General features: G+C 40.7%; 2 protein-coding genes and 3 long non-coding RNA genes across 8 annotated transcripts; 2 read left to right on the top strand and 3 right to left on the bottom strand.

Moving 5' to 3' along the window:
• Positions 1 to 75142: 75142 nt before the first annotated feature.
• Positions 75143 to 78637, bottom strand: LOC112642898 (uncharacterized). Its single transcript, XR_003125491.3, has 3 exons — positions 78531 to 78637; positions 78217 to 78438; positions 75143 to 77458 (listed from the first exon to the last, which is right to left on the bottom strand). It is a non-coding gene; the product is annotated as an uncharacterized LOC112642898 (long non-coding RNA).
• Positions 78638 to 98655: 20018 nt separating this feature from the next.
• TGFB2 (transforming growth factor beta 2) lies at positions 98656 to 179676 on the bottom strand. Of its 4 annotated transcripts, none has more exons than XM_025420984.3 (8): positions 178522 to 179676; positions 163891 to 163974; positions 127816 to 127979; positions 107258 to 107390; positions 107025 to 107135; positions 105342 to 105404; positions 104000 to 104153; positions 98656 to 100533 (listed from the first exon to the last, which is right to left on the bottom strand). In XM_025420984.3, exons 1-8 carry the CDS (start codon positions 178865 to 178867, stop codon positions 100509 to 100511), a joined length of 1080 nt encoding a protein of 359 aa, XP_025276769.1. In that variant the 5' UTR covers positions 178868 to 179676; the 3' UTR covers positions 98656 to 100508. The 4 variants fall into 4 exon arrangements, with proteins under 4 accessions (XP_025276769.1, XP_025276767.1, XP_035566934.1 ...); XM_025420982.3 differs by having other exon boundaries at positions 105342 to 105519; positions 178522 to 179670; XM_035711041.2 differs by lacking the exon at positions 163891 to 163974 and having other exon boundaries at positions 178522 to 179670.
• Positions 131394 to 140353, top strand: LOC118353544 (uncharacterized). The gene is made up of 3 exons (XR_004812683.2): positions 131394 to 131491; positions 139740 to 139791; positions 140176 to 140353. It is a non-coding gene; the product is annotated as an uncharacterized LOC118353544 (long non-coding RNA).
• Positions 179677 to 191846: 12170 nt separating the features above from the next.
• LOC118353543 (uncharacterized) lies at positions 191847 to 200211 on the top strand. Its single transcript, XR_004812682.2, has 2 exons — positions 191847 to 191929; positions 197012 to 200211. It is a non-coding gene; the product is annotated as an uncharacterized LOC118353543 (long non-coding RNA).
• RRP15 (ribosomal RNA processing 15 homolog) lies at positions 194154 to 232929 on the bottom strand. The gene is made up of 5 exons (XM_025420985.3): positions 232689 to 232929; positions 220755 to 221026; positions 218436 to 218533; positions 215625 to 215826; positions 194154 to 194666 (listed from the first exon to the last, which is right to left on the bottom strand). The coding sequence occupies exons 1-5, from the start codon at positions 232837 to 232839 to the stop codon at positions 194523 to 194525; spliced, it is 867 nt and encodes a 288-aa protein (XP_025276770.1). The 5' UTR covers positions 232840 to 232929; the 3' UTR covers positions 194154 to 194522.
• Positions 232930 to 288358: the final 55429 nt, after the last annotated feature.

Below are 288358 nucleotides of genomic sequence, written 5' to 3'. Positions count from 1 at the left end.
TTGTTAATAGTGCACCTCTGTAGCTCACACTAAAGCATCTGTTGGAACTTTTAATCTTGCTTCCCATAATTGTATTCATATGGCCTCTCGGGGAAACATTTCATGAACAAGAGCATTAAATATATAAATGTAGTTTATATATGTATATATACATACATATACATATAAAACTTATTTCTAAGAGACAAACTTAGCATTTCATGGGTATCTAATCAAATAGTAGTTTTAAAACATTAAGGATAGAGTGAATATAGAAATGTGTATTTTGTTTTATTTTATATCTTGTTATAAGACTAAAAAGAAGTTTCACAGAAGTATGTTTTGCCAGAATGTTGCCCCTGATTATTCATCGATTCAGTGTCAAAAATCCAGCTCCATTACTCCCTTCAGCTCAGGCCCAGAGGAAATAATCCAAAGTGATGTCAATTGGCTGTGAGCCAACACATGACCAAAGCCCATGCACACTCAGAGAGGACCCAGAGTTAGGTACATATGAGTCTCCTGTGGTCCCCTCACTATGACCCTATCCTGCCCTGTGAGCAGTGGCCAGCCTCTTGGGTCTGTCCTTGGTGCTGTGTATCTCCTCTTTCACAGAGCGCTGCCAATAGGAACGTTCTTACTTCACCATCTGGGACTGCTGTGCACAAATGCTTCTGTATATATAGTAAATGATCACAAGCAAAGGAATGGGTTTCAGTCCCATAGGCAGCAGAGCAGTGCTAACAAAACTTGAAAGCTGCATTTCATGGAGCTCACGCAAAAGAATATTTTTATCTGCTGCCTCCTTGTAGCCTTACAGGTGCCAAGTGCTGGACATCTGAAGACTTGCAGAGACTCCATAGCAAGCAAAGAAAGAAATCCAACTGTTGTAGAAGTACATGACACAGCCTGCCTTGAACAAAGTTTTCCAAATCACAGAGCTTCAGAGAAGCTCACATGAGCCACCGAGCAATGAGCCTAGGATATAGAAGCGTACTTAATAAATTAACTCTGTTTTCAGCAACACACCTTTGCATTAAAAATTATAACATACAATGGAAGTAGATGTTGTCTTAAAAATATAATCAGATACAATATGTGAACTTTTCAAAATTCTTTCGGTGTCCAAGGCACACAATCAATGAAAGTACTAAATAGACAAATGTTTGCTGATGATGATTTTCTAGCAAATACATATTTGTCCAGTATATACATAAAACATGCACATAAAGAATTGTTCTATAACATATTTAAAAATCCTTCATATGTCAGAGGCACCTGGGTGGTGCAGTCAGTTGAGCATCTGACTCTTGATTTCAGCTCAGGTCATGATCTCAGAGTCTTGGGATAAAGCCCTGCATCATGCTCTGTGCTCAGTGAGGAGTCTGCTTTTCCTTTTCCCTATCCCTCTGCTCCTCCCCCTGCTTGTCCTTTCTCTCTCTCTCAAATAAATAAAAGATTCTTTCTCTCTCTCTCAAATAAATAAATAAAATCTTTTTTAAAAAAAATCCTCAAAGTGTCTTTAGCTCCAAGCATCAGTTCCTTTGCATCAAATAAAACTGGCCTGGAAAGCCATGCTAACACAGGACCACTTTTTCCATGGAAGGATGACCACCTTGATGGCTTTATCCCAGAAAACTAGTTATTTTCTTCAAATCAATGGAATTTCTAATGGAAAAACAAATATTTGATCACCTTCTAAAGTTAGCTAATCAAGTTGAGCATTCTGTACAACCACTTGCTACAGAATGCACTTTTCAGTGAAGGGTCTCAAAGCCATTTTGGAGTATAGAGCATGGTCCACTAGGAAATAATAAACATATGTTGGACCCAGGGTAGGGGAAAGCAGCAAAAATAAAATCAAGTGTACAGAGTATCAAAGCAAAGAAAAAGTAAAAAATCACAATGTTATTAACTGGCCAGGATGCACATAAAATAAACGTAGTTTCCGGTTTATTCATATAGTGATGAAGTACTTTATAATAATCTTCCTATTTTAAGTAAAAGCAGCAACAAGAAGGAACAGGCTAGATGACTCACTGAATAGGAGAAGGCAATAAAACAAGTAAGATAAAGAAAATGGGACAGTGAAATGGGTAGTTGATCAGAGTTGTAGTGAGAGCAGCAGAGCTCTATAAAAAGATCTTCTCAAGGATACTGAGGCTTCCTGAGGGAACCTGAAAACTCCATACCAAGATAAGAAAAAAGGAATCAACTTCACTTCTTTCAACAGAGGAATGAATGAATGAAGTTAAGTTAATATACACAATGAAATATTATGATGGAGTTAAATAAATTAACCAGGACTATGCATTTTGACATGGCTAAATTCCACATAATGTTCAGTGAAACATGCTGCATAGAAATTTTGATTACAAACATTCAGTTTGATAATACTCATGTAAAAAAAAAATGTAAAGGCAAGGGAGACCTGATGGCTCAATGAGTTGGGTGTCCAACTCTTGATTCTACTCGGGTCACGATCTTAGGGTTGTGGGACTGAGCCCCACATCAGGCTCCACGCTGGGCGTGGAACCTGCTTAAGATTCTCTCTCTCCCTCGGCCCCTCCCTACTCATTCTCTCTCGCTCTCAAATAAATAAATAAATAAATAAATAAATAAATCTTTTTAAAAATGTAAAGGCAAAAATAATAGTGAGTGCTGTTAATAAATATTTATGTATATATGCGAGGATACAATAAACATATATGTAACAAGAAACTCTGATGATGGTCCACCAATTTTCAGAAATTGGTTACCTCTGGAAGAGAAACAAAGAGAAAGGGTAGAGATGGAATGTTAGCTGTATTTGTAAAGCTTATTAAAAAATAAAAATAGATCTGAAGCAGATATATAAAATATTGACATCTGTTCTGTCTCAATGCACACATGAGGTTCCATTATAATTACTTGAAATGTTTTTTATTTTGAAAGAACACACTGACATGACAGATAATGGAAGAGGGATTATACTGCAGGGTTGAGCCTTGGGAGATAGACACTGGGCTCTTTACAAATAAAGACATGGCCATTTTATCCAGCAACCCCTTCTTTCTTCAGGGTGTGGCCACAAGAACCCATCTCAATCCCACCATGTCCTTCCCTCTACTCCCTTTCTCCAGGGATCGCATTTTCCTGTGTGAGCAATTTATCTTTCAATCTGCCCTCTCCTTCTAGACCCTTCCTGGGTCATATTACTTCACAACTAAATGGTATTTCGTGTTACCCAGGTAGTTTCTTCCCTAAAAAGGAATTTGATGGGTGTTGTTAAGGGGTAAGGAGAAAAGAACAAATATAGTATAGTATAAATTATATTATAAATAATATATATCATAAATAATATATTTTGTAAAATATATTATTACAAAAGATACCTGCAAAAGCCAAATGCTCCATCCTTCTCAAACAAACACACTGATGCAACTGCTTCCCTCTCAATAGGTGTGAGCTGGGAGCTTCGTTTCTGGCGATGATAATGATGATGATAGATTTGAGAGTACTTTTGCTGGAATGAGTCATGTCATGTGATTTAGTGAGCTTTTTTCTCAGTGCAGCATTACATGGACTCATAAATCAGAAATCAAAAGCAATTGAATTCATCTGCCTCTACAGATGTATACAGAGTACAGCATATGAGCTGAAAGCCCCACATTTGCTGAGAAAACTCACCTATTCTGTTTTGCTAAAAGTACCTTCAATTCATCAGTCAACTGACATACAGATGTCAGCCACTAAAATTGATCGACATGTTACAATGCACCATTAGTCACTTTAGGTAGACAGCATTTTTGTTTTCATCAGAACTCAATAATCAAATTTCTTTTGTAAAACCAGTAAGATTTTATGTAAATGCACGCGCGCACTATGCCTGCTGAAATAACAAATGTAATCAATGTTCAACCACATTCAGAATGTCCAAATCAAGGGCAATTCTGTACCAAAGCGTTTCTTGATCTTTCTGTTGTCACCCCCTGAGGAGCCTTTGTAGACATGTTTTCATAATTGGCATCTGTCCCATGAAATTTTAACGATGTAGATATGGTGTCTATCTCTCTGTGCATTGTGTGCATGGGCTTTATACATAAAAAGAGTAAGAGCCCCTCTTCAAGAACCAATTTGTGCCCCCGGGGGGTGATATTCCCCTGCTGACGATGGCCGCTGGATGGTGTAGCCTACTGTTACATGAAGCTGAACTTACAAACTGATTTTAGACTCTATCCTCTCCTGTCTTGCTGAATCTGCGCGGCAACACAAATATATTAACATATGCAAAGTTATAGAGATTAATATTTAATCAGAATGAAATAATACTGCAGGTAAACAGGACCAATGAACTCTCTTCCGCCCACCCTTCACTCAACACTAGCAATCTGATCATTACCTTACAAGCAGAATGTTGTTAATGCCCAGGCATCTGCATATCGACTTTCCTTTTGTTCCTTCTGCAGTTGACCACAATGGTTCTCAAATTTTAACGAACAGAAGAATTTCTGTACAGGATTGTACACACAATATCATATGTACTCTCTATTATGAGTTAGTTAAGGGCTTTCTCAAGGGTAATTTTGGCTCTACTCAATTTTCGCCTTGCATGCTGATTTTAGAACCCAACCAGTGAATGATTCCACACAATTCTGCGCATTAGTCAGACCCTGGCTGAGTCTGTAACTCAGTTCTGGGCATTAGTTTTAAGAGGGGCAATGACAGACTAAATTATGCTTTTCTAGAAGATCACAACTATGGCATGGGAAAAAAATGGTTACATTAACCAGGGGCAGTCAGCCTGAGAAAAGAGTGCTTAGGGGAACCCCAATAACTGTCCTCAAATATTTGAATAACCAGCAAGGAGGATTAAGCATTAAAGCAAACTATGAGCCTGGATGCTGGTTGGAACCCTTTGACCTTAGGAAGATTATGTAACCAATCCATGCCTTAATTTCCTCGTCTAAAAAATATGGATATTAATAGCATTTATTTTATTATATGGCCATATTATCCATGAGGTTAAAGAGAACATTAAATGAGTTTTTATATGTATGTAAAGTGCTAAGAATAGCGACCAATAGATATCGTGCACCATCCCAGTCAATGTTAGTTTCAGGAAATTAACAATTCTGAGATAAAGCTTCTAATTTCAGGAAGTGCTTCTTTCGCAGCATAATGAATGCCCCTTTGCTGGAAGTATTCAAGCAAAAACTGGTTGTGTATTGGTCCGTGATACTGCAAAGCAGACCAGACCATAGGTTGGGGGCCTGGGCTAGGTAATCTCTCAGACTGTGTCAGGTCTAAAACTCAATGTGTATGCAGAACCACCACCTACCTAATTATCTCCAACCCGAAGCTACTTGAATATTTGGTTTGAGGCAAGTTGTTTGCAAAATTGACCCATAAACAAAATCCCACAGAGCAGTGGCCTGAAAATCTTCCCTCTGTGGTTAGTGATGTGTCTTCATGCCTGTTCAACCACAACGCTGAGCGCATTGGCTACCTGAACATTGGAGCCCAGTGACCACCCTCCTTGGTCCTTACACTGAAAATTCTTTGTTAGCCACCCAACGACTGCCAGTTCCTGCTGCAAATATGTCTCGACCTTAGATGGACTGTGTTTTCCCTGATGCTCACAATGAGTAGCCTTCACTACTAGGGAAAGGGACTGTATATCTGAGTGCTTGTGATACAGCTCCCCGGTGCAAACACAGCTCATTGAGAGCTACAAACCAGCTACAGAACTACTTTATTTTAAAATGTATGCAGAGCTCCAAATAACTCAGGGCAAGCAATTATTTCCACTTAATATGTGAAACTGATCTGACTAGTTATCAACAAGTCACACATGCATGGCCAGAGACGTAGATTTTAAGTCCAGTTTGAAAAGTTGTAATTCAATAGCCTTGTCTTGATTTTTTTCTCTTTTACCTTTCTTTAGTACCTGACAATTCTTGTTACCGCCTCATTACAACTCTGTTTGCCTGACTCAGTGACTTGCAAACCTGCAGACTCAAAATCCTTTACGTGCATCTAGCCTCATGTCACTATTTCCTACGCGCCGCCTCCACCCACCCCCTCCCTGTCCTCTCAGTGTGGTCCTTAGGGTTCTGCTCTTTATGCTCTTCTCCCAGTGAAGTCATCTCTTTTCATTATCTTTAAATACCATCACTCTCAAGTTGCCCACCAAGGCTCCTCAGGGGATGATAATGAAAAAAGATGGAGAAACGCTTTGATACAGCATTGCCCTTGATTTGGACACTACAAATGCAGTTCAGATCAGATTGAGTGCCTTCTGAATTTAAATAAAATGCTCCAGTTTTGCAAAAGAACTCTGATTCTTGGGCTATGGTGAAACGATTTTTTAAAAAAGATTTTATTTACTTATTTGACAGAGAGACAGAAAAGTAGAGAGAGAGAGAGAGAGCACAAGCAGGGGCAGCAGAAGGGAGAGGGAGAAGCAGGCTCCCCACTGAGATGGGAGCCGATGCTGCCAGGCTCAATTCCAGGACCTTGAAATCATGACCTGGGCTGAAGGCAGATGCTTAACTGATTCACACACCTAGGCGCCCCTGAAATGATTTTTTTAAAGCCTAACATGGTTGATTTTGCAAGGTAACATGTCCATCTAACATAATAGCTGGCAAGTGTACCTTCCATTGGCTGATTGATTGGTTGAGGACACTTTTAGCTCAGACCTCTGGCTTGGACACCAGTTGGAGAGTCCTATACTCAGGATGTCTCCATGCAAAGGTTTCTATCACAACCCCAATCAAATCTGCATACAAATGATGCTGTCCCCTCCTCACTCCCCACAGCCTGATTACTCCTATTCAGATTCAAACACCTAACTGTCAGATTCCTTTCCTTTCCTTACCGTAATAGTTTCCCTATTGAGCCACAATGAACCTCTGGCTTTTCCCATAGAATATCACATCCTAACCTGTCCTTTGTATTGGCATTTAAGCCTTCACAATCACAGGTCTGGATTACAAGACTTCCTGTGCTGTCCCTGTGTCTGGCCACCTTCCTCACAAATCCAGCCCATTAGACTCCTAAAACACTGGTGTTCACCAATTCATTCATTCTTCTCCCAATGAATATTTATCGAGTACTGACCTACAGGCCAAGAAGACACTCCAGAGTTGTAGCCTCACAAGAGGCGCCCAGTAAATCTTCGTGGAGAATTTTTAAAATTCTCATATTTATTTAGATTTAGTGAATATTCATTGAGCACCTTGATGCTGCTGATTCTTACTAGAAGGGGATTGAGTCGAACAATCCAGGTTGCAAACTTTCTTAGCATAACAGTGGAGCAAATTGAAAATTGTTCCTCCGGGGCCACTGTGAGTGCCTCACACAACCATATTAATGCTTCAATGTCCCCTTCCAGTTTGCCATGGTACAAAGGACAAAGTCAAGGGAATGTAAGAGGAATAAAGACGTTCTTATTCTTGTTATTTATTTGCCTAGCCCATACCTCCGCATGGGGTCAGGCTCACAAATGAAAGAAGTATGGAGTTGTTTCTTAAGGCTCATCAAAAAAGCCTTTGACCAAAAAATATATCACCTTTTGGGCGAATCTCATAGTAAAAACTCACCGGTTAGTTTTTGGAATTAAAACATCAAGTGGTCAACCTAAAATGTGATTAGGGGAATGACATATTAAATCATAATTGGCCTTTAATTCCTTACTACCCACCAAATCATGTTCAGCAACACTTCAATTATTTGACAGTCTCTCATACATCATTCCTGATGCTGTCACTTTAGGTCAAGGCGCATCAGGGCTGGTGCATGGGTATGCGCAGGTTGAGCGCTGAACATCTCCCACACATACCATTGCCATACACTATACAGGAGCCTACACCACCCAATAAGCCTGTCCTCTTCTCTCACTCCTGTCCTATTAAAAAAAAAAAAAAAAAAAGAATTCACCCTTCTGGTATAATCCACATACAGTATAGTGTGAAGCATAAGGCCCTGTCTTTCCAAACAGAATTTTTGTAATGGACAACATCAGTCTTCTCAACTCACTGTAGTTCCATTTACTGTTCACCAACGGGCCTTACCCTGACCATGGTGACACTTGGTCATTCTGTCCCTCCAATCAAAACTATCTTTCCTTCTCTTTCTCCTTTTCCAAGTCATGGCTAATCTCTAAATCCTAGCCTACACTCTGTTTTGCATGAAATCCTCCCAGACTATTCTAGCTTAGTCTTCTCTCGCCTCGGAGCTCTCCCAACAAATATCATACGGTCTGTTCATTTTAGCACACGTCTTTTGAAGAATCTTTTTTTTTTTTTTTTTTACATGTAGGTATTTTCTTTCTAAGAGATTTTGAATTTCTCAGTGCCATAGACATGATTTACCATTATTTTTGTGTTTTCATTAAAAAGCAGACCGTTCTTCATTTGGAGAAAATTCAGGAAGCTTATGCATTTATAAATATCTTTCTTTATATTATGGTTCAATAAATGAGACTTAACAAAACAGCCATGCATACAATTGATGCATGGACCAAGCCAATGTGGAGAAATAGGAAGTCATAGAACATAAGTTAGGGAGCATCCAATTGAAGATCAGTGTGAGATTGATGGATTGACTGTAGAAACTTGTTGAACATGAGATGCTGCTGGAAGGACAATATCACTTGAGTTGCTAAACTGGACAACTGGTAGGTGGGGGAAGAACTTCTTGAAAAATTATTTGTCAATGACCTGCTATATACAGGTTCTGTGCTAGGCTCTGAGCAGGAGAACCATAATTAATTGCTCTCCAGAAGTCATAATCTCATGGTGCCTGTGACAGTATACATTCTAGAGTTTCATGGGCTGTCACAATCAAGGACCCTTTTTTGAGGTTAGTCAAACTATATTCAAGCATTCACAGTCATCACTGAGAACATTAGCGATTTTTAAGCCACTTTTATAAACTTCTTAAGGGTCTAGACTAGAAGTTGCAATGTAATAACATAAAGAACAAAAAGTAACTACTTGAATGCAATTCAGAGATTTTCTAATTTATAAGGACCAAAAGAAACCATCAGTCTCCAAGGATAGATTTGAAGCTGCCAAGCATGGAAAAAGCTAACCTCAAATCCTGGTTCAAACTCAAACTGGCTGTGAGACCAGTTTGAGTGGGAAAGACACCCAATCTCTCTGAGCCACATTTCTCTCTATATAAAATGTGGATACTGGACTAGATGATCTCAAAGACCATCTCTACTTCTAAGGTTCTATTCTGTAATTGCTATAGATTGGAATTCTTTTTTTTTTTTTTTTTGAGATTTTATTCATTTGAGAAAGAATGAGGCGGGGGTGGGGGACGCACAAGCAGGGAGAAGCAGACTCCCCACTAAGCAAGGAGCCAGACTCGGGGCTCCATCCCAGGACCCTGGGATCATGAGCTGAGCCCAAGGCAGATGCTTAACCGACTGAGCCACCCTAGGCTTCCCAGCTATGGGTAATAATTTAGTACAAGACTGCTCTGCCTCACATGTCACCTATTGGAAGTGAATGGGGAGCCGAATATCCTCCTTAAAGATGAGATCTCCCAAGAAGTCAGGGAAGAACATATCCACCAAAGGCAGAACACAGTTCTTTCTCTCTTATGATAGTCCCTCTTTTGGGTTTGCAGAGAGAGCTTGAACAGCCAGAGGTAAGAATATTCACACATCTCCTTTCTACAACTTCTTACAGTGGTCCCAAGGTGCCCCTCCAGCTAGTATTTGACAAAGACCAAAAAGAGCTTTTAACACTTGTAGCCTCCCTATAAGGACTCTTTTTTGAGCCTTCAGCAGCAAAGAGGCACGTGGCTCAGCATATCTTCGGGAGCAGACACGCTGGTGCCTGAAGGCTCAAAGATGCCCACGTCTATGGCTCTATGAGAGCCCTTGAACCAGAAGGAAGCCTGTGGCCCAACAAGGCTATAGGGAATGTCCCCATATAACTTCCCTGTATTTGAAAACAGCAATGCAAAAACTTGAAACTTCTGCTCTTGAGTTGGCAGCAGAACTGTGGGAAAAGTTTCGGATGAAAGGAAAATCAGTGAAGATTGGTCTTTTGGCTCTGCCTTTTCATAAAAGGCAAAAATGACTCTTCCCTTAATGAAGGATGGCTGGGAGAAGCTTAGAAGATTCACTGATTTGGTTTCATTTTAGTTGGCTTATCTAAACCAGATCCAAATGATCTAAGACTTTTGGGTTATAAAATGGGAGTGGAATTCTTAGGGCAGACATGTAAAATTTCCAAGGCTCCCTATTTCTTGTCATCCTTTCAGCGATGTGGTGCCAGCAAAAACCAGCTAATAGAATCTCATGATCCAAAATTAATTTGGAAAAAAAAATAGCCAGCCAGAATTTTTTAACCTAAAAAACAGGGTGGCAATTTAGGTTGGATTTGCATTTTCGGCAAAGGTTCATGTCAGTCTTGCTCTTATGTTTGTGGACACACTCGGATCTAATTTTGTTTTTTGACAAATAAAAATTGTAGATGCTTAAGGTGTACAATGAGATGTTGCTATATGTGCATGCTTGAAGAAATGATTACCGCAATCCAATTGAACCATCATCAGGTTCAATTCTAAGGAGGATGGATTTGAAAGCCTGGGACAGATCTTGAATGACTTCTGGGCACCAGCACAGCTGGGAGAGTGCTAGGCGCCAACGATTGCCCCCCGGGGGTCACCTGGTGGCAGTCTGAAAGCAGATAGCTTCCTCCTCAATTATGCCCCTGGGGGGAGACAAGAGGAGAAACTGAAAAGGCTATTTTTTAAAATAAGATTTTATTAATCTAGAAAAGGCTTAACTTCCACCCTGAAGCCTTCCTTAACTCTAATCTGTTCTCTTATTTTCCTTCTCTGAACTAATAATATTTGCCAGAAATTTTACTTTTATAATTGGTAATATAGTGTTTCAGTAGGGTCACATAGAAGACAGTCTAAGGGAGATAAATCAATATCAATTTGTATTTAACAAGCTGAAGCTTAGATGGTTGAAATACATTTACAGTTTGAAATTCATATTCAACAGGCATACGGTGAATTACATTCTATCTACCTGTGATTCATATAACAGTGAAGTACTTACCTTTAAATTATACCATAATTTGTTAATTCAATTGTTTATGTTTTTCAATTGCAAAAGTGAGGCATGGGTTTGTTTTTGTATTTGAAATAACAACAATTTAAACCCAATCGCTATGTTAATGTCCAAATTAGTTTTTTACAAAATATTTCAGCTCGAATAGAAATTCAGAAATGCAAAGTTAGTAAGATCATGATTACTTACTTTTTTTTTTAAGATTTTATTTATTCATGAGAGACACAGAGAGAGAGAGAGGCAGAGACACAGGCAGAGGGAGAAGCAGACTCCACGGAGGGAGCCCCACGACGTGGGACTCAATCTTGGGTCTCCAGGATCATGCCCTGGGCTGAAGATGGTGCTAAACCCCTGAGCCATGGGGGCTGCCTGATTTCTTACTTTAAAAAGTTTACATGTAAAATAGTATGATTTATATTAGCAAAAAATACAAGTAAAGTGACATTTTTGTTGACATACATAGTAGCTGGTTTATCTTTTTATCACATTAGAACAGCACTTAAATTATATATATTGAGTATATATACATCCTGATTTACCCACCTACCTACATTTTGGTTACCTCTTAATTGTTACCAGTTAAATATAAGTAAACTCCTTTAGCAGAAGAAAAAACTATGCTTTTGTCTAGTTCATAGACAATCTAGTTCTATCAACAAATTCATTCTTCTACCTTTCACATACACACATACACATGGGAACACACATATACACATGTGCATCATCAGGAAAATTCAAGAAAATACTGCCTTTCTAACTGACTTCTAACTCAATATTCCCTAATCAAATAATGCTGTGATAGAAAGCAATACTCTCAAGATAACATTCCAAAATATATAGGAAAAAATATTTAAAAATACAAAGATTATAAATCTGCTGAAATATGGGAACCTCAGAATGTTGTGATATCAAGCACAGAAGAGGTAATCTACTGCATATTTCTCTTTCAGTGCTCATTTCAACTCATCCCTTATCTTGAGTATATTTTTTAGCAGTTTTGTGGTGGTCAGTTGATAAATTTCATCAAACTTTATAGATACAAGGAGGTCAATTTGCCTAGTTGTGAGACTCAAAGGTCAGTTTCTTTTTTGGAAAAGGTTCTGTAGCCATTGTCTCAAACTTCTTTGTCCCGGAAAAGATGACTACGGCCTCTTCAGACCATCGTGTTTTGTTTTGTTTTTATGGTGTTGTTTCTGCCTTAGAGTGGTAGGATCTCCCTTTATCCTTGAAGCCTCTGAGCAGTGTTCAGTGTATTTTATTGTGTGAATCCTACTACAAACTGGGAAAGGGCAAATCTAATCTATTAGTATCATAATTTTTTATATCTGGGAAGCTTTCTTCATCTTTGTTTTTGTTATTTCTTTTTTATTTAAGATTTTATTTATTTATTTATTTATTTACTTATTTATTTATTTTATTTACTTATTTTAAGAGATAGAGACGGGGGGCTGGGAGGAGTAGGGGGAGGATCAGAGGGAGAGGGACAAGCAGACCCTGCACTGAGCACAGAGCCCCCAATGTAGGGCTGGATCCCAGGACACTGAGATCACCTCCCTGAGCTGAAATCAAGAGTCCAATGCTTAACCACCAAAAACCAACTTTGTTTTTGTTATTTCTAAGTGAGAATACTTATTCTTCAAGTTCTGAGTCTCCATCAGTTGCCCTTCCAGTTGCTAACAGTTCTTTTGTACTTGTATCTTTACACTAATTGTTTCTGCATTCTGGGATAGTTTCTCAGTTTATTTTCTATTTCATTCTTTAAGTTTTCTGTGACATGGAGTCTGCATTTCAGTATTTTAAAAGAGAACTTACTTTTTTTTTTTTTTTAAAGAGAACTTACTTTGATTACTGTTTTTGTTTTGAAAATTCTTATCTCAGCCTGCTTTAAATAGAAATCATATTCTCAGGGTGAACAAGATGTTCTGTAAATATTTCTTATACCTCATGAAATAAATCTGTCCACTTTTTCTGAGTAACTGGTGCTTTGTTCTCTTAGGCCACAAAAGATTTTCAAGGTCTCATGTTTATTTTTCTGTTTCCTCATTCTTGAGTAATGTAATGAACAAGCCCTGAAATGCTGGTTTAAAGCCCATGTTTATTAACCTTCTTATATGGAGAAAGATGGCCATGCCTGGTGTTGGCAAACAGTAAGTTTAAAGACATTATTCTTGCCAGTGTCTACATGCTAGCCATCTCCTCCACAATAATCTATAGCTGGAAAGACAATTGTTGCCCGAAAGGTTCTAAACAAATGCAAATTCCATCACCAGGGCACTGGTTTCCACTCTTATCTTTCAAGCAGTACAAATAGAATCTATTCTATAGACCCATCTGGAGTCCCAAGAGTAAGTAGAAAAGGAAAGATAAGAGGAACATCCCTGAGTGGGAGTGCCTCTTCCCATAGAAAGAGAATTTTATGCTTTCATTGGCAGCTATGTCTTACTATAGGGATGGTTTTTCCATTAAGCTTCTAAAGCTTAAGCTTCAAGCTTAAACTCATTTGAATGAGGATTTTCTAAGGCTTGTGAAGGTCTCTAACAAAGTGTTTTATATGGTCAAATATTTTTTTTTAATTCACACAGCTAAGATAGTCCATCCACTCTATCTTTTTCATATGGGGCATTTTTGAAATCCCAATAAAAGAAATAAAGTTTGAGATCAGTTTAGTTTGCTTTAGTGAACTGCATTTGCGTGGAGCATAGACACTTGCATGGATTGGTAAATTCTTGCTAATAGTGCTAGTGTAGGAATGGCTTCCAAGAATATTCTTGTTGGCCACATTCATGATCCACCCCAAGTTGTGACAGGAAGACGCAGACCCACAATGTGAACACATGCTGTAGCACCCAGCACAACAAATGTGTGAGTAGCAGAGAAGTAAGGTCTAAAGTGGATGGAATCCAAATTTATCTATGGAAAATTCTTCTAAAGCTTGTAAATCAAATACGAAAGAAACTTGATGTTTTCCCAAATTTGGCAACAATTCTAAAAACTTGCAACATTATGAATGAGTCGTTTGAAAAAAAAAAAAAAAACATCATTGGGACGCCTGGGTGGCTCAGCCGTTGTGTCTGCCTTTGGCTCAGGGGGTGATCCTGGGGTCCTGGGTTGAGTCCAGCATCAGGCTCCCTGCAAGGAGCCTGCTTCTTCCTCTGCCTATGTCTCTCCCTCTCTCTCTCTCTCTGTCTCTGTCTCTCATGAATAAATAAATAAATCTTTTTTAAAAAATAAAAGAACCATTATTACATTGTCAGTATTAAATTGTAGACCTCAAACTAACAAAACACTGTATGTTAATTATACTTCAGCAAAGAAACATCAATATTAAAAATAATTTGGGATCAACCATAAAAGAGGAAGGATTGAAAAATCTTTCTAAGTCCAGTGTAGAAAAAAAGAGTATTACAAAATCATTATATGAAGAGACATTAAATAATCATGCAATCAAAAATTAATTAAAATTAATGATTATTAGTTAATTTATAATCATTTTTTTACTTTTATTATGATTATTTTTCAGATTTTTAAACAAATTTTAATTTGTGGCCATTTCTTTTTTCATTCTAAACAAATATTAACTTTCACACAAATTTTGTGCCCGTAGTTTTGTACTTCTTTAGGAGAATCCTAAATATTTTATAACTTGTGGTCCCATAAAACCTGGATTCATGTTTTTGATCCATTAGAGAGGAGTTTATACAACCCAACTGTCTTCTTTCCCTTGACCTGCTCTTGATGGTCAATAAGCTACTCAATTGTCCTTCTTGCCCTCCAGTCTCATCTCCCCATCCCCACACTGGGACCCCTGCCAGTTGCACCTTAGTAGGCCGCAATATTGAACTACACCCAGCACATTTTTCTTGCCACCATGCTTTCAACATACTTTCCCCTCTGCCTGAAAATTCTACTCTCAACCTCACCTCCCCAGCCCTCCAAATTCTGCTCAGGCATCACTCCTCTGATCCTCCCCTGACTCCTCCAAAGTAAAGTCATCACCCACTCCTCACACCAACTTTGGACTTGGAATCCAAACTTTAAAGTATCACATGCATTATTGTGATTATTTGTGTGCATGCCTTTTTTAGTAGACAATGGGATCTTTGAAGTCACAAAATATGTTTTATTCATCTTTCCCAAAATCTCAGTTGATATTGTCAGGAATCAATATATCCCGTCCCCAAATAGTATACTTTGGCCTAAGGATTGGATTGAGCTGAAGACAACTGAGAAGCAGAAAATGTAGAAAGAGCTCTCTGGCTTCCCTTTATTTGCCTAAAAGCAGAACATGAATTTCTCTTTGTGAAGATATTCCCACTCCCCTCTCCAGAACCAGGAAAAGAACAACTCTCTTCACTGGAGACAAAATGAGCACTGAGATAGGTCTGCAAACAAACCTTAGTGAAATAACCCTTATCTTCCATTAGTTCCCCCTGTATATTTACCTTCCCACAATAAACCACCCCTAGGAGCTTAAACCCTTTTGTTAAAATGGCATCTAAGCCCCCAGGTCTAACCACCTCTTTGTGTATCAATTTCTTTTCTATACAAGTCGCTCTGCACATAAAAATATTAAAATATTAACATCAAATAAAGCATGTGTGCTTTGCTCTGTTAATCTTCCTTTTGTCAGTTTAATTCAAAAGCTGCAGTCACTTATACTAAGAGGATAGAAAAAGTTTTTTCCTCCCCTTACAATATTAATTAAACTACAGTGAATTACATAAACAAGGTTCAGTTGTACTTTATGCTGGGTAAAATTAAGGTTTCGCACAGTCTATGATCCAGAATTAGAACAAATCTAATAGGCTCAAACCTAAGTGTGAACCTAGTCTATGGCCCCACTAACCTCAGACTGAGCTAACTCAGTTAACTGGACTGAGCAGGGACCACTAATCATGTATGTAATAGGATTAGCTTCTGGTCTGAAGTCCAGTACTGCACCACCGTGAAGAGACCACATCACTTGCTGTGACACTCAAGAAACTCAAATATAAACCTCACATTACTCTTCTTAGAGGCCAAACTTATGTTAGCTCAGAAACAGGAAAGGTGGTGTGTGTGTGTGTGTGTGTGTGTGTGTGTGTGTGTGAGACCTGGAGTTAGTAACTTCCTCAAACTCTTGGGGCTTTAGAGGAGCCAACACTCATTTTGCCATTGGTTCTTCCTGAATATTAACAATCTCTGTTTACTTTAAAAGAAAATGTACTCCATATGTTCCAGAATCATTTGTACTTAAATCAGCACATGGGAGACATAAATAAATATTACATGTACATATGCTTGAACATTTTTAGATGTGGAAGAGACTACTTTTATCTTTAAAATGAGCAGTTCTCATGTTGATGTCTGAGAGGGGAGAAAAAGAAGCTATAGGTTCTCTCTCTGGTTTGACTACTCATTCTATATGTAATCTCAGGCACTGGGAAGGTGTCCTCCCATTGAACTTGAGTCATTATAGCAAATCTTTCTGAGTACAGTTGAACCACATGGTAATTTAGGATAGAGTTGAAACCTAGTCTCATGCTCTTTAGCCCCACTGACGACTAAGGGATCAAATCCTCTGCACCCTAATTCAGACAGGAACCATATATTTGGCCCAAAAGTTAAGGAGATGATTCTTCTGACACTGTAGCTAGGTCATCATTTGACTTTGAAGAAGCAATCTGTCCTGAGATTTATCAATCTCAAACTCTAGAACAATTTGTTCAGTGATACAGGAATGATGTAGCCTCTTCTACCTTGATCTGTTCAAAATATAAAGTGAGGGAAGAAAATACTCTTTAAAAAGGGACTGTTCAAATGAATTTCCATCTCCCTTGTAGGATTTTGAATACACTGTCATACTAAGAAGAAGGAGGAGGAGGAGGAGAAGGAAGAGGTGGAAGAGGGGGAGGCCATGACAACTCATTGAAACTGGGTGCCTGCCATGCTAGCTCAAGGAGAGACTAACACTTCAGCTTCCAATAGTATGATTCTGATACATGAGCAACAGGATAAAGATCCTAATAATTATAGAATGAGGTTCCAGGAGACCCACTGTTCATATACAGCTACCAGTGCCCCTGCCATGGACTAGTCTTATTATCATTCAGTGCTACACCACTCAGCAGAGTATAAAAGAATCTGACTTTTTGTAAGGTTTTCTCTTTCTCTTATAAAATACCCTCATCTATTCATGGTAACTGAGTAGAAAGCTACTGTGGTCTTCTGTCTCTTTTGGTGCTGGAGGATATAATCATAGTTGAGTTTCAAATTAATCAATTCTATTAGACGTCTCTTAGATTTTTCAAAGATGCCAAAAATTAACAACATATCAAACATAAACTCTTGATGCTTCCTCAATTTCTAGGCTTTCCTATGCTTCCTTTCCCAGAAAAAGTTGCCGCTATTCACCTCCTTGAGAGCAAAACTCAACAACGATGTAGACTCCCCTTTACCTCAACACCCATTCTCAATCCCCAGACCCTATGGTTTTACCCCCTACATAATTGTCAAATACGGGCTTTCCCTTAACATTTTCAGGTCCAGGGCAAAAGCCCAACATACCATAATGTCTAAATATTTAAAATCTATGAGTAAAGTAAGCAAGCTGTCAGGTAAAATAGTTCTATTCTCCTACCTTGACAAATGTACCTTCTCAACAACTCAGAGAGCAGGGTTCAAATGAAAACTCCTCCATCTCCTTGGAGCCCATAGCCTTAATTACTGACTCAAGGAGAGCTGGTCTGCATACTCCTTATCATCCCATCTCACTTGCAAGGGACTTTGTGGAGACACATGGGCACCCAGACTTTATGTCTGAGTCCTACAAGCTTTCTTCACAATCTCTACACAGAACTCCTCCTAGGCCAGCCTGGGGCTTAGGGCCATTCACTCTATATGTGCTGAGCACCCTTGGGGGAACACACTGGAACAAGGACAGCACAGGTCCTGGAAGTAGATGTAGGGCCATTTGGGCTAAATGAGTAGATGAAGAGTCCCTGGCCCAGGTTGAAGTGTCCTTAAAGCAGAACAAGATGTTGACTTATTCATGCTTGAGAAGCCCAATAGCTAGCATAGGCCTGATATGTACTAGGTGATTCATAAGTATTTTTTTTATTCATAAGTATTTGATTTAAAAAATACATGATTGAATTAATGAACTTTCACCTTTGACATCAGCACACAAACTGACATGCCTTGACCCATTGTCTTAACAATATAATCCTGATGGTGAAAAAACCAAAACTCTCTGTCCTGGGGCCTGTCCTATTGTACACCTCATAAAATGATTTACCTAAAAACAAAAGCAGCATGTTTGTCACGTTCAAAGATGACATAAAGCTGAAGGAATGTGGAAGAAACTAATGGAGTATGTACCAGAAAAATGATTCATAATGATCTGCAATGATGACATAAAATGATTACATAAAACCAAAAAGAGGTTCATTTAGATGACCACTGACTTCACTTTGGTATAAATTCTTCCAGTTTTGTTGCTATTATTGTTATTCATATCTATCTATTCATCTATCTGTTTTATACAAATGTATATGCATATAGAGGGAAACAAACTTGTATACATTTTCACTGCTTAGAGAATGGGAATCACTTGGCACCTACTATCATGTACTCTACCTTTTTTCTAGTTAACACCATATGATTAATATGTGTTTTTTTAAGATTTATTTATTTATTTGAGAGAGGGAGAGCATGTACCTTCAGGGGGAGGGGCACAAGGAGAGGAAGAAGGAGGGCACCTGAGCTGTTCAGTGGTTAAGCGTCTGCCTTCTACTTAGGGAGTGATCCTGGGGTCCTGGGATCGAGTCCAACACCGGGCTCCCTGAAGGGAGTCTCTGCCTCTCTCTCTCTCTCTCTCTCTGTGTCTCTCATGAATAAATCAATAAAATCTTCTAAAAGAAGAAGAAGAAGAAGAAGAAGAAGAAGAAGGGAGTCCCAAACAGACTCCGAACTGAGTGTGGAGCCCAACATGGGGCTCGATCCCATGACACTGAGACCATGACCTGAGCAGAGACCAAGAGTCAGTCGTTCAACCAACTGAGCCACTTAGGGGACCCACGATTACATATTCTTCTGAGATGCAATTGTCCAATACCACAGGAGGCATTCTATAATTTATTGAACTATTATAAGATTGTTTTCAATTTTGTTATTTTGGACATTGTTGCCATGAACATTCTTAAAAATAAATCTTTTCCCAAATCATTAATTATTTTCAATAGCTCTTTTAAATGTGATTGTTGCCATATACACTGAGAACTTGCTTTCCAAAATGGCTACATCACTTCACTTTTCCACCAGTGGTGTGGAAGGTCCCTATTTCCCTGTTCCTTTGCCAAAATTCTTGGTTCCATCTTTGAAAAATCTTTGTCTCTGTCTCTGTCCTGGTTACATGTGATATCTCAGCTGTTTTGACTTACTTTTTTCATTGTTTGTGAGGCAGAATTATTTCTTCTATTTTATCAGCTGTCTGTATTTCCTCTGACAAAATGAAACTTAAAAATATCAACTTTTACATTTGTTTCTCCCAAATTGAAAAATATGGAGATCATAGAATGGAAAAATTTGGCTTGATAGCAGATTGCATGAAAAGGAAAATGACCAAAAAATGCAAGGGGAATCAGATAGTGGTCTTTAAATATTTGAACAGTTAGCATATAGAAAAGGAATGATGTTTAGTTTATATTTTTCCAAGAGGAAAAAGTAGGCCAAACAGATGGAAAGTTACAGGTTGGCAGAGTTTAGCTCATCTGAAGAAAGAACTTTTTAACTGTCTCAGCTATCCAAAGAGGGAATGGGTTTTCTCACATAGTGAGATCGCCGCCACTAATGGAGTTCAAGATTATAAATAGTCCACTGTTGGGAAATTATAGAAGGAAGGGCTTCCTGTACTGGGTTCACTGGATGACTTTGAATGTCTCCTCAAACGCCATGATTCTTTGCTCCTGTGAATCTGGGTTCATAGTAATGTCATTAATAAATGTATTACTATCTATTACTTTTAATATTAACTACCATGTAAGTGAGAATGAAAATATCTTTAAAAGTACCACTTTTGCATCATCTCATCAAGAGATTGTGGCAGTTGAGTTATGTTTTTTTTTTTATTTTTACTCTTATCTAAGCACAAAAACCTAAACTCACTTCTTTAGATTATTATCTGCTCAATTTAGAATATGTTTATATTATATTATAAACAAGATTACTGGGGCTGTTAGACTTTAAAGTAAATCATTTAAAAAAAAAACATGAACAGTTTAATAATAGGCTAATAGAAATTAAAAGAATTGTCTTGTTAGCAGGCCTGCTAGAATGTGTGAGCACTTTGTTGGCATTTCAGTGGAAATAACATATGCCCTTCAACGTAATAAAACTCTTTAATGTTAAACCGATTATGTATTTTCACTAAACTACATGAGCCCCCAGTAGTGAGTTCAAAATTTCTAGTTTGGAGGGTTGGCCCCATTTGAAATCTTCACGTGATACTAAGATCAAAATCATAAAACATTTTCATCTTTCTTGTAGTATATTCCCTCTCTTTTCTTCTCTTGGGTCACCCAGTAAGGTAACACCTGTGCTTCCTTCATTCTCTTTCAAGTTCTAAAGAAAGAAGACTGTTGGACACATCTTATGCCAACCCAGAGGAGTATAATCATTCCACCAGAACAGGCCCCTTTGCTGCATTAAGCTGTAGAAATCAGCCTTTACGTTTGGTTTATAAAAGCGAGCATCACGTTGCAGAGCATGGGGATTCTGAATCAATTAGTCAGATCTAAAGCTTTAATTCATCCTAATACAGTAATGAGCCAGGCATGCTGTGGTATGCATTAGCGCCCGACTCTTTCCAATATTCCACTATGGATTTGGGGGTTCTTTTTTTTTTAAGCCCGGCTTGTTAAGTGATACCAGCCTACATTGTGTTATATGATCTTGCTGATACTGCAGATAAAATATAGCTGCTATTTATTTTGGTAATTTAATATGGTAGAAGGACTTAGAGAATTGTGCTGTTCACATGCTATTTCAGGGTAACAGTGACCCACCCTGGGCCAGAGAAATCGAGTTAAACTGGGTCCGCTGTTTTCCATCCTGTTTCATAGCAACATGTTTCTGGGCTATGTTTAACCCCAAGAAAGCTGGAAGCACTGGCTATGTCAGGAAGAAAGGCCCATAGACTGGCTGTCATGCAGCATCGGGGCCGTCTCTATTTTTGTCAAGTCATTTATGGTTTTTCCTCCTCCCGTTTCCAATTTAGGGAACTAATAGCTTCTTTTTGGAATGCTTACTTTCTAAAATTATGTGAGGGGGAAAGAGACCACATCTGGCCTTCTTCACTTGGCTTATAATGGAAATGCACCCAAGCAGTATCAAGAAATTCCAGGTGAGGCATGCCTGGGTGGCTCAGTCCATTAAGCGTCTGCCTTCTGCTCAAGTCACATTCTCAGGATCCTGGAATTGAGCCCCCATCAGGCTCTCTATTCAGCATGGAGCCTGTTTCTCCCTCTCCCTTTGTGCGTGCTCCCTCTCTCAAATAAATAAATAAAATCCTAAAAAAAGAAGAAGAAGAAAGAAAGAAAGAAGAAGAAAGAAAGAAAGAAAAAAAGAAAGAAAGAAAGAAAGAAAGAAAGAAAAAAGAAAGAAAGAAAGAAAGAAAGAAGAAAAAGAAAAGAAGAAAGAAAAGAAAGAAAGAAAAGAAAGAAAAAGAAAGAAAAGAAAAGAAACGAAAAGAAAGAAAAAAAAAGAAAAGAAAAAAAGAAAAAAGAAAAGAAAAGAAAGAAGAAAAGAAAAGAAAGAAAAGAAAAGAAGAAAAGAAAAGAAAAGAAAAAAAGAAAAGAAAAGAAAAAGGTCATAGAAAAAAATCTAGATGCCATTCAGAAGACCTTTTCTGCCTGGTTCTGGCAGAGTCAATCTAATGAACATGACTAAGAGTTCAGGAATAAAAACTGAAAAAGAGCCAGGTACACCTTGCCACCTGAAGTTTTCCCAAAACTCTATACTTTCCCACTTCCATACCTTAGGGTATGCTATTCTCTTTGCAAGGAAGGTCAGTCAAAATCCCTGGGAGTTGGTTGGGGTATGACATTGGTTCACATCTATATAAAGAGAAGGGAGGTCATAGCATAATCACTGGGAAAGTTTTCCAAATACATGTGTCTCTTTCCTCTACGCTTTCTGCCCACCCCACTGGGAACCCCGGTTTATAAAGTACCCAGTTACTACCAACAAAGTTGATATTGTTACACATTCAGCAGAAAGAAAGGTAAGTGAAATAGTAATATTTTCAGTCACTCAATCTGACTCTGCTTTCTTTTTTTTCCCCCCATCTACCCTTCTTTCTTGGTATTTTCGAAGGAAAGCTGTGTGTCAAGGACTTCTGCTAAGTGCTAAAGAGAATGAAAAAAATGAAACTTCATTCCTGTCAAGCTCATGAAGATCTATTTAGGGGAAACAAGAACATATATAAATAATTCACCTAATGGCAAAAGTATAGGTAAAGTGCTTCACTGGCATGACCTAATTACTAGTAGAGTGAGGGGTACCGTGAGAGCCAGGAGATCAAACAGGAGGGACATATGCATGGAGATGGAAATTTGTTGTCCAACCTTTGGGTGGTGTATTGAATGCAAAATTTATATAATTTCTCAGAGCTTCTCTACTGTCTCCATTTTTTAAAAGATTTTATTTATTTATTCATGAGAAACAGAGAGAGAGAGTCAGAGACACAGACATAGGCAGAGGGAGAAGCAGGCTCCATGCAGGGAGCTTGATGTGAGACTTGACCCCAGGATCCCTGGATCACAACCCGAGCCAAAGGCAGACGCTCAACCACTGAGCTACCCAGGTGCCCCTCCTTTCTTAGTCAGTGTGCCAAGCTGCCTCTTCCCTTCTCAACTTGGTTGGAATGTTATGGAGCATGGGGTCTGGCTTCCTGAGGAGTTGTAAAGAGGCGGAAATCACAACCTAGAACTTCAGGGAAATTAACTCCCAGAGGTTGACTCTTGACTAATGGGAGACAAGAGACCAGAGGGAACTCAGCACAGATTTCCTCTCTGCGTCATCTTCTCCATGGACTACTCTCAGGTGTGATTCTCCTGGCAAACTTACTAGAAATTTCTCCCCCATGAAGTGAGTGAACACACTTGAATATTATTCAGACATGAGAAAGGAGTACATCCTGCTCCTTGAAACAACATGAATGGACCTTGGGCACACTCTGCTAAGTGAAATAAGTTGCATAAAGACAAGCACTTGATGATATCACTTATATGTGGAATTTTAAGAAACCACACTTATAAAAACAGACAATAAAAGGGTGGTTAGTAGGGGATAGAGGATGGGGAAATAAGACAGATGTTGTTTAAGAGGACAAACTTACAAGCAGTAAATAAACCCTAGAGATATAGTGCAAAATATAGTAAATACGGATAACAATATGGTATTATAATCATGAAACTTGCTTAGAGACTAGAACTTAATTATTCCAACGACTTTTAAAGGAAAGGATAATTATGAAATCGGACAGAGGTGCTAATTATTGCTACAATGACAATCATAATACAATATATAAATGTATCAAATTAACATGTTGTGTACCTTAAATTTACTCAAGGTTATATGTCAATACATTTCAATTTAAAAAAAGAAATCTTGTTTGTTCTGTACATTAAAAACGCAATTATTTAAATACCGATCAGCTGTGTTCTAGTGATGATAGACCCTCGAATGATATGTTTATCCATTTTCCCATTTTCCAGTAGGTGGAATTAGTCTGTTTGTGGTACATTCGTGGGGAAGTCCTAGCTTTGGGTATTACATAGGAGCTGTTTCCAGCTGTCTTTTATTCCATTGTTGATCTTCCTCCTGGGTTGATTCAAGGGTCGTGTAAAACAAAGAACATGAACATTATTTTCAAAGTAGAAAGAGACGAATTCTTATACATTCATCATAAAGTGGCCACGAGGAACATTTTTCTTCCAAATCTAAATCTCTGCTTCCTGAACTAATTTTGTGCATTTCATATTCCTCTTGCTCTACATCCTTCCCTATAAACGATGTAGGCCACTTCTTTCCTATTCCTTTTATCCTTATCCTTTACCTCTGGTAGTTGCAAAGTTCTCTGAACGACTATTACCTGCTTTTCTCTCCCACTTCTTGCCAAACTGTGCATAATCTATATGCAGTTTCAAATGACTTCTTTAGGAAATGCAAAACAAGTCTATAATTTGTGTTTGAAGTATTATGTACGCCTGTGTAACCTTTGCGCCAATGTCTTTCCTGCCACCTGTCTAAAATCTTCCAATAGGCACAAACTGATTAGTTAGGAAAACAAGTTTTCTCAACTTGCAGCAAATACCAGTAGTTCAAAGGCAACAAATGTTCAAAGAAAATAAAATGTTCAAAAACCACTGCCACCACCACCCTCCTGCCAGAATAACAGCTCCATGGGGGATATTTGACTGTTTGGGTCACTGCTCTATCCTCAAAACCTAGAACATCTGCAGCGCAATAAACGTCTGTCAAATGAGTAAATTAACAAATAACTGTGCGGAGCTCTGTTTAAGACTCCCACGAACCTAGTCAGGATCATGCCTGAATCCGAGCAAACCTTAAAAAAATCATTGCAAATGCTACCCTGCTAGGAAGGGTGTCCTGGACTCCATTCCATCCCTAAATTATCCTCCATCCTTTAAACTTCCATAATGTTTTATCCACCCATCTCTTGTGACATTTATCCCTTTCTTCCTGGAAGCACATTTTCATTTGCACTTAGATCTTCAAGCTCTAGTTTGTCTTCTTATTTTCCACTGTGCCTAGCACAATATCTGGCCAACCTTCATGCTGTTGAATAGGTGGTGTGTGTGTACGCGTGTGGGCGTGCACGAGTGCACCTGTGGGCACACATGCATGTGTGTGTGTGTGCATGTGTGTGTGAATGTGGATCCTGGGTTATGAAACCAGTTCAAACTATTACCTTTGGAAATGCCATAATTATCTCAATCAAAATAATATGCAGAGATAACAGGAAATTTATCCTGATAATGCCCTGTTTAAACAACAGAACAAAGATTTCCTCTTTGCTGAGCAATAGCATATACTAAGTCATGTAATCCATCCTAGAGGTTTGGGGGCGGGGGAACCAAGTCAAAAATTACATCAATATCATATTTCCCCAGAATAATTACCTTAGGCATTCATCTGCTGATTTATCTTGTACCATGCACATACTTAAGACAAATTATATTATTATTTTTACTTATAAAAGGAAAACACAGGATTTCCTCCTCATACATTTTTTCTGGTTGACCCCAACTTTGCTTTGAGTCCATTGCTCTAACACTCACTCTGATTTTTCTCTCCATTTCTGCATCATAATTCACCCAGTTCATTAGCAATTTTCTTCCTTTATTGCATGATTTCTGTCCGCCCCTGGGTGGCTTTATTTTAATTAGAGAAAAAAAATAGAATGGAAAAGTTTCAATTGTAAACACGCAGAGGTTCTGTTGGCAAATATGAATTTGGCAGAAGAAAGGCCCCGTGGTCAGCTGAACTGCGGTTTATTGGCTCAAAAACAAGAACAATTTTGAAGGAAATTAGGATAGTTTTTTTAAAGTGACAATTTTCTCCATCAGGTAGATTACACTATTTCCTGTTATTTTATGATACTGATATTTCACTTATACATTTTCTCCAGCTCCCATAAAATTTTCCATCTGGAGTGTACTTTTCTAATCCTTTTGTAAGCCTTTGGATTCAGTTTCTCCTTTTCTTTCTTTCTTTTTTTTTTTTTCTCCTTTAAGTGTCAGTCTCCAGCAACCTTTATCAGATACCACGGAATGTAAGTTTACATCTTAGCTAAGGAGGGGACCCCCTCACAGCGAGCAACCCAGGGCGCCCTAGAGGGTGAAGGCGGGAGCAGAAATCAGGCTCAACTACTAAGGTTACCTTTGCCTGAAACCTTAGCTCATGCCTTGAACGGCTTACAACTAAAATCCTTGAAAATTAAGACTCCTAGGGCTTCAAGTCGATAGACATTTTTCCACACAGGAGATGAAAGAACAGGTACAGCCGAAGTTTCCTTCAAACGGGAGGAGCAGCAATTGGCTAAGGTCTGTAGAAAGGGAAAAATAAAGTAAATTCTCTTTAAAAGTTTAAATAGTACCAAGCAGATCTTTTTCTTCCCCCCTCTCTCCCAGCAGAACTGTAAAAGTCTTCCCAGGCAACAACCAGGCAGGAGAAAAGAAAGAGACAAAACAAAGGCTGAAGTGTCATGTGGATAAAGTTATTGACTGATCAAAACTCATGTGATGAGATTTCATTAGTGATGGAACCAAAGGGGAAACATTTTCTTTATGCACGTTATTTCCTGTTTCTGGAATACAGTAGGTTGTTTCTTTCATTCGTCCAACATGGCAGCTCAGTTGGCTTCCCCTTGTTCATCTTTGTTTTTTGGCCATGCAATGGTTGAGCTTTCCCACCCTGGACATGTCCTTGCCCTCCCTCCTATTTCCGGTGGCTTTATTCCAATAGCATTGCCATGACTTCCAGAATTTTAAGAGCACCCCAAGAAAATTTGTAGAGAGAAAAATATGAGAATGATAATAAACATGTTTACCAGAATTTTTAAGCAGGATTTCTGAGAATAAATACTGAATTCTGAAAGGTAGAGCATTTCCTTCACCCAGATGAAGGAGGGGATGGACAGGCTGCTGGTTGTGTGGTCACACTGGTGATCTAGAACAAGGTGGGTGCACAGCCGGAGAGAACAGAGAGGGGTCTTGGGGACAGAATGGAAGTGATGCCCAAGGAACCTCTTGTGGGGTGGATGCTGTGGCCTTGGGGACCAAAATATTACTGTTTCCTTCTCCATGATCTGAAGTGTTCTGGAGTACAATTCCAGTGTTAGGATATAGACTGTCTGCTTCATTCCATGGGTAACATTAATACAAAAGTTTAGACAATTATCTAGATGATTCCTTTCAAAGAAACACTACCAGGAAAACAAACTTCACTGTATTTACATTCAAAGTATGTCTTGACTGCTCACCAATCCAAATCAAATTGAAGAATACCGCCTGACATATTAAATACTTGGTTTTGAGCTGCCCAGTGAATAAGTGAATGAGTGGAAGAGTAAACTGAGCCAATTGTAGGCTTCTCTTTCACTCTCTACTTTGCGCAAATCGACAGCACATCAGCACCTGAACTGAAACACTTTATATGAAACATTTTACATATATTCCCCAGTATTTTACAAAAATTCCAAAAGTTACCAGCCATTTCGACACGCACAGCATATGTTATGCCATTGCATCTCTGCTAGAACAAAACCACTTCTTGAAATGATGGTGCTAGCCAAAGAATCACCCAGTCTTTGGTTGCGTAAATGATCAGAACTGAGTTATTTTCTGGGGACTAAAATTACCTAGTGGAGGAAAATAATAGATGGGAATTATCTGGAGAACAATTTACTAGAAGGGACCGTCAGCATTATGCGAAAGACAATGTTTAGGGAAATGGTATATTAATCTATTAAAATTACAATAATGAAATATTCGTTAATTTTAAATAACATTTTATCATTGCCCTGAATGGTGGTTATATTTGGAGTCTGCCTTTTCTCGCCCTATTCTTCTTCCCACTTAGAAGTTAAATACTTCTGTGACTTTGCATTGGAAGAATAATGTGTGTAAGTAAAATCAGTGAATGTATGAAGAATGTGGGCCAGTTGCATTTCGTGTAGCTCCTTCTAAGATGGTCAATCATATTTGTTCTCCCTAAAGTTTTCAGGAATTCTTATTTATCCACACGTCTACTTATTACTATAATTTGTCAAACTTTCACTTCAAAATTATGTGTAAGTAAGGGAAAAACACTTTTTTTTCCTTCTCTTTGCATCCAAATTATCAAAGCAAATGTTTAGGGGCACCTGGGTGGCTCAGCGGTTGAACGTCTGCCTTTGGCTCAGGTCATAATCCTGGGGTCCTAGGGTCAGGCTTCCTGCATGGAGCCTGCTTCTCCCTCTGCCTATGTATCTCTCTCTCTTTCATGAATAAATAAATATAATATTTTTTTTTAAAAAGCAAATGTTTGGAGTTTTGGACACTAAGACAATAAATCCAATCACCTAGGAAAACATGAGGTAAAAGTCCAGAGTAGGAGGAAATTGAAAAGTTCCCAGTAGACTGATTTTCCTACTTAACTGAATAATCTGAGGAATGTATCCAGCCAAATAATTTTTAAGCCGATGAGTTAATAATCCTTTTAGATAAGGTTAGAAAACCAAAATCAAGACGCGGAAGTATTTTCTTTTTGATTTAACTTTAATTTTAAATACACGTTAACATATCTTAATCATTTTTAAGTGTAGAGTTCAGTAGTGTTAATTACATTCACATCATTATGCAATAGATCTCAAGAACATTTTCTAACTTTTTTAAAAAGATTTTATTTATTTATTTATTTGAAAGAGAGAGAGCAAGCAGGGAGAGGGGCAAAGAGAGAGGGAGAGGGAATCCCAAGCCTGACTTGGGGCTCAATCTCACAACCCTGAGATCAAGCCCTGAACTGAAATCAAGAGTCAGACACACTTAACCAACTGAGCCACCCAGGTACTCCCAGGACATTTTCATACCAATTAAACAATTCCCCTCACCCTAGCTTGGCAATCACCATTCTATTCCTTGTTACTATGAATTGGGCTACTCTAGATACCTCCTATAAGTGGAATCATAGAGTATTTTCTATTGCAACTTGCTTAATTCACTTAGCATAATCTCAAGATTCATTCAGGTTATAGTGTATGTCAGAATCTTCTTCCTTTTTCAAAAAAAAAATTTTTATTTGAGAGAAGAAGAGAGTGAGCTAGAGAGTACAAGCAGCGGCAGGGGCACAGGGAGAGAGAGAAGCAGATGTGGGGCTTGATCCCAGGACCCTGGGACCATGACTTGAGCCAGAGGCAGACACTTAACCGACTGAGCCATCCAGGAGCCCCAGAATATTCTTCCTTTTTAAGGTTGAATAATTTTCCATTGTATGGGTGTATTACAATTTGTTTATTCATTCATCCATTTGGGAAGCTGTTTATTTACATTGGCAGATTTTTGCAAAGATGTTTATTAATCTGGTGTCACCCTGTAGCATACTGTCTCCTTCCCCTGAGATAAATGATACTTTTATATCAGAAAGGGGGAAATGGGAAATAGTTGCTTACTCAGTATTTCCCACAAAATGACCTTGCTGGCCCCAACCAATATATATATATATATATATTTTGACTTTTCAAAATTTAGCTGTTTAAGTCACTATGTTTTATCACCCACTTGATTTAAATAAAAAGTGATTAGAACCCTAAAGATTTATTTGTAGGCCAAACTCAAGTCCATGCTTCTGGAAATTCATGCTGTAATACTGCAGAGCTAGGTCTGGGAAGTTGAATTTGAAGAGAAACATACTTTTTATAAGTATGTTAACTCAGCCCTGATCCACTCCTGTACTGCCCCGAGTCCATTCCCTTAGGAACCCACTCATTGTGGGAGCTAATGTACACAAGAAAAGGAGTGATTTCAGGGCAACTGGTGGCTCAGTGGTTGAATGTCTGCTTTTGGCTCAGGTTGTTATCCTGGGGTCCTGGGATCGAGTCCCACATCGGCCTCCCCACATGAAGCCTGCTTCTCCCTCTGCCTGCATCTCTGCCTCTCTCTGTGTCTCTCATGAATAAATAAATAAAATCTTTAAAAAAAGAAAGAAAAATGAAAAGGAATGATTTCTTTGTAACCTAATACCCCAGTTACATATTTAAGCGTGACATGACGCATGGACGGCAGAAGATCTCTAATTTGGATTTCATACTTTAGGATTACCAGATAAAATACAGTACTCCCAATTAAATCTGAATTTTAGATAGCAAATGAAGAATGTTTTAATATAAGTATATCCCATGCCGCATTTGGGCCATACTTATGCTAAAACATTCTTCACTGGTTATCTGAAATTCAACTTTAACTGGACATCCTTTATATCTATTTGCTAAATCTGACAATTCTAGGTGGATTCTCTCCCTGCTTTGTAAGACTTTGAACTTCAAAAAGCAGGAGGAAGAGAGAATCAAATCAAACAGTACTAACACTAGGGGGCATTCAAAGAAACTGAGCAGGAGGCCATTCTGGGAGTTAAAGGTCTGTAATCCTTGGTTTTTAAAAACAAAACAAAGAGGACCTCTCCTCCTTGCCACACAGCAAAGTGGCAGTGAGGACCACGTGAGGATGGGCAGGACAAGGGGCTGTATAACCATCAGATCCACATAAGCCAATCCCACTAGGGATAAGACCCAGCCAACCAGGCCAGGTCACTGGCTACCAAGAAGGCCCCAAGGCCACCAGCCAGAGTGACAGAAGCAACAGCTATGGCTACAAAGCACTGGCCTCAGCAGCCACAATGAAGGAATTTTAGCAGCTTCCAAGAAGGACATCTGAGCCTCCCAGGTATCCCGCCAAAGGAGAAAGAGTAGATACTTGGGAACTGAAGTGCTAACAATGCTGGCAGTGGAGGCTCATTTGAAAACCTCTTTTTAATCCCATTATCATGGCTCCTTTTTTGCTGCAGGGACATACACACACACACACACACACACACACACACACACACACACATCTCTCACATACAGAGTGACATTCCCAAAAGCCAAAGCTAATCAGACTTTTCAAAAGCAGATATATCATTTGCAGCCCCCGACCATACCTCCCCAAAGTAGTTGACCCATGTTCTGCTCTTCCCAACTTGCCTTCCAATACGGACACCTGCATAAACTCCTAAACCTCACTGAGCTCCCCAGTCCTTCAGGTATAAAGGGAAACACTTAAACTTAAAAAGACATGATTGATTCCAAAAATAATAAGATGAATCAATGCCAAAAACTATAGTACAGATAAACCTTAATAAATACCAGAGTATTGGTCCTGAGCATAACATTGTATTTTTGAGGCACTTCTCATTCTTTATCCTTAAGAGAAGTATGGGAATTGGAAATAACAAAGTTAAAAAACCAGCAATTTCACATCCTCCCTCCAGCTTTGAACTTCATTTACATTTTCTTTTTTTTTTATTTTTTTTAAAGATTTTATTTATTTATGAGAGACACAGAGAGAGGGAGAGAGAGAGAGAGACAGAGACACAGGCAGAGGGAGAAGCAGGCTCCAAGCAGGGAGCCCGACGTGGGATCCCGGGCCTCCAGGATCATGCCCCGGGCTGAAGGCAGTGCTAAACCGCTGAGCCACCCAGGCTGCCCTCATTTACATTTTCTATTCAAGAAGCTTGACAGCTGGGAAACCAGGTACTCAAAGTCAGAGAAGTCATCCATCCCCTATAAATATCTCTCTTTGGAAAACACAAAATCCATTTGAAGTTAGGTGGATTACAATGTTTACATAAGCTCTGAACACTTACCTGTCCTGGTTCTCTCTTATCAGTGGAAGAAAACACGAAAATAAAGAATGATAGGCTTACTCAGTGACCTGAGTCACACGTTGGGTACAAAAACCTAGGCTTTGGGTTTATCCAACAGAGGAGAATACTGACTGGTTATTCTGAAGAAAACTGCTCGCATTATGTTACTAAACTTTATTCTTCTTAGAAAGAAAGCCAGAAAGAGAGAATTGAATTTGGACTCTAAAAAACTTTAAGCTTCATTCAACACTCCGAGAGGACCAAAATTTCCAGTAACAGAGCAGATTGGCTTGGGAGGACTGAAGCCCTCGGCGATGTTCTATGATTGCCCATACCATATGATCAGAGGGTTCTGGGAAATATGTCTTAGGTTGGTCTGTCTTTTGTGCCTCATGTTGCCAATATTAATGAAGACATTTATGAAAATGCATAAAAGGTAGAAATCAAATTTTCAGATATATTAAATTGTAGGCAATTTATATCTTCTTTCAAAATCCTTGCCACATGGCAATTTTGGTCACAAAGGGCATAGATCTGTGCAAAAGAGTTCTGTCCCTGGAAAAGGAAACCAAAGTCCACCACCAAGGTACTAGGAACAAGTCTCTTCTTTGCACAGCGCAGTACAGATGACAGAAATGTTTTGTGTCCATTTTCTCTTTTGATTCGCAGAATATGTGTGTGAGGTAGACGCTATCATTTCTCTTTTGGGTTTGGAGAAAGCAAAGATCTTAGCAGACTCATTTCCCACCACACATCTCTCCCCACGGCCCTCAATCTCCTCAGGTTCCCACGGTCTCATTCACACTCCAGGTTCTCAGCAAACTGAAATTTTCTCAAGTAAACAGCTGAGTCTTGCCTCACTGAGTAATAAGATGCAGTTCTTTCTTTGCCACACACTCTCTCCTCAAATATTCGCTTAACCTTTGAAGTCTCTGCTGAAACCGTAAGAAAGCTTTATCTCACCCGTTAGGGCAGAGGCGCATCCTTCTCTGCATCACCACAGGCTCCTGCAAATCCTCCAAAATAACACTCATTGCACTTGGTTGTAACGACTTGTTTAATGGTCTGTCTTCTCCACTCAAGCTTTCAATTCCATGAAAGCAGAAATCATGCCCAGTGCTGAAAACCGGGCCTGATGGAGATGCCTAAAAACTATTTGTTGAAAGAATGACTGAAGTGACTTCCCAGCATCACAGAGAGGTCAGATCTAGAACTAGAATCTGGTTCTCTGGTTCCAGTAGAAGACCAGTTGTTCGTAGGGTTGGACGGAGATGTATGTTTTCAAGGTGAAAGAGAATAGCAACCAGGTCAGAGGATGTTCTGAATAACTGGGAGTACATGAAGAACTCACAGTCCCTATTAATCAACAGAATGTTAAAATTCACTAGACATACCTGGGATAGATCACCAAACTGTTCAGAATATGCTAACATCACACGCTTGACGTTATCCTTGTGGAAACCACAGCTCCATCATGAAAAACACATCATGTCATTTAAATATTAGCCATCACATGCTTTAAAAAAAAAAGAAAGAAAAAAGCATCAACTTGGAACTCTACCATAATCTCTTCCATTGGTTAAGCGAGCTTTGTGTTAAATGCAAAGACGATATGGCTGGCTCGCACACAATGTTCTATGCAATCTGAATTTCTGAGCTCATCCCATCAAGGACCCCGCCAAATTAGTCTCCATTCTCCACCAGTATCAAAGCCATCTTCATCTTGTGTATCTGTCTGCAGCCATTACATCATCCTTTTGAATATTTATGTCTTTCTCAGTTATTATCCTTTTGTATTCAACTAAATTAACATTCAAACACTCAGTCTCAACCAAATGTTCCTGATTGATTTCTTTCCACCTTGGAACAGAAGCAAATGACTTAGATTTGAAATCCGTTCCTCCCATTGCCTTTTTGGTCAACCTAGTTAACTAACCGGCCTCACTGCTTTCTTCCCCCGAAATGACTGGTTGTTTCACTCGATGACCCCAAGTGTAGAGTCATCTTTGCTTTGAGCAGATGAACTGAAACTAAATTTCACAATTCGGAGGCTGGAGTATTGCTTATAATCACGAAACACATAGGCTCGAAAATCAACTCAGCTCAACCGGAAACAGTCTTGAATCTTTCCTTCAAATTCAAAACAGAAACTTCCAAAAAGATGGTTTCATTACCTTTAGGGGGACACTTAAGCCCTAGCTCTTCATATTTCCTTGGAAGGGAGCAAAATTCCATTTCACCCCCAGGAAGGGAACAATGAGACAAACATTTTTGTCTATTCTCTCTCTCATACACTCCCTAAGAGCGCAAGGGTAATTATCAGATTGGCAAGAATGGAAGAAGAAAGGGAACATGTGCACCATAGCCCTTTCCAGCAGATTTAAGTGCTCTCCCCAACTCCGCTTCTCTGTGTGGCAAGCAAACTTGGGCAAGATTCACCCTGCCGGGCACAGCCTGCAACACCCAAACTGTGCCTCTTCACCTGGGTAAGTTGGTTCGACTTATGGGGAAATGATGAAAAAAACCTGATTGTGGCCTCTCCTTTAAGTCATGTTTTCCAATCGTCTATCTCCAATCCCAGTGCTTATATTCACTTATCTCATCCCATTGTCTATCTGGCTTAGAATACAGAAGAAGACAGGGTTACGATTAATTACCAAATCTCAACAAGTACCTAATTTTCTGTTTTCCCTCAGAGCCCTTGGCTGACTACATGGCTCACATCTCTCTACCAGGAAACTCACATATCATAGTAGGAATCCTGCTGCTTATAGGATTTGTGTTCTTGGGCTAAACAAATTAACTACTTTTTGCCTCAATTCTCTCACTTCAAAACAGGACCCCAAATCATTCCGCTTTTATGAGAATATAATAAGTTAATTATATACAGCTTCTAGCTCAGTGTCTGGCATAGATAGGTCTTGGTTTGAATCCCAGCTCTGTCACTTTCAAACGTAAAGCTGTTTCCCCAGAGTACCCATAAAGATAAAACTAAGCAGAGAATAGAGGATGTTATCTGCATAAAGCATGCACCATTTATCTGAGGAGAGAGTGCATTATCTTAAGTAAATACCTTAGGTGGTTCAGATTCACCAAATATGGTTCAGCTGTCCCTGTCTTTCCTCCTGGGGGTATCGCCCCATAAGGCTGCTGAGAAAAATGTGATAAGAAGCTCCCATTTACTGTAAAGCTAAAAGAAACAGCACCTAGCCACCCACGCCAGTGGTAACTGAGCAGAGAACTATGATCTTCCCTTAAAGCCTGCAGTGGAGTCTTTTGCAAACCTCACCAAGAGCCTCTGAGATTTTCAGCTCCCTTGAGCAAATCCAAGTGGTTTAGATAGTTGAGATAAAGAGCTCACATTGGCTAAGTGGGGCCATTGTGTTTGAACAAACACCTTTGAAAGGTAGGGATATTCTTTGAATTTTTTCCTCTCCTAGAAACTGAAACTAGGGTATTTAGGAATTCTTTATCCTACCCTCTTGTGTAATTTCCTTTTCACTCTCAACTTCATTTTGCTGTACTTGTCATCACTTCATATTCTATGGACTGTTTAAGTCTTCTTTGTTCCTACTATTTTAAGCTTCCTCCTTATCATGGGACTGATATTTGTTCCTTCCTTGCTCAATGGTCTTAGCATCAGGTTTGAGATCCCTAGACATGCTGGGGCCACATGTTGAATCCCAGGAGAGCCAGAGAGGTCTTTTTTCTTTCCTGAGGTGTTCGCTGTTTCTCCTCTGAGGTTCAAATGGTAAAAACAAAGGAATTATTTCCTCTATCTGGGGTTCTAAGGGCATTTCTATCTTGACAAAACGCTATGCTGTATTATAGGTAAAGGGGATTACCTTGTAGCTTTCTAAAATGAGAAAAAAAATGGTTTCAAATGCAAGTCAAGTGTGTGTGCGAATTTTGCTTCTTTTAATGCTGCATCTCCACAGAAAGTAATAACAGTCTTAGTATTAATTTGAACTCAAGACCAATCTCATCTACATATGAACTGGAGAGCTGCCCAAGACACTTCTTGACCAGCTTGTTGAAGCCTGATGTTATATATCTGTAAAGGAGAGAGATTTCTTCTTTCTTTTCTTTCTTCCTTTGTTTGCTTCTTTCTTTTTCCTTTTAGAGAGAGAGAGCTAGAGCTGTGCATGCAGGGAAGAGTGGGCAGAGGGAAAGGGGAAGAGACCATTCAAAATGGGCTCCACACCCAGTGTGAAGCCTCACTTGGGGTTCAGTCTCATGACCCTGAGATCATGACCTGAGTCTAAACCAAGAGTCAGATGCTCAACCAACTTGAGCCACCTAGGGACCCCAAAGAGAGAGCTGCTCTATCATTAATTAGGGGTCAGGATTAACATGAAAATGTGATTGATTGAAGTCACACCTTGATTAAGACAGTGGTTCCCTACTTGGTTATTTCCATCACAGTACATCCGAAGGATATGCTACATACCAATTTAACAGTGGAATTCAGCAGCAGTCACTCTCACTAGGTTGAGGTTAGGGGACCAGAGGCTTCAAGAACCAATGGCACTGGGGTCCTTGCGGGCTCAGTTGGTTAAGTGTCCAACTCTTGATTTGGGCTCAGGTCATGGGCTCCAGGTCATGAGATAGAGCCCTGTGTCTGGCTCCACACTGGGTGTGGAGCCTACTTAAGATTCTCTCTCTTTCCCTCTCCCTCTGCCCCTCCACTCTGCTCAGGAATGTGCTCTCTCTCCCTCTCTCTCTAAAAAAAGAAAAAAAGAAAAAGAATCAATACCACCAATTCCTTTTCAAAGAGTAAGACTTGATAGAGGGAAAGACACTAAGGAAAAGGAACCATAAAATGAGGAGTTCAAGAGCACTGAAGACAAACTTGGAGGACTTCATAACCCTGCCCATGGTTGACCCTGTTGATAACCAAAAGCAAAATCACTTCTGTATGGTGCTAGTCTAGTACTGATGCACAGTGGATAAACACGGAGACTCTTAGTGAATACTTTTATCCCGATTATTCAAATCACTGGCCCGCTACTCTTAAGTGGGTCTGACAAAACCCAAAGTGTACAGCAACCCACACTGCCTTCACGGAGCTATGAAGACAGGAACCTAGTGGCCATTCATTCATCAAGGAGTATCACGTGTCCCACAAAAGGAGGTATTATATACATGTTTGACTCTTATATCTTCTCTGTGAGGTGTTAGTATACGATTTTAAGAAGAGAAAATGAAAACTTAGAGTATTGAACTTGATTACACAGCTACTGATTCCAAAAGCCTTTAGTCTTTCTATAGCATATCATAGTCTCCTCTCCTCCATATCCTGCAAACATGCTCAAGACTCACAGGTAAAATTTCCAGCTAGATGGACAGTCCTAGCCCAGTTGCCAGGGTTGGTGGTTTTTCAGCAGTGACATATTTGGAAACATTCCTGGAGCTCTGAGCTGGGTGTTTCTATCCTAACACTATAATCAAGTATATGAAGCATGACTCAGAGGTGAACTAATAAAAGTGCTCACAAAACAGACCAAGGAGCCTGTTCATTCCCATGGACTTATTGGGAAGGAAGATTGGACCACCACTCCCTAGGCATGAATTATGCTCAGAAACTTGAGCTAGACAAGATCCCACTCTACTTGCCAACCTCCCAATGGAAAAGCTGGATTCTTGGTAGTCTTGGGCAGTGATTCTTAAAGTGTGATCTTCAGAGCAGCAGCAGCCCCTGAGAACTTATTAGAAATGCAAATTATCCAGCCAACGCCAGAAGTGTTGAAACAAAAACTAAAGGAAGTGAGGGGCAATCTGTGCTTTAACAAGAAAAGGTGATTTTAAGGCACATCAGAGTTTGAGAACCACTGAGCTTCCCTCCTGTACCTTGAGGATTCTGTTTCTCATTGGTCCAATTGACCAGTTAAGCAGCAAAGATTGAGTGATCCCCAGCTGTCCCAGACTTGGTAGAACTATCAAAGAATCTTCTCTGCCCTCAAGGAATTACATAAAGACATGAAGCAAATACTGAACAATTTAAGCTAGCACACAATATCACTCTGCATTGCATAGTTCAGACGCCTAGAGAGAACCATGTGGCTGTTACATATGGTTAGCAGAGATCAGCCAATTATAATTCAGGTGAGCAGAGAAAATGCATACTCAAACACCACTTCAAACAATCCAAAAGATCTGTGGATTGCTAAACAACTATAACAGCCAACGGCTGGCCTGATGCTAATCCCTTAGAAATGGGGTGGCTCTTGGAGAAAAGCATAAAGGACACAAAACAGAATCACAAACAGTTCCAGATTCTACACATAATTGCCTCTGGCTGGAAACCAAAAGCTTGCGTGCTCAGCGTGGGAAGTACTTTTGCTCATGCATTAAGCCAAACTTGTGCCCACAGATAGTGATCTCCACATTAAAGGATTCCAATCACAGGGTCTGGGCAGATGGCTATGCAGACCAGTCAGTACAGTAGATCAGAGAGTTGTATTTTGGATTTGACCCAGCCAGAAAGGACTGAGGTGTCACACTTGGTCAGCAGAGAAGTGGCTGTCAAGTAGCCGCTCATGGAGTGTCTTCTGTAGATAGAGCACATGGGATATAGGTGGTTAAAACAGTACCCACTTTTGAGAAGTTAAAAAATGTCATAGAAATGCCAAAAACAAACAAGCAAACAATAGAAAAGCACAAAAGCAGAATCATGTAAATACAGACAGAACTGTATTTACTGAGCAGGATTACCCAAGGAGTGACTAGAACCAGATACTGTTAGCAAAGGAAAAAGCAATTTAAATATGGGAAAGGAACAGAGTGAAGAGCGAACATTAAGGAGAGGAAAATAGAATGGATGATGGCTGGAGGCAAGAGGGGCAAAGGAAATAAAGATCAAAAGCGCTGATTTTCTTGAGAATAAAAACATTGCCCACCTTGTAAGGGAGGATGGAAAAAGGCTGTAGGAAGGGCAGTGAAGCAGGGGGGCCTTGAGATCTGTCGTCTAGAAACTTAACTCTGTATTTTTTAAGTCTACATTCAACTATCCTATGATCCAACAATGGCACTGCTAGGTATTTACCCGAAGGATACATTAATATAGATTCAAAGGGATATGCTCACCCTGATGTTTATAGCAGCATTATCAACAATAGCCAAATTTTGGAATGAGCCCAAATGTCCATCGACTGATGAATGGGTAAAGAAGATGTGGCGCATATATATATATATATATATATATATATATATATACACAATAGAATATTTTTCAGCCATCAAAAGGAATGAACTCTTGCCATTCACAATGTCATGGATGGAGCTGGAATGTATTATGATAAGGGAAACAAGTCAAGGAAAGATAAATACCATGACTTCATTCATATGTAGAATTTAAGAAGCAACACAGATGAATATATGGGGGAGGGAAAGAGAGACAGGGAAACAAACCATAAGAGACTCTTAAGGAAAAAGAACAAACTGAGGGTAGATGAAGTAAGGTGGATGGGGAATGGGCCAGATGGGGGATGGGTATTAACAAGGGCACATGTCATGTTGGGCACTGGGTGTTGTATGTAAGCGATGAATCACTGAATTCTACCCCTGAAGCCAATATTTGCACCGTATGTTAACTAACTAGAATTTAAATAAAATTGAAGAAAAGATAAAAGTAAAGTCTACATTCAGAAATCAATACAGACTTCTGGGAAGAATAATTCCACGATGGAAATTATGGCTCACGAGGACTTCCCACTTCCACAGTAGTGCCAAGAGTGTGAAGGCTCCCATCTCGCTTTGTGGTTGTGGAGTTAGAGGCAAGGTTGAGAAAATGGAAGAAACAGCACAGAAAACAAGGGAAGAGACTGAGTGGAAAAGTTGCCAGCAGCCAGGGCATGGTTAGGTTTCCTCAACCCGAGCTGCGCTAGCGAATCATCAACTATCCAACCCAGACCAATTAAGTTCTAATCTCTCCAAGCTGGCAAGACATTGGCACCTTTTAAAAGCTCTTCCAACATTTCTCCTGTGCAGCCAGAGTAAAGAGCCATTAACCTAAAATATTAGTTCCAGGGACAAGGATAAAGGAACATGACCTTGGCTACAATTAGGAGTCTCTGATTTGACATGTTTTAGTTAGTTGGTTACAAGAATTTTCAAAGTAGATTAAGTGTGGTGAGAAGGAAACATGGGAGTTTAGGGCAAAAGGTGGAAATGGGAGTTTCAAATTACAGGGATCCTTCAAGCTGTGGCAGCAGGTATACTTTAAGAGACCATAGACAGAACAGACAAGCCAAAGGGGCCATTTGTGGACCACTGCTCCACACTTTATAAGAATAATAGGGGATCCCTGGGTGGCGCAGCGGTTTGGCGCCTGCCTTTGGCCCAGGGCGCGATCCTGGAGACCAGGGATCGAATCCCACATCGGGCTCCCGGTGCATGGAGCCTGCTCCCTCTGCCTGTGTCTCTGCCTCTCTCTCTCTCTCTCTCTGTGACTATCATAAATAAATAAAAAAATTTTTTAAAAAAGTATAATAGAGTGAGTTAGTGGCGCAAAGAAATGGGAGATCGGTGAACGAGAATCAAAGGCAAACGCAGACCCCTAAAGATGATATCTAATTAAGCTGTTCCTTATAAATACTGAAATCTGAGTTTCTGCATTAATCTCTTCCTTCCCTCCCCTTTGATTGGATTTAGGAATACCAAGTGATATCACACTTTATCTGTAGACTTCTCCCTGTCTTTCCAAGGGAGACTTGCTTACCTCCTCATCTCTGACCTCTAACTTGGAATTGGCATCCCAATGATATTTTCTTCAGTGTCTGTGCTCTTTAGTGCTGTGTACCACCTAAAAAACTAGCTGGTGTCTAACTGTATGGATACATCAGGTGTACCTTACCTAGTTGTAGATCCAAGTACTGCAAACATCTAGGATAATTCGTATGCACTTGTGTTACTAGTTTTTAGTTGAAGTAAGCTGAATAAACTGACCTGTTTTGGGTATTAATTAATATCACTTTTTTTTTTTTTTTTTTTTTTTGCCTCTAAGCATTGAAGCAAAATTTTCAAAACTTAAAAAAAAAAAAAAAAAAATCTCAAAAAAGATACTTCCTGGGGTGCCTGGGTGATTTAGCTGGTTAAGTGTCTGACTCTTGGTTTCAGCTCAGGTCATGATCTCACAGTCCTGGGATTGAGCCCTACATTGGGCTCTACACTCAGCGAGGATCCTGCTTCAAATTCCATCTCCCTCTCTCTCCCCATCTGACCCTCTCCATGTGTGCTCTCGCTCTCTCTCAAATAAATAAATAAACACAATCTAAAAAAAAAAAAAAAAGATACTCTCTCATGTATTCATCCTTTGACTCTTGCTTAACTCAAGTCATTCTTAGGTAAATAAGTGGTAAGAGGAGTAGATTACCATGATAGGTTTAGACTAATCATTTGTGATGGAAAAAGTTGATGAGTCAGCCTCAGTGATCACTATGCAGGTCAAACACTAGCAGATTTTCACCTTCCGTGTCCACCATGCTTGTCGGAGCAGCTCCCCAACATCACTGACTCTCTGAAACCCTTCATATTTCACAAAGTTTGCCAAGTCGCTCTCTGTGTACATGGCACTGTAAACAACCAACAGCCAGTGAGAGACAGACAACATAGGACGGTCAGACATGGGGCAGGAGTGACAGATAGAAGCCCGGGGTTCTTTTGAGAAAGCTGAGAATGAGTTAACTTGGCCTGTATTCAGTTCATGAGTGAACATTTTCATGTTGTGATCACTCTTGCTTCTCAGCGTTATCTTGAGAGGCCCCCACATTTCATTTTCTGATGAAAATATACTTACATTGTCCTGTATGGTATAGTATTTATCAGTGTATGTTTCTTAGTTCTCTAGTTGACTTCATCAGGCATATCTTTCTGTTATGACCTTTGTTTTTAAAGTAAACCCTTTGGGGCAGCCCAGGTGGTTCAGCAGTTTAGTGCCGCCTTCAGCCCAAGGTGTGATCCTGGAGATCTGGGATCGAGTCCCAGGTTGGGCTCCCTGCATGGAGCCTGCTTCTCCCTCTTCCTGTGTCTCTGCCTCTCTCTCTCTCCATGTCTCTCATGAATGAATAAATACAATTAAAAAAATAAAAAATAAAGCAAACCCTTTGTTTATTTATTCATGAGAGACATGGGGGCGGTGGGGCAGAGATACAGGCAAAAGGAGAAGCAAGACTGATGTGGGACTTGATCCCGAGACTCCAGGGCCATGCTCTGGGCCGAAGGCAGATGCCAAGCCATTGAGCCACCCAGGGATCTTCTAAAGTAAACCCTTTGAAACACATCTGATCAACTCACCTTCTGGCTTAAAACACTTCAGGGGTTCCTATTGCTCTTAGGACAAAGACCAAAATCCTTAATAAGGTCTTCTGGAAACAACCCAAGTATCTATCGATGGATGAATGAATAAAGAAGCTATGGTCTATATACAATGGAATATCATTCAGGCATTAAAAAAAAAACAAAAAACAAAAAACAAGGAAATCCTGCCATTTGCAACAACATGGATGGACTTTGAGGGCATAAGCTAAGTGAAATAATTCAGACAGGGAAAGACAGATACTGTATGATCTCACTTAAATATAGAATCTATATAGATTATATATATATATATATATATATATACATATATATGTGTAATGAAAAAGACATCATATTTGCAGTTACGAAAGGCAGGTGGTGAGAGAGGGGGAGTTGACTGAAGGAAAGTAGACAGAAGCTACAAACTTCCAGTTATAAGATAGGTGAGTACAAGAGCTGTGACATAGGACCCGATGACAACAGCCAATACTGCTGCATGAGATACAGAAAAAGTTGTTAAGAGACTAAATCCTAAGAGTCCTCATCACTACGAAAACCAGGTTTTTATTGTAGCTCCGAGACGACGGAGGCTAACTAAACTTACTTGCAGCGATCATTTCACAAGACATGTAAGGCAAAGTGTTGTGCTGTGTGACCCGAGCCCCACACCGAGATGGAGGCCAATTACATCTCAGGAGAACTGGGGGGAAAAAACACCCCCTATAGAGTCTCCACGCCTTGCAGTGCGTGGACACTGTCTGTCCTGTAACACGCTGCACCTTGTTCTTTGTGTTCCAGGACTTATGAAATGGTTCAAGAACAGCTTTTTGCTCAGCTTATTGTACCATGTTTTCTCTTGTTCTCCCAAATGTTCCTGTGCATCATTAGCTGGACTCCGGCAGCACCCTCGGAGCACCCCAGCTCACCTTGTCTGCCCGCCGGATCCCTTCTACACACCGCTTTGCAAACAAGCCAAGCAGCTCCTGTCTCTTTATCTTCCTCTGCAGAAGTGTCTCTCCCCAGAGAGACACATACTCCCTGCCCTAAATTCCTTCAGGTCTTTGCTCGGATGCCCACTTATCAGAGACCGTCCCTAACCAGCCTATCTGACATAGCCCCCCACCCCACCCCCACCTCAGCAGTCTTCCTGCCACCTGATTGATTTTACTTTTGAGCACTTAGCACTATCTAATGTGTGTGTGTGTGTGTGTGTGTGTGTGTGTGTGTGTGTATTTACGTATTGCTAATGGCCTGGCTCCTCTCACCAGAGTTGAAGTTCTATGAGAGCAAGGCCTTGGGTTTTGTTCACTGCTGTACTCAGAGCAAATAACATAATACCAGGCAAGTGGCAGGTCTTCCATAAATATTTGTCGAATGAATAAACGAGTGGATGAATGGATCAATTGACATTTGTATTACAATGTCTTCTTTCAAAAATGTGTTGACATTTCAGTTCTCTTTCACCGATTCCAAGCACGCCTCTACATTTGGGCTGGATTCACACAGCCTTCCGTGAGGTGCCTCGGTGGGCAGATGGCCGGGTTCCTGTCCGGGGCTCTCATAAAGAGAGCTGACCTCTCTGTGCAGGTCTAAATGCAAGACATTAATTGGTCTATGCAATTGTCTTGTCAGAAGCGAGGCTCTGCAGCTTTACTAGAGACACCTTCAGAGTCATCAGCAGTAAAAGTGGTGGCACCCCAAAGTCTGGAAGATTGTCCTCTGGGCCTTGGGGGAGACAGCATCATCTCCGCTCCCCTTTTCCTGGACTCCTGATCACCCAGGACCCTCTCTCCTGAGCCTGCTATCGAGGCTCCTGACCACATCCCTTTAAAACCAACATTCTAGAGTTCTCCACCAATTGAGACCAGAGCGATGATGATGTTGACGACGAGGGTCAGTGAAATGACATTATTTCTCTGACCGCTTCCATCTGCACCTAGACCCAGTTTTGTCCGTCAGCAGCATTTATTGACCATCGTGTAGAGCGCAGTGTGCCAGGTGCCGAGGGAAATAATAAAGGTTTGTGTTATAAAGTAATGACCTTGGCCATGGAAAACACTCAATAAATATGTGTTGAGTGATTCATTATTGCACTCTTTGGTTTCTGTATTCACACTCCCACTCGATTCTTCTTCTGTTAATTTTTATTCTAAATCCAAGGCATATTTTATAAAAACTTTTATTACAACCCAATGAAAATAACTCGAGGCACAAATTAGGAATAAAAGAAAAACCAGATAATGTAACAAGCCCAGCAACGGTTCGTGTGAAAGTGGAGCAGAGCTGGGAAAGTGGCTCACGCTCACCAAAAAAAACCCATCTGGGGGGCTCCAGGAGCACCAGGAAGGTAAGAAGGTACTTAGTCCCCTTGAACAAATTCTGTGGCTTAGACTCACTTTAGACTGCACGATCATTCAAACAAAGCCTACACTGAATTGTATTCTTGCCCTGTCTATATGTCCTTGAGTTTGGTGAGGGAATGAATGATTGAAACAAGTGGAAGCAAATAGTTCATCTACTCAAGGGAACGTGGCTGACCATGCAATATGCGTGCTTTCATCCCTCACGACTGATGGAGCCCAAGATTTGTGTAGGGCAGCGGCCTAGCCTAGGAAAAGCATCCACCTCCCCCGAATCTTTGCAGCTCAAGGCAGTCATGATACGCAGCACGAGACAATGAGAGCAAAGTGGAAGCTCATAGGGTTATTTTTCTAAGGAAAAGAGTCCCACTTAGCAGGCAGGCATCTTTTGCCCTTCACCCCTTCTCGATTTTTCCATCTTGAAGGTAAATGCAATACCTGGAGGCTGAAGGAGTCATCTTGCACCCCTGAGGATGGAAAGCACATAGTGAGATTGGTGGGACAGGAAGCTAGAAAAAGCCTATGCTTCGAAAGGTTTCTTTGAGTGGCTACACCAGCCTTGAACTGCCACTTCAGACCTTGTGCAAGCCACTGCAGTCCGGTTCCACGCGGCCTAATGCCACCCTAACTGAGGGAAGAAGCTTCCCAAGGCCCCAGGAATGTGTAGTTTGATGTTGACACTTCAGACACATTCTTCTTTTCTCTGTTATGTTTTCCATCTGGGATTTAGCCTCTACCGCTCTCTCAGCCTTGTTCACGTCTCCGTTATTAACTGTAAAATTTTGTTTCTTAAAAATAATGTGTAATTTGAAATTGTTCACTGACATGGCCCACATTCATATGGTTGTAGGATTATTGCCATCTCCCAAAATCTATATATCATTTTTCAGTTACCTATTAAAACCTACAATGTAGGCAACCGAATAAAGAGGCGTAACTTAGTAGGCTAGCAAGCACCCACGTTTCATAGCCATAGAAATCGGGCTCAAATCCGGTCTCCACCCTTTACAAACTCTATGACCCTGGACACATTACTTAATCTCTCCTCTTGCTGCCTGCCGTCCCATAAATCTTGTGTTACCACATTCATCACAGCACTTACCACAGCACACTGGAATCACTAACTTATTTGTCTTTCTCCTCAATCGTGCTGTGAACATTTTGAAATTAGAGATAGTGTCTTAAATGACTTTCCTTTCCTAGCATGTAGCATGGTGCCTACCACCTAGAGGGGTAGTTGTTGAATGCATAAGTAAACAATTCTGAAACCATAACTAACCCATCAGCTTTCCAAATATGATATTCCTCTATAAAGAGAGTTTAGGAAACATGGAATGTGAAAATATGAGTGGTAGCTGGAAAGGGATTGTCAGGAGCGCCAGGGGGACTATCCCACCAGAAAGTATTTCCCCAAACTGGTATGGTCAGAGCTTTTCGAATGGAAAGGCAAGGTGCTTTCTCAGTCTCTCTCTTGTGCTCAGTGCAATCCGTGGGAATGTAGGGGGCTACTCAATGGAATTCAAGGTCAGTTTGAAACAAGACAATCCCCTGGACTTGGAGCCCATTGTATTCTGTAGGCTTGGCTTCCTTCCTTCCCATCAGTGGAAGACTCTCTGAGCCCCAGACCGGGTAGCATACTGGGAGAAGGGCTCACCCTCTCCACACACATGACTCCAGTGTGACAGTCAGCAGGGCTATGCATTGTGTGCACCCTGGGGCTTTCCAATGGGAAGTGATGCAGACAGAGTAGGGAGGGTGGCCGTGCCTCTCCCAACAGAGTGAGTGGACAGCTTCTCGAAACAAGAATCCACATGCTACCATGAATCAGAGAATCCACAACACAGATGGAACGCCCACTGTATTTTAAAACAAAACACAAAATTCCTCCAGGAACTGTGAAGGGGAGGTATGCAGTCACTGGTATCTGAGTTTTCCATTGAGTGCTTTTTGGAACAGGCACCGTGCAAATCCCTTCGCACACACTCTCTCACAGACGTCTTGTGAGATGGGTGCTACTGTGACCTCCATTCACAGATGGAGAAGCTCTGGCCCAGAGGGTGAAGCAACCTGGTGGAGGTTGTACAGCTAGAAAATTATGGCATCTGGATTGAACCCTTGGTTTTACATGCCAAAGTCTAGCCTTTACACATTCTGATAATTATCTCAAAGAACTAGTACCTGATGGGAAACACCCCCCCCACACACACATATGTGTATCCACTCATAGATTACAGGTACATACACACATGTACATCCACTGACATACTCACATACACCTGTTCTCACACACACAGACACACAGACACAAACTAACATATACTCATACAGGGACTCCTGGTTGGCTCAGTGGTTGAGCATCTGCCTTTGGGTCAGGGCTTGATCCTGGGGTCCTGGGATGGAGTCCTACATAGAGCTTCCCGCAAGGAGCCCGCTTCCCCCTCTGCCTATGTCTCTGCCTCTCTAAAACAAAGAAAAAAAAAAGAAAAGAAAAGAAAGAAAAGAAAAGAAAAGAAAAGAAAAGAAAAGAAAAGAAGGAAAGGAAAGGAAAGGAAAGGGAAAAGAAAAGAAGAAAGAAAAGAGAAAAGAAAAGAGGAAAAGAAAAGAAAAAAGAAAAGAAAAAAAGAAAAGAAAAAAGAAAAGAAAAGGAAAAAGAAAGAAAAGAAAAGAAAAGAAAAGAAAAGAAAAGAAAAGAAAAGAAAAGAAAAGAAAAGAAAGAAAAGAAAGAAAAGAAAAAAAAGAAAAGACAAAACCATATACTCATACATACTCACACACGCAGCATCCAGCCTAGGGCTCCCCTCCCCTTCCCCTTCACTCACAAGGGCCCTCTGACTTAGCCAAGAACTCTCCCTTACAGAAAACACCATGTGTTTAAAGGGCCTGCAGAAGAGTAGAGGCCTAAAAAGACTTTTCAGAGCATGAGATGATATTCCTGTGTGGAGCTTCTTAAATGAACAATTAGGATATCTGACCTCTTAAAAACACTTTCTGATCCAAAGAATTTGCTTGTCTCTATAGCTGGTTTTGTTAAAAGTCAAAAGGATGAGTGTGCAGAGACCTGACCCTCTATTTCAGGCTTAAAAAAAAGTCTCCTCTTATTCTATAATTTTTTTCCCCTGGGGATCCCTGGGTGGCTCAGCGGTTTGGCACCTGCCTTCAGCCCAGGGTGTGATCCTGGAGACCTGGGATCGAGTCCCACATCGGGCTCCCTGCATGGGCCTGCTTCTTCCTCTGCCTGTGTCTCTGCCTCTCTCTCTCTCTCTGTGTGTCTCCCATGAATAAATAAATAAAATCTTTAAAAAAAAATTTTCCCCCTATCTTTTTGATACAAAGAGAACTCACCTCTTTTGTTACACATGATGTCACAGACAGTGAGAAGACAATCCTTAGAGAGCTTCTATTTGAAGTAGTTCAATTAAAAGATGAGTCACGTTCTCAGTACTGTTTTCCAGGTTCTGAGATATTTTCCACTTTTTTTTTTCTTTCCCACAGCCAACACAAGGAAAATGGACCGTGGGTCAGGTAATGTAGGCAACAGACCACGAGATCATTGCCAAAAATGTAACCACCCAATCGACTCCAAAGGAAAATATTCATTAAAGTGACACATGTTAATAGTGTTGAATTCAAAACACTTGTTTGGACATCCAGATGTCGGAAAGTGCCATATCCTGATTAGCTGAAATATTCTCTGTTCTTTTAGATCTTCCTTCCTTATTTTGATTGCAAGTCAAGTTTCAGGGAAATTCTTTCCCACTACTGTCTACTGATCACATCACCAAAGCATTTAAAAATCTTACTTGTTTCCTATAAGAAGAAATGGAAAGCATAACCACAAATATTTGTGTAAATGTCACCATGTATTATTGGAAGCTTTGTTCAGTTAGTTAGGGAGTTATTGCTGCAAGTTCTCCTAGCCGGACCCCTCTCAGACACTTCCTACACGGAACATGCACACCCAGACACACCCACACGCTCACTTGCTCTCAGCTTTTTCAAAGTGGGAATGATTTTCTATTTCTTTTACCCTCTCTCTGTAATCTGCAGATAGAAGGTGCAGGTTCAGTAGGAGTGCTTTCCCACCCACGGCTAGAGGCTGGGCAAGAATGCTGTTCTGTGCCACAGAAGGCAGAAAACAAAACCCACAGAAAGGGAGAGAAAGCGCCTCCAGGAGGCAGCCTGTCCAGTGACCCAGCCTGTCATTCACCAAAAAGGAAGAAAAGAGTGAGGCAGCGATATTCAGCTTTAACTCTTTCCTGGAATGCTCTGAACCAGATGCCCAGGGTTTCATTTCTATGGTATTAGATCATAAATGGGACCAAGTTCGCTGTTCAGTCATTTGCCACCAAATAGCAAGAATGCAATGTCCTAACATGGAAAGAATGTCATGCCCTAAACATTTATTTCTGGCCATGGCTTTCCCAGCCTCGAGATCAAAACTCCAGCTAATAGATAAACACAGGCCATGGACCCCTCTCCTACCCATTCCTCACTTCCCCTGATAGATAGCACCCTACTTGCCCAGCCTGGCACGTTCATCTTGTCCATATTTTAGCCTGGCTTGGCTACAGTGATCTTTAACCTCAGTTATGTTTATACAAGAAGTCTCCCTCGCATTTTCTCACACCCATTCATCCCACTGGTAGGACCAGGATTTTTCTCTCCATCTTCCTTTGTCTCGCTGGTGTTTCTAGGAAAGCAGTTCCATATTTTATTAACCAAATAACTCCTGGTCATTTGTCCAACTGCATCACTCATGCATGGCTGTCTCTATGTGAGATGTGTGTGCAGAGAGTATGTGGGAGAGGACCAGGATCCACTGAATTTTCCAAGCACTCGGGTGCAACTGGATTATCTTTGGGCAACATCACGGAATGCCAGAATTGGCCCTACTTCCATAAGATCTGTGCATGAAGAGTGATTTATCACCTCAAAATCAACATAGTTTCTTGTCCAATAGTCAGATGCTTTGGTCCCTGCGTAGCCCATTCTGTATCAAGGGAACTGTGCTTTCTTATACAGAGAAAAATCTAGATTGGCAGTTTCTCAACATTCTATCTTTAATATTTTGCCTGTCTTTCCATGCCCAGAACTAGCATTTGCTACATGGTTACACAGCAAGAATTCAGCGAGTTTATTTGATATCAGATTTTCCCGAATTAAAAAGAAAAAAGAAGAAATCCCTAATGATGGAAAGGAAAACACGACCAAAATGAATGACATTTGGATCCAAGCCAAGGGTCAGTATTTTTATTTCTAAACACACCTTAGCTGTGTGCATTTCTTTGTCACAAGCAGACTTGTTGCTTCACGTAAGAGCTATGGCACCCCAAAATCTATAACCCAGAAAAGATGACTATAAGCTCTAGGGTTAGACTCTAGGGTCAAATCCCAGCTGCATTTCTTATCCATGGTGTGACTTTGGGCAAGATACTCAACTTTCTATGTCTCCATATCTGAAAAACAGGAGATAGTGACAGTAAGATAATGAGATATTTTACATAAAGCTCTTAGCTCAGCACCTGGCACAAGAGACAAGGGCTATAAATGCTTATTATTATTATTATTATTATTATTAATACTATAGCAAATCCTATTTTAAGGAAACTATGGGAAGGAACTTCCTAGTTATTCATTTACAACTTTATCAAGAATCATTTTGTAAAGGAAAGCAATTGTTTTACAAAATAGAAAATTATGCCCTTCATAATTGTGGCATACATATGGATTTTGGGTGGGGCCAAAAGATGATTCTATCAATTCATTAATAAATTCTACCAAAGATATTTATACACACATGAAGACATATATATATACGTGTACTACACACACACATTCAGATTTTATATATATATATATATATATATATATATATATATATATACACACATACATACATACATTTTTTTTCTTTGTTTTGAATCAAATGTCAGTGCTACACAAGTTGGAAGATCTACAGAGGACACATACCAATGTTTTCCTCTTCTCTAAATATCCCAGGAGGGAAAATCCACTTAGTAATTCACAGCTTCCTGTACTGCAATACTCCAGCTCATTTCAGAAGACAAAGTTTAGTGACTTGTATGTGTCATCACCATTATTCCATCCACAGCCTCAGCCTGTAACTACCTCAACAGACAGTCACTGTGATCACAAGCCTCCCAAGGCTACCAGCAGGGCTGTGTAGAGTTCCAGCCTCCCCTAAATGCTCAGAGCATAAGTCATCACTTATGTTGACTTGAACTTATTCACACTGAGCAGGACTTTTTCCTTACTAAGACTCTTTAAAGGATCGAAGAGATTTTCACTCTCTCTCGCTTTCTTCTTCTTCTCTTTCTCTCTCTCATAGGGATAGAAACTTAAAGTGCTTTTAAAGCTCCTGGATTCTGCAATATCTCCAAGCATCTAAAGCCTCCATTTCTCCATTCCATTCTATTCTTGCCAGACTCCACCAAATTATGTTCTAAGGGAGAGTTTTTCTCTTTTCAACAACACAACAAAAAGTAGAAAAACAGGAACTATAGGCAGAACAATATAACATTCCATCTTCTATACCTTTACTTCTTTGGCTAGGATTCATAAAGGTTTTGTCATTGAAATTTGGGGGGCAAGAACCAATTTCAGCTGACACGTATTACATATCCAAATTGGTGTGGATCTTGTCTCATTCACGAATAGGGTTTTTGTTCAGGAACTACCATTATTAGACTCAACATGAGAACTGCAAAAATAAATAAATAAAATATAATATAAAATAAAATATAAAATAAAATAAAATAAAATAAAATAAAATAAAATAAAATAAAATAAAAAACAAACAAACATGAGAACTGCAATGGCTGTTCTTCATCCTCAATTCAGGGTCCACTCAAGCCTCAGAAGAAAGAAGACACTGTAAGAGGAAGGGAAGGAAGGGAAAGAAAAGGGAGAGATAGGAGGAGAAGCAGCTCTCCTGTCTACGTTAATAAGCAAAATTGAAGACAGTAAAAGAACTGAAGCCCTACCTGTCCCAACTTCAAATCCTACCTAAAACTTCAAATCCCCATCTGTCTTCCAAACCATTCACTTTGACTGGGGTCCTGAACCGACTCGCCTATCACCTGATGTGGCCAATATTAATTAAATAGAGAATGTTTCATCCCAAATATAAATTTGTCCATAGATTTCATTCATCCTTTGTTCATTCATCCTGTGAATAAAATCCTCATCCTTTTAAATTCAGTAGGCCACAGCAGCCTTCCTAGTGTCTTGGGTTTGCTTCCCATGGATGCTGGCTCCGGGTCTTGGAAATAACAATTAAAAGTCGTTAATTTAATTGTAAAAATAACAATTAAAAGCACTCAGGCCTTGTTATTTCGGCCCTTAGCAACAGTCATTGCCTAAAAAGTGTAAGGGTGGGAAAGGCTAGGGAAAAGAGAAGAGAAAGCAGAAACCTGCTGGGCATTATTCTAATCGGGGTTCTCTAGTTGGCAGCCAGCACAGACCAGCTCCTGTTTTGCAGAGCAGTTATCCCCAGGGTGCTGGAGAGGAGAATAGCAAGGCAGCAGGTGCTGGGCTTTCCCTGCTCCCATTCAGGAAGGTTTCATTTGCTCTGTGCCAGGAAGTCTGTAGGCCGCTAATGAAACTCTGAACTTGCTATGGGTCATACTCAAGTAAGTAGTAATGCCAAGGATCTCGAAGTGCCTCCAGACCGAGTGGAGGGTGGCAACCTGAGAAAAAGCTCAGAGAAACAAGAACACCTTAGTCTGGAGAATATAATGGCTATTTAGTCAGCGAGCTAGGTTGATGAATGTCTTTCCCTCCCTCAGCCAGCCTCATGAGTTTGGAGGCAAATCTCCAAATGGACAATATCAGAGAGCAGGGATATGGAAATGGAAATTGATATCCATCAATCACAGTATAGGAGGCTCTCAACAGCCCACTTTGGCCTAGTTCTCAGAGAGAAATACTTTCTCAATGCCATAAAGGAGCAACCTGAATGTGGTCTTCTTTCCCCAGATGACACAAAAAGAGCCTTGTGGCCGAAAGCACAGAGGGAGGTTGCACAAGAAGTATTCCTTTTGGTCCAAAGTTCTACTCTTGATAGAAAGTGGAAAATCTGTTGCTTCATGAGGATTGTGAAAAGGAGTATGATAAGATGAAACAAGTAGAAAGAGGCCCTGCAGTGGGAATTGGGAGACCTGGAATCTTGTCCCAGCCTCAGAAGACACATCATGTAATCTCAACCAGTCTGTTTTCTCAACTGCAAAGTATGACAATTAGACCTGCTGGTCTCCAAGGTTCTCGTGCCTTATGAGACTTTGTTATCAAATATTGGCACCCATCTGCAATGGAGCTGTACTGGATGAACAGATGTGGGTCCAGATTCCATGAGGTTTCTCTTCTTCATCTGTAATCATAGTCCATGCAATCAAACAAAGAAGCAGAAATGGAAATCAATTCAATGGCCAATAATTAATAGCTGTTAGTCTGAATTCTTCATGTTTTAATAAAACAATAGTCTGAGAGGGAAAAATTAAGATTATTGTATACACAAAGTTAGAAAGCAAATAAAATAAAACTCATAATTAATAGTATTATGAAGGCAAAGAATTAGCAAAATGTGGATATTGGGAAAAGGGTGGCAAGGTGCCTGGTGTTTGATACTGGCCTTATTGGTAAAGTGGAGGGAAGAAAGATAAAAACCAATTTGAAAAGATAATGGAAAATCTTGCTTGCTAAGCTACTAATTGGCTACAGTTAACTTTAAGGGGAACCGAGTCCGCAACACTTCAATTTTGTGGTTTCACTATCTTCTCAGTAATAACCATATTGGGATACCATGTTAGGAAACTGGAGGCACAATCAGTCACTTTCCTTCCATCTGGAAAGCCAGACCAGGTTCACCTTGAGAAACCCCAGTGGTCCATTGGACTAAGCATAGATATGGAGTGGAAAGGTGCCCGTTTGAATCTTACCTCTTCCCACACCTGTCTTGTTCTCTGCTGCATCTCCAGTACTTAGCACAGTGCTGATACAGAGAGAACACTCAACAATATTTATTGAATGTATTTGGACACTAAACAGGTGTGTAATCATCCCTTTATCTTTTTCATTTTTGTCAGTTATTCCAGTTCACTCATTCAAAAACTGAATCAGTCACTCCACTAATTGCTGGGGATAAGATGTGATGCAAGCAGACATCATTTCTCTTTATGGAGGGCCTGCTCTAGTAGAAGAGATAGACAATAGCCAGATAAGCACATAAAAATGCAGTGTATGAATATAAATGATGATACATATCATGAAGGAAAATGTAGAGCAATGAGAAAAGAGGCCCCAACATGGTCCTGGTTAAGGGTGAGAAGAGCTGTTCCAGAAGCTTCCTTGCCCCAGTGACTGCTGAACTAATACCTGAAAGGTGAGTAGTAGCCAACCAGGCACTATGGAAAAAGAGCCATTTGGACACAAGGAGTAGCATGAGGCAGAACAAAGCATGACAGTTTGGAGGGGATTTTGAAAGATTAGGGTAGCTGGAGCACAGAAAGTGACAAGGTCCTGGAGGTGTGTGGCATCCTGTAGGTCCTCAGCAACCACATCAAGAAACTACCATTGCTGAGCGAATACTTTGTATAGGATACTCTTCTATGACCTGAGCTCACCAAAAAGGTAAGACTCAATCTTTGCTTCAATCAAATAGAACTCTATCTTGTGAAAATAGGATTTTTTTTTTTATTCCTGGTTAAAAAAAAAAAAGAAAAGGATTTTCCATTAGAGACCAGGAGAATGGGTGACAGACACTCAGAGACTGGAGAGCTCTTGCTCTTGGGAAGTTGGGAAAGCCAGAAAGCCATTCCAGATGAGAAAGAACTTGACGCAGAAGATCAGGACAACTTACATAGAATTGTCCAAGGGGAAGATCAGAGGAGGAAATTTGCAAGGATCCTAAGATGCCTCCAACGTAACCTGCCTGAAAGTGTAAAATCAAATGAAAAGAGAGCTTCAGGGCAGCCCAGGTGGCTCAGCAGTTTAGCGCCGCCTTCAGCCCAGGGCCTGATCCTGGAGCCCCGGGATCGAGTCCCACTTCGGGCTCCCTGCATGGAGCCTATTTCTCCCTCTGCCTGCGTCTCTGCCTCTCTCTCTCTCTCTCTTCTCTCTGTGTCTCTCGTGAATAAATAAATTAAAAATCTTAAAAAAAAAAAAAGAGGAGCTTCAGACAAATCTTCATGTAGACACCCACACAAATGCCTGTGTGACTGGTTTCAACTGAGTTTTTTTCCCCTGAATTCCATTAAAACAGAGAGTAGACAACACACATCAATTTATCTGCTTTGTGTATGCATCCCACAAAGATTAGTTTAGCAACGACACAGTCTGTGTGTAAAGTTTTCCATCTGCAACAGAAGGAAAATGTATCTGTTCCTACCAACTCACCCAAGACTCAAGGGAATGAGCCAATGAAGAAGCAAAATGTATTTAGTCATTTGTTCTGTATCTCCAGGGATGAATTAAGCACACATCCCTACACTTAGATATGTTTGTCTTTCAAACCAGTTGCAATGGCTTTCTTACCACACAATGATGTTAGTAAGGATGTTTCTGGATGATTTTAGGTACTTTGCGAGTATTAAGTCATTTTATATTCACAACTACCTTAGGTGGTTAGTACCGGTATTAATCTCCATTTTGCATTTGAGAAAACTGAGGCAAAAACAGTTAACCAAGGCCCTAGACGGTCAGCAGGGGAACTGGGATTTGAACCCAGGACATCTGGCTTCAGAGCTTACCTTTTACCCCTTACCTGAAACCAGCTCCCTAAAGTACATAAACCAGGGGTCAGCATTTTCTAGAATGGTCCAGAGAGTAAATATTTTCAGCTTTGCAGGCCAGACACCATCTATGTCTCTATTACTTCACTGTTGCAATGTGACAGCGGCCACAGACAACATGTAAACAAATGAGCATGGCCGGATTTGACCCATGGCAGGCCTGACCAACCCTTGACATAAGCTGTCATTACAAATATAAAAAGGATTACACTTCATAAATTACACAGTATGAAATAGATTTCACCAATCGTCTTTTTAGTTTCAATTTGCACATTTTCATTTATTTATTCAACTAAAATATATTGAGTGCACACTCTGTACTAGGCACTTTTTTAAGCCTTAAAGAGACATTAGTGAGGCAGATAATTTCTACCCTCCTGGAGTTATGGTCTTGTGGAAGAGACAAAACAATACACAGTCAATAAGGATTTGTCGGTTATCTATAGATTATCACGTGGTGATAAGTATAATGAAGAGAAACAAAGTAGGACAAAGATCTAGACTGACCATAGCTGGTACTGCTGAGACTGTGGTCAGGGAAAGCCTCCCTGATGGGGAGATTTGTGTACAAGCAATCCTTGAAGTCTGGGGGCTGTGATCACATAGAGTACAAACAGTTTGAAAAAAGAAGTCCAAGGACCAAAATCTGCAGTCCTCCAACATTCCAAAGCTAAGAAGTGAAGGATCCAGCAAATACTGAGAGGGGGTGGCCACTGGGGTAGGAGGAATATGAGACAGTGATGTCAAGAAGCCAAATAAGGAAAATATTTCAATAAAGAGAGTGAGGCCAAGTGTGCTGAATGCTATTACCACTCACCTGGAAGAGGTCTGAGAGGTGCCCGTCAGTTTTGGCAATGAGCATGTTCTTGGTGACTTTGACGGTGGTGTTTCCAGAAGAGGGAAGAAGGGGATGTAAGAGCAAGTGAAGGAAGGAAAGGAAGATGTTTCCTGGTTGTGGAAAATCCCCTTCCAGGAACTCTGCTACAAGGAAAAGAAATAAAATACAGTAGATACGGGATAGTATAGCATAAGAAAGGGTGTTTGTTTGGATTAAAAGCAGGAAGATAAAATACAATATGCTTTCATACTAATAGAAATCATCTGTTAGAGAAGGAAAATTTGATGAAGTAAGACAAAGTATAAATACACTTGCATTTGAAATTTTTTTTTTTTTTTGCATTTGAAATTGATAACCATCTATACAACGAACCTTAGAATACTGCAGTGGTTTCACGTAATGTTGATCTCTACCTGTACAAGGTACACAGGTTCAATTCAGCTGTCATTTCCATGTAATTGTTCAGTGAATGCAACACAGAAGCAGAGCAAACATCTAACCAGTCTGTACCAGCGCAAACATAACAGTTGTCTGTGGTCACTGTTTTGATTGTTTGATGTGACTCTAGGTGTTAAACATTTTGATGATGATCCCTGCTCAAGATCTTTCGTTATCATCACAATTTTTACACATAGTCATTGTGTACATAATCAAAATTTCCTGAGAATCTTTGCTTTTCCATAGTGGTCACCAACAATGAAATTAAACATATATATTTTTCTATAGATAAAAAGATATATTAGATTTAGAACACTAAGCATAGGGTAGGAATTTTCTGACAATTGGTTGATTTTAGATAAAACACCCTCCTCTCTTACTTTATCTACATTTTGGGTAATCACTCAGAGTTGCTTGATATGGGCATTTTTAGAAATACTAAGGCACTCCAAGTAGAATGATATCTCATTCCCAAAACATTGTGCTGGTGGTTTCTCTTAACTAATCTGTGGGTGATGCAGGCACAGAGCAAATGTGTGTGGGCTGAAAGCCCTGAACATGCCCAACCACAGTGAGGATTTCTACAGGGTTTATGACATTAGACTTGCTGGAAGGGCAGCCACAACTCTAGCTACATTCCTGAGATGCACAAATGCCTTTGAAGGAAAGGTATCTTGTTTGGAGGAAATGCCAGAATCATTTTCAAATTCCCAGATATTGAGACAAAATGAAAAATGAAGTAGCCCCACCAAACTCCTATCAAGACCACATGATTGAGGGGCTGCTGAGTGGCTCAGTCGGTTAAGCATCTGCCTTTGGCTCAGGTCATGATCCTGAGGTCCTGGGATCAAGCCACAAGTCAGGCTCCCCACTCAGCAGGAAGCCTGCTTCTCCTTCTCCCTGTGGCTCTCCCTGCTTGTCATTTCCCTTTCTGTCTCTCCCTCTCTGTCAAATGAATAAATACATCTCAAAGAAAAAAAAAAAAGAACATATGATAAATAATGCCAAACTTCCTTTAGAATATTTTCCGTTTAGCATTTTCTCATTTTATTTTATAACATAGAACATACAAATTTGGGGGAGAAGGGGGAAAATTGGAGTAGATTCCTGAGCTCCTTAGGTGCAGTCGCCTTGATGATTTTGTATCCTGCCAAATGGCACTTAGGCATCTGTGTTTGATGGATGAATGAATAAATGAATGAGCAAATACCGAGAGGCCAACTTTGCATCATCTCTGATCTCTCACACACTGTTTTTGTGGTTTCTACTGCATGATTTATTTATCTTCCCCTTGTTTTTCATACCTAAGTCACCAAAGTCCAATTTCTCAAGCCAGATTTAGTTAGCAAAGCCTTTTGATACCTTAAATGTTTATAACCCAATGCTAGAGATATATTTGGGGTATATTTTTATTGTACTATTCACTGTTTTGTTCCTTTTCTTTCTTTTTTAACAAAGATCTAGAGTTGGCTAGCCACTACTCCCTTATCAGGCCATTTATTCATTCAACACACATTCACTAATATGAACTAGACCAGTGTCCTAAATGCTGGAGATAATCAGGGAAAGAAGGTGCCAGACATCTGAGAACTCACAGGCTGGAGGCAGTGGCCGTGACAAAGCATGGGATTTTTAACAAAGGTCTGCTCCTCCATCACCACCCTTCTTGATGTCTCTAACACTCATCCTTGAATCATCCAGGTCAAGTCAGTGCCTGAATCTTCTTGTTTAACCTTGGAAATATCTCTTCAATGATCATTAGCAAATGAATTTCCCAATAGCTGTAGCATTATCATATAACCCTCCTGAGGGCAAGACTCAGGGTTCCTTAATTTTCTTCAACCTTTATACACAGATGATGATAGCTACATGTGGTCTGGGAAAGACTTTCTCTCTCTGGTCCCGACTGCTGAGGGGGCTTGGGGAGGAGGAGCTTTATAAACTTAGGACCTCTCCAAACTTCAGTGTCCTTGAATGTAAAATAAGATCGGTGGAGATGATAGTCTTAAGATCCTTTCTAACCTCCAATGACTGTGATTATTTAATACTAAAGAAATGTTCATTACTCAGCTAGAAGGAATCTCTGGCACCTAAAAGTATATTTTGAAGGAAGTGTAGTTTAGTAGTGAAATTTGACCTTTGAAGTACCTTGAAGAATCAGGGACATGCTTTCAGATGCAAATACCCACTTTAATGCGAGTGACATAAAATGAAGGGCTCTTGAAGAGTTGCAACTAAGTAAAAAGGAAACTACTTTTGCTGAACATTGCACCCAATTTTCCCAAACCAGATGCAAACAAGTACTTCAATGTGGTCAGAGACTTATTATCATTCTTTTTTCATCTGATCTTCCCATTCTGGGAAAGTCAAGGCAGCAAGTCCAAGGAAATGAGCCCTGGACTCAGAGCCTGTTCTAACAGTAGTAATTGATGATAATAGGCACCTCCCTAACCATGTTTTCTTATCCATAAAATTAAATGGTCAAATCCAGAGACTACAAAAATCCCATTGCAGTTCTTTCATAACACGGTTTTAGGTAGCCTGTAACACTAGCATGGTTATGTCCTAATATTTCAGACTTCCCATACAGTATCAATCTAGCAACATTAGATACTCAATGATCCAAAACCCTGTCATCATAATTTTAGCCAAAATTATAAAAAGTCATAGTTTCCTGCATTCGAGGAAAGCCAAGAGACACAGATCAATTCATTTGAGGATTAAGCACCAATGTATGCTTGGAACTTACTGGATACTATAGGGGACATAGATGAATATATCCTAGACTTTGTCCCTAGGAAATATGAGAGGGACATGCAAGGTACATACCAGTCATTCATTCCTTTACGATTCTTCAAGCCCAACAGTAACAAGGCCGGACACTTTCTGCTCCAGGCCCTCTGGGAATATAGCAGTGAAAGAGATAAAGTCAAGCATGAAGTTCTTACAGTTCAGAGGAGGGAGGAAACATGGCAAGTTAGCAGGATTAAGAAAGTTAGCAGGTGAGTAGGATTCAAGAAGATGAAATGTGAAGATTATTAGCCCACACACGGGGATCTGACAGACAGAGCAGAGCATCAGCAATCCTGCAGACTGCAGTGGGCATGGCTTGTCCGGGGCCACAGGCCAACTGGATGTTAGAATATGGAAGAACTTGAAGATGAGACTTGAATATAGACTGGACCAGGGGAGGAAATATTTGTACGTCCCTGTTCTTATTCAGCCTATCGATCCCACAAGGTGTTACAGGGTTATATGGCCACTCACCATGAAATGACAGAGTCACATCACTGCTTTAGAGAACTTCCAAAAGACGCCAAAAGGAAGCGCAATTCCTTCCTCTTGGGACCTTCTTGCGTGACAATGTGTGCTTCAGGAATTAAAATAGAAGCTTTGTTTATTGTAAATGAAAAACTGGCCAAAAGGAAGTGGTGTCTTTATACAGTGACTTTCTGTGACTTTTCTGGATCATAAAATGTTCTTCATTATTCATTACTACAAAACAGAGGCATTTCTGTTGTTGGTGTTGAAGAATTGTGTAGCTACCATCCAAAATATATTATTGGCCTTCATTTACCCAAAGGAGCAAGTCTATTACTTTTCAGCTGTTGTTTCAAGTTCTTCTTTTTCATTATCCTGTTCTTCTTTCCTTCTTTTTCTCCATGTGAATATATATTGCAGAGGCAAAAGGACAATCAAATAGGATATCAAGTAATAAAATAAATCCATTTACAAGTGTTTAAATAAGATCCCATATCTTCATATGGGTCCATGTAGGCAAATATTCAGACTAATTATGTAGCTGCACGGTTAAATTCTGCTTCCCTGAGTCAACAGATAAAGAAACTTATAGAAAGAGAAACCAGAGAACTTCTCAATGGTACAGTAGGAACTAGGCCATTGAAGAGCCAGGAACAGAATACAGGAGCCCTCCTTGCTCCTTCTATTCCATTATTTCTCCACACTGTCCCCTTTAGAGCAAAGATAACACCCAACCTTTCTTGGAAAGCACCTCATTTTTCAGGCTATGTTTCTTTTGGAGTTGTTCTGGAGACAACAACATCATTAAAACTGGAGGCAAAGGACAGACATAATGTCTATCTGGTTGCTATTAGTGTTTTGGAAACTCCGAATGCAATGCTTCTTTCTAGTTAGCAACTAGAGGTGTTGATCAAACAATAGTTTCCCAGCCAACCTAAAAACTGGATGTACCCAGATGACTTCTCACTCAAACATTGGAATTTTGAGGGCATGTGGGTAAAGCTTGATTAATTATGGTACCGACCTTAGCAAAGCAAGAGAAGACTGTGGCTCACAGTGCTAAGTTGCATGACGTATGTAAGACAAAAAAACAAAAACAAAAACAAAAACCCATATACTGAGCTTATGGCATGCTGGAAACGGTCACTTCACGTGGCATTACCAGCTTCACAATCCAAAGCCACTTTGTTCCAGTGCCCCAAGCCAGTGGTAATCTGTTGAATAATTAATCTCATAGCCACTCCGGAGTTCCACTTTACCAACTGAGAATATACTCAGGCATGAAAATATGGGAAAGCATTCAGATATGAATTGCTGAAATAACTACAAGGAAATCTCACTGCACACATACGAGCTATGTTGACATGGAGGGCTATCTCCCCATCAGTCTGAGTAAACTATTACATAACAGCTAAGCTATAATAAAATCCTGATTCCAAATCAAATAAGTCTCCCAGACTTCTAAAATGAGTCACCAACAGCTTTATAAACATACAAAATACTTGACAAGGAAGTCTCTGATAATTTTTTAGTAATTATGTCTGCAAATTGTTCCTTGCTGACATCACCATTAGAAATGGTTTCCCATAAGTTTGCATTGCCTCTTCACATCTGTTCATTAATCACTAATGCCCTGAATATTTCTATCATTATTAGGTAATTCACAGGGTTGACATGATTCCACAGCACTCTCCTCGGTGGAATTTTTAATTAGTGGAATCGGTGTGATCAAAGCCGATACAATCATGGTCTCATATTTCTTGTCATATTTACTGCAGCTTCACAATATTGACATGCCTTTGTCCTAAAATCATATTTCACAATCAAAGACGACAAGGACCTCTAAACCTCTAAAATAAAATGCAGAAAAGAGAAGGGAGCAGGGCTGGGGGTGTGTGGGGGGCAGGGTGGTCACCAAATTGATATATTTTGTGTTAAAAGACATTTCAAAACACTGGCGTCATCTCTCTTTGTGTTGGACATGCGATTTTAAGTTCTGTTCTGACATGTGATTCACAAACCAGTCCTGAGCCAAATATGAGTGTCAGATACTGGGTTCTTCATACTGTATTATCTGGCAATCTGTCTAGGAGAGAGGAAGAGCTATGTAAGTAAGCACTGCTGATCTGGAATAAAGAAAGAGCAGTCGCAGCCTGGGCTTCAGGATGTGTTCATCAGGGAAGGAGGGCAATGTTGCCGAAAACTTCAGTCTAAGATGAAGGAAAGTGGTTGGGAACAAGAGGACTCTTTGGCCTAAACTAGGCCATTATAATGGATGTGACCCAGAATAAACTAAGTCCTTGATCTCCCTGTAACTGTACTCATCCAGTGATAAACACTGGCTCCCTGGAAGCCTGAGAAAGTACAATATTTAGAGGAGTTCAAAATGTGTCTAAATGGAATTTGGATTTCTCCCTAAATGACCTGTGTGGTTGGCATGCCAGAAGCTTGCCACTGGAATGCCACTGGAATGAAGATGGTTGAACAAGCAAAGAATAAGCACAGTACTTCCTGTTGAAAACAAAATTGCTATCTTCATCGGGCCTGAAGCCTTCAGTTTAATATGTAGAATAAATACATGGGAAAGATGCTTTCTATGGGAAAATGGTAGTTCTGAGGGTCAGTTTTAGCTTAATACAAAAGAAATGCTTTTGTTCATCAAAGTGATCCAACATCGACATGGATTAAACGTAAAGCAGTATTTCAGAATAGGCAGCACTTAGGTAGACATTGTATTTAAGCGCCATATCAGTGATTCATTCATCAATTTATTCATGCATGGCATGGTATTCATGGAAAGACTGTTAAACATAAGGTGCTGATAATGCAGAGACTAATAAGATACAGCCCTTAACATCCAGCAATTCACAAAATAGTCAACAAGCCACACCTAGAAACAGAAAATTAAAATATAATGTAGTCAATGATGAGCTGACAACATGACCCAACTTTGGGCCATACATAGAATATGACTTAAAAAAAAAAAAAAAAAAAGAACATGACTTTATAAGGAGCTGGAGAAATATATATTCTTCCACCAGACTGCTGATTGGTTACTCTTCTGTGCTTCCAAAACCAAACCAAACAAAACAAAACCTTCAGATATATCATTTATATTACTAGAGAAGAAAATAATGCCTACCCCTTTAAAGAGAAGCAGCGAATTGGAATAATACGAAGAGAATAGTAGAACAAGCAGTACTGCCAAAAAAAGTGAATCAGTAGGGGGAAAAGATAAAGGAAAAATAAAGCGATATCAGTAGACCCTTGGAAATCGTGCTTTCTATGGCAAAAACTTGTTCTCCCGCTTCTCGGATCCAAGAAGTAAATACCTTCTCATCACCCTAATTATAAGACCCTTCTGACTTCAGAAATTGCCCTGATAGGAAAATCCTCTCTCTAACTTATTTTAGTAAGTTAATCTTAAAAATTAATAGTCATGTAATCTATGCCAGGATGTTAAAAAAAAATTGGGAAAGAATTAATGCCGCAAAAGAATGAAGAAAGGCCAACTACTTATTTTATAGAAGATCCCTGGCATGAGGAAACCAAAAGATGAGAACCATGAGCCATTTGTCAATTATTTTGAAGAGCTCTTCAGCATGAAAGGTGACAGAAGCCCAGGGAGAGAGAAAAATGTGGTCCTGGACCCAGCTCACTCTGGGCTCACTGAATTAGGCAAGAAGTATTAACTTATTTCCTGTTCTGACAGCTGAGAACTTTGACCGCCTGGAAGGACATTTGACAAGGTGAGTCATGACGTCCTGGTAGGGACGATGAAGAAATGTAAACCCCAATGACCAGCTGGTCGGTGACTTCATAACTTGAAGTGACTGCAATCTAAGTGAGGTGGTCATGGAGGTCACCTAACCTGGAATGAATATTCTCACAGCAAGCCACGGATGCCCTAAATTAGCTGATTTCTCACTAAATTCAGTGAAGATGCCACAACATGCTGATTCCTTATAAACCAGAAAGGAATACCTGATTAGCTAGTTGATAGAACTCGGTTCCAAAAGAGAGTTTGTCAGTTGGGAACAAATTGGCCAACTAGCAAGGCGAGATGTACCAACTTTAAATAGAAAATTCTGTCTCTGATCTGAAAAATCCTATTTCAAAAGCAAAGAAGGGGGAACTGTGGGTTCAGAGAAGAAAACTTGAAAACAACCAGAATTACATCATGATATACTGCTACTCCCGAAAGCCGGTGTGACATTTCAGTAGTGTCACAAGTACGATGAAGAAGGTAGAACAAAGACTAAGGGTAGAAGTTGCAGATTTCAATGCAAAACTAAAAAAAATTTCTGATACCTACACTGCAGGATGATGTGATGACTTTCCAATGGGAAATCAGAGGGAACTGGAGTGATTTTTTCCTTTGTGACTCTATAGATCTATGCTGCCCAATACTGTGGCCACTGACTGCATGCCGAACATTGAAGGTGTGCTTCGTCCAAGTGAAGATTTGTGATCTGTCAAGTACGCTATTTTATTTAGCTAAATAAAATATACTATTGAAATTAATTTCACTTGTTTCTTCTTACTCTTTTAATGTGAGCACTGGAAAATTTAAAATTACATATGTGGCTTCATTTTTGGTCCACATTCTATTGTGCTGCTGTGTGAAGAGGCTGGACGCTGATGGACAATGTGGAGTAGTTTATACTTGGATGAGGATGGGACCCAATCTCTCCTCCTTCAGACTCCACATTTCATGCCATGAGTTAAAGAACTGCCAATAAAAACTGAAAATTAATTAATACTTCATTGCTAATTTGAAAAATGCCTTTCTAGCAACTACCGTTGGTTGATTTATGAGCCCTGCTTAGGTTAAGACCATTTGTGGAAGAAGCTGAATGGCAATGACTCATCACACAAGTGTCTTTGGATTCTTGGCATTTTCTATTAGAACCATCACGTTGATCAGCCATCCTGTTGATATCTGTGGTCACAGAATCTTAAAGTAACATTTGTTATCCTTTATAATAAGCAATTTTTAATTCAAGAACTTTCTAATTCTTATTTCTTTTTTTTTTTTGAGATTTTCTTTATTTATTCAGGAGAGACATGGGGGGGCAGAGATACAGGCAGAGGGAGAATCAGGCTCCATGCAGGGAGCCTGACGTGGGACTCGATCCCAGGTCTCCAGGATCATGCCCTGGACTGAAGGCAACGCTAAACCGCTGAGCCACCCGGGCTGCCCTAATTCTTATTTCCTACAGCACCTTATAATGTTTAGCAGTTTAAGAAGTGAGGGGGGAAAAAAAAAGCTTCAGAAAAGAGCAAAATAATTTAGCCTCATGTATTTACCCTGTGTATTAGGAAAACTGAGAGGAACGGATACAGTCTATCTTCATAAATTGCTTTATAATTGGTGCTCTTCATGTTTCAAGGTTAAACTGTTTATCTCCTTAGCTAGATGATGATGATGATGATGATGATGATCACGACGATGATGATGATTATGTCACTTTGAAAACTGCACGCTAGTCCCTCATATGAAGTGTGAACTTCATACAAGAGATCTGTGAAGTGTAGACAGATACTTGCTTCATGGACAGATTACAGTAAGGCTCATTATTTTGGAAGACCAGTTACTTTTCAGAAAGGAGTGGAACTTTCAGGTAAGCCCAGAAAGCAATATAGGAATTGATTCTATCTCAGATCACTGTAATTTCTAACCCCTCCCTCCCTCCCTCCCTCCCTCCAGAAATCAACAAGGCCTTCATTGAGTTTATAACCTAACCGAGGAGCTCATCATCATGGATCATAGGATTTTTGAGCTGGAAAAACCAACCCTGAAACCTACACTTCCTAACTCCAGTCTTGACCTCTTATGTTCCAGCAGTATGTTACTACCTAGGTATCTTATATGACTTTAAGGACTTAGCATCTTGTGGCAGTGCAAGGCACTGTTTATTTTATTTTATTATTTTATTTTATTTTAAGATTTTATTTATTTATTCATGAGAAACAGAGAGAGAGGGAGAGGCAGAGACACAGGCAGAGGGAGAAGCAGGCTCCAAGTAGGGAGCTGGACGTGGGATTCGATCCTGGGTCTCCAGGATCATGCCCTGGGCCAAAGGCAGCACTAAACTGCTGAGCCACCCGGGCTGCCCCTAGTTTTAATGATCATCCTAGACTGGAAATGCTCAGCTTTTCAGTGGCCTTGATCAATGACAATCTAAAAGTTCTGACCAAAGTTCAGGATCCCAGAGCTCTGCAGAGACTGTTTACATAATTGTTATTCATATTATTTTACAGGCATTTGGCTTGATAGAAAACTTATGATGGGCACTTAGAAGTCAAATGACAAAAGTAATTAAGAATAGCCCTGCAGGATGATGTAAAGGCATCTCCATTTCAGTCTGGGAAGAGCACAGAAATGTTCTACCTACTGGATCATAGATAAAAATAGCTGCCATCTACTGGTGCCAGGTGCTTTACACGATTCTCTCATTTTATCCTCACAGCCACTTTATGAGATGGGTGCTATAATATCCCCATGTAATACATGAGGAATCTAAGGCAAGGAGAGCTTCTGCTACTTGTCAGATGTTACAGTCACTAGGCTTGGAGCTCCATCCTACACGGATCTCATCCCATTGATCTGAAGCCTCTGTCTGTACTGACTGAGGGGAAACTATCCCTCCCAGCTGGGAGCTGAGACTGTCTCAGTGAATCCCGGTTGAGATTTTCCTAGACTGTGAAGAGTTGTTTCCCCTGAGGTATGAGGGGCTCCTGAGAGCAGGAGAGAGGGTGGGTGAATTGCCAAGACACAGCTTGGACCCTTAGGGGAGGCTATGCCTAGAAAGCCCTTGATAATAAAGGACCTCACTCCAAAGAATCCTAGAGATCTCATAGCTCTAAGCCTCACTCGGTAAGGTAACTAAAACGAACAGACAACAAAACCCAAAGATTAACTAAAAATTTCAGCCACAGTTCACTCTAACTGCCACCACCAGAAAGAGGCAAACCAATGCCTCCCATTTCCTATTGAAACTTGCCTCTTATGTACCTTAATCATTATGGTGCTCCAGTAGAGCTCTGTGCAGATTAAAACCCCTTATGAACTTGCTATCTCTGATTTCTGATCCAAATTTAGTCAAAAAGTGAAGAACTCTTGTCATAATCAGAGGCCAAGAAATAAACAATGCATGTATACTCAATATCATTAAGTTTTAGAGTTCTTATCCTAACAATAGTGGGTCAGAAATCTTCTCTTGAAGTAAAAAAACCAATCAAAAAAGAGATGATGGTATCTCTCTCAAAGAGACAAGCAGGAAATAATCAGAAATGTGAGATGACCCCAGGTAGTTGCCTGTGTAAACAGCGCTGGTACCAGATGGGGTTCTGAAGGCATCCTGAGAAAAAGAGTCAGGAAGAGGGAAGGAGGAGGGCCTTTCTGATCACCTCCTTCCAGAAGAAAGTTTGAGCAAGAACGTGGCATAAAGAAAGGAGCCCAAGAACAACAAGAGCTGGGCGAAGGAAATGTCAGAGTGTGAATCTCAGCTTTGCACTTCCCCTAGGCCCAATATCTGACCAAATTTAGAAGTAAACAACAGCTGGGAAGGAAGAGGAAGAAAAGAAAGGAGAGACACATTTATCCAGGTGCTATGAAATGTGAGGGGGAGTCGGATATGCAGGGAAGTGGCATCCGATGTCACGGAGAGGACAGGGGGCCAGTGGGGAGCCCTGCAAGCTAGAGACGGCCAAGTGCCACATTGCAAAATGCCTGTACACAGCTCCAAAGCCAAAAGGATGTTAGCCTTTACGGGCAAAGCACCATTCTAGGCCCTCTTAGGGGACAAGTGCCAGAAAAGGAGGCAGGAGGGAATGAAGCTAGCAGAGAAGTAAAGGCAGAAAGGCTGAATGGCCTGAGGCTCGAAAGTCAAGAAAACATACTTCCCGACCTTGAAGAGTCTTGTCTCCCCGCAGCCTTTACTGCCCAGCTGACTTGCAACCGCCAGATCCTCAAAATTATAGTAAATATGAAAATATTTTCCCTGACTAAAGTAGCCAGTTAAGGTTAAAGGGGACAGGGGAGCCCTCTACCCAAGTTCATCTTCCGCCTTAAATGGATATGGGCAATCACAGAGCCTGGACAGGGACACTCTGAGCAAGAATAGAAACTCGCTGGAAAGGAAGAGTGATGTGGTCAGGCCAGTCGGTGCACAGGACAATGTAAGTGGCAGATATTTTAATCACCTAATTTAAGGGAGTTAAGTGGTGTGCTAGCCCTTGCCAGTAAGAAACAACAATCTAGCAAGATGGCCAGGTGGTAGGTAACAAGGTCCTATTTAGAAAAAGAAAGTATGTCTGTATTGAATGTCATGTCCAAATGATGCATAATCAGTACCGTTATTATTATTATTATTATTATTATTATTATTATTATTTATTAACAACAGTGGTATGGAACCCAATTTCCCAGTGGCTGAGGTCAGCCCCAAAAGGATGACTCACACACACGGCTGATCTACATAAATAGCATGTGCTAAGATTACCATCTGGTATAACAATCTACATCACAAGACTCCACATTTCCTGTTACCCAGGGTAAGTAAATTTCAAGCATGAGGGAAAATTTTAGCAAGTTTCTCCAAGTACCTTCACTGAGAGACGAATGTGGCTTTCACAGAGAGGAGGGGAAGGAAAATTATGAGGTAAAGGTTATTCTCTCTTTCATCTCCCCTGACTTCCCCTCACAGGAGAGAAACACCACCTTTGCAATTCTGGCTCATACCTTGAGAATCAAAGTTGCCTAACTGACGTCTAACAAAGGCACTCCCGGCATTATGTGAGAGGAGCACTTGAAACAATAAGAACGGGTGGCATATGTTGGAAAATCGTCCGCCCTTCCCTCCTCTCCCTATTCTTTTTTTTTTTTTTTTTTTTTTTTTTCTGGAACGGAGATACTGATGTGTGTCATGAAAACACACAAGGAAAACCGTGGCCCGTGAAGATGACTTTGGTATTTTTATATTTCTAATAAAGACTTCTACATCTGAAATCATTCTCTTACAAAACTAACTTTGATTCATTTTTAAGATTTTCCTACCCGTAAGGAAGTTATTATGGTCATCACTAGAACCGCCAGGCTTTCCATCTGAGGCAGGTGAGGAGCCTCCTGCTTTCATACCTGCCGCCCTGCACTAGGCTACCTGGTGCATTTTCTCAACACCCATCTCTTCCTCTGCGGGTCCTCCTGAGTCCACCGATCACCAGGAGCCAGGGCTTTAGAGAACATAAGCAAGCCAGCATCTCCACTCTTGGTTTGGTTCTTCAGGCTCTTTTTTATTATTTAATTTTCTTTTTCTCTTCTTCACATTTTCACGAATTTGGAAGTTTGCAATTTTGCAGTTTTGATTTTAAAATTAAGATTGAAATTAAGATTATAATAGGTAACTGATTTCTCTCTTTGCTATTTGTTAGGAAGTGTGTTGTGCAAATTAAACTCTAAACAAAGAAGTGCAGAATAACTAGGAAGAAAAGCAAACAAATAGTTTATGGCAACCTTTGCTTATGAGCAATAACTCCGCTTATTATTAATAATACAAAGTCCTTCGCACGATACTCTATAGCAGGGATCGACAAGCTTTTTCTGGAAACTTGGATAGTAAATATTTTAGGCTTTGTGGAGGCAAAATAAAGGATATTGTGTAGGTATTTATGGACAGAAGACAAATTTTCACAAATTTTTTTTAAGAAAATTCAAAATATAATAATACAATTGAGCACACATTTTTGTAATGTGGATCTATTAATAAGAAAGAAATTATTGGGATCCCTGGGTGGCGCAGCGGTTTGGCGCCTGCCTTTGGCCCAGGGCGTGATCCCGGAGACCCGGGATCGAATCCCACATCGGGCTCCCGGTGCATGGAGCCTGCTTCTCCCTCTGCCTGTGTCTCTGCCTCTCTCTCTTTCTCTCTGTGTGACTATCATAAATAAATAAAAATTAAAAAAAAAAAAGAAAGAAATTATTGGGGGGTTGATAACATTTTTCATAGTTGGGGTTCAAAGTTGATGTGCCTTATCAGCAAAGTGGGGCGACTGTTCATCTGTGTCATTCCTAGCTTACTGGCTATGCAAAAACAGGCAATAGGCTAAACTTGATCTAGAGGCCATAATTTACCAACCTCTGCTTTATAGTCTTGGGTGCTTTCAAGTGAGCAGGGGTTCTCACACCTACCATCTTATTTGTGCTTCACAATAATTCTATGAGAAGTCTAGACAGGTACATCATTGCCGTATCATAAATGAAGCTCCTAAAACTTCCACAAATAAAATGCCTTCCTGAAAGAAGAGCTGGTAAATACGGGGACCAAGATTTAACCCTAAACTTCCTAACTCCTCACACTCCAATGCGAGGCATGTAGAGGAAATCTTAGCTTTGTCAAGGTAAATAGTCTAATACTAATAATATTCTAAGATGGTCTTGATACTACCCCAAAGATTCTTGTAATCCTATTTTTGAACTATCAATATCTTGAATGGCAGTACATCTTTGGACAATTATTTGGCTTTGGAAAGAGCCTCAAGTGCTTTGATGCCAAGTTTCATAACACAAGCTTAGTTTGAGTCACAAACAAGGGTTAGCTCTAATGTAATGAGACTTCTCTCTGGATTGACCTCAAAGAACCAATTGTGAAGATAATGTCCCAGCAGAAATACCTACCCCTGTTCCCCCAAATCAAAGAAATCTCTGCAGGATAAATGAATAGCCTCCCAGTTGACTAATCTTTATAACATTCTAGAATTAGAAAGGACTTTGAAGATAAATTTTTCCAACTTCTCTCATTTAGAGAAGAAAAAGAAAAAATTTAGAGAAGAAAAAAAAAAAAAGAAAGACTACTTAGAAGAATAGCATTCATTTGGATTATAAATTCTAATATTTCATTTTAAAGCCCCTCTCTCAGCAATAACAGACAGTGAAGGAATTCTCTCCAGGATGTAGCTTATAAATAACAGTGGGTACAGCGACATTAAACTAACAAGGGTAAGATTTCTACCCTAAATGATTGGGAAGTTTGATCTTTTCAAGACAAGCTACTGGTTCAGACAACATCTCAAAATCTTTTCCAGCCTCCAAACTCCCTGATACTGTGCAAAGTCATCTGAAGTTAAGTTCAAGTTTTGTGAGTAAGAGTGACCATTTACTAAGTGCTTCTTATGTCTTGCAGAGTGCTCAGCTCTTAGCTCATAATATCCTCACAACAATCTAAATGATAGTTAATATTATCTCCATTTTATAGATGAGAAAACCTGCATAGAGCTTTGCCTAAGATCACATTTATAGCTAGAGGCAGATATTTGATTCCAAATTAACCAGTTAGAGTTCAACCCGAGAAGCAGAATCACCAGCAACAATATATATTTGATTTTACACAATCATAGGAACTGGCTACACAGTTTATGTGTTGCTGGGCCTAAAGTCAGGAGGACAGGGTCTCAGGAAAGGAAAGATGAGCACAAAGTGGGGGAAAGCAAGGACAAACTAAATCGGTGAAGATAAGCTGGAATCGATAAACTGGAAACAATGTGAGCCTCTCACTGCCTCCAATTCTCCCAACTCCAATGATGCGATTAACCTGCAGAAGAATTGTACCCTCCACCACAGTACTGCACGCAAACCTCTCCAGGTCCTCAGTTTCTGGCTTAATGAAACCATTGCTGTTTCCACTGTTTTGGGTACTAAGACCTCTAGACTAACAGACCATTGACGTGGAGAAAAATTTCACTAGTTTACCCCTAAGGCTGAGAAAAAGAGAAACCATTCAACATTTCTACCTTTATAAGATAGATAAATCCTATCTATGAGAGAAAGAGGACCATCCATTGCTCACTTTAGAGCACTTTAGAGCAGATAAAGCATCTTGGAGGCTATGACTTCAGTCACCCATGCTATTTACATCCAGGTGCGCTGTACCAAGTCTTCAAAAAGCCATGCTGCCATTCTATCAGGCCAAATGCCTCAGAGTGATGGGGGACTCAGTAAGATCACTGAAGGACATGAGTATGAGTCCACTGCCCCATTTAATTTCTTGTAGGATGAAGTCCTTTGTCAAAAGCAGTGTTGTATGGTGATCATGGCCTTCTGTAAGTCCTTAGAGGGTAGTGTTAGCAGAAGAACTACAGGAAGGTAAGATTTCTCTAGAAATCTACATCTAGAGAAAATGTCTATTCCAATGAGAACAAAATGCTGGTGCTGTCCTTTGACACGAAGGAAATGACCCAGTGCAATCAACTTGCCACCAGATGTCTGGTTAAACCCCTCAGGGAGTGGTGCCATGTTAAGGGCTCAGTGCTGTTCTCTGCTGTTGGCAGGACGGTCTTCAGCAGTGGCTGAAACTGAACCAGCCTTAGTGAGAATAAGACTAAGTTGCTGTGTGCCTGCATAACCTCCACTCCTGCTTCTACATCCGTTTTGTTCAAAGAACCCATTGGGCAAGGACAGGGACAACTGGGGAGAGAAACTGACTGCTGTCAATAAGAGAGGTCATCTTATATATCTGATCTTTAAGATCCTCCTCTGTAGTCTGCTCTTGGATGCATATTCAGAGAGAGATCCATCCACAAACCTCTTCCCCAGATTTTTTTGTCACTAATTTTCCAGCTGAACCTCTTCCAATCCCCTGGCCATCTAGGAAAAACCAATAGCCACGGCCCATGAATCATTGTACATCTACATCTCTCATTCCCTTCTTCTAAGCAAAATGAACAATGTTTAATTATGCTGCTTAAAGTTTTGCACACTGATAGACTTTTTTTTTTTCCACTGTCTTTAGGACCACCTCAGAGTGGAGCTATAGGGCTATAACAATTTTCTGTGGGGTAGTGCCAGCATGTCATCCAGAACTATCCATAAACCAGACATAGATGATTCTTTCCTCAGTCAGCTGATAATAGGGAACCCCCATGAGGCTATATGCCTGTGTTGAGATGAAATAAGCATTATATCAGGACCATGTCCCATGAGCATCTCTGCTTTTGCACACGCAACTTACTTTTGCCTTCCGGAACTTCTCTAACCTGATCTCATTTATAACACTTCCATTTAGTAATGGAGCACTTCTCTGCACATGCAACTTTGTGACCCAAGTACATGTGTCTCCATGACCTTAACTATTTTGTCATATGCTGTTGGAATTCATAACAAACAGGAGCCATGATATTTGGTGAAGAAGGAGGCATCAGGTAACCATCATTCTTTTCAACAACACTACAGACATTATTTGTGTTAACACTGGTGATTTCAAATACAAAGCAGATTTAACAGAAAAACTATAACTCAAGCAACCCGTGGGGGATGAAAATGGAGGATGCTTGACTTACACTCTCGGACATAATGACCTACCTGTAAGCAGTAAGTATACAGGAAAAAAGATCTCCCAAATTATATATAATTTACTTTCTTTTTTTATGTTTTCTTTTAGGATTTATTTATTTTTTCAGGGAGACAGGCAAAGGAAGAAAATCTCAAGCAGACTCTGTGCTGAGCATGGAACCCCATATGGGGCTAGATCCCACGACCCTGAGATCATGATATGAGCCCAAATCAAGAGTCAGATGTTCACTTGACTGAGCCACCCAGGCATCCCTATATAATTTAAGTTCTAGATATCTTTTGAAGTAAGTAGGGGCTTCCAGTGTTTTGTTGGTGCTGTCAATGAGGTACTCTCAGTGCCAAAAACAAGAGTATTAAGCCTCCTCTAAACTCTTTAGTTTTCTTCTCAAGTTTTCTAAAATAAAACATTATACAAACTATGATAAATGCTCAAAAATGTTAACATTATTCCGCCATCAAGCTTGAAACATTCTGCATCGCATTTTGACAAATACTATAAACTCTAACCAACTCATAAGCTTGGCTGTCCCTTTGGGAGGTTCTAATTTGATTCAGGCAGATTTGATTCCTGATTCCACAAAGAGGGAGAAGATAAAGAGAAGCACTTCCTTTGTGATTCATGAGGGGGAAAAATCTTTTCTTGAGAAAGAGAGTGCAAACATGATATGGTAAAAGTGCAGTTTTGATGTCAGTATTACTACTTCACCCATCACGGCCCAAAAGGAGGACTCCGCACAAGCTGAAAGAGAGATGGTGCAGCTATGAATAAAGAGATATTAGTTTATCAACACCTTACAAAATAATAATAAGATAGAGTGATTTTTCTTCCCACGAGCTCTTCAAGTATTACATTTCCAACGATTACAATTAAAAGCAGGGTGAAACACCCCTAGACATTTGAACAAGAATTTTCTTTTTAGTCTTTGGGCAACTTTTACTCTCTGGGCTTCACCATGGGTGGCTGAGGACTTTAGTGAATGTTGGCACCCTGGGAATCTGTCTCGTTTTTCCTGGTGCGATTGTCCCACCCTGGCTACTATTTGACATAAATGAGAAATGAGGCTGAAAATGCAGTCACTGTCAAGTCTTTAGAAAAAGGGAGGTGGTAAGTGGTGACAAGGGTAATCCAAGAACTGTAGTTACTGTCAAATGCAAGGATAATCTAAGAATTGCAGCTAAGCCAAAGAGCATTAATGCTTGGCTTGGGAATGGATCATCAAATTTAGGGAGCCTCATGCTGAACTCTAACAAATGCTGAAATGAGTCTATGCCCTGGGGATATCCACCAACTCAGAGCTCGGGGAGGATAGCCTGCATTTAACATTTTTCTTCAGCTGAGGTATAGAGTGGACACCCCACATAGATTCATGGAGAATTGATTGTGTGTGTGCAATGGTAAGAAATGCCAGCAAGGTGAGGAAACAGCCTTCACGTGCAGCCAGGCCCACGTTGCCACCAATCTGATCTGAAACTCTACACCCCATACCAAAGAAGATGCTTACAACAGTCATGGGTCACAACAAGAAATCCTTTATTCCCACGGCAAATAGCATTGGAAAACGATGCTCCGTGCAATTAAGGTTTGTTGGGATTTTTTTCTTTTTCTCTTCACATATGGCAATATTTATCTTCAAAGTTTTCCTCTTTGGCTCACGGGCTCCTTTGTAGAGCAGCTGGTCTTGTGTGGCCTAATTGTGAGATGATTTGTTGTGTGATTCAGTAGCATTGTTTATTTGTACAGTGGTTCAGTGGAATTTATAAACTGCATAATATTGTTCTAGACTGTTTTCTTTTTATTAAGACGCCACATTTTCTCCAGCATTCATGACTGGGATTATAATTAGGTGGAGCATTCAAGATATTTTCAGCCCAACTTCCTCTGTTAATTAATGTCATTAAACAAGAAATGCTTGCATTTTGGTGAAAAGATGGAGGCAAGCATGGAAAGAGGACTGGAGGGATGAATCAAGTTGAAATCAATCTTTGTTTTGCACACAAGAGCTTGTTAACAAATACTCAAATGTAACGAATACAAGCTGCAAGTTATTTCTAATTAGTCCTAGCTGTTCTCAGGAAAACCGAGTCAAATCATGGAGTCTTTTAGAAAAGATCCTTTTTGCTATTCTTGGTCTGTCCCTGAGAAACCCTCAGTAAATGGTCCCAGTGACTTGTCACACGTTCTTTAATGATGAAATGTTTCCAGGGCTGCCAGGCCTATAAAAAGTTCTAAGAGCAATTTGACCTTCCCACTTAGTTTCCTTTATTAAAAAGAAGCCGCATGTGGGGTTTTTTTATTTTTTTATTTTATTTTTTTCAATCAGAATATTTCTAAATAAAGTATAAATGGAATTTTTAAGGGACTTTGGGGGTGTGGGGGGGGGAAAGTGGTAATTCCAGAATCGGGAACGGGACTTAAAATTGTACCATGTTAAGATATGTTGGAGCTGGAAAGAAAGGCTTGAGGCAAAATAGGGATGTCACAGGGGGAAAGCAAGATAGCTACTGGTCAAACAGTTTCCAACATGGCACTGCTTTGGTGAATGAGTCACAGACCAGAGTCTGGCCCCTTGTCTATTCAGTCAAAAACTGGCCCTTATCAATAATCCCAGATGGAGTCAGGATCTTGGGGAGAGACTCACACACTCACTTCACAGATTAATGTGTAAACCAAAGGTCAATTTACTAATTTATTATGGGTGATATTTATGTCCAGTGTCCTGAATGCTTGCCCCTTCCATCTAAGACACCCCTTTCCATGTCCTGAGCAGCTAGGAGGCTGGGTTATTAATCTGAATGTTGCTTGGTTGGCGTGGAGCTGAAGCAAATGGGTGGAGAATGTCTTGAGGATCATGTCATCTAAGCAAAGATAAGGTTTAATGAAACTCCCATCGTCTCACAGGAAACACTAGACAGATATCTGTGTCTCCCAAATTCAGTCATTTCAATCCTCCAACTAAGATTTAACATAAATCATTAATTCTATTATTCTTTTTTTCTGTGCTGCATGTTAAGATTATTATGAACCAATTATCAAATGGCTATTTCTGTGGGCACCAGAGAGAATGCTGTTCACTTCCATTATATGCTTATTTAATTTCTCTAGATCTCTAAGAGTAACTTTTTATTATTGTTGTTTTACCCTATTTCTAAGTTTCTTGGAGAATCCTTGCCATCATCCCAATATATCAACTTCAAACTTCAGAATTCAGTCGTCCACTGAAGATATGTTCATTTATCTGGAATGTATTGAGGAAACGCTAAGTGCAGAGCACTGGGTCGAGTACAGTTAAACACACAAAGGAAGGGGAGATGAGCCCTGCTGTCAGGAAACCTCACATCCAATTAGGGAGATGAGCTGTCCACACACAAATTCTAAAGAACAATGCGATGCAGTGCATGGCTTAGTGCCAAATGTAGAGTGGAGTTCAAAGAAGGGAGAAAACAGGGTCATTCAGAGGAAGCTTCACGGAAAAAGTGGAATTTAAGAGGAAAACTATAAATCAATCACAGGTTAAGGCAGGGTTTCTCCGCCTAGGCACTATTGACATTGTGTGGGGGACCTTTGCCATGCATTGTAGGGTGTAGAGCAGCACCCCGGCCTCTGTCCCACTGGCCAGTAGCATCCTCCCACCAAGCGTGATGACCAAAACTGCATTGTCAAATATCCCCTCAAGTGCAAAGTCACCTCTGTTGAGAACCATGACCACTCACCTTAGTGCATTATTCAACTGACCCTTAGAGGTGGGTGGGTTATCAGTGCCCAGAGGAGAGGTTACCCATACAAATCCAGAATGAGAGCCAGCAGCACAAAACCGTGAACAGATAACATCAGGGAGGTAGGGATAGTGGGGGGACGGGGTATAGGATGAGGGGGGTTATCTAAGAGATGTGGGCCTGGGACTGGATGTACCATAATACATAATGATAGTTATGAAATTTCCTTTCTGCCCTTAGACTGGTGTCTCGAAAATGTCTAGAATGTTCCTGCCTTTATTCTGAATTGGTGCTTTTTTGGGGGGATATATGACTCATCTTAAAAAAAAAAACTCAATTAAAAAGGGGGTTTGGCTACATGCAACTGGTTATCTCAGGAGACATTTAAATAACCTATAGGAAGAGATAGGATTGTAGGCATGACATCAGAACAAGAGCTTTTAGGGGCAGAGAGCTCCCTCCTTACTACACATGATTTTGCTTGAGAATGTGAAATCTAAACTGAGTGCTGAAATATATTATTACTCCAGGACACATTTCAAAATAACAACCACCATAAGCAGTGTCATTACAATCCATTATATAATCCCTTTCTAGAGTGCTTTCTTTCCGCCAGGGCTACATATGAGCAGAAGTCTCAACCACCGGCAGCCGCTGGTTTCCCTGAAAGTCCTGATGGAACAAGCCAGCTTGGGGGAAGGAAGTGTGACCCATGCTGGTGACCCTGGAGGGGAACCCAGGAAAGGCCCCGAGCAAAAGGGCCCCTGATACCATAGCAGGCATGCCCCGATTCTGGAAAGTGTTCAGCAGCCCCATTGTCTCCTGGATTCCTTTTGCAATAACTCCAGCAGGAAGTGAGAAGGCACCGTGGGTCATGCAGGATCTGTCCTTCAAAAAACAAACAAATAGGGATCCCTGAGTGGCGCAGCGGTTTGGCGCCTGCCTTTGGCCCAGGGCGCGATCCTGGAGACCCAGGATCGAATCCCACGTCAGGCTCCCGGTGCATGGAGCCTGCTTCTCCCTCTGCCTATGTCTCTGCCTCTCTCTCTCTCTGTGTGACTATCATAAATAAATGAAAAAAAAATTTTAAAAAAAAAAACAAACAAATAAACAAAGACCTAGTTGACCTTCCCAGCTTGCGCAGAGGCACACTATTTCAGAATTTTGCTCGTCTTTAACTCCCCCAAAACTGGATACTGTGAGGAAATACTTTGGGGTGTAGATCAGAGGTGATCCATTTGCAGGGAAGGTGGTGGCCAGGAGGCTGAAGGGGGAGGAAGAGAGGCCATCAGAGGAGGGAGGCCCCCAGGTTCCATCTGGAGCCTCCACCTGCCTCCATTCGCTTTCTTTTACTCTTTGCCTGGACGCTAGCACATCAGGAGCAGCAGGGCAGAAACAAGGCTGATTCAGAAAGTCTGGTGCCAGACATTCTGTGAGAAACAGAAAGATCCACAGGATTCTGTGTGGAGAGGGCAAGTGAGACACCGCAGACCTGTTATCCCTGCATGCAGAGGGAACAATCAAACTCTCAGGTCAAAAAACAAAAAAAAAAAAACAAAACAAAAAAACACAACAACAACAAGAAACCAGAGTGGAAAGCAGCCTTTGTTTAATCAAAACAAAACAAAACAAAACAAAAATCTCACTTTCTCCTATTTCCAGAGTTTCTGGGCTTCAATAGGAAATGCCAGGGTGAGGGAAGTGTCCATGTACAATTTCTCTTTTCCCCTCCACTTTCAGATAAAATCACTTCTATGCAGTGACTCCTTTAAGCTCTAGACAAGCGTGAGGGATCATTTTTATTTGGTCTAAAGAAATTCATCTCTTCCTTTTAAACCTCTCCTTCTGCATCCATTACTATTTGCTTCCTTTAAAAAAAGAAGAAACCACTCATATTATGACATACACTAGAATAGCTCCAAGACCTATTCTTAGATTGATATATAAGGAATTTACTCACCACTCCCTTCAGGATTAAGGAGCATTAACCTTTGGAACGCAGTCTTTATATGCATGTCAGGGTATTTTTAAGAATGGGAAAACCCAGGATACAGATAAACAACACGGGTTCCAAAAGGGGGTTATTTTTAGACCTGAGATTCCAAAGTGTATAAAGCTAGAGATACCAAAATGGTTCTCATCCTAGTGGACATGCCCCTCCTGTCACCTTCATAGACCGCTCTCCCCTTGGTGTGGCGCACTGTGTGCACACATGCAAACACACACACACACACACACACACACACACAGCCCAGACCTCTTCATAAAATCCCACTGCCACAATCTCTAGTTTTGATCATAACCCAAACCATGATGAAGAGTAGAAATATTGGACTGCTGTGTCCCATGACAAAAGACCATTTCTGCTAAGGCTTCCTCCCAAAACTTTACTTAAAAATGCTGGGATGGCTGTGAGTTTTTCTATCAGCATTGAAATGTCAGTTATTCCTACAAACCAGTCTTGCATGCTTGAGGGTGTAATGGGAAAATGCAGTGGATGTTATCCTTCCTACTGTTCCTACCAACAACCAGTCTCTGAGAAATGGACAGAGGGACCATTGAAAAGAATGGAAAGAGCTCCCTTACATGATATGGCATATAACATCCACGATGGGAAAAAAAAAAAAAAAGTAATAGCACTTGAAAGTTTAACTCCTTTGTACTCTTTGGGGGTTTCATAGGGAACATGAGGAATCACATGTTTATTCCCAAACTGAATCGATCTAAAATACAGAGTATGCTCTAATGGATCTTTTGTTTTCCATTAATTTAGGATACATGTTATCCCCTGAAGGACTAATGGGATCTGAGAATAATGGGAACTGTTTGCTTGATTCTTCGAGAAAGAATAGCAGCTGTACGATTGGTTCTGGCACCTGGACGGAATCAATTTTTCTAGTTGGCTTTACCCAAATTCTCTGAGTTTTGTTTAGGTTCTAGGGAAGGGAAGGACTATAATTATGCTAATGATTTTTATAATCTTACTCAACTGATACAGTCAGTATCTGGGATTTGTTTCAAAATAGTCCAGTGAGGGGGAAAAAGAAAGTGAGTGGAAATGGAGAGAAGACATTTAGGGCTCCATGTAGAGAAAACCCTGGTACGTGAGGGCTTATTGGACTATTCGTGCTGCTTTTGTGATGTTTGAAATTTTCCATAATAAAAAGTTTTTTAAAAATTTATTTTAAGAAATTATGTTCAATATCAACTCTTTGAGTGACTCTTCCATAAAAGCACATTTTCCCAGTTTAACTTACACAGTTAAAGCATACATATGGTTAGCAACCCAGTTTGGAGCATTATGAAGCTGTGCAAACAGTAAGACACCCTAAAGCCCAAATTCTGGTTTCACTACTTACTAAGAGAGAGATTTCAGGCAAAATTACTTACTGTCCCTGAATTCAGCAATATCACACTGAATTATAGACGATAATATCTACATTATCTTAGACTTGCTGTGAAGGTTGAAGGACTTAATATATCTAAAAGGGTCCTGACACAATAAGTGATTAATGTCATTTTTATTTTTCAACAAAACCATTAATGGAATATAAAATGCCGAGTTTATTTCAAAGTTTATTGCAAAGAAACCAAACAAGTGGTCATTTAAGCATATATTGGACCTACGTATATATATATATTAAGCATCTTTTGTGTGATTTGAACTGTACTGGGTACAACACAGAATAATATATGATCCTAGCTTTAGAGGATTCCATAGTCTAGTAGTAGGCAGATAAATAAATGTATACAACCAGTTGGGGGAGGGAGTCAAAATAGGGGTACGCATGCAGAACTCCTGGAGCCCTGGAGAAGACACTGTGGGCTCAGCCCGCAGGGGTCATTGAGTGGTTAATCAGGCACTCAATTAGGGCATCCTACTGACCACTAAGCCCTGCTCCACAGCCTCCCAGGGACTCCATCCAAGCTCCCAGCCAATCCATTGCCTCCCCTGTCCATATCCTAGGTAACCAACAGACAGCCACGGAAACGGAGCATACACAGTGGAAGGAAACCAGAACAAATAACCTCTGGCATTTCCACTCATTTCAGGACAGTACATCTGAATTGTTAATAAACAGAGAACAGAACTGTTGGAAGGAACGTTAGTAGATTGGAGGGTCCAGCTTTAGGGGCTGGGGCGAGGGCTTGGCGGGGCAGACACAATGGGGACACTTGAGTCAGGGAGAGGCTGTCAATCGCAGAGCCCCCCACCCCCGACCCGGGGCATCAGAAGGCCGGCTCTTGCAGGCTCTGCCTTTGGTCAGGGGACAAAGACGATTGGAAAACTGAGAAAGAGACAAATAGCTGGGGTGGTAGTGCACAGAAAGAGGCAATGTCCAAATAACTTGCCCCTCCTATTTTCTATTGGCACTATAAATACCATTCTAAAATGTTACCGTAACTTAATGAGTCTCTTTTAGGAAGCATTTGGTAGTGAGTCATCTCAAAACTATGTATGAAGCTGAACACCCTGCTCTGATTTAGTGAAGCTCCTCAACCGGCTTTTACCGGGTCTAGGTTTGAGATCCCATTTCCGTGGCAAGGAAGGGCCTGTGCAACGTACAGACAAGGTCACCTTGGCTGCCATGGTTCCACAGACTGTATTCATTCCTGTCTTGCCTGGTGGGGGGGCTTTGGGTGGGGGGAAGCTTCGGGGAGAAGACAAGGGAGAGAGTCAGAAACCACTTTTGGTGAGAAGAGACAGGGGCTAATTTTAATCAATAAAAGGTTTTCAGAATTAGATCCTTTTCAGATGACAGGCACCAGACAAAAGGGAACTAGACCAATGGCTCAACACAGGGGACTTAGAAAGACTGGACCCTATCCCCAAACATCCTAGATCCACTCTCCTCTCATGTCATTGCTACAGGGCTGGCCAAGCCGCCATTTTGGCCAACTGCCTAAGTAAGCTGCACACACTTTCCTTTCAGAACTCGTCCTCTGCACCTCATGGCTCCTCAGAAAGTCAGCAAAAAAAAAAAAAAAAAAAAAAAAAAAATTCAAGAGCCTACACTGGACAACAACCCTAGCACAACTGTTATGTTACCTTACAGAGTGAGGGTCTTGCGCGTTACATCTAATCCTTACCAAACTCTGCAAAATACTTGCTCATTAGCCCTACGTTTTTGGTGCTGTTTAATGATTCTGCCTTTCGAGTTAGCATTCTTTGTCAGTGTGAAAGAAATACATGTTTACTACATGAAGATTATAAGGTAAAAAGAAAACCCACAGAGATAAGAGCTATTACCCCATCCCTCAGGCATCAGAATGATGAGCATTTGGGTGCACTGCTCGGCTGAATTGCACAGGGCTGAAGAGCATAGGCTTGGAGACAGTTGCCTGCTTTAATATTAGCTCCTCCACCTGAGACCTAGGTGACTTTGGCCAATCTATTGGACCTGTCCTCGTCTCACGTCCCTCATCTGAAAAATGGGGCTACAACAGAAGCAATCATAGGGTCATCGTAAAGATTACTTCAGAAATGGTGTGCTGCAGCCACAAGAGAGACAACAGAGGCTCAGTAATCAAGAGCAGAGGGGAGGAGGGGAAATTCTATCTGGCAATCTGTGTGAACTAACTACTGGTTGATTCTAACACTGAGATCCGAGCTCACTGGCAGACGGGGTAAGAATAGATCATTGATGCATCATATTCTCGCATGATCTCACTAAAGAAAGCTTCCCATTATATCAGGAAAGACTTGTATTCTTTTTTTTTTTTTTTTTTTTTTTTTTTAGGAAAGACTTGTATTCTATTAGCAGGTTAACTATAAGGGGAATTCTTGTATGGTCTTTTATATGTGGGACCCAAAAAGAACATAGTAGGGATTCTATTTTAAATATTTACCAAAAAAAAAAAAAATAAATCAAAAAAAAAATAAAAAATAAATAAATATTTACCAAAACACAGATGCTTCTGGCATTCCTCTTATGTCTTCTTTTCATGCTCTCCAAGTACATAATTATTTGCTTTTTAAATTGAATAATATCCGTAAAAACAAACTTAAGTAACTTCCCACAAACCGGATTATCCTTGATTTTGCAGCTTTTAGATGCTTTGTCATAAGTCTGTGTAGTTTAATATAGTATTTCATTTTGCTGCCATATGTAATTCCTACTTATGGTTTCTTGATAGAGATGTTAAAGGACAAACTTCAACCGAGTGGAATTTAAACATCTTATTGGCTTTATGAAGTGGTTCATGAATCGGGCGGCACCCAGTTGGGCAGCAGACAGAATGAAGCTCCGAAGAGTTGTACAGTTCGAGAGGGTTTTGTAGAGCAAAGTGAGCAGGAACAAGGAAGTTATTCTGGGCAAAAGCAAATAGGTTCTTACTGTAGATTTACTTTTTTTGTATGAAGCAAAGAGCCTTGTCAGGTAACTTGTGCAGGCAAGCACTGATTGGTTGACCTAAGCTTTCCTTTTTTGGGAAAGCCAAGCATAGAAAGGCAGGTAAGGTTTGGTTTATTGATATGGGGCTTAACATGAGGGATTCCATCTTGGGCTCAGTCAGGTTAGTTTAACAGACAATGCAAGAAACTCGTTCCCCTTGAGAAGAGAACAAGAGTTTAAAACTAGAGCGAGCAAATATAGTATGTTGATTATGGTATTAAGACCAATATTTTTTTTTTAGAAACCTTGAAAAAATGAATTAAAAACAAGATTTCACTAAGCTGATTAAACATGCTGGAGAATAGTTTAAATCTCTTCATAAGCTGTTACATACCCCACACTGACAACGACTAGAGGTAGCTGTTCTGCGTTATCTGTATTGTCCTTGTATTAAGTCCCCCCCAAAATCTCTTTATATAAAACACTTTCCTTCCCCCAGAGTCCCTGAACCCTGAATACTTGGAAACATTAACGTTGCATTTTTAAATGACACCTCACATTTAGATTTTCTTTTAATTCAAATGGCTCTATTAATGTATCTCTGTAATTAAAGCTGCATAGATACCGGGAGGCTAAAAACAACTCAGTGATCAGAACCAGGCCCCTAGAACTACAGAAAGTTCCAAAACCATCCGTGGAACAGGCGTCCTCTTCGAACAGCTGGTTTATGTTGCACAAGATCACAGAAAGCTCAAGATAGCATTTTCTTTGTATATGAGACTTGTGAGTAAGAGTTAACAGGATCCATAGTTAGGAAATGACATCACAACTTTCCAAGGGGGGGGGGTGTGGATTTACTTTGTAATTTGCGCACCGACTGGTGTTTCTGATAGCGATTGTCTAGTCATGGGGCTGGGAACAGGGAGGTCCTTTTTCTACCACCTGCAGCACGCTTCCACCGTGTGAGGGCTGCTCTTTGGCTTCCTGTGATGATATTGGAGGTGACTCAAAGTTCTAACCAACTCAACTCTTCAAGAACAGTCCCCGAGCTTTGTAGCTTCAGCTTCAGGTGGCCATGCCCAGCTATCAGCCACGTCACATAGCACCCAACACACCCAGCCTGGGGGTCGATTTAGGCAGGAGAAATAGTGGTCACAGTAAGAGAGCCCGGTGTACAAGTTGAGGAAGAAATTTCTGCTCCGAGGCTCCATGCATGACTCCAATAGGTTCCCTTTATTGGTAAAGTTTTTCTTTGTGGGTTTTCTTTCTGGTCTATTGAGGACTTGACCAATAGCCCATGGAATGTGTCGGCTCTAATTGCCTGTGTGGATTGGCACAAGTCATGCCTCAAAATTGGAATGTTGTCACATATAACATAGTCCTGCAGAGGAATAAATGTGGCCTGGAAAATGTTTTATCCAAACATTCCTTAAAAGCAATTGTGTTCTGCCGTGGTAAGGGGCAGACAACCTCTACAGAACCAGCTGAGTGAATTGCCAGGATGCCGGAGTCTCAACACGTGTCAGGACTGCTACCTCCCCCGGCCCCTAAAAAAAAGCAGATTTCCTCTTCCCTCTAAGGACATCAGACAATGGCCAATTGCACTCGGGGGTACTCAGCCCAGTCATAGCCAGGGCAGCTTTCCAAAAGAAGTGGGTAATTAGAGCACCGTGAAGACAGACAAGGCATCTATGGACCTGGGCTCGCTTTGGGGTGAGCCTCCTAATTGATCAGTGGCTGACACAGGTGTTGCCTGATGGGCAGGTAATAGCTGCCAGGCAAACGTCGCTGGAACAAGTTTGAAGAAAGCATGGAAGCTGTCTTCAGGGGGAGGTTTGCCACTAGGAAAGATGCCGTGAGCTCAGGATATAATGCGATTAGGGAGATGAAGAAAGAACTCTGAAATCTAGGGAGCATCTATTAGGTGCCAGGCACTGTGAGTTGGCATTTTTACCAATATTATCTGAGGACTCTGGGGTCAAGCACTCACAGTCTCTTGTAAGGTCTGTTTTCTTTAGAATTAAACTGTGGCAACCTGGTTCCTGCGAACCAATTAAGCGGTAAACATCGGGCCACGCAGACAAATCAGTTCTTTGCTTATTCACTCTATTTCCCTCTGCACCTGGCAGACAGGTGCTGGGGGATAAAAACAGATGCTGGAACCAAAAACTACCACGTAGTTGGGAAAACATTCATTTCCCATGTCATAAGCCCACATACTATTCCTCTGGCCTCAGAAATATAGCTCATTAAAGGCACCATAGGCAGATACCAAGCATTGTTGAAAAGAAAGAACTTCGTTATTTTGGCTACCTAAAACTTAATCCACAATTTGACCGACTTAAGTTTTTGAAAAATTAGCAAAATCGAGTTGCTCTTTTTGTCATGAGAGATTGAGTTGATTGGAGACTAGTCGCAACGCCAGCACTGTGTATCAGTTGGAGAGAGACAATCAAGAGCTGCCACCAGGGCAGGAGTCTCAACAAGAGAAACTCTCCAGAAAGTTCCCATAGAAAAACTCAGACCCACAGGAAATGTCTAGTTGAGATGATGGATCGCAGACCACCCCACTTGCCAAACTTCCATTTCAACGTCTTGCCGCCACCATCATGTAAAGAAACAATTCTCCTTTTCGTTCTGGGATACGTCTTTTTTGGGAAATGACAAACTATGGTCTTCTAAACATTTCATGTTTGATAGTTGACATTTTCCCAAGAGACCCAACCCTACCCTCACCGTGCAATGGAATGAAGATAAAGATGCTTCTTTTTTTAGAGAAGGACAACACTGGCTTTGGAGGGCTGGGGAGATATGCGAGCATCTCCTAGCAGGGAATGGGGCCGAAACAATCAAGAACCCCAGAGAAGTGAGTGTGAGTCTGTTACCACCTCACATTATTGATCCTTATCTTCAGACTGAGAGTCTTTCAAATATTTGCAGTGTCTGGAAACTATATCTCCCTGAAATGGTTCTGTTTTTATGAACACTTTTTCATAAATTGAATCTCCTTGGCCAGACAGTAATTGACAAATGCTGGCATTAGATGCTGCATCAATTTTGCCTGGAAGATTTTTTTTTTTTTTGAACTATGAAATTCCCTTCCCTTTCCCCAAAATGATCTAATTCAGTAGGTCAGGGATGCATGTAGGAATCTTTCATTTTAAAAGCTCTCTGGGTACCTTGTATACCCTGGCTTGGGGCCCTGGAGGCAGGTGGAGCGCCTGTCCACAGGGGACTGTGAGAGTTTTGCTCTACCCCACAATTGTAGATTTTTCAAACTGTCTCACAAAGAGGACTGAATAACAGAGTTTGGTCTAATTGGTTCAAATCTTTCTCTATTATTGGCCAGAAATATCCTGCCATTAGCAGATTGGTAAAGCCTATTTTGCATAGAGTTTATTCTCCCTTGAATTTTCTCAGGAATAAGTAATCTTCTCTTCTGTACTTCTTAAATTGATATAGGTTGAATTGTGTTCCCCCCAAAAAAGATCTGTGAGAATCCTAATTCCCAGTATCTCAGAATGTGACCTTATTTGGAGATAAGGTCTTTCCAGAACTAATTAAGTTAAAATGAAGTCATTAGGATGGGCTCTAATCCAATATGACTGGTATCTTTATTAAAAGGAGAAATTTGGACACAGAGATAGACACGCTTGAGGAAAGATGATACGAAGAGACACAGGAAAAAGATGGCCGTCCATAAACCAAAGAGAGAGGCCTGCCTAGAGCAGATCCTTCCCTTAGAGCCCTCAGAATGAACCAACTCTGCCAACACTCTTTGATTTTGACTTTCTACCCTCCAGTGAGAGAATAAATTTATATTGTTAAGCCACTCAGTTTGTGGTGCTTTGTTACAGCAGCCTTAGGAAATGAGCACATAAACATCAGCCAATATTTGGTGACCCGGCCTCCATCTACCTTCTTAATAAACATAACGTTGTGTCGGTGTAACTCTGTTTTCCTCGTTTACGCAGGCTTGTGGAGAGGGTAACCCCCTTTTGCTACTCTACCATAGAAGCCAAGGGAGCCAGACTTGTCTTCTAAACCCCATGTTCTAGCAAAGGAATTGGCCCATGACCTAAGCTCAGCCAATCTGATGCTGTCTTCTGGGGCTTTCCATCTTGAGGGAGGGAAGCACAGACAGAGAGCACGAGGGAGCTCTGCAGCCTCTGTGGCATCAGTGGCTAGCTCAGCAGCACCTCCACTGGCTGTTCCTGCGATAGAAAGTTGGTTTCTCCTTCCTTCTTTCAGTCCTTCCAGAGCTTTCTTGGTCCCTGCTTATTCCCACGTCTGGTTTCCCTGAATTCTGTTTTGTTGTTGTTGTTGCTGTTTTTAGAGAAGAGTGGGGCAGAGGGGGAGGGAGAGAGAGATTCTCCAGCGAGGAACCCAACTAGGGGCTTGACCTCACAATCCTGAGATCATGACCTGAGTCAAAATCAAGAGTCAGACACTTCCAAATGAGCCACCAAAGTGCCCCCTGAATCTATAGTCAATCTTTTTTTGACCTACCAAAAAGCCAATTTCATATGGATCAACCTAATAAATCTGCCAAAGTCATTTTTCTGTTGTTTGTTGCTAAGGACCTCAATACACTTCAAATGCATCTTACACATACATTATCATAACCCACAAATACAATTTCCAGGTGCCCGTCTTCCCAATACCACTATATTCCCAATACCCGTAGAGTGCTTATCACATCATAGGTGTTCAATAAATATATAATGATTTGACTTTCAGATTGTATTTTTGTTATTTATAGAGCTACCTCTTTCAGGAGGCTGTGAGAACCTTGTAGCCAGAGATTGTGAATTTATCTTCTCTGAATCTCCAGCAATTTATACAGTTCCTAGTTATATAAGACATTGCTGAATGACTGAACTCACTAAAAAAATATTTTTTTAATAAGAAGGATCCATGAATATCATCTAGTCAATTTTTTTTTTTACTTACAGAGACTCTTAGTTGTATCCATAACTTAAAAGTCATGCAGCTAACTTCTTAATTTCAAAGGCAAAAATAGTAATTGTTACTGTTGTCATTGCTGTGTAACCAACCACCTTAACTGATGGTTTAAAATAGAAATAATTATATTTATTGCCTTTCATGGTTCTGGGTATTGACTGGGCTCAGCTGAGCAATATTTGCCTGAGGTTCTTTGTGCAAAAAAAAAAAGTCAGTAACTGTGACTGGAACCACCTGAAACGTTCTTCACTCACGTGTGTGACAGTTGACGTTGACAGTCAGCGAGGATCTCAGCTGAGGCTGTTGGCTGGAACACTTAAACATGATCTGTCCATGTGGTTTAGATTTCCTTATAGCATAGTAACCAGCTTCCAAGAACAAGTGCCTGAAGAGAACCAGATAAAAGCTATATTACTTTTTATGATCAAGCCTTGGTTATCATGTAGTAGCACCTCCATTACAGTCCTGAGCCCAGCCATATCCGAGGGGACAAGACCTGTACCCCACAAGGAATGGGAAGTGTACCCATTTCATAATGTAAAATGGGCATGTGGGATGGGATATATGGTGGAAGCCATCTTCAAAAAATACAATCCACCGGAGTCTACCAGCCCTCCCCAAATGCCACACACAGTCAAACCTTCCTTCAAAACATCCATGTCTTGTGCAGCCCGGGTGGCTCAGCAGTTTAGTGCTGCCTTCAGCCCAGGGCGTGATCCTGGAGACCCGGGATCAAGTCCCACATCAGGCTCTCTGCATGGAGCCAACTTATGTCTCTGCCTCTCTCTCTGCACCTCTCATGAATAAGTAAATAAAATCTTAAAAAATCACAACAACAAAACTTCCATGTCTCATTCCAGAAGCTTGAAGTCTAGGATTTTGTCATTTAAATGAGATCCAAATATAGATGAAGCTCAGGTGAAAATTCTTAGGTACATCATGCTGAGTACTGTTTCTCTTGATCTGAAGACCTGTGAGTTCAATGCCTACCGTAAGACAGGAAGAATGCTTTCTTTCCCCAAAGGCGCTAAACTTAGTTTTACAACTAAGTCGGAAAGGGATTGAAGACAGCTTGATTAGGGTGTGGAAGATGAGAAGAGGACCATGATCCCATAACCCTGGTCAGTTATGAGGAGCATCCATGTTCCCACTTTCCCAGACAGTAACCTCATGCGGCTGACATGGGACCCGAGCTGTAGAAAACAATGACTGAAGATGTTTGGAAGGATGGAATTAAGGCTGCAACAGAAAGTTTTATGAACTCATCGTGAATCAAGAAAAACAGGCAAGTTTCCAACCCCTCTGAAAATGGCCCAGAAATGGGAGAGTCAGCCAACCACAAGAGACAGGGGATTGGGATGTGGACAATGTAAAGCACGTCTTCCTGACAACAAGAAGGACACAGCGGGTCCTCTGACATCAGAAGCACGTAAAGCAAGCACAGAGGGTGTGCTGGGCCTGGGCCTGTTTGCTCTGAGATCCATTCCTCACTGTTGCCCTACCTTGTCCTCCCACATGGGGAAGCTCATCCTTACAGGCTGCATTTCTATGATTCCCATCTCACCTGGCTTCCTACTGAGTTTAGCCACGGAGATGCTGATAGGACATAGGGCAATAGGAAGAAAGTATCTCGGGAACTTCTATCCTACTTTGCCTCAGACAACATTTCCAGCAAAGGTTGTGTGCACCTCAAGGCTCCAGCCCCCAACAGAAAGGCCACTCTGATGCAATCCCTGAGCTAGTGTAGTAACACCACTCCCTCTCTTGTGCCTCTGGCTTAGGGGTGGTAGGTACCAGCTTCCTGCTGTTGCTCACCTTCGGGTTGCCTTAAAGTCCCCTCTGTGGTATCTCATCTATTATACCACTTGGGTAACCAGTTCTGCACACCAAATTTCTATCTCAAACACCAGTGGTTTTTATTTTCCTGTTTTGACCTTCTCTGATCTAGAAGGCCATGTCCAAGATCTGACAGGTTATGACACACTCCAGGGGTCAGTGAAAAGAATATCACAGACCAAATATGTACCTCCTATAGGCCCCATAAGCCTCCACCAGGACCTGCATGCTCCTTAGGGAGCAGAGGGAAAGGAGGAGTGGGCAGAGAAAATCCAATACTGAGTAATTACCCAAAAGAAATAGCTTTTAAACTGAAGCAACACAGTTATCTTCACTTGGCAGGCTTCATTGTTCTGCTGCCGGAACAAAATGGGAGGCTTCTAAGTTAAGTGGATTCTCTCATAGAAACATAAATTTCTTTCTTCGTGTCCTTCCTTCATACCTAGGCTTAAAATGAACATCTACTGTGTTAAGGATTTCATATTTGCCCTATATGCATTGGCAATGCTCGGAAGGGAGCGAAGCAGGGGCTGACATATTTGATCACTACTTGAGAAAGATCTTGCTGAACTGTGAAGAATGTCTTAATTTTTTTTTTTTTGGAAATTTTATATATTTATTCATGAGAGACACAGAGAGAGGTGGAGACACAGGCAGAGGGAGAAACGGGCTCCCTGTGGGGAACCAGATGCGGCACTCGATCCCAGGACCCTGGGATTACGCCCTGGGCCAAAGGCAGATGCTCAACCACTGAGCCACCCAGGTGACCCTGAAGAATGTTTTAGAAGGAACCAGATAAGATACAGACAGATCTGTTTGTCTTCTTATAACAGCATATATTGACGGATCCAGAAGTGGCCTTTCTTGAGGATTTGAGCAATTTGGCCGTAGAGGAGGGCAACTGTATATACTCTCCAATAAATTGTTCCTATTAATAAAGATGACAACACAAGTCCGTTTCCTTCATTAATCCCCAAACAAATTTTTAAAGAATTTGAGGAAAATGCTATAAATATGAACCTGGAAAAGGAACCATTAAAGCCTACTTTCCCAGAGCCCGAAGACTTCCGAGCTCATGGGGAATGACACCATATTCCAAATGCAGTTGTCGTTAGAGCTTTTATAATAGACACAAATTAATGCATAATTTGCTCTACGAGACCCTCTAGTTGAAAGAAATTTTGGAAATATACTCACTTTTCCTACTGCGCAACTAGAAGGTCATTCTAGAAACTCATCGTTGTTATTCATACTATTATATAATTCTTCACTGCCTCATGAACCACTTGATAACTAAAAAATGTTGAAGTTTTTGTCGAGGTCACAGTTTCTCAGTTACAACAATATTCACTTTCTTCGGCCATATAATTCTTTCCTGAGGGAGGCCATCCTGTACATCGTAGGATGTTTAGCTGCATCCTTGGCCTTTACTCACCAGATGCCAAGTAGAGCTTCCTGAATTGTAACAACCCAAAGCGTCTCCAGATCTTGTCAACTGTCCCAGGGACAAGGGGTCCAAAGTGCTCCTGGTTTGCAACCCCTGGAACTGGGATTAGATGGACAAGTTACTCAAGGGATAAAAATTAAAGCACACACTTGTAAGTCATAGTGATGATCTGTAGACGATGGCATGCTGGGCAACAAAACTAACTGCAGAACTAGTTAGTATTGGTTTTCAAGGATTATAGGTGGTGGAAATGAACATCAGAAGCCCTATTTGCTGGTCCTCCATTTGCAGCGATAACAGTGTTCCAGTCTTCCTTCATTATGAAAAGCTGCTTATCAGTTCTCTTGTGTGAATTCGCAGAGTTGGGTTATCTCACACAGGGGTTTATATTCCAGCTTCATCTCTGATTGGCAGATGAAAGGCTTTGTCCACTGACAGGCTCCGATGGATAAAGCATTTGGGGAAGTAGGGGCTCTTCCTTCGCTTACACCTATCAAATCAAGCCAAAGAAGTGGCTGCTGATTCTGCCTCCGTCAGAGATGGAAACCAAGTCTCAGTGCTGGCAACAGGGAAGCTGCAGTGTGAGAGCACATTCTAGAATCCTCTTGCAGGTTTTCACTGGAGTGAAATCCCTGCCCAAACAGAATTTGTTGAGGGCAGAGTTGACTGATTTGGCCTGTTCCGTTCACTTTTGTGTACCTGAAACCTAAAACAAGATCTGATGTATAGGATAAGCTCAGTAATTATTTGTCAAATGAATGGTGCTTCCGGTTCACCAGCACCAGTCATAGAAAAACACATGAGGGCAACCTACAAGTCAGAGAAAAAGATTACCGAGTACTTTATTGGATCACTCAATCCAATGCTTTTGTTTTTATTAAAGAAGGACATACAGAGAACACTGATTTCTTGGGGGTACCAGACAGTGCCTCAGCAGCAGAGTTGGGGCTATAGCTCTGTCTCAGGCCTTTCCCCAATTTAACAACCATTCATTAAATTTCCAGGAGCTAAATTGTGTACTAGGTGCTGGAACGCAAGATAAATAAAGACTGTTCCAAAAATAGAAAACACAGGATTGAGATGTCTCACTATTCTGAGGGAGACCCCAGGGGGTAGGGGGCAGATGTGACCCTTCCCAAAACCCAGTGTAGCCAGACAGAGACAGAGAACAAAGAGCCACTTCTTCCAGTCACATCATTTATGCAAGCAGCAGGTTGGCTTTTAAAGACTCCTAGTGAAAGACAAGAACACGATGGGATTCCTCCTTTGAATCTTTTGCTTGAAGTGAAGCCCACTTGACCAATTTGTTCTGTATTTCTCACGACGTTTGTTTGGTTGCTTTGGTATTACCCACAGACATCAAGCTCTTGGACTGAATGTGAGCTGCACATGAAGCTGGTGCTCAGCGTCCCTCATTTCCCCTCCTTCCCCTTTACCATGTCCCCTCCTTCCTTCCTCTTCCAATCATGCCCGGAGGTGTTCACTGATACCACTCTCCAGATCCCTGATCGAGAGTAAATAAATCAAAATCGATCCTAGCACTTCTAGGTTACACCACTGACAATATTGAAATATATATATACACACACACACATACTTAGGGAAAAACCTATGGGAATAATTCCTCATTTTTGATGATCAGAAGCTGTAAAAAGTAAGCAGTATTCAGGGGGGTTGCCAGACCTCCCTGGGGCTCCACTGTGCCTACCATGGGAGCTTCCACATATCCACCTCTGTAGGAATCTGAACATAGCTAGTGGTTTCTCAGAACACCCGGATGTGAGCAATGGGAAGATGTACACCCATGGTGGTGTGAAATTTGATAGTTCACAAAATGAACAACCACCGCTTGACTTAAAGTTCTCAGTTTTCTGTACTGTTTAATTTAATTTTGTTTCAAATGGAGAAATTAGTGTTACACCCATATTTGAGGACAAGCCAAACTGCATGACTTCACATCGCCTTTAGAGCGGTATTGGATTACATAACTTCTTAGCTTGTTTGCTCCTAACATCCTGAGATTGAAAATTTTCTATATGATTCAGAATGAAGATTTGGGCCTGAAGAAAGGATTTCCATCTCTGGGGCTGGCCAGACCTTTATGATGTCACCTGAGTAACACATCTGTGTTCTTTCAGTTGGGTTGGCATCTGTAGGACAGAAAATCCTACTTTGGGGGAAAAGCCTGAGAAATTATATTGGGCCTTTTCATTTACCACTAATGTCTTGCTTTGCTCTTTAATTATGTCTGTTCTCTCGGGCTGACTGATTTCTCTAGTTTTGATCACACAGTACAGAGTCTCCCTCAGTACATTCTGTTCCTTTCACTAGGTCTCAGCCCAATTACAGGAACACACTCATCTCTTCTCCAAACAGCCATTACTTGCTGAAAGAAAGACACCAACTCAAAGTATTTCAGGGAAGTAAAGACACCATCAGGAAGGAACCTAAAGCAATCCTTTCATTTAAAGAAGGCTATTGAAAAGCATTTTTTAAATAATTTCAGGTAATAACTTCAAGAAGTTGCTCATGTCTACTGATACAATGATCAGATAGGTGTCTTAACAATTTCTCCAAACTTATACGGTCTAGTTTGATGTTTCAAAAGAGGCATAAAAATAACATTTTCTTTATTGTCTTTGACCTGGAATATTAGTGAAACTATGGGTCTTATTTCCCTTTGTTCAGCTTGCAAAATGCAGTTGCAGAGACAAGGGGAGGACAGAGAACAGAGCAACTGATTTAAACCGATTTAAAACCGATTTTTAGTAGATTAGCAATAAAGAGATGAAATCCAGTTGTAGCTAGAATTACAAGGTAACAGTCTTTGATAGAAACAAAAGCATGTGTTAGCTTAAAGCCCAGAGGCAGGTTTGCAGTGAAGCTCTTAAAATTTACGATGTCCTGGCTTTCCCCATTTTTATGAGCCCTTTCTAAGGCTCTGAATTTAATTTTGTATTTGTAATTTTGATTCCGTATATAACAAAAACGCAACTCCTCCCTTCTGTGAGTTTTCGGGACCCAAAGCTTGGACGCACCCATCTAAGGCCTCGAAACATAGGAAGTTCAGCACCACTTACTTAGTGAAAGAAAAGCAATTTCTTCTCAAGACCAGTAACTCAAATGAGCACAACAAATATTTTGATTTGTTTTCCCCCTTCAGCAGACTAGAAAATGTTGTCACAGGTGTATCGATGAAGATTTCTATGGACTGAAAACATTTAATACAATAGTCCAATGGTCCTAGAGGTGGGTTGTACTGTCCACTTCGTGGCTTTGCTGAGATGTAACCAATGATTTTATCAAGGGTTTTGTCAGTGGGGCGTGTATAATATTTGCATTTTCATGACCATATTAGTCGATCACTGTCAACTGTTAAGTTGAACCCTAATGAATTGCCAACTGCATCAAATCATACCTACAAAACCAGTTTCAGAGGGTTTGGCCTAATATTGTTCAACCGTACGTTAATTACAAACACAAAAGCTGGTCAAATAGCTTATGGCAATAGTTTAGCCTTAGTTTCTAAAGAGAGTTGCTTCCAAATCCTACGCTATCACTATCTAATCAATAGAACTTCCAGTATCTGGTTCTGCATGTAAAAACTTGGAAGTGGCCACTTCATCCTGACAACTCATATGAAGCTCAACAGACTGAAAAATCAGTAAGTTTTCTTGGATCCATCAGAGAGGAGAAAACTGCAGCCTCCAGAACTAGAGAAAGAGACAGGTCAAAGATACAGGCCATCGCTGCTTACAAGACTAGAGGCTCACAAGAAGGAACCATCGCTGGGGTAGGTACACCTGAACTCTGATTGGAGAATTGCAGAAGGCCCAGTGCAAACAACTCTGAGAGTTAAGAACTCTGGAGGGACCCAGTCACAGGGGCGCCCACCATATGATTAAGGTTTACCTGTCCGGGAGCTCTACCACATTCCTACGGTAAATACTGGAGAACAATTTTGCAGTACATCCAGGGGGAGCAAGGAGCCGTTTTGAAATATACCCAAGCACTCTGTTTTTAGCATGGTAGCCCCTCCTCCCGCCACCTCCCCACCTCAGGGGAAACTAACTAACCAAAGGCTAAGGAGTTGGAATATCAGAATCTAACTGACCCAGGGAAGGGAAATACCAACTCCAGCCCACTCTAGCCATGTTGTACCCCCTAACGGTGAATGGTGGTGGAGAAAAAAAACTGAGAAACTCTTGTGAAGTTCATCCTCCAGAGGCAGAGGCACACTAAGTTGGAGACCTCACCAAGAGATTATAGAATGTTTCCTCTCCCACCTCCACACTAAGCTAAGAAGGCCTAGTTATAGCAGTTTCTTTTACCCAGTATGAGTGGCAATCAAGAAAAAAATTACAAGGCATACTAAAAGGCAAAAACACAATCTGAAGAGACACACATGCATCAGAATCAGGCCCAGCAGGGATGTTGAAATTACCCGATTGGGAATTTAAAACGACTTTGATTTACACGCTAAGGGCTCTAAAGGATAAAGTAGACAGCATGCAAGAACAGATAGACGGACAGCATTAAGTAGAGAGATGGAAATCCTAAGAAAGAACCAAAAAGAAATGCTAGAAAAACAGAACATAAGGTAACAAGTGTGAGCCACATATATAATTTTAAATGTTATGGTGATTGCATTAAAAAAAGTAAAAAGAAACAAGTGAAATTAATTTTAATAATATACTTTATTTAATCCCATATATCCAAAATAGTATTATTTAGACATGTAATCAAGATCAAAATTAATGCGACATTTTACATTCTTTTTGGGGTACTATCTTTGAAATCTGATGTGTATTTTACACTTTGAATTTTATCTCAGTTCAGGTCAGACATATTTCAACTGCTTGAAAGCCACATATGCCTAGCAGCTAGTGTACTGGACAATGAAATTCTAGACCTTTCCCTTACAAATTGAGGGATCTTGGACACATGATTTACCATTCTGCATCTGCTCACTTCCCTGTAAAATGGGGTTATATATGAAAACCCTACATCATAAGGTAATACATGAGGTTAAATAGGTTAACAGAGAACAGTACCTGGTAAGTGCTCAGCAAACCACAGTTCTATTATCATCACCTTAGGAAGTGGGTCATTCAGCTAGCCACTTTGTCTCTTTCACTTGGATTTTAGTTGGTAGACATGAGCAAAGATTTACATGAACATTTCCCCCACTATCTTAAACAATCCCTGGTCAGGCATGTAACCAAAAGTTTAACGAACGGAATTACAGATTATTCTCAGAAATAACTGATGGCTTGATCCATTTATGAGATTAGCGTCTGGAGGGTTTACATATTCACTCTCAAGATGGGGAAGTATGGGCCCAGGTTACAGTCTGAATATAAACAGCTCATTGCAACAGAATTGCCAAGAAACCAAAAACAGAACAAGTTGAAAAATATGTTCAGACTATCATTTACTGATCATCAGCTATAAACCAAACACCGAGGGAAATACGTTTCATATGCAGATTCACTTGAACCACAAGGACACAACAGCAAACGTGCAAACCCCTGTAAAACAGGTAGTCTCAGCCTCATTTCAAAAATAATGAAATAAGGCTCGGAGTGGCTGACAAACTTGCCAAAGTTGGTATTAGGTGACTCTTCATTACCCCGACACCCTTCTTTTCTTACTCATCACATGAAGGTGATGCGGGCCGGGGTGATCGGCCTGGTACTGGCCACTCTGCAGAGGAGCAGGAAGTAATGTGTTGGAGGCCAACACTTCCTTTCTCTAGGAGTTGAGCATGGAAGATGAATCACAGATGATGGTAGATACGGGACCATTTTCGATTCCACCTAAACACTTGCGTTGATGGTTCGTTTCTATGTGAGGTTTAGACAATGGGCACAAACTGGTTTTTTCATCAGATAAAGCAAGCCAACCGGATCGAGCCACAACTACTTTTTTATTAGTTCCATTTATTAAGGGACTGGCAACTCACTTGCGAAGTCTGGTCTTGAAGGAAACGGCCAAAGTACTTTGCAGGAATAGGGGTTTTTTGGTGCAGTGGTCTGGGGAAGCAGAGAGAAGTAGCTGCTCCCAACACCAATCCCAAAGAGCACGTGGCTCTTGTTATATCTGGCTGGCTCAGCAACTATCCAAGTTATGGGGCTTCAGGGGATACTGTCTAGACCAGTTCTTTTGGCCCTGGGGTTGGCAGGACATAGAACCAGAAAGCCAAGGCATGGTTCAAACATCCCTCTGCATTTTTTCTGGTAGACAGTCAAGCTGGATGGAAACTAAATCTCAAACAATTACCAAATGGCAATAAACAAGAGAATAAAAAGACTGCACAGGGCTTTCTTTAGTCCTTGGTAGATACGTCCTGGCTCGTGAGCTCTAAGACATGACATTTCTGCAGGGAATATCCTTGAGAATAAGAGCACAACCTTAAAGACGTAGGACTTTTCCAGCTTGAGATGATTCTCATGGCAGGAGAGGTGTTCTCTAGTCTCAGTGAGAAATCCCGTGAGAGGAAAAACACATCAACGTACAATTGAAATAATTTATTTACCACTAGAGCACCACAAAACAGACATACATCATGTTTAAAATACAGCGTAATCAGTCATCAAAATACAAAACAGCTATTCTTATATTCCATTTTTTTTTAAACCATGCCAACCATAAAATTGTACTGCTGCTTAACATAGAAACACCGCCGTCCCACCCCCCCGCCCGTACACTAACACCTTCCCATTCCCCCCCATTCCCACCCACCTCCCTCCCCACCCACGGCAATATTTACTTATGGGAAATAAAGACCCTATAGAACCCCCCAAACTGAAAAAAAAAAAAAAAAGATTCAAGAGATCTTAAAATAGAGCATTTAAAACATCATCAGTGCATTCATGAGGAAAGACAAAATAATACAAAACAAAAACGTCATTCTATCTGAGAGGAAAATACCTGCAGAAATAAAAGTGATTTACATAGAATTAATAGAAAACGGAAGGTAAAATACCAACACACTCATTTCTGGGATTGGGTTACACCCAACACAAGGGTTGTTTACTCCCATGGCATCCCCCGCTCTCTTGCTTTTCCAGTTTTCAAACCTGCGAACCCAATCTGTCATTGAATTAATGGTCAGGAAATGTCAAACAAGAAGCACTGCTAGATCAAACCATTTCACTTGGATTCACACCTCACTGTGTAGCCCTTCAGGTGACACTGCAAATATTCCATTGTTTTACCTAGTAATTTTTATCTCAAAGCTGAGGAAGAGACAACCAGCAAACGGACATCTCCCACCAACCCTGACCAGTGGTTCCTTTCTCTGCAATGATACGGCAAATCATCCATTTATTAAAGCAAGGTAAATTCTAGCCTCAGATCTAGATACCTCTCATTCAGAGGGAAAAAAAAAAAAAAGAATTTTTTGATCATGGGAGTACTTGGCTTGTACCTCTACAACCGTCAAAGAACATCTATGAAAACCTTAACTTTAGTGAAATCAACTGAGTGACTTATGCTGACCGGGGCTTTTTTTTTTTTTTTTCCCTTAAAAAAAAAATCAACCAAAATGTAAATCTTTCCATGTCCCCCTGAACATCAAAAACCTGATTAAAAGAAAAGATGCTTCCTATGAACTGATCTCTAGTAAGAAAAGAATTCTGTGAACATACCGATTAAACCAAGTTGGAGAAAGCTTGTCTTCACTCAGCCACGAAGATTCTGAGTTTCAGTCAGATCCTTAGGCCTTTGCTAAAACTAAAATATTTTAACTCGCTTGTCTATACATCTATAATAGTCCCCAATTTTCCTAAAAATAGAAGACTGTTGACATCTGAACTGATTAGTATTGATGCTTGGAAGATAAAGGAAGACTATCGAAATCGACTCTATCCGTTTTATAAAAGAAAACTGAAAGGACTCAGGTAGCTTATGTCAGAATATTGGACGATGCACAAAGCACAAGTGTAGCAAATACTATAAAACACGTATTTGTAGTGCAAGTCAAACTATGGGGGCTTTACTCAAAAGTACTGGCCAGCTAAAGGAAACACACAGTTCTGAGTGATCATTATAAAGAGCCCCAATTTAAGTCCAATCTAAATCATAGTTGACGTTATTAGAGAACATTAAAAATATGGTAAAAATTTACACATCACATGTAAAGTCGTTAACGTTCTGATTTAATAGTTTGCAAAAGAGATCTGCAGATGTGTTTCCAATTATACTGGCTTCTATACCCATCTATCATAATATAGGCATGGTTACATATACCGAAACGTAGGAAAATCTAGAGCATAGCTGTACAGCAATACTTTAAGGTCCGAAGTCTGACCAGTACGTATCAAAACATTTCAACATTTCACTGGTTTACTAAACTGACAAAGAACCATTTACAATGAAAAAGAAAAAAAAAATCTTACAGACTTCTTCTGACTGAAAGTTTCCTTTATTAACAGGCTTTTCGGTTTTGAACCTTACAAGAAGCTTCCTTAGGCAGTTGGTACATAGCATGTGTTTTCAGGGTCTTTCTCTGAATGCAGACTTGCTTGGTCATGTAATAACTCGCCTGGGTTTTCATCCCGTTAACATGACCTCTTTTTTTCTGGCTCGTTTGAGTTCAAGTTCCTTAAGCCATCCATGAGTTCCTGGCAAAGTATTTGGTCTCCACTTTATACACCTGTTTTATTTTCCAAGGGCAATGAAATGTTCATTATATAGTAACACACAATAAATAACTCACTGTTAACTCTAAAGGTAAGAATGGGAAGGGTGCCTATTGCATAGCAATACAGAAAAATCAAGTGAGGCATGGGATAGGAACTGTATGTACAGCAACTCCACTTAATGGGATTTTCCTGTTTGTTGGTTTTTTTTTTTCCTTTCACATAATTAACACTAACAAATTCTTCCAGTGTTTATTTTTTTCTTAAAAAAAAAAAAAAGGTTTTGCTTCTTGTCTCTCTCACTTACAGAGTAGGTGAAATGTAGAATAAAGCCTTCAATTTGTTTTGTTTCGTTTTGTTTCAGGTGCCAGTTTTAACAAACAGAACACAAACTTCCAAAGTGTTTGAACTAGTACCGCTTTTTTCAAAAAAAATTTTTTTAACACTGTTGAAGCAAGGCTCTCTTATGTTTTCTTGTTACAAACATTGTCATTGTTCTTGTCGCTGTCGTCCTCCTCCTCCTCATCATCATCATCATCACCACGTGATTATCGTCTTGCTGCTTTTCCAAGAATCTTAGCTGCATTTGCAAGACTTTACGATCATATTCGAGAGCTGTTCAATCTTGGGTGTTTTGCCGATGTAGTAGAGAATGGTTAGCGGTTCTAAATCCTGGGACACGCAGCAAGGGGAGGCAGATGCTTCTGGATTTATGGTATTATATAAGCTGAGAACCTGAAAGGACACAGGAGGAGAAAGAGAAGATAGGAAAAGACAAAAAAAAAAAAAAAAAAAAGGAAAAGGAAAAGAAAAGAGGGGACAATTATTTTAAAAAGAACCATTACATATTGCCACAGTTTTATCTTATCAGTCACAGGGCTCAGTAGACAATTTAAACTACTTTTGGTTTAAGTTTCCTTCTCTAAACCCCCAATTATGGTCAACTTGGTATGTGTTCCTAGTAATCACTGAATTCATCATTTTCCTACAGAATCCTGTTCTCATGCATCATAAACAAATGATTTTGTAAAAGCTCGGATTGCACAAAATCACTCATTCAACAGATTTTACAGTTTTCCCAATAATCCTTTACTTTGATCACTGCTCTGCTACACATACTTGCCAGGCCCTCGAAAAACCTGGTCCTCTTACTATTTGCTTTTGTGTCTACACTTCCTTGTAACCGAGTGTATATTTCCAATTCCGACCTAGATTAGAGTTCCCTTGAGCTCAGAGGCTCTGTGGACTTTATTTTGACCTCAGAGCCCTATTAAGACAAAATGAGACTCCTGTGCTCGGGTAAAGAAGCAAATACATAGAGAAGGAGGAGAATCAGATGCCTCATTAAAACTCCCATCAGAGCTTTAATCTACCCTTCTGTATAGAAAAAGACACCTGTCTGCATGTGACACTTCTCTGTACTGTCTTCGAGGGCCAATTTAATATCATCTACATTTTTATTTAAAAGAAAAAAGAGGGATCCCTGGGTGGCTCAGCAGTTTAGTGCCTGCCTTCTGCCCAGGGCGTGATCCTGGAGTCCCGGGATCGAGTCCCACGTCGGGCTCCCTGCATGGAGCCTGCTTCTCCCTCTGCCTGTGTCTCTGCCTCTTTCTCTCTCTCTCTCTCTCTCTGTGTCTCTCATGAATAAATGAATAAAATCTTTTTTAAAAAAGAAAAGAAAAAAAGAGGTACGCCTGGGTGGCTCAGCAGTTGAGCATCTGCCTTCGGCTCAGGGAGTGATCCCAGGGTCTGGGGATCGAGTCCCCTATAGGACTCCCTCAGGCTCCCTGTGAGGAGCCTGCTTCTTCTCCCTCTGCCTGTGTTTCTGCTTCTCCCTGTATCTCTCATGAACAAATAAATAAAATCTCTTAAAAAAATTAAAAAGAAGAAAGAAGAAAAGAAAAAAAGAGGGACACCTGGGTGGCTCAGTGGTTGAACATCTGCCTTTGGCTCAGGGTGTGCTCCCGGGGTCTGGGGATAGAGTCCCCTATAGGACTCCCTGCAAGAAGCCTGCTTCTTCCTCTGTCTATGTCTCTGCCTCTCTGTGTGTGTGTCTCTCATGAATAAATATGTAAATAAAGAAATCATCTTTAAAAGAAAAAAAGATACAAGTCTTTTCATGTATTATGGTTTCCTAAATACAATCAAGAAGTAAGCAGCTAAAAGCTAATTAAGAATGACACTAAAAGTGAGCTCTATTTTTAATTACTCACTTTCTTACATTTTGCTTAAAACCATAATAGTAATAATAATCAACCCTCCATTAGATTTTACATGGTACATGGTAGTGTCTAAGCTGGAGGGCAGATAGCCAGTCCCACAGTGGAATGAAGAGAAAGTTCTATAGTTAGTCCTATACAGTTAACTCTGTCTTATAGCAAAGGCGTATGGGACTTGTACTAATGGGAGTATGTAGGTTCCCTGGTGATGATAAAGAGACAGTTCCAAGGATGCCATTAATGCATTAGTCAAACAGCAAGTGACCTTTTTCCTCGAGATTCCCTGCAGTTTTTTCAGCCTAAGACAGAAGATCTGTTCAGTGCCGCAACACTGACTACTCTATTAAGCTACCTCTGGCTTCTTGGGTAACTGTCCAAACCACATATTTGTGACCATGACAGTTCTTCTTCCTCTCTCCTTGAAAAACAAGCATGGTCTCAGCCTTCACACACTCCCTCTGTGTATCAGGGAGGGGAATTATATTTCTACTTGGCACTTGGGCCTTGCCCACATTATAGCTACTGTTGCCACAGCCCCGGTTGAAACAGCCTGGCCAGAGAGCTCAGACAAAGGGACAGGCATGAGCAAGCTTTCCTCACATGGCCAAGCACATGGTCAGCCCGGAGTGCCAAAATCTACAGGGGAGTTGGGAAAACAGCTAAAGGGAGGAGAGTCCTATTTGTCAATTTAAAGTCTAGCATATGTAGGCATTTATAAATAAACAGATTTCATGTTCTACTAACACATGATTTTTCATATGAACTAAAGAGGAATTTTATAATGCAGATTGTCTAAAATAATTGATCACCCCTAAACTCTTGAATTGAGCCGAATGCATTATGTGATCCTTTTGGCAGCAGATTCATTTTCCTACCCTGCAGTGAAGGCAATTTTTCTAATGCCTCTTTAATAAGGAGATTTACAGAGGCATAACCCCAATGTGTAGCCACATTTCAGGAATTAAACTCAGTAAGACAGAGCAAACGGAGGCCTGGTTATAAAACAAGGAAGCCTGCATTCCAAGTTCTGGTTTGTCACCAACTGTTTGATCCTGGGCGAGTAATCTACACGATCTAGACCCCAATTTCTTTAAGGAAAGTGAAATGTTTGGACGAGATAATTTATGAAATCCTTTCCATCTCTAAAATCCTACGTTATGAGGTACCAGGAAAAAGCATTAGGAAAATTTCTATTATTACATAGAAAAAGTCTCTGCAGAGCTGGGCTACTAACCCCTGGCATCCCATCTAGGATTTACCCTCTGAATTAGCTTTCTATCCTCACTGAAGTAACCTGACAAAATATATAGATTCCTGCGTACTTTGGGTATATTCAAAAAGAATTGGGGGTACTGATTTTCAAGTCATTTTCACTTTTATCATCCTTTTGCTCTTTATATCTACTCTTTTTTCATTGTTGTTTTCAAGATTCTTTCTAACATAAACATTCCTTTTTACTTATAAATTGATGCTTTGAGGTTTAGAGGAGTTAAATGACTTTTTAATTGCCACACACTAGTGGGTCACTATGTCAAAGCATCAGCTGAGGTCCTCAAAGTCTCTCCGCTATGACAGTCCTTGATGTAGATGATGACAGATCCTTTTTTTAGATGGGGACCTGGGTCCCTTCACACCCCAGCTGTACACAACACCAAGTGATTGATTCCAAAAGATTTTTTTCATAGCTACCAACTGCTTACAGCTATTGTGAATATAAAATAAGGGAAAAAATTAAACAACACTGTCCTCTGGTTGCTTACAACTTAATTGGGAAGGCAAAACCTACTCTTCAAACTGATCAGCGTTACTCGTGATTTCACCTACACCCTACATTCCTCCTCATCCAAAACAAGGATTTCTCCAATACCCATTCATGTGTGATGATGAACGGGCACCCAGCTGACTGGAATTCACTGGACATATTACCAGCAGGTGGTACACATTAGCAACCCCAAATAGAAAAGATGGAGCAAAATACTTACCCTACTGTGCTGAGTGTCTGAACTCCACAAATATGGGCATGCTCCAGCACAGAAGTTGGCATTGTACCCTTTAGGTTCATGTATCCATTTCCACCCAAGATCCCTCTTGAAATCAATGTAAAGTGGACGTAGACAGCAATTATCCTGCACATTTCTGTTAGAAGAAAGAGCAGGGGAGATTTTATAGCTGATTTCCCCCTACCCTTCATTCCAAGCCAGAAAAAATGACTCATTCACTCATTCAAACAGCATCCAACAAGCAAATATCATGGGCCAGGACCAAATGGCTTTACAGTCATCTCAAATGACTTTCATGATGGAGTGTCATGGTGACCTGCTGGACTACCTTCCCTTATGAATTCTATGCCCTGAGTCTCTTGGTTGTGACCTTGAAAGTCAAATCTTTCCCTTGAATGACTAGATACAAGCAGAGAGGCGTCTGAAGAGACCCATCTTCGTTTTCAGCCAACACTGGGCAGTTTTGCCAATCAGCCTCGACTGCCCTTCCAAATATAAAATGGGTGAAGTACAACAGCTATTTTCAAAGAACCATCTAAGGCATTTTCCTTTGAGAATGAATCCTTTATTTCATCTCCTGTTCCTTGACCCAAGAATGAGCCAGAGATCAAGAAACATGGAGGCTTGCTTAGTGCAACATTAACCCTGGCGAGCAAAAAAAGCCATTTTACTCATGAATTCTTTGAGTGCTTTATCAGTGAGAACCCCTCACTGCCCCATAGCTCTCAAAATAAAGAAATAACCTTCCTCTTACGAGCCCTGATAAGAAACCACAGGAGAACATTCACACTCTCCCCACCATGAGCTCTTATAGGAGTGGGAAATAAATTTGTGTTGCCTTCGCTTCTCTCATACTCTGTAGATAACGACACAATAAATAGTATTCTTCTTCTATTTCTCTCATCTCCATGAAAAAAGGTATGGCCATGGGCCTACCATGGGGGGTGAGGGCTTCATGTGGACATTGAGTCTTTCCAATTAAGGATCCACCATCTTACCCCTCAAGTAAGCTTATATTTGCTCTGGGGAGCAAGAAGCTCATTTTCTTCTTCAGCCCCAAAGTGCTTCAGGGGGATTTGGGAAAAAAATTCAGTGGACTAATTTTCTGACTTCAGACTTGGTTCATTGCAAAAGGTTGCAGAATACAACATAGAAAAACTGTTTAAAGCCTCCGGGAAGAATGACATGAGGAGGTATGGTGGCTATCCTGTACTATACCGGGTCTTAAGCAATGAGTGGAGTTTAGGTGAATTTGTAAGAAAAGACAAAGGCAGTGTAAGAGTTAACAGACGTAATTACTTTGTTTTATTTTTATTTCCTTTACCTAAAACAATAGGCTGCATCCAAAGCACGCTTCTTCCGCCGGTTGGACTGTTGTGACTCAAGTCTGTAGGAGGGCAACAACATTAGCAGGAGATGTGGGGTCTTCCCACTGTTTTTTTTCCTAGTGGACTTTATAGTTTTCTGATCACCACTGGTATATGTGGAGGTGCCATCAATACCTTGAAAAAATGCATTTGGGTAACAAACATTTAGCTTTACCTTCATCAAATATAACCAGCCATTCCTTTTTCCTTTGCATATTGTCACAAATAGCCGCGATGACCTCACAACAGCATCATCAGCTGGCTACAGTCATTCCCCACAGAAATAGATCTGCCACAATGAGACAATTGCAGGTGACAATGAACACTTCTCACTGAGGCTCTTGTCAGGAGGCCGTTTGGTGTCCAAGGCAGGCCTTGTTGCTAATGAAGGTCACTACAGGAGAAGCCTTTGACCAGAGTCCAAGGGCAAACTGGGTAGTTTATTTTCGTCAACGCTCAGTTGAGGCTGTGTTCATCCCCCCAACGACTGAAGGCACAGCGGAAGAACATGCCTTGTCCCCCCCACCCCCGCCCCCCCGGTTCACTCTCCTCCTCAGACTACTACACTCAAAGACTTTCCTAATGAACACAGCCCGAGACCTACACTAAATTGCAGTGAATTAGGTTCAAGTGAAAGAGAAGTCATCCTTACCTAATGCTATTTGGGGAAGCTGTGAAGAAAGGGCTTTTTCATTTATTTTATGGCATCCTCAACACTTTCCTGATTCCATCTGAGATTTAGAAACTCGAGCTCTCCAAAGCATGCTCCAGAGACTGCCAGTTTAAGCATTTAATCTCCACACTCTAGAGAATCGTGGCTAGGTTAGAGACTGAAATAAATCTCTAGACCTCCGGGAGAATTTTTCCATGAGCAAGGGCCACTGTAGCCTTCTGCAAGTGGATGGAGGTCCCGGGTGGTGGTAGCTGGGGCAGGGGAAATCAGCTCCTGACGTGGTGGTGTGGGGTCAAGGAGGCACGAGCACACAGCAGACTTCCCTCTTATCTCTCATCATCCAAACCGGTTATCTAATAAGGGAAGTAACTCCAACCCTTGGTATCTCTTCATTCTCCTTGACCTTCGGCTCATCACCAACAGGTAAGCAAGAATAGGGAAAAACTAAAGCCTCTGTTTGTCCTTATAGACTATTCTAAAAGTCTGATAAGGAGACCACTGGAAATACTGGGCACCAATTAGAAATGGTGGAGTGTTCTGATACATGTAAGGTGAGGTAAAGAGGCTGTGGTGTGAGGGGAAATATGGTTGTAGGCCTCTTGACATTGCACTTGGGACATTATCAATGGATCTCCTTGAGTGCATGCTATCTTCTTCTATATTAGCATAGCTGGAAACTTGCTTAAATGAAGAATAAAAGGCTTAACTGACTAATAGTTTGGAAAGTTGATGAATCAGTCAGCTAGTACTGCCAAGTCATCACTTGGCATGTAGCAGCATACAGAGGCTTGGTCCAATTCTTTCTGCCTTCATATATCTTTCTCAACCATATATTTAGCCAAACAATGAAAACTCCTCAGGCCTCACCAAACAATCCCATTCTCACATGCAAATGGACTTCATCCCCCATGAGATTATCAATACAGGCCCTTCCCTCCCCCACCTCGTAAGACCACGTTTCAGTTACCTGCAAATCTTGCTTCTAGCTCTTCACTTTTATTGGGAATGATGTAATTATTAGATGGTACAAAGGTGCAGCAGGGACAGTGTAAACTTATTTTAAATCCCAGGTTTCTGTCTGGAAAACAGTAAGTCAAGGAGGTCATTTGGATGTGTGACAATACCCTTAAATCTGCAATCAACTTACAATAACGCGGGGTCACTGAGCATCTAGGGACGAGGACAGAGGGCGGCTGTAACCTTTATGGTGGAGCCATTCATGGACGGCGTCGGTCACGTCAAAGGAAAGCCATTCGCCTTCTGCTCTCGTCTTGACGACTTTGCTGTCAATGTAGCGCTGGGTTGGAGACGTTAAATCTTTGGATTTGAGAATCTGGGGAAGGAAGGAGAAAGGGAACAAGCTCACTTGGCATCCGGTCAGGATGACTAACCCAAAACCATTAACAGTATTCCAATTCATTATCTAAACCTAGCTCCACTCTGGTATACCCATGTTATTGTCATCTAACAGCATGGCTGTGTGCATAAAAGCATAACACCAGGCCATCTGCCATGAAAAATAGAGCTACTAAGTCAGCTGTGTGTTATGATAAAGGTGACAGGAACCATAAAGCCAAGTGTCTAAGAGAAAGTGACAGTAATTATTTTACTTTGCTGACATAAGCTTTGTAAGATTTCAGCCATAAATTCTATGCTATTAAGTTAATGGTTTTGTTGTTCTGCTTCTCCACTTTTTCAAATCTGGAGAGCTGGGAGCTGGGGAGGGACAGGAGGAGTAGGCCAGTTCAGAGGACCCATTCTCACCCTCTGAAGGCCCTGGGTTATAAATCTCCTTCTAATAAAGAGAAAAAGGTCCTAACCCGGGTTCCTAAATCCACCAACATTAATACATGTGGCACGCCTCAGCTTTTGAGGTAAGTCTCTAGCTGGGACTTTTACTCTCAATGTGACTTGTTATGATTTATGAAGATATTCCATATCCCACAGACGAAGAATGAATTTGGGCAGGAGCAGTCTGGCACAGTGTGTAGTGAGAGTCTGAAAGCAAATCAGCCTGAACACTGAGACTTTAGAAGGATTCATTTATTTCAAATATATAAAGACCAACTGTAGTATGTTCTTGGGTTTCTATAGGAAGTGCATGCTTTAGGTAGTTTTTAAAAATTCTGAGTGTCTTTAAATGATACTGTTTTATGAACCGGTCAAGCCAAGATCTCAAGTCTCCTGAACTCTATCGAATCCCTACCAAACCCGTATCTTGCCTTCCCTCCGTACTGAGGGGCTTGTACTGCTCTTCCTGATGTCGAGTCTTAACTATTCCGTTCTCATGTCATACATATGGGTTGGTCTCTCCAACAAGTTCGGAAGCTTCCCTGGGGCAGTGATCTTGTCTTCGATTTGATGCCATTCCCAAGCATGGCACTCACTTTAATCAGTGTCTATGAAATGACTATCTGAATATCTTGAAGATTTATGTGCTCTCCTTTAAACCTCGCAAAACAAAAATGCACAGCTTTCCTGCTGATTTTAAAATGCACTTTTCTTCCATGTGTGTACATGATTTGTTTCAGGTAATTTAGCAACAAATGCTTCCTAAAACATCTGGCATCATGGTCGGCTTTTTTCTGGATTATGTCAGTTTAGAAAGAGATTCCTCCAGTGGACCTTTGGGGGGCTCTCAGCGAATTTTAGACAAAACCTACTCTATAGTCTTACCCTCGAGGTTTAACAAACTCCACTAACTGGAGACAATCTAGAGGCAATCATGATTCCACCACAGGCAAGAGATGTTCTTTGTGAATTAAGGGAAGCAAGTAAACATGGCCCGAGGGCTGGGCATGCTGGGCTCTGGGTTTGGCACACATTATTTCATTTAATTTAATCCTCAAAACATTCCTATAAAGTAGATTAAGGAAACTGAGACTCAGGGAGGTTCAGTAACTCACGCAGTGCCTCATGGTGAACACGTATGGAGAGAGGATTCAAAGCAATCCTCTAATTTTCCCACTTCAGTGCTGGATTTTGAAGGCCAGAGAGTTACAGGAGTCAGATTTGAATCATAATTCATCCTTACCCTCTTCTAGATGACAAAAAACATTCAGTGACAGAAGCAAAGGTTTTTTAATAAGATAAAAATAAATGTTGGTACCAGATGGAAATAGAACAAGTCGATTAAACATAGTTAATGCTGACATAAACCTATAACTTTATTTTTTAAATTTTTTTGAGATGTTATTTATTTATTCATGAGAGACACAGAGAGAGAGGCAGAGACAGAGGCAGAGGGAGAAGCAGGCTCCGTGCAAAGAGCCCAATGTGGGACTCAATCCCAGGATTCCTGGATCATGCCCTGGGCTGAAGGCAGATGCTCAACCACTGAGCCACCCAGGCATCCCATAAACCTATAACTTTTAAGACACAGCTTAACAGCAGTCCAATCCTCTGTAAATCAAACCTTTCCTTGAAAACACTTCCAGTTGGGCAAATAAGATACCACGGATCCAATTCATAAAAATGGGTATAATTAACCTAACCTAGGATAACCATGATAATACAATATGTGAGACGTTTTCAGGCATTTCCATCTGCTTTACTGCTTAAAAATTAGTAGCAAATCCAGAACTCATTTTTTTAATTTTAAATTTCCTCCCCTCGGTGGACCTCCTATAATGATACATTATTTCATGATGCTTTTATATTGGCTTCACTCCTAACCAGTACAGTGTATGTCTTATTCATCTTTATATCCTTAACACTTAGACACAACATCTAGAACAAAACATTGCTTTCATTGTTGTATTAATACATATTTTGTACATATATAAATTGATACATAACACATCTTATCTAAGACATCTATCTCTGATACAAATCCCTGAAGACACAGAATTTTTTTTGAATGACATATTGACCAAATGGGCAGAAAACACACATACCAACAAATCTATGGACATTCTTCAGAGCAAATGGGTAAATCTAGATGGTCTTGCTTTAAAAGCAGATTGAAAGGGAGCAAAAAGATTCTGAAAGTTTCTCTCTTAAATCTCATTTTCTAATAAGTGCTTCTTTGGTCCCAAAACACCAGTAGGTTCTGACAGTGGACAACTTCACATTCTCACATGACTGATAGGTCCTCTGTGTCTTTTCGCAAGTTCAAGAACAAGCCAATTGAAACCACCCAAGAATGACAGCCAGTTCTAGCTGAACAATTCTGAAACAGTGTGGTGGCTTTGGTCTTGTGGGTTTGCTGCCTCAGACTTTATGGCCAAGGACTTCTTAAACTCACTTGTTGCAATTGAACTCCTTTCTTACCAAGTCCTTAGTGGAAACAGGAAACAGCTGCCTTCCATCACTCATAGACTATCCCTCATACGCTTGGAGACTATTATTAAGTCCCCCTCAGCATGCCTGCTCTCTCTCTCTAAGCTAAATAAACCCTGTTCCGTTAGCCCATATTTAGAGGGGCAATTTCCCAAACCTTTAATCACTTGGGTCACTAACTAGGATGAATGATGCTATATTAAAGTACTCCTCCTACAGCTTCGTGGTGGTGTTTCAGAACTGGCTAGAAAGCCTTCTAATCACATCTCAGAGTCTGAAATCTTAACTTGAAAGGTATCTTCTTTTTAAGAATAGGCACAACCTCCCTATTCCCAGTTTATCTTCCATTCATTACCCACACAAAATTAAACTGGAAGGGAAGAAAATCAACCCACTGCTATTATTGATTAGGACTTTCCCGAAGTCAAGAGTTTACACAAAAATGATTAGATCAGTCAACTTCCCACTCCATTTCAGCCTTTGCCGTCATCTTTCTTCAGTCTCCCAACGAGTGTATTGGATGGGAACAGTTTTGAGTATCCAGCTGTTATATTTTTTCTAGAGCCAAAGTCACCACTAAATTCCTCTATACATTGTATCATGACAAAGATAGTTTAGTTGAACACTGGAAGCTCTCATACCTGGGTTTCATTTAACAGCCAGATTAACCATGATTCCCCATTTGTTCTGTAATATATATTGGCTTATGCTGGGGTTCATTGCTGGAAAGCAACTCTCTAGTATGTTCTGAGAACTTCTGGTCTTACCAGTTGAATTGTATGCTTAGCAAGTATCCATTGTCTATGTTTCTAAACCTTTGTATGATAGTTGGACTTGATATCCAGGGGAATCAAATAATCTAGAAATGATGAAATGCAGGCCCAAAAGTAAAGAGAACTGTTGCTTCTGTGAAAATCAAGTTGAATGCTTTGGAAAGTCTTCAATACAGACAAGCTGCTTAAAAAAAAACATTTTTTTTAAAACAGTTTGGTACTTCCTCAAAAAGGTATACATAGAATTACCATTTGATTCAGCGATTCCATTCCTAGGTATATAACCAAAGGAACTGAAAGCAGGGACTCAAGAGATATTTGTGCCCCAATGTTCATAGCAACATTACAATAGCTGAAAAGTAAAAACACCTTAAGTGTTCATCAGTATATATATAAACACTATAAATAAAATGTACTATATACCCACAACAGACTATTATTTGGCCATAAAAACGAATGAAATTCTGACACATATAACAACATGGATGAATCCTGAAGATATTATGCTAAGTGAAATAAGCCAGACACAAAGGGACAAATATTACAGGATTTCACTTCCATGAGGCACCTAGAGTAGGCAAATTCATAGAGGGAGAAAGTAGAATAGAAGTTACCAGGGGTGGGAGGTAGGGAAAATGGCAAGTTACTATTTAATGGGTGCAGAATTTCTGTTTGGGGTGATGGGAAATTTCTGGAAATAATGAGTGCTAGTGGTTGTATGACATTGTGAATGTCCTTAACACCACTGAATCCAATGCTTTAAAAAGGGTTAACGGGCTACACTTACATATATTTTGCCACAACGAAATCTTTTCCTAATTTTAGATGTTAGAGAAACAGCTATAGAAGAAATAACAAAAGGAATAATATGATAGAAACCTAGAAGGATCCTGGGGTGCCTGGCTGGCTCAGTTGGTTAAGCGTACAACTCTTGATTTCAGCTCAGGTCATGATCTCAGGATCCGGAGATCGAGCCCCATGTCAGGCTCTATGCTCAGCGTGGAGTCTGCATGGGAGTCTCTCCCTCTCCCTTTCTCTCCCTCTTCCTATGCTCTTCCCTCCACTTGCTAAATAAATAAATAATAAATAAATAAATAAATAAAATGTCAAAACAAACAAACAAAAAACAACCTTAGAAAGATCCTGCACACAGGTTGCTCAATAATTTGTCCTGAAACTTCTTTGTTCTTCAAAGAAATGAAAAACTAGAAATTGTAGATGGTGCATAATGGATATGTTTCATGCCAAAAATACAACATGGATTGGCAATAGGCAGAGCCACAGTCAAAGAAAAATCCTTGGCCTTTTATAAAACACTCAGCATGTAAATTGTGTATGTGTTTGTGCGCATGTGTGTGTGTCTTTGTGTATATAAACGCATATTTATACACATATATGTTTTAAGTTAAAATACTTATTTCCCTCTCTCACTCATTCACTCCTGTTTCTATAATCCTCTGCTTTGACTTTTTTCTTTAAATAACAGACCAACAACTGTTTCTGATTGAATTAGAAAGGAGAGCTTCTAACATACTGAAAATGAAATTTAGCTGCCTCTCGCTTAGCTACCACCCACAGCGGTATGAATGTTACCTTCATTACATTATTGATATACACACATTATCTATAATACGTGCAAAATACCCACATACCGCCTTTGGCAAGGCTCTAAACTCTTCACTGAATTACAAAACTCCCTACACAAAAGGATCCATTCATCTCTCTGCCACTGGAAAGCAGCCAATCAGGAGTGGATCTAGGCAAAAGTCACTGATGTTACCCAATAGTTGGGGCCAAAAAAAAAAAAAAAGAAAGAAAGAAAGAAAGAAAGAAACAGAAAACTAGATGCAAAATTATAGCCAGAGGAAATCTTAGTCTTGAAGGAATAATGTTGTAAATCAACTCAGGATTTGCCTTAGACACCGAGGGTGATACCGATTCCTCTCCTATGAGGCATTGCAAAGAGGTATAAGGAAGTATTAGGAATTCTATTTTACTTGGCATATTCAGGCATCAACGGACCTACAGGAAAACCAGGGGGCCATTTCAACCAGATTTCTATTGCAAAGGTAAATTTAACAATAAAGCTGTAGAGAAAAAAAAAAAAAAACACGACACTGGGTTAACTAGTTGTTGGTTTTAAATGCATTTAATGTTTTTAATGTACTTAACATTTAAATGCATTTAAATGTTTGTGGTTACAGGCACAGAGTGATTAGCAAATGCCGAATTAAGCATTTACTCTGCTGGCCCTGAGCACTCTCTTCTCAGAGGTGCCTGACCCCATATTCCTTAACTTCACTCTCAGGAAGCATCAGTGTTAGAGAGGCTCTAGAAGGCCATCTGCTCCAACCCATGCAGTTCATTCATTCAGATCTGTGTCTCCATCTGAAGACTTCTCTAGACAGTGGACTCACTACTTCTTGAGAAAGGCCCTCTCACTTCTGAATAATTTGTATGTTGTAATCCTTCTTTACCTTGGACTTAAAATCTCCATCAGTCTTACTCAACAGTCATATCACGGCTTCATATTCATACTATCATTTCTGTTTTTTCAAATATTTGCACATTTTCATGTGTTTTGGTCTTCGCAAAAACCCTGTAGGGTAGACATCAAGGCCCTCATCACCTACAGTCTGTAGCCAAAGGGAAAGAAGCCTGAAATACTTACCTGGGTGACCACAGCGCTGTAGGAAAGTCTGGACTAACCTCTTGCCCTCTTCATTCCGGTGGAGAGGGCTTCCCCCGTAAAGTGTTTTGTTCTCTGGCACTAGAGAGAAAATTCTCTTTCTTTTTTCTATGTCAGGCCCCAATCATAGGAGGCGACTTCTCTTAACTGCTTCCTTCAGGACAAGGTCTGAAGTGCTTCACCACCCTTGTCAAGCCCCTTTCCGATGTTTCTCTTACAATGATGTCCTCACCACATTCAGATGCTGCCTCACAGAATGTGGAGAGTATTCCAGAATGTGCCACATGTGGAAACAAGGAGCTATGGCTTCCCTTGTTCTGGTCACTATTTTTAATGCAAACTATTTACTTTTTGGCAGCAGCCACATCACACCATTGAGTCATAGTAAACTTTTTATAAAATAAAACCTTTGTCCTGACAGAAACTGTGAAGTCAGATTTTCCATCCCAAATCCTTTCTGGAATGACATGGACTGAAGAGAAAGAGACGAAGGGAGGCAAAGAGGGAAGGGAAGGTTGGTTTATCTAGCTGTGTGGTTCTCTAACTGCAGTGTGCGTCAGAAACATCTGGAGGGCTTATTAAATACAACACAGATTGCTGAGCCCCAGCCCCCCAGCCTTTCTGGTCTAATAGGGATGAGATTGGGGCCCAAGAATTTACATATCTAACAGATTCCTAGGTGATGCACAAGCTGCTGATCGACTCTGAGAACCAACTCTCTCGTCTATATGCAATTTATTTTTGAACCCAAATGCAAATTACACATTATCTCTGTTAATTTTGAACTTCTTATTTGACCCTGACCTTGGGTTTTTAGCCTTTTGGGATCTCTCCAAATCATGTTTGCTGCTCAACATATATGCTATCCTTCTCAGCCAGATTGTACCAGCAACTGTGCCCTGTGCCAGGGTGTTGATAACTGTTAAATCACCCAGGGTCCAAACCGTAACCTGTTGCTGGATCCTTGGGTCCTTCTTTCCTTGTTGGCCCTGTTCCTTTCATCAGCACTCTGTGCTCTGTGATTATGTTGTATACAGCAGAAAAAAGTAGAACTTGACTAGTGTGAGGCATGAGGCCCGGTTGAGGCTAGGAGTCTCACCCATCTTCACCAACTGACAGTACAAGTCACTCAGGTTTCTTTGAAGAACCCCCTAGGGTTTGCCAAGTGCCTTTGGAAACCATTAATGTAGCAAAAAGTTGCATAGGCTCTGAAATCAGGCAAACATAAACTATCACTTACTGGATCTGTGATTTTCCTATTTATGAAATGCATTAATAAAACCCACTTTCTATGTTAAGAGAATAAAATAATGCACATGTAGGGAAAAGCATCTATCACGTGGCTGCTATTCAATAAACATGAGTTATTATCATAATTACGTTCCTTATCTGGTCAAAATCTTCCAGAGGCTTCTACTGTCTAGTGAATAAACTCCAGATTCCATAGTTTAGTATTTCAGACACAATTTGCCACCAATCTATCATCCTCAACTCACCTCTCATTCCTAGGAAACTAATCTAAATGCTACCCCTGAAACTTATATTCCATGTCCCACCTCTGCTTTCAGACAAGTATCCCTATCAGAATCCCTTCCCCACTCTCACAATTTTTATTTAAAAACAGAAACAAACTTAACAATAACAAAAAGCCTTCCCATCCTTCAGCCCAGCCTTTTCAGTGAAATGGTTGCTTTCACTCTGAAATCAGTTTTCTTGTCCCAGTCCCTCAGCAATACTGTGTTTGTCAAGCATCCGGCCCCTTCCTTGCACACAGTGGCCTCAGGGGTAATCCCCATGTGTGTAGATGTCCATTTCTCCCAAGGGAATAGCAAACTCCTAAAAAATAGAGGAAAACATAGACTTATCTACATCTCCATAATCCCTGTACTCTAGTCAGCTGACACATAGTCACTGATTTAATTTTAGAGATTTGACTCTCTGGGGTTGAAATCTTGCTAATATCAACATTTTCTCTCCTGTGAACAGACAACCAGAGCGCACTCGTGAAGGTGTTTTTTGGCTTATCTACCGGAGGAACTAGGAACTAGTGATTCTCCAGCATAGCACTTGTACTGACTGTGGAGGGGCCTTTTGCCCACATGACAAAAACCAAAACCGAAACCAACCTACGTGTTCTAAAATATTTAGTATGGTCAGCTCTTTGGTTTAGCCATTCATTCATTTGTTGGATAATTCCTGGGCATCTGCTACGTGTCTGACTCCTCATTTATTCATCTGTTCCAATTTATCTCATAGCTCACTTCCTCTGGTTTAGTTCAATGGATACTAAACACTTGTGAGCAAGGCATTGCCCTTCTGTCCAGGACAATAGGATGGCCCCTGTTCCTAAAAGAGTCCACGCTCTAGTAAGAGAACTCAGACTCTCAACAACGATGTAAAGCCCTGTGTTCACAAGGGCACAGTGAGGTCACTGAACTAGGGTTTCACCTGGAGCAAGGAGATAACAATCAACAGGGTGAAAAGGTAACTAGTACCATCTGAAAGGCTGGGGCAAGAGTACTGTGCAGTGTGAGAACACAGTCCAGATCACAGCAATGTGCTGGCTCATTACAAAAGAGAACACATAAATGGCTTCTTCCTTTCTCTGTGGGGCTCCTTTATCTGTCCTAAGCACCACAACCTTGAACTTAGAGTTTTCTCAGAAAGTGTGTTAGACTCCCAGGGGCTGCCTGAGCGAAGCACCACAAACTGGGTGGCTTAAAGGCAGAAATGTACTCTCTCGTCATTCTGGGGGCAAGAAGTCAGAAATCAAGGTGTTGGCTGGGTCATGCTTCCTGGGAAGCCTCCAGAGGGGGATCCTTCCTCGCCTCTCCCAGCATCTGGTGTTTTGCTGGCCATCTCTGGCATGCATTGGTTGGAAGCTACCTAACTGCAGTCTCTGCCTCTGTCTTCACACGGTCATCTTCTTATAAGGACACAGATCATACAGGATTAGGGGTCTTCCTTCTGATTTTATCTACAATAAATGACTCTATTTCCAGAAAAGGTCATATCCTGAGGTACTGGGGAATAGGACCTTAACATATCTTTTCTCGAGAGAACACAATTCAAACTATAACAATAGGTGTTCATAGGTTACAGTGGGCTGAGTATGTTCTAAATGTCCTGACCATGAAGTCCTTCCAAGCAAAGAACGTTCTGGCTCTTTCTTATTCTTTCACAAAGTCTTTTCCACTGAATCTGCACAGTTCCTTCCTGGTAAATGCTTGTTGACTTACAGACATCATTAGAAAGACTCACACAATCAAGTGACAAATAAGCTTGAACAATCCATCTTTTATAGTGATCGACAAAAACTCTTTCTTGGAATTTTATGCACACACATCATAGAGATTATGTATGCGCGTGTGTGTGTGTGTTGTATGTATATGTGCACGCATATATATATCATATATATGTATATCTCAAGGAGGATGGAAAAAATGATCAGTGTAAACAACCCTCTACTGTATTTTACCCTTTCTGTTTAATATATTTCACTGTGGAAAGAAAATAAGAGAGAAAAAGCAAGAAAGGAATTTTCAGGTATCAGAAAGTAGGGGGCTTTACGGAGAATGAGAAGTAGGTGAAATGGCTTTTCTTCCCTCTGAGGCGTAAATGTACCCCTCTGTTCCTGCTGAATGCAGCCTCCGTGAACAACACTGGGTCACTTTAGGGGTGCTTAACAAACCAGCACACTGCCTGATTATCCTTCAGAAGTGGCTTAACAGACCCAATACTTATCTTGCTTCTCCCATCGCCCTGGCTTGTAATTGCCCTGGCTCCTTTGAAATCGCATCCCTCTAAGAGGCCACAGTAATGTATATCTCACGAGAGCTTCGAGAGGGCCTGCATAGTAGACTCCCATGGAGTACATATCAGCTTCAAAAGAAAGACACCCATAAAAATACAGTCTCTCTGGAGCTCAGATATCTACCTTATTATGTCACTATATTAAGACTTTCTCTTTAGAGTACAGAGTTCCTGTATTACACATATCCGTGTGCAATTATGATAAAGAATGGCATATATAGATCTTTAATGACCTTTATGGAAATGTCACCAGATATGTCTTCAAGCTAAGCGCGCGCACACACACACACACACACAGAGGAAAGCCTTTCCTCTGTGATGAAAACACCTTATAATTCTCTATTGTTTCCTTCCATTTTTTTTTTCATTCTCTACAGATGGGCCTTTATGCTGACTGCACATACGCATAAACCAGTAAATGCATTTCCACAGGTTTGAGGGATGAAGGAGTCCTTTGTGTGAACAACAAGTCTCTCAGATGTCACAGCTCAATAGCATTCATAAGACCATCACAGATAAATCACAGAGCAGAGAAAAAGAGTCAACTGCACAAAAGTCGCATCAGTACAGGCAAGAGGGAGATGTGTGTAGTACGACATTTGATGACAGCATTTGAAGGGAAACTAAGTCAAGACCTCAAGTTACGTCAGTCGTTGAGGCTGGACCACACAGCCGAGTATGATGGATTTTGGTAATTCCACTTGTTTCCTGCTATGGGAGGAAGGAGCCTCCCCAATAAGACTATAAGCCCTCTGGGGCCGGATCTTCTGATTTTCTTAATTGATCTTCCTTTCCAAGTCTACTCTGACTCGACACCAACACATACATACTTGAAAACCACACTTCCAACACCCTTTCCTACTTCCTGGCTACCAGTAACACATATGGCCCACATTACAATTTAAGTCCCTTCTTATATTCAGCTGAGAACTTGAATTTAGGGGGTGAGATTATAAAGCAATGAGTCAAAAAATAAAGTAATGAGCCTGGGTTTTCTGCAAACAGAGAGAGTTTACGGGTTACCTAAGAATATCAGTTTCATGAATCTCTTACGTAATTTTCTTTTTTCTTTTTTCTTTTTTTTTTTTACTTACATCGTTATTATCCACTGAACCAGCACTAGTTTTGAATAAGTAACAAAAAAATGGGCAGATATATGTTTCTTTCTTTATCAATAGTTAGACATCATTAAAACTGATGTAGCAAAATTTCCAAACCCAAATAAATGAAGAGATTTCTCAAAAGAGTACCCCCGTGAATTACACACTTATTTCACAACATTTCCTTGTACTTGAATCTGATTTTGAAATGTTTCTTAAATTCACTGGAAAACATTTGTTGAACACTCACTACGCACCAGGCACCATTCCAGGAATTTGTCCCTAAGCGGTGGAGGTGAGACTATAAACCAGATAGAGGTGGAATGGAAGATCAAGTAGGCAAAATGATCGAGGGTGTGGAGGGGAAGTGTGCAGTGGAGAGTGGGGGTAGGAAATTTGGGAAGAGGGGCTCTGAGATGTTAGGGTGACCACGAAGGCCTCTCTAAGCGGGTGACATCCGAGGAAGCACGTAGGGGCATGAAGAGAGCAGGAAGGAGAACGTGGGAGGAGGGCACAGTAGCCACAGGCTTTAGGAGGAAGCGGATGCAGGTGTTTGAGGTGTAGCAAGGAGGCCAGTATGGGGGAGGCACCTGAGTGAGTGAAGTCAGGCTGGGGCGCTGGAGGGCTAGCGAGAAACAGGTCCAGACACAGTAAGGACTTTGGCTCCTAGGCGAAGTGAGGTGAGAAGCCATCCCAGGACTTTGAACAGGGGCATTTAGATCTGCCCAATATCTTAGCAGGACTCACTCTCACACACACTCTAAGGGGCCCAGGGGGCAACAGCCAGACCAGCCAGGAGGCCACCGCAAAAGCAAGAGGCAAAAACCACTGGGACGAGGGTAGTAGCAGTAGAGATGAGAAGCAGCTGGACTTCATATCTATCTTTTAAAAGCAGCTATCATGTAGGAAAATTAATTACTTTTCAATTTCCTCTTCACTAGAACTCTGGCAGTTTTTGAAAATTAACACTACCTTTCAGAAGCTCGGATTTGTTTTCCACTGAAGGATATTCCCAACTATGTATTGGTAGGTTCTGAACATGGTTCTAGAACAGAAGTTCCAAAAAAAAAAAAAAAAAAAAATTCTGAGCACTGTTGGTATCAAGAAATAAATCTACATCCTCCCTCGGAACAATTTTGGCCTACCTGGTGGAGGTTATAGTAGAGTTAGCGTACGTTAACAGTTTTTTAAAGTGGAGCCTTATTAAAATCAAGCGTATATCACGCTTATTTGTGTGGTGGGGAAGTGGGAAGAGGTAGTGACAGGAGCAGAGGATGAGGTAAAAAGACAGCAGTGGAGCCCTCGTCCGATCAGAGATGCCTGACAAAATCACAGAGTGGTTTTATAATCACAGGCCACCTCTAGGGGAAATATAAACCATGCTCTAGATGATAAGCAAAACCCTGACAATAGTGCACTCCTCGTGCATCCGACAGGCCAGACACTTCACGTGCATCCTCCTCCCAGTGACTCGCTAGACAAGAACCATTATCTCCATTTTATGATGAAAAACTGAGGCTCAGAGACATGAGTGATTTGTAAGGCCAAATAGCTGATAAATAAGGAGAGGTGGAAGATGAAGCCAGCCCTCTGCCCGGCCACCCTGCAAAGATTCTCTTCTTTCCTGCCTGGAGCTGCTCATCGGCAACTGAGTGAGATGGCCAGGAGCAGAATTGAGGTGAAAATAGTATTTCAGGAGGCTCTGAAGTGAACTCCTGGTTCAGCCACTGAAAACCTGACCCTGCAGCAATGGAGGTCGGGGAGGGGGAGGAGAGGGGTTCATTTCTAGGAGATTTTGAGCAGAGCATACATTAAAGAGACTGTTTCTTATAAAAGTTCAAACTCCATGCTTTGGAAATAATAATAATAATAATAATAATAATAATAATAGTAACCATTGAGTAGAACTACATTGTGCTAGGAGTTTCCATGCATTCTCTCTTTGCTTTACAAAGTCCTGGCCAAGTGGGTGTCTTTACCCACAGTTTACTGACGTGGAAATCGGCTCAGTGACGTGACTTCCTTAGACTCTCCAGGGGGGCAAGACCACAGCTTGAGCTCATCCTGGCCCCACTCCAGAGCCTGCGTTCTTCCTACTAGTGTGGGCAAGTGCTCTAGAGCATGGCCACTGGGGCCAGACTGCCTGGGTTCTAATTCTGCCTCTGCATGGCCTGGGCGTTACTTAATTCTCTGTGCCTCAGTCTCCTGGTTTGTAAGATGCAGCTAAGAAGCCACTTCATAGGGTTATTGTAAGGATTGAATGAATCAATCTACATAAAGCACTTAAAGCGGTCCCTAGCATCCTGTGCATACCGTGTGTTAGTGATAGTTACTGATATCGTTACACAATCGTATCACACAAAAAGAACATGGAATTATTAGTTACTGTTGAAGGACTATCAACATTTCTTTGAATACATTGGGGAAGGACTACTGTTCATACTACTTTTGGGGTCCCGTCTGCCCACAAGGGTAACAGACACTTGGTAACATCATCACTTAATGTAAATGATAACGATCCGACTTCCTTATGAGGCAAGCCTGTCATTTGATCAGTTTGAAAAAAAAACCTGAGATATTAATAGCCTTGTGCAAACAAAGTGTTTATTATATATACCTCATGGCTTTTTTTTTTTTTTTTTTTTTTAAGGGGGTTACTATACGGTGTGTCTCCAATGTGGCGCCGGAGTCAGGATCAGCATTAAGGGGACTGTATGCTGTAAAATTCTGTACAACAGGAGCCCAGTATAATTTTTTTTTTTCGGCACCACTTTTTGCAAGTCTAATTTAACAGACAGTTTTTTTGGCTGACCCCTTTTTATTTTACACACCCTTGGGCAACATGAGAAATGAAAACTGAACTCTGTGTGTGTGTGTGTGTGCATATGCACATGTGCACATGCATGTATTTGGGGTCCGGAAATGGCGGCAGTTTTTATTAACCCCATTCGTGTTGTGTTCTCTACGATGACGGGAACTTCACCCTTCATTTTGCAGCATTAGAGTCCCTTCAAAAGTAGGCTAGGCCATCAACCTTACAATGTTACAATTTTCACTGTAAAGCCTCGGGGGTGTGCAAAGTTTAAATCTGTTGCAGAGATTTTAGATAGATAGATAGATAGATAGATAGATAGATAATAGATAGATAGATAGATAGATAGATAGATAGATAGATAGATAATAGATAGAGAGAAAGATTCCTCTGAAACCCACTTGAGCTTATTTCATCTCAGCACATTTATCTTCTACTGACTAACAAGGACCCATCAGCAGATTATAGTCTCCCAAGCCCTCTGCCACCGACACTAGTGGCCTCATACCAGCACCATGCAAGAAGATAACATTTTCCTCCTGATGCTTTATGATGAATGAACCCATTACATCACATTATCTCCCAATGAGTTATTTTGCATGATTTTATTACTGGTCTGAAACTAATACATTAATCTTAAAAATAATCTGACAACTGACTTTGGCAGATAACTGTCTAGAGGGCTCTTTCTCTTAGAGGAATCAAAGACTTAGAAGCCAAAATCTAAGAGAGGACATGGAAGGAAGGGAACTAGTATATGCGGAGTGCCCACTCCCCATCTGGCAGCTGGAGACATTGTTTCATTTCACCCTTACAATAAACACCAGGCTAATCAGGAATTATTAAGAAAACTTGGTTCACAATGCTCATGCCATTGAACCCTCCACTATGTTGCTTCATAAACGGTGAACAGAGAGCAAAGATATGATCATCAAATCCCAGGATGTTACTACACACATTGAAACACAATACAAGTAGTGTTCCAGCATGATTAAAGAAAATGCTCTATATATTAATTAACCAAACCTGTTCCAATCTCAACCTGATTTACTCAGATATCCCTGCTATAAATATTATTGGGCTCAAAGGAATCTCTTGATTCAGACAGATGGCTCCACCCAAGGAGTCCAACCAAGATGCCAGGCTGCCCAACCCCCTCCAATTCTCACAACTCCCTTTCTGGAAGAAATGAATTCTGAGGTATTTCTCTGGATCCTCCAGCTTTTGCTTTAAAAGTACCTTGGGTGTATCTCTATTAGTAGAAAGACTGTACTTTTGAGACACAGTATCATATAACTGTTTTTGAGGCCATGAAATTTAGGGGTAACTTGTTATTCAGTGAATAGATTGTCAAAACAGTCACAAAGGTACAAGTCTTATTATCCTAGAGGTGGTAAAGTTTGAAATGAGTAGTTAGAGTGAAAATAGTGAGTTAGTGAGAGGAAGCTAGAAATATCTGAAAGCTCCACGGTCCTTTGAAGTCAATAGAGCTAACATTAAGTATTGGTTGGAGGTCCCATGGGGCCATGAAGTGATGACGGCCCTTAAATAAGTTAATAATTTCCTGGAGCCTCAATTCTTCACTTGTAAAACTGGGAATTTACCCCAGTTCAAAATGGCAGGTGCCCTTGCTCATATTGGTGATATTTATTTTGAAGACTATCTCTCTTCTATATTTTCTCTGTCTCATAACTCTGGGCATGATTTTAATCATAAATATAGGAGCAAGTTAATCAAAGAAAGATGTGTTTAAATTTCCAAATGAGCTGAGAGCTATTTTAAATATTGCAGGTTCGAAGGCATTTCCAGAGCACCGGAGCTTTATCTGATCATATTCCAATAAAGGCTGTCTTTGACATGAAGCTTGAAAAACATGGTAAGGGTCATTCCCATGTGGAAAAAGTTCAATTTTTACCCTTTTTTTCCCCTCTTCTTTTTCCTCGTCTATCAAAGGCCTTTATCTCTCTCATATTCCCTCCAATATTGGCGTGTATATTTGAAGTCCTACCATTATCATACCGGTATCTGCTATTTAGAGTCTATCAACATAACAGAAGTCAGAGAGAGGAGGACAGTAAGACTTTATTTACCACCATTCATCAAAGTTCTGACAGACTATTCTGCAGAGAAAAGAGAGCAGTGAGAACTCAAGTTCCCTTGCCAAGCTAAATGTGACTTCCACGGAAGTTCGGGTGTCCTAATGTTCCAAGGCAAGGAGAATCAACAGATGGCCAGCCCTGGACAAAGACAAATTCTGAACTCACTCACAGAAAAGCTTTCTTAGGCCTTTCCAGCCTGTTCTTCTGGCTCTAGAAAGAGTACTTGTATACATTTTATGGGACAGAATGACCCCAAAACCCTGCCTGAAATGTGTCATTCCCAATGGAGAATGAAGAATGATCATACCCAAAGAAATGAGAGCCTTTTCACACCACATCTGTCAGTTCTCTCTCTCTCTCTCTCTCTTTTTCTCTAGGGAGAAGCAGAATCTATAGAAAGGGACTGTGGGCAGTCCTTATAAAAGCTCCTATAGGGCTTCCGTACTTGGGGGAGTGCCTGCACTCACACATGAACTTGCATGTGCACATACATATGTACACACATTCTCCCCCTGCTTAAAACCAATGCCCTGAGGAACTCTAATAAATTATCCATTCCACCATCTGAACTGCCTGAGAACCCATTCATAGTCATCCTACCGTTCTTCTAGGGAGCGGAATGTCAATTGCATGTCAAGCAATACAGTAATCAGAGGGCATCTAGAAACTTTGGATGCTCTGTTCTGAATAGTGGAGCTTTCCAAGTAGCTAAAGATCTCCCCATTTAAGCACCAAGTCTTTTTTTTTTTTTCCAAAGTAACACTTCAGCAATTTTGGACACATAAAACCCTCTGAAATTTTATTACATGTATTCAGTTTCCTGAATATAATTTAGCCTCACCTTCAGAACGCAAGGCCCTTATCATAAGTACCAATTTCTGTACTGGGGCTAGACCACCAAGTGTCTGCTGAGGCCAAGTGGAAAGTCAGAGAACAAGCCCAAAATGGGACTCCAAATAAAGACACCACAGCAGATGTCGGAAACCAGGTCAGATGCCTGAGCTCTAAGGCCTGGGTTAGCCATAAAGAAGGTAAGATTTAGAAAGGGTGTCCACAGTAAGCATTGCATTCATTCTGTGACCTGATTTTCCCAGCTAGCATCATCGAGGTAAGCGGGCAAAAATCTTGAGTCTAAAGCATCTGCTTCTGCACAGCGTCTAACTCCAGCCCTCCACTTCTAATTCAATGCTTCTAATTTCTTGTGGTCCTAGAGATGATCAACTTGGTCACAAGTGAATAAAGGGCCAAAGGTTGCTTTTCTGGTAACTCAGCTACATGTATGCCTTGCGTCTTCTGGTAGGGTGATCGGGGTCTCTGACTTACTTCCTAGTCATAGCTCAGGAGGGTAGACTGCTGCCCCATTGAGCTCCAGATAGATAAGGGGTCATTTCCTTCCTTACTTTCCTTCTAAAATCATCTCCTTCCAGCTTCCTCCTATGCTCACCCTATTCATACAATACGCTTCCATCTTGGGTTGTACCTTTTCCAACTGGGAACACCAATCTGTGCAGATCTTGCTGCTCATGATGGGACAGGTGGTGCAGCAGTAACCTCTGAGAAGGCACACATCCACTAACAAGTCACTAAGGAAGAAGTCACTGAGGTCTTCTAAATTACCAGCCTCAAGGGACACCTCCCTTCCCAGCATGGAGAGGACCTCTGAGACTAAGGCAAGTGATCAGTAATTCTGCTATCAGAGGCCACCCTCAGAGCACAGGGTCAGGGGCCCACGAATAACAGTGACTTAGCATCTCATGTTCTAGATCTGGCCTTCAATTTCTCAGACAACTGATATGGGGCCAGGGAAACATTCCATGATGCTATTATCCATACACAAAGTCATGTAAAAGCAATTTAATTTGAAAAAAGAAGAAAAAAGAGAACATGTGATCGTGTTTTTGTTTTTATTTTTTTAATGACCTTGAATTATATATCTAGCTACCTTTGATCTAGCTTCTTTTCCAGAGAACACAGTCTTTGCTTTCCCCCCAAATATCAATCCACCCTCTGGCTAGCCTAGTTTCTCTTACTTTTTCTTCTATGCTGGCTTATCCTGAGGCAAAGAGGAAGGAAAAGCACAGCACGTGAGGAGGAGCAAGCACTTGGGAGCCACAGCTGGATCTGTATGGCCACCCTGCCATTCCCTAGTTGTGTGACCCTGGCCCAGCGACTTACTTTGTCTTTGACTCAGCGTCTTTCTCTATGAAAAGGAGGACGAACACAGTAGTTGAAAGAATGCCTTCAATGGGTGAATGGGGTCAAAAGGTACAAACTTCCAGTTATAAGATAGATTAAGTCCTGGGGGTTTCATGTAAGCACAGTGACTGTAGCTAACAATGCGGTATTGTATCTTGGGAAGTTGCTAAGAGAGTACATCTTAGAAGTTCTCACCATGGGGGCAAAAAAAAAAAAAAAAAAGTGTAACTATGTGAAGTGATGCGTGATAACTGAACTCATTGTGGTAACCCTTTTGCAATACATGCGTACATCAAATCATTATATTGTACACCTTAAACTAATATCATGTCACATTGCAATTATATTTCAGTGAATTCTGGAAAAGAAAAGAATGCCTCATCATGCCAGTTTCACAGTATAGCTGTGAGTATTAATGGAGACACTACTTACAACACGTTTCACAAAGCCTCTGGGACCCAGGAAGCCGACCCTGACCCTATCCTAGGTGGTGACAGGAAGTAATGGCTGCCCTCGAGGTGCTCTCAGAACATGCATTGAGATTTGAGGTTCTCCAAGAAGGGGTTCTTGGGGATTCATTCTAATAGGTAAGAACTGTTTTGCACAAACACAGATGTAAACTAGCACCTGAAGACTCTTTTTTAGAACTTTGAAAACTTACTGTTTGCAATCTCATACACAACATTTATTTGCATAGTTAAGTCCCCATTCTCATAAGAAATACGAAGCAAATTCCCATCCAAATTATTGCGGTTTCCAAATGTTTAGAATCCAGAACGACTAGAAGTTTCTGCATACAGATGTCAATGCCTTTCTTTTCCTCAACAAGCCTCCTTTTTGGCATATAAGTCGTACACGCCTCCTCCTCTCACACGGTGGTTCCCTGGTCTATTCTGGACTCTTTCTAGTTTCCCTCCATACACTCTCCTTGGAGGGGCAAGCTTCTCCCAGTCTCCCCTGACCTCCAGTCTCTCCTGAGCACCATCTATTTGAGGCCCTCAACAGGTGCCATCAAGGCTGTGTTTTTTGCACAGGTTGCTCCTCTGCCAAGAATGACCATCCCTCATCCTGTTTTAACAGATACTTCTCAAGGTCCTGCTCAGATGTCTCCATCTGCTCTCTACACACACCATTCCTATGACACCACGACACACTTAAGTTATTCATGCACGGGTCTGCCTCCCTCCCCAGGCTCAGGGCTTTTAGAGCAGTGCTTCAAAATGCTTATGAATCACCCAAAGATTTTGTGAAAAATGTTGATTCTCTTTTACCTCCTATGTGTTCTGACTCAGTGAGTCTGGGATAGGGCTTGAGGTTCTGCATCTCCCATAGCTTCTAGATAATGATGATCTACTGCCCTGTAATCCACTTGGGAAGCTTTGAAGAAGCTTCTGAAATGTTAGTGACTTGGCACTTCAGCATCATCATCATCATCATCATCATCATCATCTTTTAACACAGCTGCCCAGCAAGTGTACTTTAGGGAGATGAAAGAAATGTCAGGGCTGCCCGGAATCATGCAGGGCGGGGACACGCGGGGAATTGGGGCGAGGGGGTGCTGGAGAAAGTGAGTAGAATCAGAAAAAGGAAAGGAGAGAGAATGAGGTTAGCAAAGAGGCAAGAGATAGCAAAGAGAGGAAGAAAAGGGAGTGAAAATAACAGGGAGAGAGAAGACAATCGGAAGGCCTCCGTTGTCTGACTTTCCAGATCAGAGGGTGGACTTTTGGACGCCATCCCTCCCAAGGGTGGGTACTCCAACAACTTATGTCACTGCAGAAATGTGCTCAGACCTTCACCACTTCCTTCTAAACGTTGTCCTTTCCTGACTAATTAATGAACAAGTGGCCAGTGGCAGGGTAATAACAAATGAGAGCCTCTCTCATGACTGCAAAAGCACAGAATGGTTTGTATCAGCTCAGAATATCTACGATGGGCCGCAAGAATTTTCCCCTAAGACTTCAAACCGTCCACCCCAACAACCCACACAAAAGTTACCTGATACAGTTCGATCCGCTGTTCGGGCACTCTGGCTTTCGGGTTCTGTAAACGAAAGACTCTGAACTCTGCTTTCACCAAGTTGGATGCATTCTTCTCCATCGCCGAGACGTCAAATCGGACAATTCTGAAGTAGGGTCTGTAGAAAGTGGGCGGGATGGCATCTGTAAAAAGTTAGGGCAATCATTGAAAATGATAAAATCCATTGTTCTCTCACAAAGACCATGCAGCATGAGATAGTCTCAAGAAAACATAAGGGAAATATCTACAGAACGATTTAGTTTCCAAGGGCCAATTTAATACCATTAACAATTTAACCAGAGGGGGAAAAAAAAGTAAATAAACATGTGCATTTGGTTACAGGAGTAGCAGATTAATAGAGATTAACAAACCACTTCCAACTCCATCTGAGGGCATGTAGTTAACCCTATCCTTTGAAAGTTGACAGAGCAGTGGAAAATCCTAGACGGTTATGAATTGGAACAAGTTCGTGACAGTTGATGCCTGGAGAGAGCTGTCGGGCTTGCATACACTTTAATCAGATGTGCCAAGAAAATAGCTCCTAATGGCAAGCAGTTTGCCCATGTATTTTTTTTCCTTGAAGTTTTGGCATCTGGATGCTCTACTCTATCCAGGTTCATGCATTGCATCTTTTTTGGCTTCACTATTTTGCTTTTTCACACACATATGACCGAATACACCCTCCAGTTAAGTTAGGGTGAGAAAATTTGAATCGAAGAGAAGAATAAAAACCTATAGCCACATACGGGTTATATCAGGTCCAGTCTTAAAATTCTTCATTCAGGTTAATGTCCATTGGTGGGAGGGAATCCTGGCTAACGCAGAGAAAGAATCAGCCCCAATTCCTTCAGCTCTGAGCCATGTGAAACACAGAGAGGCAGAGAGTACACAGCAATTTCGAGTTCATGGGTTGCTCGAGGTTTGCTGTTGTTTTGCAGTAATTTGCCACCGCCTCTGAATAAGCAACTGAACTACGCCAACAAAACCAAAGCACGTCCTAATTCTAGCCCCACGCTTCATATACAGCACCCGTTCATTGAGCGTGTACACTGGGCAGGCCACTTGTCACAGATGCTTCTACAGTTCTCTTCCAAAATCTTCTGCAAACTTTCTCTCATTATTCTGGAATGCTCCATCCAAATCTGGTAGCTCCAGTACTCTCTACCCTCTTCTCAACTATGTAGCTTCATTACAACATAATCATTCACAGTTGTTTATGGCTTTTTACAAGTGTTTTTATTACTTCTGCATTATGTTTGTTTATTTTGTTTTCCCCCATGAAATTTTAAGAATCTTGAGGGCAGAGACCGTATTTGCCAGGTTTTCCTGCCCCCCACCCCCACATCCCTAGGACAGGGCCCTGCACACACGGAATTCACCAACTATCCGCTGTTTGCATAGTTGGTCATCAATGGGACTCTTGAAAGACTCAGGCATCTGGCTATTGGCAAGACTAGCTTCTTATTAAATAAACGAGCCATCTTGCCGATCTTAAAATAGAAATAAATACCTTTCGTGATTTCTTGGGAAATCCGTGCCCTGACGATTACACTGAAAAAAATGCTAGGAACACACCAACATTCGCTGATCTTAAGAGCTCAGCACTTTTTACCCTCAAAGGGGCTTTCACCCATCCCTCTCCCCGTGTCCTGTGACTCTCAGAAAGCCGCTTAGGGGGAAGCAGTGAATTCCAAGCCAAGCTCTGCTCCATGACTGCTTCACAAGCGACTGTGTGAATGGAAGCTTTGTAGCTCCTGAGCCAGGAGTCTCCGAAACAAACAAACAAACAAAATAAAAACCCCAAAAATCTAAAGCATCCAGGTGTCAGAGAAAAGGAAGTATTCATGCAGACGCAGCGATGGCCCAATGCACTACTACTGTGGATTAGTCGGTGGACAGTTTTTGGGCAAACATTCGTCCAAGTGGCCAGGTTTTTGGAGCCCCCTGGCATTGCAATTCGAAAAAGTCGCTGCTGGGAAGAAATCTGTCTTTCCCTCCTCCGGAACATGCCCACCCCAGGTGATTGGACAAGCTGGTACTGGCCTGACCAGCTCAGCTGAAAACGGGCCAGATGCCCAGGCAGAGAAGCTGGGGCAAAGCTGGAGCCAGGATCTGGCTTTCTACACCCTCTAGTTTGGCCAGAACCTTCCACAGGCCTAGTGGCTGCATTCCTCTTCACATGGCCTCCCCATTAAGACAGCAGAAGCTTCAAACATGCTTTGAAAGAGCATCCTGAAAGAGCAAAGCTAACTCAGTGCGCTTCCTGCCATGAGGACGAGTAAACATCTCTCTCGTGTTTTCCCCTCGTCATTCGGCGGAACCCCCACACAGGCCAGTTCTACTTCCCCGAACACCCATCTTTCACACCCACCCGCCCCAATCTTATCCTTCCATCAAGTTTGTAAATAAGTGCTCTTGAGATTTATTTTTATTCTCCTTTGTGTTTATTAAACTTCGAACAATTTTTTTTTCCCCTTTCTGGTCTTCTGCCCAAACTCACTCTTTCTTTTTATGGCTGCTTCGGACCATGAGGTCAATTTTGTTTCTTCTTCTTCTAAGCAAATCGTCCAATGATCCTGTCCTAGGCTTTTGAGCTTTGAAGGGGCGTTTGCAAATATTTACAGGAGTAGCCTGATGGTTAAGTGCAGCTGTCCTGCTCTGCTCCCTATACGCTGGCGCGCAGCCCTTCTCCCTCTGGCTATTAGAACCCGGGCCGCTATTTCTATTTCCATGCCCCATAATACAAATCTGCCTTTTTTGGGGGGGCAGGTCTTGCTTTATAAGCAGAAGGAGTTAATGCACGAGGGGAAATGACCACTGAGCAGCCCCCACCAGCAACTCCGCTTTGGTCTCGTAAGCACAGTGAAGGGAGTAGGCCAGGAGGAAGCAGCAGCCTCCCCCACGTCCTGGCTCGAGCACACGAGAGCAGGAGATCCCTTGATAAAGACTGTTGACCAAAGAACTGACTACCACTTCCAAAGGCCCCTTGCAGCTGTCCCCTGTTGTCATCTGCTATGGGTCACCAGCCCCCTGCCTGGCTGAGGAACTTGAGTGACTTGGCAGATGTTTCTGCATTTGGGGGAAAAAAAAAAAAAAAAAGAGTCACAGCAACTTGCTCTGGCCTGGGCTGTGACCCTACCCTTACCTCATAAAAGCTTTTGGATGCACAGTGTAGGGAGAAGCGACAGCGGCCCATCTACACCCAGCCAGGGACACAGCAGGCTCACTCCCGGGGCTCAGGGCACCCGAGAGGCAGGGTAGGTATTTAATGGCTTGTGCAGCCCTGATCCACCCACCTAGCCTTGAAGGGATGGAGCTTTTTCCTCTACCTTCTCCAAGAACTCATTTCCCCCGTTGGAATGGGAGTTCTCCCTGAAGTCCTCTGTAATTCCAATCCCAGTTCCTCTTCCATCGCCAGGTGGTCAGGTACTTGTGCTTGACCTTTGCCAACTTACCCACACTCACATCCTGGTTGGCTCTTTCCTCTCAATTTCTGACCCATTTTTTTTTTTTTTTTTGGTTCAATCAAATCGATTTTCCTGCCGCCCTTTGGATCAGACCACCAGGCTGATTCTGCTCCTCCTCCCATGCTCGTTCCCGTGGGCCTGCCTCTCAGGGAAAATGTTGCACATGGGAGATTCCAGAATGACATCAAGTGAGTGGTGTTCCCCTCTCCTCGACCCTGGCCACACATCCCTGCTGAATCAAATTTGGGGGAATGGTCAGGGGAAAAACAAATGAGGAAATCTAAGTAGTTATCAATTTACAAAGTAACAGCGTACAGAAAGCCTAATCATGGCACTTAATCACAAGCTACTTTTTCAAGCCTTGTACCCTGACTGCTTATCTACTCCAGTAATTTATTAGTAGCTCATTATATATTGTCTTCTCCCTAAGGAGACACCTCAAGGTCAGGAACCTTTACTTAAAGTTCTTTGGTTCTCCACAGCCCAGGGCTTCATGGACATGTGACCAGTGCAGTTACACAGAGTCCCCAGGCTCTGAAAAGCCTCATACGTGAGTTTAAGGATCTATGGTCACCGTCTTGAAATCCTTAATGATTTCATCTTTGAGTTTAGGCTTTAGAAGGGAAGTCCGAGGGGACAAATGGAACCAGGGCAGGGGGCATAAAGCCTTGGCTCATGTGTTATTCCATCTCTCAGGACCTGCGAGCCTCCCTAAGAGTGGTCCTCGGGCCCCTTGCCCTTCACCCTCTGGTGCCCCCAGCCTCACCTAGGGGAGTCTGGGTCAGGCAGGGCAGGGCGGCAGCGTTGCAACGCATTCAGAGGGCAACTCTTGCCCACTCCTGATCCAGGTACCAAGCCCACTGCAGAGTTTGCAATCCTAGGGGTCAGAGTGGCAGCGCTGTGGGAAGGGAGATGCATCAGTCTGGTGGCTGGAGGCTGGGGGAACCCAGCAGCACCGTCCCAGGGTAGAGGGCAGGGCCCCGGTGGCTGCGAGTCTGCTCCCACCCTGGGGGTGTCCCCGTACCCAAGCGAGCACGACGTCAAAGAGCCCACGAAAACACCGCAACAGGTCAAAAGAGAGGAGAGAGAAGGAGATCACGGAACAAAGGAAAAAGTTTTAAGGTTTAGAATCTTCCACAGGATATTTTCCCTGCTTTTTGATCGAGAGGCCCCACATTTTCATTTTGAAAAGCATCCCGCACATTTTACAGCTAGCCCCGCCACGGTGAAATGTAGACATAGGATCCTAATGCGACCTGGGACCTTCCAAGCCATCTGAATTTTAATCCCAAATCATCCGGGGCTAGCTATATGGCAACAGGGACGTTTCTTGGCTTTTCTGAGTCGGTTTTTCCATCTATACAAGGATTGCAATCGTCCCCTATACACTGTGCATTGAATCACGTGGTCAGGACTGCGCAGGGAGCACTGAACTGGCACTAACTTCCCCTCAGAAAGGTCCCTTCCTGTCCCCTCTCCCATTCTGCAGCAAAGCTGCCCAGGGATCCTCAGGCCTCCCTTGAATATCCGCAGGGAGAGAAGACTCTCCTACCGCCTGACTAACTTCATTAGAAGAGAAGGGGGCAGCTGGTGGCTCAGTGGTTGAGCATCTGCCTTTGGCTCAGGTCATGACCCCGGGGTCCCAGGATCAAGTCCCGCATTGGGCTCCCCATGGGGAGCCTGCTTCTCCTTCTGCCTGTGTCTCTGCCTCTCTGTGTCTCTCAGGAATAAAGAAAACTTTAAAAAGAGAGAGAGAGAGGAGAAGGAGCAGAGGCAGCTAAGCATACTGGGGCAGTTCATAAATGGCTCAACCTAGTAGCCACCAAGTTCTCTGAGACCCCCCCCTCCCATCCGCCTTCAGGGCTCTGCCTCAGAAAGGGGCCAAGGTTCCTCCTTGCACCAGCCTTCTCTGCATCCAGCCATCCTATCTCCCACTAGGATGCTCACTGCAGAGCCACTTGCATAAAAGGCTGCAAAAAACAAAACCCGAGGGCAAGTCTCAGGACATGACCAGTATGTGAGGAGCTCTGACAGAGAATGTGGGTTTGGGGCCTGAGAGAAATACCCCCGAGGATGCTCAGAGCTCAGCCTTGAGGAAGGCAGCGCTTCACTTGGCCATCTGCTGTGTCATTTCCCACTGGGTCTGTCTTCTTGCCTGAGGCACTCGCCACTCACCTGGGCCTTAAATACAAGTGAGTGTCCCTCCCTGGGGAGAGGTTACAGAGGCTTCCAGAGCAGCCCAGGCTCCTGGTCATTAGCGGATGTCTGGCCCCTCCATAGCAGGGGTTCTCAAAGGCACAGACGGGCGCCAGGGAGGGTGGTCTGCATTCTCTCTAACGCCTCAGGTGACTCTCATGTTCCCTAAAGCTTAGGAACCACTGAAACAAAGGATAGAAGAAAAGAAATCCACAAAGACAGACAAAGGAGCACCTATGATAGACTTTTTAATTTTATTTAATTAATTTTATGTATTTATTTTGAAAGCACTGATCATCTTCAAACATACTAATTTTATTTATTTATTTTGAAAGCACTGATCATCTTCAAACATACTACTAAAATTGAAAATACTGATTATTTAAGTCTCTATTTATTTTTTATTGTCCATCTCCTGCTGCTAGAATATGAATTCCATAGAGGGATCTTTGTTATGTTCAATGAAGTAAGTATCCAAAGTATCTAGGAAAATATGTAGAGCATCATAGTAATTCAATAAATATATTATTTCAAATGATTTTTTTTAAATGACAAAGGAGTGTCTAAACCTTTTTTATTTTTAAGAAAGTTATTTATTGGGACCATCTAAACTTTTGATCAGCATTACACGCAGAAAAAAAAGAGTAGGACAGAGAAAAGATGAAACTGCAGCATCACGAGACTCTGAGGCTCCTTTTTTTTTTTTTATTAAAGATGTTATTTATTTATTCATGAGAGACACACACACACACAGAGGCAGAGACACAGGCAGAGGGAGAAGCAGGCTCCCTGCAGGGATCCCAATGCGGAACTCAATCCCAGGTCTCCAGGATCATGCCCTGGGCCAAAGATGCTCAACTGCTGAACCACCCACGCATCCCGAGATCTGAGGCTCTTATAATGGAAAAATAAAATTCCCCCATGATTTGCACTAATTGTCTACCTTGACTACACATTTCCAACTAAAGAACTTTGAAAACATGAATGCCTGGGTCCCAGCCCCAGAGACTGTTTAATTAATTGGATTGAGAATGACTTTTATAAGCTCCAGAGCTGATTCTCCAGCAGAGACAGAACAGAGAGCCCAACCCCTTAAAAAAGGAACTGACAACACTTAGCTTGAAGAAAGGACAACTTAGAGACACCAGAAGACTCCAAATATTTCAGAGGTTTGCATATGGGAAGTCCTTACTTTCCAAAAGGGCCAGAGTCATATTTTTGGCTCAATGCATGAAAAGTTTTTCTAACAATTTAGAAGTTTTTTGTTTTTTGTTTTTTTTTTTTTTCTTAAATGCACTGTCCTTTGGGAGCACTCCCCTCACTGGAAAAATTTGCATAGTTTCGAGATGATAAGATGCTATGGGATGTCCTGAATCTGGGGGCAGGTTGAACTAGGTGGCCATTCAGCTCACTTGCAGCTCATCATTCTCATTTTAAGCATTCTCCATTCATAAAACTTCCCCAAAATGGTTTTCTCCCCTAAACCCCACATTAGATGTCTGTCACTCACTACCTGCGTGGGAACTGCCTGGGGGGAGCTCATTACTACGCTCGTTACCTGGCTCCATCCCAGACCCACTGGGTGAATCTCAGATGATTCTGTTTTACTCAGGTCTGATAGCGTCTGCCCTAGACTCTGGTCCAACCACAACAAAGCTGGCCAGGCTTCCCTTCCCGTTACTTAGCGTCATGAACTAGCCAGGGATGAATAAAATATGTCCATCCACCACCCACACCCTAAAAAAGAATGGCCTGGTGTCACCGCAGCCTCAGAACTCTACTTCATCACTCCCTCCCATTTTGTGGGAGGACCCACTAGCCTCACATACTTCATTTCTGCTCAGACGGAGGGTGCTTTTCATCCCCATTTCACAGATAAAGATTGAGAGCAAAGACAGTGGACTAGCTCTTGGCTAAGATCAAGGCAAGCCGGGCCCTTCAATCAAAAGCTCTGGCTTTTCGTTATGATGCCTGCCTTCTGCACAAAGATGCCCCTTGAACACAAGGCACGAATGCTACCCCAGGCACTGGGGCACTGGGGCACTGGGGCAAAACCCACAAGAAGAAGTGGTTCCTTCTCAACTTCTCAGCTTGACCTTGCCTGAAAGCTCTAGAAAGTTTGATACAAGATCAAGTATTTTCACTGACACTCCTGGAAAGAATGGTCCTAATCTGGAGATCTGGGGGCTTGCTCAGTGTGAATGCTTCCCCATGAGACGCACTTTGCCAACATCAGTATATCGTCCAGCACCCGACGGCCTCCCATACGGATGTGCCCAGTGGCCCTCGGCCCCCGTGGCATCTACTGGCTCCTACCCCACGCTCCTCCAATCAACAGAGCTAACTTCTCATCTCCCTTTCCAGAAATGACCACTTTTCCTGCATCTGTGCCATAATCGGCATGGACTTCTGACATGCCTAAATGAGTGTAGCAGCCCCTCATTCCTGACATCCCCAGCTTTGAGGGAAGTAGTTTGGGGTTCATTAGACATCCCCCAGAGTGCGGCAAGACAAGCAACCCACTGAATGGTTGGAGGGCAATAAACTAGCTTCTATTTGTGTGTGCAGACACACAGCCAGCAAGAAACCAAGACAATTGTGTTTTGGGGTTTTCTGAAATTTGTCTTGGCACACCGGCTATGGATTTTATTTCACTACCACATCCCAAACACTGCTGACATTCAAGTCACAGCAATTTAACACAAAATGACTGAGAAATAAACAGCGCATCAGCAGTGGTTTCTGATTTTCTCTCCGGCCATCCCTCCTATTAAATGTAACACAGCACCAGAGCATCTGCCATTTAAAGGGGGAGGGGGGACATCCCCGAGTCGGGGACAGTGTCGAACTTGACATGCTGTTGGCATCTGCGAGGCTAATTGTGTCAGCATCAGCTTATGTGACTTGGCCTTCATCTCGCTGCTATTTGAGACTGTGCATACTGTCAGCATGAGTGTCTGGGCCCCTTCCCGCGCAGGGCAAACGCAGTAAAATAACAGTGGTGCCGGCCCATGGCAGTTGGCTTTCTTGAACTGTGACAGACACGGGGTTTCTAGTGTCTGCTCCCAAGTTTCCATCGGGCTCATAAAAACCCCACCTACATGGAAATACCTATTCTGTTTCCATTCCTCTTACGTTTCTCCCTCATCGGGCTCAGGGCTGTGTCGGCGAAGTGTGTAGGCCTTGCTGGGTTTTCGCAGCAAAATCTGTGCTTGTGGGGCAGGCCAAGCACGGCTGCTGAGAAGCTAGTGGCTAACTGAGAAAAAGTCACAGACAGTGAGTGTGGCGAGGGCCACACTCAAACCCTCCTCTGTGGGCAGGTGTCCCGTGAATGTGGCATCTCCCTTGCCAATGGCCTCCCATGGCTGGGACTTCTCTAGAAGGGGTGCAGATGCTCTTCTCAGCCACTGTCTCATTCTTTAAAGCACCTAAAGCTCTCTTGGTTTGGGTTTCTCTCTCTCTCTCTCTCTCTCTCTCTCTCTCTCTCTCCTGCCCCTTTCTCCCTCTCTCCCTCTCTTTCTCTTTCCCCATTCTTATCTTCCCTCCATCCTTTGCCGGATTTTCTTGCTCTGCTCTTAGCTCCCTTCTCTTCAATTTCTTCTTCATTCTGTCTATGATACCTAATGGGGCAAAACAGTCATGATTTGGGCCCACTAACGGCATTTAAAGAGGCCAGAGACCCCACAACATAGTAATCCGCACAATTATCCCAGGATTCAGCAATGCCTCCCAACAAGGTCAGTAGGGAAGAAAAAAAAAAAAAAAGGGCAGTATGTGCTGACTTTCCTGACAAATTAAACTTGGAAACTTAGGATGTCATCCTTAATCCCCTAATGGATTAGAAGCGCCCTTCACTTTCCATCTCTTTTTACAGACTGAGGAACCGGGGAGTAAAGTCTTCCCAGGATTACACCAAACATTGGCAAAATAAGGCTTAAAATGCACACAATCTTAGACATTCTTGCTCATCCCAGCAGAGAGTATTCTTATTCCCAAACTTCAACAATCCGCCTTTCCAGAAACTACTGCACTTTCCCTGCAGCTCTAGAATGACTGGCGTGGATTTTTGACACGCTTACTGGGCGGAGTGGCTCTTTACTAGGCTGAAAAGCTTCCTTCTAATCTTTCTAAAGTTATGGCCGTGATGCATATAATGGCCAATGCGTGTCTGGTGCCGTGAGCTTCTCCCAGTTTGCTGTAAGCTTCTTGCTTGTGGCCTGACTTCTTTGCCAGGCAATTGCCTAAGTACTTTGAGGCACTGTGCTGAGCTGCTGTTGCTCTGCCCTAGAGCTAAGCTAACAGGCGGCGGGGCACACACCCTGCTAGGATTGCAGGCTATTTACCAACTTAACCAAGTGGCAGGGGCTATTATTACTCACGTATTAAATTCATGACTTGGGAGTGAGTACATACGAGGTGGAATAGATGGTCCGGATTATCCACTTTGAGAGAAGGAAAGCAAACGCAGCCAGCGTTCCGTCTCTCTGAAACTCTACGTTGCACTTAGGACTGAGAGCACATCCAGGCATTGCCTGGCACCTACCAGGCGCTCTCTCAGGGCTGTTGGCATCGAATTCCTGTGACTGCAGTTTTCTCTACAACAAGAGGAGACCAGACTGTCTCTCCCAGAACTCCTCAGCGACAGAGAACTCCAAAATCAGGTGGACGGCCTCCTGCAGTCTCTGATAGCTCCAGCTGCACAAAAAGCTCTTCCCTGAGGTCAGCCTACTCACAGCTCTTCCCACTGGATCTAGCTCTGCAACACAGGGGGACTTACTCTCTGCTTGACCCCCCTCAGAAATTTTGAGACCGGTTCTGATATCTCACCACCCCTATTTCTGTCCTAAGCAAACACCTTCACTTCCTTCCATGATTTTTCATGAAAGCCTCTAACTTTCATGGACGTTATCCTCTTTGCTCCAATCTTAAACTCAGATCCTCAGGTCTGCACATAATTCTCAAGGCCGAAGAGAGTAGTAGCACCGTCACCTCCCTTACTGCGGGACTTAGACTTTCATTAATACATCCCAACAGTAATTCTTGCTCTCTCCTCTTTCACCTTCGCACTCCTATCTTCTATGTCTTTTGAGTGCATAATAAATTTCAAGTCTTCGGTCTTTCTCATACAAACTATTTTACAGATGCTACTATCTTGTGTCTCATACCCTGAGGCTTTTTTTTTTTTTAGGCACACATTTCAACCCCTACTCAAATGCCTCTACTTATTTGACTTCATTCCTCATTTCAGATACATACAGATGGATTTAAAATCTGATTTGGTAAGCCAGCGCATTCATCTGTTGAATGATATAGCAGAGGACGAACTCTTACAATCAGAAGGCCACTTAGTACATATTTCACTCAATCTCCTAGACTCACAGATCACGAACGAAGTTTCTAAAATTTGTCTGGGTGAATGCAGACCTGAATCCATAGGACAACCTCCTCCTGAGAGCCGTTTCCACCGCGGCAGGCAGCACCACATGCCGCTCATGTCAGGGTGGACAGCCAAGTCTACGGCCAACAGGACAAGGTCGAGGAAGGTTCCGGAACCCACCTCACCCCAGAATGCCTATTCTCTGTGAATCAACACTCTGAGATTTGTCTCCCATGTACATTTGCTCGGAAAGCTGCATGGAAGATCTGAATTGTTCTTTGTGCTGAATGCCAGCCCTGAATCTCAAATACAAAGATGGTAGGGAGCGCGAAGTGCTTTGAAGGCTTTGTTAGTTGTCAGATGTTCTTATTAGCATTTCAGTAGATGGTCATTCAGTACCTTGCAAAGAACATTCGAGTTTCAGAGGATGGTGCTTTCCTGGGGTTGGTAGATGTATTCAGAAAGGGTGTGTACTCTTCCCCCGTCCTGTTTGTTCTGGCAACACAGCTATGGTCAATTAAGATATGGGACCATACAGGAATTATAGGAATCCAGATTAACTGCGGTGTGAACGTGTTCTGGAACGGAGCCGCGGGTGTTAGGCTTGTTTTAAGAAATCATGTTCAGTTGGGTGCTAAGCAACTTTCGTTCAAGGTGGGGTCACCACTTGTGAGCGGAGAACAAAAACCATCTTTAAAGTTGAGACTCTCCATGGCCAGAACCAGACCACAGCTGAGTCCTTTAAAATGCTCAAAAGGTTATTTTTACTTAAGTATCTGAGAGCAAGCCCGACGGCTTAGCATCCATCCCATGATTTGGGTGTAGAGAGGCTATAAAATGTGTGAAATTTCATCTGCTCTTAGGGACACCGGGATAGAAAACCAACAGGACAACAGCAGCTGGGACACCCAAAGAGTGAGTCCAACCTGCCCCACTTTCTTGTAAACCCCCCCAAAGACAGAGGGTGCTGCTATTTTGAGGACAGACATGGAATTCTTGAGAAAAAAAAAAAAAGAGAGATTCTCCTCTTAAGGAAAGTTGGAGCTCAGTCTTACAGCTCTCTCTGTTTTTTTCTCGGACACCCTCAGAAGTCTTTCTGACAAGGGGTCAACACACAGGTGGTTTCTGAAGCCTTGTCTGCCCTATTTTCTGACAGGCCAGCGTGCAGACGACACAGGACAGATGCTTTAACTCAGATCCAGGCAGTGGGTCTCCTCCACTTCCTCAAAAGCATTTGCTACTAAGTCCCCTTTAAAGAAGAGCTCTTTGAATAAAGCCCTTGCTTCTTAAATGTATTAGGATAAAAGCACACAGAAGTCCCAGAGAACCAGAGTGGTAAACACGCAGGTACATAAGCAGGATAAAATATGCAACAGGCGAAGGCAAAGAGATGGGGATTCATACAGAGGCAGCAGCAGAGGGCTTCTATGCACACACCCTAGGATACCCTCAAGTCAGCAGAACAACGTGTGCCACGTTAAGGTGAGTGAATTACGCCTTTTTTAGATGCCTATTTCTTGCCATTTTGCACCGATTTCATTGGACTGGTTTTTTTTTAATTGAAATATAATTGACATAGGATATTCTATTAGTTTCAGCTGTTTCGTTACACCATTTTAAAAGGCTCGACAACATATCTGAAAGGCTTCCCTGTGTCCGAAAAGAAAACAGCCACTTCCATAATCTCACCTGAGTAGATTAATCTAGCTTCTGTGCGTACAAGTAAGAAAGGTCGCCAGCGAAGAACACACACATTGCACAGCAGAGCACCCATGGGATCCTGGGATACATTCAGAGCCAGAGGAGTTTGGACAAGGGAAACTTGGCAGTTCTCGTCAAGGGCTGCTAAACACCTAGGGAGTGAGCTGGGAGTGAGCCATGTCGTTGTAGCTCTGTAGCCCTAGGTCAGGGTTGGGGAGAGCCAGGAAGAGGTCCGCATGCGTGTCTCCCCAAGGAGCTCGTGGTGAGTTCCCTTTTAGACCTTCCTGACCAGGATCCACAAGGGACCAGCACTGGGAGCATCAGCACTGGGAGGACTGGCGCTGGGAGGATGGGCGACGGCGAGGACAGACACTAAGAGGACGGAGGCTGGGAAGATGGGTGCTGGGAGGACGGATGCTGGGAGGACGAGCACTGAAAGGAAGGGTACTGGGAGGATGGGTGCCAGGAGAACAGGCGCCTGGGAGGAAGAGCACTGGGAGCACAGACACTGGGAAGAATGGTACTGGGAGGACGGGTACTATAAGGAAGGGTGCTGGGAGGATGGACACTGTGAAGATGGATGCTGGGAGGAAGGATGCTAGAGGAAGGGCACTGGGAGGAAGGGCGCTGGGAAGATGGGTACTGGGGGGAAAGATGCTGCAAGGATGGGTGCCCAGACAGGCACTGGGAGCACAGACACTGGGAGCACAAACACTGGGAGGATGGACATGGGAGCACAGACACTGGGAGGAATGGACGCTGGGAGCATGAACATTGGGAACACAGACCCTGAGAGGAATGGCACTGGGAGTATGGACACTGGGAGGATGGGCGCTGGGAGCACAGACCCTGAGAGGAATGGCACTGGGAGCACGGACACTGGAAGTATGGGTGCTGAGAGGAATGGCATTGGGAGCACAGACCCTGGGAGGGTGGGTGCTGGGAGCACAGACACTGGTAGCACAAACACTGGGGGGATGGACGTTGGGAGCATAGACACTAGGAGGATGGGTGCTGGGAGGAATGGCACTAGGAGCATAGACACTGGGACAAATGGCACTGGGAGCACGGACACTGGGAGGAATGGCACTGGGAGCACGGGCACTGGGAGCACAGGCGCTGGGGGGACAGGCTCCGTACCGAGGGAAGGGCCTCTGTAACTTTGACCAGCACCGGGGCTAAGTCGGCTGGCTTCCCACCCCTGTGTCCCAGCTGCAGCCCCAGGACAAGCCCTCCCAGCCTGTAACAGGTGCTCAGCATGACAAAGCAGAAGGACACGAACTCTTCTCTCCAAAAGCAAAGTCACTGATGACCATGACCGCTAATCACACCTGCACGGACCTGGTGTTCCACGACACACTTTCACGTATTCCCTCATCGGAGCCGGTAACTGATAAACACAGTAACATCGTCCCCGTCATAGTGTTGAGGAAACCACAACCGAGAGGCCAAATGGTTTTCTGTAAAGGTTCTCTGGGCTTCTTGGAGCTAATCTAATGCTCATCCCCTGACACCAGGGATACTAAGGAGAGGGGACGGCAGGCTGAGAGGACTGACCCTGAGACCTCGGTGACGCTCCGACTTGGGGAGATACGGCAACACTGAATTAGCCACGCGGACCTCTCAGCTGCTCTGATGCTTGGGTGACAGGTTTCTCTTCATTGTTCTTTCGAACAGCTATTTCCAGCGCCAGCTATTCCAAGGGCCACAATAACTTCCAATCACGTCACCTCTCCGATTTCATCTTTTTTTTATTGTTCCTTCCCTCCCTCTATGCCCACTTCCATTCCTAAGCATCCCCTCCTCTCTCTAAACCTCCAACCAGTGAGGTCTGCACAATAACTTTCAGTCACCTCAAAGAAACAACGTCAGAAACGCCTTCCTCCAAAAAGCACAGTGGCCCGAGGGTGACAGTACAGAAAAGGGGCCAAGATGGAGAAAGGGACTGACTGACGGCCATTTCAGGCAGCCACCTCGGGGACCATGATCGACCACAACCTCTGTAACTGGCACTTTAGGAATGACCTGGAAATGAGAGAGAGAGAGAAGCAGGGAGAGAGCCAGGCTCTCCAGTCTCAGGAGGAGACAGACCATGTCTTTAGAACCCTCAGCTTTCTTCTGTGGTAGGGGAGGGAGACACTGGACCACAGGCGCTGCCTCGGTGGGCCTAACAAAGATGCAGAGGCCATGGTGGCCGTAGGCCTATTCGATGACAAAGTCATTCTGCAGTGTTCAACGAGAGTCCACAGTTGCCTGGGAGTTTCCGGCGCTTTCAAATTGTCCCTCTGGATGTGGAGAACCCGCTGTAGCCGTGGCCTCTCTTCCCCCCATCATGGCCTCACCGACGTCACTCTGCTCCGACAGGCAACCCGTGCAGCCCAAACACGGATGGACCTTTACAAACCCCTTTGCTTTTGTTGTTGTTGTCGTTGTTGTTGTTGTTGAAACCAACTGACCCTACATTATGCTTTCATTGTAGGAAGGAAGTTGGTTGGGGGGTGAGGGTGCTCGAAGAGGCAAACATGGCTTCTCCAGCGCTCTACGGTAATTACGCCCACGTCTAATCCCACACCCACTGCTCTACGGGTGTACTGAGTCCTCTAACTATAGATTCTAATCTTGCAGAAGACACAGATGCATGGTTCTGCTCGGTGGGCCTTCCAGAAGTGAGTCTGAAGAGGACGGCAGCGCTTTCCCCGCAGACCTCCTATGGTGGCGCATCAGTAACCAGGCCTCAGTTCCCTCGCGTCTAAGACAACATTGGGCTTGGGCTCCACGTGTCTATCTAAGGCTGGGAGACTCCCCGCCTCCCGCTGACGTTCAGGTAAGAAAGCACAGACTCTGCGATAGCTTGGCATGCCTTTCTAGCATATTAGGTTCCATTCTTTTTTTTTTTTTTAATTTACCATATTTCAAAATATTTTATTTGAATTCAATTTAGTCACATAGTGCTTTAGTGCTTTATTTATTTCGGGGGTAGAATTTAGTGATTCATCTGTTACCTGTAACACCCACTGCTCATCCCATCACAGGCCCTCCTTAGTGCCCCTCACCCGGTTACCCCATCCGCCACCCAGCCCCTCCAGCGATCCCCACTTTGTTCCCTATACTTAGGGGTCTCTTATGGTGTGTCTCCCACTCTGATTTTATTGTTCCTTCCCTCTCTCTATGCCCACTTCCATTCCTAAGCATCCCCTCCTCTCTCTAAACCTCCAACCAGAGAAGTCTGCACAATAACTTTCAGTCACCTCAAAGAAACAACTTCATAACGTGTGTTGCTTTCTAGACTGTGACCCCAATCTACCTTGCCCACTTCACGGGCACCCTGTCATCCCCCCTCCTCCCTCCCCTGCCACAGTGGACTCTGCCCTAAGCGCACCCTGTTATTTCCAAACTTGCCAGGCACCACCACACCACCACATCCATGCCCCTGCCACATCTGGCAAAATTCTTCTTATCCTGGAAGGTCCAACATTAGTGCTTCCTCTTTTTGGAAGACTTTCCAGCTCTTTCAGAACACAACTGACTTCTCCCTTCTTTATGCCCCAATGGCACTTATGTATTATAGTCACCTCTTTACATGTTTACCTGATAGACAGGGGCAGCATGAGGGCAAGGACTCAGACTCATTTCTGTTTTTAAAATGTGATAATGCCAGGGCGCCTGGGTGGCTCAGTTGGTTGAGCGTCTGCCTTTGGCTCAGGTCATGATCCCAGGGTCCTGGGATCAAGCCCTGAGTCAGACTCCCTGCCCAGCGGGGAGTCTGCATTTCCCTCTCTCTCTGCCCCTCCCTGCTGCCTCTCTCTCTCTCTCTCTCTCTCTCAAATAAACAAAAATAAAATCCTTAAAAAAAAAAAGTGAGAATGCTAACTCTTGTCTCTAAGAACTGCCATTAAGAGTTAGATAAGATAATGAATATGAAACATAACGAGTACTTAATAAATGTAAGGTTATATTATAAATGACCGCTGGGAGTGGAAGGGGGAAAACTGCACTTATTCTCTGATATCTGAGACATCAATAAGACTCTTCCAGCCAGGAACAGAGAAGAGGTCCCCTATGTCAAAACTGCCTGACACCCTGGGGATAGGAGCCACCCTCTCCTCTGCCTTTACAGATTCAAGCACACACACACACACACACACACACACACACACACACAGCACAGTCCTTGCATCTGCCTCTGCTACTCAGTTTACAACAACTAGAATCAGAAACCTGTGGGCACATGTGAGCCTGATTCGGTAGGACATGTGTTAGAAAAACCACTCCTGGATCCACCGGATTTGCTGACCCACTGCATTACTCACATATAAACCAGGTGTAAGAGGAGACTTCGGGTGATCGTGCTATTAAAAGTACCCACTTCACGTACAACTTGCAAAGCACTTGCTTGAACATAATCTCATCCTAAACCCAGCAGCATCTTGTACAGGTGCTGTCTTATTGATGGGGTCGACTCTGTGCTAGGTCAGCCCCCTCCTGAAGCTCCTCATGTGTAAATGAAAGTACTGAGGTTTCCAGCAGATGAGTCACGTGTGCACATCAGCTAGAACAGAGAAGGGGCTGGAAACTGCCAACCCAGTCTATACTCTTTCCATGGCCCCATGGCCCCATGGCCCCTCCCAATCAAGGTTTGTCCTGCAATATTTTAAGGACCAGGGGATGGAAAGTCCCAGAACAGCCCAAGCTCAGCAAAGCCTTCTAAGGTAGGAGAGATCCGCAGAAGAAGCTGGTGATTGGGAGCAGTCTTATGACAGATTTGAGGAGGGATGACAGAGCCAGACGTCCTTTAAAATACAGTCACCTCAATGACCCAGACCATGTGCTGAAGTTTATCGATCGAGTCTGGTTCTAGCTGTCTGAATCTTCAGTTTTTCCTCAAGAGGACAGAGTTGGACACACCAAGAGTTCAGAGCCAGAACTTCTAAAAAGCCTCATGTGGGTTTCGAAGGAGTCCCTATGGGGTCTGTGCGAAGGCTCCTTCTCACCAGCCCATGACATGTCTTGTGTGTGATTGTAGCTAAGTGAGGAGACTTTGATCTTACTCTTGGCATGTGGTTTTATTAAAGCGCTTCAGTAAAAATTCCCAAGCCTATGGATAAGGGGATGGATGGTTTATGCCAAGGACCATGTCTTCTTAGTAAGAATTCCCATCTGTCCTTGAAGCTGTGTCACCTTGAGGAAGACCCCATAACCTCTCTGTGCCTTGTCAACTTGTGACTGCTTCACGGGGTCCTAGTCCCTGCTCAAGTACGATGATGCTTGTGAAAGCGTTTTGTTCAGTGCAAGGCGGTAAATCAGGTGGCGTAGCTGTACTTAAACTTATTCTCAATTGTCCTTGAGGAAGAACAGGCCATCCACACACCCCAGGAAGTCATTCAAAGATAACAAGTGCGAGCTTACATTACCTTATCTAATCCCCCGGAAATCACTTTTGAGGTAGATCCCTCACTTTGCAGATAAGGAAACTGAGGCTCCGAGCTTGTAACCGGAGAGTACTAATAAGCGATTATCCAACCCAAATCCTGACTCTGACAGGTGTTCTTCTCACTCACCACATCACCTCAAACTTGGGAAGGGTTCATGCAGATTTCAAGGCAGAGAACTCAAGCCACCCTTGGGATGGTTCTGTGAAATCCCTGTGACATCAGTCCCTTGAACAATACGTGCACCTGCAGCCAACTCTTTTGTTTGTCCTCCCCGCTTCACTGAGTGGCCTCACAGGTCACCCTCACAGGTCACCCAGGTCAATGTAACCTACATTCTCGACAGATCTGAATTGTCCTTCTGTCCCTTTTTGGGCAGACTCTAGGGATGTGAATGGACTCTCTATGACCCCTGAACTTTAGGGAGGAAGAAGGAGAAGCAAACATATGATGAATCTGCTCCCTGGAAAGTCGGCCTCTCGATATGGAAGGTGCCAGTAATAGGGCCAGCAGCTAAGAGCCTGCCCTGGATTCTCTCCTTGAAGCCTCATGAGGAATCTCTGAGGTAGATCCTATTTTTGATTCCATTTTGCAGATGAGGAGACAAAGGCCAGACAGATTACATATGGCCTCACTGGCCCCAGAGGTAATCAGTGGGAGAGTCAGGGGAGCAGGGGCTTACGATGGACTCCTTGCAGGTCATCACTTCAGACGCCAGTATCAGCCCCTATGACACACAACCCTGTTCATAACGGATAGTGGAGCATCTAACGTATTTGCTTTTCTCAGCTTTTCAAATACCCCACGTACCTTGCAACGCTTTTCTATCTCAGGTTATTTCTAATTCTGTTCTAACATACACAGTGACATTGATTATCTCCACAAGAAAGATTATACCTTTGAATCCTATAAACTAATGACAAGATACAGTCATTAAAAAATTAAAAATAAGAAATGTACCCAATGATATTTAATTCCTCTTCCTTCCTTCCTTCCTTCCTTCCTTCCTTCCTTCCTTCCTTCCTTCCTTCCTTCCTTCCTTTTCTTTCTTTCTTTCTTTCTTTCTTTCTTTCTTTCTTTCTTTCTTTCTTTCTTCTTCTTTCTTTCTGAATTAAGATGTTCTGGAAGGGCTCCACAGAAACTGTGAATTACTTTATATTATTTAAGTAAACTTTCTCTATATCTCGTATCTGCAGAATGGCCACAGCACCACCAAATCGCCATGCGTGACAAAAACTCTGTGGTGCCAAAATGAAGGAAAGGGTGGAGGGTAGGCATTCTTGGTCATTTCACAATTTTCGGGAGGCTCCAGCATTTGGTACTTTCTCGTCAGTATGTGTTGACTCTCTACCTTTTTAGGTGGGGAAATCCAAAGGCAACATTTTTTGCTTGAAAATGCCTTTCATGGGAAGTTCTTCAGAAGCTTGTGGTTAATTTTGTTGCAATTTCTAACTCCTTGAAATCTGACTCATGGAACATATCACCAAATTTTGTGAGTCCTCTGACATGCAGTTTTGTTAAAATTCTTCAGCAAAAAGCTCCCAAACATCAGAGTTTAAGGGATGAGTGGTTTATGCAAGGAATTCCTAGTTGCCCATGAAGCCAACAGGAGCCGGTGACTCCTGTGCCCGCAAGCCACCTGCTTTCCCATCAAAAAGAAGAGGGACCTCCGAAGGACAAATGAACACTCTTCTTATTGCATTTCAGAATGTTCTTGTATTTTTTTCTTAAATGTAGATTTATATTTACAATAGATGATACATTTTCCAAAAAGACATGCTTTCCAGCCTTGCATTTTGGAACCTCCTAAAGATCAGTAACAAATTTGAGGAGGATTATACATTGGAAAAAAAAAAAAAAAAAAGGATTTCAGATTCTGTCTAAATGTGGGTTCATTTGTGCTCCTAGTGTTCCAATTAAACCTCTGTTTACATCATAAATCCAGTTCTGCAGCTTTCCTGTATTATCCAAGGGCAGAACCCAAAAGTTTAAGACTCTGTCAGAGTTTTCTTTCCTCCTGGTTGAGACTTGCCTCTCCTTTTGCTTTTTTACTCTCCCCTAGAAACCTTCTTTATCATCTACTATTTGATTTAAAAACCCAGTTATTGGGCAGCCCGGGTGGCTCAGTGGTTTAGCACCGCCTTCAGCCCAGGGTGTGATCCTGGAGACCCGGGATTGAGTCCCACAACGGGCTCCCTGCATGGAGCCTGCTTCTCCCTCTGCCTGTGTCTCTGCCTCTCTCTCTCTCTCTCTCTCTCTGTGTGTGTCTTTCATGAATAAATAAATAAAAATCTTAAAAAAAAAAACAGTTATTTCCAAGAAGACATTAAAACCAATTTACAGTAGGTTTGTGTCATAAAACAACCTCCTCAGCCCCATAAACATTTATTTTCAAAAAGAGAGCGAGTGACCAGAAGAGAAACAGCCCATCACACCCCCACACACCTCCAATGCCTGGAAGGAACGCCCATAACCACAGGAGCTCCCCCCTCCAAGACCAGAGGCAGCATTTGCAAATGGTCTCAGCACAGTCTGGGGGGCAGGGGTTGGTAACTCTAGTCCTTGCTTCCTTCCTCCTGACTCCAGTGGTCAAGTGGCTGTTCCACTACAGACAAGTTACTCTACCCTCTTCTGCTTTTAGATTTCAAAGGATGGATTCAGTTTCCTGCGTCCAGATGTTCAACAGGACACAGTGGCACTGGAAGCCAGTAAAGGGGAAAAAAAAAATCTGAATTTCCACAGAGAAAAAACCCGACTACCTACTTGAATCTGGAAGTGAAACCAGGTGCTTCCAGCCAGTCCCTACAGGAGCTCAGCAGCAGCAAGCCCTTGAGGAGCCCGTGCCCCTTCTTAAATCTCAGTGCATGTCTCTGAGCACACTTTCTCTGCGTGGGGGGCGACGGTTCTTCCAGGGACAACACTAACCAGAGAGCTTTTGATTTCATACCTTTGCTCTCATAATTTTCCACCTTCAGCTAAAAATACTTCTTTCTGAGTGAGAGTCGACCAGAGCATAATCCCCCAAAGCAACAGGCACAGGGGCAGAATGAAAGGCTCTTGCAAGGGGCCTCGGGACAAGAAGGCTCTTCTGTTTATATTTCCAGCCTCCTTGGAAGGCAGCCCTGAGCACTTGGGAGTGGGGGTGAGGGTGGGGGTGGGGGGCTGTTTCGGGTGCTTGGGATTAATTCACACCCCCCACCTCCCACCCCACCAAGATAGGGAGGCTCTGCTGGGGGCTCTGCTGACAGCCCCCATCTGCCCATCTGGTAAGGGTAGAAAGAACTAGAATCAGCTCTCTCCATCTCCCTTTGCTGACCTTGGGGATCCTGTCACCATTGACTCATCAGATGAAGTGATAACGAAACTAAAGCACTTCTCTGGCAACCTCTGCTCTCTTCAATTTGAAAACAATGCTCCCCTGCTCCAGCCTGCACCTCCCCACCGAGGCACACATGCACACGCACACACACCCACGTGTACACACACCCATCACACCTCTAATAACAGTATCTCATCTACTGGCTCTGCTCATGGACATACGGGCCTCTGCCCCAAGCCCCTTCTCTTTCGGGAACATCGCAGAGGGCCGTGCTTGCTGAGCTTTAGGGTTGGGTTTTGTCTGTCCCCCTGGCACAGGTGCCTAGGGAGGACCGCAGTGTTGTGACTCAGCAGGCCCACAGTCCACACTCCTGGCTCTGCCACCGGAAAGCGGCCTGGGGGGAGGGGGCGGGGATGCTCTTCATCGTATTAGGCCTCAGTTTCCTCATTTGTAAAATGTGACCAGCAGCCACGTGGCAGGGTGGCTGTGAAGGTCAGAGTCAACAGAGGACATGGGGACCCTACGCTCGCCTCCCTTGCTCTAGGCCAGCCTCACTAACATACAACTACAGACAGACCTTGGGACGAACCGCACTTTTCCCATCTGCGAAATGGACGTGACACAAGGTCTCGCTCAGACAGCTGTGACCTTAACAGACGATTGTGACCGCAAGAACACAGAGCATCGTGCCTGGCACACGGCGAGCACCCCAACATGTTGGCCTCTGCTATTTCCTCCTGGATTCCACGTTGCCAGCAAAGGGGTTGTTTCTGGCAAATGTCTGTTCACCTTCCCAGCTACCTACTCATTCAGAGATTCCTCTGAACACTGAGCTCCCTTCGCAGCGGCCTGACCCGCCCCCACTCTGCTCAGCTCTGCTCTTCATCTCCAGATGAAGCAAAAATCTGGTAAATATTACACTTACAAGGTAACAGGTCTGGAATGCTTGGCATCTCAGGCGGAGCGCAATTGCTTCTTGGCACCCAGACACATATATGCTGCAGCCCAGGGCCAAACTACATTTGGCTGCTTTGTGCAATTCAAATAAAGATATTAAAAATCCTCCAAGTCTATAAACATTTGTACTGTTTGCTAATCAAAGGCGTTCTTTTTTTTTTTTTTTTTAAGCCATCTGAAGAGAAGTTGGCATGTTGATTGTTCTTTTCTATTTAGAACCTAAGGAGCGCTGCGTATCTGCACACCACATAGGTTTCTAATAGATATAAATGCTTTATGTATTTTAGGCCAGGTGGACTCTACTTCCAGAGAGGACAGCCTTTCCCCAAGCAAACAGACCTGAGCAATTTTCATTCCAGAGTTGGTGTCTGTCACCGTGCTGCTCTTGTGCACATGACTGATGACTCATCTGAGCTTCCAAGTAATGGGGGTGGCAGCTAAGGTGGGTACGTGTCCTGGCTCTACCACTTAGTAGCTATTGATCTTGGGCAAGTCATTTAATCTCTCTTGGTGCCTTGTTTCCCTCATATGTGAAGTAGAAACGATAGGAGTACCTATCTATTATTGCCAGAATCAAACGAACCAGCATCTCCAAAGCGCTTGGAGAAGTCTCTGGAGTATAGGCAGCACTGCACAAGTATGAGTAATAAACATTATTGTTGTTATTGACCAAACACCGAGTGTAAATAAAAGACAGTAGACAAGGGTCCTTAGCAAAGGCTAATTCGCTTCCCCCACAGGAGGAGCTAAATGCAACTGGACTTCTCAGGCCTACCTTCGTCCACTAACTAACAGCAAGGAGAGCAACGTGGTAAAATTAGATGATCTCACAGCCAGTGATTTAAAGTTGGACTTCACTCATTCAGATGCCAGGACTGAACTTCTTTCGATGAAAAGAATAGAAAAGATAATAATAAAATACCATTTTCAATTGGCTTCACCTTATCTACCAGAGGGTTAAGCTCAGAACTCTTAAGTGAAGCCTCCTTCCAGGTGGCCACTTTGAGAAGGCATATGAGAGCCGATTTTGAGGGGCAGGTAGGAACCGAGAGAGAGAGAGAGAGAGAGAGAGAGAGAGAGAGAAAGAAAGGCTACATTTTCCTAAGAAGAAAGGAGATGAACTCTCTCAAGAGAGAGTTGAGTTCTCTCAAGAGAACTCTCTTGTTCTGCTTTTACAATTCAAGGTACTAGTGAGGCCCGACTTCCCCTGTGGGTGACCAGAGGTCATGTCTCATATCTCAAGGACAGCTGGGATGACCTCTAGAGCCTGCCAGCAGACACCCCCCTGGCTCGCGGGCTCGCAGGTGCCGTGGAAGCAGCAGAGGGCCCCAGACCCAAACAGCAAGCAAGTGACCTCTACCTTCATGCCCTTTCTACACCTGTTTCTCTCTTACCCTTCTTCCCCCCACCACCCTTCCCGCCCCAGCCCTCCCTGTATATCCACAACTCTCACTGCTCCCTCAGGTCTCTTCTGTGTAAGGAAAAGAAGGACGAAGCACCACAACACACATAATGAATGAGAACCAGGGAGATGGTGGCCAACGGTGGGGAGACCGGTGCTCATCTCAGGATTCCCTTTACAGAGGGTACTACAGTCATAGTAGTGAGAGAGATGGAAAGAGTGGTGATAAAGTAAGACCCTTGGAGGCCTCAGACTGCATCGTTGGGATGCATCTACCTTGCACCCCCATGACATGGGCCAGAGCTTCTCCCCCTCCACGGCCACTCAAGGTAGAGGAGAGGGCTGGGCTTTCTTTCCCCTGGGGGGTCAGCAGGAGCAAGCTGTACCACAAAGGGGCAGGCACCTGGCACCAGAATAGGCCTTCTGTCCTTTGTCCTTGAGAAGCCTAAGTCTCTCTCAGTACACAGTATATGAGGGGGAGGAGCAGTGAACTGAATGAATCACAGCGCTGATTTGGGGGTGGGGTTGGTGGGGAGGGATGTCCTTGTGGTTAACCACATTTTACTGGGGTTTTTATTGATTGCAGTTGTATTGAAAGAGACATGACTCAGACATACCATATCCGAAGCCACGTATAGCCCTGGGTTCTAATGGAATTTCAATATATGAGAATGTCACGAACTGGACTGTGAAATGTGAAAAGCTTTGCTATCAACAGAGACATCATCTGCTTCTGTCCTTTAATAGCTCAAGAATAGGCTGATTTTCCTATTTCCCTTTTCACTGGAAGGCCATGGTCATCCATCCCTCAGGTACATACATTGTTCTGTGGGTGTTACATGGATCGCTTCTCTTCAAAGGTGGTTTCGTGTTAACCAACCACCCTGCCTCTGTGTTCCCAGCGTCCTTTGCTTGTCAATATCATTCGGCAGGTTTCTAGGATTCTGCTTTGTGCAGGGTTGTTAGTTTACATATTTGTCTGCACAAGTAGGCTATAAGCTACTTGAGGGCAGGGTTATATAACAATATACACAATTACAACAACAAAAGCAACAGGATCTGTTTCGAGGGGCCTGCCATCTGTCTTGAACCCACCAGGTTTATCCCATTTTGGTGGAAGCTGAGAAACTGAGGCTTCGAGAGCAAACATGGCTAATCTTACCTATGGAACTAGAAATAGCACCACCTCAACTCCACCTGGGTTGTGTGATCCCAGCGCCTTTCTCTGGGCCGGCTGTGTTGCCTCTTCCAGGAGGGACCCATCCCTACTTATCTCATTTTTTTATCTACCTTTGTGGTTCAGACACCACACCCTGGAGGCAATATACGTTCAGTAAATATTTACTGAATTAAACTGAATAAAATAAAATTTTCCACATCAGTGTTCCCAGGGACAAGCCAGGCAGGGATTAAAGAGAGGTAACATGGGAGGCAGATGTACCAAGCAGCAATAGTAACCAGCACACACAGTCCTTCTAGGCTAGTTCTGAGAGTTTCAAGCCCTCCAGAGAGGACAGAGAATGTCATTCTTCCTTACTTAGTTCCATCGATTTCTAAACACTATCTCCGATATTATTTCCTCTTACAAAAATCAGTAACACTTTTTAAATTTCTTCCTAGGCTTTAAAAAAAAGTATGTCACTCTCTCTTCTCAATGTTCAGAAATTTGGTATTAAAAACATGGGCTGGAATTTCTGGTTCCCCTGTAATTCTCAGTATACAAAAGCTAGAAAGTTAAAGACTTCATCGACCACCCTGAAATAAATGAATGAATGGATGGGTGGATGGATGGATGCCGGTTTATTTAGCCCTGACCATGTGCAAGGCATGTGTAAGTATTAATTTCTTTTTTGGAAGGACCATCAAGGAGATTTTTTTTTTTTCATTAGTTCTCATTTTCGAGAAGAAAAAGATGAGGTTCAGAGAAGGTAGCTGACTTGCCCCATATTACGTGTCAGGATTTTATCCGGGTCTCCTTTATGCAAAGCCTGTATTTTCTTTCTATTCTATTACAGACTCAGTGTCACACTCCAGAGTCATCTTTGGCTCATGTGTGAGTCACTTTCTTGGCTTATCAACAGTAGGTTAGGATCAAAAAACCAAAGGCTGACATCTTCACAACTTTAAAGGAAGGGACCACCGTCTGTTATAACAAAGCAAAAGAAACAGAGAGGCCCATTATATGAACCCGTCTGTCTAGACAGATGACTAAACAGGGGTCCCTCCAGGGTTAGACTTGAATTTCCTCCGTTCAGCCTGTTGGATATTTAGCAATAAAAAAAAAAAAAAAAAAAAAAAGGTAAAGAAAAGAGAGAAAGAAAAAAAAAAAAAACCCACTGCTTAAAGGCTGTAGTGCTAATGCAACCCCTCCCACACTTCCCGGAGACTCGTTTCAATGTTGGTCCAGCGTAGCCTGCATGCGTTTGAGTTTCAAGCAGAAATCAGGCTGAGACAAGAAGAGCCCTAAAAATACTTGTTGCTGTCTGGCTTAAGACCCAAGCACACAGGCCTAACTGTCCCTTTGTAACTCCAGTGACAGCAGTTTGAACTCACAGAGGGAGCAGGGAGCAATCCAGGTGTCCCCTTAGGACTCTCCATGGCAAGACTACCTCAAAGTGGGGCTTCTCCTCTTTCGCATGGGCTGGCAAGTAGCTTCTCCTCCTCCTCCTCCTCATGTGCCCTGGGTACTCTGCACTTTTTCTGACTTATAATATGAAAAATGCTACTTCGAGCGAAGGAAAAGTCAGTATCCTTTCATCAAGGGCTAAGAGAGATAAGCAGAGGCTGGTGACTTTTTTTTTTAAAAAAGCCTATTAATATTCCTATGTTTCGTGTACAGAAAGGTCTCCCAGGTAGGCAATTAGGAGTTGGCTAACAGACTACACGGCCCCAGGCCGAAACCGGGAGCTTACCAATTAACTATGACCTTGCTCAGTTCCCAAGAAATCCTTAGCAACATGCAAGGTACTATTTCGATTATGACCCATATTTGCAAATTCATGCACTCCCTCATTTAACAAATATTTACCGGGCGCCTCAATCTGCAACATTCTTTCATACGTATGGGGATAGGTAGGGCTGCCAGGAATGGGTGGTGGAATTTTGAGGGCCTTAGCCTGGTACCATTTGGACTTTTAACAGGCATTATCGGATTAATGCAGTAGTTTAAGTAAGTACTCAGATTTGCCAGCCTGCAGAAAAACAAACAACAACAAAAAGGTGGTTCCTATCCAGGGAACAAAATGAGAAACACCCGGATTTTGTATTACACGCTCCAGTGATGACACAGTCTGAGCAAGAGAATAAACTGCAAGGGATTGCCACACTTCGTGTCAGCTCACGTAAGAAGAAACCATTTCCATTCCTCAAATGGGGAACACAGAACACGGACAAGCTAAACTCAGAAGCCACCACCTCATTCCCACATCTGCGTGCAAGCCCTTGGGTTCTGGGCCTGCCCTGAACTTCTCCAGGTTTTGGGGAGTGAGATACTGTATTTAAGAGAAAAAAAGAAAGACACCCAAACATCTCATTTTTTTCACTTTTTCACAATAGAATGATTTCCTAGTAACACAGATACAGCTTGTTTTCCATGAATTCTCCTTTGCTGACATCTTATCCCTTCGTCCAAAATTTTATATTTAAGCTTATCATCTTAGGGGTCCGATCGGTAGGATGAGCTCTGAAGTCAGACCAAGTTGGAGTTCTGGCTCTGCCACTTATCAGCTACATAACTGTGGGGAAATTACATGATGTCTATCAGGCTCGGTTTCTTAACTATGAAACAGTGAATAATAATTATATTTATCTCATAAGGCCAAAATAGAGATTAGCACGGTGCCTAATGTAACTATTCAATAACTGATGGCTAGCATTATCAGTATTTTTTATTTATTATTACTGAAGACAGATCCATCCTCTCCCTCTCCCATCACCTCCGCTCAAATATATGCCTTTTCTTCATTCAGAAGTTCATATTATAACAAGGATAGCTGGACGGAAAAAACATAGTTTTAACAAAAGCTATGGAAACTCCCAAAACAGAGTTTCTCAACTGGAGCCAAACAGTAGAATCACCTGGGGCTTTTCTGAAAACTAAAGATGCCAAGTTCCCCCCACTTGCCCCTGCCCCACAGACCCTCCCCCCCCATCAACTGAGTTGAAATTTGGGAAGTGGCCCCCAGCACGTTAAACGCCCCCCAGGTGGCTCAATGCATCTTGCAGTTGAGAATCTCGGCACTAGAGTCCACAAAAGTGACTGTGCCGGGGACAGTTCATGCTTCTGTTCAGGGGTTTGAGCGTGGGTGACAGGCAGGCCACATCCCCGTCCCTGGTCTCTGCCGCAGCGCCAGCGTACCTGCAGGTTAGCTGTTCTGGGTGCTTTCCCTGATTCCTTTGCAAAAGCCTGCTCTCTCCCTAACACTTGCACTCAAGTCAACAAGCCCCTGAGCCTCCGCAGGGCGCTGCCCTCCTGCCGTCCTTGAATGCCAGTGGACGTGGACGAGGTAGGTAGCAGTCTTGGGAAAACAAGCAACACAGGGCAGGAAAACAGAGAAGCAGGCCCTGCTGCCGGCGCAAACCCCAAAGAGTCAGCTCCACTTCGGAGCAAAGGTCCGATCCAACTGCATATTAGAAAAACGTGGTCTGACCATTTAGATTTCGAGAGGATCCAAAACCAATTTTGACTCCAGTCGGTGGACAAAGTTCACATTCAGCAAAACAGCTCCAGCGGTTGCATCATGCACACAGCAGGGCGATTCAGAAACACAGATGTCCAGCCATGTGCAAAACAATGCTTTCCTTTTTTTCTTGCTCTTTCCCATCACTGACCTCAAGAGCGGGGGGGGGGGGGGGGGGGGGGGGGGGGGGGTAAAACTCAGCATCTGCTGCTACTAAGGATACTCAGGAGAGGCCGTGGAGATGATTATGAGCTCGTGAGACCAAGGCACCTAGCTCTCTCTGAAGCCATCAGCGCAGCTGGGCGGCTGTCACTGCATTGAGTGTCACATGGGAGATGCCCCTCACTGGCAGGGTAATCTCCATTTGCTCACTGAACACAGCAGGCAGGAGAATGAGTCTAAGCAGCCTACCTGGTAGGTCAGTGTCAGGACACCAAGGCTCAGGTGAGATGGGATTTGAGGGAACCACATGGCACAGGACATTTAGGTTACTAAATTGGCATGGAACTCACACAGAAGAGAGAAGAAATAGGAAATTCATGCTTCTTCCAGCAAACACTTAAGCATCTACAGACTTCTACTCTCCTGGGACTTAGCCTGGGTCTTCGTGGGGACAACATCTATCAAGTATGGCTGGGCATGTCAGGACCATGGCACCGTGAGACCCTAAAGCTGAGGGACGTCACTACCTGTTCAGGGGAGAGGGAGTGGGTAAGCCTGAGTTCCAGTGTCCCTGACATACACAAATGTCACCAACACATCAGGGCTTCCTTCAGAAACCCAGGACTATCAACTGTGTCATTTACACCAGATAACCTTGTCTCTGTTGGAGGAGCAAGTCAAAATAAAAATGGCGAATGACATTTATGCCTGTCTTATAAAGCTGATCTACTAATTATTCAGTAAATATCCAGGATAACGCTCCCCATGATACCACAGACAAAGCAATAGTGTGGATCCAGTCATGTCCAACACACAGTAGAGAAAGTTTTTTAACAGGAATGACATCTTTCAATCCTTTCCCCAACTCCCCCAACCTACCCTGTGGTAAAGTGGATTATCTGTTCAAAATGTTTGTCCCTCTCTCCTGGGCCCATTGCCACCTGGCCCCCACCTTGGTCCTCCCTTCCTGTCCTATCAAAAGCAGGTGTGGCCAGTGGAATGTGGGCAGGAGATACTGTCACATGTCATGGTGGTCTGGCCATGAGGTCAGCATGCCCAGGTTAGAGGCTGCTCCTTTACCCGGGGCCCAGAATGAGGCTGTCATGAACAAGGCCACAGCCAACCTACAAACCCATATAATAGGACTGAGAGATCAATTTTCATGGTATGCCACTGAGAGGAAGAAAAAAGCTCTAGAGAGTGACCTTGAGCTTGTCAGATAATGCCATGTTCCACAGAGTCCCGTTATTACCACAACACGTCATGCTATGATGGATTTTATAGGCAACAGACATGAAGGAATCAACTTTGGATAACAAATACTATAAAAGTCTTAGCCTCCAGCCTCGGTATTTCAGAGTGGGCCTGAAAGGAACACATCGTTTTTTTTCAAAGGCCACACTACGTGCCTTTGCTGTTTCTTGATTTATCAAGACGGTAGTTACGCAAACTCAGAGAGGAAAGAAACAACACGGAGGGCAAATCTGCAAGTCTCCTTCCAGAAAGCATAAGCAGCTTCTACTGCTGCCCGAGGACTGCCAAACTCTAATTTTAAAGGTTGCCTTTCAAGCAGCAGATATCACCTCCCCCAGGAAGGCCTCCTTCTCCTCTCCAGCACAAAGAAAGCCATTCTTCCAACCTGTCGGGACTCTTACACAGTTTCGACCATGTAGTATTAGCTTTTTGGTTTTGTTTGGTTGGTTTGGTTTACCTGACTTCCTCGCTCAGTTGTAGACTCCCTAAAGACAGGGTCTACACCATTTTTTTCCATCTATCGGCTGACCTAGCACAATGCCCGGCACACGGTAGACTTGATAGATATTTCTTGCACAGATGAATGAAGGAATAAAATCCACATTCCAGTCTTACTGTTCAAAACTTAAAAGTTAGAAAGCAAACACTGGTCCAACAGAAATGCTTTTCAACGAATAAGAGACATAGTTTTACAAATTCCCTGGCTTCTGACCTCATTTCAAAGTTTAGGCAAAGGCACCAGGCACATCTGGACAGATCCAAATTCTCCTTGAAGCCCGTCTTTCTAGTTTACACAGGAAAGGTAGTCTGTCATTCTCCTAGGCTGACACATGGTCACCAGCGAGCTGACTGCCACGTGTCCCTGCCCACCGAGTCAAAGACGCTGTGATGAGGCATCACAGCAAGTACGAACCCCCAAGAGCTGCCATTCCACACCTGTCAGCACAGATGGGAGACCCAAGAGGTTATTTTTTTTTAAGATTTATATTATTTTATTTTATTCATGAGAGACACAGAGAGAGAGAGAGAGGCAGAGACACAGGCAGAGGGAGAAGCAGGCTCCACGCAGGGAGCCCAATGTCGGACTCGATCCTGGGTCTCCAGGATCATGCCCTGGGCCAAAAGGCAGATGCTCAACCACTGAGCCACCCGGGCTGCCCCACCAAGAGGTTATTTTAAAACACAGATAGCTCCTTTCTAGAAAGGAAGGGGCTGAGTTGACAATAACTCAGGAATATTCATTTTAAAAATTTCCAAAAGCTATATTCTACGTCCAGAACCCACTGGAGCTTGCTGATCAAATTATTAACAAAGAAAGAACTCAGCGATTTTGAAATTCTTGGAAATTCTTGGAAACCTGGAAATGCAGCTATAAAATGCCATTGCAATGCAGCACAGACTCCTCCTCACCCAACTTCAAGCTCCGCCTTTACTTACCCTGTGTACAATAATCACCTTAAAGCCACCAGAACCACCTTACTGAACCCACCCTTCCCCTTATTTTATTCAGAGGAAAAGCCACAGACCTGATGTTGGCCTACAAGGTGCTACCTGACCTGTCAGACATGATCTCTCTCTAATCTCATCTCCTAGGACATTTCTGATAATCCTTGAACATGTCAGGGGCAGTACCAGCTGTTCTCTCTGCCAGAAATGTTCTTTCCCAGAGAGCTCCAGGCTCTTCTCTGACCTCCTTCAAGCCTCTGCTTAGATGCCACCCTCTTCCTGAACCCTCCCACACCCAGCTTCTTGAAAACTGCAGCTCCACCTCTAACGCTGCTCTGTTTTCCCCTCTAGTATTTTCAAATTCTGTCATGCTTACTTAATTTTTAAAATTAATTATTTGTCTTCCTCCAAAGGGTGGACTTCGCTAACGACCAAGTGTTTTGCTGTTTTAGTCACTGATGGCATCACTAGAGCAGACACGTGGTTAATACCGCGGAAGGAACTAATTTTCACAAGAACGTCCTGTTTTTTACCTGTGTCCTCCCACAATCTCTGCATGCGTTTGACATTTATCTTAAACCTGTATCTACATTTATAATTAATGTAGAGATCTTTCCATTAAAGGCTTTTGGGGAAGTAGAACTGACACTACCCATCATTCCTTTCACACTTCAATAGCCGGGTGGGACGGTTAGGGACACAGAACTGGGTATTTCCCTAAGTAGTCTGACAGCCAAGAATCCTACAGTAGGTACGGAACATCCATACTGCGGGGCTGGATTCAAAGTACTCACGATTCCCAAGTAACATCAAAATAGCAGGAAGTAGAGGATTGCACAGACACCAAGAAATTCATCATCAACTTTGCTTTTTAAAAGATGATCCGATTTGCACCTGCTCTAATACCTCTGGTTGAGAAAAACATCATTTGGAAGCAGAAAACTGCTGTTACTCAAAGCCCAGTCTGGCCGAGAGAGTAGAGTTTACATTCCATTGTCGGCCAGATCCTTACCCCATGGAATGTCTGAGAACAGGATTCAGGCCACGAAGAGGTCGGCAGTGCTTCGACCAAACACAACCTCAGGGAATTAAACACTGTACGTCGACTTATACGTTATACTTGGCCACTTCCACATTATATATTCATTTTCAAAATCCCCTTCCCACTCAGAGTTGCCTGGCTGAAGGCACCTAAGTGGAAGAATTCACTCCCAGGCATAATTCCAAACTAAGCATGCATTACCCCATGTGACTAATTTGTTTCCTTACATACTCACTGCCCTCCCCCCACCCCATGGTGAAGAGTGAGCATGGGTATATGTGATGCTGCTGACAGAGGGGCTACCTTGAGGCATATCTGTATGCACTTGGGAAACTGGAAAGGACGGGACAACAGGTCTACCTCGATACCTGTATGAACTTGGGAGATTAGAAGGATGGGACAACAGGTCTACCTCAATACCTGTATGAACTTGGGAGACTGGAAAGGATGGGACAACAGGTCTACCTCAGTATCTGTATGAACTTGGGAGATTGGAAAGGATGGGACAACAGGTCTACCTCAATACCTGTTTGAACTTGGGAGACTGGAAAGGATGGGACAACAGGTCTACCTCAATACCTGTTTGAACTTGGGAGACTGGAAAAGACGGGACAACAGGTCTACCTCAGTATCTGTATGAACTTGGGAGATTGGAAAGGATGGGACAACAGGTCTACCTCAATACACACTTGGGAGAATGGAAAGGATGGGGCCAAGACTCTGCTGTGCTGTAGGTGAGGGGCCCCACCTTGCAGAACCAGTTGATCACACAGAGGCTCTGCTGGATCTGAATCCTTGCACACTGCGGGACTGTGAGTAGATAGACCTGGATAATCAGAGCATCCACTGCCCTGAGCAGCCGCAGGCTCCAGTGAGGTCAGAATAAGCTGCAGAGCCTGCTTACAGGTGTACAAGCACCAGCTCTGAGGCAGGGCCAGGGAATCTGCTCTTTAGGGACACCTCAGGAGATACACATGAAGGCCACGCTTTGAGAAACACCATCTTTAAATCTCAACAGAGCTAACTGAAAAAAAAAAAAAAAAAAAAAAGAAGCAAAACCAAAACCAAAATCAGAACCAGAACAACCTGAATTTGCCTTCACAACTTTTAATCTATTTATTCACAGAGAACCAAGCTTGGTTGCTGATCTTCTGGATTCTTTTATCTTAGAAGGAAAAGCTTCAGGCAGGCTAAGCTTAGCTTCACCAAGATTTGGGGGGCTAATGAGTTTAAAAAGAGAAAAATGATTCAGCAGCCACATGGGCTGTGAGGAGCAAGGACCATTCCGTCCTCCAGAGGATTTTATTTAAAGCTGATGAAGCATCAGCGCTGCCAGTCCAATCATGGGTGTCAGAACACGGAGTTATCAACTACACCCAGGTTAGAGAGTGAGAACAGCAAGAGGCGCCACAGGCCCTGCGCTCCCTCCAGCCGCTCCCAACATCTCCTTGGAATGGAGAGGCGGTTCACGCAAGGTGACAGGGATGGCCCTCGAGCTGCTTGGCACAGGCCAGCCTCCACTTAACGAGTGCTCAGAATCACACTCAGCATGGAGAAATTCACCCTGACCCTGGACACTTGCCCCCTGGCATCCACTCACTTACATTTTTACTCAATTACTATTTCTAAGAACAGAGACAAAAAAAAAAAAAAATGCAGAGCCCCACTGCTCAGCGGTCTTCCATGGAAGGTCTGAAAGGGGTCTGCAGGTTTTCCCACAGGCCTGGAAGCTGGGTGGGGTGAAAGGGCCTCCCGCTGTACGGGAATCTGCATGGAGCTTGGGCCCTATCTCCCTTCCACACCCTCGGAGACACTCCTGATTTTCCCAGACTCACTGAAGGGCAGGGTGGGTTTCCAGTGTTTTTTCACCAAAGAAGGAAGGAGGCTTGCAGCAATTCAATGACCGAACATAACCCCAAGTGAGGAGTGTCTGAGAAGAAAAACCACACAGAGAACCAGGGTAGGCCTCTCAACTTGTTTACTACTGGAAGAAAAGATGAAAAGGAAATGAATCCAAAGGGGTCACTAAGATAATTTAAAAAATTAATGGGACAAGATTGCAAAGGGAAAGTTAAAGGAGGGCCGGAAAGTCCAGGGGTCTGTGGTCTGGTTGGAGGGCATCAAGGCCAGACCTGAATTTGGATTCTGGCTCGGCCACCCCCTGGTGCTATGACCCAGGACAAGGTATTTTCCTCTCCAAGTCACAATCTCCTGACATGTGGGGATGGTCATCCCAGCCATGCCCAACCCCCCAGCATGGGGAGGGTCAGGATGATGTGTCTGTGAGTGCCAGGGACATAGGAGAGACTCAACAAATGTGTTCCTTCTCTTATCCCCTTCCCTTTTCTTTTCCAAAAAGCTAGTGGGGAAAAAAAGTCAGACAATTAAATCCTTGGTTTAGATAGTGAAATAAAATATAAACATAGAGGATGAAAACAAAATAAAATCCGTCTCACAAAAGGGAAACTTAAATGCATGGATTAAACCTTTTACTCTTTATTCACATGGCAGCTTCTAGCCACTTTCATCCATGAAAATAAATGTATATTCTCAACAGAACCTGCTCTTTTATGAGGAAACCCAGCTTAGGCCACTGTAAATAAACTACTTGAATCCTTCATTCCTTGATTCCTAAGAAGCAAGGTCGGGCATGGTAAACTGCAGAGTAGGATATACCAGTGAAGCAGATATCTACTAAGGTAATAAAAACATTTCTTTTGTCCCTATTGGGACCTTTGCCTACATTTAGCATCAGTATAATCCAAACCTTCTTGAGGGTCTCAAAAAATGTGAGTAAACCAACACCAGGATTGTGAGTCTATGTCATCTCTTCCTGAACATGGATCAGGGACACCTGGGCCCCTGAGTTCTTAAATATCAGGATCAACTAAGGCTATTCTTTGTTATGAGCTCACTGCTCAGCATACAGTAGGCTCTCAATAAAAGCTGACTGAATTGAGTAATGTTCCAAATCAGAAGGCACTGAAAACTCTGGCTTCTGTGCTCCTCGGCCTGATCCGTGGCATTGGCTCTGAGGGGTATGCACTTGTTCTGAGGGTCAAGGCTAAGTGGCAAGCTCCCAGGTCCAGTCAGCCAAAGGCTTGATCCATGACAATCCATTCTCATGCAACCCAGAAATGACAACACGAAGGTCATAAATAATGGCAACTTTCCCACAGGCCTCCCTCCAGAACTTCAAAGGAAAGCAAAGCTCCTTCTTTCCCTTTAGTTCAGTACAAGAAACATTAATTGAGCAACTACTGTATGCCAGGCATAAGAACATATATATAAAAAGACACCCAGAAGGGGCCCCTGATATTCTGGCCATACTGTTCAACCCTCCAGAGAGCATCCTCCATGGGGGTCAGCAGATCTGTATTTCAGACCACTCTGTCACCCCTGGAGCACATATCTCGTGTACCCATAACCCACTCTTTCACATACGGCAATCAAGTCATCATTTACTGACTAAAAATTTGGGAAATCTTTCTGTCTGTTCAGCTACAAGGCTGCATTCCAGAATTCTCTCTGGCCTTGGACAAGTTCCCCAAAGGAGACAGACACTAAAGATGGACTTGATATCACTATGTCAAATGAGGTATAAAGCAGACAAGTGTACTCACCAAGGTACCCACAGAGCACCTGGGACTGTCTGGAGCAGAAGCTGCCCACTGAGCCAGAGGGTGTTGTAACAACTGGGCAGACAGCTAGGAGTTTTAAAAAGCACAGTCATTAGCTATTTTACTGAGGCGATGCCTTGCACAGAGCTATACAAAGATTCAAAGTCGAAGAGGGCTCTCCGAATGTACTTATATCCCCCACACATATAAGGTCTCTGCTACTCAGGGACCAAGGATCTAGGAGGGATTCTGGATTCCGGTCCCAGATCTATTGACATCCCTTAACCACCAGTCAGGCTCCTGAATTCCCTTTTCCCTTTAAAACGCTCTAGCATCAAAATCACAATGTACAATTTATACACGGAAACGGTAAAATAAATACCGTGACTTACATCAAAGATGAACAGGAAAGGCCTTGACCTCCTTTGACAAAAGACAGCCTACCTTTTATGAATAAAACTCAAGGTTTCTTTGGGCTGGCCTAGATTTCAGTTTCCTTAAAACATCCCCTCCATCACCATTCCTAACCCGCATGTGAAAATTTCTTGAATGTGTCAAAAATCCAAGTGTATCTTGGTTTGGGGCTGCTCAGCTACAGTTTAAAAATCTAGGGCTGCTCGGGATGGATTATTACATGATGGAATTTTGAACTTTTGTTTCTTTAAAGTAACAGCAACTACATCTTGTATATTGCCCACCATATTCTTATAAAAGAAAATACACCCCAAAATACCTCCAATTGAAGGGAAAACATTGTTGAGTGTTCTAATCTGGGGTAGAGTCAATGACAAATAGAGGAGTTTTGCATAAGAAGATGTAGAGTGAAACTCCCGCTCTGTTACTGGTTTCCTGTGAATCTTTGACCAAGTGCCTGGATTCACCCAAGCCTCTGTTTCCTATAAATGAAGCCTACATAATGCTATCCCTGAGGGTTTTTAGAAGATCACAAGAAGATGATATATTTAAGAGATTGTCAAATAAAAGGTGATCGAGAGATGTGATAATACTAGTCATATAACTTATTTGATAGATGAATCCCTGACTGGCTTCCAGGCCTGGTATGGATGTACATCTTCCCTAGCTCCTGACACAAATTTAAAATCCATGCACCTTCCATTCATTCATCTAGGGCAGGTTTTCCAGAAGAAGCACCGCCACTCTTCAGACCGGACTTGAAGACTTCGCTTGAGAAAAGACAAAAGATCTTGTGGATTCCTCTCTCAATTTGGGGGGGGGGGGGCGGGTAAGTGTGGGGGGTTTGTGTACATGGTTTTCTTTTTTTTTTTTTTTTGGACAGATGTGTGCCTTTTATCTCTCGATTTGAAAACAGATAGGAAAGACTTTTTCCAAACCCTGTAACTTACCGTCTCTAACCCACTAACAAGACCCCTGTGACATGCTTTCACACTTCTGTGGGACACACCTCCCAGTCAGAACTCTCTTTCACTGAGATTATGGCACACTGGATGGCCTGCAGAGGCATGAAAGCGGAAGGCTCAACATCACGTTTCTGAAACATGCTGCTCTCATGTTGCCACCATATGCTGTTACCAGCTGACATCTGCTCACATATGTTCTCACCAATAAGCAACTATGTTGTTTATTTTTAGAGGCTCTCCACAGCCTTAACAGGGAGAAAATGCCCTCAAATAACCAAGTCAGCAAAGACAGGAAGCTACTCTGGGTATAAACTGTTTGTCACAAGATTAGCAAGTCAAACAAAATCTTCTCATTCATATCTGACCTCTAACGAGAGATGCTGAAAGTTATCTTAAATAAAAATCTCAAAGAATATAACCAGAGAAAGAAAGAATATGCAGGGTAAGTCACTTGGTTAGCAATGCTTTTTCTTCAAATTATGGCCCTGTGCGTTTCTTGGGGGGATTTAACTCCTTTTCCTGGGAAACAGCACCTTCTTCAGGCCAGTGGATGCTGTGGATGCTGTGGTGCAGAAGAGGGATAGTTCCACTAACAGAATCCAGATCCCTGAGATTGCTCCAGGTCACCTGGGTCACAGGAAGTTCTGGGTGGGACCAAGGCGAGGTAACTACTGTCATCAGCAATTTCCAGCAAGCAGTCCTCAAGTATGCCCCTTTGGTTTGCTTTTACCCTACCATAAAGCTGCACTATTAAAATCCTTTCTTTTTCTGTTTTGTTGGTTTGTTTGTTTTTAAACAAGGCCAAAAAAGACAGGGCCCTCTGGTGTCAATCTATTGCCTCAGAAGTAAAGACCGAAAATTGGGTGGAGATATATGTGATGCCACCAGTGATTATGTAGGCCAAAGAAAGCAATTCTTTGTTTTTTTTTTTTTGTTTTTTTTTTTAAATCAATTTCAACAATCTGTATCAGTCAAGTGGCATTGTGGTAGGAATACATTTTTTTTAGATCAGTGAGGCTTTGGTATATGTGGAATGCTTTATAAAATGTGAAAACGGGGAGCCTGGGTGGCTCAGTCAGTTGAACGTCTGCTTTTGGCTCAGGTCATGATGCCAGGGTCCTGGGATCGAGCCTCACATTGGGCTCCCTGCTTGGCGGGAGGCTACTTCTCCCTCTCCCTCTGCCTGCCGCTCTCTCTGCTTGTGCTCACTCTCTCTCAGATAAATAAATAAATCTTTAAAAAAAAAAAAGGATAATTGCTAGAAGTCAGTTTCTAAAAAATAAATAAAATAAAATGTGAAAACCTATGAAAATCTAAGACAATTAGTTTCAGAGAAATAACTCTTTTTAGAAGTACTTGGGCATTCGCTAATAATGGAGGACTACTTCTCACATAAGTTGTAAAATAGAAACTGTCCTGGAATTAAAGTTTTTGCCTGAGCAACTTACAAAATGTCTATAAGACTATGATATTAACGGGATCCCTGGGTGGCTCAGCAGTTTGGTGCCTGCCTTTGGCCCAGGGAGCGATCCTGGAGTCCCGGGATCAAGTCCCACATCAGGCTCCCAGCATGGAGCCTGCTTCTCCCTCCTCCTGTGTCTCTGCCTCTCTCTCTCTCTCTCTCTCTCTCTCTCTCTCTCTCTCTCTATCATAAATAAATAAATAAATCTTAAAAAAAGACTATGATATTAACTAGAAAAGTTTTGAGATTCATTTTGCCCATGATGACACAGCTAAGAAATAAAGCAACAAAATAAAACAAACAAACAAAAAAATGCACAGTGTTTCCAGAGTGTTTTTTAGAACTCCTGCCTAAGAATCACCTGGCCTTCTCATCAAGGGTTCAGGTTTCTGGGTCCCACCTGAACACTACTGAATCATAATCTGGATGGAGGGTAGGAGACAAAGGTTTGGGAATCTGCATTTATAATAAGCACTACTGGGGATATAGGGGCTCTTTTGCATGGTAAAATGTGAGAACCTTTGGTATAGGCATTTGTGACTTATTGCTTCAAAAAGGCCTTTTATCAAGATGAAAGCAGAGAGGGAGACAAACCATGAGAGACTCTTAACTTTAGGAAACAAATTGAGAGTTGCTGGAGGGGAGGGGGTTGGAGGCAGATGGCGTAACTGGGTGATGGGCATTCAGGAGGGCACTGGGTGTTCTATGCAACCAATGATCGCAGAACTCTACCTCTGAAACTAATAACACTCTCTATGTTAATTAATTGAACTTAAATAAAATATTTTTTAAAAGGCCTTTCACACAATCTCACTTGACCTCGATCCAATCAGGTGGATCAGGGAAAAAGCCCTTCCTAAGGTTTACTTGTTCTCGGTAAGTAGAGGTTTTGTGTCGTGTGAAAGTGTCCATAAGGAAGAGATAAAGGCTTTCTCGCTGCAGTGATATCGTAAACATAATTAACTGCCATTACAAATGCTCCAGTAAACTCTGTGTCAGATTAGTCCCCGCCTCAATCCCTCCAAACCTTTCTCTCAGGACTGCAGAGCTCCAACAGTGTTTACTATCATTTCCTCCCAGCACACACACTACAATGAGTTTCTACTTTACTTAGAGAATTCCCAGCAAATGTTACTGAGAAAGGGCAAACTGCTGATCCCAAATACATAATGCCTCGGGGTCAGCTTGCCTCAAGACCCTCTTTCTAGAATCTGGATAGTAGTGTCAAAGAATTAATGAAATTAGACATGACTCTCTACACATAGTTTCATTGCTGATGGTGATATTTTGTGACAGTGGAATTCTTCTGAAATATATCTCTCTCCAAGATAAACTAGCACCAGCCACCTCACTCTACGAGGGAGAAAAGCACAAGGTTAGTGGGTGAAACAGCAGCAATTCAGGATTTAGTTCATAGATCTGACCAGTAACTTCCATTAACACACCTTCCATTAACAACCTAAGGCTTTATACTATGAAGAGGTACAAGTGAATGACTAAACTATTATTCAACTCAGCAGGAGTTTTGAACAAGGTGAGATGCTTCAGAACCTGAGGAGCCGGCCAAATTTCAGCTTCAGTTCTGCTAGGCTACTTCCTGTTTAAAGCCAGGAACCCCAGCCCACTCCCACCTCTGTTCCATTCTCATTAACATCCAGAGCCTCAGATGCCAAGGTATGAGCTCAGATGTGAAAACATCTCCCCTCAGAAAGCCCAGACAGACCTCAAAGGGGGCAGTTCCTTTATCAAGTAACCTATCTTGTGAAAAAACAAAAAACAAAAAAATCCTCCATCTGTGATTTTTTTTTTTCTTCTCCTAAAGTGGAATCTGAATAAGTCATCTACTCCTTGAGGTGCTTTGTCAGCCAGCAATTTACTTGTAAGAGTTTATGATAAAGCAAGTAGCAACAACTTCAATGGTATTGTCATTAAGATGTCAAAGCAGAAGTGAAAATGAGATTAAGCCAATGGATAGGAAAATAAATGACCAAAGAAGAGCCAAACCCCCAAATGGAAGGAATGACAAAGTCACTGCTGTGTCTGGTATGGAATGAATAATCTCTGATGAATTTAGTCTAAAAAAGTATTGAATTATCAACACTGAAATGAATCCAAAACTCAAAAAATAAGTGATATTTTCCCATTTATGTGTTGCCAACCATCAATATTTCTGTGCTCTTAAAAGACACTAAAAAAAAAATGTGCAATGTTGTCTTTTAGATAATGCTTCCATATAGATTTCCAAAGGCCTCTGGACCTGTGGTCATTTCAGTGTCTGTCTCAAAACCCAACTTTGCACTTCCTGTCCACAAGATGAAGTAACAAATAAGAATTCTTACAACAACTTCAAGTTATGAATGGGGAGTTATTTGTGAACTAGCTTGTCAAGACAGATGTGGTATTTGTCAGTGTGGTGTGGGTTAGATAGGGAAAGCCAAATGAACAGAGCCAAGGTCTCAGTCACAACATTTTTCTCTTTCTTTCAGGAGACTGGAAAGATGCTACAGTATTTCCTGAAATAAACAACATTTCCAAAAAAATAAAAAAAAAATAAAAAAATTTAAAAAAGCAAAAAAGCAGTCATATTCTCAAATAGCTGCTCTGAGGCTCTTCTTTCAGAAACCCAGTGTCTTCACTTCAGGAATAGACTGCTTCCCAATCACCAACATACGGGCAGCAAGGAGAGCCTGAAGGAAGAGTGGCACTCTCCCTGTGAAACGTGGGGAACATGCCAGCAGAAGGGCAGACAGCTGCCTGGGGAGCTCGGAAATGCACTGGAACTATTTTCAGGTTTAAGCTTCACCACCTCCAGAAAGCATTTTCCATTCGCCTTGAGTTCCTCAAATCCTTGTGGTTAAAGGAGTTATCGAAGCCCCACATTTCCGACTTGTCAGGCAGTAACATATCCAAGGGCTCATATGAGAGAATGAAGGGATGGTCCTGGTCCACAAATAATAGCTTTCTCAGCACCAGGAGGCTTTCCCTCCTTCCAACAGATGCTAAATCCAGTCAACTCAACTCCTCTTGGACAGCAACGTTTTCTTACACTGATGAAATGGCCCCAGAAAGGCTGGATGCTACCTCACACAGAGAACGCCTTGCACCGTTAACAACCACCCAGGGCCTAGTGTGGCCTCTCCTCTCTGCTATCACCTCCCACGTTTTCATTTCCTCCTCAAACCCTTTGTGGTGACACTTGACCACGCTCTCCTCTTCCTGTCATCCATCTTCCTCTTTGAGACTTCTACTCCCTAATGTCATTGTGTTGCGAAGGCCTTTTTAAAAATCAATCACCTGACAGCTAAGAAATCGTTGTGGCCGGTGCTTGGTTATGGAGGTGAAATGAGGTCCACCACAGTCTAACTTTGGCTGCCTGACCTGGCTCAGCTTTGACTCCAAATGGCCTGGCTTCCTTCTCCACAGTCTCTCACTGGGGGAGGTGGGGGCTGGGGGGGGGGGGGCGGGGAGACCGAAAACCTGTGAGAAAGGGCTGAGCCAGGTCCAGAAGCACATTACTCAGCAGCATCCTCTATACGTTATCCTTTTAGGAACAACATCCCCGCCTTCCTTTGCTGGATTTTAAGCCTTATAACTGAAGAAGATAAAGAGGTGAATGCTATGTGAGTCATACGTATGTTCAGAGAAATCAGTTAAAATAAGTTAGACTTTTTTTTTCCCCTAAAAATGCATATACTCCTTGGAACAACTGGTAACATATTGAGATGTCAAAAAATATCAAACCTGAAATGAATGCACTGAGTATGCACAGCGAGATGCTCTGGCCAGGAGGAATACATTACGTAGACCTCCTGCTTTTAATTCAGGAGGTAGATATTACCAGTCAGTGGCTCTTAAAGTTTACTAGATAGAAAAGTTTTCTGAGGGCAGATATCCTGCCTCCACATAATTTTATGTTTATATGCTTCTAGCCTTCACTCTGCACTATGTCCACATGGGCTTCTTTCATTCCATGAACATTTATGTGACTTTACACATTTCCCATGTTTTACTATCACTGAACTATAGATCTCTCTCCTAACTAAAACAAGAGCAGTTTTTAACAATTGCCGTAGGTCTGGAGCAAGACATCTTGCCTTTGGTGCCATCTCTTCCCCTTCAGTCTCTAAGGCCCTTTTGGTCCCATTCCTTTTTATTTATACTCCTTTTATTTACTGGGTCTATATGGCTCCAAAGCCTGTGCTCATTGCACCACTACCAGCCTACCTCCCCAAATAAATTAATTCTCTGAAAGAGACAAGATGAAGCCATCATCAATCAAAACTTTAGTGAAGAAATGGTTGTAGTTATCGACCAACACTGGGGACCTGATAAATCATAATTTTTGTATCATCCAAATATAGTGAGACAAGTTGAATGTGTTAAAGGTAGGGTAAAAAGACCTAGGGTTGTATCCAAGGCTTTGGAGGTGTATTGCCTTTTGTAGGGAAAGAATTCAGAGCCTAAGAACGTAATTCCTGGTAGGAGAGGGGAGATGCCACTCTTGCATGGCTGCGGTCCATCATTTTGTAAGAGGGCAAGGAAAGTCATGCTCTCTGTTCCCTGGTCTCTATTTTAGGGCCTCGATTAACTAAGAGCCTTACTTTCAACAAGCCATCTCTGATAGAAATAGCTATGTCCAAGTCCTCAGATGTCATAGGGAAAATACTAGTATGGACTCTACAGGGCTGCATGTGAGGATCAGGGAGGACATGCACATAAAATACTCGAGACTATGCTTGACACAGTCAGTACCCAGTGAAGGTTAGCTGCCATCATTATTCTCACCATGATTTTCTTCGTGATCTGTAAAACTAGAAATAGGAAATGTACAGGTATGAGAAACCCAGTGTTGTCGTAACCACAGTGATATGATGCATCAAGCACTATAAGAGTCAGCTCCTTTTCTGAGGCAATTTACAAACCAATGAAGATAAGAGCTGGAACACAGCTAGATTTTACCGATAGCCAAAGAGAAGAGGCTGCTTTAGAGATGAGTATCAGTCTTGTGGGAATGCGGAGGATGAACTGATTCACATGACTGGGAAAATCAAAGGTTTTGGCATCTGACAAAATCTGAAACGATGTTTAGAGGTGGTAAAAGATAGATATCCAGGTGGAAGAAACAGCATAGACCAAGGCCTGGAGGCACGAAGGTAAATGACCCATTTGGGCAAAGGCAAAGAAGGTGATGTAGCTGGAGTCTAGGTTAGCAAGGGTGGGATTTAGCAAGAGGTGGGGCTGACCAAGGAGTGGCCAGACCCTGAAAGGTCTTGAATGTTGTCTAAAGAAATCTGAAATCTTATCTAAGAAGTCTAAATTCCCAAGGCTTTCTTATATGAGCATAGCTAGTACTAGACATGGTAGGTGACCAGCCCCTCCAGTCTCTGTTCCCAGTCTCATAGTGGCAAAGGTCACCTGAAGACCAATACAAGCGGGCAAGGGAAGTAGATCCATTGAGCAGAACTTATAAAGAAAAGAATGAAGTGCCATGATATTCCAGGCTAGTGCAAGTGGTTCCCAGAGCATCACTTTCCATCATATTTTACTATCTCTAAAATACCTCCTCTGAATGTGTCTTACAACTGGTGGCACCTTATAATTAACTGTAAGCGGTACATGAAATAATGGCACCTCTCAAAATCAGTGATGTTTGAGATTCAATGAATAAATAGCTGCCAGGAAGGCCTACTAAGTGCCACGCGCAGAGCTAGGTGCATCTTTAAGCATGTCATCCTGGATCCTCTACAACTCTAGGAAACAGGTATCTTCCTCATCTCTGTGAGTGAAGCAAGTGAAGCCTGGTTAAGTGAAGTCAACTGTCCTGCATGTAGATATTCCAGAACAGTGGAGAAGAAGGCAACTCCCAGGCAGTGGAGAAGAGATCAGGGGGGAGTCTGACGCAGAGCCAAGGCCACCAAGCTGACCCAGGAAGCAAGGTGGTGGTCACCGTGCACGGCAGTTCCAAACCGACTTCCCGATACCAGAGGTTCGAAAAGAAACAAAACAAACGACCAGCCAACCTCTCTCGGGCAGTCGCAGCGGATTTCTCCTAAACAAATGACGGAGGCCAAGCTTTCAGTCTAAACAAACCCATCAAAGAATCCTTAGCCTGTTATTAAATTTAAAATACCTGGAGAACACTGAATTCCTGGGTTCAGAACTATCTTTGTTTAAAAAATATTAAAAAAAAAAAAAAAAAAGCACACCATATGGTTTCAAAATGACAATGGAAACATTTGTTGATCTGGGCCAGAGGCACATTGCATCAAGCTGTTCCGAATCTGCAAAGTGGAATACACCCTGCAGCAGAGAGGGCGGCCTGCGGAGAGCGAGCACATCTGGCAAATCCAGATCCTCTCTCCAGGATCCGTCAGGACCGGAAATGCTACATCAAGACAGCTGAAAAGGCTGTTTGCAGAGCTCCTCCTTGCAGCCTCTTGGCCCTAAGGCTGCTCACCTTACCGCCAGGGGTGGGAAGGGGGTGCGGATAGGGGGGGTGGGGGGGCAGAGTCAGGCCGAGGCCCACCCGGGGGTCGCCCAGGGCCGGGCTCCTCCACTCTGTTTCCCTAACCTTCTAAAAATGCAGCCTAAAGTGTGTTGTAATCTCTGGGCGAAGGCCTAGGAGTCAGTGACCTCCTCGGTGCTAACCCAGATTTGATGTGGGATCAACAGTGAGTCATTAGCTGTTTTTTTTTTTTTTCGCGTCTCCGTTTCCTCTAGGAAAAATGATCTGTCATTCTTTCATATCTTTATATGAAAGATGCTGCGACTAGGTTACATCAGCATCTTCTCACCAGGGAAAAGTCGGAATTTAGAAAGTGCAGCTCCGCGAGTAGACCCCAGGGGTCGCTGTGGAGACACAGAGGGCTCCAGGTCCCTGGGCCAGGTCCCTAGGGTGCCCACCTGCCCCTCGGGCCTCGCTAAGGTCAGCCTCCAGGGCACCGAGACTCCGCAAGACGGGCTTGCAGCGAGCGGGGCTGGCTTGGCACCAAAGACTGCCCAACCCCTCCAGTTACAAACACTATCCTCCTCCTAGTCTTTGAGAAGTAAGAGAAGGAGAGGAGAGGAAATCCTAAAAGAAGAATGTGACCTAAGTTTACTGGAACCACAGTTAGGACACTGGAGTTAGGACAAGAGATGATACAATAAAAATTCAGGAACTGAAGTCTGGTCTGCTGTGTATTCATAACTCAATCACCGTGCAAGCCAAGGGGCCAAATCCGATTGTCTTTGATCCTTTCTCTCTTTCCCACATGTCCTCACAGAGTATCTTTAAAAAATATATAAAAATAAAATCCCTGGATATAAAGCAAAAATACTACTACGTTCCAGCAATTACTAATATTTTCCTTCATTGGGCAACTGGCCAATAGTCCGGCAATCTGTATACAGAAGGACATGTCCACGAACAGAATCTTAAGTTGAATTCCCCAAAAACATAGTGCTATCCGTATTCATTCTACATTCCACGATTTCACTTGGAAAATGACAGGGGAAATAAAAAAGGAGACTGCTTGCTATTAAATGTTTAACATTCGTGTGAAACACTTACACAGGGAACCTCGTTGTGATGTCTCAGGCTGTATATTTTGGTTTATCTAATTCAATATGATAGAATAAACCAACACAATTATTTACTTTCTTCGGTTGTCTCGGTTGGAGATTCCAATCCTCATTACCATGTACTGTTTAGTTTCCTTGCAAGGAAAATCCGAGACAATTCCTCACTTTTTTTTTTTTTTTCCTCTGTTCTGACTAACATCACAAGTGCTGCGGACTGAAGTTACCGATGGGTGGGGCAGCATCATAATTTAGGCTAAATGAATGGGAAGTTTTGAGGTTTCCAATTTAGGTGCTTTAAGATCATAATAAAAAAAGTATACACCCCGCAAAATGGTCCAATTCATACTCCCATCTAATGAAGGTAACTTTCTGATTATCTTTCTATTCATTTTAATCTTTTGATCATACAGATATTTTTATTTTTAGGGTATTGCTTTTAAGATGGTACTCTGAGCAAAATTCAGTAACCCAACATAAATAGCAGGGTGACCAGGGCTTCTCAACATGCACCTTATCGACATCTGGGGCTGGACAACTCTTTGATGTGCACGGTGGTGGTGGTGGTGGGTGGAGGGAACCCATCCTGTACATTCTAGGATGGTTAGCAACAATTTGTGGCCTCTACCCACTATATGCCAGTAGCACCCCCTTCCCTACCACCCTAGTCATGACAGCCAAAACCCTCTCCAGACATTGCCACAGGTTCCCTGGGAGGTGGGGGTGGGGGTGCAACATCACCACCTGGTAGAACCCTGACACTGCCTAGTTTCTTTCAGTGAAAAAAGTGAGAGGAAAGATAGAAAATAAAACTTTTCTTTTTCTTTTTTTCTTTTGATTGTCCAAGCCTCTACAGATTTTAACTGTCCATCATTTGGATTCTTACTCTAGTCAATGGAATCCCTCTCAAGATTTCTAAAGCTTTGTGCAGTGTCTTTCAAATAGATGTGCCTTGAACTTCAGATGGCCTGTGAACAGGACTAGAGCGTCCACTAATGCCCACTGGGTAAACTATCGGTAAACCTTAGCATAACTCCACTTTGAGCCTTAAACTAACAGCATGTGAAAAGATCAATACGAATAAATTCAAAACTAATCAGACCCCTTCTTTAAATGTTGACACAGTATTATTTATATCCCATAAATACCTTCTTGACTAAAATCCATCCTAGGAGATTGGCACCTGGCCAGTTCTATTCATATTTACTGTATTTATACAGTATACTAGGCCAAGGATAATATTTTAAACAAAATATGCCTGAGGGCATATACAATATCTCTTATATTTTTACTTTTAAATCTCCACATTACTAAAAATATGTAGTCTGAACTGTATAAAATGTCCCACAAAGGGCTATCAGCGATCTGTAATGATATATAGCTCATTGAGTATAATTAGAGCATATTTGTAATATTTGAGCTGAAGTCACTCCCCGAACGCTAATAAGTTGGTGGTAAAAAATGAACCAGTGATCTTTCCCATGCCTTCATCTCTGGGGCTTATGACCCTTGCCGGATTCACTGCAAGAAATGACAGGCACACTCCCTCCCTACAGCCACTTCAGTGATGAGTTAAAAGTTGGGCGGAAAAGTCCTAAAGAGGGAAAGCTGGTCTATAAGCCAATGCTGTACTTTCAATTTGCTCTTTAAAAATATGGTGGAGTGATTTCTTCTTTTCTTCCTTTTTTTTGGAAGGGCTCTCTATATTCCAGTATAACTAGAAAGTGCTGGAAAATCAGTTAACCTACTTTCTATAAAATTATCCACAGTTCTTGCACAGGAGTATCCAATCTGCCCTTAGTATGCTTTTCTGCCCCTAAACTTCCGTAGAAGCCAGTATTCTTTGTATGAAAACTGATAGTATGCTTTTTTTTTTTTTTTTTAAATACTGCACTTAGCAGAGCTTTTAATCTATTTGGTGGCTGGAGGTGGGAAGGAGAAGAGAAGCCACATCCTGATCTTAGACGACACCCTGTGCAATCCCAACAACCTGAGACTTTTTCCAGTTTGGGGATGATCATTATCCTGGCTTGGATCACCTCACCTCTTTGGCCTAAGGTGTGCCCGAAAGAACAAAGAATCAAGGAAGCAACAACACCCCCTTGGGTAACTGGCTCTCTCCACACCTGTGTACTGATGAGGAAGAGATCAGACTTCCGGAGTGTTGTAAAAGTGCTGGCAACTCACTTCAACTTCCGCAGGTAAACACGGTTCAGATTCTATATAACCTAACTTGCCCGCCTGCCCAAATAGCAGTGGAACGGATACACGTGCTTGAGAAAGCAAAGTGACTCAACTCTCGGTTTGGTCTCAATTGTTCTGGACCAATTACAGTGAACTTGCCTTCCTAATATCTCCTTGGCTCCACCCCAGGTAGAAAGCTTTACTTCCCGAGGGGAATAACCGGGGCGGTGTGTATTTGTCAACCCCGTTGTGGACTGTGCCTAATTACAATAATAAAACCATCCTGCTTGCCAGGACCTTCCGCATCTGCTCTGCTCTGGAACCAGAAGAGAAGGTGCAGGAAAAAAGAAAGGTGGCCAGGGAGACTGGCGCTAGATCCAGGGGCTGACATTTGGAGACTGTCAAGTACAAGACATGGCAAGTCACAGAACCAGGGCTTGTCAAACTAAGAATAAATATTAAAAAAAAAAAAAAAAGAAGAAGAAGAAAGAAGGAAGAAGAAAGAAGAAAGAAGAAGAAGAAGAAAGGGGGGCACCCTGCAATTAGAACCTCTAGGATAAAACGACTAGGATGGCCATATTATCTATTTAGGCAAGACACAGAGACTTTGTGAAGGCAGCCAGCAAGTATATAGGGCATGGAAAGGGAGGGGGGTGGGGGAGAAATGGGCAACCAATGAAAAGTTTATGACTTGGGATTTGGAATACGCAAATGTTGAAGCTTTTTTTTTTTCTCTCTCTCTCTTCTCTTCCTGGTATTTAACCCTCTCAGGTATCACTGGATGCTTCTTCTGCTTTTCTTTTTTTTTTTTTCCCTTAAGAACTTGGAAACCATTCCCAGCTAACTGTCCTCTTCCCTCCCCACTCCCCCCGCCCCCCCCCCCCAACTGCACGATAAATCACTCCCGCTGCTACTGTATGCCAGCTGGGTTTGAGGACGCTGCCCTTAGAGAAGCCAGTTTAGGAAAAAAAAAAAAAAATCGGCTGTCTTCTACTGTGAGATTTAGGAATGCACCGAAATAACTGCAAGGAAGCCTAAGAAAGCGCGGGGAGCCCAGGGCTCGAGGGTGAGAAAGATAGACGGGAACCCCCTTAAGGAGAAGGATCCGCTCCACCAGGAGCTTAAGAAGACAGGTCGGAGCCAACCCTGAAAAAATAACGCGAAGGAAAGCCCTGGGGGACACCGTCAGAAACCAGGCCGTCCCCCCTCCTAGCGCGCCAGGTGAACTCCGGAGGGGACGTGGTGGCGAGCCGCGCCTCCGGGGGCGCAGGCCCGGGGCTCCGAGGGGTGTCCGGAGGGGTCTCCGGGTCCGCCGGGGTCTGGGCGGTGCTGACACGGCTTAGGGGCGTCAGAGACAATAGGGAAGGCTGGGGGAACCCGCTGATAGGTCGCCCGGAAAGGGGCGCCTTCCGGAGAGGCTAGCTCCGAGCCACTTTTTGCTTTAACCCTTCGCGCGCCAGTGCGCCGCCCGCAGCAAGGGGAGCAAAAGCCCCGCCGGGCCGCCCCGGCTGCGCGCGGCCCCGGGGAGCGCCTCCCGGCGGGCGGGGCGCGGGGTGCGGAGTCCCGGAGAGGGCCTCGGGGGCCAGCAGGAGAGGGACAGAGCCTCACGCTCCCCGGGCCCCGGGCGCGAGGAGAAAAGTCCAGGCGCGAGTCGCCGACTGCAAGCCTAACGTCCTCAGGCCCCCGGCTGGCGAGGAGGGGGGTGGGATGGAGGTGGGGGGGGGATGGAGGTCGCGGGGGGTGGGATGGAGATGGGGGGTGGGTGGGATGGAGGTCGGGCGGGTGGGATGGAGACGGGGGGTGGGATGGAGGTGGGGGGGTGGGATGGAGGTGGGGGGTGGAATGGAGATGGGAGGTGGGTGGGATGGAGGTGGGGGGTGGAATGGAGATGGGAGGTGGGTGGGATGGAGGTGGGGGGTGGAATGGAGATGGGAGGTGGGTGGGATGGGGGTCCGGGAGGGGGATGGAGGTCCGGGGGTGGGGAGCGCGGCCCCGGGAGCCTCGGGCCGCACGCGGCCGCGGGGGATGGAAGCGAGAAGCGGTACTTACTTTCCGAGGGGAAGAAGGGCGGCATGTCTATCTTGTAGACCTCCTTGGCGTAGTACTCCTCGTCGCTCCTCTCGCGCTCGCAGGCGGCCGCCCTCCGGCTCGCCTTCTCCTGCAGCAAGTCCCTGGTGCTGTTGTAGATGGAGATCACCTCCGGGGGGACCTCCTCGGGTTCGGGGTAGTCTTCCGGGGGGCTGGTGAGCTTCAGCTTGCTCAGGATCTGCCCGCGGATCGCCTCGATCCTCTTGCGCATGAACTGGTCCATATCGAGCGTGCTGCAGGTAGACAGGCTGAGCGCGGCCGTGACCAGATGCAGGATCAGAAAAGCGCTCAGCACACAGTAGTGCATCTTTTTTTTTTTTTTTTTCTTTTTAAAGGTGGAAAAAGTTTCCAAAAAAAAAAAAAAAAGTAAAAATTAAAAAAAAAAAAAAAAGCTAGTAGAAAAAAAAAAAAGAAGCCAACAACTCTCAAGTAGAGATCAGGTAAATTTTTTGTTTTTTTGTTTTTTGTTGTTGTTTTGTTGTTGTTGTTTTTTTTTTTAATGCGAGACTTTTGCAAACAGTCGAGAGTCAACGTCCAAGAGAAAAAGGTATCTTGCTGGAATTCCTTTAAAAAGAAAATGCAGGTCGTTCCGAAAGTGGAAATATTAACACGCGATGGGGAGAGAGAACCCTAACTTCGGGGAGCAAGAAAAAGTTTTCTTGGAGCGACGAGGTGGGGAGGGGGGGCGAAAAAAGAGACGAGTGGCTATTAGGCAGGAATAAATTTTAAGAGGAGGAAACGGAGTTCAGTGTGTCAGTTTCGGGTGCGGAGTGGCGGATCTGAACTCGGCTCCTCCGGCCAAAAGGGAAGAGATGAAAAGGTCCCGGGGCTGGCAGCTGGCGAGCGCGCGGGAGGGGCGCGGGGAGCGCGGCGCGGGGGGCCGCCGAGCCGGCCGGGCGGTAGGGCAGGTATTTAAGGAAGGAGCGGCGCGGCCCTGCCTTCCACTGCGGCGCGGGGAGCCGGAGCAGCCGCGGCCCGGGAGCGGAGGGCGCACACGTGTGTGAGTGTGTGAGTGCGCGAGTGTGCGAGCGGGTGTGCGCGCCCGCGTGTGCGCGCGCTGGGGGCGAGCCCGGGACGCGGCGGGTCCTGCTCCCGGGGCTCGCGGGGCCGACACCCCGGCCGGCGCTCGCGGCCGCCTGCAGCCTCCACCTCCCTCCCTCCCTCCCTCCCTCCCGCTCCCGCCCCGCTCCGGCTCCCGCTCCCGCTCCCGCTCCGGCTCCCGCTCCGCTCCCGCTCCGGCTCCCGCTCCTCCTCCTGCGCTCGCTCCAGACGCCAACCCGGCCCCGGGGACGCGCCGCCCGGGGAGGTTGTTATTCCTGAGGGGCTGCGCGGGGCCCCTGCGCTCCCACCCGCTCCTGGTTTCTCTCCCGCTCGGACTTTCTCGCCGCGGGTAGGTGGGCGCTTGGCACCCCGGCGCAGCCCCTCTCCTCCCTTGTGCAGCCGGGCACCCCCCTCCTTGGCTCCCGAGTGGCTGCCTAGACCGTTATACTACGTTCTCCATCCCTGCCCGGGCCGCCGTCACTTGCGCTCCTGCTCCGCTCTTCCGTTTGCCCTTCTCTGCCTGGCTGCGCCCGCTCCCCTCTCTGCCTCTCTCCCTTCTCTCCCTCTCTCTCTCTCCCTCCCACTCTCTCCCTCTCTCTGTCCCTCCTTCCTTCTCCCTCCCTCCCTCCCTCCCTCTCTCTCTCTCTCTCTCTCTCTCTCTCTCCCCCTCTCTCGTCGGGAGCTCCTGGAGCTCCCCTCGGAGCGAACCTTCTGCTGCCAGCAGATAACATCACGATCTTGCCTGGGAGGAGAGATTTATAAGTTCTCTCTGAACCACGTGTTTGCCTTCAACAAAGTGACGTGCTAGGATTACAGTCAGAAGTCCTCTCGTTTACTTAGACCACGAGCTCTCCCTGAACCGTTGAGGGGGTGTGGAAATGAGGACGGCTGTGGGGAAGGGAGGGAGGAGGTGGAGTGTGCGCCCTGACAACAGTGATTTATGGTATTTACTTTATATAGTCATCTTGGACCCGTCTGGTGAAGGACAAGCTATCAAGCCTCCCGTTTTTAGTGTGGCTCACTCACAGCCTCCCAAACGGAATCACTTGCTCTAGATCGTCCTCCCTCCTGAACTGTACACACACATACACACTTACGTGAATGAGCATCAGTTTACTAGGAAACCACCCCCAACCCTGAGACCTGCTTCCCATCTAAGATTCACCTACCTTGTTAGTGGAATCATTTTCTGAGATCCCATAACACTGTGCCAGTACCTCCATCCTCAAGCTTACTTATTATGGTTTGTTGTTTACAGTCGAGTCCTCCGTTTGACTGTGAACTGCTGCAAACATGAAAACAGACCTCCGTCTTTAATTTATCTAGAGAATGAAGTACATTTACCGGTTTCACCGTTTCAGCGAAAGAGTGAATACCTTAACTTGCTGCCCGGGGCCCCTTCTTCATATGGCTTTCTCTTCTTCGCCTTCTTCCTCAGCTAGACATTAGCAACCAACTTCATTCTTTCCATAGCATACATCCAGGAAGCTGGAATTTTACAGTGTTTGGTGTCTACTGTTGTACACCGCACAGTATTTGACATTTTCTATTTCAATCTCGTCTCCATTAGAGGAGTCCAAGAATGATTCTTGCCACTGTTCACTTTTCCCTTTGTCTTTTACCTTTAGTTACTCAAAGTCAACATTTTCGTTTCGTCATGACTGTGGCCATACTGACTAGACAGATGATTTAAAGTGGAAACTCTGTTGAGTTTTCCCCCAAACTCAAAGCCTCTATATTATTCCCTAGTTTAGATGTGTCTTTTATTATAGGAAGAAACTTTAACTTTGGAAATTGACATGTGGATGAGGCCTGTATCATTAGTAAAGAGTTGAATAAATAGTCCTAATAGTGGCTAACACATACTACACTATGTAAGATACACACACACACACACACACACACAGACACACACATAATGTTTACAACCCTAGAAAGTAGGTATGGGTTTTACAGTCAGGATGCATTGTCCGTGTCCTTACCCACCACAGACTTCTAAGGTGTCCTATGTAAACCGGTACCAGAACATGTCTGACAAACACAGCCTCCATAGAGAAGTAAGTTTGGGAGATAATGGGTCCCTGCTGCTTCTTGCAGATTCACAATTCCCATCATCATGTTAAAGGCTCTGAAAATCTTGCAGAAAAACAAAACAAAACAAAAACAACTTGTTCAGCTCTTTTAACCTAGCATATTCTAACCTCCCTTGAACATGGAATTCTTTACCTATTAGGACACATGGGAAAACTCTGAAATAAAGAGATTGTTCCAATCCGCTTCCAAATACTTCTGAAAGTTACGTATAAATCAGCATTAGCAGTTTCCTCTCCTTGAGGCCGGTTTCAAATTGAAGTGGCTTGAAAAGAGATGGACAACCAGCTGCCGTTCTATTAACCAAAGCAAAATATAATCAAGAAAAGCTACTGTGGGGCTAGTTTTCCTCCAGACTCAACAGGTTGAAACTCATCCAGTTGCCATCCCTTTGCGTTCTGTTTAAGAACTGCAATAATCAGTTCTACACAAAGAGGGAAAAGTAATATTTGTACATCCGAGGCAATTCTAGAATGTAGAGCAGGACGTGCAAACTAGGGCTAGTGACTGAAGATGTTGCCTGGGAGTATGGCTGGTCACCTCTGCCACTATACTCCACTGAGGACATAGGTCCAGCCTCCCTGGTATAGACATACACTCACCTGAGGTTAAGTGGATTCAGATTAGAATATGGAGAGATTAGCCAAAGTCCATCTATATCACTTCTAGGAAAACAATGTAAGCACTAAATTCTTCTGACAACCCTACCCAACATAAACATGCACACTTATGTCCCTAATATCAGTTGGTTGAGCACTTATTGCTAACTTAACAACCCCTTAAAACCCCTGGCCTATTCATAAGAGACGACTTATAATTTCCAGGAAGGTAGGACAGGGGAGGGGGTGGTGAAATGTGGTGTAGGCAAGCATAGGAACTCGAGACTAGCAGGAACAGAGTCCCTCTCTACCTCTCTGGGAGAAACCCTTTGAAGATGTAAACAGATTAAGACGGTAAGACATGCCTCCTTGGGAAACACAAACGGATCCTTTCTTCTATTAAATAACTCTTGGAGCCTTTTCATTTCTATATTCAAGAAGTATTCACTGAATTTATTGAGATCTTATTACGTGGCAGGGACTTCAGTCTTCATGGTAAAAGGCTGTTGAACTCCTATAGATCGTCTTGATTTCTTCAGAAAGGTATTTAACGGTATTAACCATCTTGATTACCTCAAGGAGGCAGGAGAGCATAGTGGTTAAAGGAGAGGCTTCAGAGTCAAGTTTTCTTGGGTTCAAATTTCTGTCACTTTCTGGTTTTGTGATTCTGGCCAAGTTACTCAGATGCTGTGTTAGTTTCTTCGTCTGTGAAAAGGGTATAAAATATAATACAAACAAGATTATTGAGGATTGAATTACACAAGTTACCCAAAACACTCCCAGCAAACATGGCACTTAGTATATGCTCATTAAATGTTACCCACCATTTTTAATACCCTCTCACTTCTCCATTTGTGTCAGGGACTGTGTAATAAAACACATGTGGCCTCTACTCTTTCTCAGATATAACTAGAAAGAAAAAAGTCAGGGAAGATCCTAGTAAGACTTTGCTTCATGGTTATGCCTGCTAGCAGTTTTGGTAAGTACATTCCCATTCAATTACTTTGAACAGTCTGGTATTTGGCTCCCATGGATTATACGAAGAAAGGACAGGAACATATACTTCTGGTGAACAGAACTCTAAATGACTGGAGCCCAGTTAAGTAGAAATTCAAGATTAAGCTTTCATTATTTAACACCCTAAAATGGACGTCCTTGTTGTGCAGATCAGAAAGGCAGAGAGAGGATGCAGCTGTGTCAGCCACTAGCCCTTCTCTGCTCATTAATGGGTCTATTCACTTAAGTTATGTGGAATTCCTACAAGATGCTAAACAAATGTCTGATATCAAAACTACTCATCCATGTCCAGAGTTTTACTATGTGGATCCGAGGCAAGAGTTCATGATATAAGCGGTCCTTCCTGACTCTAAAGAAAGAATAACTTCATCTGCAACAACTTTGAAAGCTTCCCATAAGCTTGGTACCAAGCATGGATAACCAGGAGGTAGGGAAAAGAAATATTTAGAACCAGTGACACTCACTACCTGCAAAATAACCCTTTAATGTGAAAATACATCAAAGCCTTTTAGGTTTTTCTTAATTTTCTATTTGATACAATTCAAAAACACTGTTTGGTCTATAAAACATTTTTTGTCTCATGTTCTGTAATGCATTTCTGTAGGTAAACAAATTTCTGCTCTCAGAATGATGAAATGGAAAGGTTAGTGACCTCCCCATGAAAAAGAATCCAATTATTTTCTCCATTTTGTATCTATAGGTTAATCTAAGACAGAAGTGATAAGTATGGAACCACGGACAGGGAGGAGAAAGCTTTTAAAGAGAAGAATAGAGGTGGTAAGAGATAAAGGGATCAACTCAAGAGATAAGGAGGAGAGAAAAACAGAGCAGAGCAGAGATTAAACTCACACTTTAATGATACTCTGTGGGAACATTTGTCTTACCCTTTGGAATTATGATTAGCTGATGGATTACTGCTTGTGGCCTTTGGGCACTTACATCTCTACATAGAACTGCTTTTCTGCTCTGAGAGTTCCAACGGGAGGAAGTCTTTCCTTGGGAGGCAGTCTCTGTGGCCTGGGCTTTGTCAGCCCCTCGGTCTACTGAAATGTGGTTTCTTGCCTCCGGTGAAATTCATCCACTAAAATAGTATTTAGTGACTGATATAAATAAATAAATGAACATAAGGGGGCAGTTGTCATAGAGTATAAAATGGATACATGCTTAATAAAATGCTAATGTTGATAAAGAGAAGCCAGCAGCAGGATTTTCCTTACTCAGGGCAGTGTTTGCTCCTGGCCCTTACAGAGTCTCTACTACTTCCCTTACCCCAGCACCCCAGGAATCCAGACACACTACACAAAACAAGAAGCCAGAATGAGGTTGCTGGAGAGAAAGGCAGAGAGAGAAGTATTTCAACAAAGTAAAAATATATATAAAAGATGAGTACGGAGAAAGAGAAGGCAAATGGTAAAGACATGATTATGTGCTCATAATTTTTTAAAAAATGACGATCAGAATGTAAAGTGAACTTTTCATTTTTTAACGAATTTGTCATGTTGGTGGGTATCATTGTGTGAAATTCTGAATGTGTACATTTTCATTAGCAAAGTTACCCACCTATATTTCAGAGTCTTGCCTTTTTATTGCCTCAATTATCCTGCAATTAAAAAAATGAAAACAAAAACCAACAGAGGACAGTAATTGCACATAAAGAAAACCTGGATGCAGCTCTTTGTTAGAAGGAGAAAACAGTAAATAAGAATTTTAAACAGTGAAGTACAAGTATACTTAATTAATATTATAAAAAGCAAAGTTATATGAGTAGTTTATAATCTGTAAAACTGGAGACTCAAGGCTACAAACTTTTCCCGACGTTTGAGTCTTAGAAAAATAAACTTACAACTAGGGCGACCATATAACTTGTCACGCACTTTCAAGTGTGAAGAGGATGCTATTCATAAGTACATTATAAGACAAAAGGGGTAAACCGGGACTGTCCCAGATAGTCACTATTTTGAAACGATGCCACTTCAAAATTTGAATTGGTAACAGTAACATCAGTTAGACATTCACCTGTTCTTCATTACCATAGTGATATATTTTGCATATTTCCAAGCCTTTTTGTTTCCTTTGTGTTTCAGATTCTAATAATCACTATCAGAGCTAAAATTTGAAAATGCTTCCTTGTACAGCTTTAGTATTGATCTAAGCATGCATCCCCCCAAAACTGAAGCCCTTAACAAGTACGTGGTCAAGCTTCTTCTGAGCTCCATGAAAGCCAGCCTCTCACATGGAAAGGAAAAAGATAAAAGATAATAATAATGGGGATTAACAAGCATTTCATGTATCCTGTGCACAAGTTTGCTTTTCAATTTTGGAAAATGAACAATTGATAGAAGAATTTGAAAAGTAAAAATGAATTCTGTCCTCATTTTTGTGTACAGAAAAAGGAATGGCTGTCATCTGGTGCTTATGGGTCACCTAATACTGACTTTTCTACATGTTGATCTTCCCTGTTTAATAAACAGTAATGGGGATCCCTGGGTGGCGCAGCGGTTTGGCGCCTGCCTTTGGCCCGGGGCGCGATCCTGGAGACCCGGGATCGAATCCCACATCGGGCTCCCAGTGCATGGGGCCTGCTTCTCCCTCTGCCTGTGTCTCTGCCTCTCTCTCTCTCTCTCTCTGTGACTATCATAAATAAATAAAAATTAAAAAAAAATAAAATAAAAAAATAAACAGTAATGGCCTCACAAAACCAGAACTTCACTCAATTGATAGGGTTGTTTACTGTTAACTTGAAAATTGCAATGATCAAAATTCCAACAGTTTCTACTTTCTGCTTAGATTATTCCAGTCATACCTATGTCCTCCCTTTAGTACAATATCTTTACAGTTTCTATCAGTGACAGGCTATTTACTATAAACCAAAGAAATAAGTCAAACAATGGGTGTGTGTGCTATGGCCCAAGAAAGACTTGAGCAATACACAAACAGGATTTTGGTTGCCTGGTCAGTACAGATAAGATTTTCACTTTTGCTTCTTTCAGAGACCTTTGTCTTTTAACATTAATTAAGGTTATGAACAGACAATGACAAGGTAAACCTAGTTATTTGAACAGTTGTAAAAATTAAATCTAATCAATGCCACCATTGTACAGATTGTCCAGAGACTAGACACTCATCTGGTTGAAGGGAAAAAAAAAAAAAAAAAAAAAAAGATCCTATCAGTTAATTCAATGATAGCCTAAATCATGCCACCTAGAGGAGAGCAGTGGTACTTCTCACAACTTCCTCTGGAGAAAGAAAAAATCAACACGCTCAATTTTCTGAGTATATTCATCACAGCTTATTTACGAATCATACAATTACCATTTTGCTTAAAATCTGTTAAGAAACTAATCAACAGCGTCACCTCAAGAATATTTCCCATTGATCTGTTGTTTCATTTCCTGAGGGAAAACACTATATAACAAAATCTACTGCACAAGAAAATGAAAGCTACAATTTGACATCTTGAGAATATACATTTTCAGAAAATATCCTAGATCAGTAACAGTGGAACTTCCATAATTCTAGTTATCTCTTAGCCAATACTAAGCTAAAGTCTAGTCTTGTGTATAAAGCATGATTTAAATATCCAAATTCTTAATAGCAAAAGAGTCAGCACTTAAATTTTTATTAATCATCAAAATGTCATTAAGTAATAAACAGAAGTATACGGGCAATACATTGTATCTTGGTAATGAAGGGAGCACACATAGTCATGTTCTAAGAGACAAAAGCTATTGGACCCCACTCCAGTAGTAATGCAGTTGTTTCTGCAGAATCAGGATAATAAAAACATTCGAATTAACAGACATACTCAAGACCTAAAGTAAATTCTCCAATGCTGTATTGTATAATAAATGGACAGCAACAACCAAAATGCAGCCTGAGAAGACATGCTATTTGAAACTCTGACTTGCCACTGCCAGGAAGACTTTTTCACCTTTTCATAAATGTTGTCCCCTTCCCCAGGCCCTAGGTTTTGCCCTAAGTAAATGAGACTGAAAAATAAAACATGTCCATTTATTTTTCCAGAGCAAAGTTCAATTTCTAGAATCTCATTTTCTTTAAGACATTAATATCGTCTAAAATGTGGGGAATTACTGTTGTGTATAGCAGTTCTGTTGATTCAAGGTTGGACTTCAATGTATTAGCTGTGTGACCTTGGCAAGTCATTGAATCTACTGCTTGTTCCCTTACCTGTTTATTGGGGACAGTAACAGAACCTAGTTCATGGGGTCATAGGAAGACTGTGTGAGTTAAGGACATTACAAAACACGTAAGTAGTATCTGGCATACAATTACTGTGTAAATATTTGCTGTTATTATTACTTGTTTTGTTTCACCTAAACTGGAATGACGGATGGGACTATCAAAATAAAATGGTTGAGCATGAAAAGGAAACATTTTAAAAATAAATCAAGGAAATGGAGATTCTCATTTTACCTCTGCACTTCTTATCAATCTCTAGAGTGTCCTGTGTAAAGCAGTATTTAGTTTGAGTTCTGGAACAGTCTAAGTAGGCAAAAAACTTAATATCTCACTAAATATCAGGATCTTTTGTGTGAGACTTGTTTTGCAAACTGTCAAAATTATCTTCTTTTAAAAAGAAGGTATTCTTATATTCATCTAATGAATTTTTGACATTTAAAAAGCTTATCCTGTCCATTTTTTAATCTTACCTTTTCAGGTAACATTATTGAGATGTGTTTTCACTGGTCTTCACAGCCATCATTCTAAATGGTAGCAGAAAAGTAGAAGTACCAACGTTTATGTAAATGATCTCTTATCACTGAAGCTGTAGGTTGTCCAAAATTTCTTGCCATTAAAAGCAATGCTATAATAGAATACTGTTCATACAGCATTTTTGTAATCAGGATCTTTTCCCAAGGAGGGTTTCTAGAAGTAGGGTTACTAGGTCTCAATATGTATCTACTATCTGCAGACTGTAAACTTTTGTGGGGAGAAACATTTACAGTTACACAGACCAGAAATGAATGACAAATCTACATGTACAGAATCTGATCCTCTAAATGCATAATAGAGAACATTTGTTGAGACCCTCCCTAGATAGGAGGTACTGTGCTAGGGAGATATTGTGGATACATTATTCAAATTCTTATTATATGAACAAGTGTATGCCTATGTCTGATTTATTTATATGCTAGTGATATATAACCCATCATCACATCAAGTACATTTGGGAGTCGGTGGAAGAACCAAGATATGGCAGTTGTGTGTCACGCAATCTTGTTCCTAGTGTTTGTAGAGAAGGATAATATCACCTTGAATCTTTTCAACTATGAGCTTTTATATTTATAATACATTTAAGAGAGCCCAGTGTTATTGTACAAAGACAAATATTATGTAGAAACACCCCTGATGTTATGCTTGGTAATATTGCAGTATTTCAGGATGACTGCTGTGTCTGGCTGCCTTGCTGATGTTTTGAGAGCTGATGTCAATCTATTGTTTATGTCCATTCCATGGGAGGAGATACATTTTTACTTCAAATGGAAGTCTGGTTCTGCAAGCGCAAGAAGGCAACTGTCTAGTAGCCTGAGGGTGAATCGACAGCTGCAAGGCCACCCACGCGTTAAGGACACAGCTCTCAGCTGTCTCTCCATTCGGAGCCCCAGTTGGTCCTGACCCCATACAAATTTGGTGTTCTTGCTTTGATGTTTATGAAACGATTGCATTTAAAATGCAGGATAATGATTCAGGGGTTAGAGAAACTGTTATTTATACAAATGTGGTTAACACCTCATCATTTTAAACTGGCTGCTGCTAATAATGCTCATTATGCTCTTTGTTTTCTGTTTTTTTGCCCAAATCTGCAATCTACATTTGCTCTGGCAGGATGTCAAGTGTGTGTTAGAACAGCCTGGAACTGCTGGACAACTCTAGAGCCCTGCAACTAAAGGTGCTTCTTCAGGGAACCTCCAACCTTACATGGTATCTGATAAATCTGTGAACCTGGCAGTTCTCCAGATGTCCTTTTTCACCTATTATAAGTCAGTAAGACTTGTGAGTCAGTAAGATTTGATTTTCTTGTAGAAAATCAGTAAGATTCAAAGTTTGGTGTATTCATTCTAAAAGCTGCAGATGACTGCACTAAAAAAATGAAATGTTGTTTGTTATTAACAGTGGCCTCACATTTAAGGAAATAGTTACCTGAGGAAATAATGTAATTATAAAGCAACTTAATATATCTTCTTCAAAATACAAATAGTGAAAAAAATAACAATTTAATCAATAAAATTACACCAATATTCGTACACTTAAACTGTATCCATAAAAGTTTATCAGAAGAACTCATAGACAGGATTTCAAATTTTACTGATATATTATCAGACTAAATATATGCTAACGGCATTCTCTTTATAATTAGAGAGACCACCACTAGCCACACATAGCTTTTAAAATTTAAAGTAAGTAAAATTTAGAACTCTATTCCTTTGTATCACTACAAAGAGCACTTAACAGAAAGCTCATTATGTACCCCTGCAACTGGAGGGAGGGCACTAAAAGAGGGAAGAGGTGAGCAGTGCTGGACTAGTTATTCTAGACAAAATAAAACACGTTCTGTAACTGTCTTTGAGGATCTCTCTTCTGAGCACAGAAGGTTCATCACGTATCTGGATAAAAAGACCTAAATTGTAACTCCCTGAAATTATGCTTAGTAGGCTGGATGAAAATGTTAATGTGGTTCTCTAAGCTAGAAAGCACTCTTTAGAAAATCTAAAATTATTTAAGAAGCATTAGAAGAAATCTATTTTACAAAATTCTGATTAGATTCATTACAACTTAGTATTTTGTTAAACATCAATCATGGTTCTAAATGTCTTACCATGAACTTCAAAGACCATCTACTTCCAAATCTGTTCATAGGTCCTCTAAATTAATTCATTTAATCAATTTCAGAAAAGTTCACCCAGTGAAAAAGTTCACCAGGCCTACCTTTGCTGCAGTCACTAAGATTCATCTATCCAGCTGGCCAAAATTCAGACTCCTGTTTCCTTGGGAAGAGAATGAGAGACGTCCTTGTAGGCATGGAATAGTTCTATTGTTTCCGAAATTTGCTCACCCCAAATAGTCTCCATATTCATATCTGCAGGGCTTAACAGTTCCTACCTATCACCAACATACTGAACAGAAACAAATGGTACATTAATCCTAAGAGATGAATTTATGGAAGGAACAGAATGAATTCTTCTTCCTTCACTTAACTTTCTAATTTTATTAAAGCCAAGAAACAATGGTAAAGTTATTCCACAAAGTTAAAAACGTAAGATTTGCTATTTTACACACTGCTATAGATTGAATATGTATCTTCCCAAATTCATTTATTAAAGCCCTAATCCGCAATGTAATGGTATTTGGAAGCAGAGCCCTTTCAAAGGTAAATTAGGTCACCAGGGTGGAGCCCGCATGAATGAGATTAGCGTTCTTATAAAAGAGACTGAGAAAAGATGATCTCCCTTCTCACCAAGCAAAGACAAAGCAAGAAGTCAGCTGTCTGCAAATCAGAAAGAGAGCTCTCACCAGACATCAAATTTGCTGGCACCTCAATCATGGGACTTCCCATCCTATAGAACTCTGAGGAAACTTTGTTGTTTTAGCCACCCAGTCTACGATATTCTGCTATAGCATCCATGGCTAAGGCAGACAGATAGACACATGCTTAAGAAACTTATAAATGTCCAAAAATATGTCTACTAATTTTTCAAATGTTTACTTTACTATTTTTTAAAAAATTTGTTTATTGGAGAGGGAGAGGGAGAGTCTCCCAAGGAGGCTGCACTGAGAGTGGAGCCCTACTGAAACTCAATCTCACAACTCTGAGATCACAACCCTGAGATCATGACCTGAGCCCAAACCAAGAATCAGAGGCTCAACTGACTGTACGTACCACTCAGGTGCTCCTCAAATGTTTATTTTATAAGTGAAATTCATGTTGCACAAACATAGCAACATACTAAATACAATAACTGTCTTCTAAAGTCATTAAAAAGCCTGAAAAAATAAAACTTCCATCCCATTTCACTTATTTCTCTTTTCAACACATTTATAAAACTTCACGATAAAAATAACAAAAAATAAGTAAACGTAAGGGAAAAAAGTTATCCAAAAGTTTGCAAAAATATGGCCTTATTTATTTGATCTCCTCCTTTCTCTTTTATAGAAAGACTTATGCTCTTTGGAAATTTCATTACAGGCGAAACTTCCTTAGGCCTTCTAGGTCTTTAACTCCTTAAAAATGCAATTTTTATCTTCAGTTTGTCTGTGTTTCTGTTCACACTTCAACCTTACGACGCCTCTGCTGTTATATGTTTAACTAGAACATCTTTAGGCATTTATGAACTGTAATCAAATGGCTTTGTAATGAAGTACTGTACTCTCACTGCCTGAAGACCAGCACAGGGGGCAGGATTAGGTGGAAGCCACTGAATATTAAGCATATTCATATATGCAAAACACAGTGATCAAAAGAGCCCTAAGAGGTTTCCCAGAATATAAACATTTCCTTTTCACTCTCTTGTAGTACACAAAATATTTTAAAGAATTTGGGACTAACCCTCCAAGAAACCTGGAACCTCCTCCCGAGTCATTTTCAGCTGTGGGCACTGAAGGTGAGCCTCTGATCCATTCCATCTAAAGGGCTTCCACCTTATGCTTTTCAATGAGTAGAATAATATTTGCTCTATGTAGAATCTAAGCAACTTGAAAATAAATTCAGTATGCAGACGCCAACCTAAAGTGATAAACTACTAAGATGAATCTAAGTGTTTCAACCTAAAACAGGTATTAATTTTGACTTTGAGAATTCAATGCCTAAAAACAATTAATAACCAATACTAACCTATGCTAAATATTGACAACGTTCACCACAGCCATCTAAATATCCAGATAAGGGGATAAGATAATGCCTAGTTACTAGTTACCTGGTTACTATTTTCCATAGTCTTTCTAAAAAATAAAAATAACCTTTTTATTGCTATATTACTCTAAATAGTTAACAAAATAAAATCCAAATATTGTTACATTTAGACAAATTAGGGGGGATCTAGAAATGTGGTTTTCTTTTCCCTCCTTAACTCAAAGACAATGTAGGAAGATGGAATGGATGCAGAATTATCTGACTGATGTGAGAAGAATGTAGATAAAATACTTAGGGTAGAGGTAACAAAGCTAGAATATTTAAAACATCTCAAGATATATGTTTGGTTTCTAAAATATAGGTTTCTATAAAATATAGATTTATATTAATATATGATGGTATTTTGCCTACATATTGTAGAGCCAAGATGCAGCACAACTAATATACATAAAATATCCCAAGATGCAGCAAAACTAATATACATAAAATATCCCATTTTTACGATAGAAATTATTTCATGTACTTTGAATATGCTTTATAGCCTTCTAACATAAGTGATAAAATTTTTTTCTTATACTGGCAACTCATCTTTATTTTGGAATAAAATGATTTCTGAGAGGGAAAAACTCTGCATATATTCTCCTATTTTCAGTTAAAAAAATCTTGCCCAATTTTTCAAAATTAAACCAAAAACTATGTGAGTATATGTTTTGAAAGCGCTCCAGTAAATGAAAAGTTATTTACCCATTTCTATCACCCCAATGTACTATCTGGAAGAATGTTAGCCAAGTTTTAATATGATTCAGAATAAGATAAAAGAAAAAAAAGAAGAAGTATAATCTTTAATTCTGGGGAGAAAAAAATTTTTAACTGCTGCAAAGAATTATTTTTCAAAATTATGCATGTGTTAAGTTAAAATATTCATCTGTGTTACAAAATATGATACTTAGCACTCTCATTATTTGGAGGAGTATCTGCTCACATTTATTTATATTATTATTATTTATATATATTGCCCTGACGAAATGGTAGTTCTATAATTTAATAAAACACTAAAGTTCAAAAGTTGGGATAAATACAAGAATACATTTTGAGCTTTGCTGGCTTAATCACTTGGTATCACATTATAACAAATATCAAGCCATGGACTAATTTAACCTTGCATATGTAAACGCATAGAACACTCAAATGGGTTTGAAAATATAAACATTTCTGCTCCAGCATAAGTCTGAGGGGAGGATGCAAGTATATACAAATGAGTAGTAGAAGGGAACTATTTTTATTATGGGGAATATGGGAAAAGGAATGGATCCTTTTTTTAAAAAGGAACAGATCACATTTATTAAACAATTCCTTTATAAACTTTAGATCTTAAACCAAGTCTCACAGAAATTTTGGGATTATACTAAACAGTCTTATTTTCTTTTTTGTTTAACATCTAGATACTGTCACCCAATTTAATCATGTTTAAGGGAACAACAAGGAACCAAATCTCCAAACAGATGGGAGTATTCTGATGCAGAATACCTGCAGTCTCACTCGACCATTTCACTGGTCAGCCAAACCATAAAAGAGAACTTAAGCTAACTTAAATATTAGGGAAAAGGGGGGTGTGAGTGGCTAAAACATGTCAAATATGCTTTCTAAGAAATTATGCCTCACTGAGAGAGGCATAAACATGAGAATCTCCACCTCAGTAAATCTCATGCTATTTTGTTATAAACTAACACTTAAATCTAAATCATTATGTATGGTTTAGCATATAAAGGGACATAATAGAAACGTAGAGACTTAAATGTTCTTAAATCTTATTTACCAGAACTTCTAAAAACGAAATCATCACCCTGAATCAGAAATATTATCATTTTAAATTTCACTACAGAGATTTTCTCAATAGCATACCAAAACAAATACCAAAACTTCCTTTCACAAAAGCACACATACATAGGACTAATAAGTTGGAAAGCAGAAAAATATAGATTTCAAGGAGTTCATTTTAATTATAAAAAGCACTGTATTTCTAGAAACTGCTGACACTGAAAGAAAACACCAATATCCATGACCAAGATGTAAACTTAAAATGATCCTGGCAAAAATGTGCATCTTGCTGGTCAAGCAAAAATACTTCTTTTACAAATGTTTGAGAAACAATGCTTAAAATCATACATGGTTTGAAAAACCTAATTTTAACAAAGTTTTCATGTAAAGAGAAAACATCAAAGTTGGTAATAGTAAAAGTCTTTTGGTGTTCTTACAAGTGATAGCTTCAGAACTGCCCAACTTTGAGAGCATCAAGTATTTTTCTAGGAAAAATACAATGATCATACATTGGGTTTCCTCTGGTCTTATGTATCAAAGTCACTTCCAGACCCTGGTTCACTGTTATCCACGCCATCACTTTCTTTGTCCCAGTCTTTCATGGACGCTCCCATCATGAAATCATCACGTAAGATTGTCCATCCAGGGCTCTCTTCTGATTTTGCTTCAGTCTGAGGACAATTACAGAAACAAAATATCAAAAGGCAATTTAATCATAAGGAAATAAAAAAGCCCAAGCTACAAAACAAACTTATCAACACTTAGTTTCACAACAGGAATGAAAACAAGTTATAATTTATAAACTATGATATATGCACACATAGGTAACAGAACAATATGTTAACAAGCTATTTTAACCCCATAAAAGAATCATGAAAAAAAAAAAAAAAAGAATCATGGAGGCAAATTTTTTTTTCTTGGCAGGGGGAGGGATTATAGTGAAATGTAGGTTTGTTATCAATTTTTGAAATTTGGCAATCAAAACAGACTTAAATATTATTTAATGCTTAGTGATTAGAAAAATGCTGGCAAATTATTTTAAAACAAATAGAAATTGAGCAAAGGCTTTTAACATATAATAAAAGAGAGAAAAGGGGACTAACTTGGTACTGTGTTAGGTTTTTATAGATGCTATCTCTATTTAACATTTGATAGAAATGTGAACCAAATGTTCTTTATTTAGGTTATGATCTCACTGCCTGACCTAATCATGGAATCAAAAGACTAATCACATGCTAAAACTATAAATAACTGAAGCAGGCAATAAACATAATAGGTAGTCGATTCATTTTGCTTATTTATAGGATTTACATAAAACTATATATAACCGCCTAAAAATTACAGCCATTCATTTCATGGTACAACAGTACCACCTTGTGGTATTAATTAAGTATTACAATATATGCAGAACTTCCAAACTTTGGGATTTCCTTCCTTCATTCCACAAATATTTACTGAGAACTGTGTGTCAAGCACTGTTCTTAGTGTTGGAAATATACTAACGAACAAAACAAAATCCCTGTCTTCCTGGAACTAACAGTCTATGCCTTTCTGTTTATACCATTCATAGAACACCACGCTGGAAAAATTTCCCTAGTTATGCAAGAACCCATGATATTTGGCTAGAAAATAGTGTTATCTTTATGGGATCTATTAACCACAAAAAGAACAGCTTTTAAGAAAAGAGATATTAAAGACATTTTCTAGGTTACAAGAGATTACTTATCTAATTCTGCTGAAGCTATCTTTTACTTTAAAAAACATAGCCCTGAAACAGTCATTCCATTTAGGAAAAAAAGGATGCCATTACAAAATAAAAAATATCCTATTGGATAACTCCCATCTTCTTGGGATCAAAGAATCAAGCAAAGCCTGTACCAAAATATAATATAAAGACTGTAGAGTATATATATGTGAGTAAAGATTTCAGAATTGACTGAAATAGCATACTTTGTACTGTAATTTAACATAAAGAAAGGAAAAAAAAATCTGTGTCAAAAACCAACAGTAAAACAGTTAGTTGCAAAGCCTCTCATACTACAGCGAGAGGGGAGTAATCAGGCTTACACCCTCCCATCCCTCATTTCTACAATATCAAACCTACCTTCCTAAAACTCTTCTTGTCTGTTAAGTTACCTAACTGGATAAAAGGCTATTTTCTTTGATTCAACTCAAGTTTTCTTTGCCAATCTCCTCACCTTAAGTAGGAGAAAGAGCTGTTCCCTTGAGGAGATCCACTTAGCTACAACAATTAAAGCACCTCTCCTGCCAAATTAATCATTTCAAGTTTTCCAGTAAAACCTAAAAAGTGCATGCTTCCTGGTATAGCCATGTGCAAGTTACTGACAGATAAAGACTTACCCAGACATTAATGTTTGTGTTTACATATGAATATGCACAATCTCAATGGTAAACTTCCTTGTTCAGACAACTGTATCCAACATGCTTTCAACATATCACCAACCACGAAAAGGCAGATCCCACGTGACTGAGGTCAACACAGACTGTTTCTACATGAGAACTCATCCTGACAGCCTACTTCTTTGGGACTGAGTTACTCCTCTACTAGGCAGCACCATAAAAATTGTTAGTACCCGAATAAAGGAGGGACAGAAAAAGGGTAGGACAAGGACAAAGCCTGAAAGGGGTAGTTCAGAAAGAAAGAAAAGAACCAAAATGGACCAAAGGGAAGGATTCATTAACTAAAATGTTGAGACCAACTGTCCTGCATGCTTGTCTTGAAAAAACACTGGGTAAACATGTATTTCAGACAAAGAGAACAGTAACAATAAACTCAAAGATTTTAGAATTGGGAAATCCAATGTTAGAAACCTTACTGGATGTTTTATAAACTGCCATCAACCAAGCTCTCACATTAGAGTGAGATTTTCATACTGTGAAGCAACAATATGAAGGAAAAAAAAAAAAAAAAACAGACCATAGAAAAATTAGCACAAACTAGTATGGGTTAATATATTTTAAAAACAGGTGTTTTCTATGTTTGTCCTAATGGCAGCTCAAGAAAGAAAACTGTTCTGAAGACAACAGAAGGACTCTTTACTTTCTCTGCCTACCTTTGCTAAAGAAATACATAGTAATAAAAAAAGGCAGGGGGAGGAGATGGGGGCCCACATAAGGTGGCAGTTTGAACATAAACAACTAGTCTTGCTCAACTGCAAAACTCAATAAAATACAGTTGTTTTAAATAAAATCTGTTGTTTTAAAGATATAATCCACAAGGACAAGATCCAAAGAAACAATAGCAACAGTGTGGAAGTAAGATGGACTGACTAGTAGAAATTGTCTTGGCAAACCCAAGAAAGCTGACTCCTAAGACTACAATTGTCAAGCTGCAACCAACCCAGTTTACACTTCAGAATCTTAAAAAAAAAAAAAAAAAAACTACCAAGCAACCAGCAAAACCCCCAGGAACTAGCATTTACTGGATACTTTACAAAGTGAGGGTAGGAATGGAAGGATCAGAATAAAGAGAACTTAGGTGAACCTTTTGATGAGAAACAATCAGATCTCTGGATTCCCTTCCCATTCCACACCAGCTAAGTGGAAGACTGAAATTTTAACCTCTGGAGAGCTAATGGGCTTACTAGATGAAGGCATAGGTACAGTACCAGAAACAGAGCATTAAGTTATAACCCTCAGCTCCTAAGAATGAGTCCCAACCCTCTTCTCACACTGGGCTCCCCAAAATGCTGGGAGGCAGACCTTTTCCTTCAGGAAGGAAATCAGGAATACTCTAGAGAAAATCTGGCCAGTTGCTAATAAATAAGCCATGGAGAGAATGCTATACAAAGCAAATGTCAAACAGACAACATCCACATGGCTCAGAACTTCAACTGCCTCTTTGGGATTACTTGTTCTAAATCATGAACAGGCAACTAAGGACTATCAGAAAGAAAACAGAGAGTAACAAACACAAACATTTAGAAAGCAACCTGAAGAAAAACAAAACTCTTCAAAAAGAAGAAAATTTAGGGAAAATACCGTTAATATCCTCAAAGAGTTCTGAGATTATTATAGCACATCCACAAAACAAGAGCAGTTGCTATTTGAAAAGAAACATTAAGAGAATAACAAGGAGCTTGAAATTAAAAACATGATGGCAGGAACATAAAATCAATACAAGGGTGAGAAGATAAAGCTGAGGAAATCATCCAGAAAATAAGAGTAAAAAGAAAAAAGTGATGGAAAACAGAATTAAGGTAATAATTGGAGAACCAGTCCACGAGGTTCAACATACAAATAGCAATTACACAGAGAGAATGCAAATATGGAGGGAAGGAAAATCAATGAAATATTTCAAAACAATATTCTCAAAGAAAAGAACACACGCTTCCAGAATGAAAAGAGCCCTCCTGAATGTCTGAAACACAAAAGAAAAATTGACACATCAAGGATATAGTGGAAAATGTCAGAAGAATAGGTGCTAAAATAATATCCTATAAGCTTTCAGAAAGAAAACAAACAAAAAAAAATAAAATAAAAAATAAAAGAAAGAAAACAAACAAGTCACATACTTAAAGATCTATCAAAATAGATACAGATTTTCCTATAAGCAACCCAGAAGCAAAAAAGCATGAGACAAATTCTTTCAAAATGCTGAAGGAAAATAATTTCCATCTGAAAATTCAATATTGAGATATATTGTTATCCAAGTAGAGGAGAGAACAGAGGTACTTTCAGACATATAAAGTATCCAAAAGTTTACTTCTTATTAAGCCTATCTCAGGAAACTACTGAGAATGTCCTCCACAAAAATGCAGAGTAAACCAAGAAGAGAAAGACACTGGGAGAGAAAAAGTAGGAGGTCCACAAGGAAGAGAAGGGAATTTCCAGGATGAGAGTAAATGGAGACTCTGGAGTGGTAACTAAACGTCAGACAGATAGACAATCTGGATCATGGCAAAAACATTGGAGGTTATGCTTTACCAAAACAGTGGGAATAAGCCAAGAAAGAAATGAGATCCAGTAAATACGAAATCCAATCCAGGAGAAATTCCAAGGATCACAAAAAAATTTAAGTCACAGGATGACAACTAGTTGAAGCACCCCAAGAGAGCAATCACCCAGAAAAAGGAGAATGAGGGACTCTAGGAGAGAATATCTCAAAGAAAATAATTATAATTGATATTATTACCTGAGATAATTTGATTTTGAAAAATTAAACTAAGAAAATTACATATGAAAATCAAGGTAATTAACTTCAGGAAAAACAAAGAAAGGATAGTTAAGAATAGAGAGATGCATAAATGCCAATGTAACTAGCTAAAGGAGTAAAAAGTAGTTGTCCCAGAATATGCAAAATGTGGCCTTTTAAACCACATGGATAAGTAAAAATTAATTTAAAATTAAATAGGAAAAAACAGGACAGGAGAAACTATTCGTTGATCATTTCCACAAATTCTAAGCTTACAAGCCTCCTCTAAGATCTTCCCAAAATATCTCCCCCCAAGACACGCTTCTGCTTTTGTTAACCATGATTCTGATTCTGTTTCCCTTTCTAACTTACCCAAGGGAAAAAAAATGTTAAAAACATGAATTATACTATGAAGCTATTATGTGCCAGTTTATATAATACTGCCTTACTTCTAATTCTCTTTAAGATTCCTACCCAGAAAAAAAAAAAAAAAAAAAAAAAGATTCCTACCCAGAAAGCAATTGTTTTTCTCATCTTATATAAGAAAACTAAGGCTCAAAGAAGCAAAGCAGCTTACTCAAGTTCAGTTAATAATAATTGGCTGAGTCAATACTCAAACCCAAATCCATGATTTCAAAGTCTAAGTTATTTCCATAATACTATAAGTGCTCTAAAACGTAATCAGTTAAGAACACTATTTATTAGTACATCACTTGTTATGACCTATAAATTACATGGTAGAATGAGTACTAAAATACACTGAAAATGACTGAATATGTTTAAGATAATTTCTGTAAAAGTCAGAACTTCAAGGGTGCCCAGGGTCCTGGAATGAAGCCCAGTGTCAGGATCCCTGCTCAGAGGGGAGTCTGCTTCTCCCTATCTCTCTGCCCATCCCCCTCCACTTGTGTTCTCTCAAATAAATATAATCCTTAAAAAAATAAAAATTAAAAAGCTAAACTTTTTTATTTATATTGTACAATATTTATAAAATTATATTGTAATTATATTGAATTATATTGATTCAATAAATTGAATTCAATAAATTATATTGAAATTTATATTGTACAACAGATTTACATACTATCTATTTACTACTGTCTCTTTTCCACAAAGATAATTTACTATTAAGGCAGAAAATTTCCTGAATACTTAGGGCATCCAAAAAGAAAAGGTGGACGAGAAATTAATATAAGAAAAGAAGAGGGGCACCTGGCTGGCTCAGTCAGTTAGCATCTGCTTCAGCTCAGGTCATGATCCCATGTTGGGCTCCCTGCTCTGTGGGGAGCATGCTTCTCCCTCTGACTCTCCCTTCCGCTGTGCTCTTTCTCTCTCAAATAAATAAATAATTTCTTAACTAATAAATAAATAAACAGAAAACAATAAGGCTGAGGGAAACTCCAAATGAGTCCTTCATTGGAAAAACTCGCCTAGGGTGATTCCTAAATAGATTTCAGTACATGTTAAGACATCCTGAGAAATAGGGTTTGTTTGTTTGTTTGTTTGTATGTTTGTGGTTTTTTTGCTTGTAAAATGGAGGTAGGGGTAATTTGATGTATTACTTTTTTTTTTTTTTTTTTTTTTTTATGATAGTCACACAGAGAGAGAGAGAGAGGCAGAGACATAGTCAGAGGGAGAAGCAGGCTCCATGCACCGGGAGCCCGACGTGGGATTCGATCCCGGGTCTCCAGGATCGCGCCAGGGGCCAAAGGCAGGCGCTAAACCGCTGTGCCACCCAGGGATCCCTGATGTATTATTTTATACTAGAATGCAAACCAACAGAGTTCTGGATTTGAATCACAGTTAATTATTGATTACAATACTAAAAATCAGGAAGTTTAGAGGTCCAGAATACATATTGCAAAATATAGTTTAACCATACTATACAGGTTAGGCACAGATATTTACTATCATGATATGGAAGTTGTAGTAAGTACAGGCTGAAATGACCAAAATTTTGTAGCTTGTGAAACCTGTCCAGTGTTGCTGCAAGGCAGTACTAATTCAATTACCTAAAGCAACCTACAAGATAACTCTCTGGGCCTATATCAACTGAAAAGTAAAACTGATTAAATGCAAAAACATAATAAAAACCACATGATGCAAGAAAACTAAATAGTCCCTACTCTCATTGGCCTGGTTTTATACAATATTTAACCAAGATCATACAGAAGCAGTCTTCGTCTATTTTGAAGATGAAGACAACACTTAAAAATGTTAATCAGCTACCATATATCAGCAGCTATTGAAAACTAAAAAACAGAGGTTTGGAATTATTCATTAGTCTAATACTAAATAATTAAGAGCTTAATCTCATTTCAATTCTGAAGGGGAAAATTAAAGTCAAATCCTAAAACAATAAGCAATATAATCACATCTATATTTAGCAATCAGCAATAGTTGTGATCTCATTGCTTTCCCTAAGAATGTTCAGCTTTCATTTTAATTTAGTTTTAGCTAAATTAAAAAAGGTTCTTAACACACTGGATAAATTCATCTTAATCTTTGTTGTTGTAAATTTTTTGTAAAGCTATTTATAGTTGTAGTTAGTAATCTCCCCTCTAACTGATTAAAGCCTATCTGAAAGTTCAGCTGGCGAAATGAAGGATATATGGGAAATCCCTTTATAAAAAGATATATTCTGGTAGAAATCAACAGTAGTGATAGACTCAAATCTTTAGAATATGAATAAAAACACCAATGATTTTCTCATCATGCCAGATATTAAAACATCCTACTAACCGTAAAGGATTGAAAATGTAATCATAAAGGGTTGAAATTTTCAATCTGGAAGGTACAAGAGTTCTAACAAAGAACCTACGGATTCAAGGTTATATGGAGGATCCAGTATCAACACAAACTCAACTTTTCTCGGACTCTCAAAGAATTCTTAGAAATTCCTAATTGTCTAGATCAATTTATGCCTTCTTCATTTCTTCACAAACTTGTTTTAGTTCATTTTAACTGTTTTACTAGGATGGTATTCCAGGCAACAAGCCCATTTGGGCTTTGTTTTTAACTATTGTATAGTTTCCAGATTCTTGTACACTTTACAAATTTAAATGGGTAACTTATAAGATCCAAGCAAGCTAAAAAAGCATTTGGTAAGATATCCAAGGAAAAAAGATCAAGATGCTGAAATTACATCACCTTTAGTTATAGTCCAAGCACATGTTAAATGTATAGAGTTCTCTAAGAAAACCTAAATTCTGTATAGCTTTCCAAGAATTCAGGCCTAATACTACTAAAAAATATGCTTCTTTGATGTTTTTTTTTTTCATCTGCTGCACTATTTTTTGTTTTAATTTCATTTGCTGCCCTTGATTTTACAATGGACTTAATACTTAAGCCTTACCTCAAAGTGGTTTTATTTGGTGGCTTCCATTCTAACTTGCTATCTATACAGCTAATTTCACAGAATTAAAGTTTGAGGAAACATTCCTGCAATCCAGATGTTCCTCATTGTTTATAATCTCTTAGTAGCTGTTAGTAAGTTAAAGCTGACTAAACTGCCTAAAAGACAAATGTAACACCTCAAGGAGCCTTTTGACACAAGTGCTCTATGTATTTTTAGACTCCATTAAGAGCTTGAAACATTGAGAATACACTCAGTCTCTTAAAGCATATCATTCTTCTTTTATCAACTTTGTTATATAGCATATAGATGATAATTCAGGTTTATAAACAAATTAGTAGAGCTGTGAATTCATCTAGAAAATTGATACTGATGGTTTAATATCATAAATTTGTTAAAGAGCTTAAATGAGCAAACATGTAAAAGTACTCTATAAAACTATGAAACGTTATATAAATAAAACTGTTATATCTAGTAAAAATATGCATACTATCAATCTACCTACTAAATCAACAAAGATTTAAAAATAAATGGACTATCCTCACTAGAGCTCCCTGTAAAATGGGTGACTCTAGGTCTGGGCCACAGAAAATACAAGGTTTGGTGTGAGAGCTTTTGTCCCAGAAAGCAAGAAAGTACTCTAAGAAAAATGAGGTCATGTCAAAAGGGCACAAGAAGCTGGTTTGTACTGGTTCCCGTGGTCAGATCTGTGAATTTAAGCATCAAAAAAAGCATAATGATTCTAAAATATTGAACAGCTAGACATTCATACATCCATAATATTAAAGACAAAAACAAAAAGGTGGCAGGGGGGAGGTTCACTTGTCAGCACTGGAGATGACTGTTAAGCCAACTCCTTACTCTGGAACGCAGTAATTAAAAGGAATGATACACTAACCCCATCTTTTGGAATTTAAATTTATCCTGAGAAAAATAAATAGAAAAAATGAGAAAATCACCATTCTGTAAATTCCAGTAACATTTAACCATTTTAGTCAAGAATCATCAATTGATGCCAAAAGGTAAAAGATAGATGAGGAACAGTATATTTGCTTTTAAATTATTCATCCCATAAATTACTTTCTAACTATAAAAGGGAAAATGCACCTTTAATAAGGAAACATTTATTACCATTTTAACCAAATGAAAAACTACCATCACTAACATGGGGCATTCTTATAATGTGTCCCCTGATGTGATAGCATACTAAGTATACAGCATCTAAGTATCACACCTATCAGTTATGTTGAAGTTTAACCTAAATCCCCCCCAAAAAAATTTTAACCTAAATCCCCCCCTAAATCCCAACCTTTAGTCCTAATTTTGCGCTTACAGTAAAAGGGCACAGAGGAGCAAGTTGAAAGACACGATGAAATAATCAGATGGATTCAGAACCTGGACTCATTCTTCAAGCAAGACAACTGGTTTAGTTACAAATGAATCTTCTGAATTGTATGTAATGTGAATTTTATTTCAATGAACCTGTTTTTAAAAAAAGAAGTTCTAGGACACTACAGGGATAACCACCTTCAAATAATCATCCCCCAAAAAAACAAAAACTAGATGAGGAAGGAGATAGGCAGACAGCTCTTTAAAACAAACACATGGACAAGTGTCAACAATTTTAGAACTTAGATGATAGAAATACTGGTCTTTCAAACTTTCTCCCTGTTATAAAGAATTCCTTAAATGAGTTTAATGAGTTTGTTCCATGATTCTGAAATGTTTTAGTATGGAAATATTTTATCTTCCTTAACAGTTCTGAGAAATGAGATTTTAAAATCTATCAGTCTCCATGTGCTGCTACATATCCAATAAAGAGGATGTGAGATGCAGGAAAACTCAAGACAGAAAGCCATCTCTCTCATCATTCTTCTTAGAGCCTCAGTGGGTGACACGGTGGCTCATTAGCCAGCCCCACCTCTTGTAGCTCATCTGGGTGAGAGAAGGGAAGCATAGTTTTTGGTTCTGCTTCTAATGAAGTACCTCAGATCTTTTTAAGTAGCAGGCACAAATAGCTGATACAATTTTGGAGCAATGGGGACTGGGTTTTAAACCAGATTCCACCAATAACTATCAATGTGACTTGGGGCGAGTCACTTAATATTTCTGATTTGGAGTTTCTCACCTCTAAAATGAGAATTCTAGTACTTTTTAAAATGGTAATTATAAACAAATACCTTTCAAAGTGCCTGGCACAAAGCGAACACTAGCAAGTGCCCTCCCAGTCCCTCTACCACCATTCCTACTTACTAATGCCCCGGGTCATCACACATATGGCACAGAATTCCTAACTAGGGACATCTGTAATCTCCTAATGATGTTTCCGCACACTAGTCACAAAGATGAGAACATTCAAATATTGGAGTATGAAAGCAACCATTTAGAAATCAAACTTTCCTTGGTAAGTAAAATCTTGGAACAATTTAAGAAAGCATAGCTTAAAATGGGGAAGAGAAAGTGGACAAATTTCTAGGTCCTCAAAACCCATGTTTATTGTGTAAAAATCTGCAATATTAGACTAGATACACCTAAAATGAGAGAATTTTCCAAATATAAACATAATTTTTATTAAATTATTGGACAAATTTTTGATTATCCAATACTTGTAAGTACTAACAGGTTTTCACATTTGTTTCCAACTTTAGATTCACCTTTGACTACTGTTAGGAAAACTAAGTACTAAATAAAAGAAACACAAAATAAAAATAAAAATAACTGTAAACATTTATATAGCACTGTGCCAAGCACTGTTCTAAGTACTTTATCCTGACTCAACTGGTTCTCAGTTATCTCTATGAGGTGGTTACTACTACTAGAATGATTATCTTAAACCATAAGAAACTTGAGGCATGGTGTGGGTAAATAACCCACAGATATTAAATGGCAGACCAAGCATTTTCAACCCAGGCAGCCTGGTTCCGGAGTCTGTGGCCTTTGCTACTGTATAATATTTCATACATTCCCACCAACATTCTCATCTGCCTACTACTCAAACAAAAAACACCAACCAACTCATATTTATGATTTTCAGCAAGAAACAATAAAACATTCTTTTTATTTTTACAAACGCACCAACTAAGTGTAAGCATATAGCATAAAACTCACTTTGAGCAAGACAATTAAAAAAAAAAAGAAGGCCTCAACCTCACTGATGAAAATCCTATACTCCCATCCACTTCAGCAACTTCAAATAGAACATTTCTTCAAATAGGGCCAGGAGACATATGGCACCATTAGTCATTTTTATTTTAACAGTAACTAAAGATTTCTAGAGCAACTCTGTAATTAGCTCTTATGCTTCCCTCATACCCGTATTTCCCCTACATCAAAATGCTGCATGTACCACAGTGCCAAACATAAGTTTGCTTTGATTACAACTGCTGGCCAAATCCGAAACCACGCTATATTAAAGCTAAACAGCCTATTTTAAAAGGAGTTGAGAAACAGGCTTTAAGCTGTTCCCATCAACAGCAATGTGTACAATCACACTCATTCTCATTTCAAACTTTGGAGTCTCTCTTTTGTCTAAACTCTAATCTATTTAGGCATTTTCAGTAAACAAACATTAAGCTGAATTATTTACAAAGTTAGAATTCCACACATTCCAGCCAGAGCTGCTTTTATGTGAGAGTAAAACACTGTTGCTGGCAATGCAGGGGCAACTTAAGGACAGTATCTTTCTCTACCCTCTCATCTGCCTTCCCTTTCCCCAACCCAGTTAAAAACTAAATCCTGAAAACTGCCAGGGGACCACCTACACAGCTGTGTGTGGAGTCCCTCCAACCCTAGGTTTCCTTCTTCGGTAGCAGGAATTCAGTAGATCTCTGAACCCTATGGAATGTACAGTTTTAACAGAACATAGCAGTGCAGAGTCTAAGTTAATAAAGAAGTCAGGTATTTCAAAAGTATTCACACCACTAAATACCCAGCTATGAAGGAATTATGTGGTGGCCATTAATGAGAAATGTATGAGAAACAAAGCCCCCTACCTTACCTCTATGTCTGCCATTTTAAGTATTTATTATCACAAACAATAGAAAAAATATATATACCTTCCTCCTACAGTAACTTTTTCCCCTAGAGACTTTTTATTAAAATTTGTTGTCTAGCAATCACTAAGAAAATTACATTCTAACAGAAACAAGCTAACATTTTCTCTTACAACAAAATTATTATTGTGGCTTCATTATAACCAAAGGTGAATGTGCAACATTGGCAATTTCAAATAAATGAAAACCCTGCAACTCTGTAATTCAAGGGTTTGAATAACATATAGTCAGTGCTTTCCTAACAGCAGCCAATATATTTTCTTTCGTGATTCAGATTTAAAATGCATCATAGGCATCATACTTGCTTCAGTCCCACCTTTAAGGAAACAGACACTTAAATTTCAAGAAGTTTGACTGGATTTTGACAACTTTTCAAGAAAAGAGCAAAAGGAATAACTATAACTTTGGAAAGTAAGGGGAAAAAAATAACAACTCTACATTATTAAAATCTTGATTACCCAACCTACCAGGAAAACGTTATCGCTCTAGATTGGTACGTGTTCTGAACAGGGTACAGAAAGAACAATTCCCTGAGGGATTAGAACTGAAATTTTTTATGAAACAACTTTTCTTATACAAAATATAAATTATTGTTGTTTCTTTAAACAGAGCGTCCTAAATACAATTTAATCTTTCTAAAAACCACTCAGGGTCAACATCAAGGAATCTGTCAATGTGCCTTCTTATATGATGGTATGTAGCTGATATGGGACTTCATTTATTTGGATCAAGAGTGGGATTTATAGGTTCTGGATTATAGACTTTTCTCCAAATAACTGACAATTCTGTAAGTCTAGAAACATTTAAATTTAATCACATGAAAAACTCTAAAATACATCATGCACCTTCCCTGATTAGGTAAACAGGAAAATTGTTTTCAGGCCCTACAGAGACATTCAGGACTCATGAGACTCTGCAACAAGGGGCCTCCATAAACACTGCTATTCTGGTAGCCTGCTCCTCTGTGGTCATGTCTCCTATACTAACCAAATGCCTTGCCTCACACTTGCTGTTTTTAACCTGCTCTTTATGGTCATTCTTCTCATTGCTGATTACAACTTCATTTTATAAAAGTCTTAATCTCTAAAGGGGAGGTAGGTGAAATAGGATAGGGATTAAGGAACATACTTGTGATGAGCACTGGGTGATGTATAATGTGTTAAATCACGGTATTGTACACCTGAAACTAATATAATACTACTATATGTTAACTATACTGGTATATAAAATAAAATAAGCCTTCAATTCTCAAATATGTTCCACCTTTTATAGTTTCAATTTTGTAAAAGATGTCACCATTTCTGAATCTCTCAAGCTGTAAACCTCACAGTCATCACAATTCTCCCCTCCCCCAACCCTTCCAAAACTATCTCTCCAACCAGGTTCTTCTTTTCCATTAATCCTCACCACACCACACCTTAGTTCAGGGTTTCCCATCTTGCTTTAAGGTAAAAGACTCCCATGGTTGATCTTGAGTCTTTCCATCCTTCAGCCTTCTTTTCCTTAAGAATAATCATATCTAATCAGGTCACTTACCTGATGAAAAATTACAACTAGCTCCCAACTGCCTAAGAAATAAAGTCCAAATGCCTTAACAGAAGACTGAAGACTTAAAAATGTGATTCCAACCTACTTCCTCAGGATCTCATTTTCAAGCCTCCCACTCATCAGCAAACACTCAATATCCCAACCTCTAAGAAAGAAGAAAAAAGAAAGGAAATTATAAAGGATATGAAAAATTAAGAACAGGTAGGCTTTCTTCTCCTATAGTAGCACAATGATTGCCCGTTGCTTTTCCTTGGATTACTACTTGTGAAAATGTCTACTCATTATAGCTTCATTTTCTGACACATATTTCTTTTCAATGTTTTCAAAGATTCTGTTTCACCATAGGCTAGTTTCAACAGCACTGTGAGTACTTGTTCTAATTTATTACTTTCTTCATGAAATTCTTTAGCTTGAAGATTTCAACAGAAATGCCACTCAGTGGTGCTTCCTTTCCTGTTATCATTAGAATTCACATAATAAAATGAAAATGCTTCTTCAGATACTCAAAGCACCTTTACCTAACAGACTGGGTTAGTCCAGTGAATGAACTAGTGCCTTTACTATGTTTGCTTCATGATTTTTTACAATTAAAGCTAAGTGTCTTATATTCTCCTAAGCACATTCCTCTTGAGAATCATATTTTCTATGAACATCCTCCCATCACAATTTTTCCAACTTCACTACCTTCTAATTTCATAAGCAACATACCATCTGTACTACCTGGGACGCTTGCTCAATTTTCAAATGGTTCCTCTTCTTTTTTCCATATGAAATGTTTAGTGGACTGATTCATTCTCAAGAATCAAACCTCTATTGAATTTAATATTTAATACTTTACTCCAAATTTCAATTTTGGGGATAAGAATCACTCTTTCCTTAGGCTTTCTGATTTCCACTAACAGTGTCCTTTGTCATGGCCATATCTCACAAAAATATACATAACATTAAAAAAAATTAACTAAGTCTCTGATTTTGATTTAACAAGATTTATTTTAACATGACATGTTAGTGAATCAAGAAAACAATGAGCATTATTGAAGATATTGGGCAGTGAACTCAAACAAGTGACTTATTTTGCACCTAAGCTTTGCAATGTAAGGAATTTATTTCATTTATTTATTTTTTCAATGTAAGGAATTTAAAAGAAAAAAATTAGATTGTAAAATTTGTGAATGACAAAGGTACAATGTGTTTACATTTATTAAATGTGATGTACATCCACTGTACAAATGCCCTGACTTAACATGATGAAAGAGATGTGCAACTGTTACTAAGGAAAAAAAAAAATAATCCTTACATATGTAACAGAAGAAACAGCTCATTTTTTAATAGACAAAAAAAAAAAATACTCTAGGGACACCTGGGTGGCTCAGCATCTGCCTTTGGCTCAGGGTGTGATCCTGGTCTGAAGATGGGAGTTCCGCATCTGGCTTCCTGAGAGGAGCCTGCTTCTCCCTCTGCCTAAGTCTCTGCCTTTCTCTCTGTGTCTCTCATGAATAAATAAATAAAATCTTAAAAAAAAAAAAAAAAAGAGTACTACTCATCCTGAGTTCTAGTGAAGGCTTTTTGATTTACAGATAACTAGCTGTTATCTCTTCTGAAATGAGCCCATCAAGTACTTTTTTGTTTTACTTTGCAGTATTCAGGTTCCACTCCAAGAAATAAAGTATATTAATTAATGACTCAAATGTAATTTAGTCTATTAGTCTGACATTTTTAAAAATAGTCTTTTCAAAATCTCTTACCCTAAAAATGATCTTTAAAAAGCAATTATACCTTTTTACTCTAAGGAAGGCTTTCCCAACTACTTTATTCCAGAAATAATGATTGGATACAATAAAATTAAGAAAAAAACAGATAGGGAAGCCCCAGTGGCCCAGCGGTTTAGCGCCGCCTTCAGCCCAGGGTGTGATCCTGGAGCCCCGGGATCAAGTCCCACATCAGGCTCCCTGCATGGAGCCTGCTTCTCCCTCTGCCTGTGTCTCTGCCTCTCTCATGAGTAAATAAAATCTTTAAAAAAAAAAAAAAGAAGAAAAAAAGAAAGAAAAAAGAAAAAAACAGATTAAAAAGTTCTAAGGGCAACAGTATTTTTTATTTTTTATTTTTTATTTATTTTTTTTTTAAGATTTTTTATTTATTTATTCATGATAGTCACAGAGAGAGAGAGGCAGAGACACAGGCAGAGGGAGAAGCAGGCTCCATGCACCGGGAGCCCGATGTGGGATTCGATCCCGGGTCTCCAGGATCGCGCCCTGGGCCAAAGGCAGGCGCCAAACCGCTGCGCCACCCAGGGATCCCAGCAGTATTTTTTAAATCAGCAGAATCAGAAGATTAAAAATACCCTGATAAACAGCTAATGATATGAAAGGCAATCTTTGGGACATACAAAAACTTTGCTTCGATCTAGGCACCAAAAGCCTTTGAAGATTATGGTTCTTAAATGGAACAAGCAGACTTTTAAAAGTTGAAGTAGTAGCTCACAAAAACAGTGAATGTAAACATATAAAATGAAATAAATCAAATGTAGATGTATAGTGCACAATACAAACGACCCTTAAACAGACTTAGGAATCATAGCTATGTGATGTGTAAAGAAACAATTTAGTAATTCTAATTATCTATTGGTTTAAAAATAAATCAATTACTAGACAAATTTTTAAAAGATCATACACTCTTTTCTTCATATACTCTCTTTTCTTCTTTATTTTCTACGAAATTCATGCCAGAACATGAATCTAAATATCTAGACTCTTACAGGGTAGAGATGATCACAAAGCTGGTTTTCAAGACACAAATGCATATAAATAATGGAGGGGCACTTTCTTCTTTATAATGCTAAACCTTTAGAAAAATGCTTATATACAAGTATTTTTTAAATAATTCGCTTCAAACCATTATAAGCAAGCATTTTTAAAATAATCCATTTTCAAATATTTAAATATTTATTGTTTGTGAAATACTTTATAATTAACTTAAGACTACCAATAATTCTGTTAAAAGCAATAGGAAGTTACAAGAAGATTAACCTTTTTGCTTTTAAAATAGTCTTCCAATTAAACAGCAGACATGCATTTATCTCTAATTCTTATGAAAAGTCCACTAAAAGTATAAAAAGCTATAAACAAACAAGGAAACAATACAGGTGGGAAAATAATTGACACAATATGCCAACAAGTTTTGGGACATAAATGAAAACTGGATAGAGTACGGGTAACCAATTAGAGAGAAGGGAAAACTAACATTTAAGTGAGAAACTGGATCCATGCTCAGGCAAGGAGGGAGGTGGGGGGGGGGGGGGGGGAGGAGCATGACAGAAATACAAGACTGGTTGATAGCTTGTGGAAGAAGTAGTAAGACTTTTAAGTACCCTCCCTGGCCTATGGAGGCAGGTGACGGACCCTAACATAGGTAGTTTAATCCCTGAAGATATTAAATCAGAAAAGTCTTGAACTCAGGAAAACTGATTAATACAAAGAGATTGTATTGAATAAGCCTACATAGTGCACACTGTTTGACTTGCAGCCACATCACCCCAACCTCTGCCTCTGGTTACTTTGCCTCTTCCACTTCAGTCTGTCAAATATCCCTTGTGCACCTCTTGTAAGGATATTTAACACTGGATTTAGAATCCATCCATATAATCTGAGATGATCTCTTCACCTCAAGATCCTTAATTATATCTGCAAAGACCCTTTTCTAAATAAGGTACATTTATAGGTTCTGGGAATTAGAACACAGACTTATAATTTTTTTTTTTTTTTTTAATGATAGTCACAGAGAGAGAGAGAGAGAGAGGCAGAGACATAGGCAGAGGGAGAAGCAGGCTCCATGCACCGGGAGCCCGATGTGGGATTCGATCCCGGGTCTCCAGGATCGCGCCCTGGGCCAAAGGGAGGCGCTAAGCCGCTGCGCCACCCAGGGATCCCGACTTATTATTTTAGGAGCCACCGTTCCATCTACTATATATAATTCAGCCAACACGTTAAAAATGAAGATATCCTATACCCTTCCCCAGAAAGCTACTGTAGGTAAATGTGACCTCATCAAAATGAGAGTGAAAGCCAAGAGAAAATAAGTCCAAGAAACAGAGGCTATCGCAAAGGGAAGAAGCAAGGGGAATTCCCAGAGCAGTGCTAAAGCAAACTCCAAGTGCATACCAGGGTAAAGAACAACCAGTCTAGATTGTACCAAGATGGCCATGGAAAACGTAATACTGAGAAGGGTTTTTTAAAAAAAAGAGGCAACTGTTACCTCCAGAAAACAAAAGCTGTAAGGAAGCTAAGTTGAAGAATAGAAAAGTATTATTTTCATACATTACTTTGTTCAGGAGTGAATGATGTTTACATTGAATACTGATTTAGCTAAAAGTAATAATATACTAAAGTGAAAGGACACAGTACGGGAAGTATGGCAGCAAAGGAAAGTGATAATTCCTTAACTTCCATAAAAGGTATCTAATATTGATTTTAAAAGTCTAAATATTATTTAAGACATGAAGGTAAATACAACAGATGTAAGAACTGAACATAGTTACCTCAGAAGGGGGCAAAACAAGGGGCAGAGAGGGATGGGGAAGAGCACTAGCAATTTTATTTAGTCACAGGTTCCCTTTTGAAACTCTGCTCCTATTGCTTTGAAAATAAAATTCATTTTATGCCCCAAAAAAGAAAAGGTTCTCAGAAAAGTGTCTTGTTCAGGATCATAACATAGTTAAGAAATATCTATCACAACACTTTAAAACCTTGTATACCTTGCAGGAATATGGAAATTCTTGAAAAGGGATTCTTAAAAATAAATTCCCAAGTTCTGAGTGTTCCTAAGGAATAAAACAAAAACAAAAACCAGACACAACCAAAAGCACTCCTAATGTATGTTCATGTAATGGATCCAACCTCTAGTTTATATTATTGCAATTCTATCCAGCTTCTTAATATAAAAGCATGGCTCTTTTTTGTTTTTGAATGTAAGACTTTAATACCACAATTACAAATAACAAGTATAACAAGGTAAAGGAGCTGAAGACATAATGAAGGTATTTCCAGATTGTTATCCTGATAGATAGCTGCCAATGAATTTAGTTTACATGCAGATGGACTCTAATTGTAAAGATTTCATAATATTAGGAATACAAGATAAAAAGGCTACGCTCTGACCCATTATGCCCAGGAAAGGGGCAATGAGAATTTTCCTAAAAGTTGTTCTGTCCAATTGTCTGAGAAGGGAAAGAGTATCTTTGAAGAAAAGGTGCAATAGCAATGGTGCTAGGAAGAAGTAAGATATGAGAAAAAAGGAAAATTTTATTTTCTACTTAATTAATATCCTTCTTTATCCATTTCATTAATCTATGTCTTATTTCTGAATAGTGTTTTGGCACGTTATTCCCACTTTTACTTTCCCTCCTTCTCTTCAATTGCTTTACAAGTGCACTTAGTCCAAGTAACTCACACAAGTTTAATGATCTATGTCCTACATGAATATTACAGTTACATTAAAATCCCCCCCCCAAATAGGGCAGCCACTTAATTTACCTCTTACTGTACCTAATATAACTGATGATAACAGGCAGTGTAGACATACTAATTCAGAATTTTTAAATCTTGTTTACTTATTTACTTGAAGTAATCTATCTATCTGAATTGTAAGACTTTAAAAGATAAAAGAATAACACCAGGTACAAATAGGAAATATTCTTGATATTAATAACTGATCCAATTATACATATTTTAGTACGTTTATATTATTCAGATGTAAAACCAAGCCCAGTCAAATAAATAGATAGATAGATAGATAGATAGATAGATAGATAGATAGATAGAATGAGTCTGGCTGTTTTTCCATAAACATGAAATCAAAGTGAAAGCAGCATTTTTAAAGGAAATGTTCCAAGATATTGTTAGTATGGGATAAGAAGTTCTAGAGACAAATTAGTTTTAGAGCAAAGCTGCTTTGGTTTGACAATGAAGTAGAAACAAAAATAGTCAAGGGCAAAAGTATGAATGGTAAGTAATAAAGGCAACAATGGTATTGGAAAGAACCCATGCTCATGATTTTCATAACTCATGAAAAAATAATCCTAAAGCAAATGCTTCTATTAAAAATCATTCCAAAGCGAACAGAAAAAAGAAAAAAATAGTAAGTCTTTTTCCATCTTCCCACTAGCTCTTTCTCATTCAATGATGCTGGATCTTTCTCCAATTTTTGGAGTAAAATGTCCCTCATGAGAACACAGCAGGTTAGATTTTTTTAACTAAAAAAGTAATCCCCAAACATAGTAGTCATGTGTTTATAATTAATCCTGACACTTTAAAACAGCAGTACCAGTAAGCTTCGTATTATATATATAATTAAAAAACAATTTGGGGGGAGGGGTGCCTGGGTTGCTTAGTCAGTTAAACATCTGCCTTCAGCTCAGGTCAAGAACCCAGGTCCTAGGATAGAGCCCCGAGTCCAGCTCCCTGTTGGGGGGCGAGGGAGGGTGGCAGCGGCGACTAAATTCTCCCTCTCCACCCTGCTCGTGCTCTCACTCTCTCTCTCCCTCTCAAATAAATACGTAAAATTTTTGAATGAAAAAAATTTGAATAAATAAACAACAACAACAACAAAAAACCAATTTGGGTCCTTTAATATGCAAGAGATAGACAAAGTTAAAATACCTTAGAAAACTTTTGTCAAATTTACGTAAAATGGCAACTTAATCAAAGAACTTGAAAAATACTTCAGCCCTAGGCTAGCATGAAATTCCTAAATGCTCTTCTTGCCAGTTTTAACTGGCAAACCAAAGACAAACAAAAAACTTACAACAGAGGACTCCTGTTTCCTGACTGAAGTACTTTTTGTTGGCAATAGAAATTAAGCCATCAAACACACCAGCACTTTGCTTTAATTAAAAAACAAAACAAAACAGCCCTTTTGAGAGTAAAGCACATTTCAGAACTTTTCACCTGGTACCTTTAGAAAGGCAACTATTGGAGTCCACAGGTCAAAAGGAGTGGAGAAGCAAAGTTACCATGCCAAAGATCACGAAGAGTATTTACACGCTATCGCTTCCAACCAGTCAAACATCACCAAGCAGCCTCAGTGCAAAAGATGACCTTCCACCATGTTCCCCAAGGCTCTGATCCTTCCTATTTTAGAAATTACAAGCCACCACAATTACCTCTGTGGGTTAAAAGCTGCGGGTTGAAGCTGTATCCCTCACTTAGGTTTCTATTCTCCAAAGTGCACAAAAGACAGGATTTCAGATGGTAGAGATCCAATATCTCTAAAAGATTTATAGATAAATCTGTGGTTTTAGATAATTTATCTATAAATTTGTCAATTTATAGATAAATTGTGGTTCCTGAGTACTCACAGCAGGGGTATGTATGTCACCTATAACTGGCAACCTCCATACATACTGAATAAATCACCATGAAACTTAAGAATCCAAACCTTTAAATTTACAGTGTGCTGTTTCACCCCAAAACATTACTCTAAGAGCTAAAAGTCTGATGCACTGAATCCTATATAAAAGTCTTACCTGTTTGGCTTTCAAGTTCTTTCCAGTCGAACTTTTTTCACTTGTACTTGCATCCATTCCTCTCAGAACACTGATGAAATCTTTCTTGGAAACAGTTGATATCAACTTAGCACGTTTTCTAATAGAGCTTCCAGCTTCTTTAACCTTTTCATCAACATTCTTTTGATGCTTCTGTACAGCATTAAATAACTGTACCACACCCCTAGAGAATATAATATGACCAGAACAACACAGTTAAGTAACAGTTACACTAGAATACAAGTCATGAGGATAAGAACAATAGGTTTTTACTGCTTAGGAAAGAGGCAAGCATTTAATAGGCACTCAAATGAAAAGAAGTGAATCTGAAAAAAATGAACATACATTTCAATGAATGAATACAAATTTCTGAATAAAGAATAAATACATGTGGACTGATATGTGATTTTTCTTCACAGCTTTCATCTTTCTAAATCAACTTTTGTGCAATTAGAATGAAAAACTATTTTTAACACAAACACCTATTTCTCAAAATATAATTACATAATAACTGAAGGCATCACAATGTAGTGGAAAGAAAATGGCCTCTACAGTTAGCTGCCTAACCATCTGACTCTAGGAAAGGTTTTCTAGATTTCAATTTCATCTATAAATGGGAAAAATAATACTCAAGTAGTTTATAAAGAAGTTATATTATCTGCAACTCTTATAAAACTAATCTTAAAATCCTATTTTAAAATGAAATAAATACTTTGTTCTATAGTTAAGTTCATTCCAAGAAGAATTCTGAAGATTAAGACCTCCAGCATCCATTACGGTAGCCATGAGCCACATGTAGCTAGTGAGCCGTGAAATGTGGCTGGTTGTTCCAAATTGCAATATGCTCCAGGTTGAAAATACACACTGAATTCTGAAGACTTAATATGAAAAAAGAGAATTTTAAAATCTCTTAATTGTTATTAATCTTATTAATCTCTCTCTTTTTTAATTTTTATTTATTTATGATAGTCACAGAGAGAGAGAGAGAGAGAGAGAGAGAGAAAGAGAGGCAGAGACATAGGCAGAGGGAGAAGCAGGCTCCATGCACCGGGAGCCCGACGTGGGATTTGATCCCGGGTCTCCAGGATCACGCCCTGGGCCAAAGGCAGGCGCTAAACCGCTGCGCCACCCAGGGATCCCTTATTAATCCCTTAATAATTGTTTTATATTGATTATATGACAAAATAATAATACTTTGATTATCTTGGGTTACATAAAATGCATTAGGACAATAAATCTCATCTCTCCCTCTTTTTTTTTTTTCTGTATTCAATGTGTCCACCAAAAAGTTTTACATTATATATATGGTTCCCATTATATTTCTATTGGACAACACTGACTTAAAGCATTACCATCCTTTCGAGCTCTAATTCTATCACCAGGAGAGGCACTCTGCCATGCGCCCTGAGTATCCCTGCACATTCTTGCTAGGTTTTTCAAGGATGCAAGGCCCTGACTGTTCTTTACACAGGGTATTTCTGAGAGTAGGGTTTGTAGGACGCAACCTTGAGTGATGAAGTAACATCTACCCCCCGCCAACAGAAAGCGGGCTTGTTACCATTCACCATAAAAGCAGGAGATTTCCAAGTACAGTATCTTCTGTAACACTACCCACTGCATGCTCAAGCATCCATACTGGACATCTATGTTACCACTGAGGGATACAGAGAACCAGTGGAAATGTGATGCTCTGGCTACTGCTTTCCCAAGAGTAATAAGGTCGTTTGTCTCTGACCCAGAAGTCTCTGGTCTTCTGGCAGTATCCAGAAAACTAACAGGCTAGCTTATTAGCTTATAAGGAGCGTAAAATTCCATACCCTTAAGAGCAGGGCTGGGACCAAAGTGAGGAAAAGGAGGTGCCTCAGATATAAAATTTAAGAAGGCACTTACTCTCATGCACCAACCATGCACTTTTCTAAAATCTTTATATGTTTTTAATTTATTTAATTCTCAGAGAAATCCTGCAGGGTAAATACAATATTCTACTATTTTTATAGATAAATAAACTGAGACAGAAAAATTAGGTAGCATGAGCAAGGACACACAGGTAATAAGTCAGTGCTGGGATTTGAACCTAGCGGTCTGGCTCTATCTCACTGTAGAACTCCAATATGAATTAAAAAATGACCCACATAGTGTAAGGAACTAGATAATCAAAAATAATTCCGCTAAATATAACTGCTATATTCTTGAAGTAGCAGCTCAAATGTTCTCTCCTCTGTGAAGTCTTCCCCAACTCCCCTGACAATCTCCTGCTGTAGTGCCCAACACACCGGACATACCTCTAGTCTCAAAGAAGACTGTAGTTCCTACAGGTGAGTAGACAAGGACCACCTGGCAGCCACCAGATTCTATTTATCTCTGGACACAGAGGGTATCAAATAAACATTTGGTATCAGTGATTAAAAAAAAAAAATGCAGAGTGAAAGGACAGCATAAAGCTGCTGTAACACATAATTCGTTATGACCTAAGTACAACATAACAAAAATGATCATCTATCGCCATAAATTCAGACAACTACCATAAGAGAAATGCACATCTAATTACACTGCTCTTGTGATTACAAAAACAATACGATCTGCAATAGGTTCAAACCAAATATACAAAGGATGTTATACTCTTGCCTCATGAGATCTGCGAAATCTTTGGTTGAATTCAGTATTAAATAGGCAGGTTTTGATATAAACCACTTGGCTCTGAGAAGGCTGAGCTTAAGGATCAGATATAGTCAGAAATGGATCACTATCAAAGCTTTATTATACTTATTTTTTAAAGGGTAAAAACAGTCTTACCTTGTTGCAATTCTCTGAAGATTTCTCTCTGTTTCTTTGTCTTTGACAACATCTGGCTTTACTCTGCACATCATTTCCCATTCTCGCTTCTTATCAAGCTGTGTTATAAATATTGTTATGTGAAAGAATATTAGGCATTTTTGAAAGTGCAGCATACTTTGATATGATACTCTGTGAAAGGACAAAGGTAATAAATCATTCTGGCTTAGTTTGTCACCGGGACTGAAAAAACCCCATACTTTTAGGGGTTCAGCTCAGGGGGCCGGCCTGTGGTTAGCACTCAGCATGTCATGTGAGAAGCACAAAGTGAGTTTTTGTCAGGCTCTCTGACAGCAGGGGCCTGGAAAGCTGCCAGGACACTGAGCCAGGCAGGACAAGGTAGGGTGTGAGAGAGCTACATACTTGACCTGCTACCACCAGATCATCAGAGGTAAGCATCAGGAAGACCCCAAACTACTATCTTTGATAACCACAAGTTTAAATACTTATTTATGTTTAAGAAAATCTTTCCCAATAAGTCAGAATTATTAAGAATTTATATTAGCTTTTAAAATAATAGCATTGTATCCAGTAGTACTCTGGTCCCAGGCACCTGACTTTACACATCAATACACCACATCAGTATATACTGCTGCCTCGGGCCAACATATCACCTACAATCAAATACACTGAATATGATCAACTGATCACCAGGAAGCTAGTGAGTATCAAAAGCAGTAGTAAGAATCAGTAGGAAGAAAATCTCCTTTTGGGATCCCTGGGTGGCGCAGCGGTTTGGCGCCTGCCTTTGGCCCAGGGGCGCGATCCTGGAGACCCGGAATTGAATCCCACGTCGGGCTCCCGGTGCATGGAGCCTGCTTCTCCCTCTGCCTGTGTCTCTGCCTCTCTCTCTCTCTCTCTGTGTGTGACTATCATAAATAAATAAATAAATAAATAAATAAATAAATAAATAAATAAATAAATAAAAATCTCCTTTTATCTATTCCTTTTCTTCATCCACCTAATCTCTTACTTTGTATTAATGAAAATGTCTAATCACAGTAAAACAAAATTCTTGCTCTCACTATAAAGATTAGCCTGATTCCTTTCTAAAAAAATAGATTGCTCCTCAAAGCAGATAATTTACTTTAACTGTCATGAAATTCACTATCAGATTTTGCCAGAAATTTAAAAATCTTACTTTTAAGTCTAAAACGGTTGAGTCTTAATTGTCTGTAGTACTCAAGACATGCATGATCCCAAAATACTTTTTAACTCTGAAATAATTTTTATACTTAGGACTTATTCGGAATAAGTACCTGATATTTATTAAACTTATTAGAAACAAGTACTTGATATTCTGGAAACTGATAATATTTAACAGTAAAAAAAAAAAAAAAAACTGATAATTTGCAAAGAATCTACTTAGAAATATGTAAGAGTGTTTGTAGTGCCTTTGTCCTGTTTCTGGTATCAACATGTGTGTTTTCATCATTATGTGAACAGTACCATCTCTAGCACTCAAAGGATTGGCCTAGAGCAGTCAGAGACTCATTTTTCTTGGCTTGAAAACATTCCTACTTTCACTAGAACATTGTGACTAGAGATAATTAAGGATCATGATATTTTTAAAGCTTATTTCACCTTTTGCCAGATAATAAAAATTCAAACTTTCAGTTGAAAAGCTATCAGTAAGATTTAGAGACAAATCTTATCTTAGAGTAAAATGAGAATATCAACCTACAAAGTAGGTTTTTAGTAAAAAGTAAATAACATTCTATTGGTTCAGAATCTAATAATGTCAGCATATGGAAGCTAAACTGAGTGAAATATTTAGATCCAAGAGCCACTGCCAAATGTATAATTTTCTTGATTTTAAAAGGATAAATTTCTCTGGAGTTTAATTTCTATTTGTTTACGTAGGTGATTAAAAAGCAAACATGCTGGGAGCCCCGGTGGCTCAGTGGTTAATAGCGTATCTGCCTTCGGCTCAGGGCGTGATCCTGGAATCCCGGGATGGAGTCCCATGTCAGGCTCCCTGCGTGGAGCCTGCTTCTCCCTCTGCCTGTGTCTCTGTCTCTGTGTCTCTGCCTCTCTGTCTCTCTCTCTCTGCATCTCTCATGAATAAATAAATAAAATCTTTTTTTAAAAAAAGCAAACATGCTCAATGGAGTAATTTAGGCTAGGTTTCTGAACAAAACCTTGGTTATTCATCCCTTACATAAAAAGCAGATTAAAACCTGGAATGTTAATTAGACAAACACAGCCAGGAACAATTTGGTACAGGCAGGAACTAGACGAGGCAAACAATCTAATCCACAAGACACTGGTAAAACACACCTGTTTCCTCTTCTCCAGTCTCTCTTGCTTTAACTTTTCTTTTTCCTTTTCCAGCTCTCGGTTTTTTACCAGAATACTGGGTTTACTTTTAGGAGTTTTTCTGTTAAGAATTTTAGCCATGGCATCTGCCCAGCCCATGTCAGTTCCAACACTAGCTTCTGCGGCATTTTCATTTCCATTGCCATAGGGTTCAACTTCATCTTCATTGTCAGCTTCCACTGCTTCATCTGAAGAAAAGTGATCCTTTTCCAATCCACAGCTTCTTGCAGAACCTAAGAGTAGAAACCAATTAAACTTTAACACTGGAGGAAGAGGCTGTCAAAGGTATGCCAGAAACCCCAGGACCCTTCATAAAGCTAACAGTTCTCCATCTATCTCCATTTCCACAAGAGGGAATTTTGCGAGTCCCACGGCTGCAGTAATAGCAGAGAGCAAAAGGGCCCTTCATCCTGCCATCAGCCCCCAAAGACCTGGCTCAGCCATGCTGGGCTTCAGCACCCAAGACCCTGGTAGCAGAAACAAATCTAACAGCCCACATCACCACCTACTGTCAAGGGAGCTGCAGATAGCAACGTGGAACAGTGTAGGGTGTGGTCAAGTCCATGGGCCTTAATTGTGTCATTAAACTACTTAAAGTGACTAATGAAAATTTTAAATGATTAACAAAAAAATTTAATCCATCAAGGAAACGAACGGTACAACATCTCCATGGTACAGAGAAGTCAGAATAACTTCTCTGGAGATTTGATCCAGATATTTAAAATTCTGAATTTATGTGTAGAAAGATCTAAAGACAAATAAACAAAACCTAGCCTTTTATAAAATTTGCTTTTAACATTATAAAATTAGGTGTTTAACATTTCTGAAAAAAACAATCTAATAAAGCAGTATTTGCCCAAGATACTGAAGATTCAACTGCACTGCTGTGTGACTCAATGACAATATCAAGGTCTTGCAGATACAAAAGCATACTGTTGGAATTTTATCCTGCAAAACATCTGAAAAAAAAAAAAAAAAAAAGCAAGCATAGGGATCCCTGGGTGGCTCAGCAGTTTCGTGTCTGCCTTTGGCCCGGGGCGCGATCCTGGAGTCCCGGGATCGAGTCCCACGTCAGGCTCCTGGCATGGGCCTGCTTGTCCCTCCTCCTGTGTCTCTGCCTCTCTCTCTGTCTATCATGAATAAATAAATCTTTAAAAAAAAAAAAAAAAAAGAAGCTTCATAAAAAAAAATCATATACAGGTTATTTGCCAGCTAGTTCATCTTACAAGGTTAAAATAGCTGGGGTCAGCAGCTTGTTAGAAATAAGAGTCTAAGTCCATGGCCTTGCTTGAAAATCAACTCATTGAGATTTTGTAGCTTAAGTTTTGTGGCCTTTCTCAACTTATGAAGTTCACTGTACTTGACCAACAAGAGACAAGCAGCCAGCACAGTCTGCATACACCTATATGACCCAGAGCCTTCTGGACAGCTTCTGTTTTGTTCTTCAGAAGACTATGGAACTTATTAGGAATTACCTCAAAGAAGAAAATCATCCAATAGCTTAGGAACTTGGAACATTTCTTAATAAAGCAGAAGAGGAGCTAACAAAGCACTGCATTTCTGGGAGTATGTGCTGGGTCCATCGGCCCATACCAAAACTAAGCATCACAACCAGAACCTGTTTTTACATCTGAGAAGTCTGCTTTTGTTGTTGTTGTTGTTACTTCAGAATCATGCACCTGCTCCTCAGCTCTAAGGTCCCCTTTCTTCCTTAATTCCAATGAAATGTGCATATTCTGCTTTTAACATTTCAACCTTCTGCCCCTTAATTCAGTTTATTGCCATGACCAAAATGACAGAAGCTGACTGTATAGTCGGCTGTTAATGTCTGAATGTCTCTCTCTGTGACTATCATAAATAAATAAAAATTAAAAAAATAAAAAAAAGTAAAGGAAATAATAAAAGAAATTGCTAATAATTCCACTGCCCTAATGTGCTGCACATTTCTTAATAAGAAGGAAAAAAGTTTTAAACAGAAAATCATTTGCCATATACTTAATCTTTTTTTTTCTTTTTTTATGATAGTCACACACAGAGAGAGAGAGAGGCAGAGACATAGGCAGAGGGAGAAGCAGGCTCCATGCACCGGGAGCCCGATGTGGGATTCGATCCTGGGTCTCCAGTATCGCGCCCTGGGCCAAAGGCAGGCGCTAAACCGCTGCACCACCCAGGGATCCCTGCCATATACTTAATCTGAAGGCTTCTCTGTATCCTGCATGCTGGGTAAATTTGAGAAACCTGAGGACATGTGATTCTAGGCTTTGACATGTAAATTAAGGTGACTTAAAGAACTTTATTATTCATAAAATACTTTTATTGTTTTTTTAAGATTTTATTTATTCATCACACACACACACACACACACACACACACACACACAGAGGCAGAGACACAGGCAGAGAGAGAAGCAGGCTCCACGCAGGGAGCCCGATGTGGGACTCGATCCCGTCCTGATCTCAGGATCACGCCCTGAGCCAAAGGCAGACGCTCAACCACTGAGCCACCCGGGCATCCCTCATAAAGTATTTCTGAAAGTATCTAGATTTTGCCAAACAAAAGCTGTTAGTACTACCATTCAATTCAATGAATCTGAGTGTCTACTATGTACCAGATTTCAGAGTCACACAATTTTTCTCTCAGAAGCATCCCTTTGATCAGTGTTTCCTGGAAAGTACACTAAGAAACAAAGTTTGGAGAATGTAATTACTTGAAAAATAAATATGTTAATATTATACATGTTTTATTCCTCAGAGTCACTAGCATTGCACAGGTATTTATAACAAAATAAACAACTGACAAGTGCTTCTTCTAGTAAGAATTTATCTAAAAATGTAAAGAGGCATAATGGCTTAAATGTTTGTGTGAATGAAGAATACCAGGGTGATTAAAAACAGAAGACTTTACCAGCCCTGGATAAAATGTCAAAACTACAATACTGACATCTAGTGTTTTGTCCTGATGCACTCACACACAAACGGCAACAATTTCAGCTTCTCAGTTGCATTGCAAAGGCAGCCAGGAGATATGAGGACTGTTAAGAGCTACCCCAATATCAACTTCCAAACTCTGTCTCTTTTCCTTGGTGTTTCTTACCCAGACTGATTACCACAATATGCATATTATAAGCACACAATAAATCCATGAAAAGTCTTACAACACCATTTCATACAACCTGTATAAACCAATTTAAAAAATTTGAAAAGAATTCACTAAATTCATAATTTTTGTTTGATTTAAGATGTTCTAGCTCAGAGGTGCCTGGCATTCATTGCAAATAGAAATGATCACATTTTATATAAATAAAAAATACCAACATAATGAGGTCCTCTAGCATACCAAAAGCCAGGATTTACGTCTAGGGTACCAAAGATGAAACAAATCAGAAAGCAAAACTGGTTCTTAAAGTTTTACTGTAATTTATGAAGATGAGTTTTGCCTTGTTTTTAATTTTCTAATTGATCTTTAACAACGGAAGTTAAGTGCCCCTATTCAGGGCACCAGATAAGTAAAAAATTCCTTTGAAATCTTTTGTATTATCTTAAATATTAACTGTAAGTTTGCATTCTATTTTTAGAATCTGGAAATTAAGGGAGGGCTAAAAAGAATGCTTACTGGAAGCAATAACTAAAGGTTCCAATGTAACTTTCCGCATTCACGGAATGTTCTATTATCAAAGCTGATCACTAGCCAGTGGGCATCAGAGCCTTATGAATGCTTCAAATGCAGCTAGTACAACTGAGGAACCAAATTTTTCATTTTAATTACTTTAAATTTAAAAAGCCACATGTAGGGACAGGTGGATGACTCAGTTAGTTAAATGTCTGATTCTTGATCTCAGGGTCCTGAGTTCAAGCCCCACGTTGGGTTCCATGCTGAGTGTAGAGCCTACTTTAAAAAAAAAAAAAAAAAAAAAAAGCCATACATGGCTAGTGGCTATCAGCTATCATATTGGCAGGGCAAGGTTAGACTTCCAAGGTTCTGAGGTAGACATCAGCATTTCCCATCTCCTACTGCCTTTTCCCCAAACTTCCAGCTCCCTTTCAAATTTACCACCTGTCTCAGATCCCAGATATGGTTAATGTTGGCTGGAATGTGGGATAAAGTTTTAAGAAAACTTTATTGATGGTAAAGGGGAAATGGTGAAGGGGAAAATGAAAAATTTAAGTCTAGGTTTCTCTCCTTGAAGAAGTCATATGTTTAGCAGGGTAGATCAGTTAACCAACCAGAAAATTTGGTTTTACAATATGTAAAATTTGTAAGTGCTCTTCTGGAAAAAGAGAGAAAAAAAATGGCAATGAAGAAATGGTGACTGGGAGTATCTTTTACAAAAATGGTGTTAAAGTTTTTTCTTAGGTAAAGCGAGGGTTGAATTAACAAAAGAAGGGAGGAGGTCAAAGAAGTAAGATTCCACAACCCAAGTGAACTAAAAGAGGCAGGGGGCATGATCACCAAATCTAGAACTAAAAACTTCCTAGATCTGAGTCAATGCCCTGTATAAAAATTAAAATTATTATGATCCTTATTATGGGCATTCCAAGCAGAATAAAGTAGTATGTCCAAAGGCATGGGAATGTTAAAGAAGGTGAGATGCTTATGAAATGACAAGAAGTTCAGACTGTTTGAAACTAGATCTGGAAACTGGATAGTAAGAACTGAGTATAAAAAGCTGGCTTGTTTATAAAAAAGTTAGTCTGATTTATGATCTGAGAAATCAAATATGCACATTAGCCCCCAAATTAAAACCAAGCGGTTTAAAATCACCACACTAAAGGTGTGTGTTTACAGTAACAGGCCAAACTGCTAGTGTTTTTTTTTCCTCTTGATACTTATCGTTGGCCCTTATGTTTAAAAAGTTTCTCTATTAGATTAAGAAGGGTGTTCTTTTAAAATACAAATACCATCTAGGAGCATTAAGGTTATTGTTTAACATTTAAGTTACTTCACACCTTTAGACTTACCCTAAATCAAACGGAATGCCTCATAAAAACTTAGTAGAGATCAGCTAGTAGTAGGATGAACACAGACATCAAGGCTGCCTGAATTCAATCTCAGCTCAGATACAAAATTCCCATCTGTAAAAATGGCAATAAAATAGTATCAACTTCATTGTGGTTTTGTGATAATTAAATGAGTTAATATATATTTAAGTTCTTAAAAGACTGCCTAGCCCATAGTAAACATTTAAGTGCTGATCACATACCACACACATAGACACACACAATTAGAATTTTAACGTGGTTATGGAAGAGAAATGAATAAAGAAGAAATACCTCTTAGAGGTAGCTGGAATTTGCAGGACATGTGATGTGCTGAATGGGAAGCTTTAGAGGACTAGCAAGTCACAGCACAAGGGTGAAGAGATCAGATTATAAAATTAGACAAGGTGGCATTATGTCCTGGTTCCATTACTTTCCAACATTATTAGCTTGAGTGAGTTACCTAACTCTTTGTCTCTGTCTTTGCAGCAAAATAGGCATGAAAATAGAATCTACCTCGCTGGGTTGTTGTGAGGATTAAATCAGGTAACACATGAAAAGCACTTAACGCAGACGTAATACCTAGCAGGCATGAAATAAATGGCCGAGGGTAACCAATGGACAGACAAGGATGCTGAGAACCTGGAAGACAGATCTCCCAGGGATGGGAGATCACAAAAGACTACCAAAGGGTGGCAAAAACAGAGGGGGTAAAATGAGTTTCACTTCCACTGTAATTCTACCGACAGTCTGAATTATAGCCTGCAGGCAGGCTAACTTTGATTTTGGAACTAATCAATATTACTATCCCACAATTTTTTTAAGTAAACTCTACACCCAATGTGGGGGTTGAACTCACTATCCCAAGATCAGGAGTCACGTGCTCTACCTACTGAGCCAGCAAGGCACCCCGTGTCCCACAACTTTTCAAAGTATTCTAAAATATTGACAATAGCTAACATGTATTTATAGCAAGCTACTATTTAAAACATCTTTTGGGCAGCCCGGGTGGCTCAACGGTTTAGCGCCGCCTTTGGCCCGAGGCGTGATCCTGGAGACTCGGAATCTAGTCCCATGTCGGGCTCCCTACATGGAGCCTTCTTTTTCCTCTGCCTGTGTCTCCTCCTCTCTCTCTGGGTGTCTCTCATAAATAACTAAAAAAAACCTTAAAAAATAATAATAAAATAAAATAAAACTCATTGGTGGTATCTTTAAAAAAAAAAAAAGATTCAACTCAGTCTAACATGCACTGAGTTGATGCAGAAAATATTCACTAGTTTAAGAAAACCTGAATTAAAAAGACATTTCTATGTAAGACTCAGTGAACCAGAAGAGCCCATTCCTCACCCCCATTCTACTTTTGCCTAAGACTGCCCATTGCCCTAGTTATCAAGAGCTTTGAAACTACTGTGCCCCACTCCAATTGCAAATTATTTGTTCTGCTCAAGCCACATCATCTTTCCTGCCCATTACTACTAAATTTAGAATATTCTGGGGTGCCAGGGTGAATGTCCAACTCTTGGTTTTAGCTGAGGTCATGATCTCAGGGTTGTGAGATGGAGCCCCATGTCAGGCTCCATGCTCAGCACAGTCTGCTTGAGATTCTCTCTCCCTCTCCCTCTGCCCTTCCTACTCATGCTCTCTCTCTCTAAAACAAATAAATACACCTTAAAAAAAATAAACTTAGAATATTCAAAATTGATGTTTAAAAAAAGTTTTAAAACATGTACCTTTGAAAAAAATGAAGTCAACCCACCTTTCCATAAAACAACCAAAATTAAAATTAAAGTGCCACTAGGAGACAAATTAAAAGATGTGGTTACATGTGCTATCTAGGCAAGCCAAACCACAGAGCCTGGAAGTAGTCTGTTTCCAGAGTCTGTCCTATAAATTGCTAAACCACTCAAGTAGGACTATGATATATTTCATTTCTTAGACATGTTCCTTTTTAAGTAACTTAAATGATGGAGACTATAAGCTACAGTTTGATGAAAAGCACATTTATCTGCTGGGTTTTATATCTAAAATACAGCTTTGTAGTTTATCAAAAATGAAGCGATAGTTCCTAGAACCTTCTAAACTAGATCGTTATCAAGTCTTGTGTTAGAAGCATATGGCCATTTTTCATGTATGTGAACAGAACGATTCAGAAACATGAAATTACTATTCTTCTCTACCAGTTTATAGTCATATGGGCATGTGTTATGAGGGAGAGGTTGATCATATCATGGCACTGGATAATGACCAAGGCTTTTTTCACCTGGGTTGATTTATTGACTACAGAAACTTTTTTTTTTTTTTTTTAAGACTACAAGCTTAAGAAACAGTTAACATTATGTCTAAACCTTCAACACTGCATCAATTCAATAAATCTGAGTAGTTCAAGGATAACTCAGAAGTAGAGTTATCAACCACTCCTTTCTAATACTTGATACCAACCACTGTTCTTACTTCCTCACCTGAGCTGATTTACTGACTAGGTAGGCTATGTGTGCCTGTGTTTTAAAAATACAAACTTAAGAACCAACTACACATTGTATCAAACATGCAACAAGGTATCAGTTCAATAAATCTGAGCAGTTCAAGGTTAGCTCAGATAGAAGTGTTATCATCTCCTTTATAATTTATCTGGTACTGAAATGCTGGCTGTAGCATTTTACTTTCCACGTATCTGATTCCTGATCATCGGTGATATTACTATGACCAAATTTCAAACCCAGTTGAAGAGTATTAAAATTTGTTAACATTCAGTCTGAACCATTTTACTATCATTAAGTTTACACTATATACAAGTTCTGTTAATTTTACCCTCAACAATACCTAGTATATGGGAAAAGTACAAAAATCACAGTTAAGAGAAATCTCCAATTGATTAAATGACCAAATGGATATTGAATACTATACCATGTATCAGGTTCTACGCCAAATTCTGAATACAACTGTTACCAAAGCTGACAAAGTCTTTCTTAATGAACTAGGAAATTTTGCAAAATTTGACAAATAATACTTCAATGTTTTACACTTGTAAAAGCATAAGTTTTTACCTTTCTTATATAATGTGTCAAACTAAAGCCAAGAGGAAAAGTTCAAACAATGCATGGGTTAAACCTGTGTGTTTTCTATGAAATTTAGGTAGTATTTTGAGAAAAGAATTTGCTTTCAAATGGTTCATATGATAAGGCACATCCCTAACAATTTTTTAGGATCCAATTAAAATTCAAAAAGAAGCCTCTGTCTGATTTAATTTCCTGATAAAATGAGCCAGTACACTTCACTTACTAATAAGCCTATAATTTGCACACTGATTCATTGATGTGTCTGAACCAGATTTAATCTTCTGCCTTTACAGTTTCTTGGCATCCATTATCTGAAATTTTCTGAAAACTTATTAGTTCTACCAAGGCCACACATACACAAATTCTGAACTACAAAAATGGTTTCCATTGATCACCTTTCCAGAAATAACTGATTTCATGAGAGGAAAACAGTATTCTTATATTAAACAACAAATTCTGGATTAAACAAAAGGAAGATGTCTCATCTTATAACCAGTGGACCCACATTATTGAATTTATTAAATAAAAGGCCTTTCATAATTTACCTCTATTGCAGAGGTACAGCTTAAATCTTGAAGGAAAAAGTGGATGGAGGAAACAAAGTCAAACCTAAAGGATACAGAAAAGTGAAGAGAAAAAGGGGAGTGGTCAAGAGCATAGCATTACAGCCAAACTTCAATAATGGTTGTCATGTATCAACTTGCTGCTCACCTTATGTACTGGGGTGAGCAAATTATAACCTCTTTGGACCTTAGCTTCCCGTAAGTAAAATGAAAATAATAGTATCTATCTCACAGGGTTGCTATCAGAATTAACTGACATGAAACACATATGAGGAGCTTAAAACAGTACACAGTAAAAAGAAAAGCTCAAAAATATAGCTATTATTATCTAATTCCTCTAACAGTAGAGTACACCTAAAATTTATGGTACTACTAGTTTTTCTGTAAGTTTTTCTGTAAGTTGGTTATTTGAAAACTCCTTCTGAGAAACACTTCAAGTGGAGAGCTTCTGTTTCTTCACAGTCCTGTACTAGTGCCAGCTCTAACAGTTTTGCAACTGCCCACCAATGGTTCTGGTATTCGATGTCAGTCACCATTCAGCCAGCAGTGGTATTTATAAACACGTGTCTTTCTCTTCCTTAAAAGTTCTCAACAGCTCCCTACTGCTTACAAACGGAGAGGTCAATCTCCTTCATAGGGCACACGAGATTCTTTACAATCTGGCTTTACCCTGTGTTCCCAGTTTCACTTCCATAACTTCTTTAAAAGCTAGAGCCACAGCAGACAATTCATTGTGTCCTAAATAGCCCATGCATTTTAAAAGACTGCATATGTTACAGTATGTGCTTTTCTCTGGATGACTTAGAAAACTGTTATCTCCACCACCAGACTTAGAAAATTATTCACCCTTCTAAGGCCTAGATGAAATGCCACCTTATTCATTTATTCAACAAGAAAATTTGCCTAATACTAAAATGTGCAAGGAAGGCCCTATGAAAAACAAATAAGACATAGTTCCAGCATTTGGGGAATCTATAGGAGAAGCTATGTCAAAGTAAAATAAAAACATAGCATACTATGAGTAATATGTGTAAGACAGAAGAAAACAATGCCTAAGCTGGGTTCTACAGGATATGGATTTGTTTCCATTCTTAGCATTTTAATTGGACCATGACTGTAATAGCTACCTTTACAGTCCTGTGTTTAATATCTATCTTCCCTAAGACTGTAATTCTAGGGCAGAAATTTATTCATCCTTTGTTCCTCAACACAGGGTAAATTATCCAACTAAACTGGATAATTAGGTTTCCACATTATTCAGAACCTTTAATCCACAATGAAACTGATCTATCATAGCAAGGGAACCTTAGAACCTAATCAGCATTGACAATAATGCACTGAAAAGTCAGAACAGCTCTAATTTTGGAGTTATTTGGTACTTGAAGAGAGAAATCTAATTTCCACCTAATTTGTAAGCAGTAATGGTATTTTGCTTCAAATGTAGGACTCTTTCTCTCTCTGACAACCCCACTGAACTAGCCTATTGAGTTCAAGAAATATCAGAATCAGAAGTTCTAATTCCTGCTCAGCAAATTGACCGTTTTCTTTAACTCCCCAGGAAGGGGATGAGGACTGTAATTACCTAGGAACCGCAGGAGCACATGACAGTTTTTCTTCTTGGTTCTGGAAGTCCAGGTTTATCCACTCATTTACTTAAAATTTCTGCTTAAAATCCACTATGCAGTAGGCACTGTTTTAGATACTGGGATACAGCAATTTCTACTCTTAGGGAACTTAACATCCCCGTTGGGAGAAACACACAGCAATTATGTCATGTCGGATGATTTGGAAAACACTGAGAGAAATGAAGCAGGCTAAGTCAAAAAGGGAAAGTAGAGAGGCAAGAAGAGAGGCAGTGGTGGTACATTCGATCAGGGTGATCACGGTCCAGTCTTGCAGATAAAAGCACTGAGTCTGAGATTGAAGGAAGTCAGGGAGGGAAAGCCATGCAAGCATTTGAAAAATACTCTAGGGGAGCAGCCCGGGTGGCCCAGCGGTTTGGCGCCTGCCTTGGCCCAGGGCGCGATCCTGGAGACCCAGGATCGAATCCCACGTCAGGCTCCCGGTGCATGGAGCCTGCTTCTCCCTCTACCCGTATCTCTGCCTCTTTCTCTCTCTCACTGTGTGCCTATCATAAAAAAAAAAAAAAAAGAAAGAAAGAAAGAAAAATACTCTAGGGGAGCAGCCCGGGTGGCCCAGCGGTTGAGCACCTGCCTTCCGGCCAGGGCGTGATCCTGGGGTCCTGGGATCCAGTCCCACGTCGGGCTCCCTGCTTCTCCCTCTGCCTATGTCTCCGCCTCTCTGTCTGTCTCTCATGAATAAACAAATAAAATCCTTAAAAAAAAAAAAAAAAACTCTAGGCAGTAAAGCCAGTTAAGTGCTGAAACTGGCACGAGAGCCTGTTTTGATGTGTCAGACCCCAACGACATCGATGTGGCTAGATCACAGTTAGCAGCTGGTAAGGGGGCAGAGCAGAAAACCATGAGAGAGGAAAAAAAAAAAAAAAAAAAAAAACCGACCTAGGCTACTACCTCATGCAGCCTAAGGACTCTGGACGTTCCTGAGACGGGAGGCCACTGCACCATCTTAAGGAGGGAACTCGCAGGGCCTGAGGTGCCTCATGCAGGAACAGCTCTGGCCGTTATAAAGCTCTGGCTAGTGCCACGGAGCAGCAACTGCCCAGCGGAGGCCGCGGGGTCGTCTGCAATTCCTTGTAACCTAGGAATCTAATGCCAAGAATGATGGGTACCGGGAGCAGCATAGGGTCGCATCATGGCTCAAGGCCTCAAAACAGCTTCCCTTCCTTTCAACAGCCGCTTCTGAGACATCGACGGGCTCTTCACATTCATCCCACTCCCCGCACGTCCTCCTCTTTCCGGGTCTCCGACCGCCAGAGCCACGCGCCTGCCACACAAGATACCACCCTCCTCTCCCCGCTCTTTGGGCCTTTTGCTCGTCGTTCCCTAAAAACCTATCCCACCCTTGTAACTTCAAATACGCGCCCCCCTTTCCTCTTCTATCACTGCAACCTCCTTTTTGAGGCTGTCAGCACCACCCGTTTCATCCTTTTTTAAAAAAAAATCATTAACAACGAGGGCCAAAACGTCTACTAAAGAACTAGAAGTCCAAGAGCATCCGTTCCCTTAACAGCACCTCCCAGCTCCCTCACGGGGCCAAGGTCGCCCCTCCGAGGCCACCCGAGATCAAAGCAGCCGCGACCCCACCGCGTCCCCCGCTTCCCGGGGGGAACTCAACCCCGCCATTCTTCACGGCGGCCAAAGCTCAACCTTACTGCGTTACCTCCACCGTCGGCAGCGTCTTTGCCCTCGTCTTCCAACTCCGAAGCTACTGCCCCGGCTACCATTTGCATCTTCTTCCTCTGCTTCTTCTTTAGGGAATTTTTCAGCTTTTTCCCCGCACCCACACGTGAGTCCCGAGCGGCCGCCGCCATGTTTCCTCGCCACCGGAAGCGACCCGTCGGGGCCGCGACCGGTGGCAACCGAAGGAGCTTCGGCGTTTGGTTCCGGCCACAGGAGGTTCCGGGGCGGGGCCTTCCAGCCCGACTTCCGGGGCTGGAGCCCGCGACGGGGATCGGCGGGAGGACGGCAGGGCGGGCACCTGCACCTGCCGCCGCTCCAGCCGGGAAGGGCTTGGGGGGGGGGGGGGATCCCGCGGCAGCCGCGCGCCTCTGCGCCTCTGCGCCGCCCTAGCGGACGGTGCTGCTTCGGGGTGTCGCTCCCGGGGCCCCGCGGGCGGCGTCCGGGACGAGGATGGAGAAGGTGCCCCCCGCCCGCGGGCAGCGGCGGACCCACACCGCGAAGCCGCGACGCCGCGGCCGTCCTCAGCCCGGAGTCCCAGCCCCGCGACGAACGCTTTCCGCGGCTCCAACCGCAAAACGAATAGGGCCCCCTGGGTTCGCGGTGGACCCTGCCCTGGCCCCGGCCGACCTGCTGTGCCGACTCCGGCCTCCTCCAGGTAGCGCCCCGCTGGGGCCAGGCTCACAGGTGCACCTGCCTCCCTCCAGGTAGCTCCCCCCTGAGGCAGCCACAGGCAGGTGCACCTGCCTCCCTCCGGGTAGCTCCCCCCTGAGGCAGCCACAGGCAGGTGCACCTGCCTCCCTCCGGGTAGCTCCCCGCTGAGGCAGCCACAGGCAGGTGTCCCTCCTCCCTCCAGGTAGTGCCCCGCTGAGGCAGCTTCTGGCAGGTGCCCCTGCCTCCCTCCAGGTAGCTCCCCCCTGAGGCAGCTTCTGGCAGGTGCCCCTGCCTCCCTCCAGGTAGCTCCCCCCTGAGGCAGCTTCTGGCAGGTGCCCCTGCCTCCCTCCAGGTAGCTCCCCCCTGAGGCAGCTTCTGGCAGGTGCCCCTGCCTCCCTCCAGGTAGCTCCCCCCTGAGGCAGCTTCTGGCAGGTGCCCCTGCCTCCCTCCAGGTAGCTCCCCCCTGAGGCAGCTTCTGGCAGGTGCCCCTGCCTCCCTCCAGGTAGCTCCCCCCTGAGGCAGCTTCTGGCAGGTGCCCCTGCCTCCCTCCAGGTAGCTCCCCCCTGAGGCAGCTTCTGGCAGGTGCCCCTGCCTCCCTCCAGGTAGCTCCCCCCTGAGGCAGCTTCTGGCAGGTGCCCCTGCCTCCCTCCAGGTAGCTCCCCCCTGACGCAGCTTCTGGCAGGTGCACCTGCCTCCCTCCAGGTAGCTCCCCACTGAGACAGCTTCAGGCAGGTGCCCCTCCTCCCTCCAGGTAGCTCCTCCCTGAGGCAGCTTCCGGCAGGTGCACCTGCCTCCCTCCAGGTAGCTCCCCCCTGAGGCAGCCACAGGCAGGTGCACCTGCCTCTCTCCGGGTAGCTCCCCCCTGAGGCAGCCACAGGCAGGTGTCCCTCATCCCTCCAGGTAGCTCCTCCCTGAGGCAGCTTCAGGCAGGTGCACCTGCCTCCCTCCAGGTAGCTCCCCGCTGAGGCCAGGCTCACAGGTGCCCCTGCCTCCCTCCAGGTAGCTCCCCGCTGAGGCAGCTTCAGGCAGGTGCACCTGCCTCCCTCCAGGTAGCTCCCCCCTGAGGCAACTTCAGGCAGGTGCCCCGGCCTCCCTCCAGGTAGCTCCCCTCTGACGCAGCTTCAGGCAGGTGCCCCTGCCTCCCTCCAGGTAGCTCCCCTCTGACGCAGCTTCAGGCAGGTGCCCTTGCCTCCCTCCAGGTAGCTCTCCGCTGAGGCAGCTTCAGGCAGGTGCCCCTGCCTCTCTCCAGGTAGCTCCCCGCTGAAGTAGCCACAGACAGGTGCCCCTCCTCCCTCCAGGTAGCCCCTCCCTGAGGCAGCTTCTGGCAGGTGCCCCTGGCTCTCTCCAGGTAGCTCCCCACTGAGTCCAGCCTCTGCCTGGCACCCTCTCCAGGGGGCTACTGCAATCTGCTCTAACCACTTTCCTCCTAAATTGTTGACTCCTTGAAAATAGGGACCATATTTCACTCACCATTCTGCCCTAAGGTTGCCAAAGCTGGGCCAGAGTAGGAGATCAAAAAATATTTTTGGAAGGAGTGACTTAATGAACGACAGTACAACCATTGACAATGTAAGTAAGTCAGACTAATGATGCAGCAAACCTTTACATTGTGTTGTGTTGGCCGGACGGATTCTAAAGGCTTTCCCTATGGTGATTTCCAAGAATAGAACGCTTCTTGGTTTTCAATACCTAAAATCTGCAAAGGAGAGCAGGTTTCTCAATCCCACACATTCCAGCTGCTGTTTATTGGGGGGGGGGGTTGTATTTACATATGCCAAACTCAATACATTTTAAAATAAAACCGTTTTGTTTTTAACAGTGCAAAAAAATATTACATTCCAAATACAGTTGGTAAAGATCAAATCCCAGCCTAAATCTTCTGAAAAATGCAATTATTGTCAACACCAAAAGTATGTCTGGGGATGTCCCTTCAAACATTGCTGGGGCCCAAAAATTCTGACAATTCTGCTCAGTGTCCATCTTCTGCTGCCATTTAGTGTTGAACCTGTGCCCTGTTGGCTTTCATATTTTAACCTTTAGTTTGGCCTAAAGTAATATATTTGGGAAGCATAATAAAGTTGGGAAAGCATTGGAGAAAATTTTAGAGAAGGAAGCAAACGTAAGAAAGAAAAATGATGACGGTGGAAAGGAGGCTGTCTGGCATAGGAAGTAGCATTTGTTAATATTATTGAAGATAAGGGGCGTTCTGAGCATTTTACATCTTAGAATGATGATTTATTGGACTCTTGAGTTTGGCTCAGATCATAACCCCAAGGTGGTGAGATCCAGCCCCGCCTCTGGCTCTGAGCTGGGCATGGAGCCTGCTTGGGATTCTCTCTCCTTCTGCCCCTCCCCCATGCTCCCACCCCTAAAAAAATATTATGGTTTATTTATAAGTAGAGATTTACAGATTTACTATGTTTAACCGCAATTTAAGAAATTGCCGGAGGGATAAATTGTTGGTTATTATTCATTCAAATTTTTCTTTTTTAAAGTAACATTAGGGCAGCCCCGGTGGCCCAGTGGTTTAGCGCCGCCTTCAGCCCAGGGCGTGATCCTGGGGTCCTGGGATTCAGTCCCATGTCAGGCTCCCTGCATGGAGCCTGCTTCTTCCTCTCTTTCTGCCTGTGTCTCTGCCTCTGTCTCTCTGTGTCTGTCATAAATAAATAAAAAATATTTTTTAAAAAAGTAAAAATAAAATAACGTAAAACAGGCTCCAGATTTTCCTGTAGGAATCTGGTTTTTAGTAAGGAGTTACTACTATTAAGTGGGAGATTACTGTATTAACGTATTTAATCTTCACAATAAGCTGGTAGGTTGGGTAGTATTGTTCCTGCTATAAAGATGAAGTAGCTAAGGCACAGAAATGATGAAATACTTGCTCAAGGTCACAGCCAGTTAGTGGCAGATTCAAGTTAAAACCTGAGCAGTCTGTTCCAAGGTCTATTTAACCACTGAGCTATATTGCCTACTCAGACTGTTGCCCTGGAGCACTTAACACATACTTGCTGAGAAAAGACAATAGAAATTTCTGGCAAGCAGTGGAATTCATAAATTAGAAAAAAAGAAAAAGAAATCTCTACCCTTACGATGAACTAAGATAATTAAGCAGACTCCACAGCCATCTCAGAGCCCAGTGTGGGGCTCCGTATTATCCTGAGATCATGACCTGAGCCAAAATCAAAGTCCAATGCTTAACCGACTGCGACACACCCCTGTATGAGCATTTGCATAAACATACCCATGATAGCTGTCAGCCCATTACCTCTCAGTGCCACATTCACCCTTTTTGGCTGCTCTGTGAAAGAACCGGTGGATCCTTTAAATATGTTTCTTTTGCCTACCAGGTTGTTAAGCTTTGTCAGTAGAGGGCACTAGAATGACATTGTGAAAAGGAGGTGCCTTCCTGGTTTTAGTGTGCATCTCCTTACAGACTCCTACTGTAGCTTCCCTAGCCCTAAACTCCTCTAGTACAGGTAGATTCTTCAGCATCTGGTTTCTGGAAGGCACAGTGGTCAGTAGCACCCAGTGGCCAGCAGCTTTCTTTGGCCAACCCACATCTGTAGTCTCATAGCAGAGCACTTCTAGCAGGACACTTGTCTGTGAACAATTCTCTCTGGTACTTTAAAAGCCATCAATTTCCAGAAAAGTCTGGAGGGTAGATTTCCAGTAAGTTTTGCTGGCTCAACACCAGTGAGCCACTGCTATACCCTTTCCAGCAAGGTCTGGACCTCAGTTATGTATGTGAGATTGGTGAAGCACTCCTTCCTTGCTGCTTTATTTCAGCTCTGGGGGTATTCTCTGTTCCTTTTATCTGAAATTACTCTATTCCTTAGAGTTCTCTTGATTTCCAACTAGCCAATCCCTTGTTACTGCAATGCTCTGTTATAGTTAACCATTCTTTATATTAAACTCTCCTATTCAAATTACTAAGTAGTGCCCATCTCTTCATTGGACCCAACAGATACACTAGAATGAGTGATGTGATGAAAATATTATCAGCACCCACATAGTGTCCCTGCCTACCTATAGCCTTGTTAGAAAGTTCCATGGAGGGTTACTCATTTTAGGAAGAATCAGGGGAATTAAAACAGGAATTCCTTTTTAAAACACCAATATTTATACGAGGATAACAAATAAAAATAGTTTCTTCTGAGTAGTTTGTTGCAGCGTGGGTGATGTGAGTACATTGAAGAACTCTAAACTAATGGACATGGAACAGATAAGAGGAAAGAGTAATTGTACAGTACATCCAGAGCAGGGGATGCTAGTGTCTAGCAAGGTCTGGATGCAGAAATGATTGGACAGGGGCTCTGGAAAGAGATTCTGGTTAAATGATAGTTCATGGGTACTCTAAGTAGGGAAATATCTATGAAGGGAGACTGTAAAGAAAAAGAAGATATCTTAATGAATATCAAGGTTGCTATTTGGGAAGACATAAGAAAGAGGGGTCAGAATAGAGAGTTATGAGAAGAGCAGTGGTAGGATAAATTCCCCCAAAGAAGAGATTTTCACTTAAATTCTGTTAAATTCTGTTTTGGTCTCAGAGGAAAAGAAATCACAAATATTTAATTGATGTGTCACTTTAATGAGAGATATAAAGGAAAACTTCTAAAAGTGGAAATGATATGCCATACTCTTAAATGAGAGATCAAGTATTCTGAAGTTATTTATTTATGCCAACCAAAATCCTATTGGAATTAACTTTGGGAGAAGAGAGGCAGAGAGTGATGTCTTGATAAAATAATTATTTTTTTAAGATTTATTTATTTATTTGAGAGCGAGAGAGAGCAGGGGAGGGGCAGAGGGAGAGAATCTCAAGCAGACTCCCTGCTGAGCATGGAGCCCTATGGGAGTACTCAATTCCAGGATTCTGAGATGATGACCTGAGCCAAAACCAAGAGTTAAATGCTTAACCGACTAAACCATGCAGGTACCCCAGACAAAATAATTCTAAGGTTCAAAATAAGTAAATGAGAATATTTTTTAAAAAAGAAGATCCTTGAGGCAAAGCTATTCAGATATTAGAATATATTATAAGGTTATAGTAATCAAAATGTACAATTCTAAAGAGTATAAATGAAACAAATTCTAGAATATATAAAAACTTAAAATATTATACAGGAAGTATCAAGAATAAAAAAGGGGTATTATGCAACATTTCTTTCAGTAAAATTAATTTTTGGAGAAAAATGAAAGGCTCATATCTTACACTAAAATCAATTCCAGAATTAAATATGAAACAAAATGTAAAAAATTAAGAAAAATATCTGATTTACTGGGATTGTAGAAACAACCCTCTAAATTTAAAATCTACGAGAGTGAGTTCTGAAAACAAGAATAGATCTGATACATTAAAACTATATATCTTTTAAAAAATAGCCAAAATTAAAAAGTAAATAAAATGTGAATGAGACAGAAAATCCATTATAAAGTGATTACATAAAATAATCAATATGCTTTCTGCATCTGATCAAGATGGAGAAACAGGAATAAAACTTATCCTCCTATTTGAAATAACCAAACAATAGACAAAGTAAAGCAGTTGTTTTCAAGAACTGGACTCAGATAATGAAGGGTAATGATCATTGAGAGATAGGAAACAACCTAGGTGAGCCCCATGATTATCCCAGCATATTGCATTTAGAAAGTACGCAGACCACGGCACAGGGAGGGAAAATTTAAACTCAGCCTGGAAGACTTTCCAAGTTGAAAAGATGTAGCTAGAGTCAGAGGAGTCAAGGCAATTGATTTTGGCAGGGCAGAGTAACAGAAAGAAAAGAAAACTCAGGAGATCTGAAAAAAGTCCCCCTCAAGGATCTAGGTGACTACTAATCAACCCATGCATGTGACGATGTACTCACGACAGGGAAGGAACAATCCCCAAAGTATTAGAGGGATTAGTTACCTATGCACATACAGAATAAGGAGTAGTGCTTATTTCCACCAGCCAGACTAGAAAAACGTCATGGTTTACAGAGGATTTGTTGCAGTGCATGTTAAAATCTGTGAAAGATATGAGATTTTATTGTATTTGCAAGCTAACAAGTAGCCTGCTAAAGGTTCATGAATGCTGGTAGAAGATACAAGACTCCTGAGTACAACAGGAAGGACAGTGAGTTGATTATTCAGAACAATCACAGTAGCAAGAGTATCTGCTATTTTCCCAACAATTCTCTGAGCCCCAGTTCCCATACAATGACTCAAAGAGGACTACAGAACACTTTCACATGCAGTACTGCCTTATAGGAGAGGAACTTAACCTATTTACAGTAACATAAAAAAGTATGAATTGGGGATAAAAGATGCAGAAGACTTGTGTGCTGAAGACTACTGAGCATTGCTGAGCAAATTTAAAGAAGACCCTCCAAAATTGGAGACATATACCATGTTCATGGATCAGAAGACTCAATATTGTTATCAATTCCTTCCAAATTGGTATACAGATACAGTTGCAACCTCAATCAAAATTCTAGCAAACTCTTGTAGAAATTGACAAGTTAATCTTAAAATTCATATGAAAAGTCAAAGGACCTAAAATATCAAAATAAAAAAAAACTATGAAAAAAGAGCAGAGCTGAAGGACTAGAACTATATGATTTCAAGACATTGTTATAAGCCTACGCTAATCAAAACATTGTAGTATTGCTGTCAAGGTAGACAAATATATCAACCAAATAGAATAGGAAGACAGGAAATAGATAGACACACACACACACACACATACACACACACGTGGAAAATGATTCTCGACAAAGGTGCGAAGTCAGTTGAGCAGAAAAAGGCTAGTATTTCCAACCAATGTTTTTGGATCCATTGGATATCCATATTCAAAAAAACTCTTCTTCATACCTCACACCATATATGAAAATGGACTCAAGATGAAATAGACCTAAACGTAGGACATACAGCCATAAAGTTTCCATCAGAAAGCAGAGGAGCAAACCATGTAGTGAAAAAACTACATACTGTGTGATACTAACTTCATGATATCCTGGAAAAGGCAAAACTATGAAGACAAGAAAAAGATCAGTGGTTGCCAGAGATTGGGGGATGGGCAGGGTGGAGGGAGATAAATAAAACACAAGGGAGATTTTAAGGGCAGTGAGAACACTCTGATGCCATAAAGATGGATACATGTCATTATACATTTGTCCAAATCCATACACTGTGTAACATCAAAGATGAAGAACCATGATGTGAACTATGGCCTTTGGATGATTTTGATGTGTCAATGTAGTTCATTAACTGCAACAAATGTAGCTCTTTGTTGCCAATTAATTGATAATAGGAGAGGCTATACATGTGTGGGCAGGGGTTATATGGGAACTCTCTGTACCTTCTCAAGTTTTCTATGAATCTGAACTGCTCTAAAAATAGTTCACTTTAAAAATGAAAGAAAGAAAGAGGCCATGCACTTGGAGAAAATATTTGAAAAGCATATGCCCGATAAAGGATTTTGTCCAGAATATATAAAGAACTCTCAAAATTTAATCTTTTTTAAAAAAAACTCAATTTTTAAAATAAGTAAAGATTTAAACTGCCACTTCATCAAAGAAGATATGCCCAACAGTAAATAGACACATGAGGTGTTCAGCATTATTAGTCACTAAAGAAATGTAAGTTAAAGCAGCAATGAGCACACACCTTTCAGAGTAACTAACATTAAGAAGACTGACTATACCAAGTATTGTTGAAAATGTGGAGCAACTGCAACTCTCATACACAGCTTTGAGAATGTAAAATGATCAATCACTTGGCAAACAAGTTGGCAGTTTCTTAAACTTTAATGATGTTATTGAGCTGCTAAGTCACCAGAGGCTAAATCCCACGTTATGGACTGATTTGTGTTCCCCAAATCTCTTATGTTGAAGCCCTAACTGCAATGTGACTATATTTGGAAATAGGGCCTTAAAACAGATAGTTAAAGTTAAATGAGATCATATGGGTGGGCCTAAATTCAATAGGATTGATATTTTTTAAAGAAGAAGAGACACCATGGATGGGCGTACCCAGAGAACAGGCCACGTGAGGACCCATGAGAAGGTGGCCATCTGTAAGCCAAAGAGAGAAGCCTCAGGAAAAATCAACCCTGCTGGCACCTTGCAGCCTCCAGAATGGTGAGAAAAGATATTTATGTTGTTTAAGCCACTCAATCTATGGTATTTTGTCATGACAGACTTAAAAAATTAGTGCTTCCATCCAGTATCTGTCCTTCCTAACAGTGCTTATTGTAATAAGTCAGGTCTTCTGTTCCTTGCATCCAAAATTCATTGCATTCAATACACTATATGACTTTAGTCAATTCACTTTACCTTTAAAAAGATAAAGGTTGTTTCAGTTTTCTCAGACTTAATAAAGATGAGGGAGCTGGACTAAATAAACTTTAAAAAATCTTTTCAGCCTACATTTCTATGCTATTGTGGAATAAATTCCAAGTAGACTTTCTTTTTCCAAATCATTCCCCCTTGCTCTGAAATCCGTGATTTAAGATTAAAATGCAAAGATATTTAATAGTAGTAATTTAAAATTAATAATACTGATACTAATAATATGTGTTTTTTTTTCTGAACTCTGTTTTTTAAAGTAGTAACAGAATGGAGAGAATATAAAGATGAACATGAATTTTTGTGTGTCGACAGGTTATGAACACAGAAAGTGGATAGCCTTCTTTTGTGGGAAAGGAAGACACAGATTTTAGATGCCTGTGAGTGTATGGTGTTCTTCGTCTCCTCTGCATATTGACCCTTAGGACAGAAGAAATTGCTAGCAATAATCTTTCATGTGTGTCTTAAGACTTCTGAAATCCATTAAAGAGCAAATAACTAGAACTCCATTTTCTCACAGACCAGAGAATTTTGCTCTTTTAAGGAAGAGTGAAATTACCTCCAAAGTTCAAGTATTCTAGACTTCTTTTGTTCATTTAGCTGTTTCTGAATTTTACAATCTATATTTTTAAGGATATATGTTTTTGAATCCTTTGGAACATCCTTAAAAAGAGGACAACCTTCTTTTCTTTACTCTCCTCTAGCACTGTTTATGATATAATTAAGACCCAGGCAGTCGCCTCATTATTTCTAACCAGACTGAGGCAATGTTCGATTGCCTTTTTAGAAACATCCCTGTAAACAAGAAAGGGACAGATTACATCATCTGGTTGGTGTTAAACAGCAGAACAGGTGAGTACCGGCAAGAGTAATAGGCTTTATTTCATTTGAACAAATTACTCTTGGACTCCTGGTCTCAGAGCCTGCATTAGTGAGACAGGTACTATCATGCATCAAGGAGACATATTCCACCTTGCATAAAACCTTTCCATTAAAAATTCACCTCGCTATGGGAGTTAACAGTCTCTTAGGCAGTATTCATCAACAGTGACAAGATTTGCCCAGCATTTCTGAATGATCAAGCCAACAGAAGAGAAAAGTGGGCTACTTTGATCCTTCCGGACTTTTAGATTCTCATTTCTGCTAAGAAAGTGCATCCTAATTGTATACAAGGAACTTCTTTCCCATTATGACAGTTGAACTTGGCCTGTGTGTCCCTAATAGGCCAGTGACACAGCTGAAAGAGGCCTTAAGAACTGGGCCTTTTTCTTTCATCCTTCCAAAGATGAACAGCCACATCATCCAAGATAGGTGACTGTGCCAGGGTGAAGTCCCAGGATTAAAGCTTTCTAGACATGTCATTTATTCATCAAATATTTAATGAGCCCTTCCTATGCACCAGGTTCTGCTTTAGGCATGAGGAATTCCTAACAAGATGGACAAGATCCTTGTTCTTATTATGCTTACCATCTATGTGAGTGAAACATAAGTAACACATAAATGAAAAATATAATAAATAGTGCAGCTAGTGATAAGTGTCAGGAAAACATGGTAATGTAATAGAGAATGGTTTGGAATAAGGGGATGGCTCGACTAAGATACTTTGGAAAGAGGTCAGAGAAACTTTAAGGAGATGATGACATTTGAGCTGGGATATGAATGGTGTGATTGATTGAGATGACTAACAATCCAGGAGAAATTTTTTCAGAAGAAGGCAACAAGCTCCTTTGAGAAACAAAAGCCAACAGGAGTAGAGCATAGTGAACAGGAGAGATGTAGCACATGTTAAGGTGATAGGATTAAGAAGGGGCCAGATCAAGCATATCTATGTAAGTCATGGCAAACATTCAACTTTATCCCAAGAGAAATGAGGAGCCATGGTACCATTTGTTTTTAAAGATTCTATTTATTTATTTGAGAAAGAACAAGCAAGGGAAAGGGCAGAGGCAGAGGGACAAGCCGACTTCCCACTGACAGGGAGCCCAATGCAGGGCTCGATCCCAGGGCTCTGAGATCATGACCTGAGCAGAAGGCAGATGCTTAACCGACTGAGCCACCCAGGAACCCCATCATGGTACCATTCTGACACAGTAATAAGAGGATCAGAACTCATTTCTCAATGGCCCTTTCAGTTCTGTTGGAAAATGTTGGGGTCAGAGTATAAATGCTGAGATAAGTTAGGAGATTACTGTAAATTCTATGTGAGAGATAGCGGTGGCTTAGAATGGGGTGGAAATACATTTAAATGGACATATTAAGCGTATATTTTAGACATGGAAACAAACAATTGTTGATGGATTGGATGAACACAGGAAGGAAATAAAGTATTATGCCTAGATTGTTTTACTTAACATCTAGGTGGATGATGATGATGCCATCTGCTGACATGGGGAAGGCTCGGGAAGATGATCTTTGTGGGAAAGATTGTTTCTATTTAGACTCATTAGGTTTAAGATTTTGACACCTGGGTAAAAATGTTGACTAAATAGCTGGATCTCAAGAGAGAGGCCAGGGCTAGCGACATGGGGTATAAAATTTGGCAGCATTATCTTTGTTGTTTTTAATGCTCAGAAACGAATGAAGTTTTCCAGGAAGAAGAGAAAAAGGTGGCCACAATCCAGTTGGCAGGAACTCTGGTATATAGAGGTAAGGAGGGAATGCATGAAAATGTACAGCCAGAAAGTAGAAAGAATTAGGAAATTAGGAAAACAAAAGAGGAGAGTGTTTCAAAAAGGAAGCAAGCATCATCTTTGTTAGATACTATTGTGAGGTTAAGCTAGATGAGGTGAGGAATATGTCTATTAGACATTTTCAAAAAGGAGATACTAGGGAATTTGTCAAGAGGTCAGTGGAATGACTGGAAAAAAGGCCCTGGCTGAGACGGCTAGCAAGTAAGCAAAGAATTCAGTTTCCAGCAAATGATAGACAATATGTGCACAGAAATGCTTCCTAGTATGGAGCACCTAAAAATAGTTACCTAGGTTTTTTTTTAGATGCTTAATAACTACTTATTACATGAATAAATGAATGACTCCAGGTTCCCCTAAATGTCCCCAAATAAATACACCATCTAATGTCCCAGCTTCTTTTTTGGCAATCCTTGTGATTTTATTAAAAGCTCAGGTCTAGAGTTAAATCTGCTTTCCATCTCTTTGGGCGGGGGACTTGGAGCACTTTTGCCTCCTTCTTTGGGATGGATGGGAGTGGATTGAGGTGGAAGGTCTGTTTCCTACTAAGAGTTAAGTCCTCTTCCAGAGTAACTAAATCAAATCTCTGGGGATAGGGTGTCAGCACTGGTGGTTTTTGTTTTTGTTTTTGTTTTTTAAAGATTTTATTTATTTATTACAGAGAGAGAGAGAGAGAGAGAGAGAGAGAGGGAGGCAGAAACACAGGCAGAGGGAGAAGCAGGCTCCATGCAGGGAGCCCAACGTGGGACCCGATCCCCGGTCTCCAGGATCGTGCCCTGGTTGAAGGCGGCGTGAAACTGCTGCCTTAGCACAGGTGTTTTATAAAAGTAAATTCCCCCACTCCAGCCCCACCATTGATTCTGGTGCACAGTGAGAGTGAGAGTCACAGTCTGATGTGAAGGCTGAAGTAACCAATGATGGTAGCAGGTGCCAGTATCCCTAGTGAATATGGTGCTGAGATTGGGGGAGAGGGTGACATAGTAAGGAAATAAAAGAGCAGCCATTTCAGGAAGATGTGTTTTTAGAAAAGGAGAAGCAAGAGTGGCAGAGAGGAATGTGAAGAATTCTTGGGCTACTTTAGGTGTAGATGGAAAAAAGAAAAACCAGCATTCCTATGAGAAACTTCTAAGGTCAGCCAAGTTCCAATTAAACAAGGATGTCAAAAGAATCCTGAGAGAAGAGGTTAAAGATGTAGAGTCTGCTGATGACAGCTACTAGCTGATGTGGGACAGAGTAAAAGGGTTTGAAAAGACAGGGAGTAGAGAGACTGGATTGGTTAAGGGATCCTCTAAGAAGCCCTAGACAAGCAAGCATCTGGGTGAAATGGATGATCTGGAGGTGGTAACTGAGGGAAACAAGGAGATGAATAAAGATGGAATTCCTCTGATCATCAGTTATGGATGCTGAGCAAAAGCCAGATACAACCCAAAGTCCAGTCTTTGGTAGATCTGTACAAGTATGAAATTCTGTGGCAGTCCAGGAAGGATGATCCCAACTGGAGAGTTGGTCTGATGGTCTGATGGTGACTTTTCCACATCATATGGCCTTCCTGTGATGCTGCCTTGGAGTAACCCACCTCCCCTTGCTCCCAGGTCTCAGGAAATTCCTCTTTCCCCTTTGTTGTTCTTAAAAGTATTCCTTACTTTCCCCAACACCCCTGGGACCCACAACCTCTTAGAATAAATACATGATTTTACAAAGACTTGAGGTGCAACAGATTTCAAACGTCATGTTTACTGCCCTGCAAGAGTCTCAGGGTCAATATGAATATAAAAGCCTAGTTATCTGCCCACAACTGGAAAAGAAGGAGGGAGTAGAGAGCAAAACACAAATTAACGTCTCAGAATTATTCTCCATACTTAGCTTACTGGAAATATTTAGTTCAGGCAAATGTTAACTGAAAACCATAATTATTATAAGGAATCCCCATAGCTCAACTGGAACCTAAAATTATCTCACATATTCATTTATTTTATTCAGTCAAAAAATACTTTGGGCTACCTTTTTTATACCTTTCTATGCCCTCTTAGGGATCCTTTCATTAAAACACTTACCATATATGGTAAATGCTGCCATTTGGTTCCTTTCTAGAACCTTACTTAGGTTTTGCTTCAAATGAATATTTACATTTATTAAGGTATTATTTACATACGCTAAAATATGGCCAATTCTAGATGCACCAATACTAGTTTGTTGGATGCTTTCAATTTTATAAACCTGTGTTACCACCACAATCATCAGAATATAAAATGATCTCCTCACCCTAAATTTCCCTTGTGTCCGTTTATATTAGATTCTCTCATCTCACCACCAGCCCCTGGCAACAATTGATAAGCTTTCTGACACAGAGAGCTTTTCTAGAATTTCTTATAAATAGAATTGTGCTATACACAGACTTTCATATTTAAGTTCTATTTTTGTTGACTCTGTAGTTGTCATTTTATTAACACCATCCCATTGATTCAGGAAAGATAACTGCATTCAGCTTTATGTGCAAAAATATAATGTTTGTAAACTAGTTATTTTAAAGCCACCCCCCTCCATTTTTGTTACTTGCACAATAAAGCACTGTAGATGAATGTTCAAATAATGCTAAGTACTATGAGACGGATGGTAGGGATACTGAGGTTCTTGCTGCTAATTAGCCCTATTGTGTCACAAAGTCCCTGTCTCCCTGAGAAAAAGAAGAGAGGGAGCGCTTGAATGCAATAATACCCATCTCTTGTGTGCTTAGCCAAGCATGTACAATTTTGGCATATCAAGATAAAGTCCTCAATATATAGATACAGTTATAAATAAATAAATAAATAAATAAATAAATAAATAAATAAATAATAAAATTTAAAGTAAATGATAAAATAAAAATACATATTAAAACTGGAGTAACTTCTCAACTTACATAGACTTGCTAAATATTTCTGTTTTTCAAACTTGAATTTGTTGTATTCTTTCTTTTAATTTTAATTTTTTTAAAATTTTTGCATTCTTTACAATAAAATAATACATTTTCACTGTAAGAATTTTGAAAACGATGCTTTTAAAGAAAAAATACAGGGGAGCCTGTGTCACTCAGTTAAGGGTCTACCTTCCACTCAGGTCATGATCTCCTGGTCCTGGAATTGAGCCCTGCATCAGGCTTCCTGCTCAGTGGGGCTTCTGCTTCTCCTTCTCCTTCTGCACACCACCCCCCCATACTTACCTTACTGGAAATATTTAGTTCAGGCAAATGTTAACTGAAAACCATAGTTATCATAAGGAATCCCCATAGCCCAACTGGGACCTAAAATTATCTTACATATTCATTTATTTTATTCAGTCAAAAAATACTTTGGGCTACCCTTTTTTATACCTTTCTATGCTCTCTTAGGGATCCTTTCATGGAACACTTACCATATATGATAAATGCTGCCATTTGCCTCCTTTCTAGAACCTTACTTAGGTATTGCTTCAAATGAATATTTACATTTATTAAGGTATTATTTACATATGCTAAAATATGGCCAATTCTAGATGCACCAATACTAGTTTGTTGGATGCTGTTTCCCTCTCTTAAATACCTAAAATCTTAAAAAAAGAAAAATACATTTATTTATATTTCAATATAATTTGGATCTTTGCTGTATATACTATTTATTTAGTAAATATTATGACATGGGGAACTTTGTCATCAGATTTTCTGCCATTTTGCCACACCACTGCTAGCACTGAAACATTCTTTCCCCCTCAGCTCCTGGGGATGCTAAGCACTGAGCACCAATGTTGTTACCTTACAGATTTTTCAGTGATTTATTTCTTACTGAATTTATGAGTATTGGTTACGCTCGCTGGGATCAAAACATGAGCTCAGCATGTGGCACAATGCACCATTCCACCCTCAGGCTTCTTTGTCTAAGAAAACAGGGATTCTATCTTCTGAATCTCTGCTTCACAAATGGGTAATAACAGGAAGCTTGAAGTTTAGACAATAGAGAGATTTGTCTAACATACCAATCTTGGTCTGAATACTTGGTGCCTAGTGGTGTGAGGAAAACATTTCTATTTTCAGAATGACCCTCGACCTGGACAGAAAATGATAACCACATGTAGTGAGTCAGGTGAGGGGGCTCCCTAGTTGAGAAAGAGATTTAGTGAACAAATGAGCCAGAAGACAAATAAATGGTTCATTCGTGGCAAAGGAGTTTATCTTTCTGTTGCCTCTTATGGCTATGTGAAGTCATAGAGGGTTAAAAACAACAGGCAATCTTCTGGATTTTATTGCTTTTTAATCATAGAATTTTAATGCTTGACAAGGCCTTCAAGAAAAGACTCAGGTTGGTTGAGATACTCACAAGGCCACTCAGGAGGAGGAACTGTCCAGCACTTCTGTGCTTGACTCCTAGCTCTGTGTTCTTCCTTCTGTGCCATATTGTCTCCCCATGGCTACCAAGGTTGCCATTTTCAGTTTCTAATGAAATATTAACTTTCCAAGTCCTTGTACTACACTATCCTGGGGAGTTGTTGTGATATTGATAGAACTTTTCTTAAAAAAATAAATGAGTATGGTCATGTGTTTGATCAAGCCCAATTATAGTCATTATCACAAGAGATTGAAAAAAAAATGACCATTATGATAACAAATACTTTTGAAGAGACAGCACATTGCCTACTCGCTTTTCTAATTTTTCTTTAAGCTTTTTTCATTTTGTCATTTCAAATGGAACTGCTCATATCAAAATGGAAAACATGAAATTTAAATTTCTTGAGAAGGAAACTAGACAACATTGGGCTTTGACTTCACCAAGCTCATTGCACCAGGGCCTTGTCATTGCACAGGAGAAAAGGTAAATGGATGAAAATTGTTAAGATTTGCAATAATACTTAGTAGCTAGCTTCACCTCCAGAGTAGAAGGTGTTTCCATGAAGCAAGTGGTTCTCTCTGTGACTTGAGACCAAATTCAGACGTCTTAATCTAAACTTTTATATAGAGCTCTAGGTTGAAATGGTACTACTTGTTTTATTATTATTTATATTTACACACAGACTTTTTTGAAGGGGTCTTAATAAGTTGCTCATGGAAGACTATTGGCTTTAATGACACTTTGATGACTTTCTGAAGGAAAGAGTTCTCCTCTGAGCATCAATATTATACCCTGAACTTGCCATTGAATAAGGTTCATAACTGTTAAAGTGGATATTTAGAATTGCTTTGGATCAGGAGCAGGTCCCCAATGGCTACCTGTCCAATAGGTTCTTTAATATGAGGAATATTAATGGAATACCTGGAGCTGGCATCTCACATTTGGAAAACCCATCAATAATATTCCCACTACTTTTTGAATATCCATTGATGACCTGTGTCTCACTCACAGGAAAACCAACAGGAAAAATTTGTATATTTTTAAATTTTGTGGTGAGTTTCAGTAATAATGCAATTATGTTCAGCCTTACCTAGTAAAGGGTCTCTCTAATTAGTGTATAGAAGTTGTAGGAAAGCTATGACCTTTTCTTCCCTCATCTGCTGATGGAAAAAGCCCTGTACTGTGTGAGGGTGGGCATAATGAGATTGTTAATGAAATCCACTAAATGAAGTACTAAATATATTCTGACGACTGTTGATTTTTCTGGGAGATACCTAGAAGATTTTTCTGTGGCCTTTGGCAGATGCTCAGACCATGATAGACCTAACAATTATATTTTTTTTCCTTTAAAACTGACTTTCTCCCTGAGTCTTCCTTGTAAAATGGAGATCAATGAAAGGAAGGAAACTACTTTGACAAGCTTCTAGTAATCCTGCTTCCAGGACAAACAGGTGGATAATTAAAAAGGGCATGTGTGGCTCAAGCTTCTCTTCAAGAGGAAATCAAACAATGTCCTTCAGATCACAGTCAAGTGTAAGGTCAACCTTGATAAAAATAGTGTAAAGTTAGAAATTACAGTGATAAGCAATAAGTAACAAGCAAAGAAGTCTCCTGAATCTGAAAAAGGATGTAACCAATTGAAATCAGATGGACAACAGGAAGCCCTACTCTGTTGATTCTTCTCTAGGCCTTAAACAGGGTCAGATAAAACAGTGAAAATGGTCATTAAAAAAAATGCACGGCAAGATTATCAATACTGCTTGCATTCTACTTCCTACTTCCTCTTGAATCTATCAGGTTCTTTCCATCCTACTGCCACTCTCCTGGTCAGAACCTCCATTATCCCTTCTGTGGACTTTTTGCAATGGCCTCCTCCTTGGTCTCCCTACATGCACTGAGCAGAGTAATTTTTTTTTTCAAAATGTAAGTCAATCATAGTGATCTCTTATATACTGTCTTATGTGGCCCATAAGGCCCTGCAATGGTCTAGTTGCACAGTGGTTCCCAATCCCAGGGAGTATGTCCCCCAAGGAGTCTTTTGGCAGTACCTGGTTACATTTTCAGTTGTCACATAGAGGTATACTATTGGCTTCTAGTGATTATGCTGCTAAACTCCTGCAAGACACAGGACAGACCCCCCCCTCCCCCGCCTCAGTGAAGAATTATCTGGCCCCAAATGTCAATAGTGTCGTGGTTAAAAATCTTGGCCTTAACCCCTGTTTACTTCTCATCCTCATCTTGGCCTACTCTTCCTCTTACTTACTATGCTTCAGGCATGCTGGATTTCTATTAGTTTCATAAATTTCCTATCCTATCTCACATTTCTAGCCCTTAGTATATTTCTCCCTTATCTTGTAACTCCTACTCATCATCCAAATGTTCCTTGAAAAGTCCCTTTTTCATGGAAATCTTGCCTAATGTTCATGTAGCCTCTTATATACTAGCAAGTATGATTAGAATTGTTTCAAAAAAAAATTGTTTCAAAACCTCGGTAGGACAGAGTCTGCAAATTTAAAGTCTTTAGTATTGGCAGCTGGCCTAGGCGATGTATGTAAGCTCTGGAAAGGTTGAAGCAGACATGTCTAAGTGCTGTCCTTCCCACCAATAGTTTTTTATTTGGAATAATTACTAGTTGACAGGCTTTTTACTCAAATAATTACCAAGTACCTTCTGTGTTTCAGGGATTGTGTCAGGTAAGGGGCAGAGGAATACAAAGATGCTTATGATACAGCGTACGGTTTAATATTCAAAGTTGAATAAGAAGAACAGGCCAAATGTGACTAATTCACTCTGTATTGATATTCACTATCATATGTACCTGCTAAGTCCCAGGTATTGTGCAAGATGCAGGGATACAAAAGTAAATCGCAAACTGTTACTATTCTTAAGGAATTTCAAATCAAGGTAAATAATAGCAAATATTACTGTTCTTTACAATTCTTTCACGTGTATTATTTCTCACCCACTCCTTATACTTTGCTGCATGGATTAAGTGTTATTAGCCCCAAATTTACAGAGGAGGGAACTGAGCTTTGGAGGACAATGAAACTTTTTGAGTGAAACTTCCATGTCTGACTTGTAACTCCAGTGGCCAGCACAGAGTGGGTGGGTGGCCAATATACATTTGTGGAATGAATGAGTAAATTTCCTGCCCAGAGGTCATAGCTTATGAAGTGATGAGCTATGACTCTCTGCCTTCAAACTTCACACTCGTTGTTCCAGATCACAGTGCTTCAGGACATCATAAAGCCACATCCTTGGAATGGCTTCATTTCTGCCTTTTCTTAATGTCTTGTCTGTCTAGGAGGTTGCTAGTCCATGAAGTATAAGAAGGAGACATAAGAGGCAGGGAGGAGGGGCAAACATGCAGGTAGAGCAAAAGGAACGCTCATGATTTATTGCTTTCTCCCTTCAGCTAGTTGGAAGCCCCAGGAATATTGGACTGGTTCCTTAATGAATCTTTCTGGCTACTCTGTTAGTGGTAAGGGGCCTTATAATAGAGGAAAACTTACACAGCAGAAGGGGAGTCCTTTAAAGCTATGTTTCACTTCCACAACCACAGACATAAATTTAAGTGAGATCTCTCCTGCTACATGTGAAGGTTTTGATGGTTTGATATATCCTATAATATACCTTTGCTCTTGACGCTAGTTTACTTTTCAAAGCAGGCTCAGGAAAGTTAGCAAGGTAGAAATTATACACAAAGGTTGTTTTGTTTTGTATTTTATTTTAAAGGGTTGAGTAAGAGTTCTGCTAGGGAAGGACATTCTGGGAGTGGGGTACAGAATATGTGAATACTAGTAATAGTTTCAAGGAGATATATGCTATCATGAATAACTCACTTATATGAAGTATGTGCTGAGAGTGAAAACCAGTCCCGGTTTTTGTATCATACCCGTCTAACCCTGGACAAGTCATGGGCATTGGAAACCTGACACAAAATGGTCTGTGATTCATAACTCCAAACACTTTTCTTTTTGAGCCCCATTTCTGAGCTGTGGATGTTACAGACAGTGAGTACTTTATGTTGTTTTATGGTCATCCAGCCTTAAATTGACAGCTAGCACCTGGGCAGTCTTGTCTGAAAAGCTCATAGATGTCAACCCTGTGAGAAAACATTGTCATAGTGACTGCAGGTAGACTGGCAGGAGCTATGGGATCCACTTTCCTTCCACCAAAGGAGTTTCAGGTCCAAACCTAAGACTTAAAGAAGGAAATTCTAAACATGCTGGAGCAGTCAGTCATGTTTGCCTGTTCCTGCCTGCCATTAAGAGCATGACCAGAGAAGTGTGGTGCTTGATGACTTTTAGAAGGTTTGAGAGAGCTGTGTTTTTAGAGAAAGATATGGGAGAAAAGTTATGGACCTTCTTCTTTTAAATTTGGGATGTAAGGAAAAAATTAATAGAAGCTAACAACCAATTCTAAGGAACTGGAACAAAATCAAGTGTCACTTACTGGAGTCACTGGTCATTTGGGAAAAACATCAAGGCTTCTGAGCTGTGGTTCTCTGCATGTTGTGTAATAAATGCCAGTTTGAGAGGTCTGTTCAGGAGAGTATGAACAGAGTCTGGTCCAGGGATCTGCTGGCAGGAACTCGGAAAAGGAAAGCGGGTCAAGTTCCTGTTCACCTCTGCATTAGTTTTCTAGGGCTGCCTCAAAGTGCCACGTACTGGGTGGCTTCAAATCAAGGAATTTATTCTTTCATCATGCTGGAGACTCAGAGTTTCCAAAATCAAAGTGTCAGCAGGGTTTCCTCCTTCTGATGCTCTGAGGGAGACACGTGTTCCATGCCTCTCCGCTAGCTTCTAGAAAGATGCCTGCAATCCTTGGCCTATAGATATGTCACTCCAATCTCTGCCTCTATCATAAACCACAGGTCTCTCTGTGTCCCAGAACTTCTCTTTCTTTATAAGGACGACCAGTTATTGGAGGTAGGGGGCACTCTAATCTATGTCCTCAACTTAGCACGATTACATCCGCAAAGACCCTATTTCCAGGTAAGATCCCATTCACAGGTACCAGAGATTAAGATTTCAACATGTTTCTGGAGATACAAGTCAGTACACAACAACCTCCTTCCCTCTCTTGTGCTAGCATGTCTTCCATCTCTCTTTACCCAGCTGGCAGTGATCCCAAGGTCAACCAGGGTTCATAACCCTAAATATTGCATGACTTGGCATACGTTTGACCTGTCTCTCCTGTAATGGACAATATCTGGGTGAATACTAGCCTGCAGCAGGTTGGATTTGTGATTTGGATAGCTGGCCCTTCTTTCCACAGAAGGTGAGAGTGGAGGCAATGAGGAGATGCGGGAGCAGTGCCACACTAGTGTAACCGTTCCTAGCTTCCTCGAGGATATCATTGATTACATCTGTCCTTGTGTCTGCTACCGTCAGTGAGGCCTACGCATGGCTCTGAGCAATGACTCATTTATGGAAAAATTTTCCATTTATGGAAAATTTGTAGTCATATTGCACCACCCTTTACACATCTTTCTTTGTTCTCTATCACTTTCCTATTTGGACAAAAGAAAGGACAAAACTAAGAACTTGCAACTAAACATGGATACTACTGTGCTTGAAATCCCTGTTACAAATCTCTGTATAAGACATTTTTTTTTTCTTCCAGTAATAGTATTTTTGGGGACCATGGGATTCTGAAAGAAGAGAGAAAGTTTTTTTATATGTATGTTTTTTTTATTGGAGTTTGATTTGCCAACATATAGTATAACACCCAGTGCTCATCCCATCAAGTGCCCCCTTCAGTGCCTGTCACCCAGTCACCCCAACCCCCTGCGCACTTCCCCTTCCACTCCCCCTTGTTCATTTCCCAGAGTTAGGAGTCTCTCATGTTTTGTCACCCTTTCTGATTTTTTCCACTCATTTTCTCTCCTTTCCCCTGTAATCCCTTTCACTATTTTTTATATTCCCCGTATGAGTGAAACCATATGATTATTCTTCTCCGTTTGACTTACTTCACTAAGTATAATACCCTCCAGTTCCAACCACGTCAAAGCAAATGGTGGGTATTCGTCATTTCTAATGGCTAATTAATATTCCATTGTATACATAAACCACATCTTCTTTATCCATTCATCTGTCGATGGACACCGAGGCTCCTTCCACAGTTTAGCTATTGTGGACATTGCTGCTATAAACATCGGGGTGCAGGTGTCCCGGCGTTTCATTGCATCTGTATCTTTGGGGCAAATCCCCAGCAGTGCAATTGCTGGGTCGTAGGGCAGGTCTATTTTTAACTCTTTGAGGAACCTCCACACAGTTTTCCAGAGTGGCTGCACCAGTTCACATTCCCACCAACAGTGCAAGAGGGTTCCCCTTTCTCCACATCCTCTCCAACATTTGTTGTTTCCTGCCTTGTTAATTTTCACCATTTTCACTGGTGTGAGGTGGTATCTCATTGTGGTTTTGATTTGTATTTCCCTGATGGCAAGTGATGCGGAGCATTTTCTCACCTGCTTGTTGACCATGTCTATGTCTTCCTCTGTGAAATTTCTGTTCATGTCTTTTGCCCATTTCATGATTGGATTGTTTGTTTCTTTGCTGTTGAGTTTAATAAGTTTTTTATAGATCTTGGATACTAGCCCTTTATCTGATATGTCATTTGCAAATATCTTCTCCCATTCTGTAGGTTGTTTTTTAGTCTTGTGGACTGTTTCTTTTGCTGTGCAGAAGCTTTCTTATCTTGATGAAGTCCCATAGTTCATTTTGCTTCTGTTTCCCTTGCCTTCATAGATGTATCTTGCAAGAAGTTGCTGTGGCCAAGTTCAAAAGGGTGTTGCCTATATTCTCCTCTAGGATTTTGATGGATTCTTGTCTCACATTTAGATCTTTCATCCATTTAGAGTTTATCTCTGTGTGTGGTGTAAGAGAATGGTCTAGTTTCCTTCTTCTGCACGTGGCTGTCCAGTTTTCCCAGCACCATTTATTGAAGAGACTGTCCTTTTCCAGTGGATAGTCTTTCCTGCTTTGTTGAATATTAGTTGGCCATCGAGTTGAGGGCCATTTCTGGATTCTCTATCCTGTTCCATTGATCTATGTGTCTGTTTTTGTGCCCATACCACACTGTCTTGATGATCACAGCTTTGTAGTACAACTTGAAATCTGGCATTGTGATGCCCCCAGCTCTGGTTTTCTTTTTCAATATTCCCCTTGCTATTCAGGGTCTTTTCTGATTACACACAAATCTTAAGATTATTTGTTCCAACTCTCTGAAGAACATTCATGATATTTTGATAGGGATTGCATTAAATGTGTAAATTGCCCTGGGTAGCATTGATATTTTCACAATATTAATTCATCCAATCCATGAGCATGGAATATTTTTCCATCTCTTTGTGTCTTCCTCGATTTCTTTCAGAAGTGTGCTGTAGTTTTTAGGGTATAGATCCTTTACTTCTTTGGTTAGGTTTATTCCTAGGTATCTTGTGCTTTTGGGTGCAATTGTAAATAGGGTTGACTCCTTAATTTCTCTTTCTTCAGTCTCATTGTTAGTGTATAGAAATGCCACTGATTTGTGGGCATTGATTTTTGTATCCTGCCACACTGCCGAATTGGTGTATGAGTTCTAGCAATCTTGGGGTGGAGTCTTTTGGGTTTTCTATGTACAGTATCATGTCATCTGAGTAGAGGGAGAGTTTGACTTCTTCCTTGCCAATTTTTTTTTAAAGATTTTATTAATTTACTCATGAGAGACACAGAGAGAGAGAGTCGGAGACACAGGCAGAGGGAGAAGCAAGCTCCATGCAGGGAGCCTGACGTGGGACTCGATCCTGGGGATTCCAGGATCACACCCTGGGCTGAAGGCAGCGCTAAACTGCTGAGCCACCCGGGCTTTCCTTCCTTGCCAATTTGAATGCCTTTTATTTATTTTTGTTGTTGTTGTCTGATTGCTGAGGCTTAGACTTCTAGTACTATGCTGAATAGCAGTGGTGAGAGTGGACATCCCTGTCGTGTTCCTGATCTTAGGAGAAAGGCTCCCAGTGTTTCCCCATTGAGAATGATATTTGCTGTGGGCTTTTCATAGATGGCTTTTAAGATGCTGAGGAATGTTCCCTCTATTCCTACACTCTGAAGAGTTTTGATCAGGAATGGATGCTGTATTTTGTCAAATGCTTTCTCTGCATCTATTGAGAGGATCATATGGTTCTCGTTTTTTTCTCAGGAGAAAGATTTTGTTCTTGATTGCTGTATGACTCTGAACTTACCACCATTCTTTAGAATACAGAGATGACAAGTTCAAATATAGATATTTATATTTATATGGTTATATGTGTATATATATATATATAAAAGTTAGTTGACAGAAAATGTTACATTAGTGTCTGAATCAACAACTTTATACATTATGCCAGCTTACCACAAGTGTAGCTAGTTACCATCTGTCACCATACAAAGTTATGACAATACCATTGACTCTATTCCCTACGCTGTACCCAATATTAGACAAATTCCAATATTAATGCACAGTTCCCCCTGAGGGGGGCAGTACACCAAGATTCCAGTGTTTTTGTATTTTCAACATAATTGAAGGAGGGGACTCTACTGTAATAGAAGCTGTACACATGAATAACTATACCAATTCCTTAAATCAAATGCCCTTTCTAATTGATCTAATTTAATAAAGCCATAATTGACAGTTTACCACATAATCTAGAATTCATGTTTCATAGAATATTAAAGTCCAGATTTTGAGGAAATTTTTTTTCTGCTAACGTAGGAATAATATGAACTAAAATATAAAAAAAAATATGCCCCCCAACTGTATTTAAATAGCAAGAAGCAGATAAAATCCTTTCTGCTTTGTTAGCACCTTCTCATTGTAACTACAGCTAAAATATTTTTAAAGACTTATTGGTAAGACTCTTTTTTAACACAAAATAAATTTCGAGGCATTGGAAAAGTTCAACTATTTTTGCTAAAATGGAGAACTTCAATAAGGAAAAACCCAGAAAGACCACCTTAAGATTGACATGGGAAGCACCAAATTTTCTGAAAATAACTCCCATCTCGCCAGCCTCCTAATTTGTACGATGTTACATTTCCCACGTGACAATCATGTTATTGTTTTAACGTACAGACATACACACCTATTTATCTGACCGAGTTCAAATACTGATGTCATTAGGTAGAAATGAGTGGTCGTTTCCAAATTCAGAACTAAACCACTCTGTGTCCCTGAAGACCATTACAGGACACGGTGAAAAACCCAGGCACTCTGAAATCTGGAAAGGTGTTCTGTTTCCCCTGTGGTCAGCTTTGCTTTGGGAGGAGGCATTCTCTCCTTCTCTAGGGGGAATGCCATCTGCTGGCCTCACCCTTGCATTCTTTATTTGCATGTGCTAGTCTTTTTATTGCAAATAGGGCTCTAAATCTTACTTTAGAAATGGATATTGCGCTATGTGTGAGTGCATGTGCGAAAGAAGCTATCAATAATGTTAGTTATGAAAACCTGATCATAAGTGTTTTTAGTCCATTAGCCATTTCACTTTATTTATGTCCCCTTTCAGGCAGGATTTGAAGCCAATATTCACAAGATGAAGTCTGGATGAAGAGCAACACAAGAGGGTATAAAACACTGTCACATTTTTTCATGCTAGAAAATATTTCTTCTTTATATTATTTCTTTAAATAGCTCTTCACAATAAGTAACCTCTGGGAATAAAAAGTGCAAAGAAAAGAACTGAGCCAAGCATAGGTATTATTTAATATTTATCCATCCGCCTACACACCCATCTGTCCCTTTCCTATAGTTACATTTAATTATATTTTTATGAACATTACAAAATTTTAAAAATTATGTATTATGCCCCCAGTAAATGTACCCATAGGCAGTTTTGCCATGTTTTGCTCCTTTTCCGCTAACAGAAATTCAGTGGGTGATTTATTAATAAAAATCCTGTTTGTTCTTAGTAGCTGCTTTATCTACCAAATACTGTGTAGTAGGGACAGTTGAACCTGCAAGGAGAGAGTGTTTCCTGTGCCTTTCCTGGTGTACAGAGGCTGTCAGTGGTTGAGAATACTGGTATGTGGTTACCAGCATAGTGTGTCCCCAAAGCCATTGCCTGAACCCATCCGTAGAGAAGTGCATGCCTTCTCTCCACATGTCACCACAGCCGGGGGTAGTGTCTCCCACAGCTTTGCTCAATATTTCAAAATGTCCAAAAAGAGCCAGGAGAGAAAACTAGACGCAGGAAAAGAATGCCTCAAATGATCTAACTTTCTGTTCTACCATATTAAAACTCATCATAATATAAATGAAAAGGACAATGCCATTTCTCCAGTAGGTTAATAGGCTTTTGAGGGTCTTTTAAGAAAAAAATAATGTTTGGTCTGATGTCCCAAAACAGTAGGTGATAGTGTAACTCAGTGTTGGGCCAGATGCCTCATTTGAGCTCTGCACACCTCACAGCGAGTCTCTTGACTTTTCCATTTATTTCCATGAATGACAATACAGGTACAATGTTTTAAATCCATGAGCAGACCAGAATGAAAGCCAACACTAGCTGCTTGAGTCACCTAGTCCTTCTCTGTGGAATCATTTCTAATTGAATGTTAAGATCAAAGTTTAAGTTTATAAGAAAGAAAAACAAGTGCAGATAAATAGTTATTATCTGACATCCTTATGAAAATTCATGACCTACAGTTTTATCAGAGACCTTATACGAATTCTAATTGTGAAGTATGCCGAGCTATTAAATGGCGAGGGCGCTTCAGTCTCTTGATAAGAAGTGAGTTAAATAATTGTCCTGTTTAACTTGTGCTTGTTAACCTTTAAGGTCAACTAGTTTGAACATACGTTTAATGAAATCCTGGAGCCAAAATTTATGATACTGCTGCTGAATGTTAAATTGGACAATTTACATAAGCAGGACATTAACCTTCTGAGCACTAAATAGCATTTTAGCACTTAGCCGCTGGGGACAATATGGGACATGTTCTATATATTTGTGATTAGCTTGCCTGGAAACTCTCATGATGACCAATTGGCCTACCAAGTTTAGCAGCATAATTAAATGAATGGACTCAGCCTAAGTAAATTATCAGTGCTGTGTACAGTATATCATTATAGTCCAAAGGAAAAAAAAGATATGAATAATTTAATAATACATTACTAATTTATCAATGCTAAGTGACTTTGAGGAGGCTCTTTGTAGTTCATTGTTTTAAATTTGATATTTGATTTACTGCTCGTGTGATTAAAATGGAGCCTGTTTCATTTCTTGCCAGAAATTTATAGAAGCAGCAGATTTTCTTTTCTTTTATTATTTTCTTGTATTTATTTTTAATTTTATTGAGGTGAGAGGTGTGGTGTTTCCTGATTTGGTGATATTACAAAATACCTACTACTGTGCACTGATTAGCAGGTAAACTAGCAATTTGTCACCATCAGATGTATGCAGTCCCTACAACTTGGAATCCTTCCTAAGGGGAGGGCACTAACCCCTGAGTTGTTCATAAGCCCAGCTTGCAACACAGCAGCAATTATCATTATGGTTTGGAAGGGTCAAGCACCAGGGAAAGCAATTTGCGCTTCACCTAGGAATGCTGCTGCTGATTGTGGATAATCAATCCTCTGGGCTGACTCTCCTGGAGCTGTGTTCTGTAAACTCAGCCTAACGTTAGGGCGTACTGAACTTTAATGGCCACGTACCTGTTTGGGGAAATAGCAAGTGACCCTGAAGTCCGCTGGGGCTCCTGCCCCTAAGACGAACCTGGGCTGGATCTCAATCCTTGAGAGGCCTTGGGTTTTTATGGTTTTTATTTCCTTGTACTTCTCCCTCTGGATCTTTCTCTAATTCTCCCTGTCTCTGTTGTCTTTTTTTCCCAGATTTTATTTATTTATTTGACACAGAGAGCACATGGGCAGGGGGAGTAGCAGGCAGAGGGAGAGGTAGAAGCAGGCTTCCCAAGGAACAGGGAGCCCAATGCAGTCCTCGATCCCAGGACTCTAGGGTCATGATCAGAGCCGGAGGCAGATGCTTAACTGACTGAGCTACCCAGACACCTTGTCTCATTTGTCTTGAGAGAACCTATGAATTTTGTACATAGTCTTTTCACTGGATTCCCCCAAACTCTGCTCCCCTTCACCATGCTATGGTTTCAGTGACATGGGGTATGATGGTGTCACATTGCTGAGTCCCTGGCCTTTTTTTTTTTTTTTTAAGACTTTATTTATTCATGAGAGACACACAGAGAGAGGCAGAGACATAGGCAGAGGGAGAAGCAGGCCCCCTGCGGGGAGCCGTTGAGGGTCTAATCCCAAGATCCTGGGATCACAACCTGAGCCAAAGGCAGACGCTCAACCATTGAACCTCCCAGGTGCCCCAGCCTCCGATCTTTTTTTGGTCTCAGCCTTCATCCCTCCCTCTCTGATCTTCACCTTCTTCTTCAAAGGAACAAGACTTTCTCTCTGTCTCATCAAAGTCCCTTTCAGGTTTGCTTCTACTCCAAAGAATCATTCAGGTATTTCTCCAAGCAAATATTTTCCTTTGTCTTAAAAGGAAATTATAAATATTTTAATATCCTGTTGCAAAACAATATGAATATGCTATGAAGGGAAGGGAGTATTTGGCAAGCCTTTGGTTGATCCCTCGATGTAGCGAGTCTAACCACCCATGCTAGGCCTCACCCTTCTGACAGCGTGGCTTCCTAATCAGGACCAGAGCCTGCCTCCTCAGTACACCACCACAATGGCAGCAAAAACAATAATGATGATTTGGAGAATGCTGTACTGTGTTTTATCTCATCTGATCCTCATGAACATATAGAGTAGATACTGTTATACCAATTTCTCATGAATGAAATTGCGGCTAAAAGATTAAGGACCTTATATAAAGAAACTCTGCCCTCCTAGTTTATGACAGAGCCAAATTTAAAATTTTTGTCTGTTTTCAAATACAGTGTTTCTGGATTAACATGGCCCATGTGTTCTAATCTTCGTTTAGGCCAATAAACATTGATTGAGCACCTATTTTTTTTTATTAATGGTAAAATACTTTTAAGTAATTCATGCACATGATAAAGAATATTTGGAACAATATAAATAATTATATAGTAAGTAGTAGCCTTTGTCTCTTCCCTGAATCAGTTACCCATTCCAGAGACAATTAATACCAGAATCTTATAGATCCTTCTAGTGATATTATATTTTGTGGAAGCTTGTACATCAATATTTTTAAAAATATTTGGTGACACACCAGACATACTAGTCAACACCTTGATTTTCTACTTAATACATGTTAGTAATTTATCTGTATTAGCACATATGAAGCTATTTAACTTCTTTTAATGGTTGTATGTATTCTACTGTATGTGTTTGCCACACTTTATTTATTCCTTTGATTCCATCTATTTTTTTTTCTTTTCCTATCATAAACAATATGAAAATCTTTGTAATATATCTTGGTATACAAATTCAAGTCTATCTGGAGGATTCATTTATTTGAAGGTGACCACTTCTGGTGCTGTTCCTGGCCATGCACTGGTTACTCAGCTTGGCACCAACCTTCCCCATTGATAAGAAAGCAGATTTTTTTCATTAATATATATTTCATGTTGATCTCAGTTGATTCGACTTCATTCCATCTTTCCAAACCAAGCTATCTTTGGGTTCAAGAACCAGAATTAGTAACATAGCAAAACATGAGAAAGTTAATGAAGAAACAGGACCTGATCTAAGTAAAGTCAATCCAGCATGAAGAGTGAAGGGTCTGGACTCTGGAATTGTCAAACCTGGATTCTAGTGGTGGCTCTGCTGATTATTAGCTGTGCAATGTGGACAGTGTACCCAGGCTCTGAGTTTGCTTTTTGCATATTCTATGTGCAGCTAATAACAGCACTGACCATATGAGGGGATGAAATTACGTAATGCTTGTAGGTGTAGTTTTTAGCTCTTAGCAAGCAGTCAAAAATTCTTGGCTATTATCAGCTATTACTGTTATTGAAACTTTCCAAAATAATTGATTAGATAGCTGAATCAATGCTACACAAAATTGGGTTGTTTATTTTTGATTTTAAAACTATTTACATTAAGAGACACTTGAGACTCTGCCTTTGGCTCAGGGCATGATCCCAGAGTCCCGAGATTAAGTCCTGCATTGGGCTCTCTGTATGGAACCTGCTGCTCCTCCCTCTTCTCTGCCTCTCTCTCACTCTGTGTCTCTCACGAATAAATAAATAAAATCTTTAAAAAAACCTATTTACATTAAGCTATTGTTTGACAGTTGAGTGTTACTTGGTCAGAGTAACAGCCAGAACAATCCTTTTAACCTAAAACTATTTGGAGCCATATTGTAAGTAGATATGGCCCAAGATTCATCAAGTATTATGTACACATTGTTGGGTGAGAAAAGAATGATTGTTAAAGATAGTATTTTCAACTAAAACCTTTTACTAAAATATTTTATAGTTGTGAATTCTGAATTATTTTCTTTCTCTGTTGCTAGTTTATCTTTATTTTAATTTTGTCTTGTTCTGGAAAGTGAAAGAATTTGAAAGGAATGGCCTTTGCTACATTGGAAATAGCCCCCTCTCCATTTTTTACATAGTTGGGAAAAAAGAAAAGATAGAATCAAGTTGCCTGGGAGTAGAGAGTTGGAATTCTTTCTCTAGAATTCCTTATGAGGACTCCTCTAGGATTCTTTCTCCATAATTCTCTATGAGGACTGCTCTTTGATTCCCATTTTGGTTGTATCAGCCATCCTCAGAGCCTACAACTTTGCATCTGGATGTTCCACCAGTTGGTATTTTGGTATAGTTTAGCACAGTGAAAGAAGTACTTGGATTTGGAATCAGAGGACCTGAGTTTCTGTCTTACTTGGCAGCTTTTGTACCTCAAATGGGCAATCACTGAAGTCAACTTTGTCAAGTGTTTAAAAAAACAAACAAACAAACAAACAAACAAACAAAAACCCTGACCCTACTTACCTCACTGGAACAAATGAGGAGATGAAAGTTCTTTGTGAATAACAGAGCATGGGGCAAATGTTAGTAATTATTGTCATTATGATTATTATCGATATGGAAAATAACACTTAGAGTCAGAGATAGTGTCAGAGACCAGCAAAAGAAGTCTAGCCTGGATTCCTTTAGTGATACTTCCCTTCTGTTTGGCAAACACTTTATCAGTGTTTTCAGACCTCCTAGAGCTTTTCTGTTGGCAGAATTTCTCTCTTACTCCACAGTCCAGCTTGAACCTTTTTATGTGTGTGTGTTGACAATAACACTGACTTCCTTACTGTTGTTACCTCTCAGGTAGTGTAGTGCATTTCAAGCTGGCACAGCTAAGCCTGGAAAAGTTTGGTTTCTTACCTTTAAATCGTTCCATATTCTCTCTCCTAGCCTGTCTCCCAGGGACCTTCAACATCTCACTGTGTATTCTGGAAATGCTAAATCATTAGAACGATACCCATATCAAGGTGAAATGAGAAATGTTAACTTGCTATGAGGAAACACTATAAAGTTTACTCTGCTTTCAAAATGAAATAGGTGTGCTTCTTGGATTGGCCGATGGCTTGGATTAGCTAAACCCACAACCTCCTCTAACATGTGTGGTACTCAAGAATTAAAGGTATCATTACTGGCTTAATTATTTTTCTCTCTTAATTTTTCTAAAATGCTCAGCTGTTTAGAGCAGTTTCTGAGCAATAGATGCAGTCAGATAGTATTTCCATCATTGCACCCATGTTTCCCTTGTGGCCGCACCTTCTCCTGAGAACATATCTATAAATTAAGACTTTTAGTATGATTATTAACTATTGAAAACCTATTAAAACAGGTAGAGTTTGGAACCTAAACATCTATTTTGGATTCGATAGCACCCCCTACCGGTTATCATGTTCATCCAGTAGCTAAAGTTAATCTGCTTTTTCTCTTCTATGGTATTGCTTGCCAAACGCTAGAGAAACAATCATTTCAGAATATTTTTCAAAGGATGCAAATGATTATATTGCCTTCTTCTTATCGGCCACTGTAATCTGAGCTAGAAAAGGTTTTCTATACGCATTTGATGCCTTGATGAGCAGATTTCCTTGTCTCATTCTTATTGTTCTTTTATGTTTCCTATATTTTCTTTCTTTCCTTGTCTTGGGATAAATTACTTAGTTGGGCAACTCTACATTATTCCCAATCAATAGCTGGCTAGAAATCTATACAGACAGATGTTTTCATCTGTAAGGACATACTCAAAGAATTTGAAAAATGAAAGTTGGTGTAGCTGTCTGCAAAGATTTGAAACATTCTTTTAACTTTTTATTGCAGCCATCACCTACTTTGCAAGGAGCACTCTTTCTGTTAACTGGAAGGAGAAGAAATTCCTCTGACATATTTTCCACTCAGCCCTCTTTAAGATAATTCCTTTCATTGCTTTGATAAGTCATTCACACTAACAGGTAACCAGTTATTTTGTGCCTGCCTTGGGCTAAATAGAGCAGGTGACAAAAACCCTTTCAGGTTGTCAGGTATTAATGTAAAATACCCCTAGACCTCTCTACTTATTCATCTTCATCTAGTTGACTAATGCTTTTCCCATGTTCTTACATGTTGGTAAATTAAAGAAACCTTCCAGACAGTTCTGTCAACAGTTTACTGAAATGTACCTCATTAGTGAGGTTGAGCTGTCACATGAGTGTAATTTAATCCTATTGAATTATCACTCAAAAATGCCTAAGTGCTGGGTTTTTATACACTGGATAGAAGGTTTGCTACTAACACTGTCACGTTTCCAGTTGATGAGAGAGGAAACAAGCAAAAAATATGCAGGGTCCTCTCTGTCCCCACCTGCCCCCCACCCAAGATAGTGATACTTATGTCATCTGCTGAAGAGAATATTACATTTCACTGTAGATCAAAAACATCCCCATGGATCATTTTCTTTTCAAATCTGAAAAGTAAAGAGTGGACCTTGACAGCTACCTTCTTTATTACCCTGTCCAGTAACAAAAGGAGTCACTGATACAAAGGCCGGTCTGAATGAAGAGTTCCATTTCAGAATCTGCATGCAGCATTCCCTAATATTAATGGCACTCTTTACTGTAAGATACTATCTGTGATCTGCTGTGATATCGTGTTTTCTAAGTGGTAAAATGGCTCATGAGATCAATTATTTTCCTTCAGTGGTATCCTTATTGTGATTTTACACTGTCTCGAGGTGAGCTGGGTAAGAACTGATTATAAGCAATGATCACAGACTGTGTGGAGCACACTAGAAACATTTTGTTGATCTCTCCTTTTCAGAACACACTTGTAACTATTTTCTCGGCCATTCTGATAGTTGTGACGGTATGGTCAAGATGTGAGTTTTTAATTGCTCTGACTTGCCATGTTGATCAAGCTGATGTGTAGAAATTGAGGAGAGTCTCTTTGAAGAATTGAGGAGATGAACAGCCAAAAGTATATAGCTTGAGCTAAAGAAATTAAGTGGACATATCGAAGGTATACTGGTGAAATGTCTATTGTAACCCTAAAGGCTAGTATTTAGCAGCATGCTTATGATAGCCATGACTTGTATTATTCATTTTACATGGATTAGTTTTTTTCATTTGTCTTAACTTCCCTAAGTGTTTGGCTCTATTCTGATCACCATTTTATAGTTAAAGAAGCTGAAATTGGACACATAAAGTAGAGGTTATGCAGCTCATAGATGGCAGCAAACTGAACCCAGTGCCCATGCCCTTGAAAGCGATGCAGCATTGTGGTCACAGCTGTGAAGTCACAGAATCAGAGTTTAATCATAAGTTCTGGATATTCTGACTTGTCATTGCTGGTCTCCAAAGGAATGTTGGCCACCAGGCAGTGCTAGCTCTGTGGTTTGCATTTGGCCTCCCTGTTGGAAAGTGAAGCTGCAGAGTTGTGCTATTGTTTTCCCGTTCTGTCACAGTAGATTAGCTATGGTCCTAGAGTGGGATGTTTGTGCACTGCGATGCAGGTCATGGGATAATGAAATGAGATCCTGTAGCTTTTGGAGGTCTGGCTGGTGCCCCAGTGACAGCACACTCGACCTTACCTGCTTGCTGTGCTTTTACGGGCATGAGGATTGTAAATTATGTGGTTGCTTTCTTAGCCTTCGTACCTTCCTTCAACCTCCTCCACCGACCCTCCATGTACCTGTCAGGCTTCACCAAAGATGCACTAAATTCTAAATGGTGGAAAGCCGACTCTGCATAACGGGTGGGTGAAAAAGGCCATGGAGCCTCATCTTCCCATTCAGAAGGCAGCCAGCCACCTTTGCCTGAGAAATAAAAAGGGACATGCCTGGGAGAAATCACAGAAAGAACATACATTTTTATACTCATTGTTTCCTCTAAAAGTAGAACAAAGAAACTAAAATCAGATTAATGCACATGTTTTCTTCTATTTTTTTTTCTGATGGAAAAAAACCTATAAGCAATCTCCTAAATTGCTGTAGACACAGAACTCTTATTAATCTCAACAACTATTTTATATGGAAGACACCAAGGCAGGAGACCTTTTGGTGATTTTACAAGGTCTGGAAGACCTCATTTGGGAAGCAGAAAGGATGGAGAGAAGTTGGGTCTGGGGTTCTGAATTTGAGTCAACCCCCACCCCCGATTCCTGACTTACTGTGTAACATAATATTTGGGAGATTATATTGAAAGATCTCAGAATTTATCATATAAGAAGTTTTAAGGCATCATGTCAGATGTTTCTTAACTATGCTATGATCCTGAACAAGACAGTCATCTGAGAACCTTATCTTTTTTCTGCATTAAAATTTTAAAATCTTATTTGCAAAGCGATAGGAGCACAGATTTCAAAAAGAATTTACATTTCTGACATATTTTGATAGCTAAGTATAAAATGCAATTTAAAATTCATGTATGCTGATCGACTGGCATAGAAATATATTTAATTCTCTAGAAAATTATCAATGTGTTGACATTCCCTCTTTGGACATGTCACCACATGTTTTGATATAGGAAAAGGAACTGAGTGTGATGGGCCAAGCCTTTAAATGACGTTCTCATGAGCCACAAAGTGAAGAGTAAGTTGCTAACCTTTTCCAAAGCATGGCTCCGTGTGGAGTTCACACTGAAAAAGCAAACGTCTCATTGTCTTTCTTTGCTCCAAACCACATTGAGCCAAGCCACAATTTGTTTGAACATGGTTGCAATTTTCAGATTTTACATTCCCTCCACGCTTTCAACAAAAATGAGCATGCTCTTTCTATGTGCTTGTTAATAAAAAATAAAAATTAATGATACTATATGTTTTAAATGAATTAAGAGCTGGTGTGTCAATGTTATTCCTTTTGTCTCTTCTCTTTGTTGCCCTATTATTTTTCTTGATAAACCACATACACAAATTATTCATTCATTCATTCATTCATTCATTCATTCACAGCATGTTCATCCCCATTCCACATTCCAAACCTTTATCCTCTCATGCCTGGCCAATTATAACAACCTTTTGCTTGTTTTCTCACCTTCTGTATCTCCATCTTCTGTGTTCACCTCTTCTTTTTGAATCCTGTTGTCCTTCATCTGCCCTCAGGGTCTTCCAGGTGTATTGAATGAGAAGACTGAAGGCACTGTCCACATGGGTGGGAAGTATTAGAAGAGACTGCAATTAGAAGGTGAGTGGAAAAGAGTCTGAGACTTTATGTATTTGAGGTACCAGTAGGACAAGTGTGTGGAAATTATTTCCAACACCCAATTGTCAGTGTGGCTCGAGATCTCAGAAGAGATTTTGTGCAATGAAATAAGGATTACACATGGCAGTTCAAAGTCCAGATGCAGATGTGATCAGTAAAGAGATCAAGTAAAAGGAGACAAGAACTGGGCACAGAATGGGTGCCCAATAAGTATTTGCTGTTGGTAGTGTCTTTCTTGGGAAATTTATTACCTGTGTGCCTCTCATGATGGTCTTTTTTAGGCTGTGAAACTCTTTCAAAATTCCTGATGTTCATTATGGATTTGAACTTTCCATATCAAAAGTTATTTTTAAAGAGAGGTATTCATAGAAATTTCTCTCAGATAGTCAAAGAGCAAGCAGTTCAATGGACCAAAAAATAAATTTAAAAAACACCTCCCAAAATAAATACTTAAAACAGATTTTAACCCTTTTCATCTTGAGGTTAAGAAAAGAAGTTTGCTTTTTCTGGAAGGAAAACTTAATAAGAGTTGGAATTAGACAAGTAATACTAGAAGGAATTTCAAAGGATCATAGTTGAAGCACTTATTTGCTAGGAGAGTCAATTGAGACAAAGAATGGCTAAGAAGCTAACCCAAAGCCTCCTGCCTTAATTGGCAGGAATCTCAACTTATGTCATCTGAATGACAAATTTAGAGGAAGAATTTTTGCTAGATGTTCTTTGCTAGGAGTACTCCTAGGAGCCAAAACATTAGAATAAAAAGCCATTTCATAAATTAAAACTTTAACATTTTAATTACATTTCTATTTAGTTGGAAAAGGAAGACAAGGATGAGGTATAACTTAACTGTTTCACTTGGTTTCAATGCTTGTTTCTTCAACTGCCTCTTTTTTTTTTTTTTAAATAGGGAGAAGAAAAAAAAATAAATAGGGAGATGGGTTTGGAATGTATAATACTGGATTACTTTCAGCTTCCAAAATATGACATTCCATAATTTTAAAATCATAATATACTTGTAGAAAGAACAAGGAAAATGCCAGTAAATTAAATACTAACACTAACACTAACATTTCATAGTTATAAAAATTCAAAATTCTTGGTCAACACAATCAGTTGTAAAGTGGTTTTATTTGCTTTGTTCTGTTTTGTCAAATCATACCAAATAACTATTTTTTCTATTTATATTACTATTTATTCTGATAATTTGTATACATAGCTCTTTTAAAAATTGAATTATGATAGATATGTGTGATTTCTACAGATTAAAAAGCCAATTATAACATTCAAAAGAAAACTTCAGATTCCTTTTATTTTAGAAATGCAGATAAAAAGTAATAGTTCCTTCTTTCCTTATACTCTATGCTTTGTTTTCTCCAGGTAATGAATGTTTGAAGTGCAAAAGCCTTACCTTCCCAAATACCTAACTCTTCCTTTAAAAAGAATCAATACTGGGATGCCTGGGTGGCTCAGCAAGTTGAGCATCTGCCTTGGCTCAGGGTGTGATTCTGCGGTCCCAGGATTGAGTTCCACATCAGGCTCCCCACAGGGAGCCTGCCTCTCCCTCTGCCTATGTTTCTGCCTCTTTCTGAGTATCTCATGAATAATAAATAAAATCTTTTAAAAAAAAAAGAATCAATACTACCTTCTTCCTCACCTCACACTCCAAATAAATTGGAGGGGAGAGGGAGCTGAAGTTTTAGAAATTGAAGAAACGACCATCTTTAATACTCTATTTCATTTTGCAGATGAATCATTGCAACTAATGTCAGTGAAACATCTTTTATTTGTAACCAGAATTCAAGAATATGACAATTACTTATTCATCTGACATGAATTCATATACTCATTTATTCATTCATTCAACAGATATTTTGGGCCTCAATTTCTGTGCTAGAGAATCAGGTTTAAAAATGTATAATTTAAAACCAAACAGTTGCCTTTGGTGAACTGAGGGAAGAAATTCATCTATTAGGTAAGCAGCTAGAACTTTCCAAAGGCAATTTAGAGCATGATATGAAGTGATTCCGGAAGCCGGCCATGAATGGAAAAAGAGATAACACCATTCTTTCATTTCCCATATGAATCCATTTATTAAATTATTGAGAGCTCCTAAATCTTTGGACAGATGCACGAATATGCAAACTCATTCACAATTATGATTATAAGCTGGCTCTTTAGTATGAACATAAACCAATATTTTTATAAATTATAAAGATTTATTTGAATTCCTCCTTCTTCCCTCATCTAACACACTCAAAACATTCTTTCTCCTAAAAATTGGTCAACAATCAAAGACACCCAAAAGTTTTGATGTCTTTGCCATGTAAACATAATCATGAGACTGTAACAGAATAGAAAAGTAGATTAGGAGTAGGCTCAGTGGGGCAGAGCAACCCTAAAAGAAAATCTTGACCTATTGTCCTTCATATACTCAATGTGGTCATATGATCTATTACAATCCTAGAATCATATCACAAGGATGCTTCTGCAATGAAAGTTAAATTTTTCAGAAAATTCAGAGATTAAGTCTTTAAACATGGAGATAAATAGTATAGTGAGCAGAAAAAAGATTGTGGTTCAAAGACTCAGCCATAAATCCTATAAATCTTAGTCTTCATATTTTTAAACTAGGCATAATAATGCCTACAATGCAGGATTACAATGAGAATAAATAGGTTACAAATAAATTGTCATATATACCAATGGTTCTCAAGTAGAGATGATTTTGTGCACCCTTTCAATCCCCCTTCCTTGAAGGGACATTTGGCAAAGGTTAGTGACATTTTTGGTTCACACAACTAGAGAAGAGGTGTGACTGGTATCAAGTGAGTACAGGTCAAAGATGCTGCTAGAATCCAATAATTCATAAAACAGTCCCCAGGACAAAGAATCATCTGGCCTCAGTGTCAACAGTGTGGAGGGTGGGAAACTCTAGTATGTGCAGAGCTCATAGCAAGTGGATCAGAAATAATGGTGACCACTATTACCTGCAATGTTTCAATACTAGATCTTATGTAAAACAGAAACATTGTGTTTGGTGGTGGGGGGAGTGAAAGACTAAATATTTCTCTAGTCCTTACAATGAATTAACTCCAAATATTTCCCTGGAGACACACATAATCAATTACACATCTTAAAGACTATTCTCAGGAGCTCCAGTGACATTCAGGATGGATCTAGGCTGAGACAGACTTCTACGAATACATAAAAATTTTTCTCATCAATGTTATTGTTTGTCAAACAGAAAGCCTCTTGATATGCGAGACAACTGAAACAAGAAAGGCATAGGAAGAAAATAAAATTTTAAATAGTTTACCGTGGTTGGTTTTCCAATCTTTTCTGTTAAGGAGCTCTGTTATGGTTACCTGGATATTTCATTTCCCCTTCATATACTACTCTGGACTGAGATCCTCACAAACTTTGGGTTTTCTTTATTGCAGCTTCTTTGTAGGACATTTTGGCTTTGGGATCAGTGGGGCATTGCAAGCTATGAATAAAATAGATTCTCAAGCCTATGGACTTGTGGAAGTCTTAAGTTTTTATTTTTGTTCATTGATATAAACATAACAACATTCCTCTGTCTTCTCTGTTGTGAAATTGTCCTGTGATGTTCCTCTGTAGGAATTTTTTCTGTAGTAACTTTGAAAAATCACAAAGTGCTTGGAATGCATTAAAATTGGACTAGTTTTTGACATGCCAGTAAATAACTTTGTAAAAAACTCAATCCATTAAATCAAATTCTGACATTTTCTAAGAAGGATTTGTATTAAATTTCATGTAGTGTCTTACTCATCATTTTTATGGTATTTTTTTTTAGATTTGACCTCCTCAGGTCAAACCTTTCTTCTTGGTAATTTTGCCCTAAGACAATTCCGAAAATCTTCTCTTTTGTGACTTCCTTCCCAACTTGCTTCCATAAGACTGTTCAGTTCATCATTTCTGCCTCACTATAGCCAATGTGCTTTGTACACATTTCTAATATTGCTCATGCATATTCTCTTGTAATCAATGTTGGTTATTTATTTATACACTAGAGTGAAGGCAGTGGTTGTTTTATTCATCTTTGTATTTCTACAAAGAGTTTAGCACAAGGCAGACATACTGTAAGCCCCCAGTAAATGTTGATTCAATGAATAAAAATTGACACACATTCAACCAGGGTATGTGAAAAGTATTGTAGATTTCCCAACAGTGGTTTGTTTACACACATTCTTATCAATGCTGCCCTGGTTCTTTCAGTTTAATGTTAGAAACATCATGAACATGGCATAGACAGAATTTATCTGTAAACAGTACCAAAAAGAGTAGATCTAAGTTTTGTGGTCACAGGGAGGATTCTGAGAATAAGTATTCTTAAGAGTTTGTATTTATTTTGAACCCCTTAATGTTCATGAATAAGATACAACTTTATATCCTTGTTAAGTAGGAAATAAAAGGAGATGAAATTAAGTTAAGCAGAATCTTAATTATCAATAAAGGAAGCTACCACACGGATGGCAGTTCATCTATTACATTGTATGCAAAATGGCACTGGACTAAGAAATTCCTTGCCAAATATTTAATTTTATAACATGCTGTCAAAATAAAGGCTTCTGACATTTCAATATGACTTTTAAATAAATGTTGTTAATTAAAACTGAGAAAATATTTCAGGCTTGTCTTCAAAAAATGTTGAATACTTACTACATATTAGACACTAGTCTAGGTACGTGGGACATAGCAGTGACTAAACCTTCTGTTCTTAAAACTTATACTAGATCTATATTCATTTGCAACTGTAGAGATATGAACCAAATAGTACTTTGCTTCTTAAATAAATTAATAGCATAACATGCTGTTTGTGTTTTTCTGATATATTTATGTGAGCATCTGGATTTCATAGAAAGGAACAATGCATGAGTTCCTTTTGTATTCATTCCAAGTAGTTGAGACTGAATAGTTGGAAAGATGTCTCCTAGGAAGCTTCAGTGATCCCAAGTAGGATGATTTTCTACTCTACTTTGTAATTTACTTTGTAATTTTACTTTCCTAGAATTGTCAATTGTTCATTCTCTTCCAGAAATATAATAACGAATAGTTTTATCTAGCTACATATTTAGGTGATATGTTGACGTTTTAATCTTTTATTTTGGGATAAACAAACACAGAGAATTTGTCCAAGGATAGGGAGAAGTAAGAAGGAAAAAACTTACCCCTGGTCGTTAGTGTAAATCCAGTTGTCGGTACTTCATAGAGAATTAGTCGCTTTTTAGAAAGAGGTTTTAATTGCTTAATCTAAGTAATGTGGGCAATGGCATACGTGTTTTATTTTAGGGTCTATCTAGCCCACTCAGAAAATGTAATGGACCTAATTTTCATTTAGTATAGGTCTGTGCAGTTCCTAAAACATCTAAATGGCTATTAATTTAATCAGGTAATTTAACTATAGCTCTAGAAAAGGCCACCAGCTAGTTGTCACGCAATGATTATGAGGATGACATTTCTATCCCGTGATGCCAGAGGCAGACTTTGATACATCATTTTCTTTTTGAAGGTTAAACTCAGATAACCTGCCTTTGGCATTTAATTAGCTACATATTAAACACTCTTTTAATAATAAAATGATTAAAAATTTTATTGCTTCTCAAATGAGGCCCTTTTAGATAGATTTAATGACTTGGTTCGAGCTCTGTAGTTTGTGAACCAAACCTTACTTAGGCCAGTGTGTAGTAATGATATGCTTTACAGCTTGCAAAATCTGTATTTTATTCAAATGATGGCCATAATCACTTTGGATAAAACTTATAATGCTTTCTTCTGTATTCTTAAGTCTAACTGTTAAATGTCATTGGAAAGTAACCAGAAACCCATTGATTCAAAATTTTCAAAAATTGTCAAGTTCAAGATTAATAAAGAGACCATGAAGTCTGCTTAATGTGCTGAATCCTATATACTAATTGTTTACCCTTTGAAAAATCATTTGTCATCATTGAATACCTGCAGAAAAAAAAACTATTGTAGAAATGATGGAGAAGTGTGAGTGGACTGCAAATCCCCATCCATATCTTTAGCTAATATTAGCTGTTCAGTGGAAATGATCATCAAGAGACCATTCGTTGTTCATCCTCGGCATGATTTGGGACGGTGGGGGAACAGTTAAAGTATCTGTAAAATAGGTTAAAGACACAGAGTGCTGTCACACAAGAACACGGAGTAACTACTGTCTGAATAAAAGTTTTTTTAGTTTCTTTTTAAAAGTTTTTATAGAATTTTGAATATATTTTCTTTTTTGTATATGCAGTGGTTTTTAGCTCTCACTTCCGTGACATTTGATAAAAGTATACACTCATATAACCATCATCTCAATCAGCAATTATCCATAAGACTTCCCCATTTTTTTCTTTCTAGTTCATTTCCCACTGCTGCCAAATATTTTGAATTATGTCTTGTTTTATACAACATCATGTAGGTGTCACCATAGGGCTGTTCATTGTATGAATATCCATTCACCTGTTGATGGTGAGTTGGATTGTTTCTAGTTGATTACTGCCAAATCTTTGAATGTTCTTTTATAATTTTTTGAAAATATGCTCTTATTACTATTGAATAAATATCAAAGAGTGGCATCATTGGGTCGCTGTAATATTTGCATGTTTAACTCGAGAAGAAACTGCCAATACCCTCACTTTTGATGTAGCATTCAATGAGCCTTGCTTCCACTTCTTTTAGCTTGGAAAGAAAACAGTATTCAGTGAATAAGATCCAATGCAATGAATGATGCAAGTGTGTTTAGAATTTCAATGGTGATTTTCTTCTGTCTGTAGATGTAGATATTTTCTTTTTGATGATTTGACAGATTATCAGTATCAACAAATTATTGCTTTTATTTCACATTTAGGTAAAAGTGAATCTTGTTCTTTGGAATTTGGCTTGTTACAGGAAATAAGGGGAAAACTCACAAACATACAAATTGTCAATCAAATTAAGATGACTATTTTAGAAGAGGCCCCTGTGACTTTATACATTAAGGAAACATATATGTTGCAGATGGCAATAATTTTGGTCATAAGGATCTGTAGTCAGCATCAAGTTACCAAAGAGCATTAGAAAATCTTATTTCTTCTTGCCTTAGAATCCAAGAGAGCTGGCCCGAATTATGAAAATCTTAGATCTTCTTTTAAATTCTGTTTAGTTGATTGAAATTAAATGAGGTCCCATGAAAAGAATTTTTTCCCCACACTGGATTTGTTTTGTAAACTTTCTCTGATTTGTGGGTATGGATTTCTGACATCCTTGAATCTAGAGAGAGTACTTTTTTCACGCAACTGACTTGCTAGAATTTTGTAATCATTTCCTCTAAATTCTAAATTGTACATTTGGGTTTCTCAGGCCAAGGAAGATCAAGTTTTTTAAAAAGATGATCAAGGCAACCCGGGTGGCTCAGCGGTTTAGCGTCATCTTCAGCCCAGGGCGTGATCCTGGAGCCCCGGGATGGAGTACCACATTGGGCTCCCTGCATGGAGCCTGCTTCTCCTTCTGCCTGTGTCTCTGCTTCTCTCTTTGTGTCTCTCATGAATAAATTAATAAAATCTTAAAAAATATATAATCAAAAGATAAATATACATTTTTGTGTTAAAAATTACTAATTTTGTGTTATTAGATAACTTTTATTTATTGCAGAAAAATTAGAAAATGCAAATATGCAAAAAAGAAAAATTAATTGTACTTCTGCCATTCACAGCCATTAATATCACAGTGAATAGTCTTTTAGTTTTTATGCATATATACACTTTTTAAAAATAGTAACTTATTTACAAACAACCTATTTTTATTACCAAAATATAAAAATATCTTTGTAGTCGGTATTATTTACAAAATAATTTTAGATATTTGAATAATACCCAATTATGTCATAGTTTATATAACCAATCTCTAACTATTGGACATTTATATTGTTTATAATTTTATTTTCTTATACACAGTGATGAAGTAAACTTCCCTATAGACTAATAATTTTATACATCTTAATTTTTTCCTATAAATAGAATTGTATAATTGATAGATATTCATAATAAAAGTTTTTGCTTCACAAATTATTTTTATATAAGAAGCAGACTTAAACATAACTATTCTACTATTAATCCTGTGACTCACTTTTAACGTTTTATGGAGCATTTGTTAATTATAGTACAAAAATCTTGAGTAGTTTTGCGATCTATAGAAATAGCCTTGACCTTTGACACTGCAAAAAAATTTCATTAGAGTTTGTCTTCATCAACTGAGGGTAGATTTCTGTTTACATAGAGCTTTTATCTTTAGTGTGTGTAGTTTAGTCTTTCAGTAGAAAGTAATAAATGTTGAGTCAAATAAAATTGGCCTGTTTCAGAAGGCACTTTGTTTTAACTTACCCTTAATGATTTGCAGCCCCTTTCTGATAACCTAGAGTCTATTGCCCAACAAGATAGCTATTAGCCACATATGGCTAGCCACTTGAAAGATGGCTACTTAGAATAGAAACTTAGTATAAAAAAAGTAAAATACCACATTAATAATTTTTATATTGATTACATAATGAAATGATAATATTAGGGTTATATGGAGCTAAATAAAACATAATATTAAAGTGAATTACCTTTTTCAACGTGGTTATTAGAAAATTTTATTTTATTATTATTTTTATTTTATTTTATTTTTAAGATTTTATTTATTTATTGAGACACACAGAGAGAGGCAGAGACACAGGAAAGAGAAGAGAAGCAGGCTCCATGCAGGGAACCCTACGTGGGACTTGATCCCCGACCTCCAGGACCACACCCCGGGCTGCAGGCGGCGCCAAACCGCTGCGCAACCGGGGCTGTCCGGTTATTAGAAAATTTTAAATTACCATATGTGGCTCTCACTTATTTCTATTGGACAGAGTTCATCTATATGCCTATTCCTCTGATACAGAAAATATAAAATAAGTATCTCTACAGCATAATTATGCTTTCCTGGTTATGAAAACTATGATTAATGGAAGGGGATTTCAGTAGGTCTACAAAGGTCCCTCCAACTTGATGTCTGATAAGTGAGAAAATCCCTGAAAGGAGAAATCTCACACTTGCCTGGGGAGCCAGGGCTCTACAGATGGCAGACCAATTCTTCCTAGCAGCATTACAGACCTCCCTGCTGAATTTCTGAATTGTTGAAAAGGCTGGTGACACCAGTTTTCACAAGGTAAATGACTAAAGTGAACAGCATTCCATTCTAGATTCTCTCTTTCTGTTTCCAATCTTGATGATCATCATTTCACATACTCATAATTTCAAATTATCCTCACATAGTATCAACATAAAAGACATGGTGAATTCAACTGAAGAACTAAAACTACTCCGAGGCAACTAGAGACATTAAGTTCGGAAACCGAACTCTACATGGAATTTGCGGAGGTATTGTCTGGAACTTCAGAATGCAGTACAAAATTAAGGCATACTAACTTCTGCAAAAAGAACAAACAACAAAAACTGATAGATAAATGACTGAATACTTTAGATTAGACAATTTACTTTAGGCCTTCATAAAATGGTCCCCTTGTGTGTGTAGACACTGCCAACTATCTAAGATCATCTAACTAGAGAATGGTAACACGAATATTGCATCATGAGTAGTGTGGTTTGGAGCCTGCACTCTTGATCACTAAATTATAATGCAAATAAATATCTTCTAAATGAATGAATGAATGAGTGCATGCTCATTATATAGGACAGGATGAGCCATAATATTATTATTGTTAAAACTTCCATCAAATAAAGATACTGATATTCGGGAACAAAGATTTCCCTGGAGGAACAATTTGATCCAATCTTGGGATACGCTAGAACAAATATGCATGTGGTATTGGTTTAGCACACATAGGCGATTTTGAACAACATTCACCATGTCTCCAGGGAAGGGTGAGGTTGAAATACATAGTAATCCAATCCAGGGATCAAGGTGGAGTGAAATGGATTATCTTGGAAAAGAGAGGTTCATGCTTTGGAGAGTCAGGACAGTAGAGAGTACGCACATCAACTCAGGCACCAGACTTCCAGCTTTCTCTTTTCCCTATGACACCTAAGGCAAGGCACTAACCTTGTTGAGCTCGTTTCTTCTTCTAAAAATTAATGGTAATATTAGTTCATGCATCCTGGGTTATTGTGAGAATCAAATGAGATGTGTGTGAAACAGTAAGTATTATGCCTGACCCACAGTCAGTGAGTGTCTGATGTGTTATTGGTGCTGTGGCTTTAAGTCTCATTTCTATATACTTCTGAGAGCCTTTTGTTGTGTCATACTGTCCCCTTATTTTGGGTTTTCTCTCTAAAGAATTGTTAGGGAGCCCTCATGATTTAGTCAGGCTTGAAGAAGAGATTTATTATAAAAACAGATGCTCCTCATGAGGTTGGCTCTGTAGGTCACTTGCTTCTTTCTCAAGGCAGGGGTTGTCCAGAAGGCCAAACAGCATTTCCTCCAACTCTCTCTTGGCTTGGATCAACTTGCTTCGGTATAGGAGCATCTCTTCCTTTCCATCCAACACTACTTGCCTACAAGCTATAAATTGGCTTTGGAAAATATGCTTTTCTATGGGTCCAAGGAAGGGGAAAAAATAGACTTAGTTTCTTCATAGTCCCAGCAGTGCCTGTCTCTGGGACAAAGCTAGGTTATTTGTTTTCCAGAGCCATAGGAGGGCCATTAGAGCAAGAGCATTGATATACTCCTCTAGTCAACAAACATTTCCAGCCAGGGACTTGGGTACTGGTAAGATACAAGCCAAATGTATATTTAATGACCAGGTCCATAATTTTAGTTTCCAGTATGGCATTTACAAACTGAAGATGTTTATTAAAGTCAATAAGAAATCTTTCTCTGTTGAAGTCTGATGATTGATTTGATTTGTATATGGCAAATAAACAAAATGCAGCTACTTTTTAATGTGAACACCAAGATTGGGTAAATAAATCGTAATACATCCATACAATGGAATATGCCACAGCTATTAATGAAACAGTCTTAGGAATTTATTTATAGAAAAGTAGTTGTTCACCCTATGTTTTTAAGTGAATAAAAAGCAAATTACAAAACAGCACACTTTAGGTTTTCAGAAAAACATCTGAATGTCTAGGCACTAAAGTATTAATGATTTTTTTTTAAGATACTAGGAAATGGGAAATTTTTATTTTATGACTCAAAGCTAGGTCTCATTCTACCACTGCAACCTACTTCTCCAAACGAGGACCAGAGGAATCAAATCATTTTTTCACTGTCTCAGCTAACATATTGTAGATCTGTGAACTAAACCTGGGTCTTGCTGATTCAAAGCCCAAGCTTTCTCTGCTACACTGCTCTGTCTTCATGTTTGCCGATATCCTATTGGCCAAAGCAAGTCACGGCCAAGTCCAGAGACAACAGAGAAAGAAACTAACAGAAGTCTGGATATTGATAGGTACAATTCATTGGGAATCATTAATATACAATCTTCAAAACTAAGGAAGTGTCAGAAAAAAGTGACTAAAATGGTTGAGGACATGAGATGGGAGAAAATTATCTGTAATAAGGTCATTAAAATTTCACCTCTGAAAAGGACAATAATGTGGATAAATAAATAAATCTGAACATCTTTATAAAGCCAGAAATACTATAAAGAGAAGCCACCATTTGAAACTAAGCCTAAATAAATTTCAAGCAAAATTTAAAGATTATTTTTTATAACTTCAGTTATCTAATAATTAATTTGGGAGATTCAGTATTCTATGAGAAAACCCCAGAATGAAATACAAATTGGTCAAGAAAGAATGTAAAAAAATTCATGTATGTTAGAACCATAAATATAGAATAGGCAAAGGTTCCCAAAAATCATCAAAATCATTTTGAGGAACTTTGAAGCGTGTATATTTTGGGCTCCAGAAACAGAGATTTTACTGTTTAAGTGGTTAGGACACTTCAGGTCCCTACTTTCTCAAATCTTGTACTAAACTCCCCAAATTCTATCCTTCTCTAAATTTCTAAAATGCTATGATTTTTCAGAAGGGAAGTAGACCTTCCATACCTTTTTAAAAGCATAAAACTTTCTCATAAGAGGGACTGCTTGTATAAACTTTGGGCAAGGTAATGCATCTTTCTCAAGCAACTCCCCACTGCATTGCCATCCTTCATCTGGAAAATGTGGATAAAAATAGTCAATTTCATAGGGATTTTGGAAAGGATTAAGTGAAACAATCCATAAATAGTCCTTAGCAAGACTTCATATACTAAGAGCTCAATAAATGCTAACAATTACCATTGTTACTAACAATTTGCTGTTAATTCTTTGTTGGTGTTGGATTATTTGAATGGCTGGGCCATAGTGTGGCTGAGTGTGGCGGTTCCTGTTCCTATGATTTTGCAGTGATGAAACTAAGAAGAAAAGAAGAGGATTTACTCTTGAGATAATATAATCACCCTTGTGCTTGAAATCTGCATCAAAATAGAACTATCTGTACAAGAGCAGGAGGTAGCTAACAGGACATAGGGTATCCCAGGGGAATAATGGTGGTAATAATAACAATTCTCGCTATCATTTATGGAGATCCTACTATGTTCCAAGCCCTGTTCCAGGTATTTATGTATAGTAATTGGCTTCAGTCCCACAGCATTCTATTCAAGATATACTACTACTTTTATTTTACATAGGAGGAAACTGAGATTTGGAGAGGTTAATGTCCTTGCTTATAGTTAACTTGTAAGAAAAGCCAGTATTCCAGGCTTCTGCTGTCTCAGTCAGACATAGTTGTAATAATCTAGTTAAAGATAGGAATTTTACATTCATTATTATTGTTGTCTTCTCGTTTTTTTTTTTAATATTTTATTTATTTATCTAATTTATTTATTTATTTATTTGAGAGAGAGAAGGAGAGTGAGCGAGCAAGCAGGGGCACAAGCAGACTCCACGCTGAGCTCGGAGCCTGACTCGGGGGCTCCATCTCACAACCCTGAGATCACGACCTGAGCCAAAATCAAGCCAGATGCTTAACCACCTGAGGCACCCACGTGCCCCATCTCCTCGAGTTTTTATTGAGGGAATAAATGGCTCAATTTGGAGGTGTTCAGTTTGGAAATTGTCTTCACTAAGAAATTGTGTTCTATTCATCTCTTTCAAATAGGCTTGCTTTTCTAAGGGTTTGCTTATTCCTGCAGCTCATTTCTCAACATTAATAAGGTATTAACGGGGAACCTTTTAATTTAGGAAACATTTTAGAGGGGTTTGTGTGGTGAGGAGGATATGGTCATTTCAGGGGATTTCCTGTGTGCATTTTTCTTTCTCTAGATTTTTGGGTAAGTCGAAGCTTTGTCCAAGGAGGCAACTGCCATTTGCAACCCTATTTTGTCAATGAAACCTGTTGCATTAAAACCTTCAAACTTATCTTCAACTGAAAAAGTGTGCAGCATTTTGTATCTTTAATATGGCTATAGAGTCGCCCTGTTTTTCTTGCCTCCAGCTGTTTCTTTTGTTACATTCTTACCTAATAATTTTTCTTTTAGTAGAATATTCACACTACTCTTACCCAAACCAATTTTCTTGCCTTCTTTTTTACTTCCCCTCTACAGAGGCATTCTTTTCATGCCAGTTTTATGATTTGGGAAGGAGTTTGGTTCTTTATAAATCTCTATACACTCTGAGAACTCCAGGGAGGTAGGATAAGAGTCCTGATGCTGGCTATAAATCTCAGTTTGAGTGCAAAACTAGGGATAGAGAGCAAAGGTGGGGGGGGTATCTACTTTTTTGTGATTTTATAAGGCCCATTTCTGTATTTTGCTGAACAGGAAGGAAGCCTCCAAATGCTAGCAGATCAAGAGATACACTTTTTTTTTTCAGACCACATACCCATTAGAGGAGAATGACACAGTGGCAAAAACATCCCCAAACACAAAGCTCTTGTGTTGGGATTGTACTACCAGTGGTCATTCCCTTCCAATCTCAAATGCTCCCAGCCCTAGAGCAAAATGTCCCTCTGCACAGGGTTGAAATTGCTTCCCAGCTGTGGCCATAACAGGGGCATCGATCCTCATCTGTTCCCCACCACTGAATTCTCCACCGTGCCCTAGAAACAAGAAGCACACCCTCCGACACCAGCGGGACCTGGCTTTTAGAAGTAAGATTGAATAGCTATTAGAAGGGGTGACGGGTATAACCTAACACCGTACTGAGAAACCATGGTAATGAGGTAACACAGAATCGTGGAGTGGTAGATGTGGAAGGCTCCTTAGGCATTATCCTGGCCAACCCCTTCACTTTACAGGTGAAAAAACCTGGGCCCAAAGAGGTTAATTGACTTATCCAAGGTCATGTTGTGAATTATTGTCCTTTTGTTGGTCCAGGTCACCCTTAAACGAAATGTTTTTTCAAGGTTTCTGAGAGTTCAGAGTTCATAGCCCATCAGTTATAATAGTTTGAAATGCTTCCCTTAGAACTCATTCATTCAGCAGTCTATAACAGGAACCTACAATGAATGTGGTCCACCTATTAGAGGTGATTTTTAAAAAGGTTCCCAAACTTAAATATCTTAAACTTAATTGAAGATTGGAGAAATAGCAATCTCAACAGGAGAAATGAAATGCCTGGTATATGTATATAAATGCTGTATGTAAAGAGAACTCTACTGAGCAGGTGTCTTAAGCTTTATCCTAAAGAAACTGATGGCCACAGATTTGTATTACTATATGGAGGGCTATTAATTCTTTAGGCATTGTTTTTTTTAATATTTTATTTATTTATTAATGAGAGACACAGAGAGAGAGAGAGAGAGAGGCAGAGACACAGGTAGAGGGAGAAGCAGGCTCCATGCAGGCAGCCCAATGTGGGACTCGATCCCAGGACTCTAGGATCATGCTCTGAGCCGAAGGCAGAGGCTTAGCCACTGAGTCACCCAGGAGTCCCAATTCATTGAGTATTGTAAAGTAAAAGTGCTAAATAAGAATTTATAGGTTATGATCTATTATCTCCACATTTACTGCTGAAGTTTTCTGGACATTTCCGTGAACATCCACATCACTGAGAATATGCTTATGACCCACGAACAAAATCCACTTGGATCTCGGCTCTTTGAAACATAACTTCCATCTTGATCCGGGTTCCCTTGTCTCTGATATGAAGTGGTCAGATCAGATGATCTTCAGGGTCCCTATACATAGTCACCTTCTATGCTCTCTTGATTAACGAGTGACCAAAAACAAAATGCAGAACACTCCAGATGTTCTAGCAGATTTACATTTGGATCTGAGAAAAGTCCTGATGCACCTCAATCGTTCTGAATTATTGTCTGAGATACCACTGAGAATTTTCTATGAAATCCTCCCACTAGAATAACTGCTTTTAGAGCTGTGCGCTGTCGACCTTGTCTTTTCAGGACAGATTTGGCTTAATTATCATGAAGTCCACTGGGCAGAACCATATTTTAGGATCAGAACAATCAAATTCAAGTTACACAGGCAGAGAAGTTTAACAGGTGTAACACACATCTGACGATTCTTATTGAACTGATGCGTCCCTTTTTGTCTTCCCCTCCACATGATCATAAAAAGTTAAGAAGCACTCGGTGTCCATGTGAACTCTTCTGTGTTTGCTGCTACAAAATTATTTCTAAGGGCACAGCAGCATCAGTCATCACTGGTAGCCCCGAGCCAACAGTAAGCATTTCAATAGTGGTTGTGAATGCTAGAGCTCATATTTACAGGTGCCAAATACCAGCATCTCAAATACTTCTAAACAACCAACCCTGGGCAATGCAACTTCAGCCCAGTGATAATAGCTCAGAGTATTTGAATGCTAGCCATGGACCAAGAACTACCCTAAATGTCTTGAGTATATCATCTCATTTAATACTCCCAATAAGCTTGTGGGGTAGGTATTGTTATTATCTTCATTATTCAGATAAAGAAACTGAAGATTAGAGGTTGAGTAGTTTGCTTAGGACACATCTAGAAAATAGTAAAGCTGAGATTTGAAACCAGTTAGTTTGGGCGATACCCTAATTACTATTCAGTATTAGCTTCTGGCTTGCAAGATTCCAGAAGACAGATCATTGTTAACTGGCTTTGAGAAATACACTTTATGAAGGAGGCTGATGCGGGTGCAGGCTAAGTGGTGTGTGTGATGGTGGTGGGTTTAGGGGTGAGGGGAATCATTAACTTTTATTGACTTTAGCTAATTGTATTTAATTCAAATCTCTCTAGGATTTTTGCCGAGTGCACATTTCGCTGGCCTGCACTATCACTGGAAGCAGAGAAGTTGGTGCAAGGCTTAGTACGCACCCTTTCTTCAGAGCCTTCACTGGCAGACAGGAACATGCATCATCCAACCCAGGTCTGAACAGCGAGTTCAGAAGCCATTTCATTATTTAAATTTCCGATCTGCAGTGTTGTATGAAATACTGTTAGGAACTCTATGCTTTAGGATCTGTAGAATATCAACACACTTCCAAACCTAAATCTAAAGCGCTGGTGCTTAATAATTTATATGACTGCCTCTTCCCGACCATCCCCCTCCCCGCCACCCTTCCCCAAGTGTTGTTAAAAATAATGAAATAGAGGATTGACACTCTCAGAGAATGTAACAGGCCAATTTATGATTCTAATTCTCTGTTTGGTCATCTGAAATATACTATTTTAGCAGCTTTATGCCTTTCGCAGGTATTTCTTAAAAGCAATTCCTACTTGCATTACTGTTCCGTAAATGTTTTGGCTTGAAAGAGAAAAGGTGTCCTTCAAACAAGTTTATTTCTTTCAGGGCTACTTCTGTATGTGAATTCCTCCTGGTGACTACCCCGTGTTTTCTGTTATCACCTTCTCAGGGTTCAATTCATTACCCCTGTTCATTATTCAATTTGTTGGGCTTTGAGCACCTGAATAATTGAAAGCTATGCAAGTATTATAAATTATATTGTCCACACTCATAATCCCCATTTTAGAGTTTATAGCTTCACTGTAAAAATTCACTGTGTTGGAACCTTACATACAAGGTCTTATATTGAAAACAAATTAATTTATAAATACATTTTTTTCTCCCCCAAACTCAATATTTATCAAATCTTACATTTTTCAGTTATGATTTTTATGGCTTTTACTGCCATAGCAAGACCAATGAAAAGAATGTTTTACAGGATCACTATTTCATTCCTTTTTTGCAACAAATATTTATGGAATGACTATTCCTTTGACAGAGGGAGGCTGAGGTGAGGTCAGCCTATTCTCTTCGGAGATGAAAGGGAAAGCAGCCCTTTCAGCGATGGCTTCCACCTCCTGATGGCACTCCCAAGACAGAACAAAAAATACACCCTAAACAAATCCTAAGTGGTCCTGTCTCTGTAGCCTTTGCCCCTTGGCTGTCCCTGGTCCACTTAGGGCCATGAGGATTGGAAGATTCTCTTGCTTCCCTGGGGGGCAGGTAGCTGTCCTTTACCCTAGAAATGAATATTGACATACATTTTTCAATGAGAGTAACAGACTTATGCTTTGAAACTTTGAAAAGAAAAGGGGAAAAGTTTACAGAAAAGAGCATGTGGTGGGATGTTGGGTGGCTAGGGAATAATGCTCCTACCTAGAAAGTAGCAGGGCAGGAAGAGGGCTGCAGGAAAAAGTCTTGTGGATGCAAATATAGAGGAGGTTTTAACTTCATCAGGACCGACTCTTCATTGCTAATTGATTAATTGATTGATTGGTTAAACACACTAAAAATAGCTTTAGTGTTCCTCCTCCCCAGTTATAAAAGCACTACTTACCTTGAACACCTTGAATGAAGGCATAGAGTAGAACATGAAAATCACCTGGAAACGAACTTGTTTGGAGCACATATTCTGTACCACGGGGCCTGTGTGAATAGCGGTGAGCAATACAGATGTGGTTTCTGCACTTAGCATAAAATTTTTAAAGACACAAATGACAAGAAAACAAACAAATGAGTATATGTTACACTTTTACAAAGGCCAAGAACACAGAATCATCACAGAAAGTCAACAGGAGAGGCACTACTTTGGCCAGGCTCTTAGAGGCTCTTCTCCCAAGAAGAAGCTTTGCGAAGGAGAGCCTTCCAAACTGCTTTTGCATGTTTATGTTTAAACGTTTTTATATCTTGCAAAAATAGAGATGCATGTTGTTTTACAACTTGCCTTTTCAACATAACACTGTTAATGTAAACCTTCCAGGTAAATAGATACAGATTGAGAATATTGTATTGTATGACTATCTCGTAATTTTAAAAACTCAATCTCCTATTGATGGGTTTGACTTTTTTTTTCTTTCATTTGCATTGCTGAGCTGACTCCCTTTGACATATCCCATGAGGCATGTTTACCATTATGCTTTCTTAGCATAAATATATAAAAATGTAATTTCTAAGTCAAAGAGTACACTAAGCGTTTTGATACATGTTTCAAAATACCATGCGAAAATTTGCGCCAGTTTATACTTCCTGCAGCATCAAGTTCAAATGCAAGGCAGAATGAAAGTATAATTTCAAAGGGTGGGCTTTGGAGTCTGATTGCCTGGGTGCAAATCTCAGGTCCAGCTCTCATGAGCTGTGTGACTTTGGACGAATTACATTGCCTCCCAATGTCTGTTACCTCCTCTAGAATGTGGGCCTGATAATTTATGGGGTTGGTGTGAAGACTGAACGACGTAACCTATACCAAACATTGAACACATGGCATTTATTAAATGCTCAGCAAATATTAGGTATTACTAGTATTTACCCCATTCGCTTGTCAGTACTGAGTATTATCATTTTTCTAAATTTTTAATATTTCAAGTATAAAAATAATGCACATGTATGGTAAAGAAAGTCTCAAACTATGTCAAAGGAAACTGACATGACTAGTCCTCTTTTGTCTGCTATCCCACTCCCCAGAGATACTTGAAGCTTTTAAAACTGTCACTGTAACTCTAAATTCAATGCATTCACGTGCCATTCCCAAATGTCAATTTTAGACAAAATCTCCAGATGGGCCACCATGAAAGAGAGCCATTTCTCTTCCCTTCTCTCTAGGTCCACCTGAATTTTATTTATTTCCCAGCTCATCTAAAAATAGCACTTCAAATCAAGTGTCTATGTTAGAAACCCAGTGTAGCAACACTCGCTCTTCTTCTATCCCCATCTGCCTCCGTAGAATTCACTAACGTGGAGATACCTGTTACTGCCATGGGGCTTCTGGCGATTGTGGTTGTGGTCACGGTGTGCCTCTTCAGCCTGGTTTATCTGGGACAGTTCTGGTTTATATTTTTTGTCCCAGTGTGTTTTTTAAATAGTGCCCCTAGTTACTCTGAAAACTATGATGTTCACCCAATTTATAGAGAGAATGCAAGCAAGATTGAGATTGCTGGCAGAGGAGGCATTTGGTGGCTTCTTGGCCATCTTGGTTTCTATTCATATTACTATTGCCTGGCTAAAGAAAGTCATTTCTTTGGCTTTCTGAGGTTTCATCTTTCCTCTCCTGGGTTCCATATTTGGGGTCTGAGTCTCTTTGCCATGCTTGAACTAAAGGGTGCCCCTCCTGCCAGCACCCAACCTTAATCAAGGTAGAATTATCCTTAATAATTTTGAGATGGTAAGAAGAATTGAATTAGGATATTTATCCCATGGAAGATTAGCTACTCCCTTGTTCATGTTATTTTCTTATTCCTTTAAAAACTCTTATAGAGTTACAGAAAGGTGAAAAGAATAATAATAATTAAAATTCTCATTTTCTCACCATTCAGCTTGAAAAGTAAAAAGTTACTAATACATCTGGACTGACCAGTGTCCTAAGTTACTGTAGGCAAATATCCTTCTATGTCCCAAGGCAACTACTCTGTTGAATGTAGTGCTTTTTACTTCCATGGATGTAAAATAAATAATCATAACATGTAGTATATAATATAGCATACTATTGCTTTAATGCTTCAAAACTTTATATAAATATCTGCAATTGGGTTTTGTTTTCTCAGGATCTTATTTGGGAGAGTCATTTGTGATAACCTGTGTAGGGATCGTCGGTACCATTTCACTATTCGGTG

Source organism: Canis lupus, chromosome 38, assembly GCF_003254725.2.
Source record: "Canis lupus dingo isolate Sandy chromosome 38, ASM325472v2, whole genome shotgun sequence".
NCBI lineage: Eukaryota > Metazoa > Chordata > Mammalia > Carnivora > Canidae > Canis > Canis lupus.
This window is presented reverse-complemented; position numbering and strand designations above follow the sequence as displayed.

Bases quoted from the DNA above. Each gene is read 5' to 3' on its own strand.
- RRP15 (XM_025420985.3), bottom strand. From the start codon at position 232,839: ATGGCGGCGGCCGCTCGGGACTCACGTGTGGGTGCGGGGAAAAAGCTG. The intron at 215,827-218,435 runs GTAAGACTGTTT...TATATTCTCTAG, and splicing joins CTTCAGAGAATTGCAACAAG to GGGTGTGGTACAGTTATTTA. The intron at 194,667-215,624 runs GTAAGACTTTTA...AATTGTCCTCAG, and splicing joins AGAACTTGAAAGCCAAACAG to ACTGAAGCAAAATCAGAAGA.
- TGFB2 (XM_025420982.3), bottom strand. From the start codon at position 178,867: ATGCACTACTGTGTGCTGAGCGCTTTTCTGATCCTGCATCTGGTCACG. The intron at 127,980-163,890 runs GTGAGTACACTT...AACTTTTTACAG, and splicing joins GGTGCTCTGTGGGTACCTTG to ATGCCATCCCGCCCACTTTC. The intron at 105,520-107,024 runs GTAACTGAAACG...CATTTTTTCAAG, and splicing joins GCTAGAAGCAAGATTTGCAG to GTATTGATGGCACCTCCACA.